Raw genomic sequence first — 288,358 nt, forward strand, 5'->3', positions numbered from 1 at the left:
AATTTGACTTGGCAACATCAGAACCAGTTCTCCCACCACAGCAAGTCCTGGATACCCCAACACACCTTTAAAGCAAGATTCAGATCTAAACTCTCATTTCATGAAGACCATAGAGGAATTAAGGAAGGACAAAACTCCCTTAAAGAAATACAGGAGAACACAGTCAAACAGGTGAAGGAATTGAACAAAACCACCCAGGATCTAAAAATGGAAATAGAATCATTAAAGAAAACTTAAAGGGAGACAGCCCTGGGGATGGAAAACCTAGGAAAGAGAACAGGAGTCACAGATGCAAGCATCACCAACAGAACACAAGAGAAGAGGGAATCTGGGGAGCAGAAAATAGAATAGAAGACATCAACACAAGAGTCAAGGAAAAAGGAAAAAGCTCATTCAAGAAATCCCTGACACAATGAAAAGACCCAACCTGAGAATAATATGTATAAAAGACAATGAAGATTCCCAACTCAAAGGGCCAGCAAACATCTTCAGCAAAATTATAGAAAACTTTTCTATAACCTAAAAAAAGAAATGCCCGTTAACACACAAGAAACTTACAGAACGCCAAACAGATGGGACCAGAAAAGAAATTCCTCTCATCACATAATAATTAAAACACCAAATGCACAGAACAAAGAAAGAATATTGAAAGGAAAAATATCAAATAACATAAAGGCAGACCTATCAGAATTACACCAGACTTCTCAACAGAGACTCTAAAAGCCAGATCTGGGCAGATGCCATACAGACCCTAAGAGAACACAAATGCCAGCCTAGGCTACTATACCCAGGAAATGCTCAATTACCTTAGATGGAGAAACCAAGGTATTCCAAGAAAAAAACAAATTTAAACAATATCTTTCGACATATAGAATGAAAAGTCCAACACAAGGAGAGAAAGTACACCCAAGAAAAAGCAAGAAATTAATCTTCTCACAACTAACCCATAAGAAGAGAAACATATAAGCATAATTCCACCTCTAACAACAAAAATGACAGGAAGCAACAATCATTGGTCCCATCTAATATCTCTCACCATCAATAGACTCAATTCCCTAATAAAAAGACATATAGACTAACAGACTGGATAGGTAAACAGATCCATCATTTTGTTGCATACAGGAAACACCTCTCAGTGTCAGACATTACCTCAAAGTAAGAGTGTGGAAAAAACGTTTCCAAGCAAATGGTCCCAAGAAACAAGCTGAAGTAACCATTCAATCAATATCCAACAAAATAGACTTTCAACCAAAAGTTATCAAAAAAGATGGGGAAGGACACTACATACACATCAAAGGGAAAATCCACCAAGATGAACTCTCAATTCTGAACATCTATGCCCCAAATGCAAGGGCACCCAAATTTGTAAAAGAAATGTTACTAAAGCTCAAAGCAGACACTGCACCTCACACAATAATAGTAGATTTCCACACCCCACTCTTACCAATGGACAGATCATGGAAACAGAAACTAAACTGAGACACAGTGAAACTAAAAGAAGTAATGAACCAAATGGATTTAACATATCTATAGAGCATTTCATCCTAAAAACAAAAGATATACCTTCTTCTCAGCACCTCATGGCATCTTCTCAAAAATGAACCATATACCGGGACACAAAACAAGCCTCAGCAGATCCAAGAATATTGAATTAATCCCATGTATTCTACTGGACCACCATGGACAAAGGCTGGCCTTCAATAGCAACAAAAACAGCCCACATACATGTGGAAGCCAAACAACTATCTACTCAGTGATAACTTGGTCAGGGAAGAAATAAAGAAATTAAAGACTTCTTAGAATTTAATGAAAATGAAGGCACAACATATCCAAACTTATTGTACACCATGAAAGAGCAAGGCATTTTTGTTTGTTTATGCATGTAAGGTATTTTGTTATGACAGCCCAAACACGAATTCTGCAGCCAACAAAAGAGGTGCATGTCAGTTGACAGTTAAAACTGAAGAGCCATGGAGACCAAGACCGCAGTGTTAGTTTTCATAGTTCACAGAATTCAACAAGGAACTGAAAAGGAGGCTGCGGTTTCTTTTTTTATTATTTTTATTTATTTTTTATTAACTTGAGTATTTCTTATTTGCATTTCGAGTGTTATTCCCTTTCCCCGTTTCCGGGCAAACATCCCCCTAACCCATCTCCCTCCCCTTCTATATGGGCTTCCCCTCCCCATCCTCCCCCCATTGCCGCCCTCCCCCCAACAATCACGTTCACTGGGGGTTCAGTCTTAGCAGGACCAAGGGCTTCCCCTTCCACTGGTGATCTTACTAGAATATTCATTGCTACCTATGAGGTCAGAGTCCAGGGTCAATCCATGTATAGTCTTTAGGTGAGGCTGCGGTTTCTTAAGTATTTTGCTGCAGTGCTCTTATTTCCCTCCCCTAGAATTAAAAAAAAGAAAAAGAAAAACATGAATAATCAAAAAGTTTGATATAATTTCATGTGGACAAAAAAAAAGAGAAAAGTGTGTCAGTGTTCTCAAGCTAACCTCGGTTTTATGAATAGTTCAGTCTGCAAAGCTTCACATCCAAATGTGATGATGCGTTTGTTAGTTGCCCTCTCTGTCAACCTCGAGCCCTAAAAATACCAGGATTCCAAAGCTAAAGCAGTAATAGGAAGGTCAATTTCAGATACTTTTAAAATTTTAAAGAACTCCTTGGCAAATCCCAACTGTGCTGCTCAACTTGACACAGAGCCAGATATTGGGGAAGAGAGAAAGACTTCAATTGAGAAAATACACCCATAGGACAGGCCTGGAGGCAGGTATTTGGGAGATTTTCTTGATTGCCGATTGATGTGGGAAGACCCAACCCACATGTCTTAGTTAAGCTTTTATTGCTGTGAAGAGATACCATGACCAAGGTAATTTATATTGGGACAACATTTAATTGAGGCTGGATTACAGGTTCAGAGGTTCAGTCCATTATTATCATGGAGGGAAGCAAGAGGAGCCAAGAGTTCTACATCTTGTTCTGAAGGCAAACAGGAAAGACTGGATTCCAGACAGCTAGGAGAAGGGTTCAAAGCCCACCTCCACAGTGACACACTTCCTCCAACAAGGCCATACCTCTTAATGTTGCCACTCCCTGGACCAAGCATATTCACACCACCTCACCACTGAGATGGTTCATCCTGGGTGACTTGTCTAAGGTAGAGATTCAAGCCAGTACGCAGCACTCCCTTGAGCTCTTCCTTCCCTGCCTTGACTTCCCTCAGTAACGGAGTTAGTTGTAACAAAATAATAAACCCTTTTCTCCCCAAGTTGCTTTTGGTCATAGTTTTATCACAGCAATAAAAGAGTAATGGAGACACTAATTCATTATCCAATTTGTTACAATTCTTTGTTTTGGGGGAAGGGAGGCATGAACCATGGAGCACATGTGAAAGTCAGGACAACTTTCATGAATGGATTTTCTTTCTACCATGTGGATCCCAGGGATTGAACTCAGGCTGCCAGACTGAGACATCTTGCCACCTCTCATCACCCTATTTCAAAAATTATCACCTCACATCTCCTATAATCCCACCTACTTCCCACTTCCCATATTAATTTGAGGAAATTTATATGTTGTGTCTCTGAGGATTTCAATGCTATCTCTAAAGGATACATTTTAGTCATAGTAACACTACCATAGAAATGTGAATAAAAATGCCTTAGTCTCAGCAAATAGTAACTATGCAAAAATCCAATTGTCTTAGAAATGCCAATTTTACTCATTGTTTATTTGAAGCCAGATCCAAAGAAGGGCACATTCTTGTAATACCAGCTGAAGCTGGACTTGAATTCAAAGCCTGCTTGGCCTACATATTTTGAGTTCAACTTGAACTACATGGAGAGACCCTGTCTCAAAACAACACATGACAGAAAACCCAATTTAAGGACTGGGCATGTGGATGTCGATCAACAATAATATTGCTTGAGTGGCATTCCCAAAATCCTGAATTCAATACCCAGCACCCCCTAAATCTAATTAAATCTCACAAATTTCAATTAGACGACATGTGTTTCATGATTTTATCAATCTAGATTCTTCCTTTATATCCTTGAAGTTTATGTGTTGAAAAAAAACCATAGTTTTATGAAGTCTACCTTTTATTACTACATCCTTAAAATGTATTTTTACATGTTCCTCTGTTGTCTTGTAATGCCCAATAGAGGCATGATCAGTCTTTTATAGGCTAACTCCATTTAAACTCTTTATTATTTTGTGGGTTTTTTTATTTTTGTTTTGTTTTAAGACAGAGTCTCTTTATGTATCCCCAACTGGCATGGAACTTGCTGTATAGACCAAGCTTAGCCTACTTCTGTCTGCCTAATACTGATAGCAAAGGCCGGCTCCCCCACAGCCATCTTAAATTATTTATATGTACATACTTTAGGTACTACACTAATAAGTTCCCATGTGGAGTTTTTCCAAAGTTCTTTGGTGTTAATTATACCTCCTGATATCCCTGGAGTTGATGGCCAGTGAGGTACCATACACCCCCAAAATCACAGGCATTGCCTATGCTTTTCTGAAGAACTGGATGACAAAATTCTGTTGCTAAAGATGCTACACACTTGAGTCATAAATGACAACAATAGAATCGATCTGGGACTGACTAACCCAGAAGTTTCACCCGTGGTGGCTAGCTTTCAAAGGTCAAGAAGGGCTCTGTACACTGCCAGAGGAGGAAAGAAATCACCAATCTTGTCCAGCCATGAACCCTACCAACTAGGATAATGTCTGGCCTGGCAAGGATGTGTGGCATAAACATCACAGAAGCAGCTAACTGCCCATCATGACTGGATTTAAAGCCTAAGCCACAAGACAAAACCATACCTAGTAAAGAGATGCCAACTCCTTTAAGTTCAGACTCCATTTTAGAGAGCTTGGCCTAAGTTTGAACTCAGGTAAACTAACAGGCCGTTACCTAGCATTGGTTTCCTAGTTGCCACACAACAAAACCCAAGCCTAGTTACAGTCTCTAAGCTAATCTCCAACAAGACCAGCATTTCCAGGTTAAACCCCTCAACAAGACCAGTGTCTCCAGGTTATTTCCCTAACAGACCTGCACCCCCAGGTTACAAACCCACCCCTTGCCTAATGGCCACCAGTGCAGAGGGGAGCAGAATTTAAGTTTATGATATAACTCGCAGCACCAGCCCATTATGTTAAAGGCCACAGTAGCTTTCCAATTAGATGCTTGCACACATACTCCCTGATTGCTGCTAACTATAAAGCCTTGCTCCAATAGATATGATTCCCCACCACCAAAATAATCCCCGGTGACAGCAGTGCATTGGAGGGGGGGGGGAGCTTGAATAGAATAAAGACCCTGCTGTGAGTTGCATCTGATCGGCTCCTGTCTGTTTAGGGAGGACCACTAACTAACATTTCCTTGGCACTACAGTTCCATTGTCAGGGCCATGAACCTGTGGGTAGTCAATTTTTAGGCCCTAAAGAGAATTTACTATCACTCTTTTTAGTGGACAAACTATTAGTTAAACTTACTGGTATACCTCTAGCTTAGTCATCTCTCGGCCCTCATCACAGAAGCTTCTTGCAATAGGTGGTAGTTAGCAGAGACTCACAACAGGTCCCGGTGTAGAGAATAGACTGGAGTGCTTGGTCCTAAATGGTACATCTATAATACACATGCCCTGTGCCTTTGCAATGCACACACACACACACACACATACACACACACACACACACACACACAGAGAGAGAGAGAGAGAGAGAGAGAGAGAAACAGAGACAGACAGAGAGAGAGAAACAGACAGAGACAGAAACAGAGAGAGAGAGAGACAGAGACAGAGAGAGACAGAGAGAGAGACAGAGAGAGAGAGACAGAGAGAGAGAGACAGAGAGAGAGAGAGACAGAGAGAGAGAGACAGAGAGAGAGAGAGAGCTTTAATCCTCAGAACATGGTGTTTGCAGCAAACTGCTCCCATATTCCTGAACTGTGTTGATTATATTTGGCTGCAGAGTAAAGCCTCATGTTTCTTTTGACATAATAGAGGCCAGTTGACACTGAGACAATGTGTTCAGAAAGAGATCATTTCTTAAGATCCCTATATTCAGCAAATCTGCCTTGTGAAAATGAAAAATATTCTCATGTAATAATGGAAATTTTATTGCTTCCGGAGCCTGCTCAGAAGACATTTTTTTAAATTTTTTATTAGATATATTTCTTTACTTACATTTCAAATGCTATTCCCCTCCCCTGTTTCCTGTCCATAAGCCCCCATTCCCTCCCCTCCTACATATGGCTATTTCCCCCATACATCCCCCCTACTGCCCCCCATATTCTCCTGCACTGGGGGTCCAACCTTGGCAGGACCAAGGGCTTTCTCTTCCACTGGTGCCCCAACAAGGCTATTTATTCTCTGCTACATATGCAGTTGGAGCCCTGGGTCATCAGAAGACATTTTAAAAAAGAATATCCTCAGGTTGAAAGTCAGTGACCTAGAAAGTAATTCACCCCTACCCTCCACTAAAGAACGCCGGCAAAGATGATCATTTAATTTAAAGCAGCATAAAATTCCACCAACTTAAAATTAACAGCAGGAAAGTATGATCCCTAAAATGTACTGTTCCAGTTGTACCATTTGTTTCCCTATAAAACTCACGTCCATGCTGAAGATTTGTCGACCAGTTGGCTGTTGAGAACTTCATGACTGGACAATTGAGGTGTTATAGATGTTATCAGATGGTGCCTGAAAAGTAGAGACTCCCTGCTTCCTAGGACCTGCCCACTGATGTACCTACCAATCTGTTTACTAAAGGCCTTGACATAAGACATTTGTAAGGGACCCTGAGATTCCACCTTACAGCAATCAGATTGGCTAAGACCAAAAGCTCAGGCGAAAGCACATGTTGGTGAGAACGTGGAGAGAGGCACACTTCCATTGCTGATGGGATTGCAAATTGGAGCAACCATTCTGAAAATCAATCTGGAGATTCCTCAAAAAAATTGGAAATAGATCTACCTGAAGATCCAGCTATACCACTCTTGGGCATATACCCAAAAGATGCCCCACCATGCCACAGAAGTTCCACTATGTTCATAGCAGCCTTATTTTTGATTCCAGAAGCTGGAAACAACCCAAATGTTCCACAATAGAAGACTGGATGCAGAAAATGTGGTTCACTTACACAATGGAATACTGCTCAGCTAGTAAGAACGAGGACATCATGGGTTTTGCAGGCAAATGAATGGAGCTAGGAAATATCATCCTGAATGAGGTATCTCAAACTCCAAAGGACATGCATGGTATTGGTATGTACTCACTAATAAGTGGACATTAGCCAAAAAAAATTACAGACTACTCAAGATGCTGTCCACAAAACTCAAAAGGTCAGCAAGCTGAGGGGCCCAGTGAGAATGATTCAGTTCCACTTAAAACAATCACAAGGGGAGAGGGAGGGAAGGATCTGTGAGGGAAAGGAGACAGGGAGGGGAAGAGGGAAACATGATCTGGTATTGGGTGGAGGAACAGGACTGAAGCCCTGAGGGCCAGCAGAAAGAATGGAAAAGGGCAACCTCGGGAGGTAGGAGATACAAGAACCCTCCAGAGTGTACCAGAGATCTGGGAGGTGAGAGACTCTCAAGACTCAAAGGGACGAACCTTAGATGAAATACTTTACAGTGGGGAGAGGGAACTTGTAGAGTCCACCTCCAGTAGAAAGGCAGGACATCAAGTGAAGGGATGGGGTTGCTATCCCACAGTCAAAAACTCTGACCCATAATTGTTCCTGTCTGAAAGAACTACAGGGATAAAAATGGAGAAGAGCCTGAGGGAAATGAGATGCAGTGACCAGCCCAAAGTGGGATCCATCTCAGGGGGAGGCTCCAAGGCCTGGCACTATTGTTAATGCTATGGTGTGCTTACAAACAGGAGCCTACCATGACTGCCCTCCAAAAGACCCAACAAGCAGCTGAGAGTCAAATGCAGATATTTGCACATAACCAATGGACAGAAGCTGGTAACCCCTGTGGTTGAATTAGGAAAAAGCTGGAAGAAGCTAAAGAGAAAAGTGACCCCATAGGAAGACCAGCAGTCTCAACTAACCTGGACCCCCAGGATTGCTCTGACACTGAGCCACCAACCAGGCAGCATACACCAGCTGATATGAGGCCACCAACACATAGACAGCAGAGGACTACCAGGTCTTGACTCAGTGAGAGAAGGTGCACCTAGCCCTCAAGAGACTTAAGGTCCCAGGGAGTGGGGAGGTCTGGTGGTGTGGGGGTGTGGGAGTGTGGGTGTGGGAGTGTGGGGTATGGGGGTGTGGGGGTATGGACATCCTCTTGGAGACAGGGATGGGAGGGGGAGGTATAGGATGTGAAACAGTCAGAGAGCAGACCCAGAGGTGGATAAAGACTAGACTGTAAAAATACATTAAAAAAATAAAAAACAAAGAAAGAAAAGACTTTTGTCCTGATACTATGAAAGTTTGTGTATCTTCTTGTACAGCTGAGACACGGCATTCAAGGCAACCAGAATCCATGTGCCCAGGCCACGGTATTCTCAGTCATTTGCCTTAGTCTTACTCGTGTGGAAGACCTGTGCTTGGTATCAAGGGATTCAACATATACAATAATGACAGGAATCAGAAAACGACAAAGAGTGACACAAGAGTAATGTTTGCCTGTTTTGTTTGGTTGGCTTTTCACCTACCCAGGTGTGACACCGCCCATAGTAGGCTAGGCCCTCCCCTGTTATCCAAGGAAATGACCCACAGATCTGCCTAGAAGTCAATCTGATAGAGGCAGTTTCTCAATTGAGGTGCCCTTTTCCCAAATGACCTTATCTTGTGTCAAGCTGACCAAATATTAGCCAGCACATGAACAAAATGGGAGAGGAGTGATAGAGAATAGAAGGGATATGGGAAGGAACTGGAAACAGGAAGAACAACGAAGTCCAACTAGAGCAACAACATGCAATTTAATCATGTCAAACCACCAATCAACAGGTGGTTGCTGTCAAGCTGTATGGAGAAAAAAAGGTAAGATTAAACTTAAATACAGTGTTATTCTTACTGGTGACCTGAAAATCTCCCCAGTTTTGAAGAAGGCAGCTCAAGGTCAGTGATGCCTCCCCGCTAAAGTGACTTATCCAAGAATGAGGCAGAAACCAGAAGGATAGAAGAGTAAATTTTTTTTAAATTCTTTGTTGCTGTTTAAAACTCTTTTTTTTTTGGTTTTTTTTTTTTTTTTTTTTTTTTTTTTTTGGTTCTTGTTTTTTTTTTCGGAGTTGGGGACCGAACCCAGGGCCTTGCGCTTCCTAGGCAAGCGCTCTGCCACTGAGCCAAATCCCCAACCCCGAAGAGTAAAATTTTAATAAAGTAGCATTAGAAAAATACACACTAGAGAGTCAAGGTGGGCACACCAGAAAAGCACCAAGAATTGATGTGTGAGCCTTCTTTTGAGGTGGACATAATAACTGCGTTTGGTCCAGGGTCATGTGAGCTTCGCACCAAAAGCTACCTCCTTGGGACAACTGAGGAAGAAATTAAGTGCATTCTAGTACTGAAGGCTAGATACTTTGCAACTCTAGTGCTTTGCAGCCAGATACAGGCCTCTCTGTGTAGTTCTAAACCCAGGATGGATGCTTGAGATAAAAGAGAGAGCTGGCCAGGACGCGGGAAGGTGGTTCAGCAGTTGAAGTCTACAAGATGGGGATGAGAGTTGGGATTCTCAGATATTTTATAACCCAAATATTATAATGAATGCAGGGTGGACATGCTAGCCTGTAATTGCAGCCTGGGAAGGAGGGGGAAAGGTCCCTAGAGAAAGATGGCTGGTACAGCTAACCATGTCATTGAGGTCTGGGTTTCATTGAAAGATTCTGACTGAAGTAGTCAGGAAGATGTGCCATTGAGGGCGATTCTGAACCTCACACATGGTGTCTGCATGCACAAGAAAACTCACATACATACACAAAATATGGGAAACTATGATCACTAACTACATGTTTAGCAGGGGATTGCCTTTTAGATATTAGGACCTTGAACCTGGAAGGAATAGCTAATGACATTTGCCATCATTCGCTCACCCTTTCACTTTATAGGCAGGTTAAAAGTCCCTGCTGTTGGTCCATCTTCAGCGTAGTAAGCACAGACTGTGTGCTGCCCTTCTGGTTGTCTGTTTGCTTGCTTGTTTGTTGTTTGTTTTCTAAGAAGTGACAAGCGGTTTGATGGTTGCTAAAGTTTAGCATTTGGAAGTTTTAACTTGATCCTTCAAGAATCTGCCTCACAATCCAATTCCCTAATGTTTTACCTATCCCGATATTATGGTTTGTGCCTGAAATGTCCCTTACAGGCTAGTGTTCTGCAGTCTTGCTCCAGTCTGTGCTATTGTTTAAAGGCTGTGGAGTCTGGCTGATGGACGTCACCGTTGGAAGATCTACTCCTTCTTCTAGGCTGCTGTATATTCCATGACCCATTTCAAACTCACAGCCTCAGATGGAGGCCCTTGCCCTGCCTACACCATGTAGATGGCCTCGATCTACAAACCAAAAGGACCCTTTCTTTTCTTAGTCATTTCTGTTAGGCATTTAGCCACAGCAATGCAGAAGTAATACGTGCTATCTACAGGAAACATGCTTTAGATTAAAAACACAAGTTTTAACTGAGGGCATATAAAGATGTATTATACAATTATATATTATGTAAATATCAACTACCAGAAATGTGGAGTGGCTATATTGTCAGTAGTGGAGAACATTGAAAAAATATAACTAGAAACAATTAGCAACATTTTATTTTAATTTTTTATGTGCATGCCTATTTTGCCTGCATGTGTGTGTTTGAGCCATGTAGATATCCACAGGTGAGGATGTAAGATCCCATGAAAATGGAGTTGGGAGTGGTTATAAATCACCATTGGTCCCTAGGAACCAAATCTGGGTCTTCTGTAAGCTGATATGAGGCCCCCAACACATATACAGCAGAGGACTGCCAGGTCTTGACTCAGTGAGAGAAGGTGCTCTCCACTGCTGAGCCATTTTTCTAGCCCTTGGGAACATCTTATAATAATAAAATTGTCAAGCTAAGAGGAATAGATAACAACTATAAATATATGTGTACCCAATAAGAAATCATAAAAATACCTGGTAAAAACGGACAGAAATGACAGGAGAAATAAGGAAAGCATAAAGGTTGGAACTTCAATATTCCACTTTCAATAATAAATACAATGTGCAATTAGCCAGAATGTAAGTCATGAAAGAAAAGAATTTAAAAATTATAAAACCACAATATATATTTGGTTAATAGAGATCTTATTATGTGTAATAAGATCAGAGTGCACATTCTCAAATATACAAAGACACGAGGACCAGAGACTACAAAACAAAGCTTAATAAATTTAAATTATACAGGAAAGACCTTAAGTGTTAAAGGGGTAAAATGAGTGTAAGAGCACATGGGAGAACTAGAAATCAATAACAGAAGGGAAAGTTTTTAACTTATAAATATGTACAAATTACCACACTTTTAAATAACCACTAGGTCAAAGAAGAAATCAAATGAGAAGTGTGTGGTTTGAATGAGAACCTGTATGTATTTGGACACTTGGTCCCCATTTGGTAGTACTGTCTGGCGAGATGGTGAAAGGCTATGTGCTTTTCCTCCAAGGTCAAGTAAAAGATAAAGAAAATGGGTCTCATCATTTCTGTCCAACACAACACCGAATCCTAATTGCAAGAGAAATTAAGAAAGAGGAAGAAATAAAAAGCATCAACATTGAAAAATAAGTAAATCTTTTTATTCCTATACACAATGGTTTGTATATAGAGAAAATTCTACAGAATGTCCCAAAGAACAGTTAGAACTAATCAAGTCCATCAAGATTGTAGGATTAACATCTATGTATACAAATACCAACATTACCATGCTTGCACTAAATAATCCAAAATGAAATTATGAAAAATTCATTTAAAATAAGTAGTATCAAATATAATAATGTTATTGGAAATGAAACAGTGCAAAACTAAGAATATGCTGCCTACTGGAAAACAAATAAGAACATTGCTGAAATAAATTAAAGAATATACAAATAAAATAGAAGATACCTGTGTTCTTAGATTGGAAGATTTAATATTGTGAAGATGTCAATACTATGCAAAATGACCTACAAATTTAAGAATTCTCTATCAAAATTTCAACAACATTTTTAAAATATGTATTTATTTATGTATTTATGTATCTATTTGTTTATTTATTTATTGACTTATTGACTTTACATTCCTCTCACTGCTCCCCTCCCAGTCACTTCCTCCTCACAGTCCTTCCCCCATCTCCTCTTCCCTTCTCTAAGGTGGTGCAGGCCCCCTGGGTACCCCTCCACCCTGGTATATCCAGTCTCCTACTTAGGTGCGCATCCTCTAACTCTGAGGCCAGACAAGACAGCCCAGTTAGAAGAATATATCCCATTTACAGGCAACAACTTTTGAGATAGCCCTTAACAGGATTTTTTTAAACAGAAACAGAAAATTCACCCTGAAATTCAATATCTCAGAGAACTTGAAATAGGAAAAAAAATCTTGAAATGCTAGGAGAATATGATTGAAAAATTAATTTGTCATGTCTCAATATTATACATATGTGTATGTATATTTCAGACATTCATGTACTTCAAAACATATTCTAATGCTACAGAAATAAAGACATCATAGTGATGCATAAATGATCTTTAACAAGGGTGTCAATACCATTCCAAAATCTCTTCAATAAATGATATTGAAAAAATGGATTTCGCGCTCAACATGATAAAATTGGACCCTTATACCATAAACAAAAATGAATTCAAGTAATCCCTGTAATATCGCTCTATAACAGGGGACAACACCCCTTCCAGAGACTGTAAGTTATCAAACAGGAAGGCCACTGCCAAGTATGAGTAGTCTTTTCTCATATACCTTCCCCCTACCAAACCTTGTAGGCTCTCGCCCTTGTTCTTAGTTACTCTCTGGAACCTGATGATAAGACCATAATGCTGAAGACATTACATACTTGAACCACAGAATTTTGGAAACCTAGCTGGCACGAGTCTGGAAACCTCACCTCTCTAACTGTCTTTCATGATGTTAGAAGACTCTATGCTCACTACTAGAGAAGAAAAGAAATCAAGACTTTCCTAGTTGTGAAAACTGTGAACTATGATAAAGCTTAGACCACTGGTACAATAGAGACATGAATATTAAGGGACTAACCAACCACTTTCTAGTTGAACTTAAAGCCACTTCACAGGACAGAACTCACACTTGGGACTGTTAACCAGCTGGGTCTAGCCCCTGTAACTGGCAAAGGGAGCATGCAATATCATTATTCTGCTAAATGGATGCGATAATGAACTGTCCTTTAGATTAGCGCGACTCTCAACTTTCATCAGAGAAGCTTCTTTTTTGAAGCAAGGTGTAATTAATACAGAGACCCAGAACTGGTCAATATGCAGTAAGAGACTACAGTATGCTCATCTTTAAATGGGACTATATCATACTCCTCCCACCAAGACTCAGGAATCATCATGGCACAGGAGAGACAGAAAGAGTATAAGAGCCAGCGGTAACAGATGTCTGCAGACAAACTGTATTTGCTGTCATGACAGTGCTGTCGCACCTGTAAACCTGCAGGGGGTGTGTTTACAGGCACAAAGCCATATGCAGTCGAAATGCCAGCACGGATAGAGGGAGACTCGTGACGTTCCACTCTGAGATGGCTGCTGGTGGAGGGGGACTCGGTTTTCTATTGGGAGGCCTGAGATGCTGCCCACGATCCACTAGACGGTCCTATTCCCATGCACATACAGGGAGCACATGAAGTGGACTCAATGGACCTGAATCAAAGAGAGCACATGAGGGGTGTAGGAAAGAAATGGAGGAGATGGGTATGGATTTGATCAAAATGAAGCTTCTAAATGTTAGTACTCCTAAAGGAAAAATAATAATAACTGTTCCTAATATTTGGACTTAGCAAAGATATCTTAAACACCAAGTCAAGGGCATAAAAAAACCAGACAGAATTACATCAAACTTTCAAAATTCTTTGCATCCACAAGGCTTAGGGAACATCAGAGAAAAGAGAGTAGAAAGAATGTAGACACCAGATGAGATGGAGTGCTATGAGATTCTGTCTTCTAGGCATGAACACAGAATCTTCATGCTGTTACATGCATGGACTTACTAACTGGGGTTACCTGTACATGACTCAGTGAGTAAAAAGTTGCAGCATAAAGACGGCAGAAGCTCCTGAGGCCTCAACCCTATCTGAGGAGCTACTGACTACTGGATGCGGCTGCTCTAGGAGATTCACTTTTCTTTGAGGGATGGCGGCTGGCAGGTTGCCCATGCTCCAGTGAATGACCTCATACCCATGCATGTATGGCAGCACTAATTGGACTCAAGATACTGAAAACAGGAAAGAAGATGTGGACCTGGGAGCATGGTACATTAGGGAGTAAGGGGAGCTGGAGGGATTGGGGGTGGGTATAACTAATACATTCTATTTGACACTTTCTTTCTCTCTTTCTTTTTTTGTTTATTTTGGGTTTTTTGGTTTTTTTGTTTGTTTGTTTGTTTGTTTTTGAGATAGTGTTTCTCTGTGTAACCCTAGCTGTCCTGGAACTCACTCAGTAGACAAGGCTGGCCTTTAACTCTGCCTCCCTCTGCTTCCCAAGAGCTGGGATTAAAGGTGCATGCTACTACTACCAAGCTCATCTATGACATTTTCAAAGAATATATATATATACATAGACATGCATATGTATATATACATATATACACACATATACGCATTTGAACATGTATACATCATCATATACATATACATACACACACACACACACACACACACACACACACACACTTTTGAGAATCAAAAGACATAATCAACAGAGTGAAAAGCAACCTCTGAAATAACAGGAATGTCTGCAAGCCAGATAGGTAACAAGGAATTGTATTAGTTTTCTGTCGCTGTGATAAAACACTGACTAAATGCAATTTGGGAAGAAAGGGATTTATTTGGCTTATACTCTCACAACTCAGTCATCATTGAGAGAAACTGGGGTAGGAATTTAAACAGGAACTGAAGCAGAGAGCTTGCAGAGAGACTGCTTACTGCCTTGTTCCCATGGCAGGCCCAGCTTCTTTTTCTACCAGCCCAGGCCCAGCTGGCCAGGGATAGCGGTACCCAGAATAGGTGGGGCCTTCCTGCTTGAGACAGCAATAAAGAAAGTGCTCCACAGACACGCCCACGACAGACAGACACGATAGACAGGTCAATCTAGTGGAGACACTTTCTCATTGAAGTTTCCTCCTCTCAGGTGAGTCTGGTTTATACCAAGTTGACATAAAACTAAGCAGCACAGGAGTGAATATCTAGGCTATATAGAGTAATTCTAATGCATTAACAAATAATAAAGTAGAGATACAGGCAAATAATTTAAATAGCTATTAAATTAGGTATTAGCTGAAATACCCAACAAAGGGGAGAGAGAACCTGTAGAGACCATATCCAGAGGTTAGGCACAGCCCCTGGATAAGGGATGGGGCCACCCGCCCCTCTCAAAAATATTAACACAGAATTGTTCCTATCTAAAGGAAATGCAGGGACAAAGTGTGGACTAGAGACTGAAGGAAAGGCCATCCTGAGACTGCCCCACCTAGGAATCCATCCCATCTGCAGACACCAAACCCAGTCATGCCAAGAAGTGCTTACAGACAGGAGCATGGTGTGGCTGTCCCCTGAGAGGCTCTGCCAGAGCCTGACCAATACAGATGTGGATGCTTGCAGCAAACCATCAAACTGGGCACAGGAACCCCAATGGAGGAGTTAAGGGAAGCTCTGAAGGAGCTGAAGGGGTTTGCAACCCCATAGGAAAAAGAACAATATCAACCAACCAGAGCCCCCAGAGCTCCCAAGAACTAAACCACCAGCCAAAGAGTACACACGGAGGGACCCATGGCTTCAGCTGCTTATATAGCAGGTAATTGTCGTGTCTGCCATCAATGTGAGGGGAGGCCCTTGGTCCTGTGGAGACTGGATACACCAGCATAGGCAAATGCTAGGGTGGTGAGGCAGGAGTGGTTGAGTGGGTGGGGGAGCACTCTCATAGAAGCAGGTGAGAAGGGGAGGGGACAGGGAGGTTGAGGAAGGGAAACCAGGAAGGTGGATAATATTTGAAATGTAAATAAAATAACCAATAAAAAATAAAATAAAATAAAAACTGATAAATATACATATATACATATATATAAAACAAAACAAAATCACAATGTTCCCTTTCATATCCATTATGTGGAGATATACATATATGTATGTATATATATATATATTGTGTATACATTTTTTTTCTTTTTCTTCTTTTTTTCGGAGCTGGGGATCGAACCCAGGGCCTTGCGCTTGCTAGGCAAGCACTCTACCACTGAGCTAAATCCCCAACCCTTGTGTATACATTTTGATAAATAGAAACTATGATTCCTTGAGGCATTTTCAAGGAACCTATGAAGAGGAAATTTAAGGATTCTTTGGAAGGTCAAGTGTGTTGGATGGTGTTTTGCTGGGACGAAGACGTGAAGGAATATTTTCCGGAAGCAGACACAAGTGAAAGGCTGTTTAGCTAAGGCAAAATGAGACATGAAGGCACATTTCTGTGAATTGAACATAGGCGAAAGAATGTTCTGCTAAAGCAAGCATGTGAAAGGACACGTGATGAAGGACTCTTTGCTAACTACACACATGTATTGATCTGCCTTACTCCACAGAGAGAGCTGCACCAAAAATCGTCTGGCGGTATGCTGCAGATGCTTGCCTCTTCCAAGGACTCTGGACAATTGGCAGAGTGATGTCAGCTGAGACAGACTCACATGCAAGATGTGTGGTGAGGCAAGACCCGGGGAAGATACGTGATGTTGATAAATAGGACTCAGTGGACTGTGAGAGGAGCTCGGCTTGCTTGCATAGTTAAATGCTCCTTGGTCTTGAGTCTTCCCTGAGCTTGGCTTCATTGAGAGAGGCACAACTAAGAACCGCTTCTGGCATGCCTCTTGGTCCGAATTCCTCCTGCTGACTTGTGTCAATTTGGCTGAGGCTGTTCCTGTTAGGTCACGCCACCGCTGCTGCTATTCCAACACTATTGAAATAAACTGCTTGTATATCCATCAAGTGCTTGTGAGTGGATTGAGCTGCTGCTGCTGCTGCTGACCTGTGAACTTGAATGACTAATTTTTTGGTACCACAGATGGGATTTGCTCCAAAGAACCATTTTTAAACAGGCCCCTTTCCCCCATATCATTTCTTCTTCACTACCTCTGGTGGGTGGTGGGCTAGAAGGGAGATTAACACGTTTAAGAGCCATCATTAAACCTAGGCATTGAAAAAATTAAAGCGTCAAAGCTTGGTGTTGTTTGCCCCTCATCTCTCCTTCTATACTGACCTCTCGCTTATCTCTTGGTTAGAATCCTCTCCTCATTATTTTATTTCATTTATATCATTGGTATCCTACTATTCCCCTCACAAGACACACAAGACTCCTGTGCCTTTATACTTTGCTGGTTTGTGAGGATGCTGTATGTTGTATACCCACATTTAAGAACTTGAAGCTAGGAACCACAGTTGAGAATGTTCAGCCTTCATCTTCTTGAGTCTGGGTTAACTAACTCATATAATCTTTTCTAGGTTTGTTCATCTACCTGAAATTTTCTTGGTTTCAGTTTTATTTGCAGCTGGTTCATATTCCATGGAATATGAATAGGATATTTAGATTGTTTCTATTTCCTGGAGATTGTGAGATTGTGAGTAGAACAGCAATGAATACAGCTAAGCAAATATCTGTGGAATAGCATGGGTTTATGCCAAGGAGTGATCTGGGTTACATCGTGTGTGTGTGTGTGTGTGTGTGTGTGTGTGTGTGTCTTTAAAGGAAGTTAACCCCACCTGGGGTGACAGTGCTTCACACAAGAACCGTAGAGCAACAAAAGCCCCAGGCATAAGAAAACTTTCAAATGTCTGGTCAGGGTAGTCCAAGTGATTTGTAAAACATTTTAGAATATAGATATAACTGATGCCTCTCAGGGGTTGAGTATGGACCGCTATTGTTGAAGGCATCACACACTTTAGACACAGGACCTGGTTGATCTAGATCTTATCTGAAAGCTTCTTTCCTACAGTCTAGTTTCCATGGTTCCAGAAAATACTATGCAATTTGCCAAGGGAGAGAAACAATTAAACAGCTCTACACTGATGTAGAGGTTATGGAGGGATTCACAAGCCCCAACACTTGTGAATCAAGACAATTACAAGCATGGCAATAAAGATGTAATAAGTGACATTCACCTGTCGGTGGCAAACAACAGCTAGGAGAACCATCCCTGGTAATCAATTACCACCTCCTTGCTAGACCAGCGTAATTCCTTACTACATTCTAAATCTTTTATTTATATTCATGGATAAGTGTCCGTGAGTATCCATCCTTCAAAGAAGTGTCTCTTTTCAACAAATGGAGACCATCACAGAAATCCACCACTGACCACAATGCAGAGATTAACAGATCATGGGGAACCTAGTCCAAGTAGAGACATCTACATCACAGCCCCTGCATCTATGTCTCAAGGAACACTGTGAAAGAGGGGGTGGCATCTTAGTTAGGGTTACTACTGCTGTAATGAAACACAAAAGCAAGTTGAGGAGGAAAGGCTTTATTTAGCTTACACTTCCACATCATAATCCATCACTGAAGGCATTACTTGTGCCCTGGGCAGCTCTCTGCCAGACTCTACCTGTCCTTGGGGGTTGGGGGTGAGTTGACACAGAGTCAACAACACAGACTCCAGGAGCAAATAAGAAATGCTGTAGCAAGCTCAACTGAGCACTGTTGCAAGTTCCTTTAACACCCTTCACCTATGCCCCCATTGGTTCCAAGAAAGTATCTATTCTAAACAGCAGCTCCTGATTGGCTGACATTATTTGCACCAGCAATCCTTGCTCTCCCAGGCAGTCCTCAACTAGGTCCTCCTGCAGGAGATGCTTTTGCTTCCTGCTACATGAAAGAAGTTGGGTCAGGAACTCAAATAGGGTAGGGATCTAGAGGCAGGAACTGATGTAGAGGTTATGGAGGGATGCTGCTTACTGGTTTGTTCTCCATGTCTTGCTCAACCTGCTTTCTTGTAGAATCCAGGACCACCAACCCAAGGATGGCACCAACTACAATGGGCTGGGTCCTCCCCCATAAATCACTAATTGAAATAGAAAATATAGACTTACATGTCTCTCCCTCCCCCCTTTTCTCTCTCCAGCCCCTCCCAGGTGCCCTCTACCAAATCCCTGCCCTGTTTCCTCCTACTCTCAAGTTGATAGCCTCTGTTACAGACTTTTGTGTGCTATATGTATGTGTATGCAAAAGTGTATATAAATGCAACCTGTTGAGTCCAATTCTGTCATTTGTGTGACATAGTTTTGGGGCTCACCACTCTGTACTGAAAAACCAATAAGAGGACCTATCCTTGGGAAAGTCTTATTCTCCCTCCCTCAGCCATCATTACTTGCCTGTAGTTGTTTGCCTAGGGGTGAGACCCCTTGACAAATCTCCTTCCTTCCATATTAACATGTCTGTTGATGTTGCCATTGTTCTGGTCTTGTTAGAGGAGAGACTGTTTCACAGTAGACTTTCTGGATTCTGGCTCTTATAATCTTTCCTCCTGTGCTGGTTAGTTTTATGTCAACTTGACACAACCTATAGTCATCTGGAAGGGGAGAACCTCAACTAGGGAAATGCCTCCATAAGATCTGGCTGTCGGCTAGCACCCATATCAGATGGCTTTCAGCCTCCTGTAACTCTACCTGCAAGGCATCTGACTCCCTCTCCTGACCTCTGACCTTCAACTTCTGTAGACACCTGTTTACATGTGGTGTTCACTTACGCAGATACATAAATAAAATTTCACTCGGGACAAGGAAGAAGAGGAACATGGGAGCTCGCAGAATGGAAACAGACATATAATCCCGTGGATCTAAGCAGTATGTCTGGATTCGAAAACAGCTCTGAGCTCAATGGGTTTGAAGGAACGGATATGAAGGACATGCAGTGGAGGCTGAGGCCGTTGTCAACGACGTTCTCAAAACACGTTTGTCTCAAAAAGTCTGCCCTGTGCAGACGATGTGGCTTACATCAATGTAGAGACAAAGGAAAGAAACAGATACTGCCTGGCGCTCACAGAAGCAGGGCTCAGGGTGGCTATGCTTTTGACCAGGTGGAGGACCATTTGCAAACCCCCTACCATGAGACAGTCTACTCCTTGTTGGATACGCTCAGCCCTGCCTACTGGGAAGCATCTGGAAATGCTCTCCTTCAGAAACTGGACGCTTTGAAACGAGATGGACAGTCCTGACTCTCTCCTGAGCGGCTGCTGCTGGTGTAGAGTCTCACATAAGACTTGACACCCTGCATATCATCACTGTGGAAAGTGCATCGCTGGCTTATGTGCTTACATCCCTTCCATGTAGGCTTTTGACTCACAGCATAATTGACTCATAGAGTGCCTTAGTTTCAGATTCGTTTAAGGGGATTGTGAGACCATTGCTCTGACACTGTCCTTCTGAGTTTTACAGACACAGTCGCTCTGCATCTTCATACCTAATCAGTACTTCATTCTCTTATGACAGGGCTTCAACACTGCCAGCATTCTCCTTTACATCGAAAATTCTAGATTTGCACAGTAATATAGAAATTAGAATCGCTTCACTTGAGGCCTGGATTCAGCCTGCTAACTCAGGGGTTTACTACTAGCTTGGACTGATGATGTAGTGGTAATTTCGTTACTGGCCTTATTGGAAACAAACCGTCAACTAGTTTCCCCTGCACAAATTTTGAGATTTACTGCTCTACTCAATCTACTTACCAAACGGACTGATAAAGACGAACTGCTTATCTGTTATGTAACTAGGATAAAATGAAAGGCAGGGCAGAAATAATTCTCTATTCCTTGTTTGCAACAGCTAGCCAACCTAGATGGACAGACCATTAGTAAATGAATGTGCCAGTTACTCATCTCCACGCTATCTAAGCACATGAGCAAATAGAGGACCAGGCCCCACCTCAGCCTCCACTGTGGACAAGGAAGAGGATCCTGGTTTCCCTGGAAACCGTATCTTGGTCTGTGTTGGATCTTACTCCGAACGTTTGTTTACAATGTACAGTATATATATATATATATATATATATATATATATATATATGCACATATATATTCAGAAAGTATTTTTGCTTCAATGCTTCCCTTTCTATAAAGCCGTCCTTTGGTATTCCTACAGCACCCTTCCTCCCCAGCAGTTGGGCAGCACACTGTCCCATTGCCACATGAACAGTGCAACATGAGTGCATTGTATGGTTTGAAACCAAAGGACAAATGAAGCATTCAGAAACTTGATATTTTAAAAAAGGGATGCTCTGTATTTTATATTTTATTACAGTTCCTGGTGTTTATAAACTTAATAAAGTACTCCATGCTGCAAAATATAAAAAAATATAAATAAATAAATAAATAAATAAATAAAATTTCATCTTATTTTAAATGATGGTGTGATAATTGGTTTAATTAACAAAATTCCCAGGATATTAGTCAATCACATTTCTGGGTGTGACTGTGAAGGAGTTAACAGATACAACTATGTTAGGAAAGATTTGGACTAATCAATAGATTGATTCCTTGATGGATTCATAATATGGTTGCATTATTTGAAAAGAAAAAAATACAATGTTATTTCGCTTATATGAGCTAGCTGAAGTATTATAGCCAGATTTGCAGACTCAGAAATAGAATGGAGGTAGAAATGGGATGTGACATTCAACGAGAATGGGCTTTTCATTCCTCAAAACGAAAAGATTCTGGAGAGAGAGCTGTGACATAGTGTGTTAGTTACATTTCCCATTGGTGTGACCAAATATCATCAAGAAACAGCTAAGGGAGGATTCATGTTGGCTCATGGCACAGAATATGGTCCATCGAGATAGGGAAGGTCTGATGAGGCTGCTTACTCACACCTGGGTGGATCAGGAAACAGAAAGAGCTGAGTTTTGATGACCAGATGGCCTTTCCTCTTCCTGTTCTTATACAACTGAGAAACCCAGCCTTAGGATGATGCAAGCCACAGTCAGGGTCTGTCTTCCCCTCTTATCTGAGATAATCAACATCACAGGTACACCAAAAGTTTTGTCTTGCTCATTTTCTAGTCATCCTTTAATCCAATCAAGATGATAACCTAAATTACCCATCATGAGTTCACCCTCATCACATTTACTCTCCAACACATTGCGTTTACACAGTGCCACATGGCAATGTACAGTCAGTGTGTAACAGAGCCCGAGACCTTAATAGGCCAGGAGACCTTAGCACAACTGACTCCATGACGCAAACACCATTCAGGTCATACATCTCAGCACATAGACAGCACCACCTGCCAAAACTAAAATGAAGAGATAATCCATCAAAGCCCATAGTTTGAGGAAAGTCTCTAAATGTACTAACATTGCTTTTTGAGGTCTGTAGCTCTGCTTCTGGCTAATTGTTCTTGCTAACTGAGGTGTATAAATCTAGGATGTGTGTGTGTGTGTGTGTGTGTGTGTGTGTGTGTGTGTGTGTGCGTGCTTTAAAGCATGTGCTTTAAAGCCCAGCCTGAGAAAGGCTTGGGGCTATACTCGGATCCAAACACCCATTATGATCTTCAGGGAACTAATAAAGATTTTCTATTGGCTGAACCCCATATCTGAGCAGTCTTCTCTGGTGAACACCCCACAAGTGTACAATAGTTAACTCTGCTAAATCGAGCATGGTTAAGATGGTATATTTGAGGGTGGAGATATTGTTCAGTGACAGAACACTTACCTAGCCTGTACAAGACCTTAGACCCAAACCCCAACACTGAAAATGAGGATGAAATTTGCACTGCATGGGTTCTGTCACTTAAGTCATATTTTCTATACAATAATTAAGAAATATCCATTCTTCTAAAAAGTGTATGTTGCAGGTTATGCTCAACAAGTTTTATAGTAAATATATCAGAGACTTTATGCTCTAATGTGGATTGCTGTCTATATGCACGTGAGGGCAGGCACAAGATAAGGCAAGGCCTGTGATTGGGCAGTGGAAAAGAAAGGCGGACTGAGACTTTTAGGGACGGGACAGAGAGTACAGAGAGGGAGAAGGAGGAAGATGGAGGAAGAGAAGGGCGACCCAGATCCATGTGACTTTAAATAGCCACAGGTAGCTATGAATATCTTATAAGGGATGGATAATTACAGGACAATTTGTCTATCTAGGTGGGCAGTTTATATCAATATCAATTGACTCTGCGTTTATTGTGTGGACATTTTGTGGGATGAGAATTTACTGATATAAATCTGATGGATAAATTACAAGCCTCTAGAGTTTTGATTTTACCGGGTTCCTGGAAATTGTGACAGCTAACTGTGAGATGGCCGGTTATTACATGGGGCTGGCTGGCGTGCCAATGACCCAACCCACCAAGGGAACTTAGCCAGTCGGCAGCCATGAGAGTTCTGGGTCAGAAAGTGTGCCAAGATGGGAACGCCACACTGGTGCCGTCCCCTTCCCTGTCCCCTTTCAAAGAGTTCTTTACCCCACACCCCTCTCCTTTGCTACCAAGAGAGTGCTCACCCACCCACCCCCTTACCTACCCACCCACCCCCATCTCACTCCCTCCCCATATCTCCCTTCCCTGGGGCATCAAGTCGCTAGCTACAGGATTAGGCACATCCTCTACTGAGGCCACACAAGGCAGTCAGTCTGTGCTACACATGTGCCAGGACCTTGGACCAGCCGTGTATGGTCTTTGACAGGTGGGATAGTCTCTAGGAGCTCCCAGGGGTCCAGGTTAGTTGATGCTGTTGGGCTTCCTATGTGATTGTCACCCCCTTCAGCTCCTTCAATCCCTCCCCTAACTCTTCCATAGGGGTCCCCGACCTCCATCCAATGGCTGGCTATAAGTATCTGCATCTGTCTCAGTCAGCTGTTAGTAGAGCCTCTCAGAGGACAGCCATGTTAGGTTACTGTCTGTAAGTACAACATTGCATCAGTAACAGTGTCAGAGTTTAGTGCCTGATTGTTGGTGCAAACTGGTGCAACCACTCTAGAAGTCAATCTGCCAGTTCCTCAGAAAATTGGAAATAGTTCTACCTGAAGACCTAGCTATGCTGCTCCTGGGCATATACCCAAAAGATGCTCCACCATACCACAAGAACACGTGCTCCACTATGTTTATAGTGTTTATTTGTAATAGTCAGAAGTCGGAAACAACCCAGATGTCTCTCAACCAAATAATGGATACAGAAAATGTGGTTCATTTACACAAGGGAATGCTATTCAACTATTCCAAACCAGGACACCATGAATTTTGCAGGCAAATGGATGGAACTAGAAAATATTTTCCTGAGTGAGGGCCCATACCCAAAAAGATATGCATGGTATATACTCACTGTTAAGTGGATAATAACCAAAAAGTACAGAATACCCATGATATAACTCACAGACCACATGAAGGAAGGCCCAAATGAGGATGCTTCAATCCCACTTAGAAGAGGGAACAAAATGATCATGGGAGGCAAAGGGAGGGAGAGACCTGGATGGGAGGGGGGAGGGGAAGGGGGGACAGGATCAGGTATAGGGGAATACATAAGAGAAGCCCAGAGGACCATGAGAATGAATGGAAATATGAGGTAGTGGGGACGAGTGGGAACCACTAGAAAGTCCCAGAGATGTAAGAGGTTCCCAGGACTCAATGGGGTGACATAAGCCAAAATGTCCAACAGTGGGGCGATGGAACCTGCAAAGACAACCTCCAGTGGATTGAGAGGGCCCCCAGTGGAGGAATGTGGTCATCAACCTACCTTAAAACTTTTGACCCAGAATGGTTTCTGTCTAAAAGAAATGCTGGAACAAAAAAAAAAAGAAAGAAAGAAAGAAAGAAAGAAAGAAAAAAGAAAGGAAAAGAAAAGAAAAGAAAAAGAAAGAGCAGAGGTTGAAGGAAAATTAGTACCTTTATAATCTGTGAAAAACTATCCTGATAAAAGCAACCCAACTTAGGGAAAACATAGGGGGTTTTGCTTTAAGCTTCCTGTAGGACAGAGTTCATCATGGCAGCCACTGTGGGATGCAGGCAGAGGTAAGAGCAGGAAGCTGACTGGTCACGTTTCATCACACTCAGGAAGCAGAGATGGACTCGGACATGGGGACAGACAATAAAGCCTCACGACCCAACCCCAGTGACTCACTTCTTCCCATTAGGCTCCACACCTAAGATTCCATAATTTTCCCAAACAGCATCATGAGCTGTGACCAAAGTCAACACTGAAGCCTAAGGGGGCAACTGATACAATGGATAATCTATCCCTACTATATAAACCAATATTTTGTAAGATTAGAAGTTCAACAATTTTTTTATAAGGCTTGAATGCACCTGACCTGATCAGATCTCAAAAGCTAATCAGGGTCAGATCTGCTTAGGAACTAATTATGAGAAAATTTCCACGTATGTAAAGTGGATATTATATAGAGTGGTTAAAATGCATGGCAAATGCCCTGATAATTACCACACATGACTTACTTCCAAGTTGGCTATATAATCAACGAAGTGAATTAAGATTGCAAACTGTTACTTGTACAAATATGGACTTTTGGGCCCAACTATATTTCATGTAATCATACATCAGTAATCTTGTGTTAATCTACTTGTTTTAATAAGTGCATTTAAAACATAAATATATGCAGATTTCCTGTATCAATTTAGCTTGATCAACAATAAAATTGCAAATGTTATTTTGCATAAGTACATAGAGTAAAAATCCTTAACCATCTAGAACACCAAATCATTATTGCTAAGAAATATAATGCATCCTACTTACTTTAAAATAAATTAGCTACTACATGGGAAAAAAATTAAAATTCCCACCAAAGATGTTTTTAAACTTTGAGTATATGGGTATTTTTCCTACATGTATGACTATGCACTATTTATATTTCTGGTGCCCACAAAGGCCAGAAGAAGGCATTGGAAACCCTGCAACTGGAGTTAGAGACTATTGTCAGTCACCCTGAGGGTGATGGGACTCTAACCAGGATGCCTGAAATAGCAGACAGTGCTGTTAACTGCTAAGCCATTTCTCAGGCCCCAAAATATAAAAGTTTAAGTGACAAAAGTGCATATGAAAAATAATTAGAATGGTAACCTGCAAGTACGTTTTTTAAAAAAGCTATGATGAAAAACAATTCACTGAAACACACAAATGTCCTCAGACAGGATTCTGCTACTTTCTCCCAAGTACAATGACCGAGCTTAAGGAAGGTGCCTGTCCCTAGGGTGTTGGGTGTTGACTGCTTTGTTAGATTTCTCTCATACACCATTTTAGAAGGTGTTATTGTAGGGTAACAGGCCTACCCCTGGCCCGTCCCAAAACCTGAGACTTGGAAACCCCTAACCCTGTGACTTAGCACTAATGGCCAAGTAATACTTCCAGCACAATGTTCTTGTCCACTAGCTAACTGCACATGCTCTATAAAAACCCGCCCCTCAGCCTGGCCCACTGCTGTCTCTCTTCTAGTTCAGAGTCACAGTTTTGTGTCTCTTGCCATAAATCTCCTGTGTAAGGTTTGTTGAATAGTGTGACTTCATGATATTCCTTGGCTCCCAACTGCCAAGATGCCCTTGCGCTGGAAAACCCCTTTCAATTATATTTAGGGTAGTACTGCCAGAGATCATGGGTAAGGCATGTGTAGGCTTGCTTCAGGAGGATGATCCTTGGATGTTATGATTGTTAGTTTGCTGAAACATGTGAGTCAGAGAGAAAATGAATATATCTCAGGTCCAATTTTGTACCAATATCTAGAATATCCTTGATGATAACCTGAGACATGAAATTTAAAAACAGATCCAGAAGAGTAACTGAGTAGGAAGGAGATAGAAAACACTGAGCAGAGCCACCAGGAAAAGAAAATTCCTTACATCTGTACTCATTGCTTCCCATGACACTCTGGACTTCTCTGTGCACCTTCTGGAAAACACCTCTCCCCTTCTCTTGCCCCAGGAGCCCTAGGCATTGTATGTGAATCACTGTCTACCATTAGCATAGACATTACTTAGTAATTGTTCAACGGTGTGAAGAAACTATCCTGGTTCAGAGAGTTACTGGATTCCTGAGATTGCTTAATCATTCCCTAATTGTATGGCATGTTCTTTCAAGTCACAGCATTCTCTCCACCTGGAACATTTCCTCCAGGAGGAAAGAGATGGCCCATCAGCCTCCTGCGGTCAGCAGGTGGTAAACAAAAGGTCACATGTTCAGAAGAAAAAACTGGGAAGATTCTTGACTCTTGAGGACATTGGTACAATTGTTCTTTGGTCTGTCATAGGCTCCCTTTCTGTGTGAATAGACTGCGTGAGTGCGTGCGTGCGTGCGTGCGTGCGTGTGTGCGTGTGTGCGTGTGTGCGTGCGTGCGTGCGTGCGTGCGTGTGTGTGTGTGTGTGTGTGTGCGTGTGTGCTGCATCACCCCAGGAAAAGTCTGTCACACAATAATAATGTTCAATAAGAATTAAAAAAAAACGTTTTTATTAGGTCTTGGAGAATTTCATACAATGTATTTTTTTATTTTTGAGAGTATAATACAATTACAATATTTCTTTTTTTCCTCCAAACCCTACCATATGCCCCTTTCTTTTCTCCTTCTAACTCATGGAATCTTTTGTCATAAATTGTTATTGCATAAATAAGTGTTTGTGTATGCATTCTTAAATACTCAGTCCATATAATATCATCTGTATGTATGTTTTCAAGGCTGACCATGTGGCACTGGACAGTCCATTGCTGTGCTCTTCCTGGTGAAGACCAACTATCCCAATGCCAGCTTTATTCTTGTAGTTCTTTGTTTAGAGTTGAAACCTCATGGCTTTTCCTTGGTCACATTGTCATATCTGCTGTGTCATTCTTGTTCAGCAATATTTTGGGATAATCATGATAAGGCTTTCTGATTGTAAGGCTTTCTGATGATAAGGCTTCTGGCATTATTAGGAGACACAATCTCACAGCAAATTTCCTGATCTTCTGCCTCATACTATCTTTCCCGGAGCCTTAGGTTTGAGAGTGTTTTATGAATGTATTCGCTGGGTCTGGGCTTCACAACTCTGCATTTTGTTGATTCTGGATTTCTGTAGTTCTCTCCATCTGTTTCCTTGATAAAGACTACACTATCTGTGGGTATGAGAACAAATGTTTATGGGGGCTGGAGAGATGGCTCAGTGGTTAAGAGCCCCAACTGCTCTTCCAGAGGTCCTGAGTTCAATTCCCAGCAACCACATGGTGGCTCACAACCATCTGTAAAAAGATCTGATGCCCTCTACTGGTGTATCTGAAGACAGCTACAGTGTACTTAATATACAATAAATGAATAAAAATTTAAAAAAAAGAACAAATATTTACATGTCATTTTTAGGTGTTATACTGGTTTAAAAATTCGTGCTTGTAGGTTCTCTTCCAAAAACCATAAGCCTGGAATGCACTAGTTAATTTCTAGTACCAGGAATGTTTTACCGCTTTTTGAGCAGTCTTAAGCTGAATTAGACAGCTATTTAGCTGGCAAGGATGTGCAGAAAGAGGAACACTCCTCCATTGTTGGTGGGATTGCAAACTGGTACAACCACTCTGGAAATCAGTCTAGAGGTTTCTCAGAAAATTGGACATTCCACTACCTGAGGACCCAGCTATACCTCCCAAAAGATGCTCCAACATATAACAAGGACATATGCTCCACTATGTTTATAGCAGCTTTATTTATAATAGCCAGAAGCTGGAAAGAATCCAGATGACTTCAACAGAGGAATGGATACAGAAAATGTGGTACATCTACACAATGGAGTACTACTCAGCTATCAAAAACAATGACTTCATGAAATTCATAGACAAGTGGATAGAACTAGAAAATATCCTGAGTGAGGTAACCCAATCACAGAAAAATACACATAATATGCACTCATTGATAAGTGGATATTAGCTCAAAAGCTCAACTTACCCAAGATGCAATCCACAGACCACATGAAGCTCAAGAAGAAGGATGACCAAAGTGTGGATGCTTCACTCCTTCTTAAAAGGGGGAACAAAAATATTCATAGGTAGGAATATGGAGGCAAAGTTTGGAGCAGAGACTGAAGGAACAGACATTCAGAGCCTGCCCCACATGTGGCCCATACATATACAGCCACCAAAACTAGATATGATTGATCAAGCTAAGAAGTACATGCTGGGGGTTGGGGATTTAGCTCAGTGGTAGAGCGCTTGCCTAGGAAGCGCAAGGCCCTGGGTTCAGTTCCCAGCTCTAAAAAAAAGAACCAAAAAAAAAAAAAAGAAGAAGTACATGCTGACAGGAACCAGATATAGATCTCTCCTGAGAGACATAGCCAGAACATATCAAATACAGAGGTGAATGCTAGTAGCAAACCTTTGAACTGAGAATGGGAACCCCTGTTGGAGGAAGTAGAGAAAGGATTGAAAGAGCTGAAGGGGCTTGCAACCCCTTAAGAACAACAATGCCAACCAACCAGAGTTTCCAGGGACTAAACCACTACCCAAAGACTATACATGGACTGACCCATGGCTCCAACTGCATATGTAAAAAAGGATGGTCTTGTTGGGAACCAATGGAAAGAGAAGCCCTTGGACCCTTGGACCTGCCAAGGTTGGACCCCCAGTGTACAGGAAGGGAGTGGATGGGGAGGGGAAATACCCTTATAGGAGAAGGGAGGGGGAAGGAATGGGGGCTTATGTCTGGGAAACCAGGAAAGGGAATAACATTTGAAATGTAAATTTAAAAAATCCAATAAAAAAGAGGGGGAGCTATTTAATTAGCACCAAGGTATGTATGCCAATACCTCACTCTTGGGGTTATAATGCCCTGATGGTCATCCATGTGGCTCAGGGGCATCATGTCTAGATAGGAACATTGATTGCTTTTGTCCTTCAAAATTGTGGTACATTCTGGTGACATTCTCAAGAAGGAGACAGCTTAGAGAGTTCCAGTTCAGGGAGTCACTGAGGCCCTGTCTCTCATAGGCATTCTGTCTTCAGCAATAGGGAATTAACATCTAGCTGGGGGGTGTGGAACCAGGGGCAATAGCAATAGGCTATATGTTTTGGGAGTCTCTTGGATAACTCTGTCCAACAACACAAAAGATGGCTTCTCAAGTCTGTTTTTTTTTTCCAGATAGTCTTTGGCTCATGGAATGACCACTGTCAGCCCATATGAGGGGAGTTCATTAGAACTTTATATTTATATACAGAATTATGTGAATTAGGGGATTTTCTTACATCAATACTATTGTATGCCTCCTTGTGGCTTTTTTTAGACATCCTTATTGTTAGTTTAACCTCTTCATTCCACCTTTTGTACTTACCTCATTCCCACACTTCCTAAAGAGCCCCTTTGCTCATTTCCCTTACAAGATCACTTGCTTTACAATGTATTTTGATTGAATTCATCTTTCTCCTGAATCTCCCCCACCTCCATATCCATACAATTCTCTGTGTATCTATGTTCCTCTCTGGCATCGTCTCTCTCCATCTCTTTCTGCCTCTGTCTCTCCTACTCCATCTCTCCCCAGTCCAGTTCCTGTTAGCCAACTACTCCTAAGTATGGCTCTTGTTGAGTGTGACCAATACACAGGTATCATACCATTAAAGAAAACCAGCTTTCCCCATTCCAATAGCAATCAAATGCCAATACCTCTTCAACTAGAAGTGGATCTTAATGCACATTATCCCTTCTGAATGATGAAATTTCGTTGGCTTGATCTTGGACAGGTCTTGTGCGTGTTGTCACAACCCCTGCATATCTGTATGCACAGCACCCTATTATATTTGGGAACCACCATTTTCTTGAGGTCATCTACCACCCCTGGTTCTTTTGGTCTTTCTGCCCCCTCTTCTATACAGATACCTAAACCTTCGTAGGAAGAACATCTCATTTAGACCAGAATAGTCTCAAGTCTTTTATTCTCTATACACTGACCTATTGCAGGTCTCTGTTAATCACCAAATACAGCAAGAAGAAGTTTCTCTGATGAGAGTTGAGTCATATACTGACCATTTTTGAACATTTTGCCCCAAGGTGGTGTCTGTCATTGATGGCCAGGTGTGCTACTTGAAGGCAGCAAAAAGATGAATCTTCTGTTTTTTATTTAATTTTATATATATGTACTGTCTTTTCATTCTTTCTCCCCTCCCTTTCCTCCCTACAATCTTTCCTAGGTTCCCTATTCAAACGTGTCCTATTTATTCTTTGAGGAATATATATAACTATTTATATACATATATATAATATATATAACTTGCTGAGTTCATTTAGTGTTGCTATATATACTTTATGGCTGACCACTTAGTATTGAATAATCACTCAGGAGGCTCATCTCTGGAGAAAAATGATTCATTTTCTTTCAACCATCACAAAAAGTCTGTGACCATTCATCTAGGAATGGGTTCTTATGAGATTCCTCCGTCTATGGTGTCAACTGATATAGCCACTGTTCAGCCACATCATAGAGACTCTAGGGGTGCAAATTTCCCTGTCATATATAGAAGAAACTATCCTGCAACAGACATCTTTCCTGGTTCTTTACAATCTTTCCATCCCTTTTCACAATGTCCCCTGAGCCTTGGGAGTAAAGGTTGTACTATAGAAGTATCAACTGGAGATGGGCACTCCTTGGTCTGTTCTTCTCTGCATTTTGACCAGTTGTAGCTTCCTATAATGGGCTCCATCTGTTGCAAAAGAAGCTCCTTTGAGGAGGGGTGAGAGCTACACTTATCTATAGATAAAAGGATAAGTACTGAATGTGGTTAATTCTACTGGTTTAGAGAAGAGACAGGAGGATTCTCTTCTAGGATCCTTGGCCTTACCAGCCATGGGTAGTAGTCTAGCTTTACAGTACCTGACATGAATTCCCAAGAATCAGGGCTTTCTGTCCTGATCCTCTACTTTATCCTCACATCATGATATTCTATGTTCTGCTTGATTCATTCTACTGGCTAGACTTTCCCTTGAGTGTTCTATTTGGGTTATTGGGTTCTATTTGACTTGACATTTCTATCAGTTATGTGTTTGTGCTTTCTTGGATATTACTCAAGTGTTTATCCTCTCTAAGTTCATTGAGATGCTTTGTTGTGTCTTCTTTAAATTCTTTGATGAAGTTTATCATTGTTCCTCTAAATTCTGACCCTGGGGTTTTATCTAGGTAATTCACATTGGCAAGCATTCCTATAGGACTTGTGAATTTGGCGGTAGAGATATTGCCTCCATCTTTCATATTGCTTTTATTTTGTGATAAGATTTGGGTATGTGGAATTTTTTATTAGTTTTGTGTCTGATATGTACAAAGCAGGTTGGGGCACAGATATGCTGGCACAGTTGAGCCTAATGTTCCATATAGCTTAGGTGGAATGAACTCAAGTGTGCAGAAGGGGCTGGGCTGGTGTGCAGGATATGCATCCTAGTCAATGTCTGGAGTTTGGAGATAGAGCTGAGGATCGGGGAGAATATAGGAATGGGAAGATTTAATGTACTCAACCAGTTAGACCCTGACCCATGGGATTCAGCACCTGAATGGACAGAGAAGTTGGATATAAGGCACGAGGAGCCTGTAGGTTGGAGATGGATGGAACAGGTCTGGGCCTGAGCCTGTAGATTGTGGAACACATCAACAGGGCTTTCTCAGCTAGGCTGAGTCACTAGATGTAGAACCTGGACTGTATCTGTGGGGTTGCTGGGGGTGGGGAGGACTCACCGAGCTAGAACATGGTACAAGATATACAGGGTCTGGCTGGGCAAAGAAGTTGGATATGATATGTGAAGGGCATGTAACTGTTGGTACAAACTTTTTATAACCCCATAGATGAGGTTTTAATAAAGTGGATATTTCATAAAGGCTCCAGGAATAAGAAATAAGAAAGTACTGGTCCACAAAAGAGAAGCAAGAAGTTTCTGTTATAAGGAACCAAAATGGGCTTCTTACAGTTCAATGACATAGAAAAGACTTCAAAACAAAGAAATTGAGTAATCACAATTGAATTCTCCATACAGAAGTAGATTTTCCTAAGGGATATTGATGACAGCTGGCAAGACCTAGAAAAGATTGCAAGTGGGGAGAAGAATATTTATATTGTTATAAATGATGTTGGTGAGGAATATTATTTCATCAAAATGTCTGTCCTTTGGGTAGATTTGCTATTTATTTTAGTTACATGGTCCCATCACTCATCTACATGTCAGGAAAATAATGTAATAGCTGATTATAAACTAGCAGTGTTCATTCTGTCAACAAGAAGTGACAGAAGCAAAGTGCTGGGGCAAGCGGGTTTCATCAAAACTCTAGGCGATACCAGACTTGTGGATAAAGCACAATTTAATCTGATGGTATAATCTCTGAGTTTTGTGGTGCCATTTGGTTGGTAGAGGGCTTGACAAACAGATATGAAGCCCTGGGTTCCATCTCCAGCACTGATTATAATAAGTATGTTGCCACATATCTATAACATCAGCACTCAGGAGCGGGAAGCAGGAAGATTGGGAGGTTGAGGTCATCTTTCCTGATAGAGTGAGTTCCTGGTCAGTCTGGGATGTGTCAAATCTCAAATGAACAAGAAAAAAATTACAAAAATCAAAAGGAAGTATTTGGGGCTGGAAAGATTGCTCAGTGGTTAAGAGTGCATCCTGTTCTTCTGGAGGACCTGAATTTAATACCCAACACCTGCATCAGATGGCTCACAACTTCCTGTAACTCCAGGTCCAGGTGATATGACGCTCTCTCTTTGTCCCTGAGGTACTTGCATACACATGGCATACATTCCGCATTCCACGATTTCCCGCCTACATATTCACTCAGGACTGCCTAGGCTCACCACTGGTATCATTGTCAAAAAAAATCCTAAAGCCTATTCAGGGTAAATCTATATTATTTCTTAGAATTGCCTGTAAATCAATAATTGACATTAATTAAATATTAAACTTGGAATATCCTAAAAGGGCTGGTGACTGTCTTCCTGAGAAGATTAAAAGAAATTTAACTTAGTTAACTCCTCCTCCCTGTGCTGTGTATAATAAGCATGCTGTAGTTCTGGACTTTTGTGTAGTTGGTGCTGCTCCCGCACAGCACGGCCTACCTGATTCTGGCTTTTCTGTGCATGTGGTGTGTGACTGTCCTTTCTTTATTCTGTCATTGTCCTAGTCAGTTTTCAGGGCCAATTTATATATGGTTCTAAGAAATGATATAAATTTAATCTAGATAGGTTTTGGTTTTCAACAATGGTGGTCTCTTAAAAAACAATTCTATAACATCATAGCTAGGATATTAGTGTTGACACAATCATGAGACCACAGAACACTCACTTACTAGAAAGGTCCCCCTGAGTTATACTTTTATAGTCATATGCACTGTGCTCCTGTCTTTTAAATCCCCAGAAAGCACTACTAATGTAGCTACATTTCTCTAATTTCATCATTTCAATGATATCACTTAACGGGAATCTTACAGTATATGATCTTTCTGGATCGACTTCCATTCAACACAATTCTCTGGACACCCACCCAGGATGTTGACTGAGTCAGTGTTTCTGTGCTTTCTCATTGCTGAGTAAAATTATCACATGGTATGGTTCTATTAGGTCATCTGACTGACCTCCAGCTACGGATCACTTCCAGTAGAGCTCAGTCAACACTCGGGTACAACTTTGTGTGGGATATACCTTCTTTTCTATGGGTTTTAATTGTTGGGCAGTATAAGACTTTCATATTTACTGTCTTTAGAGACTACCAGAAGCTCTGTATCATTTTACATTCACACTAGTGCTATAGTAATATTTCCCCATGTCTACCAGCTTTGTGTGTGTCACTGTGCTCTAAATGTTTAGTCTCTGTGTTATATGTGCAGTGGTATCTCATTATTTAATTCATAGGTTTTATTGAGTCCCCCAAAGGGTATTGACGGAGATGGAGATAACCAATGATCTGTCTGTTTTCTTCAGTGAAATACCTCTATGTTTTGTCTGTGCTGTGACTGACATTTTGTGCTTTTACTGTTGTGCTTTGACAGATTTTTGTCTACTGTAGATTCTGGTACCTTGTCAGACATGGGATTTGGAAGCTATTTTATCCTACTCTACAGTTTGTTTCTCTATCTAGTTGATGAAAAGTCTACCAAGTCTTAATTTTGATGAAGTTAAATGTGTCGACCTCTCTTTTTATGGATCTTGTTTGGTGTCAAATATAAGAACTCTTTGTTTGTAGATCTTAAACACTTTTCACGATGCTTTAATTTAAAATTTATTCCATACAGTCTTAGGCTTTATCATACTTTCAATTTTGAAGGAGTGAATTTATTAACTACATAACTAGCCAAAGTAAAAAAAAACAAAAATAGCAAAAGAGATGGAAAGAACATGAATGGAAAATATTAAACCAGGTGTTCAACATATGTACTAAAAATAGACTGGGGAAGCCCATTTAAGGAAAACAACTGCAATTTCCTAATAGTGAGCATCTCAGGGTTAAGCAGAGTGCCTCCTAGGGTCTTCACCCAGGTAGAAGAGTAAATAGTGGTAAAATGGTGATGATATCAGCCTATGGGCTTGCACCAGAAACCAAGTAGACGGATTGGGGATTTAGCTCAGTGGTAGAGCCCTTGCCTAGCAAGCGCAAGGTCCTGGGTTCGGTCCTCAGCTCCGGAAAAAAAAAGAAAGAAACCAAGTAGAATATTCCAGTAGATATCCCCACACCCATGCACATATGGGCAGCACTAGTTGGACTTAGCGAGTTATTTAAGAAAAAAAAAACAAGTTTAGAAAAGGCATATGAAGGGTATATGGGGGAGCTAGAAGAGGGGAGATAAGAGATATGCATGTTCATATTCCATTGTATACATGCATGAAAGTCTTAAGAATAAAACAAAATTTAAAAGAGAAATATTAAAACCTGAGAGAGACAGAGAGAGAGACAGACAGAGAGAGAGAGAGAGAGAGAGAATACATAAGGAAGTTCCTTTAAGGGAGCTATTGGGAGTTGTCAACAGAGGGAGACCCTGGACAGAGAAATGTTCCCTTGAGTGAGGCTTCCATGTGAAAGAATAAATAGCAACAGACAGAGATGATGTCATCAAGTTAGGTGCTTACTAACTTGCCTGTGGACACTGACTGGGGAAGCGGAGGCAGTCACCTAGAACTCACACTTAGGCTTTCTACTCATGGATAAGTCTCCCATGGCTGAACTTCTGGCTTCTCTTTCCCACCATAGGCATTTTTATGCCATGGGACAAACAGTAGTAACCACTGTTGGAAATGGTTTACTTTTTAGCTGTTCTCAGCGACACGATGTTGTACTCTTGGGATGTTTCATTATGGTCTTTTCGTAGAGCTAGAGAAGTGATCATGTTCCCATATCAGCAGTGTTAGAAAACACTTTGGGACAAGTGTGCTCAGGTCCAAAATGAGGGTCATAGGAAGCAACCCTGTCTCCAAAGCCAGTTTCTCAAACAACATATGACAATTTACCAATATAACATACATTATAAATTATACAGCTTTTCATTTTATCATTAGAAACATCATTCATTTAAACTTAATTGCTGCACTAAGTATAAGACTTGAGTCCAATCTCATTTTTCTATCTCTGGATAGCTAATTTTACCTGCACCATTTACTGAAAAACTGTCTTACCTCCTTCAAATTTTACACTTTTGTTTAATATACGTTGAAAATGTATGCATGAAGGTCTATTTCGGGGCACCAATCTTTCTTACACACCACCACTATCTGTTCTTTAAAATCAACATTGTGCAGTATATCTTAAAATTAGGTAGACAGAGCCATGCCAATTTTTTTCAACTTTTTAAAGATTTAATTACTTCATGTGTATTGGTGTTTTGCCTTCACTATACATGTTTACCATGGTTATGTCTGGTGCCCACAGAGATCAGAAGTCACCAGGTTTCCTGGAACTACAGTTTACAAGTGGTTTGTGAGGCACATGTGGGTACTAGGAACCAGACCCAGGTACTTAGCAAGGGCAGCACTTAACCAACTCTCTCGAGGTTGTTTTTGATGATCTGGTTTCTTAAATTTCCATTTAGCCTTTAGAACAATTTTATCCATTTTTATTTTAGTGTAATAAGATATATTTCTTATTATATCTTAGTATAATAAGTATAATGTAGTGGTTTATGTTCCCATGCTAATTATATTACCCAAAAACCTGTATGCAGTGTCCCACATGAAGGCTGAAGGAAGCCTGCCTCCAATTGGCTGTGTTGCCAGCGGCCAATGACTGGGCAGGGAGACAGGGCCAGGACTTTTAGGATTCCCTGACAAGAAAAGTGAGAGAGGGAGAAGACGGGGAGTCTGCCAAGAGAAGGGTGAAGAATGGAGCACACCAGGAAAGGAGCAGGTGGGTGAGGTGGTCAAAATGTAGGTGTAAAGAGAAAGCAGCCCGAAGAAGGGCTGCCCAGAAGGGTCCATGGGCAGCAAAGATAAAATATAGATTTAGTAAGTATTAATTTAGAGATATCAGAGGGGAGAGTGTGTTAGCCACGTGGAGGTTCAGGAATGACTCAGCCACTGAGCTAGCTAAGGCATATATAATGGGTGTGTGTGTGTGTGTGTGTGTGTGTGTGTGTGTGGTGTGTGTGGTGTTTCCATTTGGGATCCAGAACATTGAGGCTGGTGGCAAGGAGCAGTGTGTGCATCCTCTAGGAGTTTAGTTTTAACGATTTACCACAACAATATAATGTATACTTGGCATAATGTCTTTCATCTATGAACACGGTACCTCTTCCAGTTATTTCAGTCTTCTTTCCTTAATATTGTTTAATAGTTATCATAAAAATCCACATGCATGTTTTACTAGATTTATAACTCAGCTTTATTACTTCTTTTTTTTTTTTAGATTTATTCATTTGTTATATATAAGTACACTGTAGCTGTCTTCAGATACACCAGAAGAGGGCATCAGATCTCTTTACAGATGGTTGTGAGCCACCATGTGATTGCTGGGAACTGAACTCATGACCTCTGGAAGAGCAGTCGGGTGCTCCTAACCGCTGAGCCATCTCTCCAGCCCCCAGCTTTATTACTTCTAAGTAACTACACACTTGATGCATTTTCAATTTTTCTGTCAGTGTTCATTGCTCATATGTAGAAATAAAATTGATTTTTATATGTTTATCTTGTATCTTTTCAGCTACTTCTCCAGCACGATGTCTGCCTCTGAGTTCTCATGCTGCCTGCCATGATAACAATGGAATAAACCTCTGAAGCCATAAGCCAGCCCCAATTAAATAGCTATGGTGTCCCTTCACAGCGATAGAACGCTGAATAAAGTAGATGCCTCATTAATGTCCACATGTTAAGTAGGCAGCCAGGTATGAAAGTCTTGAATAGTCTGAGACAGAGACAGAAATTAGTGTACAGTGCACATAATGAAAGCATTTTCTTCCATAATGTGGCACAAGACTGAAGGACATCACAAAGAAGTGCTGTGCAGAGAGGAGAGTAAGACATGCTGGGCGTATCCCCTCATTGGGAAGTCCAGGGAAGAGGACAAAGCAGCCAAGGAAGGAGGGACAGGTGAGATCAAAGGGTGCAATTGCAATGTGTACCTTAGAATCCTCTTGAAGAAAGAAAAACATGGGGTTGCCTCAAAGTGCAGCAGCATGGATATGTCAACGTCAGTGATAAGGGAAAATGTGGACAATGAAATTGATCACTGAATTTAGTGTTAAGAAATCATTGTGGCTATGAGAACACTTTCATCAGTGTCAAAGATAAAAGGGTAACCGTAGAGGGATTCAATCTGAAAAGGAGAGCAGATAAGTATCATAGACTATTTTGAAACAAGAATTATATTTCAAGTAGATAAGAATGTAGAGATTCATTGAAATGAAATGAGTTTACCCACAACTCAGAGTCAAGCAAATTTAACCTCTGATGTTACTACTTCCTATATGTACTCTCCTCTGCCTTCCTCCTCTTCCTCCTCCTCTTCCTCCTCTTCCTCCTCTTCTTGCTTCTCCTCCACCCACTCTCTGCCTGCCCGATTATCTAGAGCAACTTTGAGGTGTCATTTCATTTTATTCATAAAAATGTATCATTGGATTTGAAGAGATGACGCAGTGGTTAAGAGCACCGCCTGTTCAAGCAGAAGAGCCACATTCAATTCCGAGCACTGGCATGGTGGCTCACACCATCTGTAACTCCCGTTTCAGAAGACACAGATGTCTTTTTCCATCCTCCACAGACATCAGGCACACACATGATGCACAGATATACACGAAAACAAAATACTCATACACATAAAAGAAATGCATTTAAAAATTAATGTATCATTTTTGTTTAGGTCAAGTTTTTTTTCTTTCTTTCTATAAAAGGAGTAAAGAAACAGATGGTGACTTCCAGGGAGAGGAAGGTTAAAGTTCCTGGGAGTCTACTCAGTTGTATGAGGTCGAGCATAAACTAGAAATAGGGCCGTGTTTAAGTGGGATATGGGCTTTGACAAGTATAAAAGTACAAGCGTTTCAGCAGGTGTAGTGGTGCACACCTTTAATCCTAGCACTTGAGGAAGAGGCAGAAGGATTTTTGTGAATTTGAGGTCAGCCCCTGGTCTATTCATTAGCTACCAGAACAGAGCTACATAGTGAAACCCTAACTCGAAAGAGAAAAAAAAAGTCATTTCAATTGTTTAAGAAGAATGGGAACCATTACTTAGGTGATACAGTCACAGATTATACATCATGATAGGTAAAAAGAAATGAGCCAGTATAGGAGGTTGGAGGGTAAAATGAATGAAATAGAGATAATGATACTTGTGGTTGTACGTCACAATGATCTAGGATGTAAAAATACAAATGACATAGAGTGGGGAACAAAGTACTCTGAGGAAAGACTTTGAGGAGGGACAAAGCAAGAAAGCAAGGGATGTCATCTACTGACACATTGAGGATGAGTCAGGATGAGGTTCACAGAGAGACTGAGTTCAAGAGCTAAAGCAAGATGAGTCACCTGACATGCAGAATGGAGTAGTCCATGGATTTTAGACAGCATTTCCAACAAATGGTGCTGGTTCAACTGGTGGTCAGGATGTAGAAGAATGCAAATTGACCCATTCTTATCACCTTGTACAAAGCTCAAGTTGAAGTGGATCAAAAACCTCCACATAGAACCAGATACATTGAAACTAATAGAAGAGAAAGTGTGGAAGAACCTCTAACACATGGGCACTGGGGGAACTTTCCTGAACGGAACACCAATGGCTTATGCTCTAAGAGTAAGAATTGACAAATGGCATTTCATAAAATTGCAAAGCTTCTGTAAAGCAAGTACACTGTCAATAGGACAAAATGGCAACCAACAGATTGGGAAAAGATCTTTACCAATCCTATATCTGATAGAAGGCTAATATCCAATACATAAAAAGAACTCAAGAAGTTAAACTCCAGAGAATCAAGTAACCCTATTAAAAATGGGGTACAGAGCTAAACAAAAAATTCTCAACTGAGAAATATCAAATGGCCATGAAGCGCCTAGAGAAATGTTCAACAGCCTTAGTCATTCAGGGAAATGAAGATCAAAACAACCCTGAGATTCTACCTCACACCAGTCAGAATGACTAAGATCAAAAACTCACACACACACACACACACACACACACACACACACACACACACAGAGAGAGAGAGAGAGAGAGAGAGAGACAGAGACAGAGACAGAGACAGAGACAGAGAGACAGAGACAGATAGAGACAGAGACAGAGAGACATACCAACAGAGATATTCCATGTTCATTTTATGACTGAGAAGACTCAGTGTGGTCAAAACACCAGTTTTTTTTTCTCAACTTGATTATAGATACAATATAGTGGCAAAGAAAATCCAAATGGATTATTTTGTTATATTTACAAATAGATCGCAAAGTGTTTTTATATCAAGCAGTAAAATGCTCATAATAGCCAACTGCAATACAGTCATTTCCTCTAAATTGAAACATTCCCTTCTGGAGGGAGGAAGGAGCTCAGGAGACTAAGTAAGCAAACCCTAAAAGTCCAGGAAAGCCTAAGATTAGACTCACCCCAAGGTTATAGACGATATCAGCAATTGCTGGGGAGAGGAGACTCATAGACTTGACTGAGCTGTGCTGAGGACACTCTCTGTTGAGGTCCCTTCAAGTCACAGGAACTTCAGGGTTATAGCTTGAGTCATCATCCACACTGAGATAGGCTTTTTGGTGATGCAGCTGCCTTTGAGTCATCCATTGGCTCCCCTGCCTGCAATCCCACAGGCTGTGGGAGATCAAGTTAGATCTGTGCTGAAAATGCCCTTGTTGGATCCAAACACTTGGGACCTGTGAAGAGTCAAATATTGAGAAGAAATAGAGCAAGATGAAAGTGATCAAAGATACCTCTCATGCTCAACCTTTAATACAGAAGAAGGCAAAAAAATCCACGCTCAACATGGAGATGGGGGCTTTAATAATGGCTCTATATAAGAAATCATGAAGTCCAGGAGTACGTAGTACTTGAACTGTTTGAATTAGGAAGAACTTAAAAGAACAATGAAAGAGTCAACGCTTCAAAAGTGGAGGGTCAATAATAATGATGTAATTATCCATCCCTTCTTAAGACACGGATGGCATGACCTGTGGCCACCTGAGAAACCAGCCCCTGATGGTCTGGCTCTCATCGCATGACATCCCTCCAACCTCCAAATATCAAGTACTTGAAAACAAGAGAGGAAGAGCAGACCTACAGCAGGAATTAGCATGAGGTTGGCAATGGTGTGTGAGTATTTCACTGGGTCATGTGAGACTGTTGTTAAGAAACTGATTCATCTGGGATTATATTCATACAGGGCTGGTCTAAGGCTTACGTGGCTTTGCTGAGTCCGGTGATATGACAAGACCTATAAGGTATGAGAAGCTTTGGCAGACCTGAACTATCTAGATACACACATAAATTGAATTCACAAAGTATTAAAGCACACAGAAGAGAGAAAAAGACAGCAGACAATGGACCCTTGTTTGTGCCACTCAGAAACAAGCTAGATTTGTCCTGAGCTTGAGTCTCCAGGGAAGAATCTATAGAAAGTCAGAGTCTCTAGATGGCTTTCCAGCCAGACTAGCTCTGACTGGGTAAAGGGAGCAGAAGACAAGGTGATGGAAACAGCAGTTCCATTACTTATAAATGAAGGTCATATTAATAACCAGAGATTCCATGTTGAATTGTAGGTTTATTAGTCCCCTACTAATGTGCTTAGACTTTAGTGGATACTAAAGCCACGGGTGACTTCATTTATGGAGGCTCCCTAGATCACCGAGAAATATGGGTATCAAAGGATAGAACATGCATGTAAAACATAGTAAGCTTGCCTGGTGGGCAATAATGTATGGTGTGCATTTCTCTACTGCAAGAGAACATTCTGGGAGTGGATCCATAGTTGAGGCACACCCTGCATGCCACTGTTGGCAAGTTTTGCCTGAAGACAGAAACTGTGAAGACAGGCAGTCATGCTTGGTTGGGCAAGATAGGAACCTGTAGGGACTCAGTATGGACTGCCTAGGGGCTTGAAAGAAAATACAGAAGCCATGAAGGAGATAGAAGGGGTGGAGATTACTTGCCCAGCCCAAAGCCCTTTCAACAGCCTAGAAAACTGCATCATAGGAGTTCACTAAACAACTTGAAATCGGTTCTACTGGGAATCTCTCCTGGCACTGATGTTGTTTACTGCATATGTAACTTTGGGGGAGACTTGTCTGTCTAATTGATGTGGTTAAGTTCTTGAGTCTTATGAGTCTGTCCCCCTGATGAGAGGATGTTTTGATTTAGAGAGACTAGCTTCACCGGTATGCTGGAAGAAGCACAAGCCATACAGTGAGACCAAATGCTAAATTTAAGAAGTGTTCCCAGCCAGTTGCTAAGACACATATGTTGGTATCAGGAACTGCTCTCGCCTCCAGCAGTGATGTCACCTGGTCACCTGCACGTATGTTGCCACGGCAACAGCCATACATTCCCAACATACATTTAGTTCAGCTCCCACCTTCACCTAGGAGCAGTTACATCATAGTTCAAATAAAAGGCAGATTCTTCCTCTTCTTTTTTTTCTCTCTTCTCACTTTCTCTCTTCTCTTTCTCTCTCTTCTACCTCTCTTGCCCCCCTCTTGTCCCCATCGTCCCAATAAACCTCTTCCCCATGGGACTGTGTTGGCCTGGTGTGGTTTGTTTGGACGCGAGCTGCAATTTCTATCCCAACATCGGTGGCCCGTATGGGGATAAACTTCCTGGCAACTGTACCTAGTGACTAGCCCAGCACTCTGCAGTCACAGCCATCACATGCCTCCATCGCTGCGGCTTGCCACCTAAATTCAACCGCTGCCATGGGGTCTTCCAGGCCTCCACTGCACCATTCAACCATCATCACCACCTGCTAGCCGCTGCAGGACTCACAGACTTCCACCACCATGTGAGTCGCTGCTGCAGCCACACAGGACACAGACTTCTACGTAAACTGCTGCCTGCTATGATCTGCCACGTGCCGCTAGCTCTTGCCACGTGGGTCACTTAGTCGGACAGGTCCTCACCAACCCTACAGTTTCACATATCCTGCTACCAAATGGCTAAAATCCTCGCACAAATACCTGCAGATTGGTTTTTTTCCCTCCAGTTGGCAAGGAGGACCCCTAATTTCCCAGATAGGGCCTGGCCAGTCTTTATGGGATAGGGGGTTGGTCCTCTACAGTCAAGGTTCAGGATAAGACTTTGGCTGTTAGATGAATATTCCCTCGAAGGCTGTTCTTCACTCTCCTCCCCCTCCAGGCCCTTGCAGCTGATTAGAAATTCCCAGGCCGGGGTAGGGATCCTTTCTGGCGGGTCTGGGACTTGCTGTATATAGCCTCCAGGAGTCTAAGGGACAACTCAGACACCCGGCCTGGCAGAGTGTTATTGAATTACTTGCTGGGACGCCAATATGAATAATTCAGTAATTCTCCAATGGGCAATTTGTTGTCTCCAAACATACCTCCAGCGTCCCCACTGGGATGACCCCTGGAAATTTTCAAATCTCTAAAATGATGGCCCTACTTCAGAGCATCAAAACTGATCCACTTTGCAATAAGGTCTGGACTCAGTACCCATTAGACAATGGTTCCAAATAGTCATTTAATGGCACACTACATCCAATAATCTTACGGGATCTTCATACATACTGCCAGCACTCTGAATAAATGTTCAAACATTTATCTACCTTTGCTCTAACCCCTCTCTGTGCTCCTCTTGCAGCCCCACTCAATTTCTCTTAGCTATGAGACATGGACCAGATAACAGTACAACCCTTGATCCAGCTAACGAACCACATCCTTTCCACCACAGGCCTGTTTCCACACCTTCAAAAACCCAAGCCACCAGTTTCTCCTCACCAGGTTACCCCAGAGCCTCCTCCACTGACTTCTCCAAACCCCTCTCCTCTTCTGTGCCAGCTGTAAGTTGTTCCAACCACCCTACATTGGCACCTACCTTCAACCAACCCTCCCATCACCCACTCTAAGGGCACAGTCAAACCCTCAAGTCCTTCACCACCAGGGACACCTGATCCAGCACTGGTCCTTCATTTAAGGGAAGTGGCTGGGGTAGAAGACCTTGTCAGAGTACATGTTCCTTTCCCACTGAGCGAACTTTCTCAAATAGAAAGCAGACTGGGTTTCTCTACCTCTAACTCCTCTGCCTTTATTAAAGAGTTTCAGTACATTACTCAGTCTTATAGCTTGACTTTCCATGATGTACATGTGATTCTTTACTAATAATTTTACTTCCTGATGAATGCTGGCGAGTTTAAGAGCAGGCGAGAATACATGCAGACAAGATCCACCGAACAGACAGAACATAGCCAATTGGACCTGAGGCAGTACCTGACCAAGATCCCCGATGGAATTATAATTCCACAGGTGATATTTTAGCCAGAGTTAGAGTCATAACCTGCCTCCTGGCCAGTCTCTGAGGAGCAGCCTTAAAACTAGTAAATGTTGAAAAACTCCAAGAGGTAGTCCAGGAAAAACAGGAAAACCCATCTCAATTTTTAGAACATGTCATAAAGGCTTTATTGTAATACACTAATCTGGACCCTGAAAATCCAGAAGGTAAGCAACTTCTGATGACCTATTTCTTGTCCCAGAGCTACCCCGATATAAAAGGCAAATTTAAAAAGCTAGAGAGGGGTCCCCTACCTCCACAGGCAGAAGGTTTGATGCTGGCCTTTGAAGTGTACCATGGAAGGGATGAGAAGGTTTGTAGACAAAATTACCATATGCTGGCAAAGGTTGTCCGGCCAGCCCCAGCTACTGCCCTAGACCCCTGGTCTTCTAAGGCTCAGAGACCACAAGGCTCCTGCCACAAATGTGGTCAACAAGGTCATAGGGTGAGGGCTGGCCCTAACTTCCACAAACCAAAGGGACCATGTTCTAGGTGCCAGTAGGAGGGACATTAGGTTGTCGATAGTCCTTGTTGCACAGGACAGAGGGACATCACTCCCGGATATCCTTCCATCTGATTTCCTAGGCTTGGCTACAGACAACTGAAGGGGCCCAAACTTCCTTGACGAGACCACTGCCATCACTATCAGGAAGCCCTGGGTAGCCATCATGGTATGTGAGCAGCCCATCTCCTTCCTCTTGGACACTGCAGTCACTTACTCAGTCCTGACAGAGTTTTGGGGACCCACTTCCCCCTCCCATTTTCCCATTGTCTGGGTAGGAGGACAACCTTACCTTCACTCACAAGACCTAACCACTTAGTTCCATTTTTAGGGGTGTACCTCTCACCCATTCCTTCTTGGTAATGCCAACATGCCTGTCCTCTTATTGAGAAGGGATCTTCTAAGTTGGGAGCCTCTATTTCCTTTGCTCTACCCATTCATCTAAACCCAAGCTCGCCAGCAGCCCCTCTGCTCCCTCTAGTCAGTCAACCTACTAACACTGACATGTTGCTTCCTTTCCCAGATTCTCAGGTAGCCCCTCCCCCAGTCTGGGACATCCAGAACCCCTCTGTTGCCCCCCCCCCCAGTCTGGGATATCCAGAACTCCTCTGTTGCTAAACAGTCTTTCCAAATAGGGTCTGGAAACTGCTCCATGGCCAGATGTTAGGAACCGATCCAAATTGCTGTCATCCCTGTATCGGTTATCCCATCTAAATATTATGATCTCTTTACTTGATTTCTCTTTGACCAGACAAAAGATGATTGTTAAAAATGGCCAGACAAATATGGGGACTGCCCATATTGGTATTGTCAGACACATATGCTAGGATCACAGACTAATCACTTCTATCAACAACACAAGACATTCTTTTTCTACATACAAGACCCATGGGATCCCAGAAACAAATCGATTCTTTGGCAGCTGTGGTGCTTCAGAACCAAACAGGGGCTGGATGTCCTGACAGCTAAAGAAGGCGATCTTTGTTAGCATTCTGTCTAAGCTCCACCCCACAGTTACCTGGCAACAACCAGGTATGCGTTACACTATAAAAAAGGCTGCTTGCCCCCTCCTCACTCTCTTGCTCTCTTGCTCTTACCCTCTTCCCCTTTTTCTCTCCCCATTCCCTTCCCCCCTTCTCTCCACATGCTCATGGCTGGTCTCTACTCTCTCTCTCTCTCTCTCTCTCTCTCTCTCTCTCTCTCTCTCTCTCTCCTCCTACCCTCTTAACTCCTCTCCCCATGTCCTGAATAAACTCTGTTCTACACTATACTGTCCTGTGGCTGGTCCCTCCCGGGGAAGGGATGTCTCAGCATGGGTCCACTGAGGCACCTCCTTCCCCATACCTCACCACATCTCCATACAGCATAATTCCCTCTCTATTTATCTTTTTATAAACACAACAGCCTTTGCCTGTTCCTCCAAGAATGTTGTTTCTACATCAATCAATCCGGAATAGTGAGAAATAAAAATTCAGGAGCTACAATCAGACATGCAGAATTTCAAGGAATGTGAGGCCTCCAATTCCTAGATTTTCAAAAACCCTATATGGAAGCGGATACTCCCTTTCATAATGCCTTTCCTAGTCCTCTTCCTGGAGTTACTATTCGCTCCCTGCCTCATTAATCTTGTTTCTATATTCCTTCAATGACAGATACAGAAAATATCTAACCAAACTATTAATCAGCTCCTGTTACAGGATTATTAGCTGCTGTCCATGGAGGAGCCTGATACAAACATTTACCAAGTGGACCCCAATGGTGAAAGTCAGCAATATCCTGAAATTGACAATGTCCAGGAACAGCAGGAAGCAGCTTAAGAGACACAGCGCCCCTATTCCCCTTTCACCATCGGCTTCCCTCCTCCCCTTTTCCTTCTTTTTTTCCCATCTTTATTAACTTGGGTATTTCTTATTTACATTTCAAATGTTATTCCCTTTCCCGGTTTCCAGGCCAACATCCCTCTAAGCCCTCCCCCTCCCCTTCTATATGGGTGTTCCCCTCCCCACCCTTCCCCCATTACCACCCTCCCCCCCACAGAAAAAGGGAGGTGCATTGGTATCAAGAACCACTCTCACCTCCAGCAGTGATGTCACCTGATCACCTGCACATCTGTTGCCATGGCAATGGTCATACATTCCCAGCATACATTTGGTCCAGCTCCTACATTCACCTGGGAGCAGTTATGTCACAGTTCAAATAAAAAACAAGGGGCTGGGGATTTAGCTCAGTGGTAGAGCGCTTACCTAGGAAGCACAAGGCCCTGGGTTCGGTCCCCAGCTCCGGAAAAAAAAGAACCAAAAAAAAAAAAAAAAACAGACCCTTTCTGCCCACTTCCTCTTCTCTTTTTCTCTCTTCTCTGTTTCTTCCCTTTCTCTTTCTTCTACCTCTCTTGTCCCGCCTCTTGTCTCTGTTGTCCCAATAAACCTCTTCCATGTGGAACCATGTTGGCCTGGTGTGAAAGCCATATTAGCCGTGTGTGTGTGTGTGTGTGTGTGTGTGTGTGTGAGTGTGTATGTGTGTGTGAGTGTGTGTGAGTGTGTATGTGTGTGTGAGTGTGTATGTGTGTGAGTGTGTGTGAGTGTGTATGTGTGTGTGAGTGTGTGTGTGAGTGTGTGTGTATGTGTGTGAGTGTGTGTATGTGTGTATGTGTGAGTGTGTATGTGTGTGAGTGTGTGTGAGTGTGTATGTGTGTGAGTGTGTGTGAGTGTGTATGTGTGTGAGTGTGAGTGTGTGTGTGAGTGTGTGTATGTGTGTGAGTGTGTATTGTGTGTGTGAGTGTGTATGTGTGAGTATGTGTGTATGTGTGTATGTGTGTGTGAGTGTGTATGTGTGTGTGAGTGTGTGTGTGTGAGTGTGTGTGAGTGTGTGTGTGTGAGTGTGTGTGTGAGTGTGTATTGTGTGTGTGAGTGTGTATGTGTGAGTATGTGAGTATGTGAGTGTGTATGTGTGTGTGAGTGTGTGTGTGAGTGTATGTGTGTGAGTGTGTGTGTGTGAGTGTGTGTGAGTGTGTGTGTGTGTGTGAGTGTGTGTGTATTCTGTAGGGTAAAAAGAGAAAAGAAAAATTCAAATAACTATTATATAAAAAGTACAGTAAAATTTAAAAAACAAAATCAAACAACAAAAACGCAACAAAAAAGGAAGCCTCCTGATGTGACATTATGAGTCAAGAGACTTCCTAAGTTGCCATTTATTGAGTTCACAATTTGTTTCACCTTTGGATTCCTCTGGAGGAAATTAAACTTACATTTGCAAGTGTTCATGAACTGGAAGGCGCTTCTGGGTTAGGGATGGGGCGTGAGTCCACTGTTCCTTTCAGCTTCAGGACCCCATCTGGTGCCGCACATGCAGGCCCCATGCATGCCACCTCAGTCTCGGTGAGCTCTTCTGACTTAGAGGGGCTTGTTTTCTTGGCGTCCTCCGTCCCCCTCTCTTACACCCTTTCTGCCTCCTCTTCCACACGGTTCCATTTTCTCCGAGGGGAGGGATTTGATAGAGATGTCCCATTTAGGGTTGAGCATTCCAAGATCCCTTCACTCTGTATAATGTCTGGCTGAGGGGCTCTGTGTTTATTCCCATCTGCTGTGGGAGGAGGCTTCTCTACTGATAGCTGAGCAAGGCACTGAGTATATATGAGTATAACAATGTCATTAGAAGTCATTTTATTTCTACCTAGGATTTTCTTTTTCTTTCTTTCTTTCTTTCTTTCTTTCTTCCTTCCTTTCTTCCTTTCTTCCTTTCTTCCTTTCTTTCTTACCTTCTTTTTTCCTTTATTTTATTTTATTTTATTTTATTTTATTTATAGAAGAGTAGTATTTGGTTTTACTCCAGATCCCTGGGTTATCTAGTCTAGGTTCTTGTCAGCCTAGTAGTGCCGAGTATGGGCTGCATCTCATGGAGTGGGCCTTTTTAAGTCAGGTATTGGTTGGTTACTCCTACAGATTTTGTGCCACCATTGCATTAACATATCTTATAGACAGGGCACCATTGGAGATCAAAGACTTTGTGACTGGATTGGTATTTATATTTCTCCTTTGGTAGTGTGCAGAGAATATTCCTGTACCTAAGATACTAGCCAGTAGGCATGAAGGTTCTATGTAGGTTCCAGCTTGACTTTTCTATGTTCACCGAGCTGTATATATGTGTTGTCTTCAGCAATATGGCCTTGCCTCATTTTGTGGAGAACAACGTATAGTCTTGGCAATAGCCTGGGGTGTTTGAGGATTCTCATGGAACCTCTTTGGCCAACAACTCAATGAGGTGTAACCCAACCTTGGTCCTGGAAGCTTCATATTCAACAAAATATGGCTAGTTGGGGCTCTATTTCCCCCAGTTATTTGGTGATTTCATTTATGTCACTTTCGTACGTGCGGCTATTTTAGAAGTCATCTAATATATTGGGTTTCCATACCAACACTCAAATGGCCCTTAATTTTAGTTGTCTCTTCCCACATTCCCTCCCTCATCCCCCCTCCACTTGATCGTCCCATTCTAGCCTTGCCCCCATCCGTCCATCACTCTACCATTCTACCTCCCTTTCCGAGAGAAAGCAATCTGACAGGCCTCCCCCCATACACAGTCCCTTACTCTACCTAAACTCTGGCTCCATGGATAGCAGTTTGGTTGCTATGCTTCACAGTCTTATGCCATTTTGACACAAGCTAGGGGGTCATCTGAGAAGAGGGAGCCTCAATCAAGAAAATGCCTCCAGGAGGCTGGAGAGATGGCTCAGCGGTTAAGAGCACTGACTGCTCTTCCACAGGTCCTGAGTTCAATTCCCAGCAACCACATGGTGGCTCACAACCATCTGTCATGAGATCTGATGCCCTCTTCTGGTGTCTGAGACAGCAACAGTGTATTCACATAAAATAAATCTAAAAAAAAGAAAGAAAGAAAGAAAGAAAGAGAGAAAGAAAAGAAAAGAAGAGAAAAGAAAAGGCCTCCATAAGATAGGGTTGTAGTCAATCCCATTGTCAGGCATTTTCTTAATTAGTGATTGATGCCTCCCCCTCCCCACAAGCTCATTTGTGGGTGGCGCCATCCGTGGGCATGTGGTCCTGGGTTCTATAAGAAAGCAGGCTGAACAAGCCATAGTGAGCAAGCCAATAAGCAGCATCCCTCCATGGACTCCACATCAGCTCCTGCCTTCAGGTTCCTGCCCTGCTTGAGTTCCTCTCTGACTTCTTTTGATGATTAACAGTGATGTATACACCGAATTTAAAAACAAAATGAACAAAACTCCTCTCCAACTTGCTTTTGGTCATAGTGCTGCATCACAGCAATAGAGACCTTGAGTAAGACAGTTACCAATGACTTATAATGACGACAAATATGTGAGTGTAAATGAATACATACCATATTTATCTTTCTGGGTCTAGTTACTTCACTTAAGATAGATGGAACTAGGGAGGAAATCACATATGTTTTTCAATTTTTATTGTCTTGGAGATCCCCGAAATAGTTGGTTTCAGTACTCACAAACCTGCGTATCTGAATCTTATCATTCCAGACACATTTTCTGCACTTGCCAATGCTTTAGTTCAAAAGTCTAATTAGCAGATCCCAAAATCTCAGTTACACTTGCAAACTCCTACACATGAAGAAGCTTAGCGTGGAATTCTTCCAAAGGACGACAGGAATGGTAACCAGACTATATGGCTGACTATCTTAGAGTTTCTGTTGCTATGGTCGACACCATGATGAAAAAGCAAGTTGGGGAGGAAAGCGTTTATTTGGCTGACATTTCTGTATAACTGTTCATCATCAAAAGAAGTCAGGATAGAAACTCAAGCAGAGCAGGAATCTGGAGGCAGAAGGTGATGCAGGGTCATAAAGGAGTGCTGCTTTCTGGTTTGCTGCTTTCTGGGGGGATCAGCCTGCTTTCTTATAGAACCCAGAGCCATCAGCCCAGGGATAGTACCACCCACAATGGCCTGGACCCTCCCCCGTTGATCACTAATGGAGAAAATGCCTTAGAAATGCTCATGGAGGCATTTCCTCAACTGAGGCTCCTTCCTCACTGATGACTCTAGCTTGTGTCAAGCTGACACAAAATCAACCAGAACACTGATACCTGGAATTTTATAACTGTTGCTATACTGTGTGTTTTAAAAAAGAAAGAAATAGGGTATATTAGGAAATTAGGGGAACAATGGAAGCTGGTCAAACAGCCCTACCTATTTCTGCTATACAATAAAAACTGCCAGGTAACTGGTAATAGAGCATATTACTGTATACATTTTTTATTTAATTACTAAAGATATTTAAGTTTCAAGAAAATTAAGAGAAAGCAAAGTACCTAAGAATGAGAAATTGTGTTTGGTCACAAAGCAAAAGAAATAATGTGTCAAAATGGTGTCCTCATTTTCTATTATGATCAAATGTGATCAGAAAGAAAACTGGGCTTGTTGGTGGGTTTTTTGTTGTTGTTGTTGTTGTTGTTGTTGTTGTTGTTGTTGTTGTTGTTGTTTTTGGGTGTTTTTTTTTTTTGTCAATTTGAGACACCTGGAAAGAGCAAACTTCATTTAAGGAAGCTGGCTGAACATGATCCAGGAAGTGAGCAGCTCTTCTGAAATTCTTCTGTAATTTCAGCTTCAGGTTGTAATTTCTGCTTCTGTAATTCCTTTTTGGGTTTCTGCTCTCACTTCCCTCAGTGATGAACTATGACCTGGAAGTGTGAGCCAAATAAGCCCTTCCCTCTCCTAAGTTGTTTTTGGTTATGATGTTTACCACAGCAACAGAAAACAAACGAGGACAAATACTTTCTTCAACTATTAAAAAAATCAACAGAGGGATGATGCTAAGAATATTTGTATAGGGAGATTTTGGTCTTTGGCATGTGTTACAAGTCGGGCTTTCACAAAAAGAGAACTGGGATTACATGGAAACTTTGAATTGGAAGAATGAACATAGAATATTTTGTTGGAGACTAGGGCCATAACTTTCCAGCTAGAAAGGTTCTGATAGTATACAGACCAACAACAGAATACAACCAGAATCTCACAAAAGACTAGGTAGGGTATTGACCAACAAAATTGTGTACCAAGAAGGCAGAAGACCAAATCTATCTTCTCACTACAGAGTCCAGAATTTTATAATAACTAATTAGCCTACAGAATTTGTGAGTCAAGTAACTTCCAACTTTCCTTCTGCAAGAAAACAAGTGACTAGTAACTGAATAATTTTTAAAACTTTTAAAAATTATTAGAAAATGAATAATATAATAGGGCATGAGCAAGACTGAAGAAGGAGGAGGAGGAGGAGAAGAAGAAGAGGAAGAAAGAAGAAGAAGAAGAAGAAGGAGAAGGAGAAGGAGAAGGAGAAGGAGAAGAAGAAGAAGAAGAAGAAGAAGAAGAAGAAGAAGAAGAAGAAGAAGAAGAAGAAGAAAGAAGACAAGAGAAACAAAAAGAAGAAGAAGAGGGGAAGGAGAAAGAAAATAATAAAAAAACAAGCAAAAAGCCCTCAGACTGTAGAGAGGTAAGAACCTCAAAATCTGCTTGAGACTTAAGTGCACTTACTGACCACAGCAAGATTGCTTCTTCTTTTCTCTTTTGTTCTGTTCTTGTTTTTTCTCTTTCATTTCTTTTGTAGCACAGGCTATCTTTGTAGTCTCATTATGGGTCTTGCTGTGGACATAGGCCAGGCTAGTCTTGAACTTGCAGCCATCCTACCGTTTCAGCATGTCTATTCATATTAACAACCTTATGAAGGAAAGAAGTGGAACTAAGCCCAAGACCTGATTCAGGATGTCTGACAAGAAACTTAATTCTTGTTCCCTACTTCAGGAAAGCTGAATTATACCCTCTGGGCAAGAGGGAGTTAGAAAAAAAGTGGCCTGTCCAGATATCTGTAGCCCAGATCCACTTTGTCCGAGAGTCACGGAATACCAGAAGCAAACTTGGCTTGGCCTACTCCTGATTAGGAAGTGCACTGCTTCCAGGCAAAACAAAGATGAATTCTTCTGGAGACATGCAGCTTCATAGCAGTCCTGTAATCAGTTTTACAAATAATTCTTCAAAGACTATAATACTTTATAAAGTTTATAATAAACTTCAAAAATATACCACATGAGGCCAACATGTGTGGAAATCTACAGAAACGACCCACGTAGATTTGAGATATCAAAATTTCGTGCAAAGGCAGGAATCTGGAATGGTCGTGCACCCTTGGGACCCCAGCCTTCAGAAAATGGTGAGAGTAAAAGGCATCTTAAGTTCAAAGTCAGTGTGACCTATACACTAAGACCCTGCCTCACAAAGCAAACAAAACACAAAGACAAATCGTTCATGCTTCCCATGATGTAGTTACCATAGCGTCTCATGGCACAGAGCTGGGCAAGTGTCCAACTGAAAGTGAACTCAAGAGCACACATGGACAAAAGAGGGGATACATAAATGTTGGGTGGTTACAAGATGGAATACCAACCACCAGTAAAAGTACAATGACACCCTTGGAAAAGACAACAGTGACCAAAAGGAAAAACAAAGCTACAAGTGGCATGTGTGCAAAGGTCTTAGAGATTGGCCACTTTCTGGGATAGTGCTGTCTAGCGTGTTCAAAGTTGTCCCAGGGTCATGCCATGGAACCACAAAACGAATACTGATGATGATGATAGTGGTAGAGTTTTAATTGACTCCACCTCTGCTCATAACCCCTTTATCCATATCCAGCGCTTCTTCCTTGACTAACACAGCTACTGTGTTCTTCCTCCCTGTCTGTAGCTTCCCTGTCACCATGCTAGGTCCTTAGCATTTTGTAGCACACGGATCAATTCACTTTGTCTCAGGTGCAGCCTGTGTAGATTTTCAGGAGCTTATATTTAGCCTTCTATATCAAACTACATGTGCCTTAAGACAAAGGGACACATTTCCTTTTTCTCCATCTTACTGTGTAGATCTGGTTTGATGGAGCTATTTAAATGGTGGAAGGGTTTTATTACAATGGCTGCATGTCTAAAACCTGTTTCCCCAAGGCACAAATGTATGGCTGACTTAGCTAGATTTTTTTGTTCCTTGGGGGAATTTTTTTAGAATGGGGATTTTTTTTTCTAATTAAAAGATGCCTTAGACAAAGATTAAAACAGAGACAGAAGGAACACCCACTCAGAGCCTGCCCCACATGTGGCCCATACATATACAGCCACCCAATTAGACAAGATGGATGAAGCAAAGAAGTGCAGGCCAACAGGAGGCGGATGTAGATCTCTCCTGAGAGACACAGCCAGAATACAGCAAATACAGAGGCGAATGCCAGCAGCAAACCACTGAACTGAGAACGGGACCCCCGTTGAAGGAATCAGAGAAAGAACTGGAAGAGCTTGAAGGGGCTCGAGACCCCTTATGAACAACAATGCCAAGCAACTAGAGCTTCCAGGGACTAAGCCACTACCCAAAGACTATACATGGACTGACCCTGGACTCTGACCTCATAGGTAGCAATGAATATCCTAGTAAGAGCACCAGTGGAAGGGGAAGCCCTGGGTCCTGCTAAGACTGAACCCCCAGTGAACGTGATTGTTGGGGGGAGGGCGGCAATGGGGGGAGGATGGGGAGGGGAACAGCCATAAAGAAGGGGAGGGGGAGGGATTAGGGGGATGTTTGCCCGGAAACCGGGAAAGGGAATAACATTCGAAATGTAAATAAGAAATACTCAAGTTAATAAAAAAAAAAAGAAAGAAAGAAAGAAAGAAAAAGATGCCTTAGAGGTCCAGTCAAAGTGAACAGAAAGGGAGAAAACCAGGGATAAAGAAGCTGTCATAATGAAAGTAGATATTTTCTTTGACTCCAGTTCTCAATGCCACCCTGGTGCTTTACATATAAACTGTTAATTATGAATGCTGTGCTCCACTCCACCCCACCCAGGGGGGGAAAAAACCTGCTACTTCTGGTGGGCAAGCTAGTACAGACCTGAGATCCTAGCGCTTGGAAGGTTAAAGAGGGGTTGCGAGTTCAAAGTCAACCATGACTATATAAGTAATCCCTGGCTCAACAACCTCAAAAACAAACAAAACAAGTATTATTTACTGACTTGTGGGTATCACACTTAGTGTGGCTCTCAGGGCTGCCCTTTTGATCCACTGGAGTCCAAAATTCCAACAGCAGCTTTTCTTTCTTTCTGCCCCCTTTGCAGAGTGGCTTCTTAAATTTAGCATAACTCATGTATACATCATTTTTCTGGGTTAGCAGATCATCATGTCTTTGTATCCCTAAAATAGATTCCAGTTTATCTGTTAACCAATGTCATTTTGGTGGCTGCTAGTACTTGGTAATTATTTACAGAGACCTGTAATTGTTAGGCTGTCAAGCTGCTGTCTTCCAAAGTAGAAATGGGTTCTGTGTTCCCATCAGTGGTGAATGCAACTCAGTACTCAGACCTGTTGTTTGCCCGGGTGTTAGAGTTTTGGCTATTCTAATATATATGAGGAAGTGACTGACTGTTGCACTTGCCAACTGCCTAATGGTATGTGATGTTCCCATACACTCAAGTAGGAAGTGATAAGAGAAGATACCAGAGATCACTCTTAGATAATGGCCAGCATTGAACCTTTTTTTCTCATTTGTATTATTTTCCTGCTGTGACTATAATGAATGTTCTAAAATACACAGTCATTCAAGACAATGGAAATGCATTGTTCTGGAGCTCACAAGTGGAAAATAGATCTTACTGTGCTGCAGATCCATGTATTGACAGCACACACTGCTTTTGGAGGGTCTGGGAATAGTTATTTTCCATGTTTCAGAGGCGGTATGTGTTCTTTGGCTTCTGTCCCCCTGCCTACATTTTCAAACCTAGCTATATTGGGCTAAGTCTGTTTCATATTTTTCTCTCTGATTGTCTTTCTCTCCCACTTCTAAGGATCCTGAGGATGGAATCAGGCCCACGTGGATAAACCAGGATAATCTTCTAAAATTGCGGACTTCAAAGATATCCGGATCTAAATTCCTGGGACCAGTGACTGTATGGAAAAAGAGTTTTCCAAGGATATAGTCAAGTCACAGATCTTGAGATAAGGATGTTATCTTAGGTTGTAAGCTCTAAATATGATTAGACATTTCCTTTAATTGGAGGACAGTGCTTTATAAGAGGAAAACAGAAGATTCCACAACAGAGAGATGATGACAGCTTTCCTGATAAAATGTAAAAGATGGAGATTTTTTCTGCCTTGCCAAAAAAAAAAAAAAAAATCTCCAAGACACATTGGGTGTTTCAGTCAATGTGCTGGCTAGTTTTGTGTCAACCTATGGACATCTGAGAGGAAAGAACCTCAATTGAGAAAATGCCTCTATAAGATGGGGCTGCAGGTAAGCCTGCAGGACATTTTTCTTAATTAGTAATTGAGGGGGAGGGCTCATCTCATTGTGGACGGTGCCATGTCTGTGCTGTTGGGCCTGAGGTTTGTAAGAAATCAGGCTGAGCAAGCCATGGAAGCAAGCCAGTAAACAGGAATTCTCCATGGCCTCTGCTGCCTGCAGATTCCTGCCCTGTTTGAAGTCCTGCCTTGGCTTCCCTCAGAAGAGTGTGATCCAGGTTAATAATAAATAACCTGGGAGAGTAACTTCCTCCCCAAGTTACTCTCGTCCTGATGGTTCTTCAAGTCAAGGACAACCCTAACTAAGATAGTCAGTCACCCAAAGAGTACATACTACATGTAATGATGCTATTTCAGAGGAAATAAAATGCACCAAACAGAGAACCATGTATCATGAAAAACTCATCCAGTTTAACGATACCTTCAGATACCTCTAAGGAATAGCAATGAAAAAAAAATATTGCTATTCTGCATTGCTTAACCACAGCTTTGCTTTGGTTTTGGTTTTTCTTTGCTTACTATTTAATTCAAGTGCCAACAAGTCCTTGACAAGAAATGCTCATTTAATAAACAGTTCATGAAGATGAGGCTTGCCATCAATATTGACTCCTGGGCTGGTGGGCAGATGTTATAGGTATTCTAAATTCTTCCTGTTCAGAGTACGTCACAGAACTGCATGTATCAGTGTCTCTGTGTGTGTTTCTGGGAAATGCATTGCTATTGTGTATCTAACTTAAACATCTACCCTGGAAAGTAAACCTCTTGTCCCCACTTTACCAACGAGGAACCTAAGATTTGGGTGTGTGACTACTTGACAGATGTTTTCTCTTTCTTTTCCTGTTTATGCAATTTGACAGTTACACAAACCTCACCAAATGGAATGTAGAAATCTCTAGAAAAATGTCCCTTTCAGGCAGGTTTTCACTTGTGTTTTTTGTTTTGTTTTGTTTTTATTAGAAAATTCATAAACTTGATTTAAAAATCGATAACATACACAGGTAGAAGGAATGTCCTGTCCTGACTTCTGCAATACAGAGAGATGGCTGTATGTCTTGCCTTTTGAATTTTCTAGATATGCCTAATTACTTAATGTGACAATGAAGTAAATAGCAGGGAAGCCATAGTCATTGAAGTGTTATATCTTTTACTACAAAGTCATGGGCTGGAGAGATGGCTCAGTGGTTAAGAGCACTGACTGCTCTTCCAAAGGTCCTGGGTTCAATTCCCAGCAACCACATGGTGGCTCACAACCATCTGTAATGAGATCTGATGCCCTCTTCTGGTGTGTCTGGAGACAGCTACAATGTACTTATATATAATAAATGTTTTTTAAAAAAAAAAGTCACAGTGGCGATGCCGGTAAGTTGGCTATTTGACCAATCTACAACTGTGTCTATAGAATAAATTTCAGAAGTCGAATTGGTTAGTCAAATAAATATCCCCTGGAATTCTTTGTAGAGAAAACTGAGTGTGGTTGTACATGCCTATAAACCAGCACTCAAGTATGTTTGAGGTCACCCAAGACCCTGTCTCTAAATAAGTAAATAATTATAGGGGATAACTTTTTATTAAATTTATTTATTTATTCACTGTACAACCTATTACCAGCCCTTCCTCTTTTCCCAGTACCCCCATTCCCCCACCCCTCCACCCCACTACCCCCTCACATCAAGTCACTGAGGTGCTAGGCACATCCTCTCCCCACTGAGACCAGACAAGGCTGTCCATTTAGGGATGTAGGATCCACAGGAAGGAACAATTGCTAACTTTTAGCCATAAATGTTAGGTAAATATTCTTCTTTCAGAAATTGTTTTGTTGTTGTTGTTGTTGTTGATGATGATGATGATTTGTTGTGTTTTGAGACAGGGTATCTCTATGTATTCTTAGCTGTCCTGGAACTTGCTATATAGACCAGGCTGGTCTTGAGCTTACAGAGATCTTACTGCCTCTGCCTCCAGAGTCCTGGGACTAAAAGTATAAACCACCACTCCTGGTCCTATCTTCAGAAATATTTAGTTACACCTTCTCCGTGCTGTAAGAACACTTCCTTGTACATGGGGAAGGGAAAAAGAAAAAAAACCTAGTTTGCCTAGGGTACACAAAGGTACCGTTAAAAGATGGTTTGCTGGGATTCATAGCATCAACCCCTCCACTTTCTAAAACAGTTTCATTTCCCAGTTGCAACTGAAATCTGTTTCTATTTCGCTCAAGACACAACTGATCTCCCTACCTGCCTTAGCCTCTCATGATCAGACTGCAGTGCCCTGAACTGTCCACCATTGATCCTGTAGTGGCACCCAGAACCCACGGCCTTCCTACAGGTTCCCTACACCAAATACTTTCCTCACAAAGAGAAACACACTCTATTCTCCTCTTAAGACTGCCTTGAGCCTCTTTCTCTTTATATGATTATGTGACCTCACGAAACTTATTTTCTCTTAATAGATGAGGGTCTATAAAGACTTACTCCTTGATTTCCGAAGTCAAATCCATGTGTCCTCAGTGTTCTCATGTAAAGCTTGAAGGTTTAGCCACTCATAAAACTGAGTGCATGTTAATATTTTATATACATAAAATATATATGACATTTTGCATATATGTATATATATATATATATGCCTTGACATCTACACAGAATTGCAAGTAGAAGAATCTTAACAGTTACTTAAGTGTAACTATGCAAAGTGCAAACTGTGTGCACTTAAGTGACTGCAAAGAGTTTTCTCGTCTCAGTTATTAACCACAGAGATCATGTTATCAACTGACGTAAAATGAAGGAGGAGTAGTAAACAGTGGACACTGCTCCCACTGTTAATAAGCAGTGCTCCAATCTGTAATGGAGGGCAGAGTTGACAGCTTCCTCCCTGCACTGCAAGTTTAATAAAGATTTAAATATTCATCGCTGATTCTTCTGTATAGCTTGGACATACTGATTTGTTCTTTTGTGCGTTTTGGTGTTTACCAAATCTGACTTACTGGAGAGCGGAGTGGAAGAGGGAGTCCCTGATGCAGTTCTCTGTGTGAGAAGAGTCTCAGGAGGCAGAAGCTTTAAGGTTTTTTAATACCAGGCATTTTGCTAAAAAAAAAAAAGAAAAAAAAATGCAGGCTCAGAAGGAGTAGGAACTCCACAGGAAGACCAACAGAGTCAACTAACCTGGACCCTTGGGGCTCTCAGAGTCCAATCAAAGAGCATACATGGGAGCTTGACCTAGACCCGCACATATGTAGCAGATGTGGAGCTTGTTCTTCTTGTGGGTCCCGAACAAGCGGAGGTGGGCGCGGGGGCTATCCGAATAGCTGTTGCCTGGATGTGGGGTATGTTCTTCTAGCTGGGCTGTCTTGTCTGATCTCAATGTGAGAGGAAGTGTCTAGCCTCGCAGACTTGAAGTGCCAGGGTTGGGGAATACCCAGGGAGTCCCCACCCACTCAAAGGAAGCGGGGAGAGAAGGATGTGGGGAGGATTGTGGGAGGGGGTGACAGGGAGGGGACAGGGAGCGGTATATAGAGTGAATAAGAAAAAAAAATAAAATAAAATTAGGTTAAAAAAAAAAGCCAGAAGCCAGTAACTGTTTGCTCTTTGAGGTACAAGATTCAGAATCCTGGTAAAGTACTGTAAGACAAATCACTCAGAAAAGAGTTCCAGAAAGGAAACAGTAACCAAATCATCTAAAAATACACTTATTTGTCTTGTACTTGAGCCCGGTTGCTTCAGTGGCTTTTCCTGATTTGAAAGGGAGTGGAATGGCTCAGGTCGACTGCGCCCGGTGCGGGGTCCCAGGGAGACCACGTAAGGTTGCGGGGAACCCCCTCCAGGGTCGCAACGGCTGGGGAGGCTCCTGAAATCCGCGGGTTCTGGGGAGGCTCCTGAAATCCGCGGGTTCGTAGTGCCTTTATCCAAGCCACCACCTCTTCTGAGTCCCAGTGGTTCTATGAGCCTCTCCCTTTCCAGCCCTCTGACAGCACTGGCTTTTTCTAGCTTGCGGCGGCGCGGCTGCTGTGGATGTGAGTGTAGTGCTCTCACACAAAGGGAAGTTTCCATTGCCGGGCTGCTCCGTAAGCAGCTTCGCTGAACCCGTAAGCAGCTTCGCTGAACCCGGAGCTCTGGTTCAGCTTTCCAAGGTGGCCCTGCCAGGACCTCTAAGTCCTACTCTAAGGTCCTCAGACTTTAGAGGTTAATGGCAAGGAAATTCGGAAAGACCTCCACCCTCAGAGGCAGAAGTGAAACGCCCTAAAGTTGGGGAAGGAGATCATCAAGTGGTCATGGAAATGTGTTGGGACTAGAAGAGGGTGTCCTTTGTGCAACACTGTATTTTTGCTAAATATCATTTGTGATCCTACCCACCCCCACTCCCATCCCCACCCTGAGATCTTGTCATTTCACTTTGGAGCCCACGTCAACCTGGAACTCACAATTCTGCCTTGGGATTCAAGTGGACTGGAGTACAGGTGTATGCCACCCTGACCCAATAATTGTACATTTTAAAAATAGGGTAGCAAGTGCGGCACTATATACCTGCCCTCCAGGCGCATTGCAGTCTGGGGTGTGGAGTTGTGATAGTGGCAATTTCTTGCGCAGTTCAATCCTGAGAACCCAGCTCAGGCAGGATTCCTGCGCAGTCCTCCGGTGCAAGCTTGCAAAAGGGCAAACGTTGAAGGATCTGCTTCCATAATTAAGCAAAGGGCCCCAAAACACTTTACTACCAAAGTCCAAATGTGTAAATCCAGGTTCTCTGAATTCCCATCCACCATTTTAAGCACAGCTCATCCATCTTAAGACCTGGCTTTTGTTTGCTATTTCTTGTTTCTGAAATCCGGACATGTTTATCTATGGTAGGAGGTTTACAATACTATTTCTTATATTGTCTGTGACTCAGTCAAATTGCTAAGATTTCCTGTCTTGTGTTTTGCAAGAGGATTCAATTTGTAAGTCTTTGGCACTGTGCCCTAATAATGAATGTTGACAGAATGGGTGGATAGAAACTACGTTTTAAGTTAAGAATCTTGGAGCTCCCAATTTGCTGGAAACTTTAGAAGAGCCTCGTGGCCCTTTTTGAACTCTACTTGGCTAAATGGCTGTTACGATGCCAACAGTAGCTGGTAGAGGATGAAATGGAGGATGGATTGGAGCACCAGAGATAGCTCACAAGAAACCAAGAAACAGTCACAGATGGGGACTCGGAAGTTTCAAAATACTTTTTCTTTTTTTGGTAAAATGATATAGAAATGGGAGCTTCAGTGAGAGTTTGGGGACATGGACATGTGAAGTCTTTTCTATGCTAAAAATCAGTTGACATTATAAAAAGTAGGGGCCCTATCTGGCATCAATGGGAGGGGAGGCCCTTGGTCCTGTGAAGGCTTGATGCCCCAGTGTAGAGGAATGCTAGCGCGGTGAGGCTGGAGTGGATGGGTGGATGGGGGAGCACCCTCATAAAAGCAGGTAAGGGGGGGAATTTGCAGAGGAGAAACCCGGAAAGGGGAATAACATTTGAAATATAAATAAATAAAATATCCAATTAAAAAAAGAACTGTAAAAGGGAAACATTTTTAAAAAGTATTTAATCTTTTTTTAATAGTCCACTCTGTCCCTCCCTCCCTCTGCTAACCTCCCCCCACCCACCCCGCGTGATTGCAAAAAGCATTATGTATTTTTTTAAAGCCATATGCTAGTCTCGCGTTGCCAGAAGTGAAGCCAAGGAGAAAAAGGAGGGCTGAGGCCTAACTTAGCGCTGCTTTGGGGGTTGGCCTCGAAGTCCTAGGCACCTGCAGGGAAGAAAGAAAAAAACAATCGGGTTTTATACAGCTGTTCTAGGTGCCAACCTTACCCCACCCCCCATCCTGCTCCTGCGTAGCACCCGGCCCGGCCTGTGCACCTCCCCCCCCCCCCCCCCCCGCCCAACCCCCTTGCCAGGTGGCCTTCTGGGCACATCCAGTCTCTGATATCCGCCAGCCACCACGGGTTTTCCTGTAGGTTATATTGTACATAGCAGTGGGGCTGGCTTTCTCTTGGCAGCCCGAGAAAACCGCAGCGTGGTAAAGAGTTGCCTACTTGTCTCCATCCCCGTCTTCCACCCCGGAGCAGACGCCCCACCCCATCCGCAAGGACCTTTTCGGTCTCCCTCCTCTATAACTATTAATGGGTTCTGAAGGCTCCTTTTTAAGATCTTCAGGGTTCCCACAAGACTGGCTTTCACTCGCTAGTTCCCCACCCTTCAGCGACTACTCCTGCATTCTGTCCTGCAACCCTCACTCCAGCTCTTTCGTTAGTAGCGTCTCTAACCACTTCTTTTTCCTGACCCCCCCCCCCCACACACACACACACTCAGCAACCTACTCATTGAAAACATGTCTCCTCCTACTCCTCCTTCTCCTGGAAGACAGCTGTACTTGGGGGGATCCAGCCCATCAAATTAGGACCCAGCCCAGCCTCCCTCTTCTTGCTTGCAGCTTGGAATCTAATCCAGTCAACACTCATTTCCAAGGGCCAGAATGAGACTGTTACGCCCTTGTTCCGGGATCTATTCTAATAGCTTCTAAACCATGTTTTACACTAAACATTTGTGTTATTTTCGTATTTTGCTTCATAAATCTTACTTTAACTATTTTCCCCTTAGCAAATGAAAAACTTCAAGCTTGACATTTTATGTAGGGGTGGGTTGTGTAAAGGGGACGGGATCCAAGAAAGGCTTCCTAGTTGCTGAAGGTTTGAAAAGGAAAAGGGGGCTTATATTGATATGTGGTTTAATCATATCTCCAAGAAGTGGGCCGTTTACATTTTATTAGCTACGTGTATACACCCCTTGCGCGGTGCTCACGGAGGCCACAGACATCGATTGAATCCCCTGTAGCTTTAATTCCAGGCTGATAGGAGCTGCCTGAAGTGGGTGGAAGAGCAGGGCACTCTTAACAGCCGAACCCCATCTCCAGCCCTAAAATGTAAACTTGAAAAGATGGGCAACGACTGAGTCTCTTGGAGGGGAGCGTGGAAGATCTCCACCTCAGACATCCTCAAAAAACGCCCTGGCCTAGAAAACTTTCCACTGCGAAGGCCAAGGTTTACAAATCTGAGGCGCAAGAGCTGAAGCACAGGATGTAGAGTAACTTGGTTTGGAAGCTGGAATCAGTCCACCCGGCCAGGCTCTGCTGCTGCTCTACAGGTGTGTGCAGAGCCGAATACTAGACCTCTGGGCCCTTCCGCTCTTGTGGTACCCAGCCTAGTCCTTGACCGTGAGTAAGCAGGTGGGTAAAATGGGAATTTATGGGGCAGTGTCCATGTTCTCAGGCTCATTTGAGTTGCATCTTTTTCTGAGTTTCGGAAGCCCTTGGACCACCCATGCTCACCTGGGCGTGCTTGAGCAGAAGTTATGCCTGTCGGTGACCCGGGAAACGTTCCCAGCGGAGGAGAGTAGATACCGCAAATACCGCACGACGTCGTGATGTCCCCGCTCTAGGGCCAGGTCGAGCGGCAGGCGACCCCAGGCATCGCGCACATCCAGCCGCGCCCCTGCCTGGTGCAGTACTACCAGAGTGTCTAGGAAGCCCTCCCGCGCTGCGTCGTGCACCGGTCGGGAGAGGGTGGTGGGGTCCTCGCAGTTCGAATCTGCACCATAGGAGAGCAGGAGAGCTGCCACTTTGACGTTGCCCATCATCATCACCTGAAAAGTCAGAAAAAGAGCAAAGGGGTCACAGACACAGTGAAGAAAGAAGCCTTGTGTAGAAGCCTCATCCTTAACTACATCCATAGTCACAGTCACGAGGTTCTATCCCTTAAAGGCGCCCAGTCCCGCCCATGAATTCTTCTTACACACAGGTTAACAGTGTATTTCCTAAGATTTCCTGGTGCTCAAACCCCTGTAGAACATCACCAAGGCACAGACACACTGCACTCGCCTCATTTGAGATGAACTGAGATTGTGTGGTCATTACTAAAAAGTGGTTGTGGGAGGGGGCGTGGGCTGGAGAGATGGCTCCGCGGTTAAGAGCACTTGATTGCTCTTCCAGAGGTCCTGAGTTCAATTCCCAGAAACCACATGGTGGCTCACAATCATCTGTAATGGGATCCGATCATCCAGTGTGTCTGAAGACAGCTACAGTGTACTCATACACATAAAATAAATAAAGCTTTTTAAAAAGTGGTTGCAAAAAAGACAACCAGAATTCTTACAAAAATTTTTTGTTAACCTTGTCTTCCTGGAATGCTATACTTCAATAAAATAAGAAAGCTGGTCCGTAAAATAATAATTTCTCCTCCCCATCTTAAATTATTGGTCCTTTGAACGGAGACTAGAGAGGAAAGACTATGGAGATAGTACTCTATCAAGGAACTTGAGGCACATTATCCAAGTGTGCAAACCCAGGCTCCCTGAATTCCCATCCACTCTGGACAACCAGAATAAGGCTCGAGGTTTTCCCAGATGTCCTGCCACAGAGAAGATATATAAGATATATAAGCAGGGACACAGAGGTCAGAGAGAAGAGGCAGGTGTCCTGGCCCCTGAGCTAGGAAAAAGAAAGCAGATTCTGGCTTTTAGCCTTCTAAAAAAAATGAAGCCCTCTGGACTCATTTTAGACATCCGGTTCCTATAGTTACATAATGATAATTTTGTGTTTGTCTTAGTCATTAAATATGTGCTAACTGGCTCAGTTGGTGGGATGTTTGCCTGGTGTTTTGGGTTGCTTTCTATTGCTGCAGTAGAGACCATGACCAAAAGTATCCTGGGGAAGAAAGGGTATTACAGTTCTTCACAAGTCAGGAACTCCAGCTGTGCAGGAACCTGAAGGGATGCTCTAAATGGCTTGCTCAGCTTGCTTTCCAATGCAGGCAAACCAACTAACTACCTATGGGTCGCACTGCCCACACTGAGCTGGATTCTCCCAGAAATCAAGAAAGTGCCCTGCCTCCGACTTGCCTAAAGGCCAATATGATAAATACATTTTCTTAAAGTACTTTCTTTCCAAATTACTCTAGTTTGTCGTGTTGACTGTAAAACCACCTGTAAGACTTAGCATGTGAAAGAAACTCTGGGTTCAAACTCCAACACTATATATTCTCAGCACCCAGTGAATAGAGGCAGGAGGATCAGAATTTCAAAGTCACCCTCAGCTACAAATCCTTTTGGAAGTCAGTCTGAGCTGCATAAGATCCTCTCTGTCTCTGTCTCTCTGTCTCTTTGACTCCCCCCCCCCTCTCTCTCTCTCTCTCTCTCTCTCTCTCTCACACACACACACACACACACACACACACACACTAAAAGAGGGGAGGTGGAGAAGGACTAGGAGGGAAACTGTAATCAGGATATGTTATAGGAGAAAAACATCTATTTTTACATAGAATGGAAAATTATAAGTTGTTAGAACAGTAATAAGAAAACAAAAACTTCTCGTTTAAATTTTGAATGGTTAGCTCTGGACTGTCAGTTCTCCTGACACAATCCACTTCCCAAGGCTACACAGAAAAACCCTGTCTCAAAAACAACAACAATAATGATAAATTAAGTCATTTCCACAGGAGACTGGACTCAACACAGTGCTTTGTGCATGAGGAGCAAGAGCTCAACCATCTTATCTCCCATCATCTACCAGAGAGGAATTTTGAAATGGACTCCACAATGGCCACAGAGACACATAACTATTTTGTTATGTAGGGGTAAGGGACTCCAGTTCTGGATGACCTCACACCACCTGGGTGAACATCAGACATGCATGTGGTACAGATATGCATTCAGGCAAAACACCTACACACAGATAATAAACCAATAATAAAGAATAATAAACAACCCAACTATAGAAGTGGGAGTTCTGCTGCTCAGCTGGCAGTATGACTTGAGGTTGGACGTTATGCTTACAGTACCAATGGAAATGTTAACTTTAAGTTACCTGCTTACACTTTCAAAACGTGATTAACTATCACATAAAACTTTCCCCAAGTTGTTTTACTTACAATGGCGACTCTTCAAAACTCTGTAGGGTAAAGATGGCTATGCAGGTAAAAGGATTTGCTGTCAAGCCTGACCTTCCTTTTCCAGATTCATATGGTGGAAAGAGACAACCACATCCCACAAGTTGTACTCTGATCTCCACACACAGCCCCCTCTCAACTAAATAAATAAATCAGTGCAATAAAAAAATGTAAAGCTCTGTAAAGTTAACTGGACAATAAACTAGGCAGAACTCGCTTTAGAGAAAACAAGAAAGCCCCCAACACCACTTTGTACAGGGAACCCACAGTTTTTTGAACTAATTTTATCTAGGGTCCAAAATAAAGAAACATTTGCTCATACTAGAGGAAACTTGACTATAGGTTTGGAACGTGTACTGAGACTACAAGAAGGGAAGGGCAATGTTAGCTAATGTAATTGATGCACCACTACGTTTGCCTACTGTGTGTATAATAACAACCGAGCTCTGGAACAAGTCTTACTCCTCCAAGTCAGGCGCACGTCCTTCTCTTCAGGCCCCTGCTTCTGTTTACCCACTGCTTTGCTTGGTGGCTATCTCCTCCTCCTCTCCTGTCAAAAGTTTTAACCTCAGGAGTCTTCTCAAGAATCATATTAGCAACAACAGTCTTGCATGTAATATTACAAAAAAAACACCCAAAATAACCCATATGGATGGCCAAGAAGTTTGCCACTAGAATAAGCTTGAAGAATGGACCCTGATAAATCTTCAGGAACTTTTGGTTCTCAAGAGGAAAATTTAATCAGTTTACTGTTCTGTACTCTCAACTGCTGGAAAAGTCAGTCTTTGTCTCTTTGGATTTTCCCTTCCCTTCCCTTCCCTTCCCTTCCCTTCCCTTCTGTCCCTTCCGCCCCCCTCCTCTCAGGTGCTCCTGTGGCACCCAGCACAATCAGGGGTGTGTGTGTGCGCGCGCGCGCGCACGTGTGCGTGTGTGTGTGTGTGTGTGTGTGTGTGTGTGTGTGTGTGTGTGTGTCCATCTCCACGTTAACATTAGGTAGAGGGACTGGAATGTCATCACATCCAACATGGTTTAGTCGGCCACAGATCGTTTTTGCAACTTCAAACAACTCTTATTCAGTGCTGATGGAGGTAGAGGAGAGAGAGAGAGAGAGAGAGAGAGAGAGAGAGAGAGAGAGAGAGAGAGAGAGAGAGAGAGAGAGGGAGGCAGTGAACATAGCCACTCGGAATTCTATGTGATTTTACACATGAATTACTCAATATACATGAAGAAGACAGCATAATCAATTGCACTAGTATTGCTGAATCTTTCTCTGAAGAAAGTGAAACTAACTTAGCTTCAGGAAAACTGTAAGGGAACGACAAAAAGGAGGAAGTAATGCTGTGTGTGTGCCACATGTATGTTGAAGACCTCCATCTTACTCATAAAATTGGTTTTAAAAGTTGCTCACATCCTTTATGGTATGGAAAAGTTGAAATGGCAAAAATAAAATGAATACTAAATCCTTTAAGAAAGTACCTTAACTTTTTTGTTGTTTTGTTCTTTCTTTCTACTCTTTTTTTTTTTTTGGCGGGGGTGGGGGTGGGGGTGTTTCTATACAGGGCTTTCTTTGTGTCATCTCTGCAGAGCTAGAACTGAAAAGATTAGTCTGCCACTGTCTCCTGATTTTGGGATTAAAGGTGTATATCACCACAGTCCAGGGTTTTTTTTCTTTTCTTTCTTTTTCTTTCTAATTTTCTTCTTTCTTCCTTTCTTCCTTCCGCTCTTTCTTTCATAAACTAAGCATTTCTGTCTCAAACACCAAGTTGGTTAAACGATTTCCTCCCTCCCCCTTACTAACTATCTGTTAAAACTATCGACCTGATTTTCTTTTACTTTTCTGCATTCAATAAATAAGGCCCCCCTCTTACATATTTTAGGACTCCAAATGCAAACTCCTCAGCCACTGCTTACACTCCAAATGTTAAACTGTAAATTGTAGACACATTATTTTAAAAGGTTCACATTTGTCTTGTACAACCACCCAACCTAACTAGAATTAAAAATGTTTCCACGCTCGACTTGTAAATGATCTCAAGGTCCAAAACTCGTTTATTTTTATTCTGAGATTTAAAGTGTGTAAAATATATTCTATGTTGCAGTTTCAGAAGGCACAGTCTAGCCTTTTTTAGTCAAGTTGCAACTGGTGTTTCTTTTCTTCACCTGACTATGCATAGGTTCCTGGAATGAACATTTGTTCCACAGGAATTTTCTTTGTTAGAATTAGAAACGATGGTTACAAATGGATATTACTAGGGCCGTGACTCCTTTTAGGTTGAAACTTAGTAAGCTGGTAAAAGCAAAACCAGAAAGAATCTACTGACAGTAGATGGGGAAAGTAAGAATTTTCAATAGTAAGAAATTGAAAACTCGAGGCCAAAATGGTTACACTGTAACAAGTTCGTTTAATGGGGGCCCAGGGAGAGCAGCAGCAGCAGCAGCAGCAGCAGCAGCAGCAGCAGCAGCAGCAGCAGCAGCAGCAGCAGCAGCAGCAGCAGAAAAAAAATTACCTGGGGTATACATTTCATGCATTTCATAAATGGTAATTGAATGTTCACTCTTCTTGAACAAAAGTTATCTCACTGCAGATGGGACATTCCTTGCCTACCTGTATCGGGGTACGACCGAAAGTGTTCGGGGCGTTTGGTGAAGCCCCGGCTTCCAGCAGTGCCCGCACCTCGTGCTCACGGCCCAGGGCCGCTGCCCTGGCTAGTCTATCTGCAGAGGACTCCATGCTGCTCCGGATCGCTCTCCTCGAGTTCGCCTTCCTCTCGGAGATTCAGTGCCCGCCCAGTCGCCAGTGGTGTGACCAGTGGGGCCCTCCTTCCTTCCTCTGAGGGGGACGGGGGGGGGGGGGGCAAACCACGCTTTGCTCCTGACCTGGTTCCACAGCCCGCTTTAGCTGGCGCTATGTGCCCTGAATAAAGCAGGAATTGAACACCTCTGAAAACACTGCTGCCCACCCCACCCCCCGGGGTCGGACTGCAGAGGAGGTGAGGGGTTCCTGTGGAGTGCTAGGAGTTGAAGCTTCGCTGAAGGATCGAACTGCCCCCACCTGCTACCCACGCTGACACCCTTTCCCGCAAGCCTGACCACCCCTTGAGGTACTGGGCTCCTTTCGGGCGGGGACACCATAGAGGAGCACATCTGAGAAAGTGAACTAGTCCATTCTCTACCCGCTCGAAATCGAAATCTCTCCTCCTCCCCAGCAAACCCCAGGTTTTAGGAAAACGAAGGAGGGAGTTTTCATCGCCAAATTGAAGCTTAAGATATTTAACTTCTTAGCAAAAAAAAAAAAAAAAAAAAAAAAAAAAAAGGAAAGGCGCGTTCTCTTTTATTCAGAAGAAAGAGCTACATCCTGGCCAAGGTGAGATCCCAACAACCCTAGCTCAAACAAACAACTTATTTTGGAGGGTACTATACCAAGTATGAAACCCGAACCTTGGCGAGGAATTTTCAGAAATATTTCTGATGTTGCGGTAGCAGTGCTAGGATTCTGTACACAAATTTCAAAAAGCGAGCGAGTGAAGTCTTTGGAGGGTAATCTGCTTATAAAGTATTTCTATTTTATGGACCCGTTGTGAGTTTAAATGAGTTGATATGCTGCACATAAATGTTGAGAACTACTGCACACCCAATGGCACAGGTTTAAATTGTTCATTTAAAACTTATTGCAATCTTGTGAGGCAGGAAGAACACGCTTTGGGCAAAATTACTAGACAAACGGGTAGACTAAAAAAGAGTCCTCACCGAAAAGGCAGCGGCCCTTTCTCCCTCTCCTGGAACTCAACCTAAACTCTCGGAGGAGCTCTGCCTGCTGCTTTCCGAGCCTCCCGAGTGCCAGGAGTAAAGACCTGGCGTTATTTTCTGTAGGTGCTGAATAATTGTCTCTCCCCATATTCTTTATATGGCCACAGCTATTTTGACTTTACATATGTGTGTGGTGAGAATGCCAATCATATGCTGTGGACACAAAACTAGAGAGACAGAGAACTGACTGTGTGTGTGTGTGTGTGTGTGTGTGTGTGTGTGTGTGTGTGAGAGAGAGAGAGAGAGAGAGACAGAGACAGAGCGTATATGTGTGAGTCTCACCTTATATTATACCCCAAGTTGTCCCTGCTTCAGCCTCTCAAACTGCTGGGATTATAGGCTGCTACCAAGCAAGCTGGGTTTAGTTTAAATAAACTATGTACATTTTCTGAGTCTTTGTTCTCTCTCCTTAGGTTTAAGTAAATTATGTAAACCTCTTGAGGTCTGTAAGGAAAATAAAATTTACCTAGGAAAGGTCATTTTGGGGAGTATTGAATATTCTGTGAAAATCCAGGTATATAGTGGATTTTCAATAAATAAAAATTATTATTTTGGAACACATACATGTTCTCTCATGTTTAGTGGTGGAGGCCATTAAAGTCAATTTCCTCTTTACCCTTATTCATAACTGTGTATTCCTGCAAAAGTTATAAAGACCAATAAGTAAACTCTCTTCTAATACTTGTTGTGAATTCTATTTTGGGGAATTCAACCCTCTAAACATATCACTGTGGTCCCCAAAGTACCTGTGTTCTAACAAAATAACTCTCAGAGAAAAACCTAGTCATTTAATTACTCTGGGGTGGGTCAATGTGTCCAATGTTTTCTCTGCTTTGTAACTTACCTACCACGCTTCCTTTGAGTGTATTTCAAGTGAAAATGTGTATCCCTGGTTGGCCCTGGGAAAACTAGGCTAAACAGGGGACCCCCCCTTTATACAGTCCCTTATGGAGTGGATCTTCCTTTAAAAACAAGTATTGCCCTCTGATTGCTAACTGGTGTTGTGCATTTGTGTGTGTGTGTGTGTGTGTGTGTGTGTGTGTGTGTGTGTGTGTGTGGAATTCCAATTCTGAATAACTCCTTCAAAGGAGCTACGAGCTATCATAAATGACTCAAAAAGATTAACTTTCACATTCCAGACATTTTGAGGAGTTTGAAAATGACTTTAATAACACACACACACACACACACACACACACACACACACACTTTTAAAACAATATTTAAAAACTGTTTTGAGTAAATCGCAGGGGTTAGAAATCCAATAATTGCCAGTGCTTCCTGACGTAATCACTACGCCAGGTCATTGAAATTATTTGAGATCAAAGACAGATTAATAACAATACCTTTGGTTTTAATAAACACACCGATTTTCTACTACAGAAGAAATTATACATTTATAAATGATAGATATTGCTATAAATTATACATATTATCCAGACAGTACATACAATTGTGCCCTGTGTGCTTTCATACAGGGGATCTATGCGGTTGTAGATTTAAAGGCAGGCGACTTTGCACTAATTTTCATATGGCATCTTACATTGGATTTGGCTAGGGACTTGATTGTTAGGTGTTTCTTGGTTGTTTGTAGGGAGATTGACATCCTCTACCTACTTCTACCTGTCACTACATGAATATCACAAACTGCTCCCCCAGGCTGACAGTTAAAAATAATAAAAATAAAATGGGAGTGGAGAAATCCCTGCTCTCACAAACCACAACAGCTAGGAAGTAAAAGGAAGCAAACGTGATCCCAGACTGTGTGAATTCCAAGAACAGGTGTGTCCTGCTTCGGGCTGTTCAAACTGTATTAGCGCAGAGCCTCTCACTTGCTGCTTTTAAATTAAAGTACAGCTTAAATTTGGGAGATGCAGAGACTTGGGAACTCATGTCAGTGATTATTATATTGCTTCATGTTTTGAATTTTCCCACTGAATCTGTAAATATTCCCTGGGACACAGACAGCGTTAAGAGTGACTTATGGGGGTTAAAACTGTGTAGCCCCCTGAGCATGGTGGCATACCCTGCTCATCCCAGCACTTAGAAGGCTGAGGATGGCTGTGAGTCCCAGGCCAGCCTGGGGTACAGAATGAGAGTGACTGACTCTATCTCAAAATTCCAGAAAATAAAATGGTCCTAAGTCCAGAAGCAAACAGAGTCAGTAATATAGAAATTATTAACCAACGACAGTTTACAGGTTGTGATATTTTTCTGAGCCTTAATCTTTAAACACAAAGACAGGACAGAGCAAAATATCAAAACCATAAGAACACAAAGATAATTAAATGAGATAATGCAGGTCAGATTTCTTTATTAAGCTCCCCATAATCACTTCTGAGAGAGAATATACCTTCAATATTTCTTTTGGAAGAGTGACTGAATGAACTTCTTTTTAAGAAATGTGGTATTACATAGAAGTCTGTTGTAACTATTTGGTATGGAAAATTCAAAGTACTTCACATTACATGGGTTCTCCATTATTGCACAGTTAAAAAGATACTACTTTTTATAGGAGGAGGATTTTCGACTGAAGGAAGTCAGATAGCTTCTGTGTCTTTAAATTGGATGCAAGAACCACACAAAGGCTGAGTCAGATGATCTGGCGACTGAACAGAAGAAGTGAGCAGGAAAACACTCAGAAGAGAAAGCAAAATGGCGATTGTTCTGACTCCATCCCTAATGTAACAGGGGACACCTGGTAAGGCCAAGAAGCAGCTCTGATTACACTTAAAGGTACCCTAGCTTAGGTTTTCTTACAACTGTGCATTTCCCTCCAGCTCAAGCTATTCATGCCCCCGCCCCACCTCATTTCCGTGCTTTTACAGACACACAAAGGCCCGGCATTTTGTCTGTCAGCTTCATTATGTTATGGTAATATTTTACTATAAGCTTTTGATTTTAAATAAATTATTTAAACCACTGAAACCCTTGTATCTTCCATCCTTCTTTAAAACAACAACAACAACAACAACATTTTAGGTTACTCAATGTCTGGTTTAGATAATAAAATAAAATCCTTATTCACATGTATATGGAGAGAGTCTTATTCGCCTGGTATAAACAAAGTGAAGCACAACGGAATTTTGAGCAGATGATTTTATTGTGGCTTTTCTATATAGAATTTTCAATAGGGCACTGTACACTGTAAAATATCCCATTAGGCCTCCCCTCTTAACATATCCTTTATGCAAATCTTTCCGCCTGCAAATGCTTAAAGGTCTCTTTTTCATTTTATGAAATGATTCCTTCCTTGATCTTCAGTTATTCTCCTACTTGGAGTCCAAAATATACTTAACCCTGAGCTATAAACATCTCCCCTACATTTAAAAACAGTTTGGCAAAAATAAGGTTTTAAATAAGCAATATTGACCTATATATGCAAATCATAGCATAACAGAATCCACCTCAGGTGGTAAAGTGAAGATACTGAGGTCCACCAGAGACCTGCAGGACTCGAGTTCCAGGAGAGTGAACCAGAGGAAGCCACAAGAACAGCCGAGCCTGCTGCTGCTGCTGCTGCTGCTACACTGCACCCCACCCCAACCTGGATTTTTGCATGCTTCCACGAAGAAAGCAAACACACGGAGAGAACTTTGCAGTTTTCTTAGTTTCATTTTACGTAAGAGATTAGGTAACTTTATAGCTCTTCCTAAAACGCAATTCCCCTTGGAGTTTGGGGGTGTTTTTTTCAGTGATAGAGCCTGTAGCTAGTGCACCCACAGTTCCATCCTGAACATCCTGGTTTTCATAGGGTTCTGTAATCATTTGAGCAAGTTACATGAAGGTGATTTGGTGGCAAGGGACGAAATTGACAATGTGTTGAAGAGGAATTTAAAGTGTTTACATTTTCATAAGCAGAGCCAATATACATACATTCCCTAATTTAAAAATAAAGCTGTCTAAAAATGATGCTTTGGGGATTCAAATCTTCTAGCAAGATCTATATTTTAATCTTCCCACTGTATCACTTTTTCTTTATTATGGCTTTTGTTGAAACACAGTGAGTGTTCTGGGGCCCTTCTTCATTGATGTTTGGTAGCACCAATAATTTTAAGTTCACCTGGGCTTGCTGATTTCCCTGACATAGCACAAATTACCATATCGTGGATCTGTTGAGGTCTGAAGTTGGAGGATATTTTTAGGATTTTTTTTTCCTCACAGGTTTTCTTGGGCTGTATTTTGCCTGCCAAATATGTGGGTCTTGCTTTGACTGGAAGTGGTGGTGTTCAGTTTTGATTTGTAATTTTAAGATCTTACCCTAATGAGGGAGATTTGCACTACAAAGAGAAATAAGTCATCGCTGGAAATTGCTGCTCGCCTCTAAAAGGCATGCTGTACTTCAGACATAGAAGCAAGGAGGTCAGGACTCCACAGGACCCTGCTGGGATACGTGGGGCGGCATCCCTGGGTATTCTTCTAAATAAAACTGATTTACTCTTTCCCACCATCACCCCTCCAAACCAGTAGAGTTGGTGATGTAGATATGATCTCCTATTGGCGTCTGACTCTGCTGGATACCACTCCTTCTTTGTTCTGTGAAAGCCTTTTCCTGCAAGGCTGCTAACACCTACACTGTCAGTTACCACTATCTGATTGCGTCTTATCTGTGGTTGTAGCCCTGGGGAGGGAACTGGTCCTGAGGAGACTGAAAAAGAAATGGAAGGAGTGCCTGGGCCGCATGTGGTGGAAGGTGGATCTAGGGTCTAACTTCTGGTTATTTGGTCTTGTTTAGGCAGCCAACTGAATTAGCATCTTCTCTAGGAACTGAGAGGGTTGAGAGGAAGGGAAAATCAGGGAAGGTGGCAGGAGCTGAAGAATGCAGGGATCAATATCTGAGCTGTGTAGAGCTCCTCCAAGAACCACTGGGGCTCTTGGGACCTCAGGATGCTCAACAAACCTCTGAGATTAGCTCTGCCAACCAGTCATTCATTCTCAGTCTGAGGTCATTTCAAATACCTCGGTATGAGTGTAGCAGGTTGAAGTTGTGTGAGGGACCCATCATCCCATGGCTTCAGAGATGGGTCAAAACAGCAAGTATCCTTTTTAGGAATCTTAAATGAGCTAGTGCATTTACAGTTAGAGCCTGGGGTCACAGCCCCGGACAGATTTCCCAAACCTGAAAGCCATCTTTATGGAGGCAAGACTCCCACAACTCAGTTCTTCGCTCATATAACACTCAAGCCATCCCTGATGTGCAACTTTTATGGGGCTGGGCTTGGGCAATGAAATATGCTTGACTGGTGATATCAGACAAGACTGTGTAAAACTCAAAAGGATGATGAAGATGATAAGTATCCCCGCTGCTCCCAGTCTGAGGACAACATTTATTACCTTGAATCTCACTTTTCAAGTTGCCTAACTTTGGGGGGTGGCGAGCACGGTGGTACAGATCTTTAATTCTAGCACTTGGCAGAGTGCTATGCGTTCCAGGCCAGTCCGTTTACACAGCAAGTGCCAGGCACCCAAAGGTACTCTATCTCAAAGAAACAAAACAAAACCCAGTTAAAAAAAAAACCTACATTTAAATTAAATATTTTACATTGTATTAAATCTATTAAATATGTCAGTCAGAAGGGACACACACATTTGATTCTCCCAGTGGCTAAGGCAAAAGAACAAAGAATCCAGGCCAATCTGTGCTACATGGGGAAACTGTCTTAAAATCAAACAAACATCTTTAATCATAGCACTTGGGAGGCCAGAGGTAGGTGGATGTAGGCAGATCACTGTGGTTGGAGGTCAGTCTGGTTTACACAGTGAGTTCATAGGGAGACCCTACCTCAAAGTGTGTGTGTGGGGGGTCTCTACTCCCAAACCTAACAACCGTCTCATTCCAGATTGTAGTTGAGCTACAATCCAACACCATATTGCTGTGATCTGAGGCAACTTTCACTCTTCCTGTACTGGTCTTCATCAGATATTTTCTTAGGGTGATGTCTACACAGAACAGTTGAATGTAGTGTAAGCATTTATACAGTTCTCATCCTGTGCTATAAAATTGACTGGGGTTACAGCTCAGTTCACAAAGTACTCAGAGAATCCTGGGTTTGGCCCCCAGGACTATATAAACAAGATTTAGTGGCCGAAGGCCAGTAATCCAAGCATCCAGGAGGTGTTCAGATGCTGATTTCAAAACCTGCCTAAGCTAAATACATGAGGCCCTGTCTAAAAATTATTTTTTCTTGCTTGTAAAGGGCCATATTAGAAATCAGGTATATGGAAATGTGAAGTTAGAGAAAATTCATACTTAGTACTATAAAATTTTTTATATTTAAAAATGAAACAATACTCATTATTTACATAATTCAGAGTTCAGAAACACAGCATCACAGAAACTTCTGGGCTGGGATAAACCACACAGAGGGTCCGGGGAATTAAGGGTTTCAGTTTAAGGAAGTGCAGGGTACTACAGCGTGAAAGAAAAAGAGAGGTGTCTTTCGTGTGTGTGTGTGTGTGTGTGTGTGTGTGTGTGTGTGTGTGTGTGTATGTATGTATTTATAGGTATTTTTGAGGCAGGGTTTCTTTGTGTAGCCATGGCTGTTCTGGAACTACCTCTGTAGACCAGACTGGCCTCCCTTGAGTGTTGTATTTAAGGATGAGCCACTGAGCCAGGCTTGAGAGATATCTTTTACAGAGTGAAAACACTGGTCCAAATGTGTCAAATAGCTTTGCTATTAGAAAATATTTTTTGGTGATTCATATCACTTTATGAAAAAGAGTTATCCCAATGTTAGGAATAATGGTGGAGTTTATTCCTATCACAGTGATTCTAGTAATTAATCAATGTGAAATGACAGATCTGTAAAATGTTAGAGACACTGGCAGTAGTAGGCTATTCCCTTTCTATACTAGGACGACAATGATGTCTTAAAACTCAAAAAGGGGGGGGGTTGTTTTTTATGTAGAACACAGCATCAATTTGGGATCAGGTACATATTGAAATATTGGTTTATGTCAACTGCAAGGCATGGCAAACTATGGGAGGAGGAGGAAGAGGAGGAGGAAGAAGAAGAAGAGGAAGAGGAGTAGCAGCTGCTATAGAGAGCCCCTAAAGAATGATGAATAAAGGAGTGTTTGGTCAATGTGAAGGAGGACCTTGTGATGTTAATCAGAAATGTGTATCGGTACTGGAGAACGAACCCAGTGCCATTTGCAGACTACCATTGACTACTAAGTCCCTCACAGAATTTTATCATACACATTTTCAGTCACACAGGGATAAAACGTTCTAAATAAAGCATCATAGAAACTTTCAAAAACGTTGAGATATTGATATCTTACATACATGCATCAGTAATGCGTGTAAGGAATGTCTAAAGTGTGCACCTGAGCCAGTGTAATTAGCACCACATAAGTCAATGTACTGTGGCATAATAGTGATATATAAACACGAGGTGCATAATTATAAAGACACTGGTGACTAACACTTCCAATATTTCTATTAAGTGCTTGGTTTCAAATAGAAAGCTGGGGAATTGGACATATTTTAGCACACATTTTATTTATGCCGTGTGTCCTATCATCAGATACTTGATGATAATTGGGCCTTTTACATAATGAAGGCACTTCTACATAATTTTACAAATAATTCCTAAAACATTCTTTTGTTTTTTTACTTGTGACAAATGATTTCTTTTGACAAACCTATTTTTATTATTCCACAGATTCTACATCATGGGGCATAGTCTGCATTACAACTTCTAATACTCTAAGTTGACATTTATCTTTGTGTTTCATTTTGTTTCAAATAGCCCAGATGGCCTATTATGTACGTAATAAAGGATTACCTTGAGCCCCAGATCCCCTGCCTCTATTACCAATCGGTGCCCGGTCCTTTCAGTGCTGGAATTTCAGGAAAGTGCCACCATATCCAGCAACTCTGCCTCTTGTGGATAGAACCTGGGATTTTGGACGTGTTAGGAATATAGCTCAAGCCCTATCTGTAACTCTAAGGGCCCACAATGTGGTGTTTTATATTCCTAAAAATATACAATTTACATATGGTTAAAATTTCTGCCTCCTAACCACAGATTCCCAAAGGCACCGAATTACTTGTATAAAATAATTAATAGGGAGAAATATTAACTAATAAAACAGCTTTTTAATAGAGCTGGGCATCAACAACTATCCTCAGATGCACATATCATAAAGGCGAGATGTTGTATGCTGTGCAGAAAAAAAAATCACCATTAAGGAAGATGACTCGGATCCCGTGAATGTTTTTAAATGAACTAAAATCAAAGCTAGCAACAAGTCACAAAAACCTTTATAAATGCCCTACTAACTTTTGGCAAAAATTAAATTTCAAGTCCCTTTAATCCCAGCATCGCGGCAGAGGTGAATCTTTGAGTTTGAGGGCAGCCTGGCCTAGAGAGTGAGTTCCCGGACAGCCAGGGCTATAAAGAGAAACTCTTATCTTGAAAAACAAACAAACAAACAAACAAACACCAAAAACCAAACAAGTAAACACAATTTGAGTTTTCCTTTTCTGTCCTTTCATTTTCTTTATGGCCCAGGACACTGCTCCAGCTTCTCTAGCCCTCCTTGGTAGTGTTAATAGTTTCACATTTCCGTAACTAAAAGATAATTGACACTGTGATAAACTTTTCCTAGGGAGTGGGAGGTTTCACTTTGGAACCCGTATTCTCCAAGATTTTTGTACACTGCATGTACATGTACGTACTTTTTTTTTCCTTTCAGTTTTCCAGATCACCGGATGTAAAAAAAGCTGCACAGGTTCGATTTTTCAAGCACTAGGCCTCATTTAAAACTTATGTTAAATTGTGGTCTGTGAATCTTAAAATATTACTGCCTCTGACTCTTCCGGGACCGCAGGTGTAAATTCTAATCGTGCACTGAGAAAGCACTGTACTAAACAGTTTCAGTGAATTTAGGCCAGCCAGTAAAAAGTGTTCACCTCTATGGTCAGCCAAGCCTATACGGGGCAAGGAATCTTAGAGAATCGCGTGCTTGCTTTTGTGTAGCAGCTACTGAATTTTTCATATTTTAGGAAGTCCATTTTTGTTCCTGTTTTTCTCTCTCTCTCTCTCTCCTCTCTCTCTCTCTCTCTCTCTCTCTCTCTCTCTCTCTCTCTCTCTCCCCCTACCTCCATCCCTCCCCCCCCACCTCTGCTACCCCTGGTGGATGGGGGCGAAATAAGTAAACCCTTAGAAAACAAGACAGGTATTTCCCCCTCCTGCACCCCAGGGCGAAATAAAGAGCTTTAGAAAACAAACCTCTTTACCTAAAGGGTAGTGTGTGTGTGTGTGTGTGTGTGTGTGTGTGTGTGTGTGTGTGCGTGTGTGCACACAAATACGCCTGCAGTTTCCTAACTTATAACGAGGATATGTAGGAGTCACTCATTTCTAAGACAAGCAAGTAGGTTTGGAAATAGTCTTAGGCTTTTTGTAGGATTGAGGAGGAGCGTGAAGCCGACCCCTTCAGACTCACCGAGTGAGAGAGAGAACACCATCTCCAAGAAACTAAGCCGAAGTGGAACAGCGACCTCTCCCCTCCCCCACCTAAAGTCCCCACCCGGACACATCCTCCTTCTACCTCGTGGAGCAGATGCATAGAAGCACGCGGAACCACAGCACCTGTGCGTGCAGCGTTGCAGGGCCTTTCCTACCTGGTCCAGGATGTGGCTGCGGCCCTCTCCGCGCGATCCTCTCTGGCCTCAACACCAAGGCCACGAAACCTCGTGTGCCGTTCGCTGACCTGGGTCGCGAGGATCCCAGGAACTGCACCAAGAAAACCCTCACTTGGGGTGAGCGCCCTGTGCGCCGAATCCTCACAGTGACCACGAACCTGCGACCCATGCTCCTGCGGCCGAACTCTCCCAGCAGTGGCATTACTGTGACAAGCGAGGTGAGAAGCGCCGCCCCCAGCCCCTTCGGCTAGGAGGCACCTCGCGACCCACGCGCCGCCCCCGGCCCATCTCCGCTCCACGCCCATCTCCGCCCTCAGGCGCGCCCCCGTGTCCCATGCGCGCGGTCCCCAGTCGCGCGGGAAAGCTTCCCGGAGGCGCCCAGGGGGAGGCGCGCGCGGGGCCTGTCGCATCCGGGGTCCCGCTGCCTCCCGCGCAGGGCACGCTCCGGATCCCGCTCGCTTCGCTCGCCACCCATCGCGGTGACAGCTAGCGCCGCGGGACGCGTGCGCACCACCCGCCCCCTAGCTGTAGCCGCGTCCTATCGCGGCCGGCCGGCTACGTCTCGTGTGCCGTTCTGTTTTCGCTCTGCTTAACTTTTGGGACCCCGTTCTCTCAGTCTACGCCTGACGCCCCTCGGTGAGGGTTCTCCGGCTCCGAATCCAGCTCTAAAAAGAAGGAAAAAAGAAGATCCGCGAGGCCTGCCTTGGGCCGGCCCGCCAATCAGGACGCGCGCGGGCGTTTTGAACGCTAGCGGTTCGCTGCGCTCCTCCGGTGGGAACAGCGCGCAGAGGAGAGCGGCTGAGTGTACAGGGGGCCAGGGCCTGCGCGTCGCTGCGGACCGGTAAGTGTGGCCGGGCCAGGTCCGGCAGACACGAGGCCGCAGCCCGAGGACGTTGTTTATTTTCGGTTTTAAGCGCGAGCGCTAGCGGAGCATCCCCGGCTCTTCCTCTTTCCCCGCCCCGTGTCGCCTCCCTCTCCGGTCCCCTCCCCCCTCCCGGCTGCCCCCTTCTCCGCTGCCTCCCCGCCTCCACCGCGGCCCCCGCGGAACAGGAAAAGTGGGGGAAGGAGAAAAAGGAGCGGTTGAACCCAGGGACGCGCCGGCCGAGACGGAGGGATCGCGCTTGGTCAGTCCTGGCTCGTGCGGGTCCGGAGCTCGGAGCTTGAGAAAGCGGCAAGTAGAACCCAGGATCCTTCTAGCAGGCCTGCGAAGGTGCTCGCGGGACAGAGGGCTATCGGTCTGGACCTGTTCTGAGTTCACCAGCGGAAGCCTAGCTGGTCTGGGTGGCCCAGCTGTGCAAGGTGGCGTGAGACCCGGACTTGGATTTGCGGCCCTGAGACTTGGTGGCTTCTCCTTTACGAGCTCCGGCCTAGTGTTCTGGCTGCAGTAAAGTATCAATTCAGGGCGACAGCTGGCAGGGTCTTACAGAGTGGACTCCAAATACCAGTACTAGACATAGGAGGATGGCAAGACCTGGGAATAGCCAAACTAACTCAGCTAAAGGCCTTGCTGAAACTGAGAGGTCAGGGCAGGACCGGCTGCTGCTTTTCCATTCCCCTGGTGTATGACATTGCAGTAGATCTGCAGTAGACCTTGCAATAGAACCTAGGCTGAAGCATGGATCCGCTAAATAAAATGAGTTCGAGGGTCTCTTATAAGGACCCCCTAAGTATCCGTGTAGGGTTAAAACAAAACCCAAAGCAGTGCATACCTCTGGTTGGCTTCACAGAGAATTTGAGTTTCCCAAATACCATGGTTGGCCCTGGGGCTTCTGGCTACCCTACCTGGAATTTCCTCTACTTCAGAAAACTGCCGCTCCTCTAGGTGTCTGGAGTTGAAAAGCTGAAAATCTGGACTTTTAAGTCCCTACCCCCCGTTGCCCACTGTCTATTCTCTATCTGTTGGATGAGAAGGAATTGTGCATTTTTCATCTTCGTATAAATGCAATCACGAAGGTATTGGAGTTCCAAGTGACTGTTGGCTATGTGCTCTTCAAAAAGTGAATAATGAACTAATAATGAATATGTGGCTTTACTTAAACTCGAAGCACCCATTTTATCTTCAGAGTTGCCCTTTGAATGAGAGACTTTTGTCCTTATTTTGCAGGGGACAAGACTGAGGTCGAGAGGCTCAAGTCTTGAACACTACTTGGCTTCACACGTACAGGCTAGACTACAGGATGATCACTGGATTACCGGGTGGTGATCTCTCTCTCTCTGTTGTCAAAGGATCAGCTACAACTGAAAGTCAGTTATCTGTGAGTCACTCTGCAAACAGAATCCATGAAAGCTGGAACTTTGCTTTGCTCTCAGTGGTCTAGAAACCTGACAGTTTTGTGTCTTTTATAAAAGAAAACACTATTCTGTTTTGGATTAGCAAACTCATTCTGTAGTGAGAATAGGAAGGATTCCTCTCCTCCCCACACAATGTGGGGGAAGATGTTCATCTCTCAGGGCCTTTTCTTTTTTTGAGGGGTTAGGGTTATGGAAATAGAAATGAAAATTGCCATCACTGAGCTCTATAATTGCATCTTGGCTCTATAATTGACTGACTTCCATTACTGATTTTATCCTCATTGCAGGGACTCAGACACAAATCACCCTACAACACAGACCACAGGGCAGGGGAGATGACTCAGTGGGTCAAGCACTTGCCATACAAAAGCATTGGGGACTGAATTCAGATCCTCATGACCCCACTACTATAGAGGTGGAGAAAGGAGGTTCTCTGAACAAGGACTAACTGGATTGGCCAAATCAGTGAGTTGGGCTCTAGTGAGAAATTCTGCCTCAGTATATAAAGATTGACATTTGACTTTACCTTTAACCCCCACACTGGCATGTGAACCCTCTCACATCCATCTATACGCAGGAGCATGGTTACACATGTGCTCCTTGAACTTACTCAGTTAAAAAAAAAAAAAACAGGCCAGCGAGTAACGGGGCATGGCGGCAAATAGTTATAATATATGTACTGTAGAGGCCAAGGCAGGAAGCATATGAATATGAAGCCAGCATGGGAGACCTTTTTTCAAAACATCCAAAAATGAGGGCTAGGGGAGATGGTTTGGTAGAAAAGTGCTTCCTTTACAAATGTGAGTGTCCAAGTTTGAATACCCAGAGCTCAAACTGGGCCTAGTAGCCTGCCTGTGTAAGCCCAGTTTCAACAGCTGGGTGGTAGGTAGGTGGAGACAGGACAATCTCCTGCGGGTCTGTCAGCTTGACATACAAAGCAGCAAATAAGGCAGAAAACAACTAACCTTAGAGTCTGTTCACTGATCTCCACACATGTGCCCTTACACACGAACTTGCATACACAGATACCTCACACCAAAGGTTAAAAACAAAACCACCCCAAAGATGGAGATTTGAGACGCAAAAAGAACTGCAAAGAATGTAAACTATGTTATATACAAATGGCCAAAGAATAATAAAAAAGACAATATCAGGGCTGGAGAGATGGCTCAGCGGTTAAGAGCACTGACTGCTCTTCCAGAGGTCCTGAGTTCAATTCCCAGCAACCACATGGTGGCTCACAACCATCTGTAATGGGATCCGATGCCTTTTTCTGGAGTGTCTGAAAACAGCTACAGTGTACTCATATAAATTAAATAAAATAAATCTTTAAAAAAAGACAATATCAGCAAGTAAAAGAATGAAAGCAGAAATGATAGCATGGAGCTGTAAGTGGCAGAGAGAAAGGGAGTGAGTGCTGTCAGGATGCACTCTTCCTTGATTCTGTTAGAACTTGCTGTAGTTTTATTTTGGAAACACTTTACAATGTATCAAAGTTGTTGGCATACCTGTACCCTTCGACCCAGGTGTTTCATTCTTATAATTTAAATAAGTATCCAGAAATACACAAATATGTGAAAATATATACCCATGTATATACTTACAGACAGCATATGGAATTATAGGAAACTGCATGTTAGATGGTCATTTTACATAAGTTTTGAACCAACAAGTCTAGTCATAAAGCTCGTGTATGAAAAATATGTTATGTATGTGTATACATACGTATCTGTAAGCATGGGGAAGTGTGTGCGTATGTGTATAAAGAAAAATTGTGAACATACACACATGTATAGATATAGCTGTTCCTTTTGCTGCAGACATTTCACTTCAAATTATTTCACTCTGGATCTTGGCAATGTGGAGGCCGGGTTCTTTATAATAGTATACAGTAACAAAGAAAAAGGAATAAACATGAACATGCATTGGTGATACTTTGTTTTCTAAAAGCCATGACTCATCAACCAAATCAAGACTCACCCACAAATACAAAATTGCGGAGCTGTGAAAATGGAGGTGCTTCTGTATCTGTGGGCAGCAGGGACTGTCAGAAAGCTCATAGTAGCAGGAGAAAGTAAGTACTAGAGTAGTGGTGGTCTGATTTGTATTTTTAATGTGTTGAGGTAGGCATGTTTATAACTACACAATTCACACATTCACTCTTTGTGTCTCTGTCTCTGCCTCTCTCTCTCTCTCTACACACACACACACACACACACACACACACACACACACACACACAGTTACCTTTTGCTATTAAGAATAGTTTAAAAAGTCTCAGTTTTTATTTAATACTTGCTGCTTTTCTGAACTGTTTGAAAGTTTGCTGTTGACAAGAAGTAGAGATCAATTATCATTTAGTAAATGTGGAGCTGGTTAGTAAATATGAATTATTTATTAGTGTTTTGAAGTTGCTTTCCAGAAGTATAGGAAGCTGCATGTTAGATGGTTGTGCATATTTATATATTTTACATAAGTTCGAACCAACAAGTCTAGTCTCATGTATAAAAAATGTTATATATGTACATTCATACATATCTGTTGCTTTCAAGTAACTAATAGGGCCAACACCATCATGGTCTAAATCTACTAAATATGGTATACATATACTAGTTACTTGGAGGTGGAATGGAATGTCATTTAATTTTTTCCCAGAAGGAAGATAACATTCATTTTTATGTTTACTTTAAAAATTAAACAGACCAAAAGTGAATCCTGGAATAGGTTTGTTGTGGTAACTTGGTGGCTGTCCAGAGACTAGGAGGCAATAGGGAATGATCAGATAGTTTTTAGGCATGGGGTATAGCTTCTAACCCCAGGTGGTGTGTGAGCAGGGGAAACCATGAGAAGTTCCTCTGTGTAGGAGGGAAAGGGAAAGAGCATCTTAACCCTTAGAAGAAGCAGGGAGCCACTGACTGCACATCTTCCCAGTCTTGGAAGAAAAGCCCATTCCCAGTAACATGCTGACCTGTCCTTGTATTTGAGAGTATACTACATTGTTAGTGCTTAATGTTTTTGTATGTCTCTTCTAAACATATTAAAAATATGTAACAGCATACCGTGAGATATTATTTACATCTTACTTAGAAACAACAACAAAACCAAATTTAACAGCATTACATCTCTCAGGAAGATACAGAAACCTTTCTCATTGCCCTCTGATTTGGGAGTCCACTGACAGCTATTGCCAGTCCGGAGAAGGTGTTGCCCTGCCCCAGCTCTGCTGTCTGCAGCTCAGTGCTACTTAACTGGGGCAGAAGAGAGGGAAGTCCCCCAGAAAGACACAGTTTTGGGGAAGGGCAAGGAGACGGATTTGTGAGAAGATAGGAACAGGGAATCTGCTCCAACTTCCATTTTTCTGTCTGAATTCTTACACAAACACATCAGAAAGCCTCCACATGCCAGTGCATGTCACAAAAGTGACATTTTCAGTGTACTTCTATTAACTTAGAATGGCTAACTCCCACATTGTTTTCTACATTGAACTTGTCAAAACGAAGCCAAGTATTTCTGCTGTGCCAGTTTTCATCCGACTTGTGAATTTTTCAGTGAACCAATGCAGCACATGGCTGGTTCAGGGGGGTAGAAATTTCCACAGATAGATAGGTAGTATTGTAAAAGGTTCTTTGTCCCAGTGCCACAGAATAAATATTCAGAAAACCACAGATTTATCTACTTAGATACACAGACATACATACATCACTGTCAGCTATGGAGAGATTCGAGAAGCACAGAACTTTAGTGATGATAGGACTGCAGAAAGGGCCTCATGCAGTTTCCATATTCATACATAGCAGAAACTAAGACTTACTCATGTCATGCATGTCACTTAGCAGCCACATTGTTAAATGAACAATGTGGACCAGTGCCTTCCTCCCCCTCGTTCCCTCGCTCTCCAGGGTTTGCGAGTAGAGTGGGAGAATATGTTGAGATTCAATTGCTATTGTTTCTTCAAGTAATTTTTAAATTTAGAGTTACCTTCTTTCTAAAAATATATGATAATCTGTCCATCAAGTCATCAATAGCCATAACTGAGTGCTGAAATGACACCAAGTAACAGCAAATTAATTAGTAGTTATGATAATAATGGGAATGTACCCAGCAAGTCAGAATATGGTTGCGGCTAGATGCACCCCTGCCAGATCTCCTTACATTTGGGGATAGTGGGCTCTGCCATTCACAGGACTGCTGCAGATGTGTCCTGTAACTTTTGTGGGTTCTTAAGGCCACTGCTTTTTCCTTTTTAGCGTGAGTATTGGCCATAGCGAAGCTTATAACCTGCCATGAAAATTACCAGCTTCTGGGAGAATATAAAAGGAAATTAGCTTATCTTCCATTACAAAGACAGTTAAACTCTTTTAACTATCCTATATAACTTTAATTTTTTCCTGTGAAGAGCAATAGAGAATTATTAAATGTATGTATGTAAACATTTGTTACAGAAATTATGTCACTGAGAATGATCATTTCTTTAAATTTGGAATGATCTCCTTAAACAAGCAAATTCAAATATTTTGGACCAAAAGAAGCTAAAGGATTTTATAAATCAAATGGGAGGTTTATAGTACCATTTGTGTGATTTTTTTCTTTGAAGCTATTTTAAGTAATATATCCCTCAAAAGTACATTTTAGCTTCCATTGATTATTTAAACATTAATTAGAATTATGTTTTTTTATTTTTATAAACCAGTATGAAAATGAGTGCTCTGTTATATTTGCTTAAGAATATTTTTCTTAACATTTGTAAGAAAATAATACATTGATCATTTTTCCCCCAGAGCCTGTCCATTTCCCTACCTGTCCAACTTGGTTTTCCGTCTCTCAAAAACAAACAAAAAGCAAATAAGAAAAGCAAAAAACAACTCCCAGCCCCCTCCCCCAATCAAAACAGGCGGGGAAAAGACCAATGAAACAGTGCCAAACAAAGCGAAAGGAAAGAGCCCACAAAAATAGCACTGAATTCTGTTCGGCTGCCCGACTAGGCTGGCCGACTACTCGTGGAACCTGTCCTGAAGGTATGGTTGATATACTCAGAGAGACTATTGGAGAAAACTGATTTTGCTGGTGACAGGGTGACAGTTGGTGTCCATTGTAGATAGGTTCGTGTTTAGGGATGGGACCCAGTGTCCACTTCATTCCTTTAGTGCTTGAACTTGTACTTGCCGCCACAGTCTCTGTGAATTCATAGAGTCAGTCCTCTTGTGTCCAGAAGAGAACTTCCCTGACATATTCCCTTCCTCTGGCTCTCAGTCTGCCTCTTCCTCCACACAGCTCCCTGAGCTCTGAAGGAAGAGCTTTGATAAAAACATCCCATCTAGGACATCTCTCCCCTCTGCAGACTGTTCAGTTGTGGGACTCAGTTAGTTCTTCCCTACCTATTACAAGAAGCTCCTCTGCTGTGGCCAGTGAAGCACTGATCCATAGGTATAGCAATGTCATCAGGTGTCATTTTATTGCTCTGTTCCTGTAGCAGAATATGGTAGTGGGTATTTTACTGGGTCATGACTAATTTATTGTAGTTTTAGGTTCTTGGCCACTTCAGCCAGTGTCAGGTTTGGGTTCCATTTCGTGGACCGAGCAATAATTTATTCTTCACCTAAGAAAGAAATACATTAGGTTCTTCACATCCTAATTTTTTAATTTCAATTTGGATTTTCTTTAGCTATTCCATGTCTATTTTAGTGTCTTGAAATAGTTTCATCATTTCATTTCTATTTGTGTTTTTTCAGTCTTCATTAAGGCATTTACTTATACCCTCCTTAAGGTCTTTGACTGAATTCATACTTGCTATAGAGACCCTTATCTCGTGTTTCAGCTAAACTGACTTTCTCAGGGTCTGTTGCAATGGTTACTGGCTTCTGGAGGAAGTGTATTATCTCAGCCGTACTCTTCTGTTTGTATCAAGCCATCTGGAATTATGGTTGAGGCGTTCCTTGGTATAAAAATCTGACCTCACCGTTGTCGGGTGAGCGTTCCCTTCTTTGGCTGCTATTGTTCACTCTGAGACCTTAGGCAAGTGCAGGGACTGTGGGGTTTCCTGTAGCGTGTTTCTGTGGGCTGATGAGTGACACGAATACAGGTGGGCTACCAGGAGAGGCTGAGGGGACAATGGGAAAGAGCTAGGGGCATCAGGCTGTACCAAAAGATGGAGTCTTCAGGGAGTGCGGTCGGGATGGGAGGAGGGGCTGATGCAGACAGCTGCTGACTTAAGAATAATTATGCAAAGGGGAATGGAGCGACAGGAGGATAATGAAAATCACCCACCCGCGTCTCAGCTCTGTGTGGCCACTGGGGGGAAGAGGGGTCCCTGGTAGAAAGTGATTCTGTAGGTCAGTGGCTGACACAAAAGAGTGGGGATGGGCTAGAAGGGAAAGCTGGGACTTTCTAGTGGCCACCCCTAGTTCCCATCCCCCACTGCTACACACATCCGTTCAATTTCCTCACCCTCTGTACTTTCCGCTCATCTCCTCCCACACCTGATCCTGTTCCCCCTTTCCCTCCCCCTCCTCCTTCCCTCCCAGATCCCTCCCTTCCTCTACCTCATTATTTTGCCCCCCCCCCACTTCTAAATATCTAGTCTTGGTGACTGTATATATATATGGGGCACATGTGGGGCAGGCTCTGGATGTCTGGTTCCTTCAGTCTTTGCTCCAAACTTTGCCTCCATATCCCCTCCTATGAATATTTTTGTTCCCCCTTCTAAGGACTGAAGCATCCCCACTTTGTTTATCCATATTCTTGGGCTTCATGTGGTCTGTGGATTGCATCTTGGGTATTCCGAGCTTTTGGCCTAATATCCACTTATCAGTGAGTGCATACCATGTGTGTTCTTTTGTGATTGGGTGACCTCACTCAGGATTATATTATCTAGTTCCATCATTTGCCTGCAAATTTCACGAAGTCATTTTTAATAGCTGAAAGGCTGGGAAGGAAAGAGTTAAAGGGGACTCAGAGCTCTCGCCTAAGGGTGGAGTGGGAGGAGTCTCTTGCAGCAGGGCGCAGGAGGAGGGTGAGTCAGGCTTTCGAGGCTGGGACAAAAGCTATGCTCCAGTAACTTTGAGTTGTGAGTTTCTTTGGGGAGGAAAAAGCATGTTGAATATAGCATTTTTAAGATTTCATGTGAGAAGAGCCACCCCAGAAGGTAAAAGAGATTGAGTTTTTCTGCGCCTAAAAAAATATCTGTTTTCCACATGTCATTCATGGTTTGGTTTGGTGCAGGGTGGTACAGTGGACACAAAAGTGTAGCCCATCCACACACTCTTACAGCTTACTAAAATTAAAGACCAAGGGAACGTTTTCTGGTCTAAAGTTTGTGAATGCCTTCCACCCTTCTTCTGCCTTTAGAACTACCTTTTAAATACCTGCTTTGGTGAGTTTCAGAGTCAAACTTACAGGGAAGGACTTGTGACATCTGTTTTTCTGACCTTTCACTCAGCATAATGCTGCCTGCCATGATGAATATGCTAACTAGCTTGATCCAACCATTCTTCCCTGTGTTCAGGAATCCTAACTTGTTATACTCTACAAGTGCACATGATATGAATATGACGTGACTATCATGCCTATTCACGTATAATTCAGACAGTAAGGGGAAAGGTAGACTATCTTTTGCACACATGTTGAACCTTCATATTCCCTTAAACTTGATTTTCTACAAATAGGCATTGATATTTGCAATCCTAAGTTTTGCTTTCCCCCTTGGATAATAATTGTTTACAGTTACCTTTATAAGCTGTGGGCCAGCTACATTTCAGATGCTGCACAATGCACAGGGCTACAGAACTCTGTAAGTGTGGCCCCTGGATACCAGACTTGCCAGTTCCTGTTCCACGAGCTAAGGAAGTTCCGGTATTTGTAAACTTTAGAAGACCCACATTTGGGGGCCAAATTGACTTACTTTTGCACACAATGGAAGGTTTAAGTGTTGAAGGAACAAATATCTGTTTTAAAGTATGCCTGATGTAAACTGTATTAATAAATATGTTATCCTTCCCCAAAAAATATGAACTATTTCTCAACTCATCTTCTTTGGTAATTTATTAATTTGAGAGGTGAGGAATCAACAGGGAAGTTTTTGTGTTTAGCTCAGAGGCTCCTCTTTCTATTTAAGTTGCTTTTCTAGTCCCTCTTCTGTATTTTCGATGAATATTCACTATATTTGACACCTAGGAAAAAAGTGTAAGCCTTATGTTTTACTATTAGAAAGCAGATTTTAAAAATAAATGATTGAAATCATTATATAGATTTATATTTATTAAAAAGGACAAGCAGTGAATACTTTTGAATCTTTTAACATTTGGGAGTTAGTGTTAGATGCATGAAAATACTTTTAAATTATTTGTGTGAAAATATGAGTGTATGCCATGTATGGGTGCCTGCAGAGGTCATAATATCCTGGACCTGTTACGATTGCTGGGAACTGAACTCTGAAGAACAGCAAAGGCTCTTAACAACCATGGAAATCTCTTCAGGCTCCACTTTTTTTGTTTTTGTTTTTTTTAATAATTGTGTGTGTGTGTGTGTGTGTGTGTGTGTGTGTGTGTGTGTGTGTGTTAGGGATGTATATGCACAAGAATCAAGAATGCAGGTTTCTCTAGAGGCAGAGGTTTTGATCCTCCTTGAAACTGGAGTTATAGGTGGTTATGAGCCAGCCTGGAAATATGCTTTAGTACCAACATTTCCACATCTTGGAAATGTTTATTCTTTATTAAAATAATGATATATCAATTGTTTCAATGCAAAATGAACCAAGCCACACTGGAGCCCCCCAGAGTGCATCCACAATTGTTCAGTAGACAGCAATACAGCCCATGAGTCATCATTTGATTTCAGTTAGTTCATACTCAATTTCCTTTTTAGTAAACTTTGGGACGTAGCCCAAGGTAACTGACTAGATAAACACACCAGCCATCTAACAGGACACCTAGAATAGCTCCCCGAGACACTGTACAGAAACAATGAACAGAGAAGTAAACAGCTTAAAGATAAAAGCAAAGTGCTCTTTGCCACTAGGAGTGTGCAGACTGTCATAGTTTCATGAGAAGCTGTATTTCAGAAGGATGCAGGCTATCAGGCCAGTACTTAAGGAGACTAAGGCAGTGGTAGCTGGACTTGAGGGACTACCTTGAAAAGGAAAACACTGCCTAGAAAAGGAAGAAAAGAGGAAAAGACCAACCAACTAACCAACCAACCACAAAAACAAGTTGCCCTTCAGTCTCACCTCTGAAGAGCAGTTACACACACAGTTAAAAGTTTTCCTCATTAAATACAGTTACTAAAGAGCAACTCAAATGTAGGAAATTTCTAAAGGGGTTATTAAACTATTTTGCATAGAGCAAACTGCTATACACTACAATTCATCATTGGACATTGTGCATGTAGAGTCTGTCAGGACCCAGGCCTCAAGGGAACTGGGTCACCGTTTAGCAGAGATCTGTTGTCTTCAATTTCACTATTTTCCTTGTAGAGGTGCAGGTGACTCCTTGGTTTCTATACATGTCATTTTGCAGGTGAATCACCACACAGGACAGTGCATAAACCCACTTCAGTGCCTCACATCTACTCTCCAGGTTTTCCCTCTAGCCTGTGGATCTTCTGCATTTTCAGTTCACAGGGGAAGGTACTGACTGCTCCCAGCCAATGTCAAGCTTTCTCAATTCCCCGAAGCAGCAGCTTCTTGTGGAGATTCAAGAATTTCCCTTGCTATTTTACACCATGTCCTGAAAGATAGAGGGTCCCAGAACTTCATACAATACTAAATCTCCTTGGTGATCCCCTGGCTTCAGGGTGAGGATCAAGGGCCAGACCAAGCTTCAGAAAACACTTAGGAAGTTATTTCTGATTGGCTTTGCCTTCCTGGGTAGGGTGGGGTTCTGGAAGGCCAGCAGGCTGTGCGCTGCTGATCCTCTCCACGTTTACAGTCTTCCTAGATAGGGCTGGGGAGAAAAAAAAATGGTCCTTGCAGGAGGCTGAGGGACCCTGCAATCAATCTCCAGTGGCAGCGTGCAGATACCTCGCAATATCACGGTGGCCCTGCTCTTCAGCTAAGTCTACCGGCAGGCGGCCCCAGGCGTCACACACATCCAGCCGTGCCCCTGCCTTGTGCAGCACCATTAGCGTGTCCAGGAAGCCCTCTCGAGCTGCATCATGCACAGGTCTGGTGAGGGTGGCAGGATCGGCGCAGTTGGGTTCTGCTCCGTGGAGGAGCAACAGCTCTGCCACCTGGGCGCTGCCCATCATCATGACCTGTGGGGGAAGGACAGAAAGGGCTCAGAGGTTACAGAACTGAAGTTTTAGCAGGGGCGGCAAGGCGCTTGCAAGCTTCGGGTGTCTGGTTTCTCATTGGCTTATTCAATCCACTCCCCATCCTAGGCTGAACTCAACGTAGCTTCCATTTTATTCTCCACAGGTGAAACAATAAGAAAGGGCGGAGAAATGGCTATTTCTTACATGGAACGGTGGACAACAAAGACTTATTTCGTTAAGTGATTCGTTAGCTTAGTTTGAACTGTTTTTTTTTTTAATTTTAATTTTATTTACCCTTTTCTTGAAAATGGACTTTCCCGCCTCACATAAATTCTGATTATGATATCCCCTCCCCCGGCTACTCCCACCTCCTCCCCATCCCCTCGTGGATCGGTTCCCTTTCCGTCTCTTATTAGAAAACAATCAGGCTTCTAAGTGATAGCATAAAATATAAAACAAAAACTAATACATCAGAACTGAAAAAAACAGAAGGGTAAGAGGACAAGAGAAGGTACAAGGCTCAAGGGACCCACTCTTTCACGCACTCGGGGTTTCCATAGAAACAGTAAACTGGGAGCCATAATATATACACAAAAGATGCGGTGCAGGACCACCCGACCCTGTGCATTCAGTCTCTGTGCGTTCATATGACGTCACTGATCATTTAGAAGACCTTTTGTTTCTTGGCGTTTCCCCATCCCGTCTGGCTCTTACACTATTCCTTAGCCCTGTGGGGGAGGGAGTTGCTGGAGAAGCCGAGTGTTTCAAGGTATCTCCCTCGCTACATATTGTCTGGCTATGGGTCGCTGTTTCTGTTCGTGTCTGCTGTAGGAGGAAGCATCACTGATGATGGCTGGGTAAGGCCAGATATCTCCAAGCACAGCAGGGCAGTAGAAGTCATTTTATTGCTACTTTTTTTTTTTTTTGAACAATACTACTTGGTTTTACCCTAGTTTGCTGAGCTATAGTCTCTGGATCTTGGTCCCTCAAGCAGTGCCAGGTTCCATCTTGTGGAGTGGGCCTTTGGTCAAGTTAGGCATTGGTTGCTTACTCTCACAAAGTTTAGACCAACCTTGCCTAGCGTGTCTTGCAGGCAGGACACCAGGAACCAGGCTTCATATATACAGTTTTATATTGTTTTCCTCTAACCCTCTAGGTCTAACCAACCACACGTGCTGGTGGTTAGTCTGACAACAGTCACCGGGAAGAGGACCCTCAGCTGAGAAAAGCCTCCACCAGATTGGTCTCTAGGCAAGTCTGTGGGACATTTTCTTGGTTAATGACATGTGTGTGTGTGTGTGGGGGTGTCCAGTCCACTCTGGGTGTGTGCTAGACACACATGTGGTCTGGAAAAAGGGTGACTGAATTTGAGCCTTGAGCAAGCCAGTAAGCATTGTTCCTCCATGATCTCTGCTTCAGTTCCAGCCTTGACTTCCATCAGAAATGCACTGTAGAAATTAAATATAAGCCAAATAAACCCCTTTCTCTCTAAGTTCCTTTTGGTTATGGCATTTCTTAGAGCAGCAGAAAGCAAACAACATCACATAACAGTGATTGTATTATTATTATTGTTATTATTATTATTATTATTTAGAACAATGCTTTACAGGAGAAAACAAACAAGGAAGTTTAAAAAAAGGTTTTGCTCCTTCAGTGCCAGAGATGTCTGTGCTCACAAACATACCCTGCTCATTTGTAAGAGATCAGGGGAAAGTTGTTACAACCCAAGCTTATGTAACATTATGGAAAAGTTATTTAGCACCTCATAACGTTTTTTAGCCTAGTGTGATATGCAGTGGGCAGTTTAGACATACAGTGAACATGCACTGTAATGGGAAATTAGCATTCATTTATACTGTACAAAAATTTTAATGGTAAGTGGTATTTTTTTCCTGTATAAAAAGTTTGACTAGTACCTAAATCACAACGATGCTTAATTAGGGAAAGCCAACAACGATGTTTTGAAGATGTAATCCCCCTGCAGCTCCATTTGAAGGTAACAATACAATAGGTTTTGATTTAGTGTCCTAAACGGTCACTCGTTCTGGTGGGCCTGTGTGCTTTGAAATTTACACAGTGGAAGTGGTCATTTTTATTACATTCACACTAGAAACGTTCCTTTCTTCCTTCAAGAAACACAACAATATTTTTCTTTCTCTTAGCGAGGTAAGGGCTATTTTTACAGCCACAAAAAGACTTAAAAGTTTTTAGTAAAGAAAATCATAAATAAAAAAAATTAAGGTCTTTTTTTTTTCTTTTTTTTTTTTGGAGCTGGGGACCGAACCCAGGGCCTTGCGCTTCCTAGGCAAGCGCTCTACCACTGAGCTAAATCCCCAACCCCAAATTAAGGTCTTTATACTCACTTTACAATTATTTTTGTTACTCTTAAAAAATATATTCTTTTGCTAAACACCTCTTTTTCATAAAAACGGAAGAGGAATGGTCCTTTTTTTCCTAAAAACCTACACTATTAACAAGAGCCCTGATTTTCATAGTCCCAGAGAAGGACAGTGAGGTAAGTGAAACTGGCGACTATATTAATCAACAGGACAGCACAAAAGCACTGTGTTAGATCCTCAAGAAACAAAGCCAATATTAACTACAGCAGGATTAGTAAACACTGAACAAATGTATCTCAACCACCAATATGTTTAGGGAATCCCTTTGTGGATCCGAAAGAACCCAACAGTTCTTTTGGACTTTGCCTGTTCGCATTAAACAGTGAAAAACTACACACTGTTACTGCCCGCATACAAGGAATTAAGTGTTGGGTTTGGGAAATCTTTAGTCCTATGAATGCGATTAAGTTTACGAGGAAAAAAGAAAATAAAAAGGATTCATACTGTTGTTCACAAGATTAGAGTGAAGTCTCTCATCCCACGCACTACAGTTTTGAGGAATTCCCTGAATCTAGGCCATATAACTGGTAATCTCATCTTTATTGTCATCCATGTCGTCCTCTCCCTATCAGACCCTCCCTTTCCCACTTTGCTCCCCGAGTATCGGACTTATTTCTATGACTGTAAGATAGCAGAATAAATTTGGTATTTTTCCATTATTGCAAAGATTCCAAGGCTGGGGACGTTGCTCACAGGCAGCGCACTTGCCCGGCATGAACCGGGGACCCTGGGTTCCAGACCCAGCATCGCAAAACGAGAAAAAAGCCAATCTAGTGAAGAGGGATATTTCGATCGTTTTTGTTTTTCAGGATTTTTGCCCTTGCAAAAGGCAAAACCTGCCTCCCGTCGGGCCCGCACACATCCAGCACCAGCGGGCAGCCCAGGTGCCCGGGTACAACTCGCAGCCGCGGAGGGCAGCGCGCTCGTGCGCCCTCTGCCGGCAAGGCCTGGGGACCCCGCTACCTGGATCGGGCGCCTCCCGAAGCGGTTGACGGCGTTGGGATCTGCGCCGGCTTCCAGGAGCTGCCGCACCGTCTCCACCTGTCCCCGCGCCGCGGCGGTGGCCAGGCCCGCGTCACTGCCGCCGCCCAACATGCCCTTGTCCCCGGTCCGTGGCAGAAATGGTCCTCCGCCGGCCTTGAGATTGTTACAGCCTCGTCTCTGAGCCGCTCCTCCTCTCTGGGGACCCAGCAGCTGTGGTGAGCGTCCGGGGAAACGCTCGAGCCCTAGCGCCTGGGAACCGCACCTCAGGCACAGCTGACTTGTGCCGGGTGGGGAGCCCGCGGGCACTGTGCAGCTGCGTTCAGCACCGCCGCCGGTCCCGCCCCCTCAGACCACGCCTGCTAGTCTGACCCCGCCCACATTTGGTGACGTCACGAGGCAAGGGGCGGTGGGGGGGAGGGGTGCGGTATCGGAGTCGGAAGGTCTTAAACGCCTGCGCAGAACATTAAGCTTTCTAGTCTGGAACTTACCCTGGCCGGTTGGCTATTTTTGAAAAAGTTGTGCCTCTGCACTCAGCAGGCATAACAGAGGTCTTTATTTAGCCCAGGCCTGCAGGTTTCGCTCTGGAGACATTAATCGCTCTTTTGCAATCGACTAGCTGAAAGAAAGCCTTTAGGGTGGAAAATGTCCACTTTGTGAAATCGCTTGAAAGTGACAACACCTGTCATGCGCAAGGCTCGTTCATCTCAAGGCGGTATTTGAATTTAACGAGTTTCACTTCTAGCATCAGACCGAGCAGTTTTCTTTTGACAATGTCTTCCTATTTAGTCAGCAGGGGGAGGGGGGGGGGGAATCCCAAGGATCCCGTTTTGCCTCTCTTTAAATTGTTTGCCCGTGAGCTGTGGTTGTAATTCTGAAGGTAAAAAATAAATAAAAAAAATAACGTTTTAGAGAAAGGTAAGATCACACACACACACACACACACACACACACACACACACACACACGTGGATCATAAGAATTTAAGATCCCTGGACGTGTGCCTGTACTCACCTACTTGGAGGCTGAGACAGAAGGGTCCCTGAACTCCAGAAGTTCAAAGACAATCAGTATATAACTCACCAGGCCTCCTTCCAAAGCCTCTAAGGTGGTCCAGTTCCACGTGTGTACTGTATATCTTAGTTTGCCCTCTTACCGATTGAAACCCACCTCAGCAAGTATTTGATTTTTAGCTATCATGTGTAATAAAGGTATTTATGCAGGAATAATGAAACAATAAAACTTGGGTGTGGTGCTGGACCTGTCATTAAACAGGGTGAACCTGTCATTAAACCCTCCTCTGAAGATGTAAAGATCAAGTGTTGCATTTCTCCCTAATCTTCCCAGGGGAGACTGAGTGAACATATTGCTTTCCCATTTTTAAATGTAACAGTTGATGCAACAGTGAAATGGGAAGAGAGCCACACGTCTGTTGCCCAACAACTCTGGGGAGATGGCTGTGTGAGAAGGCTGGGCAGTTCTTACAAAACAGGTTCAGAGTGCTTATGAAGGGGGGGTCTTAAAGGAAGACAGGTGTTTTATTTACAAAAATCAAAGACTTCAGAACGCATCTCCTGGTACACCTGAGTCAGATTCCCCATTTAGAACTATTTGCTGATGACTACTCCACTCTTAGTCCGCAGCAGAAGACTAGAAGTCTCCTTCTGGGTAAAACGAGTTTATAAACTGTTTATGTCCCCCTCCCCCCTAGGGAGTCAGTCATTCACTGTTGCCAGGGTGCACAGGCAGAATGGCAATGGAGGAAGAAAGAGTTTGGTGTTTTGTTAGCAAGTAGAAGAACTAAACCATCAGGTTGGTATTAATGGGTGTGAAGCAAATAGATTCTAGGATATCTTTTACCAATAGAACTTTGCTACTTTGAAATTTAATTCATAATTAAATGCAGCACAGAAGGCTGTGTATGTGTGTGTATGTGTGCATATGTGTGTCTCTCTGTGTGTGCCTGTGTGTGTCTGTGTGTGCCTGTATGTGTGTGCATCTCTCTCTCTCTCTCTCTCTCTCTCTCTCTCTCTCTCTCTGTGTGGTGTATGAGCATATTATGTGTGTACAGGTGTGGAAGCTGGATGAGGATGCCGAGTGCCACGTTCTACACTTCCTATCTTATTGCTTTGAGGCAGGGTCTTTCTTTGAACCTTGAGGTAAATGGGTGGCCAGCAAGCTCTGATTCTATCTCTGCTCTCCCCTTCCCCCAGCATTGTAGTCACGACTGTGTTTTGGACAATGCCCATCTTTTTATGTAGATTCTGTCACCTGAGCTCAGATTCCCATATTCATGCAATGAACAATTTTACCCACTGAAGAATCTCTCTAGATCCAGTAGTCTGACTTGTAAGGATGTTGTGGACTATTTTCTTCCTAATGGATCCAACTGTTTTTTTTTTTTTCAATCCCGCCCTCCCGATCCAGCTGTTTTAAATGCAGTCCAACATACCTACATTGACTATTGACTATGTCCTAAATTCTAACTTTAATATGGTGGTAGGTTTTTGTATGCTATTTTTATTTTACTGAAAGAAATATTTATTGGGTATTTTTGGAGTTTATCAGTTTTATTTATTTATTTATTTATTTATTCATTCATTCCTTTTCAGTACTGGTGACTGAACAGGCTTTTGTGGATACTGGGCGATTGTTCTGCTGTGGGACAGCATCTCCAGCAAATGCTGAAGTCGTTAAAATATTCACACAATCACACTGCTTCATATAACCTAACAGCGAGCTCTGGGCTTCTCTGAAACTTGCAAAGTAAAAGGTACTTTGTACCAGTATCTAAGCTACCTTCTGTATAGATCCTGTTTCTGGGGATAAAAACATTTATAAATGAGAAAATGCAAAAGAATTGTTTTCCTTTGAGGAAAACACAAGAAAATCACGACAATACCGGGGGAAAGCCAATGAGTAGACTGACAGAATTTTCCACGAGGAAGAAGTGGGAGTTTTACTCCTTAAGTTGAAGGAAAAGCGTTTGGGGTAGGGGCATTGCTTGTCAAGTGCGCGATCGCAGTCACCAGCACCAAGGACAGCGACAACCCATCCTGCTGGGCCGGGTGGTCCTTATCCTCAGCAAACAATTCTAGGGGCACCAACTTTGATGGTTTAATGCCCCCTCCCCCACCTGCCACCACCTGTAATCCCAGCATCCAGGAAGCTGTGGCAGGAGGACTGTGGCAAGTTTAAGGCCAGCCTGGACTACAGGGTGAGGCCTTGTTTTAAAAGATCACAAGCAAAATAACAGGAAACGCCCATAAAGAAACTCAGTGGGCTTTCCCCACAAAAGCCAACCTGCTCAACTTGTTTTCCAGGTATTATTGTATTATGTAACATTATCTCTATAAAGAATAATAGTCACTATATTTGAAAGAAGGAAAACAAACAAACAAACAAACAAATATTCTATTTCCTGTTCCAAGTGGCTTACAAGTACTATTGCATTCTCCTTCCTTAAGGGTCCTATGTAACACACACAGGTATCAAAACTTTACAGATAAGACAGAACAATGAGAAAAATAAGGAACTTGTGCATTCCCTAGTCATTGGAGGTGGGATCGGAGCTGTGTGGCTTCAGAGCCTCTGCTATCTCCACACTAAGTAGTGTGTAGCAGCGTCTGTCTATGGTAGGCTCCAAAGGAAAGAAGCAATACAATGGCAAACAATTATTTTCTACACTACTTTTTTTTCCCAGATAGATCACACCATAGCCACCCATAATAGACTCAAAGAATGGTATTTCGTATGGACTACCGATATGATATGCATTTGTCTCCAACAACAGAGTGAAATCATCAAGTATTTGATATGTCTCCGGAGCCCAGGTGGTTCCAGGATGAAGGACAACCTGGTGTGTGTGACCCAGAATCAGTGAGAGATGAATCAGGATGGGGCATGGTTCCAACAGAAATATGTTAGCTGTATCTTGGTCAAGTGCAGGACTCATTAAGTGAGGAGAAAGAAAAAAAAAAAAACAAATGATAAACTGGCTTTAAATTTGGAGATCAGGAGGAGGGAGTGAGTACAATGAGTTCTAGTATTGTATATCGTGAAGATCACCGAGGATTTCTTTTTTTTTTTTATTAACTTGAGTATTTCTTATATACATTTCGAGTGTTATTTCCTTTCCCGGTTTCCGGACAAACATACTCCTCCCCCCTCCCCTTCTTTATGGGCGTTCCCCTCCCCCTCCTCCCCCCTTGCCGCCCTCCCCCCAACAATCTAGTTCACTGGGGGTTCAGTCTTAGCAGGACCTAGGGCTTCCCCTTCCACTGGTGCTCTTACTAGGATATTTATTGCTACCTATGAGGTCAGAGTCCAGGGTCAGTCCATGTTTAGTCTTTAGGTAGTGGCTTAGTCCCTGGAAGCTCTGGTTGCTTGGTGTTGTTGTACCTATGGGGTCTCGAGTCCCTTCAAGCTCTTCCAGTTCTTTCTCTGATTCCTTCAGTGGGGGTCCTGTTCTCAATTCAGTGGTTTGCTGTATTCTGGCTGTGTCTCTCGGGAGAGATCTACATCCGGCTCCTGTTGGCCTGCACTTCTTTGCTTCATCCATCTTGTCTAATTGGATGACTGTATATGCATGGGCCACATGTGGGGCAGGCTCTGAATGGGTGTTCCTTCTGTGTCTGTTTTAATCTTTGCCTCTCTATTCCCTGCCAAGGGTATTCTTGTTCCCCTTTTAAAGAAGGAGTGAAGCATTCACATTTTGATCATCCGTCTTGAGTTTCATTTGTTCTAGGCATCTAGGGTAATTCAAGCATTTGGGCTAATAGCCACTTATCAATGAGTGCATACCATGTGTGTTTTTCTGTGATTGGGTTACCTCACTCAGGATGATATTTTCCAGTTCCGACCATTTGTCTACGAATTTCATAAAGTCATTGTTTTTGATAGCTGAGTAATATTCCATTGTGTAGATGTACCACATTTTCTGTATCCATTCCTCTGTTGAAGGGCATCCGGGTTCTTTCCAGCTTCTGGCTACTATAAATAAGGCTGCGATGAACATAGTGGAGCATGTGTCTTTTTTATATGTTGGGGCATCTTTTGGGTATATGCCCAAGAGAGGTATAGCTGGATCCTCAGGCAGTTCAATGTCCAATTTTCTGAGGATCCTCCAGACTGATTTCCAGAATGGTTGTACCAGTTTGCAATCCCACCAACAATGGAGGAGTGTTCCTCTTTCTCCACATCCTCGCCAGCATCTGCTGTCACCTGAGTTTTTGATCTTAGCCATTCTCACTGGTGTGAGGTGAAATCTCAGGGTTGTTTTGATTTGCATTTCCCTTATGACTAAAGATGTTGAACATTTCTTTAGGTGTTTCTCAGCCATTCCGCATTCCTCAGCTGTGAATTCTTTGTTTAGCTCTGAACCCCATTTTTTAATAGGGTTATTTGTCTCCCTGCGGTCTAACTTCTTGAGTTCTTTGTATATTTTGGATATAAGGCCTCTATCTGTTGTAGGATTGGTAAAGATCTTTTCCCAATCTGTTGGTTGCCGTTTTGTCCTAACCACAGTGTCCTTTGCCTTACAGAAGCTTTGCAGTTTTATGAGATCCCATTTGTCGATTCTTGATCTTAGAGCATAAGCCATTGGTGTTTTGTTCAGGAAATTTTTTCCAGTGCCCATGTGTTCCAGATGCTTCCCTAGTTTTTCTTTTATTAGTTTGAGTGTATCTGGTTTGATGTGGAGGTCCTTGATCCACTTGGACTTAAGCTTTGTACAGGGTGATAAGCATGGATCGATCTGCATTCTTCTACATGTTGACCTCCAGTTGAACCAGCACCATTTGCTGAAAATGCTATCTTTTTTCCATTGGATGGTTTTGGCTCTTTTGTCAAAAATCAAGTGACCATAGGTGTGTGGGTTCATTTCTGGGTCTTCAATTCTGTTCCATTGGTCTATCTGTCTGTCTCTGTACCAATACCATGCAGTTTCTATCACTATTTCTCTGTAATACTGCTTGAGTTCAGGGATAGGATTTTTATGTGCTAGTTGGTGACACTAGATACGGACTCACCATAAAAGTGTGATTAGAAGTAGGTAAGTGTCCATGAGGAGTAGTAATGCAACAGTGCCTGCCATTTGTATGGTCTAGTACAGTATTCCCAAGTGAGGAGAGAAAGAAATACAGAATCATTTCTGGGGTGTTTTCAAATTATATACAACCAGCCTCCTTTTTAGGAAACTTGGCTTTTCTCTATTCTCTTAGTTGGTAATTCTTTTTTAAAAAGATTTATTTATTTTTATTTATACGAGTACACTGTAGCTGTCTTCAGACACACACCAGAAGAGGGCATCAGATCTCATCACAGATGGTTGTGAGCCATCATGTGATTGCTGGGATTTGAACTCGGGACCTCTGGAAGAGCAGTCAGTGCTCTAACCGCTGAGCCGTCTCTCCGGCCCCCAGGTGGTAATTCTTACTCCAGGATTCACACTACATCCCATCTTGTGTCTTTTATGTCATGATGTTCTTTGCTTCTTCCCTCCCCGCTTCTTGTCCTGGACTTTTGAGACCGGGTCACACAGAGTTGCTCAGCCTGGCCTTGTAAATCCCAGGCTGCTCTTCAACTTTCCACCACGCTGTCTCAGCCTCCTACGTGCCCGGATTATAGGATGTTTCACCATCACTGACTTCTCTGATAATCTGTCATATCTTTAGGGGGTCGAGGGATAGTGGTATCTTGACTTGACTTCTTCATTTTCCAGGGGCACCAGCTCTAAAGAGGACATGTTCGTCTTCAATACCTGGTCATCTATATACGAGAGGGTGAAGACAGGCACTGTTTTTAAATTCATATGTAAGTTTTCAAGATGATGAGTTATCTCTTGCATTTTCTAAAAACGATTAATGATTTGAAGATTGTTGTCATAGATTTAAACAGTGTGTTTCAATCCTGTAGAATTCTTGTTGATCTATAAACCTGAACTTTGGTCAGTAGCCTCTGTAAGCTGGTTCCTAAATTCTTTTGGCATAACTCAGTGGTCTTGCTTAAAAGCTTTGATTTTTTTGTTGTGATAGTATGTTCTAGTGTTTTCTTGCACATTTCATGTTGTATTATGAACAATTTATCTGAGGAGTGCTGGGTCTTTTTAGTAGGAAATAATACCTAAAAACTACAAGCAGAGTGTTGGTGGAGCATTTCTGCTTCAAGGTTGGACATTATATGTCTTGGTCTGTGTCTTTATATGTAAAACCTAATTGTTTCTTAACTCAGGATGATTATACATAATTTCATTTACATGAACATCCAGGGGGTTGTTAGCAATTCAGTAGCATACACCTTTGGGCAAGTATGGTCTCAAAACGATTGCTACAACCAAAAAAATTGCATTGAATCAGTATTCAAAATGCCCTATAACATGCCCATCTTTGAGAGGCTATGCTTAAATAATGTATTGGTAGTGAGAAATGTAATCAAGGAAATTAGTAAAATCAGGAACTCTCTACCTACCTGGGTCACCTGCAGTGTCCCTCGTAATAGTTAGACCATTCCTTCTGCACAGCCCAGCTCCACTCAGCGTCGACATCAGGCAGACCTGAACTCTCTGCTGTGCACACAGGGTTTATCGTACTCAAACATGCAACAATTTGTTTCCTAATTTTGTCACATCATGTCTTGTCAGAGAAGGCCATTCTGTAAAGTGAGCATATGTCGTTGAACTGAGTGGAGCCTTCTGGGACACAGGTCTGCATCGGTTTATTTATTTCATCCAGTGGTCATCAACAGGTATTTATAAAGTGCCCATTATGTCCCAGACACTCTTCTAAGTCTTTAAAGCACTTCAGTGACAGAAGACGACAAAATCCCAACCAAGCCAAAGCACTTCTTCGTTTTCCAGGGGCACTGTTCCTTGGTTATTATACTCTAGCTCAGACAGTGATTTCTGTTGTAAAACTAATCACAACACAGACATATAAAGACACACTTGAGGAAAGAAGATGATTGGGCCTGTGAGATGGCTCACAGATATGGGAGTTTGCCAGCCAACCTCACAACCTAAGTTTGATCTCTAAATACCCATGATGGAAAGAGAGAACCAAGTCCTACAAGCAGTCCCTCTATCTCTCTCTACACATGTGATGTGGCACATACTTCCCTCTTCCCCCCAAATTAATAAATGTAAAAAGAAGTAAAAATTTCAAATATTATTTAATACCCTTTGTGTGCCATACTTACGATAAAACAGGTTAGGATTGGCTTGTAGGAGATCAATATCAATATATTCAAATTAATATACACATAAGATCATTAAAACATTTGTATTATATAAATAAATAATAAATAAATAATAATAAAACCATTATCCTAATACCTTATGAGGCTTTCATCAAGTAGAGCTTGAAGACAGCATTAAATTCTTTTGATTTTGTCATTTGTTGGTTAGACGAACAGTCAAGCTTTTAGTCGTCTGTGCAAACTGAGACATAGCTGAAGCGAAAGCTTGGAAGGGAGCATGGTAAGCCAGAGCTCAGTATCATTATGATGACAGCAGCTTTAGGATTTTAACCCTGACACTCTCACTTCAGAACCTTTGATGTGGTCTTCCAGCTAAACAATGCTAAAGTGAAAGTGTCAGACTAGTTAAAATCAAGAGTTACCAAAGGCATACAAAACAATTTTTCATTTGCTATACTGCTTTTAAATTGACACTCAAAAATTAACAGTCAAAGAAGTATTAGGCCCTAGTAGTTCACATTTGAAGTCATAGAACTCAGAAGGTTGAGGCAGGAGGATTGCTCTGGTTTAAGGCCTACCTTGTGTTACACAGCGAATTATAGGTCAGCCTAGGCTTCACAGTGAGACCTCATCTCAAAACACGTGTTAATTATGTTTAGAAAACTGTCTCTCTGATTGTGATGAGCTTTTCAACTGGCTTAATTTGGGACAATTTTAATGTAAGAAATGATGACACAATGTAAATTACATTGAATTTGAGAAGTAGTCTGGGGTGGGGAATCTTTCTAGAATGGAACCTAGCATAGAGTGAATACTAGAATTAGAAAGCCACCATATTCTGTTCTCATTCCCTATTGGAGTGGCAAAACCACGGGTAGGCTGCAGTCGGGAAAAGAATGTTCTCACAATCTCCCCCAGGAGAGAGAAAGATGTCACTCTGAAGACCAGGGTAGTCTTGAACTCAGAGATCCTCCTGCCTCTGCCTCTGCCTCTGAGTGCTGGTATTAAAGGTATTTATTACCACATTGTCCAGCTTGTGTGGGTTTCTTAATAGACTACTTGATCTGAATTTAACCAGAAAGGAACCGGTCTGAATATCAGAGATCTGGACCCTCTGTTGTGATGATTCAAAGAATGTAGGAGAATATTAGTGGCCATGGTGTGACTTCCCTCGGATCTCTGATTTCCCCACCCAACATGACTCTCTTTGTAGAAGTCACTGTGGAACATGCCAATGAAGTGCACACTAGTTATTTCCTGAACTGTTTGGAAGGTAATCTTCTAGGATTGTGTGCTAACAGAAGAGCAGTGGAAATAGCCCTTCTAATTTAGTCAATAACCTGTCAGAAAATATTTCAGTGACCTATTTTCAAGTACCTTTTAATTTCCATTTTATTGTGCTCCCTGTACTAATTCAGTTTCTTTGTATTTGTAGTCACCAAGCTTTGAATAATGTGATAATTCAAATTATAATATATTCACAGAGCCATAAACTCAAAGGTTCTTCATGAAGGGGCATTCTAGTCATTTCTGTAATGTAGTGCACTGCTTTCAGTCAAAGCTACATTCATACAGGAAAAGGGGAGAGGCCGTCTATTTCTGGGGTGAGACTTTGCCAAGAGTGTAAGAGTTTACCAAGTGCGTGGGACCAGAGTGAAGCACCTTGCTGGTAGAGGTCACACAGTGAAAGTAGTGAGAGATACAGTCAGCATTCAACTTCCTCTGTCAGTTCCTGGCTGGGGAATGAGGAGGAAGAACGGGGCTTTGAAACAAATGCTCCCCTAGTCCTTTCTAGGTTTGTGTATCACGTCTGAGCATCTTCAGTAAAATGACCCACTCTCTGGCCTATTTTTAAGGCCTCAATGTTGGGACATGTACATCAGAACTGCTTTGGGACTCCTTCTCATCACAGTCAGAACGGCTCTCATCAAGAATACAAACCACAAATGCTAAGGATGTAGAGAAATTGAAACTCTTACCCTACGCTGCGGTGTAAACTGGCACAGACACTGTGGAAATCACCATGCAGGTTCCTTGAAAAATTAAAAGTTAAGGCTACCGTATGATCCAGCTGTGGCACTCTTGTGTTTCTTTCTGAAGGATTCTGTGTCAGTTCACCACAGAGATGCTAGCAGTGTGTGTGCTTGCTGTAACATTTACAGTAGCTGAGATATGGAAGCAGCCTGGATTTAAATGTGTGTGTGTGAGTGTGAGTATGTGTGTGTGAGTGTGTGTGTAAGTGTAAATGTGTGTGTGAGTGTGTGTATGTGTGTGTGAATGTGAGTGAGTGAGTGTGTGTGTGATTGTGGTATGTGTGTGTGAGTGTGTATCTGTGTGTGTGAGTGTGTATGTGTGTGTGAATATGTATCTGTGTGTGAGTGTGAGTGTGTGTGAGTGTGTATCTGTGTGGTGAGTGTGAGTGTGTGTGTGTGAGTGTGTGTGTGTTTGTGTAGATGTATCTATGTGTAGGACATGAGTCAGGAAGAGCACTGTGAGGCAGGGGGAAGAGGCCCGAGGATGGGCTAATGGGGTAACGGATGATGATCTGAAGCATGAAAACAGAAGAATGGGAGATTATGGGTGAAGGAAGTGGACAGAAATATGGGGGATGGACAGTGTGGATGGGCAGGTGCGTGCGTGAGTCACAAGAAAATATAAGATGGAAATGCCACAGTAAATCGATTTCTTCATAAGCGAGCCAAAGAAAATAATCATTTATTCTTTCATTGATAAGCATGTAAGCTAATTTCAAATCTTGTCCACAATAACTGTGGGCTTGTGGGTTATGGAGAGCTGACTTTGATTCCTTTGGGTACGTACTCAAGACTGGTATGCAGCAAGGTTGTATGGATAGCTTTATTTTGAATTTCTGGAGGAACTTTTGTTCTGTTTTTAATAGAGGCTGAGCTAATTTCCTACCCCACCACAAAGCATAAAATATTCCTTTTGCCTCTTGTGTTTGCCAGCACGTGTTGTTGTTTATTTTTTGATGATGCTTATTCTGACTAGGGTGAGAAGGAGCTGGTGTAGTCTTTACTGTGTTTCTTTTATGGCTAAGAATATTGTGTTTTTGTGTACTTAGTGGCCATTCCCACCTCTTCTTCTGAGAGCCATCTGTTCAACTCATCAGACAGTCGCTTCTTAAGAGAGATTCGAAAAATGATTTATTTACTTTTATTTTTTATGTGCCTTTGTGTTTTGCCTGCTTTCGAGTCAGTATGAGGATGTCAGAGCCTCTGCAACTGGAGTTACAGGCAGTTGTGAGCTGCCATGCGGGTGCTGGGAATTGAACCTGCGGCCTTTGGAAGAGCTGCTGACGCTCTGAACTGCTCCATCTCTCCAGCCCACATAAGCACTTTTCAAACAAGCAAGTGCAGTTAGAGTTGCTCTACAGTAGCAAAACATGTCCAACTACCTTCTTAAAGAACTATTGTGAAGTATAATGAGTAAGTGATCAGTGTATTTATGTATTTATGAGGAGTATTTATATTTTACAGAGCGACTGTGTATTGCTCTGCCATGTTAGTCAAATTCTGAGACCATTCATGTTATTTTATTTTTATGACTTTTAAAAATTGTTAAATTATTTTCTCTCTCTCTCTCTCTCTCTCTCTCTCTCTCTCTCTCTCTCTCTCCTGTATACATTCACATGTTTGTATGCATGTGAATGCAGGTGACTATCATCCAGGGCATCAGACACTTCTGGAATTGCAGGATGGTTGTGAGCTGTATGTCGTGGGTACTTGGAACTGAGCTTGGGTCATCTGCAAGAACAGAACATGATCCCAAACCCTGAACCATCTCTCTTGGCCCAATGTAACTTTCTTTTCTTAGTACTTTCCTTCATAGTGACTCAGCCTGTCTCATCTCACTTTAAGCAACACTATCTGCAAGATCATGGGTTTGCTGTGCTTATCAGATTTCCCTAATGTGCTCCACAATACATTTCTTAGGCAAATTCTACTCGTAGGCAGGGTGTGGTGGTGGATACCTGCATCCCAGAACTTGGGAAGCTGACACACTGCACGCTTAAAGGCAGTCTGGGTGAGGAGTTGTGTCTCCCATTTCCCGTGCCCCACCCTTGCACACTCCCCACACCAGTGTTCCACTGTGGTCCACGCATCATTCAGGACCGGCTCAGGAACCTCCACTGTGGTGCTATGCTTTGGAAAATACGGAGTTCCCTTCCCTTCCTTGTTTACCTCCTCAAGGCAAGCAGGTATGGCATAATGATCTGACTCCACAAATGAGATAATCAGGTTCAAGGGAAAACCATTTCGGTCAATAAAGGCACAGAATCTCCCGTGTCATCCTGGTTTCTCTGTAAGGTCCCCATATTCTTACTGTCGCACAAGCTCCACTGAGGAGGGAAAATTCAGAACCAAAAGCAAAACTTTACGCAGTTAGACACCAGGGATTTAGAGTTTTATGATAAAGCTAGAGCAGGCATAAGACATGAGCAAGCCATGACACCCAGAGTGGATTTCTACACGGTAGCTGCTTCTGCGAGTCAGCCTCCCCTGTTCTTGGCCTCCTATAGCCACACCTCCTGGAGTAACTTTGGTGCCATAAATGGAACATGGGAATCTTTAGAAGCTGCCATTTCCCCGAAGAGTTTGCAAAAGGATTGCAATTTCTATCTTATAAAGACTTTTTCTGGCTTCGATGAAGCAAGCTGCCATGGGAGAAGTTTACCCGACATGAACAGGAAGGTGGTTTCTGGGCAGCAGCTAGCAGTGCGCAGGCCTTCAGCTCAGCATCCTTCAAGGAAAACGAAGCCTGCTGGTGATCTTAAGTTCTAGCTTGGAAGCAGATCCATCCCTGAGTCAGCCCTCATGTGAGACCCCTTGACTATATAGCCCTGTGAGGGACCAAGCATGAGGCCGTGGCCCCAGTGGAGAACTTGTCAAGAACCCTGTCAAACAGCTCATAGATGTTTTATGACAGTAGTTTGTTTTGTTTTGTTTTTAATTTTTGGGGAACAGGACAACTTTTAATTTGGCAATATAATACCAGTCCACAGAACAGCCATTAGAATGTTTCAGTGGAAGTGATCTGAACAACCCTGGCCTCAGGCCCCAGGCACATACAGTTCTAGTAACTACACCTGACACTGGATGTCTTTGCTTTTTCTCTTGTTCTTACATTCTCTCCTGTCTTCTGTTTTCTCCTTCCCTCTTTCAAGTTATATGCTTTATTTATTCCTGTACTTTCAACCAATAGGACAATGTTAGATCCTTAAAGGGACCTGACCCAGAGTTGATTCCTGCACGGCTTACATGTCATATGTACTTTGCTTCTGCAGCTGCCCTGTCAGGACTTCACATGGTGCACATGTAGGTGGTACTAGTGAGGGTTTGGCTGTTTAATCATCTTGAAGTGGCTTCAGGGCTGACCCTGCGACCCCGAGTTTTCGTCTCAAGGGAGAGCTTTGTTCTTTAAAGAGCCTGTATCTTATGTTCGCCCATGTAGCACTGCATGTAGTGTGGCATGTACCACGTGCTGACTTGGCTGTGAAGACAGTTTTTCCCATAGGTATCCCCGCTACAAAGATACTCAACAGTGGTGGTGGGGAAAGGTTCAAGCTTTGTGACATCTCACATACACACGCACCCCAGCCCTGACACACACTGTTTCTCTAGCCACTACCCTGCGTAAAAACAGTTTACGTTTATAGGGTGTTCACTCCCCCCCACCCAAAGCTAAAGATCTGATAAGTGGAAGGGGAGAGCGGGCTGTAGGGAAATGTGTGTCTGAACAAACTGGACCACAAATCTACCACTGCCTGGCAGCGAAACTTAAAAACAGCACTGCTAAATGCACATATGTAAACGACGCCATCGAAGCTGCCAACAAGTGCTGACAAGTCAGACGGCAGACTTACTCTGAAACCTGCCTCCCCAGTAAAAACCTCATGATTGAAAACAAACCTGCTCACAGAAGCATCGCAGCTTATAACTGCAGCTGGTATAAGCCTTGGTTAGAAAGTTAGAAGTAAGTTTTCCCAGGTAAGAATGTTTTATCTCCATGATAGGCAGCCGCCAGATTACCACGTGCACTTGAGAAGAGAGGTGTCCTTGCTCCAGAAGTCAACACCAGCTGACTTCAGTCTAACAGGAGCCCGACGTGGTACGTAGTACCTAGCCTGTCCTCTGGTACCAAGACTACATATCATGTGCCTGGTGCTGTGTTAAGTACTGAATCTGCTGTATCAGTTCACCCTTTTTACATCCAGAGGACAATCAAGTTTTTACAAATGTATTTACACTGAAGCTCAAAGTGGTTTCTGGGATTCCCCGATCCTTCACATAATAAATGGGAAAGCACCCACTAAACTTAATACCGACACCCCCTTAGCTTTGTCTCTTTTGGGGTTTCTCTATTCTATATAGTTTCGAAACATGACTTGGTATTCATATCTGTACAAAAAGGATAATAAAGTCGACTCAAGAGTGACCTTTATAACACTACTGAACTGAAATGTACTTAGGTACATGATAAATGGTAGCTATAGTCATTACTGCCCTTAGTTTATTATCTTAATTTTAGATTTTTTTTTTGTTAAACTAAGTTGTATTTGTGTTCAACTAATAAACTGCTGTTGGATTTGTTAGTTGATTGGAACATTTGGAACTGTTTTGCGGATTTGTTATTAAAGCTATTTCATCTAGACAGGGAAAACTACAGCAGATGTTGTGGAGTGAATTAGAGATGACTGAATTCTGTCACCTCTCACTTCTGTATTCTGTCCTTCAAGATCTTGTCAAAAGAATTGTAGAAGTATGGTTACAGTGTTGCTGGGAAAGTTGGAGCCTGTGAAGCTTGGTCTGTGGTCCAGGAGGGTGGGAACACTATAGTATGCATGGTGGCTGTGTCTCTGGATATCTGTATCTTTTTCTTGTGAAAGGCCATCAACTTTCTTGTGCTGTTGTACTGAGCCCCACATCCTACAGAGGTCACACTGGCTTTCTGCTGAGTCACCCTACCTCATTTCTAGAGACGAATTTGACTCATCAGAGCGAGACTGTATTTGCAATGTATTTTGATCATTTGTTCCTTTCCTCCAACCCTTCTCCACCTACCTATCCATGCAACTTATATTTCTTTCTCTTTCAAGGAAAAAATCCCCCACAAAACCCACACAGACACACAGACAGACAGACAGACACAGACAGACAGACAGACAGACAGACACACACACACACACACACACACACACACACACACTAAATCAGAACAAACAAGCAAATGAGCTATAAGACAAACATTTTCTTTTTTTTTTTAAAGGAAGATTTATTTTTTTTTTATTTTATGTATGAGTACACTGTAGCTGTCTTCACACACACCAGAAGGGGACATAAGATCCCATTACAATTAGTTGTGAATCACCTTGTGGTTGCTGGGAATTAAACTCAGGACCTCTGGAAGATCCATCTCCCCAGCCTCAAACATTTATTTTTTTCTTTTTGTTGTTGTTAATAACATTTTTCTAGTAGGGAAAGCCACATTCACACCTGAAGGTTGTGGCCCTCACAGATCTGCACTTACTCTAACAGACATTTTTGGCCAAAAGTCAAAGTTGTATCAATTACTCTAATGGAGAATCACAGAACAGGGTCTGGGCTGTTGATTTACCAATTACTGTAAATTCTCTTCATTTTTACTCAACTTTAATTCTTGCCAGTGGAAGAGGTGCTCAGATCTTCCTACCTCTCTTTGAACCTCCTTTCTAGCTCTACTTTTTTCTGTGATGAAGACAAAATGAGAACAGATCTATTGTGGTCTGAATGGAGGCAGGCAGTCCATTAATCTCATAAGTTGGGTCCAAATGAACTTTTGTATTTTTCTACTTAAATTATACCATGCTTATGATAGTTAAATTGAAAACTTTCAATATGATGGTCGTATTTGTAGAAGTGGACACTGAGACAGTCTCAAAAACCAATAGCATGAGGGGCTGATATTTTGTCCTGGCTGTTTGTTTTTCTTAATTTCCCTGCTGGTTTGTGTAGTGTGTAGGCATCAAATTCTTTCAAAATTACAATTCTTCCAATTGTATTATAATTATATTACGATTATATTTTGCTTACATGTTCATATCTACCTGGCATCAATTTCCATGGTCTAGTTGCATAGAGACCTGATCACTTAGAGTGAAAAGTAAATTCAGAAGAAGGTAATAACAATGTCTGGATTCTGCTTGACATTAATCTAGGTGTGAGGAAGTTGAAGGCAGGCAGCCCTTAAGCAAACTAAAAAGCCAGTGCAGCAATGTCTTGCTCTCATTCTCTCCTCTCCTGTCCTCTCTCCGTCCTCCTCCCTCCCCTCTCCGCTCTCATATTCTCATGTAATTTGTATGTATATCTGGCTTCCTCACTTGTCTGTAAGGGCAGGGACTATGCCTTATCCATCTTTTGATCATTTATAGCTTCTAGTCCAAGGCCTGGACCTGAATGATCACTCAATATGGAGAAGAGAAATAACTATAGGTATGCTAGAAATTTTAATCAGATTCTGGCACCAATCCACTTCCAGCCTATTAGGTGGTATCAGAAAGAAGAGCAGGGCTTAGGTGTATCCTGTGAGGTGTAGTGGCTGGTGATAGCTGCTGGGCTTCTTCAGCACTGTGTTCTACAAGTCATTTCCCATGCCAGGTGACTCTTAGCCTGGCATGTTTGGGCAGGACTCTTTACCTGTTTTTTATCATTGGCTTCTAGTTTCAACAAGAACTGTTTACACACATACTTAATTAGCTGCCCAACTGTAAAGTGTCGCCACTCTTCTCTCCTTTTGCTTCCTCTTTTAGGAACAGGATGGGCATCTTTAATTCACACCGTTCTGGTTCAGTGTGCTTCTAGACCAATTTTAGCCTTTTCACTCTTTAGCCTTCTTGACATTCGAAACCTTTTCAAGCTTTCTTTCCTGAATAAGAAAAAATAGACCATTCTACCACAAAGGGAAGTGCAGATTGGGGATAGTATGGTTTGAGTCATGCAGGGGATCACATCTGGAAGGAAATAAAAACAAAGTATGAATGTTTTTCTCACCAACTATTCTATATTCAACCTGTAGGACGACACTTTAAGCTCTTACTCAGTAAGATTACTCAGAGTAATCTTTGATTTCAGAGTGGGTCTGGAAAAGACAGCAATACATATCTGGGGCTTGAATTAAAATCACAGGCATAGGAAAACTAGTTTCCCCCTACAGTGTGGAGGAGATGCATAGGTAGGATAACAGTAATGAGCCCTGGGCAATGTGCTCCTCAGAATAGGACATGAAAATCAAAAGAAGTCAAAGAAATCTTGCCCGAGTGCTTTGAAAAGTCCCTTCACGATTTTCCCTCATATGATGCGGATGTAATCGTATTTCTTAGTGGTTTTCTATTAATAGAAGCTTGTTCTGACAGGAAGCTTAAACATGAAAGTCAGATAAGTTTTTAAAACAACTTTTGTCACTGCTGGCTTTGATGTAACAGTCTCTTTTCTGTCCAGTTTCCTTGTCATTCCTGGAGGACACCGGAAATGCAGTACTGCGTAGGAGGTCCGAGTTTGCCACCTAGAGGAGAGTTGTGAAATTCAATGTTTCCCCCAGTAAATTAAGTAAACTCATTATTGTTTCTTCATTTACTTACTTATTCATATAACAATTGAAAACATAAAGTATAAGGCTTAATTATAGTATTTTGACAGGATAAACTTGATGAACCTATTCAAGATAGAACTTGGATTATATGTGAAGTGTGTTTTATGTTGCCCTTAAAATCTTCTATTTGGAAGAACATGTAAACTAACCATTAGACATGTCTACGCATCTGTATTTGGGGCAAATATCATTTATAGTTTGAAGGCTACAGTAAAATATTTTTTGATCATACTGGTTCTTTACTTTTTTAAGTCTTTGACAAGGTTGGTACAGACAGACAAGTGCATTAGCTTCTTGTTTGAGATGGATACGATGTAATTTATCCTTTAAAGAAATGGGTGGCACACACCTTTAATCCCAGCACTTGGGAGACAGAGTCAGGTTGACACTTTTGAGTTTCAAACCAGACTGCTCTGCATAAGCGAGTTCCAGGACAACCAAGGTTATGCAGAGAGATCCTGTCTCAAAACAAAAGCAAAACTAATCACAAAGAGAGTAGTCTAGTGTCAGAGGCCAATAATTCTCACATGGTTTGTTTTTAATTACCACTGTATATTCATTACATATGACACCAGAGTTCATGAGGACAATTTCTTTCACATATGTAATATGTTATTTTGGTTATGATCACATTCTTTTCGTCTCCCTTTCTCTTCCTCTTTCCTGCTTGCCACGGGCCTCTGACCTTCTCCTCGTCAGTCTGCCTTCTATTTTCATGTTATATTGATTCAAGAGTGGTTTTATGCTGCCATGTTTTATTTATTCATTTATTTATTATTTATTAGGGTTTTGTCATGCCAAGTAAGCACCGTGCAGCTGTGCTACATGTAAAGTTCAATTCTAAGATGTTTGAAATGACAGAATGTTTAGAATAAATGCAGTGCTTGGTATAATTAAAATATATATGTGTACTTATGCCATCTATTGTATTTTGATACTTCCTCAGAAGTAATACAACACCCTTTTCCTCCTAAACGCAAGCACTGATTGACATAGTGAATGCATGCACTCAAGAAACAGTGAACTCATTTCGGACTAGCCTCGATTTAGAAGAGACCTAGACATTGATTTATCTGATTTACAGCAAGGGTATTAATATCTTTCTTGTCAATATTTATTGTCAGTATAATTTTGAATTCCTTTGCTAAATAATTCTAGGAAACAACACTCTGAAATATCTTAAGTAACAAAAATCTTAAAACTACATCCAAATTATAGAGGCCGAGAATCATTGAAAGTAGATTTACAGGTTCAACTTTGTTGCTTAATGGAGGATAGTCACTAAGAACTAAGCTAGAGTAGATCATTTTGTCTTAGCAGCTTACCAGAACTCCACCCCCAATCTCTCTGTCTCTCTCTGTGTGTCTCTGTTTCTCTCTTTTTAAGGGCCTGTTCAATCTCCTCCAATATAACTCTACATACATTTTGATTTTTCTAGCTGTCTGCCCTACTCATCTTTATGTGGGAATAAAATCCACCTCTCCACTTACAGGCCAACAACCTGTCACTGTGTGGCTGTTTCAATTGTGTAAAATCTACCTTGTCTCACAGCATTTGTGTGGGTAGCGGGGTTGTTAGACTGATTGTGAGGTTCTGAGAGATGGAGGCCAGCCTTTTTTGTTTCTTTTTGAATAAGGAAATAAAAGCAGAATGGAAGGAGATAGTTAGATAACTCATTAACTCAGAGAGAGAGAGAGAGAGAGAGAGAGAGAGAGAGAGAGAGAGAGAGATTAGAAATGTAGCTGATCGATATTTAGGCATGGCCCACTGTACAGTTTCTTTGAAGTCTCGGCTCTTCAATGAATTTTATCAAAACTTTAGGCTTTCAAAGTTTTCACACTCTAGTTGTTATGAGCTGAACTGTGACTCTTCTTCCCCCATTGGCATTTTGAATCCCTCAACCCCAGCTCCTGAGTTAGTATAGATGTAGTTACTTAAGATGAGGTCAGGATACTGGAGTACTGGAGCCCTAATTCAGCATGACCGGTGTCCTATGAGAGGAAGAATTTTCTGAAGACTGAAGTTATGTCACAATCCAAGACATTAGTACAGACTAGGAGGGTGGTTTGGTGAAGAGCCTTCCCAGGAGCCTAGGGAGGGATTTTGGGCTGCTGGCTCCCAGTCCCTGATGTTTAGCCTTCAGTGCTGTGATACACTGAATTTCTCTTTCTTAAGTCATTTAGTTCATTGGCCTTTGTTACTTTAATGCTAGAAAAATTACATTATTTTAACTGTGGTGATCAAGGTGGGATTGTATAACCATGAAATCATGTCTTCATTATTTTTTGATTCAAATAATTGTTTGTTACTATTAGTCTTAGTATCATTCATTTCACATCCTGCTCATTGCCCCTCTAGTCACCCCCTCCCACAATTCTTCTTCCCATCTCCCTACCCCTTCTCTGAGCGGGTGGGGGCCCCCTTATACTCCTACCTTAGGAAATCAAGTGTCTGTGCGGCTAGGTGCATCTTCTCCCACTGAGGCCAGACAAGGCAACAGCTTTTGGGATAGCCCCTGCTCCAGTTGGCTGCACCCACATGAAGACCAAGCTGCACATCTGCTACATATGTGTGGGGAGGCCTAGGTTCAGCCCCTGTATGCTCTTGGGTTGGTGGTTCAGCATCTGAGAGCCCCGTGGTCCAGGTTAGTTGACTCTTTTGGTCTTCCTGTAGAGTTCCCATGCTTTAATTCTTATGAGAATCTGCCAGTGTAGATATCAAAGCCTTATCTGTATGCGGTAGCAAACTAAATCTCAGAATGATCAAACGACAAGTTCAAGGTCCCGTGGCTGTTTGATTGTGGTGCCAGTGCGTGAAGCCAAGTCCATTTGACGCCAGAGTTGCCATCATCCCCATGCAGATTACACCTGGAGGGGTGGCTCACACCTATGTTTTGAGAAGGAGCATCACTGCAGTAGGGCAAGATAAACTGTATGGAGCCAAGCGACCACACAGACTGGACTAAATGTAGTAGCACCGATTGCTCACATACATGGATTCTTTGAAGCCGTGGTTTCTAAATTTGCCAAAGTTAGTCCAGTTAGTCTCATGATGCAGGAGGTTGGAGATAGTGGTGTGCTGGCTGCTGTGTACCTGGGTATCTAATATCTGCACATCCACGCTCACCTGAATGTAGAGATAAATAGACTATAAATGATCATGACAAAAAGCTCTGCTGTCATCTGACCTGATTTTGATGTTTTTGTCAGACAGCCAGGAATAATATTAACATTGTAAACCTGAAATGGTGAGGCAGCTCTCTGCCCTGCCCACCAGCAGATTAGTCCTGGCTGCCAGCAGCCATTCCCCAGGTTTCCCAGCTTCAGTCTTCTTTTCTATCTTATCATTGCCAGAACTGCAGCTTTCCTTCCTCCACCTTCTCTTGTTCAGCTCTTCGTGTCTCCGTAGCACCCCTTCTTTCTCACAGCATGATTGTCTACTAAGGTAGGGCCCAATGTGTAAACAGAAAACAAATGGGGCAGAGAACATGGTGGTAGACAGGACAGAGCACGGGTTGTCCATTGTTTATGTATGGAGAGGTCTTTATCACACCGCATGCAGAACATTTCTCTTATATTTTTGGTTGTGAGCCTAGCCTTTAACGGCTGAGCCATCTCTCCAGCCCTGCAGAACATTTCTCAACCGTATCACACAAGCACCGTGGACCCAGGACAGTTTTTCCATACCAGGAAAAGTTGTATAGAATGGAACGAGACACTTTGGTTCCACTGCAGGTCCTGTGGTAATGCACACGGTAAGTCCTTCTGATTTTCTTGCCAAAGGGCAACAGATAAAGCCTTCTCTGAGCTTTGAATATGACTGAAAAAAAGATACCAGACATAATCTTATTTGCATTGTGTGTTTTCTGCCCCTAACATTTTTCCTATATTAGTAGATGGTGCTTTGCTTTATTTAGACTCTAGATTTTATTAATCAATACACTTTATTTTTTCCTTTGAAAGAATAAGACTAATCTATGTTTTTATGAGAAGTAGAATTATAATGTAAAACACCAAAGTCATATGGGGTCACCGAAGACATTTTTGCTTCTCTTCTGTTAGAAGAGAGCTATATGGGATTTTTTTTTTCATTTTCTCCATCTCCCTCTACTTTTCTATGCCAAAAATGGATTGCAGGTTATACTCAGGTTCATCCCATGGGAACTGAAAAAGCATTTGCAATGCTCTTCTTCCAGCCTTAGGCGAGTCCCCTGTGTGATGTTCTGTGATTCTGCAGAGAATGGACAAGACCGATGCTTCTGTATCACATCAAAGGTTGAAAGGAACTGGTCCTTTGTTCTTGGTAAATCCATGTCATAGGGTGAGTCAGATCTTCATAATGGTGACTTCTTAACATCTCTTCATGTCAAATTATAATGAATGCTTGGAATTTACTGTTTTACTTTCAACTGTGCCTATCTTTAGTGGCTGAGAGCTGAGACAGGAAGACACTGGGGGAGGGCGGAGGCCCCCAAATCATTGAATCAATGATTCTTAGCTATTCTCATTTATAACGAGGCAAAAATAATAACAACCACAAGCCAAGTAACAGTCTCAGAGTAACCCCATCCACCATCCTCTGGCCTCAAAGTAACTCCTCTGTAATTAGGGAAACTGAAGCAGAAGCCCCACCAGTCCCCCCCCCCCCCCCGGGAGTCAGGAGGAAAACTGCATCCCTGAGGTTTCTTTCTGTATCTGGACTGGTAGGGCAGAGCAGAGGAAAAGCTGTTCTGCTCTAAACCTTGGGCTAACATGTAGAAAGCCACCTACCTTTTAATAGTGGGAGAGGCTGGATTAAAAAAGCAACTGGCTCTGGGAAATTCTGCCAAGTTCTGAATGGGGATTTTGTTTGGAGACAAATATAAAAGTGCCCAGGTCATGAAGTTCTCCAGAGCACACCTTACTCTTACACTCCCTCTCCAAGAAGATCAAAACATCTCAAATAATGACATTTAATGACTGCTTGCCATAAAAAGCTGACTCAATCTGACTTACGTTTTTCTCTAGTTAAGAAAATCCATGGATTCAAAACCAACTTTTTCATTTTGAGAGGGAAACAAATGTCACCCAGAAGCAGCAGGGAGTAGCTCCACTCCTGTGCTTTAATTTATGTGTGGCTCAAGTTCACTTTCTCAGTCTGCCATGATCTCAGCACAATTGGCCAGACTCCACGGTGGACGATCTGCCTTAGCAGGGCAGATTTGTTCTGGGAATCCATGAGCCAAGTTTGCTGTTTTACACAGAAGCGGTCAGACCTGCTGGGCTTGAAAGAAGACTAGTCTAGCAGGTTCTGTGCTGAGGTCACCGCCAGTAGCTCATTTTAAATGGGCTTGGTTGGGAGAAGAAGTCAAGAAAAAAAATGGTTTGACTTTGAGTAGCTGAAGTTATTTTTCCTATTTTCTCTTCCAAATACCATCTACCATCTCCCCAGGAGCTGAAACCATCTATTCATTCATTCACCAAATATTTGTTGAATGTCAGCAGTGCTTCAAAAAGGAGCTGACATGGCACTAGAGAGGTAGGGTAGTGAACAATACATTTTCTGCCTTGATGGTTATGTAGCAAATATGTGTAATATTCACAAACATGTTGTAATTCACAGACGTCAGCAATTCACATACTAGTTCAAAAAAGCAGAAAGCGCATAACTGCTCTTATAAGGGGCTAGCAGAGAATGGCTGTAAACATCCCACCCAATCACATTAGTTCATGAAATCTGGGCCATGCCTCAGCAGGAATTCATCTGTCCGCTGTGCCCCCTGGCCACCAATGCAAAGGCTCAGGGAGCACGAGTGCAGCAGGTCTCAGTCCACAGTGTCTTCAGGCAAGTACTCAGAATCAGTAGCAATGTAAAACACTGACCATGATGTTAACCTTGGCCCCGTTCTATTAGAGAAAGTTTATGGATGACTTTGAATCCCTTTCCCCAAAGTTCTGATGTTTCTGCAAGAGTGTCCTGAATTCTTTTTCTTTTACATACCTGTGCAAGAACCATTATGTGTAAACTTTCCTATTCAATTCTGTTCATAAAATACATGATTTAGTAACATATTGCCACAGTTATGAAATGTACACAGCTTTGACAGTCTGTTTACAATGGGATTTATAATCTTCCTTGTAATATGCTGTCATTTTGAAGTGATTGATTACAGTATTTTATATAGGAATTGTACTTTTTTTTAAAATTGGATTTTCTTTGTTTACATTTCAAATGTTTTCCCCTTTCCGGGTTTCTCGTCCATAAACCCCCATCCCCCCCCCCTTCTTCTATGAGGGTGTTTCCCTACCCAACCACCCACCCTTTCCTGCCTTCCCAGCCTTGGCAGGACCAAGAGCTTCTCCTCCCATTGGTGCCCAAAAAGGCCATCCTTTGCTACATATGCAGTTGGAGTCATGGGTCTGTCCATGTGTACACTTTGGATGGTGGTTTAGTCCCTGGGAGCTCTGGCTGATTGGTATTGTTGTTCTTATGGGGTTGCAAACCCCTTCAGCTCCTTCAATTCTTTCTCTAACCCATCCATTGGGGACCCCATTCTTGGTTCAATGGTTGGCTGTGAGCATTCCGCCTCAGTATTTGTCATGCTCTGGCAGAGGTTCTCAGGAAACAGCTATATCAGGCTCCTGTCAGCATGCACTTCTTGGCATCATCAATATTGTTTGAGTTTGGCGGCTGTAAGTGTATAGGTTGATCCTCAGGTGGGGCAGGCTCTGAATGGCTGCTCCTTCAGTCTCTGCTCCAAATTTTGTCTCCATATATCCTCCTATGAATGTTTTTGTTTTCCCTTCTAAGAAGGACTGAAGCATCCCCACTTTGGTTGTCTTTCTTCTGGAGCTTCATGAAGTCTGTGGATTGTATCTTGGGTAATTTGAGCTTTTGGGCTAATATCCACTTATCAGTGAGTGTATACCATGTGTGTTTTTTTGTGATTGGGTTACCTCACTCAGGATGCTATTTTCTAGTTCCAGCCATTTGCCTATGAATTTTCATGAAGTCATTGTTTTTGATAGCTGAGTAATATTCCATTGTGTAGATGTACCACATTTTCTGTATCAATTCCTCTGTTGAAGGACATCTGGGTTCTTTCCAACTTCTTGCTATTATAAATAAGGCTGATATGAACATAGTGGATCATGTGTTCTCATTATATGTTGGAGCATCTTTTGGGTATTTGCCCAGGAGTGGTATAGCTGGGTCCTTGGGTAGTACTATGTCCAGTTTTCTGAGGAACCTCCAGACTGATTTCCACTTTTTTTTTAAAGATCTTTTTCTTCATTATAGTTTTAAGAGACTATAGAGTTCATATTTTGTTTTTGAAACTTTAAATTACTTATAGAAATAACATTCATATCAATCGCTTAAGAAGTTTTTAGCATTACTATACATTTTCTATATTGTATGTAATTGTGAACTTTTTTTTTTGCAATTGAGAGTCTTGTTTTCATGAGTTTTAATCACCAGAGAATGCTGTCTCTTAGATTTTCTCCCTGCTTCAAAATAAGAGAGCAGCAATATTAGTGAGTTGGGTCTGAGTTTACTTTAAGGCTTTTCCATATTTGCTGTCCTTATATATTTCTCTCTGTCAAGAACTGTCTAAAAAAAGGGATGTTCCCACTGGAGATTTATGTCTACAGTGTGTATAGTATTTGATTGTTTACAAATGTAAGTAGTGTTCAGATGTTGGGCACCTAATATTCTGATTTAGATGAAGACTGGATTTGCCTTCAAAATGTACAGTCAAGTAGGTGAGAGATTTGCCTGTTTTAAAATGTGACCCTACCTCTTATCTCCTTGTGTATGGTAAAAGCTGTTGTTCATGTTTTATTTCATTGTTTTGGAACCGCCAGTTACTCCTGTATGATACTCATGACTTTCGTACTGTTTGTATGCTGTTAACGTCTGGAGATGTGCTAGTATTTTAAACGTGGTTGATAATAGAAGCAATGCTGTTGAATTCATAGGTTGATAGGTTGATGCACTAGTTATAACATTTTCAAGTAAAGAGACTTTAATATCAACATTTGGCTTTTAAGTAATCCGTGTTTAGGTCTTGCCCTCAGTAGTTTGTACACCACAGGGAGGCTCTACCTGTAACATGTCCATGGGAGTGAGGCTAGGGAGGGTAGCACACGCTTCACTTTATCTCCTTTTTACAATTTCTCTCACAGAGACATGAGGCAGGGAAGAGAGGCCTGGGTGGATGTAAGCAACATGGGATGTGATGTTTTCAGATTAATTCTCTTTTCTTTAGTCAGTTGATATTTCACACCTGACTAGCATATGAAATTGTTCCTGAGTGTGAAAGAGTAAGAAAAATGGAACATGTTTGCTGTTCATGAAACAAACTAACAATCCAAGAGTGGAGATATTGCCGCCAATTACACTGAAGGCAGAAAACGTGTTCTCCTTTCCCCTCTTTTTTTGTCTCCCTCGGACTAATCAGCAAGAATGTCTTTTTCATACTGAATCCTAGGGTATTGCTGGCAGCCTTTGTTTTCAGAGGCAATAATCCCAATTATTATTGTCATTTTCCTGCTTGCCTGTGGCCCAGGCTCACCTGGAATTCACTGTGGAGTACAGACTGATTTTGAATGGGAGGCAGTTTTCCCACCTTGGCTTCCTAAGGATCTCAGGTGTGACTCACTACACCCAGAGTTTATCTGCCTTGTATCTGCCTCCAGCTCTTACTAGAAAATAGAAAAAGAAATAATTTAATAAACCTTGTCATGAAACATAGAATTAGCATTAAACTTCCTCGTGTTACAAAAAGAAAAATCTGAACCTCAAGAATTGGTGCCGACTTCCCCCTGGTTCTATAATTAGCATCACCATTGTAGGAGTTGCTCTGCAAATTGCTTCTTGGCCACTTGGCTAAAATCATTTAAAGAGTTGTGCAGTGGGCTTGTTTTCAGATTTGTATCATTTTTTCTTCTAGTTAATGGTGAATCGTAAGCACAACCTATGTCTTAGCTGCTTTTCATTCTGCATTCTTCCTTAACCATGTGTCGGACATGTGGCTAATTGGGCCTGATTGTTTTTCTACTTACTAAATGACTTAACAGCACCCATAATTTTGTTTAACTTGTTTTAAGAGTCAAGGTCACACATAGCAAGCTGCTGGTCTTAAGCTCCTGATCCCCACACTCACCCACCAAGTGCTGGGATTACTGGTGTGTGCCACTATATCCATATCTGCACCCCCGCCCCCTTTTCACTGTTCTTTGTCATGAATCTTTCCAGCTATATTCCTAATTTCTTTTCCCGTTGCTGTGGTAGAATACTCTGGCAAGGGTAACTTAAAGGAGGCTGGTTTTATTTGGCACATGATTCCAGGTACAGTCCATCCTAGCAGGGAAAGGCACAGTAGAACTTGAAGTGGGTAATCACAGTACATCTGCAGCAGAGCAGAGGAGTGACTGCTGGGCACTTGCCTGTGCTCAATCACCTGGAACCAGGGCTCCAGAGGACCTGACGCCTCTGGCCTCTGCAGGCATCAGCATAGACATATACAGACCCACACACATAATTAGAAATAATAAAACATGTCTTTTAAAAAGGGGAAGTTGAAAAACTAGAGTCGTATAGACTAAGTTAATTAAACATTGAAATTGTATAAATGGTAGGAGTTACAGGATATATTGTGAAACATTACCTAAAGATTATAAAATAGCAAAAGAGAAAATGTGCTGGCATTTCCCAAGTTTATTAAACAATTGTTCTGGTTATTTTTCTGACTGAGCTAATGAAAGCACAGCTCTGTTTGCTTATGTCAATATACCTGAGTATGGATGCTTTTAAGGTTTCCTGTGTAAATTGATAAATAAATAAATATATATATGTATATATATATGATGTACTTGGCACAAACACGTGTGTGTGTGTGTGTGTGTGTTTTAAAAAATTATTGGCATGAGATAGCCCAGGGGCCTAGGGTAAAATCAAATGCTACTGTTCTAAAATAAGTCACAAAAAATGACTCCTAATGACATCCTGCTATACTCATAGGTCAGTGACTTGTTCAGCCATCATCAGAAAAGCTTCCTCCTGCAGCAGAACAAATCCACAGGCTGACCATATGGAGAGAGTGAGAAACCTTGAAACACTCATCCTTAAATGGGATGTCTCTAACAAATCCTTCCACTTAGAGTTCAGGGAACCCTGTGGACGAGGAGGCAGAGAGACTGTAAGAGTCAGAGGAGAAGGGGGACACCAAGGAGAACAAGGTCATCTAAATGAGCTGAACGAAGCTCGTATGAACTCAGAGACCGAGGCAGCATGCACAGAGCCTGCCCGGATCTGCATCAGAGATGAAAGGAAAAGTGGGTACATGCCGCCATCCCTAACCCAGAAGCTACACAGCCACTTGTAAATGGAAATGTGTTCTCCAAGGGGGTCGCACTGGGAAACAGACTACTCTCAAGCAATAGATGGCCAACAGAAAATGAACTCAATGGTGTTCTTGGAGGTTCCGTGTCTCACAATGTCATTTTAGAGATTTTACTCTCAAAAAAATTTTTTTAATTTCTAATTTAACTTCAACACACACACACACACGCGCACACACACCTTTATACCCTGTGGGTCTTTTGCATGTAAATTATGGCTTCCAGTTTAGTGTTTCGATGTGATTCCCCAGTATGTAAATGAGTGGATTTCCGAATCTATATCCATTCCTTGTACCTTTTCTTGGGCTCCTTTCTTTCTATTTGCTTGTTTTGTCCTACTTCAATGTATCAGCTTTTGTTTTATCTTATTTCGTCTTATTTTATTTTACTGCTATCCCTTAGTAGCCTGTTTGTTTTCTAATGAGAGAGAGAAAGAGTGGATCTATATGGGAATGGGGGTGGGGAAACTGAGGAGTAGAGGGGGCGGAATCTAATCAGGAAGCATTATATGAGACGAAAATTTCAGTCGAATAATTTCCAATTCCTATCATGTGTCTAAATGAATTCTTAGCAGCTCTATACACAGGACATCAAGTATTAATGCGACTTGGTGTGTAGGTCACTTTAAGACTCTATTTTCAAGCTTCAGTTCACCAGTGAAGGCCAATGTACCAGAGCACCTTCCATTTCGTCCTCAGTTTAGAAAATGGCTTAGTGAGAAAATAGTATGCTTTTTTTCTCACCTGCCCCCTTTCTGTGTCTCCTTCCCTATCAAGTTTTTAAATTCCTTTTTTCTATTCTTCTTGGCATCTGGACTTCTTTTTCTGCCAAGTGAGTCAGAGGAAATGTTTAACCCACATTTTCACTTTGGCTTGGAAAAATGTTGGAAGGCAAAAGTTGCCAGCGTAAGTTTCTTTAGGATGATTTTCCTGATTCTTCCAGGAACACTTTTGGGCATTCAAATTTTAAAAAATGCTAAATGACCCACTTTCATGGATACATTTCAAAAGTCTGATCTTTTTAAAAAGATTTTATTTATTTTATATATGTGAGTACACACTGTAGCTGTCTTCAGACACACCAGAAGAGGGCATCGGATCCCATTACAGATGGTTGTGAGCCACCATGTGGTTGCTGGGAATTGAACTCAGGACCTCTGGAAGAGCAGTCAGTGCTCTTAATCACTGAGCCATCTCTCTAGCCCCAAAAGTCCCATTTTACAGGAAATTACTTACCTGCCTTATAATATATTTTCTTATTATTTAGACTCAAAAAAGAAACTGTTTTAAAAACAAGAACAATAACAATGAGAAAAATGTTTTTTTTCTTTTTTTTTCTTTTTTTTATTAACTTGAGTATTTCTTATATACATTTCGAGTGTTATTCCCTTTCCCGGTTTCCGGGCAAACATCCCCCTCCCCCCTCCCCTTCCTTATGGGTGTTCCCCTCCCAACCCTCCCCCCATTGCCGCCCTCCCCCCCGCAGTCTAGTTCACTGGGGGATCAGTCTTAGCAGGACCCAGGGCTTCCCCTTCCACTGGTGCTCTTACTAGGATATTCATTGCTACCTATGAGGTCAGAGTCCAGGGTCAGTCCATGTATAGTCTTTAGGTAGTGGCTTAGTCCCTGGAAAAAATGGTTTTTATTATTTAAAATGTATTTATTTTTATTTTATGTGTACAAGTGTTTTGCCTGCATGTATGACCTGGTGCCCACAAAGGTTGGAAGAGAGCATCGGATCCTCTAGAACTGGAGTAACATATGGTTGTGAGCCACCTTGTGGGTGCTGGGAATCCAACCCAGATCCCCTGGAAGAATAACAAATGCTTTTAACTACTGAGTTACCTTTCCAGTCCCAGATAGTTATTTTTAAAATGAGAAGAATGATAAGTATGGTTATAAGGTGAACACGGCTCATGATAGTTTGTATTCTGGCACAGAATAACTACTGTTGAGCGAAGTACACCAGAAATCTAACATCTCCCAAAACATTCCCTCTCAAAGATCAACACTGTCCTGAATGCACTAGATTGTAGACGGGGAAACTGAGAGGTAGTTACTGGCCCACATAGAATGTGTGTCCTCTGTCCTCTCACCACTGTAATGCCTGCCCTGAAGCTTGTTTTATAGCGATGTGTATTGTCATCAAATACACATATCCCACCGTCAGCACCAGTGTGTGTCTTCAAGACTGATGCTTTATGTGGAGCTCTCAGCTAGAGCAGACTTCAGGAAAGAGGGAGGGGGGAAGAGAGAGGGGGGGAGGGAGGGAGAGAGAGGGAGGGAGGGAGAGAGAGAGAGAGAGAGAGAGAGAGAGAGAGAGAGAGAGAGAGATCACACCTGCCAAAGCTGCTGTTCTATCTCCTGACACCGCATTTCTCTACAATTTCCCCCTCCTGTCTAGTGCAACGATCTCTTCTGAGTTACCCCTGTTGGTTCACGGGGCTTGGTCTGGCAGTTACAGCTCCTCGGGGGACATGTAGAATTTGTGTTCTTTTAACATTTGAATGTGTGTTTTCCTTAGAACCGCAGGCCAGCCATTTTCAAGGCCCCTGAGTTAAGTATCATTCACAACTCCTTATTTAGATCTTCTCCCGGTTTTTTTTTTTTTTTGTAAATGGTTTCGTGGGATTTCGCCAGTCTTTAATCCCTGTTAGACAGCAGGAGAACAAATGAATGGAGTTTGTAAATGCCTCGAGTGGTGGGATAATGTCTGTGGGAGAGCATTCAGAGGAGGGGCGGTTGGAAAATGTTCCATTGCTCTAACCTCCAGTGTTCCCTCTGTTGTCATTTTGTTGGCTATTTTGACAGTGACCTAAGAGGAAAATGGGATTGTTAACAGTACTTGCTTCATAAAGACACTATAGGATTTCAATGAAGTGATTCTGACAGGAAGTGTGCACTGTGCTTGCTATTCTGTGATCCTTAACAAATATTGTCTACCATCTATTATTATTAAAGGGTCAGCACTCACATTCTAGAGTTTAAATCTCTCCCAATGGTATTTCTAAATAATTTCTAATGTCTGGGCTAAGTGCTATGTGTTTCTTTTTTAGGCTCAAGCACTGTGGTTAAACAGATGAGGCTAGCCCCAGTCACAGCTTCTTCCTTGAACACAACTGGGCTATCTGTCCCACTACTTAGAAACCACATGAGGTGTCTTGGGGACAGGAAATTACAATCTTGACTGAATGCAAGTTCTCACACAGGTTATCACCATATATGAAATGTATTTGCATGCTAAGTGAACGGCTGGAGACTAGGGAACGTTTCTTATAAATGCAAACCTCTCTGTGGCATTAAGCAAAGAAACACAGCCCTTCGAAGGCAGTGTATACAGGGCCCAAAGGGATGCTTCTTTTGTCCTCTACACTTAGAGCTCTTTCCTCATACTGCCCCCCACCCCGTAAGCCACCCTCCAGTAACCATCTGCTCTTTCACAAGAGGCCACACAGAGGCCGGCCTGCACAACAGCCAACTGTTACTGATAAGGCATAAAGAGCTACAGCCTGAAGAGGGGCCAAAAGAGAAAGACGGACCCTCATCTGTTAAATAATACATGGTTCTATGACTGGGAGGAAAGGGAAACAAAATAATCCCTGAAGGTGCTTTATAGACTATTGCATAGTCTATGCTGAACAGTAATAACTAGCACTTTAGTACCACGTATTAAAATTTAAAAGTCAGTCTTATGCAGATTCCCTGGCTAGGTCTGGGGAAAGAAAAATTACCTCAGCCCCTCAAATCTTTTTTTTTTCCTCTTTAAAATACTCTGATTTGGGTCTGGAGAGATGGCTTGGTGGCTGACTGCTTGCTGCTCTGGCAGAGGATCTGAGTTAGCTTCTCAACACCCACATTCCCAATAGTCAGGTGGCTCCCAGGCATCTGCTTTTGTTTTTTGCTTTTGTTTTTTCTGATTTCCTCTGTGTGTATTCATTGTCCACACACCAGTACCCAGCAATGACAAATAGTGCAGACAATGAGACGGAAGGAAAGCAGACACACAGTGTCAGAGGAAATGCAACTCCCTGCTGCCATCATGCAAATCAGTGCCTTTTTTTTTTTAAACAACCGAACAAGCAAAAGACTTGTGTAAGACTGAAATATACCATACATGTGGCTGTTTATGAAGTGACTAACTGAAATCCACTCTCCCAGTCATGAGTCGAACTCACTGGACAACAAGCATGAGAACAGCATCAGCAGAAGGAAAACAGAGGAATGCATGCATACATGACATGGGAACACGCACAAACCGAGATCTTGCAAAACACAGAACATGATTGACAGGAGGTTTCTCTTATGTAAAGATGCCAGACAATTTGCTCTTGTTGAAAAAAAAAAGATGATTTCTGAAAAATAGAAAAGGTAATGCTAAGCTGACATAAAATTTGAGGAAGCACAGAGTTCAGAGGCATCCAGAATATTAAAAAATGAATATTAAAATTATAGTGGTGAAAACTGTTGACTTTTAGCTGAGAAAGACAACAGAAGGTATCAACGGAAAGACAACACAGACCGTTTAAAAGTCTGCAGAGATACTAAGTGATCCCATCAAAGTTGTTTTAGCATCATTTCACGAAATGGAAACACTGACTACAAAATGAGCAGACAGATTCTGAAGAAACTACCAAGTCTTCAAAGTTAACAGATAAAAAGCAAACTTGAAGCATTGATTTCTCTAATTTTACAATACATTAAAATTATATATATACATATATATTTGTCTTTTTTTAAAAATAAAATTTATTTACACCCCCAAAACTGTTCCCCTTCCTGGTTCCCTCTTATAGAGTTCCTCCTGCTATTCCCTATCCCCTTCTCCTCTGAGAGGGTGGGGCCCCTGGTTATCCTCTACCCTGGCACATCAAGTCTTTGCCAAAATAGACACATCCTCTCCTACTGAGGCCAGACAAGGCAGCCATGAAGACTGAGCTGCACATCTGATACACATGTGCTGGAGGCCTTGGTCCAGCCTGTATATGCTCTTTGGTTGGTGGTTCAATCTCTGAGAACTCTCGGGGGTCTAGGTTAGTTGAGTCTGTTGGTCATCCTGTGGGGTTCCCTTCATTGTCAAGGCCTTCAATCTTTCCCCTAACTCTTCTATAAGAGTCCCCAACCTCCATCCAATGCTTGGCAGTAAGTATCCACATCTGTTTCTGTCAGCTGCTGGGTAGAGCCTTTCAGAGAGCAGTTATGCTAGGCTCCTGTCTGCAAACATAACAGAGTATTATTAATAATGTCAGAGATTGGTGGTTGCCCATTGAATGGGTTTCAGGTTGGGTAGGTTATTGATTGGTCTTTCCTTAGTCTTTGCTTCACCCCCCACATTCCTTTTAGACAAAACTTGGGTGTCAAAAGTTTTGTAGGTGGATTGGTGTCCTTATTCCTCCCTCCATCCTGCCTGACTACAGGAGGTGGCCTCTTCATGCTTCAGGTCTCCATTGTTAGACATCTTGGTGAAGTTCACCTACATTGACTTCTAGGAGCCTCCCCTACCCCAGGTCTCTGGGACTTCCTAGAAATCCCCCTCCACCCCCAGCAGCTGCAGATTTCCATTCATCCTCCTGGCCCTCTGGGCCTCTTTCCTGTCTCTCCCTACACTTGATCCTGCCCCTGCCCCATTCTCCTCTCCCTCCTTCTCACACCCAGTTCCCTCCCTTCTTCTGTTGCCTATGACTATTTTGCTTTTCCTTTTAAGTGTGCTTTAAGCATCCTTGTTTGGGCCTTTATTATTATTTAACTTCTTTGGGTCTGTGGGGTGTATCATAGCTATTCTGTAATTTTTAGCTACTATTCATTTATCAGTGAGTACATACCATGCATATCCTTTTGGGGTACCTCACTTAGGATGATATTTTCCAGTTCCATCCATTTGTCACTCACAGGCACTTGGAACTTCAGTTTCAGTCCACATATATGTAGTACACACCACACACACACACACACACACACACACACACACACGAGAGCAGTGGCAGGGGAGGGAGAGAGATAGAGTCAGAGAGACAGAGAGACATACAACCTCACATATAAAAGCAAATTCTTAAAAAGAATAAAATATTCAGATTGTACAAAGCACTTAACCAGATAATTGCTCTCTGTGTCTTATTTTTATGCCATTCAAACATGTATTTAAAGTTGCATGTATATACACATATACAATACCCACACACACACATACACACGTTTAAGCATGCATTCATGTATATATAAGCCTGCATTTTGGCCATCTCTTTGAGGATTCTATAACCTTGTGACATTTTAGAGCATCCCATCTTATGGTTCACAGGGAGAACTGAAAAGCATCCTGGTTGGTTAAAGGACTTTCAGTTCTTTAGGAATAGAGCTGGAGCCTCCCACCCTTTCCCATGGTTCCCCCTTTTTACAGTTCTCGGATCCTATGTGAGTGACTCGTACTAGAACTTGGCTACCAAAGAAGTTCCGATTAGTTGCGATTCCCTTCGCAAAGACGCGGATGCAGTGTGGGTTAAATCCAGATAAAAGTGAGAAGTCCGATGGGAAACTTCTCCTTCGTTGACCATAGTTGTTGCCAGCAGTGCCTGGGCCAGCAGTGCCTGGTGTAGCCACTTGGCAGATAGTAGCCTGTCAGCAAGAGCCTCCTGGGAGTGTTCTTTGGGACATAACAGGGAACGAGAAGTTTTCCTGGCAGTCCCGAGTCTGTAGGCAGACAATTGGAGGAGGTAACCATCTTCTAATAACCATCCCAGGCCCTTGGCACCCAACTACTGGCACTGTCTTGTTTCATCCAACTTTTCAAGTCAATCTGCTTGTCAGATTTTGCTGGGAAACCCGGTACCGCCCATGAAGTGGCTTCGCAACAGCTGGATCCAGTGTCTGCCCTGCAGGTGTTCAGGGAGGTGGGTCAGGTTGTCTCTAACAAATGAAAATCAGAGAGAGAATTGAAAGTTGTTCACATTTTGCAGCTTTTCTCTTTGGGTTTCCAATGAAGTCAGGATGTGGTCCCGCGTGAAGGACTGCAGGAAACACTTGGATGTTCATTCTGCCTAATTGGGGTCCTTGAGCCTCACACCCTTCCTGTGCAGTCCTTCCTCTGGTTTGTGGCCTCTGCAATTGCTTCATCTTCCTTCTTTGAGGGGCGTGCTGGGCGGAGTGTGAGAGAGTCTTTCTGTGCCTCTGCTCTCTACTTAGTATCCAGGAGCAGCCTCAGGTTTCTCTTTCTTGGTTTTGAAACCTAAAGGAACCATTTTCTAATTTTTGTATAGCTTTCTGTTTTTCCTCATCACGTTAGGTGGGAGTTGGATCCTGTTCCACACTTGAGCTCACAGCGTTTCCATCACCAAAGAGTTATTCTTAGAAAATGAACGTAAATGTGTTAAATCTGGGATTGACTTGGTGACTTTTGTAAACCCCAGTTAACTCCACTGGGCAGTTATTGTGAAAGAACTTGCTTAACAATCTGCTAATTTGTCAGAACTCTCTCTAGAGACAATTATGTAAAAGCCTCTTTAAACTAATGCTGTGAACTTGCAGTTGGCAGCTTCCTGCCAGTGCACTGGAAGGCTCCTAAGTCCTGGACATTGTCTTCTTATGGCAAGGAAGCTGTAAGTTATTTAAGGATCCCCTAATTCATAATAACCTGCGTCTGATTTCCAGAACAAACAGCTTCCTCAATAATAGCAGCAAACACCTAGAAACCCCCAGCCCCCAATTTCCAGGAAGTCTTAGGGGATTTTAATGGAAAGCCATACAGTGCTCCTGGTCAATGACCACAGTAAACTTCTCCCAACTAGGGAAGTTTATAATTGCACTCACACTGATACCTCCCAGGATCTAATTTTTTTCTCCATCTTTGTTAAATTGGGTATTTCTTATTTACATTTCAATTGTTATTCCCTTTCCCTGTTTCCAGGCAAACATCCCCCTAACCCCTCCCCTCCCCTTCGATGTGGGTGTTCCCCTCCCCATCCTCCCCCATTACCACCCTCCCCCCAACAATCACATTCACTGGGGGTTCAGTCTTAGCAGGACCCAGGGCTTCCCCTTCCTCTGGTGCTCTTACTAGGATATTCATTGCTACCTATGAGGTCAGAGTCCAGGGTCAGTCCATGTATAGTCTTTAGGTAGTGGCTTAGTCCCTGGAAGCTCTAGTTGCTTGGCATTGTTGTCCATATGGGGTCTCGAGCCCCTTCAAGCTCTTTAAGTCCTTTCTCTGATTCCTTCAACGGGGGTCCTATTCTCAGTTCAGTGGTTTGCTGCTGGCATACGCCTCTGTATTTGCTGTATTCTGGCTGTGTCTCTCAGGAGAGATCTACATCTGGTTCCTATCAGCCTGCACTACTTTGCTTCATCCATCTTATCCAGGATGTAATTTTTAGCTCGTATGTACCATGTGTATGTCTTATCACCAGCCTTACATATTAGAGGAGAGTGCATTGGCTACCCTTGAGATGCTGCCTTGAAGTCTTTAAGATCCTCTGGCTGGTCATTAACTATTTATTCACTAGCTGTGATTTGAAATAAGATCTGCTTTAGTTTGGGCTTAAGTGAGGACTACGGTTCTCAAAGCAGGGTAGCCAGATAAAAAGAATCACCTGACTCTTATTTCTGACTCTCCAATAAATGTGTACTCCTGACCTTAATAGAATTACTACTGCTCCTCTCATTAAAACTTGAAAATTTTCATAGTTTCTCACCCACAGAAAACAAACTCCAGAATCACCTCTTTTAGTGCTCTTGAAATTATTAAGGCTGCCCTGTGGCTTCATGAAGGCATAGACCATATCTGACTCTCTGAGTCACTTCCTGTTTTATACCTAGGCCCTCCATAATCCCTAGAGCAGAATACTCACTCATTAAGTGAATGAAGTGAAAGAATAGAATTAGAAACAGCTACATTTTCGTGGCAATATAGGATGAACAAAAAGTAATGGAACACCTGGGAGGCTGAGGCAGGAGGATTGTTTAAATTTAAGATCAGCCTGGGCTACATAATGAATTCCTGAGCATTCTGGATTACAGCATAAGACTTTTCCCTCCTATAAAACCATAGTTAACACTTTTAAAGAAGAGATTTGGTTTAGATTTTTACAGAAGAATGGAGAATCTCTTGTGGCTGAATACTGCTGAATCTTTAATGCAGGTAGAAGGCCCAGGTAGCCCTTCTAGACATCAGGATTCCCACGGTACATGTTGTGGGTGTGAACTTGCTGTCTTTTCAGAACACCTACATTGTGGCCAACTTCCTGCTTTGGCTCTGGACATTAGTCAGCCTGCAAATCCCTCATTTGTTTATTTAGACCAATACAACAAAAATAATAACCCTTGCATCAACCTGTGTTTGTGCTTAGGACAAACAATTGGTATGCATTGGTCCCTTACAAATCCCCACAAGGGTATTGTGACAGGGGTATGACTGTTCAGTCTTCTTCACAGATGCAGGAACTGGGCTAAAGGAAATAAATTAACTTCATCAGAGTCACACAGTTGGTACATGATGTGGTCTCAGAGTACACACTATTGACCACATAGACAAGGGATGCTTCTCTGTGTATTTAGAGCACTTATGACATCCAGGACAGGCTTACTGTGTACCAAGTCAGACTATAAATGATTGAGAGGTGGTGGTAAGTGGGCCGCAGACAGGCTCTCAGAATTTGCCATAGTACTAGTGGCTGCTTCTGATTGCAAGCCTACCTGATGCTGGGAATTTCTTTTGATGATAACTCATCGAATTGTTATAAAAGAGTTATTTCCCCCTTTGTTTTACTCATGAGTTAAACAAAGTGGTGAAGAAACAAGTTATTAGTTTAGGATGATGTAAGTGTCACATGATCTAGCTGAGGCTGCAATTCAGGTTGGACCTTGTCTGACTTCTTTTTGTGATTAAACTCAGATTTGTTATGTATCAGCCATCTCTGCCACTTTACTTTAAAAGCTATTTATGCTCACAATCCACTCTCAGCAGCTGGCTCCAGTTCTGCCAACCAACTCCTAAGATCCAAGGGTCAAACCGCTGCAGGCTTCGTATGATAGATTTATAGTGTAAAGTTCATGGCTCGCTGTCGCTGCTCCACCTATGAGACTCTTGCAACTTGCTTTTTCCATACCTGAGATTTTGGGGAAAATTGGTTTAAAGTTTTTCTCTTTTTCAAGAGACTTATTTATTTATTGTGAATACACTTTCACTTTCTTTAGACACAACAGAAGAGGGCATCGAATCCCATTAGAGATGGGTGTGAGCCACCATGTAGTTGCTGGGAATGGAAGCAAGGGCCTCTGGAAGTCAGTGCTCTTACCGCTGAGCCATCTCTCCAGCCCTGGTTTAAAGACTCTTTAAATAGTCATTAGTAAACACTCAGTGAATGCACGTGACAGAGGAGTCGCTCATGTCTCCCCCTGCTTTTCCTTTTTCCTCTTTCTCTATCTATTCATAAAATAGGTGACAAGAAAACACTCATTCCTGAGAATTACCACTCTCTGTATTTCTACAGAGTTGTAGGAAAATACATAAATAATTCCCTGGGATTAGGTGTGGCTAATCCCAGGATGGTCATCAGTACTCTGAAATGATAAATTGTCCTTTGAAGATATTTTTGGCTCTTTGAGAGTTACATGTTTGTTTTTTTTTCTGTGACCTTTAAAATCTTTACTGAGCACCTGTTGCATTTCGGCACTTGACTGAATCACAAGGCCTGTAAAAGAGTGTGATTGGGACACAAAGGATGAAGAGAATGCTTGTGTACACAAGTGTGGGCATCTGCACATGTGTGCGTGTGTTTCAGTGTGACATAACAGTGTAAGGTCTTAATGATGTATGGAATTGGGACATGCAATGTTAAATAATGGGCTTCTTGCTCTGTTTTGAAGGCTGTATAGAACTTATATAGGAGAGGAAGTTCCCAGACAAAAGAATAGTAGCAGCAAAATGGGCTGTGAGATGGTGGAGGGCAGCTCTGAGTGTCTCCAAGGCACAGGAGGAAGTAGCAGAGGGTTGAGGTTATATGGTGAGTAGGGAGGCAGATTAGTACAGTTGACCAGCATTTCTGTCATCACCTCCTCCTGGCTGTCTTGCCGCAGTCTCTTTCTTGGCTTATTTTTGTTAGACTGAACTCTTTACCTGTTGACTGATGTCAGCATCTCTGTTCTCCCGAGATACTAGCACTTCAGTACCCTTGAAAACTCTCTGTGCACTAGTGACTGCCACACCCTGGAGTAAATTTCTCCATAGCTTAATCCATGGAGCATTCACAACAACATTTCCACTCCACATCTTCACTTCGATGTGTGACTTTCTATGCCCAGATCAGTCCCCCAATCTGTCATTCCCCACCCGTTGGAAGGTTGTTCTCCACCCCCACCCTTCATCATAGTCAAGGAGTCTCTGGTGTATATGTTCGCCAAACTAGGAGGTATTCTGGATTTTGTCATTTTTCCTCACCCTTCCCAAATGATAAATTATTTTGATTCTACAATTACCTAGCCCCAAAGAGGCGAATGCCCTTTTTATTGTGAGGTTGTAAATAGTTTCCCACATGCACATGGATTACTTTGATTAAATGGAAGACAACTAAAAATATTTGCTCAATTGAGAGAGACTTTCAACTCCTTTCCAGAAAATAACTTCTAAGTTGTCTAGCAGAGCCATGAATTCTTCACTGTACAGGAATGCTAGAACTGTTTTCTACGATTTCTACCATAGCACTTTCAGTCTCTTGACAGCAGACACCCAGGTATAGTATGCTAATTTTACAAATACATGTTTATATGCATGTATTATTTAGTGGAAACATCATTTTGCAAGCTCATGCTCTTTATCATAATCAATTTAATGTCTTGAAACACTGGATAGAGGTAGATGCAGTCAGTCCCAAGTAAAAAGCGGCATTTTGACACATTTAGAAAGACAAAAAGATACAGTTCTAGAAAGATGGTCTCTAGAGTTTCTATTGCTATAATGAAACACCATGACCCAAAGCAATTTGTGGAGGAAAGGGCTTATTCTGCATATGTTTCCACATCATTGTTCACCATTGAAGAGTCAGGACAGGAAATCAAACAGAGCAGAAACCTGGAGTTAGGAGTTGCTGCAGGGGTCCTAAAAGAATACTGCTTACTGGCCTGCTCTCAGTTTTCCTTATAGCACCCAGGTCCACCAGGCCAAGGGGAGCACTACCACATGTAGATAATTTGTGCTACAATATTTCATTCTTGCAATATCAGTCTATTTGTCAACTATCATGTTAATTTTAAGAATAGTTTATTTGGGGCTGGAGAGATGGTTCAGCAGTTACGTGCACTGACTACTCTTCCAGAGGTTCTGAGTTCAATTCCCACATGGTGGCTCACAGCCATCTGTAATGGGATCCATTACCCTCTTCTGGTGTGTCTGAAGACAGTTACGGTATACTCATATACATTAAATAAATCTTTAAAAAGAATAGTTTATTTATTTTCATTTTATATGCATTGGTGTTTTGCCTGCATATATGTCTGTGTGAGGGAGTTAGATCCCCCAGAACTAGGGTTGTAGGCAATATGACTTGCCACGTGGGTGCTGGGAATTGAACCTGGGCCCCTTGGCAGAGCCCATCCACATTAATCACTAATTAAGAAGATGCCCTAAAGATCTGCCTACAGCTGGATCTGGATTATGGAGGCAACTTCTCAGCTGAGGTTCCTTCCTCCCAGAGGACTTGAACTTGGGTCAAGTTACCATAAAATTAGCACAGGTGACTTGGTATATAAAATAGATTCAATTTGTTCCACCCCTCCGTAGACCTCAAATTTTACTCTTAGGCTTGAAGAGATGATTCAGTGGTCTGAGCACACACTGGCTGCTATTCCAGAGGACATGGCTCACAATTACCTGGAACTCCAGTTCCAGAGGACTGATGCTCTTCTGGTCTCCATGGGTACCGGGCACGTATGTGGTACACAGACACACATGCAGGTAAACATAAGATCATAAAAGCATTTTAAAAATAACTATTTTTATGCAATTCTTATGAAAGTTTCAAAGCACGTCCATTTTGATGGATGTTTACAAAATGTCCATTTCTCCTTATGGTCATTTTTCCTTTGTTTTCACAATGAATCCCACCACCAACACAGAAGTATAAAAAAGAATGCAGAAGCCAAGTGCGGCACATGCCTAGAATCTTATTACTGAAACTAGTGTGAGGATTGTGGGTTCTAGGTTATTCTGGGCTCCGTAGTAAAGCTGGGGGTCAGGGGTAGGTGGGTAGTGAGTGGGTAGGGGGAGGGAGCAGGAGGAGAAGGAGAAGAGCTGCGGGTGAGAGAAAGATGTTCAGAGAGAAATGCAACTTACGGATGTTACAGGAAGACAAATAGAAGTATTTTGTTCAGAAAGACTTTTCGGCATTTGAGTCTGTATTTCCTCCTGGAGTTTTCAATACAACTGCTATATAAGCAAGCTAAGCTATAAACAAAGCAATTGATTACTCAGTATAAATCATGTTATCTGTGGTAACAGACAGACTGCCTTAAAGACAGAATAGTTGCCTCACATGTCTTGTTTACCCAGGGTCTGCCTGCAGCTCTGCTTGCTGAACTTCCTCCAGAACGCAGGTTAATGACCTTTTATAATGACCTTTCATAATGACCTTTCTGGTCACTATAGTGACCTCAAGAGCAAAACTTTGGAGAGACTTGTATTATAATTTATATGTGAGATGGAAGTGAAACACGTTTTCTTCTTAATCCTTTTTATTTTTAATTTATGTGTATGGTTGTTCTGTCTACCATATACATGCAGTGACCCTGGAGGCCAGGGGAGAGTGCTGAGTTCCCTTGGACTAGAGTTATAGATGGTTGTGAGCTAGCAGTGTGGGTGCTGAGAATTGATCTTCTATGGAAGACCAGTAAGTGCTCCTAACTGCAGAGCCACCTCTCCAGTCCTTAAAACACACACACACACACACACACACACACACACACACACACCCCACACACACACACACATGCAGGCAAAACAATCCTCATACTCAAATTTAAAAAGGAACATCTTTAAAAAGTTTCTGTCTACTAACAGGTTAATTTTGTTTTTAAAAACACATCTGGATTTATGCTTACAAATGCTTAATCAAGACTGTCAGTTACAAAGACTCATCTGTTGACATCATTTTCTCACTGGGGGAAAAGCCATCCTATGTTAAAAGGGTACTTTATTTGGAATAAAAATTGTATAATGACTATCTTTTCTTTCTATTTTTTTTAAGGTTAGGTACGGCTATCCATTTAATTGTGTATAAGATGTATGGCTATGGTCATTTCCCCCTAATGTGTCAGCTTTCTTTCTAGAAATGGGAGATAGTAGCAGTCTCTTTTATGGTGGAGACTGAATTTATTGAGGTGCATAAAATTAAGTCCTGTGCAGATCTTTAGTAAATGTTCAGAAATGTTAGCTATGCTTATTACATCACCCTCATTACTCCGAACCCGCAGAGTAGCTCATCATTTACAGTGAAGCCCTTTCTCATTTTCTGAAGGTGAATGTCCCCCACAGGCTCATGACCTTGAACACTTGGTCCCAACCAACAGCACTTTCCTGGGAGGTAGCAGTGAGAGCTTTGAGTGCCCCATTGTTGTGAGATATGACTACTGCAAGTCCCCATGAGCACCAAACCACTCCTTTCTTGAATTGCTTCTTCTGTTAGTTTTTTTTTTTGTCACAGTGATAGCTATATGCTACAAATGGCTTCAATTAAATGAAGATAAACTCTTTACTAGGGGATGAATTTCAGGAGAGTTCTCTGGTATCCTTACATATTTTTAATCACATGGATGCATTTTGCATGTATGCATGGTGCATGCCCAGGGGTGTGGGTTGAGATCCTGACACCTCATTTCTGATCGTAGTTCATATGGAACGTAGGTTGTGATCTATTTGAAGTAAATTTAGGCTGGCCTCATATTTGGATCTGGATGTAATGATATCTTGCGCTTTTTCTTTTTTTAAGAAAAGAAAAATTGGGCTTGGGGCTTGGGTATCACAAGTGATACCACTTGTGACTTGGTGCTAGATGACGATAACACTGCCTTATCTGGCTGTGGGAAACTTCCCGGCCGCCCTTCTGTTGCCACATTCTCCTTTGTGATTCTTAGTGGCGTGTCTGACCTAAAAATTCTGCCTCAAGTGAGGCAAATTTTTTTAATTTCAAATATAGGTTTTGAAGAGGCAGCTGGGTATCTGAATTGGCTTGGCCACTTCCTAGTTTATGATATTATGCAATCTCCTGACCTCCCGCAGCTTTAATTTCCTCATTTGAACAGGTCAGTGTTCGAAATTGGAACAGGGAAAAGGGATTGGACTTTTGAGAAGATTAGGAGGTAATGTGGGTAGATATACTTGATGGTTTGGGCGAGGCAGAGGGAGGGGGCAAGGATGATACCAGGCTTCTATCTCAAGGACTTGAACTTGGGTGGTGTTTTAGTGCAGGGGAGATAAGAGAAGGTGTGCTCTGTGTGTGTGTGTGTGTGTGTGTGTGTGTGTGTGTGTGTGTGTGTGCACATTCAATCATCTATATGTGAAAGAGACAGGGCTGGAGAGATGGCTCAGCGGTTAAGAGCACCCGACTGCTCTTCCAGAGGTCATGAGTTCAATTCCCAGCAACCACATGGTGGCTCACAACCATCTGTAAAGAGATCTGATGCCCTCTTCTGGTGTATCTGAGGACAGCTACAGTGTACTTGTATATAATAAATAAATAAATCTTTAAAAAAAAAAAAAAAAAAAGAAAGAGACAGAGCGGTAGAGATAGAAAAGGAAAGACTAATTATGACTTTTTCCCCCCCAACTTTGCGTGTGCTTTCATTTATATATGGGTACAAGTGAGGGTTGGCACCATGTAGATAGGAAACAACCTTGAGTACTGCTCCTCGCCTACCACCAGACAGAGCCTCTGTTTTCACTGCTGGGTAGGCCAGGCTATCTGGCCAGTGAGCTCCCAGTGATTCTATTTTTTTTTAATCTTTATTAACATGAGTATTTCTTATTTACATTTCGATTGTTATTCCCCTTCCCGGTTTCCAGGCCAACTTCCCCCTAACCACTCTCCCTTTCCTTCTATATGGGTGTTCCCCTCCCCATACTCCACCAATTACCGCCCTCCCCCCAAAAATCACGTTCACTGGGGGTTCAGTCTTGTCAGGACCAAGGGCTTCCCCTTCCACTGGTGCTCTTACTAGGCTATTCATTGCTACCTATGAGGTTGGAGTCCAGGGTCAGTCCATGTATATAGTCTTGGGTAGTGGCTTAGTCCCTGGAAGCTCTGGTTGCTTGGCATTGTTGTTCATATGGGGTCTCAAGCCCCTTCAAGCTCTTTCAGTCCTTTCTCTGATTCCTTCAACAGGGTTCCCGTTCTCACTTCAGTGGTTTGGTACTGATATTCACCCATGTATTTGCTGTATTCTGGCTGTGTCTCTCAGGAGAGATCTACATCCAGTTCCTATAAGCCTGCACTTTGCTTCATCCATCTTATCTAATTGGGTGGCTGTATATGTATGGGCCACATGTGGGGCAGGCTCTGAATGGGTGTTCCTTCTGCCTCTGTTCTAAACTTTGCCTCCCTATTCCCTCCCAAGGGTATTCTTGTTTCCCTTTTAAAGAAGGAGTGAAGCATTCGCATTTTGGTCATCCTTTTTGAGTTTCATGTATTCTGTGCATCTAGGGTAATTCAAGCATTTGGGCTAATAGCCACTTATCAACGAGTGCATACCATATGTGTTTTTCTGTGATTGGGTTATCTCATTCAGGATGATATTTTCCAGTTCCATCCATTTGCCTATGAATTTCATAAAGTCACTGTTTTTGATAGCTGAGTAACATTCCATTGTGTAGATGTACCCCATTTTCTGTATCCATTCCTCTATTGAAGGGCATTGGGGTTCTTTCCAGTTTCTGGCTATTATAAATGAGGCTGCTATGAACATAGCGGAACACATGTGTTTGTTATATGTTGGGGCATCTTTTGGGTGTATGCCCAAGAGAGGTATATCTGGATCCTCAGGTAGTTCAATGTCCAATTTTCTGAGGAACCACCAGACTGATTTCCAGAATGGTTGTACCAGTCTGCAATCCCACCAACAATGGAGGAGTGCAGAACCCCATTTTTAATAGGGTTATTTGTCTCCCTGCGGTCTAACTTCTTGAATTCTTTGTATATTTTGGATATAAGCCCTCTATCTGTTATGGGATTTGTAAACATCTTTTCCCAATCTGTTGGTTGCCGTGTTGTCCTAAACACACTGTCCTTTGCCTTACAGAGGCTTTGCAGTTTTATGAGATCCCATTTGTCAATTCTTGATCTTAGAGCATAAGCCATTGGTGTTGTGTTCAGGAAATTTTCTCCAGTGCCCATGTGTTCCAGATGCTTCCCTAGTTTTTCTTCTATTAGTTTGAGTGTGTCTGGTTTGATGTGGAGGTCCTTGATCGACTTGGACTTAAGCTTTGTACAGGGTGATAAGCATGGATCGATCTGCATTCTTCTACATGCTGACCTCCAGTTGAACCAGCACCATTTGCTGAAAATGCTATCTTTTTCCATTGGATTGTTTTGGCTCCTTTGTCAAAAATCGAGTGACCATAGGTTTGTGGGTTCATTTCTCGGTCTTCAATTCTACTCCACTGGTCTATCTGTCTGTCTCTGTACCAATACCATGTAGTTTGTTTTGTTTTGTTTTTTTTTTATCACTATTGCTCTGTAATACTGCTTGAGTTCAGGGATAGTGATTCCCCCAGAAGTCCTTTTATTGTTCAGGACAGTTTTAGCTATCCTGGGTTTTTTGTTATTCCAGATGAATTTGCAAATTGTTCTGTCTAACTCTTTGAAGAATTGGATTGGTATTTTGATGGGGATTACATTGAATCTGTAGATCGATTTTGGTAAAATGGCCATTTTTACTGTGTCAATCCTGCCAATCCATGAGCATGGGAGATCTTTCAATCTTCTGAGATCTTCTTCAATTTCTTTCTTCAGAGGCTTGAAGTTCTTATTGTACAGATCTTTTACTTGCTTGGTTAAAGTCACACCGAGGTATTTTATATAATTTGGAACTATTATGAAGGGTGTCGTTTCCCTAATTTCTTTCTCGGCTTGTTTCTCTTTTGTGTAGAGGAAGGCTACTGATTTATTTGAGTTAATTTTATACCCAGCCACTTTGCTGAAGTTGTTTATCAGCTTTAGTAGTTCTCTGGTGGAACATTTGGGATCACCTAAATTTACTATCATATCATCTGCAAATAGTGATATTTTGACTTCTTCTTTTCCGATCTGTATCCCCTTGATCTCCTTTTGTTGTCTGATTGCTCTGGCTAGAACTTCAAGAACTATATTGAATAAGTAGGGAGAGAGTGAGCAGCCTTGTCTAGTTTCTGATTTTAGTGGGATTGCTTCAAGTTTCTCTCCATTTAGTTTAATGTTAGCAACTGGTTTGCTGTATATGGCTTTTACTATGTTTAGGTATGGGCCTTGAATTCCTATTCTTTCCAGGACTTTTATCATGAAGGGGTGTTGAATTTTGTCAAATGCTTTCTCAGCATCTAATGAAATGATCATGTGGTTTTGTTCTTTCAGTTTGTTTATATAATGGATTATGTTGATAGTTTTCCATATATTAAACTATCCCTGGCATGCAGGGATGCATGATCATGCCTACTTCATCATGGTGGATGATTGTTTTGATGTACTCTTGGATTCGGTTTGCCAGAATTTTATTGAGTATTTTTGCATTGATATTTGTAAGGGAAATTGGTCTGAAGTTCTCTTTTTTTGTTGGGTCTTTGCGTGGTTTAGGTATAAGAGTAATTGTGGCTTCATAGAAGGAATTCGGTAGCGCTCCATCTGTTTCAATTTTGTGGAATAGTTTGGATAGTATTGGTATGAGGTCTTCTATGAAGGTCTGATAGAATTCTGCACTAAGCCCGTTTGAACCTGGGTTCGTTTTGGTTGGAAGACCTTTAATGACTGCTTCTATATCGTTAGGAGTTATGGGGTTGTTTAAATGGTTTATCTGTTCCTGATTTAACTTTGGTACCTGGTATCTGTCTAGGAAATTGTCCATTTCTACCAGATTTTGAAGTTTTGTTGAATATAGCCTTTGTAGTAGGATCTGATTTTTTGAATTTCCTCTGATTCTGTAGTTATGTGTCCCTTTTCATTTCTGATTTTGTTAATTTGGACACACTCTGTGTCCTCTCGATTGTCTGGCTAAGGGTTTATCTATCTTGTTGATTTTCTCAAAGAACCAACTCTTGGTTCTGTTGATTCTTTCTATGGTTCTTTTGGTTTCTACTTGGTTGATTTCAGCTCTGAGTTTGATTATTTCCTGCCTTCTACTCCTCCTGGGTGTATTTGCTTCTTTTTGTTCTAGAGCTTTTAGGTTTGCTCTTAAGCTGGTGACATATGCTCTCTCCTGTTTCTTTCTGCAGGCACTCAGAGCTATGAGTTTTCCTCTTAGCACAGCTTTCATTGTGTCCCATAAGTTTGGGTATGTTGTACCTTCATTTTCATTAAATTCTAAGAAGTCTTTAATTTCTTTCTTTATTTCTTCCTTGACCAGGTTATCATTGAGTAGAGCATTGTTCAACTTCCATGTATATGTCAGTGTTCTTTCTTTATTGTTATTGAAGACCAGCTTTAGCCCGTGGTGCTCTGATAGGACACATGGGATTATTTCTGTCTTTCTGTATCTCCTGAGGCCTGTTTTGTGAATGATTATATGGTCAGTTTTGGAGAAAGTAACATGAAATGGTGAGACGAATGTATATCCTTTTGTTTTAGGATAGAATGTTCTATAAATATCTGTTAAGTCCATTTGGTTCATGACTTGTCTTAGTCTATGTCTCTGTTTAATTTCTGTTTCCATGATCTGTCCATTGATGAGCGTGGGGTGTTGAAATCTCCTACTATCATTGTGTGAGGTGCAATGTGTGCTTTGAGCTTTAGTAAGGTTTCTTTTATCTATGTAGGTGCCCTTGTATTTGGAGCATAGGTATTTAGGATTGAGAGTTCATCTTGGTGGATTTTTCCTTTGATGAATATGAAGTGCCCTTCCTTATCTTTTTTGATGACTTTTCATTGAAAATCGATATTATTCAGTATTAGAATGGGTACTGCAGCTTGCTTCTTCAGACCATTTGCTTGGAAAGTTGTTTTCCAGCCTTTTACTCTGAGGTAGTGTCTGTCTTTGTCTCTGAGGTGTGTTTCCTGTAGGCAGCACAATGCAGGGTCCTCATTGCACATCCAGTTTGTTAATCTATGTCTTTTTATTGGGGAGTTGAGACCATTGATGTTGAGAGATATTAAGGAATAGTGATTATTGCTTCCTGTTATATTCATATTTGGATGTGAGATTATGTTTGTATGCTTTTCTTCTCTTTGTTTTGTTGCCAAGACGATTAGTTTCTTGCTTCTTCTAGGGTGTAGCTTGCCTCCTTATGTTGGGTTTTACCATTTATTATCCTTTGTAGCGTTGGTTTTGTAGAAAGATATTGTGTAAATTTGGTTTTGTCATGGAATATCTTGGTTTCTCCATCTATGTTATTGAGTGTTTTGCAGGATACAGTAACCTGGGCTGGCATTTGTGTTCTCTTAGGGTCTGTATGACATCTGTCCAGGATCTTCTGGCTTTCATAGTGTCTGGTGAGAAGTCTGGTGTGATTCTGATAGGTCTGCCTTCATATGTTACTTGACCTTTTTCCCTGACTGCTTTTAATATTCTTTCTTTATTTTGTGCATTTGCTCTTTTGACTATTATGTGACAGGAGGAGTTTCTTTTCTGGTCCAATCTATTTGGAGTTCCGTAGGCTTCTTGTTTGTTTATGGGCATCTCTTTCTTTAGGTTAGGGAAGTTTTCTTCTATGATTTTGTTGAAGATATTTACTGGTCCTTTGAGGTGGGAGTCTTCACTCTCTTCTATACCTATTATCCTTAGGTTTGATCTTCTCATTGAGTCCTGGATTTTCTGTATGTTTTGGACCAGTAGCTTTTTCCGTTTTACCTTATCTTTGACAGTTGAGTCGATGATTTCTATGGAATCTTCTGCTCCTGAGATTCTGTCTTCTATCTCTTGTATTCTTTGGTGATGCTCGTATCTACGGCTCCTTGTCTCCTCCTTTGGTTTTCTATATCCAGGTTCGTTTCCCTGTGTCCTTTCTTTATTGCTTCTGTTTCCATTTTTAATTCCTTCAACTGTTTGATTGTGTTTTCCTGGAATTCTTTCAGGGATTTTTGTGATTCCTCTCTATAGGCTTCTACTTGTTTATTTATGTTTTCCTGCATTTCTCTAAGGGAGTTCTTCATGTCTTTCTTCAAGTCCTCCAGCATCATGATCAAATATGATTTTAAATCTAGATCTTGCTTTTCTGGTGTGTTTGGATATTCAGTGTTTGGTTTGGTGGGAGAATTGGGCTCCGATGATGCCATTTAGTCTTGCTTTCTGTTGCTTGAGTTCCTGCCCTTGCCTCTCGCCATCAGGTTGTCTCTGGTGCTTCCTTCTTCTGCTATTTTTGACAGTGGGTAGACCATCCTATAGGTCTGTGTGTCAGGGGTGCTGTAGACCTGTTTTCCTGTTTTCTTTCAGCCAGTTATGGGAACAGAGTGTTCTGCTTCCAGGCGTGTAGTCTTTCCTGTCTACTGGTCTTCAGCTGTTCCTGTGGGCCTGTGTCCTGAGTCCACCAAGCAGATCGCTTGGAGCAGAAATGTTGGTCTCACCTGTGGTCCTGCAGCTGAAGTTGCTGGTGGGGGGCTGCTTTTGAGCTCTCTGTGAGGGTGGCAACCAGGAGGGCCTGTGCTGCCATTTCCCGGAGCCCCCGTGCACTGGGGTCCCAGATGGCGTTAGGTGTTTTCCTCCGGAGTCAGAAATATGGGCAGAGTGTAGTCTCTTCTGGCTTCCTAGGAGTTTCTGCCCCTCTCAAGGTTTAGCTCTCCCTCCCACAGGATTTGGGTGCAGAGAACTGTTGACTGCATCCCTTCATGTCAATTCTTTTTCTTTTTCTTTTTCCCCTTCCATATCATTTTAAGAACATTGCAATTACAGTTGCATTGAGATTACTGCGTCAGGGTTTTCATGGTCCTGGGAATTTGAACTCAGGTGCTCATGCTTGTGCACCAAATACTTATCTCTCCAGCTGAGCATGTGATTTTGAGGTACTTTTTAGACAGTGTGGAAATATTGACAAGAAGTTTTCATGATGCTTAGAGGAGAACTCTGGCTTGTGCAAGGATCTAAATTCCTTGCTTAAATAGTCATCTAAGGTAGGTGAACCTCTGTAACTAATATAATGCTGGATAAGCCTTGAGAATGTCTCAAGTTACTGATCTCATGGGAATGGGGAAATCTTGAGAGATCACTGTTAAGACATCGTCAGCCTCTCCTTTTCCTCTTCTTGAAACATCAGCTCTTGAAATGAAGAAATTATGTTGTCTATGTAAAACAAAGGGACAAACCTTCATAAGGTTCCTCAGTAGAGATAGACATCTATTCTTAGCCTATTCAAACCAGTAAGTTTACAACACTTAACTAGGGGAGTAGAGAATAGAATTGGTAAATTACCAAGTCCTGAGGTAAGACACCAGATTTTGTTCTTATCTGGATGGATAACATTTGGCTCAGTGCTCACCATTCTAGTTTCCAAAATACCTTTGTTCTTGTGGTGAGAGTTTGCTACATAAATGCAATATTGAGATACACAAGTGGATTTGAAAGTGTTGGGAAGTGACTATTTCAGATATCCAATGACTTTTCGAATGACATAGATTCAGCAAATGAAAAGAGGAAGTTGGGGGGATCCCATGAGTGTTAAGAGTGAGTGTGGGCATGGGCAGTCAGGAGAGAACTGTAGCAAAGAATTAGGTAATTTGTACTTGTGATTTTGGGTGTCGAGCCATTCTTTATATTTTTTAAATTCATAATTTAAAATTTTAAATTATAATTTTGAGGTTATAATATAATTACATAATTTCCCTCCCTCTTTTCTCTCCCCCAACTTTCCCACATATCCTGCCTTGCTTTCTTTCAAATCCATGGCCCTTTTTTCTTCAGTTGTTGCTAGGCAGCCATGTTGGTGAGACTTCATGGATGGAGCTTTTGACATTTCTCTAAGAGACAATCTCACAGCAGACTTCCTACTCTTCTGTAGCATTTCTGTTCCTTCTTCTGAATTCATCCCCGTGTCTTAGTCGCAAGAGTTATAGAATCAGTTGGGATAGTGTGAAGCCATTCTTGGTAATGAAAAACTCGGTGATTGCTCCCTGACAGTGTGAAGGCAAATAAATACCAGAGGATCGAGCAGCGAGACTAAAGTGCAGCTGTTTCAGGAGAGCAATCAGACAGGAAAGATAGGACTAAGGACAGAGGAAGCAAACCAGCTTTCTTGTGGCAAATGAGCATCCCAGAAATGCAAACTTTAATTGGAATAGATGACCACAAATATTACAAAGATGGAATGAGTCATTTGGTAACAAAGATGGTCTGAGGTGGCAACCGTCTAATCGTGTGTGTGTGTGTGTGTGTGTGTGTGTGTGTGTGTGTGTGTGTGGTGGGGGGCTCCTTGTGAATGCACCTCTTTGTGTAGAGCAGAGGGGCCAGGGCGGTTCTCTCTGGTGTGGAAGGATATTTTCATTTCTCATGTCTAGTCTCACAATAAGCCTGGAAGGTGGGCACAACAGTAATGACAGGATGTCTACTTTTATCCTTGGAGCTATGATGATTCGACACAATCATTTGTGTGAAAATACTTTAACAAGCTTAAGTCACTACTTGTGCAGGTTTTGTTACTCACACCTTTGAAGTATTTATTTCCCTTTGTATTTTTCAGGGTACCATAACACATTGCCTATAGTAATTAGTGCTTCCATTAACAAAGCCAAGGCTGGCACCTAGGTAGATGCTCTTTGTTGATTATGAAGTCTTGATGTGGACTGGCCTTTCCCCCTGGAGTTTGAGTACCTCTTTCAGAAGCTTCTCATAGCCAAAACTTCATCTCTTGTCTTTCTGTTGCAAAGACCACATTCCCATCCAGGCCACCCACCAGGTTCCACATTCCAGCCCCAAGGATACATTTGTCTGTTGATTGCTTTACAGAATGACTGAGCTGGATGACAGCCCCGAGCAGCTGGCCAGTGTGGTCTAGTTTTCTAGGTTTCCCTGGTGAGTCAACAGGAATGTATCCACTGGACTCTGGGAATTGCAATTCTACATCACCTAAAGTCTTCCAGATTTTCCTAAAGAGAGGCAAATATGACCTTATCCAAGGAGTATTCATTTAGCCAGCACTCTCTACTCCCTTAGAAGTTGAACAGACCATGCTTGAAGTCTTAGATATTAAATTTTCTTGAAAGGGGACAAAAGGTTTAGTGATGGATTCCTTGGTGACTCCTTCTCCTCCCATCCCAAGGAATTCCAGTATCTTCTTCAGGGTTTCAGTTGTCATCAGTTGTGTGTATTTCTATTGGAGTCATTGGGCATATACCATCTGAATCATTTTGTACAAGACACCTCATCAGCTGTTAAGGCATGAACATATTTTTATTTATTGGGGTGATTGACCTGTCTGTGTGTTCTCTTCACTTACTTGGTTTATAACACTCCATGATGCATACACCTTCTACTCAACATTTTTACTCTCCGTGTCTTATTCTGGTCACAGGAATATTTTTTTGCCTCCAGGTAGAAACTGGGCCCCAGGAATATGCCATGGACATGCAAGTTCCGTAACCTATCACTGACTTTGTCAGAGGCTTCAAACATCACCCTGGAAGACAGATTATCCGGATCCACAACCATCTTTCTTCAGTGGGTCATATGAATTCAGTGTAGCTCTCTGATTTCTTCCATTCAAATTCTCTTTGTTCATTTACATGCCTGAAGTTATTACCATGTGGCGATGAAGGGCTCGCACACCATGGGAACACCAGCTGGTTTAGAATTTATGCTCTACTTACACTTACTTCTGTGGCTTCCTGAGAATTTCCCAAGCTCCCTGCTCATGCTTTATGGTGTCTCTCATCACTCCACAAGGTGTCCTTATAAAATAGAGAGGTGGAAGCTGTGTCGCACTCCCCATCTAGGACCAGCTTCTGTTAGAAAAAACCCTCTGTTGAGTCTGTGTGCAATGGCACACACCTGTCATCCTAACACTTGAGAGCTTGAAGCAGGATTGTGGGATTAAGGGCATAGGTTGTTGCTATATAATAAGACCCTGTCTCAGAAACATAGAACTGACCATTTGGAATTGCTTAATAGTAGATAGGTTATTTCCTAGCTCGGAAATAACCCATAATAATCCCATGTTCTATGTTCCTCTGTTCTCTCTCTCTCTCTCTCTCTCTCTCTCTCTCTCTCTCTCTCTCTCTCTTTCTCTCTACCTTCCCTCCCTCCCCCTCTTGCTCTCTCTCCTTCCTTCTCTCCCCCTCTCTCCTTCTCTCTCTTCCTCCTTCCCTCCCTCCCCCCTCTCTCTATGTTGTCTATGTTAACATAGTAAATGGTTACCCCTGGAGACATATACATTATACAGATTGAGCAGATTGTATTTATATATTTAGGAACACACACACACATACACACACACACACACTCTATGCAGAAAAAAAACTTTGATAAAATTCAAATTCCTTTCATAATAAAAGTCTAGAGACTAGATTAGGGAAACAAGGGATATCCTTGACATTATAAAGGCAATTTACTGTAAGCCCACAGCCAACATTAACCTAAACAGAGAGGAACTCAAAATATTTAGGCTGAAATCAGGAACAAGACAAGGACTTCCACCCTCTTTATATCTATTCTATATAGTCCTTGAAGTCTTAACTTGGACAATAAGACAACTGAAGTAGATCTAGGGGAGTGTGAATGGGAAAGGAAGAAGTCAAAGTGTGTTTATTTGCAGCTGATATGATGGTGTACATAAATGAACCTTAAAAATTCTATCAGGAAACTTCTACAGCTGATAAACACTTTCAGCAAAATAGCAGGATACAAAATCAACACACAAAAATCAATAGCCTTTCCATGTACAAATGACAGCCTGAGGAAAAAAAAATCAGGGAACTAGTACCTTTCATAACCTTGGAAAATATCCTAGGATAGCTCTAACCAAGCAAAGAAGACTTGTCTAATAAGACCTTTAGGACATAGAAAAAGACATGCTTCTGTTCCTTTCTCTCCAGACAGGTGGCCAGATGGAATGGCTAGGTCTTCTTACTTGCCAGGCATCATTGCCACTTGTTGCTTCCAAGGGACAAGGGGTCTCCTCTATACAGCTAATTTCTGTATTAATGAGTTAAGAACTGTGATGTGTTGAGTGATAAGAACTCTGAACAAAAAATAAAATAAAAAGGCCATGGATTTGAAAGAGAACAAGGGGAGGTACCTGGAAGGGTTTGAAAAAGGAAGGGTTTGAAAGGGGAATGATGTACTTATATTTTAATTTCAAAAACTGAAAAATATTTTTAAAAGGGCCAAAAGTGAACACACTTTAAAAAAATCATCCTCCTTTTATGTTTGTTGCTCAGTCTTATTTGTAGAGTCAGGGACAAACTTTTCTTTCTACCATAACAAAACAAATCTAGAATATTTCATCTCTTACTCAGGAATCTGGGCTTAATCATTGTTATCTCAGGGCTCAGTGCTATGGCCAAGATGGTGTTAGAATGGGGGTGGGCTGTCAAACAATGAAGCTTCAGAAAGTGTGAGCAAAAGTCATTTGGAAACACTTATCTCAGTTTCTCTTACCTCACACAGCCCAAAAATATGTTAGGCTCATTACTTTGAGTAATGAGAGTATTTAGGTACTTAGGTTTTGTTTTGTTTTGGTTTGGTTTTCTGGATCTCACTCTGTATACCAGACTGGCCCGGAACTCACAGAGTTCTGTCTCTGAGTGCTAGTATTAAAGGCATGCACCAGCACTGCCAGGCATTTGCTGATTTAAAAGGGAAAAGATAGGAGCATATGTAAGCAGTTAAGTTTCCGAGAGTTTTGGAGGGCTGGAGACTTGAAGGTACCACACATTATTTGTGATAATGGATGCAGCTCACAGTGGTTAGCACAGGAGCTTCTAGCTGGACCTGTTTATTGCACTCCTTTTGGAAGTAGTAGAAAGAGTCCCAATTATCTCAGTATTTCCAAAAAACCCCCAAACCCTAGGTCTTTATATTTGACATTCAGGTGTAAAACACAGCTGAAGGCTTACAGTTGAATTAGCATCGTGATGAACAAGGTAAAGAAGAAATGCCACATCTTTAAGGTTTCCTCTGTCTCCAATTTTGTCTCCAATTGTTCTTTTCTCTCATTTCCTCATTTCTATTTTCAGAATGTAGATATGCTTTACCAACGATTTGTGTTCCGGCTCAAATAAGATAATAAGTAAGTTTTTGAATAGCAGCTGTGGCCTGCTATGATTTGCAGAGCCAATCTTCTGAGCCTAGAGCCTGACACAGAAATTACTTAATGTACATTAACTGTTAATCTTATTCTCACATCCCCTTGCCCCCAGCACCCTTTCTCTCCCCTGGCATAATAAGGGAACTAAGACTATTCCATACCTGCACTTCCTGTTTCAACAGTGAACAGGGTAGAAAGGACCCTGATCCTCCTGGAGTTGGTAATCAACCAGGAGAGGGAAACATTAAATGTGTGGGAAAAGCCATGGTTCAAGGGCACGTAATCGATGTAGAAAATCATGAAATGCCTCTGTGGGGAGCTGTGACTAGGTACAGCTCGGGTGTCAGCAGAGCAGTGGGACAAGGTCTCCTGGGCAGGTGAGACAGCATGCACTGAGATGATTAGTTGGTCTTGACTGCCAACTTAACTGAGAAAGGCCTCGGAGGTTATGAAAGCACACTTCTGGGTGTGCCAGTGAAGGCATTTCCAGAGACAGCTGGCATGAGGGACAGTAGTTAAGGTATGAGGGAAGCTGGGACAGAACAAAAGTATAAGGAAGAGAGAGCCAGCAAGTTTGTGGAGTCTTGTTTCTTCCTGAGTGGAGTATATGTACACACACACACACACACACACACACACACACACACACAGACACACACATTTCCTCTAGAGAACTCTGAATAATGTTCAAAGCTTTGGCTTGAGAGAGCATGGTTCACTAAAGTAATCAAAAAGTGCACTTTCCAAGGCTGCAGAGTAAGGATATTGTTCTGTAGAGACCTGTGCTGAGCTTGTCTCTAGAGGCCTAACTGTTGGACTCCTAGTGGACTTGCAATGGTAATAACTTCATTACAATGCTGTATGGGCTCTATTAGTAAATAAGGATCCACAATTTATGACTTGGTTTTCTCAAATCACAAATAGTAAGCCAAATTTAATACCATCAAGCTTGTAATTTTTATAATGTTAATGTAACAGAATACATATGGGTAGGTAGCATTATAACAGATTTATTTTTAAGGTCCAAGATCAGGAGGTTTCCTCTAACAATGGTTTTGCTGAAAGAGTTCTAAGGTCCACGAGAGTGTGTGTGTGTGTGTGTGTGTGTGTGTGTGTGTGTGTGTGTGTGTGTATAAGAACAATTAATGAAACAAGAGGCCATGAATTTGAAAAAAGAGTAAGGACAGATAGGACAGTTGGGAAGGAAAGGGAAGGGGGAAAGGATATAATCACAATCTCAAAAAAATAATTTATATAAAAATCATGTGGGCATTGCCAAACCATTTACCTGTGTAAAATATTTCTAATTCTAAGAAAATCTAGTGCCCTTTCTGGGAACTACAAAGAGTTGGCAGCAGTCCCCTCCCATTTTCACAGTAAGCCTTGGGTGTGTATTTGCTATGTACTTCCTCAAAGAACAATGGTCACCCCCCCCCCCCAATTGGTCCCAGCGCCCACCAAAAAAAAAAAAAAAAAAAAAAGCCAGCCAGGTATGGTGGTGCATACAAGTAGTTCCAGCACTGTGGAGGCAGAGACAGGGGGATCCTCAGCTTCCCTGACCAGGCAGTCTAGCCTATTAGATGAGTTTGAGAGAGACCTTGTCTCAAAGAAGGCCAGTGAGGTTTCTGAAGATGACATCTAAGGTTGCTCCCTGGCTTCCTTATACACAGAGACACTCATGTCCGTAAAAGATTATTGTACATATTTAAGATGTAGCCATGGTATTATACGATTCATGGATATAGTAAAATGGTTAACAGAGTGAAACAAGTCAACACATCACATAGTCACCCACCTTTTGTCCTTGTGGTGACAATTCATTTAATAGACACCCTGAATACAGCAGTATTCATATCACAGTATGTGTTAGCGTTCAGAGCTGATGCTATTAGATGTGCTGATTTGGTTCTTTTGACCCTAGTCACTCCATTTCCTTCTCTTACTCTGCCTGTAACCATTTTTTGTTCTGTCCATTGAAATATTTCCACCTTTGTAGACAGAAGTAGAAATAAAATTTTTAGATTCCACATTAAGTGAAACCATGTACTACCTTTTTTGTTGGACTGATTTAATTTAGCATACTTTTAATATAGTTCACATATATCAACAAGTTTATGATACCAATTTGACATATAGTAAATAAAAATATTGATGTATTTTGCATTCTTTTTACATAAACATTTAATATCTGGACTACATCATTCACTTACAGTCAGAACATCAGATTGCTATTAGAAATAATTTTTAGATTTTTACAACACCTGGAAAAAAATTGGTTCATGTGTTTAAATTGTTTTCAACAAACCAAAAAGTTTTTCAGTAGCTGAACTTAATGTCAGTTTAATACAAATAATTAGATTAGTGGAAATAAAAATTCAATTTCTCACTTCTCTTAGCCATGATTCCATAAAGGGGCCTTTGTTGAAACTATATTTGGCTACAACAATAGAAGAAAACCAGTCAACATCATGTTTTGATCATTCTTGGCCCTTTTCTTCTGAGCTGTTTATGAAGCAGGGATTTCACAGGAAGCTGGGCTGTAAAGTTCTGGGCATAGGTACAGAGCACTTTAACCTATTACATACCCCACCACTAATTAGCTATCTGATGTTTTGTTTCTAAGAAGAATGAGGCTTGTTTCTCTGCCCTGTTGGGTCTTGCAGAAGATGCTTTGAAGATCCAACCGAACCGCTACATAATGGATTCCTAGACCTTACGGGTCTCAGACATCTTGTTCAATGAGACTTTATTTAATGTGTGCCTTAATATTCCAGTCCCTCTTCATGGACCATGTTCTTATTTGTACTGTTTTTCAAGTTTTAATTGTGCTGTCTTAGACTGGTTGTGCATAAAATACAGCACTTGACTGACACAATGTTTCTCTTGATACTGTGTTAACTTTTTCACTTTCAGGTTTTGTGAAACCCAGTGTTTGGTAGCTGTTAGTCATTTGACTCATATAAAACTTACCAGTAACTGAAATCTGCATTTGCCTCTTCCTATACATGTTTGAGTAATTTCATAATGCTTTCTGAAACACTTCACTTAAGAAATAATCAAAAACAAACAACAACAAAAAAGCTCTTCCCAACTGGAGGCCATTTGAAGCAGTCAGGGCCTGCCCTTTCCTGACTGAGCAGGTAGCGCTGAGATGCATTCATTCAGGGTAGGAGAGATAAGGGGCACGAGGAATCTGGAGGTGTGTCTCAAAATCCAATGAGCAGCAGACCGCAGCAGACCTCGTTAACTCAGTCAGTTCAGGAGAAAGTCCAGGGCTTTCCATTTTAATAAACCCTTATAGATTACATATGAATTTAAAATTTTTTTTTCCGGAGCTGAGGACCGAACCCAGGGCCTTGTGCTTGCTAGGCAAGCGCTCTACCACTGAGCTAAATCCCCAACCCCCAAATTTAAAATATTTTATCACTGTAATATTTTTATACATAGGGTTTTTTGGCCTATATACTGTGTGTATGTAGCATTTGTGCCTGGTGCCAGGAAAGGACACTAAATTTCCTGGAACTGGAGCTGCACGCAGCTGCGAGCAGCCACGTAGGGGCTGGAAACGGAATCCAGGTCCTCTGGAGGAGCAGCTGGTGCTTTAGATTGCCAAGTCATCTCATCTCCCTAACCCACATACATCACAGATTAAGTAACCGACTCGGTGTGTTCCACATGCTCTTTTTTCTTTTAATGATTTCCCCTTGCACATTTCCCCCCTGAAGGATGAGTGTGCATTTCCCTTCTCTGTAAGTCTGTTCTAAAAGTCTTTACAATCTTAGCTGAGGCTTTCTTTTTTTTTATTTATTTTTTATTTTTTATTTTTTTTTGTTTTTTTTTTTTTTGTTTTGTTTTGTTTTTTTTAGCTGAGGCTTTCTTACACAGAGGTTTGTTTATTTTCTGATGCAGGGTTTCTCTGTATAGCTCTGGCTGTCCTGAGACCAGGCTGATCTTGAACTCAGGGATCTGCCTACCTCTGCCTCCCAAGTATTGGCATTAAAGGAGTACTGCCCACAGATTTACTCAGTGTTTCAGGGTTCCCATTTCCGTCAGGGAAGAAGAATATGTGTATAATCTTGGGATTTCCCCATAACCTGGTAAAATGAAAAGTGCTAATGATTGATGTAGATTTTTCCTAAGATTGTTTGGATTTCACAGAGACCTGGGGAAAACCACAGTGTGGAAGCCTTCTTGGGGAAGCAGCAACACAAATGCCAAAGCTCTGGACTGTCACCAGAAAACTTTTCCAGTTGGCCTTCTATCAGATTTTTTTTTATCAGATTTTTGTGTGTGTCTGTAGTTTTTTTTTAAGCACTGATTCTTTCACTTTGCCAACATCAAATGAAGTCAACGAATAACATAAGTATTAGAGATCATTCAATTTCAGAATTTAAATTTCTGAAAAAAGAGGAGAGCTGAAAGAGAGTGGGATTGCTCCTGTTTTAGACAGGGAGAGGAGTTTTCGGAAGGCTTCACATCCTCAGATATTGACCCAAAGTGAGGTCAAAGTGCATTTGTTTTTATAGAACTGAAATATGCTCCAGATTCTTTTACTCTTTGTTTCTTTCCCTTGCCCAGGTCAGTATTCCTCTTAGACAGCCTGATCTCTTCTTCATTGTCACAGCATCAGTGTGTCCATCCATCCATCCATCCAACTACCTCCCCCGCATCTATCTGTCCATCCATCTGTCCGTCCGTCCATCCACCCATCCATCCTGCTTCTTTTTTTCCTTAATTTACTTGTTTATTCACTTTTTCATTTTTTTGTTTATTTTATTTATTTACATTTCAAATATTATCCCCCTTCCCAGTTTCCCCCTCCACAATCCCCCTATCCCCTCCCCTATGAATCTATCCCACTTCTTAATGTTGTGTTCATATAGCCTTATCTGGCATTCATCAGACTGAAAACTGTCAAAATGTCTTTCTAGGAATCCAGACACCCCCTCACCCAGCATCTTTGATAGGGTTTCAGTACAGTCATCTAGGGCAGCATTGCTTTACCAGAAACCGATCTGACTGAAACCGCCTACTCACTAAAGTAAAGCCGACAGCAGGGGAAATGGCCAGGTGCCCACGTCACAGCTCTGCAAAGATCCCTTTGGGGAACCTTGTGCTCTCAGTGTCCCAAAGTGGTGCTGAGCGGCTGCAGCAGAAGTCGTGAAATGTTGGGAAATGTCCGTTTGCCTGGCTGCACGCAGTCCGAGGTAGCGTCCTGTTTGTGTGTGTGTAAGAGTGGGGTTTTCCCCCATCGCTTGGTGGTAATGTTGCAAGAACAAACTTTCCCCTCCCTGGATCCCTGGGGTAAAATGGCTGCCAAGGTATTTTGGAACAGAAACTTAAGAATGTTTTGGCCACTGTGAGACAGTAACAAGGGTCCTTTGATATTTTCTATGTTCTCTGTGGTCAAGCTGTCCTCTGTTTTCCTCTGAGGTTCTAAGATGTCATAGGCCAGTACTGGCTTGTGACCTGTTTCCTTGAGGGATCTGCTGAAGGAGTTGGCTCCTATTTGGATCAGAAGACCTGGAGCAGCTCTTTTCAGAGGAGTTCTCATGGAGTCCACCAGGGAGGAGGAGGAGGATCCCAAACACGATGGGAAATGTTTAACAGTTAAATCCAGCCCTTGCTGTGTGGTTCTGTGCTTTACCACATCACTTCATGGAGGTGGACAGCTGGGAAGAAAATGGCAGATGACAGAGCTGAAGACCTGTTAAGCATAGTCTATCAGGTAGGCAAGAATACGACATGTTCAGACTGTCAAGGAAGTTGTTAAATAGCTATGATGGCCACGGGCCACCAGACTCCTGGGCCATAACATTATGGTTCCATGACTGAGAAAATAGAAGGGTTGGCTAAGCCCAACCCAGAAACATCCCAAAAATGTGCTATGATTTTCCAGGGAGCCAGCACCTTTTATTCATTAATTAAAGTTTTCATTATCAGAAAATACTAATTTTTACAAAACAAACCCCACATTTTGTCATTCAATCTATGAGTCTATGATATACAAATCGTGTTGTTTTATAATCCCTTCCTTCTCTTTAAAATGCAAAATGTAGATGACGCTGGAGAGATGGCTGGATGGTTAAGGGTATGGACTACTCTTGCAGAAGACCTGAGTTTTATTCCCAGAACTCATGTTGGGCAGATCATAACTGCTATAATTCCAGCTCCAGGGCATCTAAAAGCACCTACAGACACCTACACAAAAAAATAATTTTAAAAACCATACCAAAGCAACAAATACATATATGAAATGTTATTAAATGTTTAATAAGCAGGGAAATTTCCACCACTCAGAATCAATCCATGTTTATAGTGTGTATTCTTTTTTCCTTTTAGGTTTTCCCTATGTATGTATGTAGTATGTATGTATGTATGTATGTATGTACGTACGTACATCTGTCACTCTCTGTTGTATTTCTCTGTCTGTTTTTCTTTCTCTTGAGATTGGCTCTCACTGTGTATCCCTTGGTTGGCCTAGAACTCACTAAGTAGACCAGACTGGTCTTGAATTCATAGATACCCCTGCCTCTGCCTCCTAAGTGCTGGAGATGTGCCACCATGCCTGGAACCCTTTATATTTAAGCTAAAACCATATTTTTTCAAGATTTATATTTTGTCATGTATGTAACTTTTCTCTTCCTCCCTCCCTCCCTTCCTTTCTTTCCACTTCCTCCTCCTCCTCCTTTTCATTGGATAATTTCCGTCTCCACTTCTTGAGTGCTAGTATGACAGGTATTTGACACACACCTGATGGAGAACTGCCATGTGAGCTGTACTGTCTACTTTTGTGAGTTGTGCCTATACTCACTTCTGTGTTATTACTGTTATTCCACATCTTGTTGGGTTTTATTGTACCTTACAAAGAACGAGAGAATGACACTATGATGCAGTATGTCTTGACATTTTTGGATTAATTATCTAGACCTGTGTCTCTGGAAGGTTCTCCAGGTGACAAATCTAGTGGAATTGTGAGAGAACTCACATGTGAGTTGAAAAGATAGAGCTATGAGAAATATTTGAAATGGTGTAGCCAGCCTTTAGTTGACACTTGAAACACCCGAGTTCTTGGCATTAGGCATCCAGGTACCTACAAGATCAGTCCTGATCAGGTCTGAGAAAAAGAATCTTAGAGTATAATGAAATAATAAGTGTGGATGGGATCTAGGTCAAGGCTAGCCAAGCTTACTTGGCATGTGTGAGGCCCAGCGTTTGCTACCCAGTGCTCCTAGTAGGGCCAGGGGAAGAAATGTGTATTAGTTTCACTATGAATGCCCTATGCAAACGAACTCAAGAGAATTCTGAGAAAGACCCATGTTCATCAACCTGAAACTCCCATCTTGCTCAGTGATCCACAGCCATACTACTGCTTGGTGGCACACTCACCCAGGCACATCTGTTGTCCCATAGGTGTTCAGTCAACTCCATAGCTCAGTTTGCTCCTCTGGAACCCAGGCAACCTTCTGCAGTATTGTGATGTCTGTAGGAGAAAATGTAAAAGAACAGAGAGTGCTCAATTCATAGTGAACTTCTAAATGGAAATCACAACCACCACCACCACCACCACCACCACCACCACCACCACCACCACCACCACCACCACCACCACCACCACATCACTGCTGCGGCTATATCTGTCCTGATAATCTGTCTCTCATGGCTTTTACTCTACCTCCCTCTGTCCTCTAAACACTCTTAGCTATTGGTTGGGGCCCTGCTTCAAACACAATGTTTTTTTTTTTTTTCCTGGACCATTATATTTTTATTTATTCTACACATATACATTAAATCTTTAATAATAAAAAAACAGCATGAAGATTCTGAGAACTCACAAAGCTATGGGGAGACAAAACAGATGGGAAATACTTACACACCAGTTTATATAAATAAGCCACCAAGGATTCAGTCAGTTGTGTACCTGAACTTGACAGATCCTGTCTGACAAGTTTAATTCTCATCTGAGAATCCGAGAATTTGTTATATCTAGATACAAGACATTGATTCAAGTGTACAGGCCAATTATGGCACCTTTGCTTGGCAGATTTAACTGATAGCTACCCACATTGTCATATCAATCAAGAGAAAGCACTTTGTCATTCCTAGAATGCGGCTCACACAATTTCAGTGAGCATTGGGTTAGGCCTATGAGAAGCAGACTAAGCAATTTATAAAATTGTTTGTATTGACTATACAATTTATAAAAGAGGGGTAACAATGTTTTATTTAAAGAATCAAATAGTTTATTTCCTGATATCATGACATGATCCACCAGACTTATCAGCCCATCAAAAATGACCTCTCTTTAGTCAGTCCTCCTGTCCTCTTTTTCTTCCTGGGCACTTTACAAGCGGTGAGCCTTACTTCAGGTTTCATTTCTTCAATCCTGGTCCTCTTGGTGTACTTGTGCCTTTCACTCCATGCTATGACGACCTGCTCATCATAGCATGCCTGGGCAGCAACGATCTGTCTTGAAGCCATTGCTCATTTCTAAAAACAGCAGAGACAGCTGTTGACTGAACACCTCATTTGTGCGAGATACACAAGCCTCGCTGGGCAATGTTAATTTCTTTTCCTATGCCGCATCACAGTGTGGCTCATAGACATCAAGCAACATGCAAAAGCACAGATGAAGCTGGATCTTCAGGCCTTGCATCAAGATGGAGGAATGGATGATAAACTTCTAAATTCCTATTTCTGTCTGATCTTATCTTTAGGTATAAAGACTCAGAACTTCAGGAAGGAGTGTATTGTATATTAAACAGCTGGTAAATTGGGCTGTGTATAAAACACAGAACTATTACTTGCCCACTTCTCCAAGGCTAAGGGTAAGTGACTATTTAATTGACATTTGAGTAAATTCTATCAAGACAGAGGATGAGACAGATCAAAAATAAGTGTTCCCATTTGGCCAAGGCATTCGTGTGTGTGTGTGTGTGTGTGTGTGTGTGTGTGTGTGTGTGTGTGTATATATACTAAGATTTGAGAGCTACTTTGCTCAAATATATATACATATATATATGTGTGTGTGTACATATATATATGTGTGTGTGTGTGTGTGTGTGTGTGTGTGTGTGTGTGTGTGTGTGTGTGTATTAACCTTGACAGATCTTGGATGTGAGTCATGCAAATGAACCTGAACTGAGAGCCCTGAACTGAGAGCAGTTTCCAGAGGCTGTCTCACCACTGGGACCCAGGCTGAAAAAGGAGATGGATCCAGTGAGTTCTAACCGTGGGTGCTGCTCACCATAATGGAGGAAGCAAACAGAGTCATGTGATTGCATAACAATGTCAGGCAAGGTTTGGGTTCAGATTAGTTCATCCGTAAGCCCTTAGAAAAAGAGATTAGTAGTAGAGGAAAAGAAAACTGGAGACTAAACAAATGCCATTTTCATGGGCTGCTAAGTCTGGTGGATCATGTCATAAAGAAGTCAGGAAGAAAAATATTTGATTCTATAAAAAGGGATAATTAATAATGGATATAGCAGATGCAGGATGTGTATATATAGAGCCATGTCAGCATTCAAGTGAGACAAGAGGGCCTCAGGGTAAGGGTGCTGCAGTGGACATGGTGGATGGAGGGCAGGCATGAAGTAAATTACAGTAACTAAGGAGGCACGCTAGCAAAGTAGCTCTCAGATCTTAGTATCAAGTTCCCATGAGGTTGGCTTAATTAATATTTTTTGTGTGTGTGTGTGTGTGTGTGTGTGTGTGTGTTTGTGTGTGTGTGTGTGTGTGTGTGTGTGTGTTTGTGTGTGTGTCTGTGTGGTATATGCTCACAAATGTGCAGGTGTAACTGTCCATGAGCATGTGGAAGACAGAGGAGGATATCAGATAACCTGCTCTATTGATTGCTCCCTTGAGACAAGATCTCTAGTTTATTTTAACTCGGTTTCTTATGGAGTACTTCAGTCTATTTGAATCTTGGGTGGGGTTTGATGTTTTTAGGACATTCTAAATGACACTGCTGTTGAGTCAGATCAAGAACTACAGCTTTGTTCAACTTGATTTGGATGTTTGGGGTGTACCATGATAGACAAGGAGAAGTTTAGGATGACCGCTTGCTTTCTGACTGTTGTGACTGAGGAAAAGCAAGCCATCCTTCAGTAAGCTACAACATAGCAATGGATTTGGAGGGTAAGGTGCTGAGTTCAGTTTTGGGATGTTAATTAAGATGGCCTGGTCCTGTTGGTAGTTGGATATCAATATTTAAAGCTTTTTAGTGAGTATTGACACTACCAATATGGAGGAATAGTGTTTTGGGGATAGTTGCCTGTAGTTTATTTAATTATTTTAATTTCTTATCTTTTGGAATTAAAATATATTTATATCATTTTCCCCTTCCGTTTACTGCCCCCATTTCCTGATTATTTTCTCTTTTAAGTTTGCGGCCTCTTTTTTTCTAATTGTTGGTACACATATGTGTATATTTCTCAATATATAATTACAACCTACTAGTTTGTATAATGTATAGACAAGGAAACATGGAAGGGGAAAATTTACAGTGCCTCAACTTTACACAAAGAACAACAGGCAGATAAGGAATGCTGAAACCACGAAAAATAGCCATCCAATTGGTTATCCAATACCAAGTATTCAGCTTGGAAATCACACACACACACACACACACACACACACATACACACACACACACACACACGGCACTAGATTGTACTCTGTATGTTACAGAAAATTCTAAGAACCCAAATCTTCTCATTTCTATCAACTGTCAAATACTGGCTCTTAAGTAATCTTTTATAATCTTTATAGTCCTTCACTTAGTTATTGCTTTTAACTTGTGGCTGTGTGATAACACACACCTTTAATCCCAGCACCCAGGACAGAAAGGTAGGAAGAGATCTGTGAGTTCAAGGCCATCATGGTCTTCATTATCAAGATCCAGGACATCTAGAGCTACATAGAGAGACACAATTTAAAAAACAAACAAACAAAAAAATTCCAAAACCCAAGCCCCCAAAACCTTAAATTTCCATTTATTTATAGTCCTTTAGATCCCAGAAACATGAAATACATGTTGGTTACTCTCCAGATTTTAAAAGTAAGATCGTATTGCTGAAGACATCATATTCTTTTTTTTTTTTTATTAACTTGAGTATTTCTTATATACATTTCGAGTGTTATTCCCTTTCCCAGTTTCCGGGCAAATATCCCCTCCCCCTCCCCTTTCTTATCAGTGTTCCCCTCCCCATCCTCCCCCCATTGCCACCCTCCCCCCAACAATCTAGTTCACTGGGGGTTCAGTCTTAGCAGGACCCAGGGCTTCCCCTTCCACTGGTGCTCTTACTAGGATATTCAATGCTACCTATGAGGTCAGAGTCCAGGGTCAGTCCATGTATAGTCTTTAGGTAGTGGCTTAGTCCCTGGAAGCTCTGGTTGCTTGGCATTGTTGTTCATAAGGGGTCTCGAGCCCCTTCAAGCTCTTCCAGTTCTTTCTCTGATTCCTTCAACGGGGGTCCTATTCTCAGTTCAGTGGTTTGCTGCTGGAATTCGCCTCTGTGTTTGCTGTATTCTGGCTGTGTCTCTCAGGAGCGATCTACATCTAGCTCCTGTCGGCCTGCACTTCTTTGCTTCATCCATCTTGTCTAATTGGATGGCTGTATAAAGACATCATATTCTTAGGTCATAGAACATGAATACATCAAGCTGGGACTAACTCGGAAGCTTCATCTTTCCTGGCTTCTTTTCATAGTGCTAGAAGGTTTTGTTTCTATTCCTGGGGGGAGAAAAGTACTGGACAGTTGTACTTAGCTGTGAATTCCATGAGATTCGATAATGACTAGCCTGGCAAGATATTGCCCCTGGTGTGACAATGGCACATGTAAGAGCAGCCAATAACTTCCTAGTTATATTTAACGTTCACTTCAGGAGACAAAACCTGTGCCTGCTACTCTTAACTGGGCCAAATGTAACTGGCTATGTCATAGTGCTGTGGGAGAATACAATATTGTTATTCTGCTAAATAGAGATAATATTAAATTGCCACTAAGATCTCCTAGTTATACTAAGATCAGTACTGTATTCTCAGCAGAAGAGCTTCTTCTCATCAATTCATCATGTATTGATGGTAATTAATACAAAGATCCACCACTTGCCAATGTGTAGAGAGTAAGAGACTTCAGTGGCCAGCTCTCAATGAGCTGCCTGTATCACACACTTTCTACTCAACTCTCAGTAATACCAAAAGGGACGGGAGCAGCAAGATCATAAGAGACAAAGCTAGTGGATGTCTGCGGTGAAACAGGATTTGCTGGGCATGGCAGGAGTATTACACACATGAACTCACAGTGGCTGTGACTGCCAGCAGGAATGCCAGCATGGATTGGAGAGAGACCCCATGAATTCTCCTCACTAGCGGAGACGCTAATGGCAGGTAATGGCGCTGTGGGAGGAGACTCTGTGTTGTTCATGGACTCAGTTAAGAGACTACCTGTGCTAAATGCTTTTTAAAAACAGAACACATGAAGTTAGGAGGGAAAGTGGTAGAAGAGGATTTGGAAGGGAAGAAATGAGGTTGGCATGTTTGATTAAAGCATATTTATATGCCATACGAAGTTCTCAAACAATAAAAGAGTCATACACTATTATCAATACTTATTTAGATCAGTTCATGGATTCAAACAAGCAACATGCTAAGCTAAAATGTATTACCTTTATGCTTTAGAGCAGTGGTTCTCAACCTTAAGTGGCCCTTTAACACAGTTCCTCATGTTGTGGTGACCCTCAACCATAAAATTATTTCAGCACTACTTCATAACTGTAATTTTGCTACTGTTATGAATCATAATGTAAATATATGTTATGCAACATATCTTATATTGACCCCTGTGGAAAAAAAAAGAATTGTGTAAGCCCCAGGGGCCGCAACTCACAGGTTAATAACCACTACTCTAGATGAAGAGGTTTTGGGAGGGTATACAAGTTGCCCAAAGTAGTGCCCAAACATTAAGTTGTGTTGTATGTTTTTTCATTTTGATCAAGTTGCATGTGGTAGGAAAAAGCCTTACCACTAAACTACATTGCTAGCCTTTGAGCCAAAAAGTTGGATCCAAATGTCTTTTTAACTCTAAGCTCAGAGATTTTGAACATTCGTTGTAAGTGTCGCTTGGGTCAGGCAGTGAACTTTTATACACTACTATAAAGGAATCAGTATGATGTGTGATTAGTACATTTTCTGCAGAATAATTTCAGATTCTGTCTAAATATAGAAAAATTCATTTTGAAAATGAGTTCAGGGGATCTGAAGGGACCCGGTCAAACAGCTCCCTGCACCCAAGTCCCATGGGAGGGAGAGCTAGACCTTCAGAGGGGGCAGACACACCTGGGAAGCCAGAGGAGACTACTCTCTGCCCTCATTTCTGACTCTAGAGGAAAACGCCTAGCGCCATCTGTGCCCACTGTGCACAGGGACACGGGAGAAGGCGGGGCAGGCCCTTTTGGTTGCTGCCCTCATGGACAGCTAAAACCCAGCTCCGAGGAGTGACTTCAGGCCCAAGATCAGAAGTAAGACCAACTTTTTTGCTCCAAGTGACCTGCCTGGTGGACTCAGGACACACGCCCACAGGAACAGCTGAAGACAGGAACGACTACACGCCTGGAAGCAGAACACTCTGTTCCCATAACTGGCTGAAAGAAAACAGGAAAACAGGTCTACAGCACTCCTGACACACAGAGCTATAGGACAGTCTAGGTACTGTCAGAAATAGCAGAACAAGGTAACACCAGAAACAACCTGATGGTGAGAAGCAAGAGTAGGAACCCAAGCAACAGAAACCAAGACTACATGGCATCATCAGAGCCCAATTCTCCCACCAAACCAAACACTGAATATCCAAAAACACCAGAAAGTCAAGATCTAGATTTAAATATATTTGATCATGATGCTGGAGGACTTCAAGAAAGACATGAAGAACTCCCTTAGAGAAATGCAGGAAAACATAAATAAACAAGTAGAAGCCTATAGAGCGGAATCACAAAAATCCCTGAAAGAATTCCAGGAAAACACAATCAAACAGTTGAAGGAATTAAAAATGGAAACAGAAGCAATAAAGAAAGGACACAGGGAGACAACCCTGGATATAGAAAACCAAAGGAAGAGACAAGGAGCCGTAGATACGAGCATCACCAAAGAATACAAGAGATGAAAGAGAGAATCTCAGGAGCAGAAGATTCCATAGAAATCATCAACTCAACTGTCAAAGATAAGGTAAAACGGAAAAAGGTACTGGTCCAAAACATACAGGAAATCCAGGACTCAATGAGAAGATCAAACCTAAGGATAATAGGTATAGAAGAGAGTGAAGACTCCCACCTCAAAGGACCAGTAAATATCTTCAACAAAATCATAGAAGAAAACTTCCCCAACCTAAAAAAAGAGATACCCATAGACATACAAGAAGCCTACAGAACTCCAAATAGATTGGACCAGAAAAGAAACACCTCCCGACACATAATAGTCAAAAGAGCAAATGCACAAAATAAAGAAAGAATATTAAAAGCAGTAAGGGAAAAAGGTCAAGTAACATATAGAGGCAGACCTATCAGAATCACACCAGACTTCTCACCAGAGACTATGAAACCCAGAAGATCCTGGACAGATGTCATACAGACCCTAAGAGAACACAAATGCCATCCCAGGTTACTGTATCCAGCAAAACATTCAATTAACATAGATGAAGAAACTAGATATTACATGACAAAACCAAATTTACACAATATCTTTCTACAAATCCAGCCCTTCAAAGGATAATAAATGGTAAAGCCCAAGACAAGGAGTCAAGCTACACCCTGGACAAAGAAAGAAACTAATTGTTTTGCAACAAAACAAAGAGAAGATAAGCACAAACATAATCTCACATCCAAACACGAATATAACAGGAAGCAACAATCACTACACTTTAATATCTCTCAACATCAATGGTCTCAATTCCTCAATAAAAAGACACAGATTAACAAACTGGATATGCAATGAGGACCCAGCACTTTGCTGCCTACAGGAAACACACCTCAGAGACAAAGACAGACACTACCTCAGAGTAAAAGGCTGTAAAACAACTTTCCAAGCAAATGGTCTGAAGAAGCAAGCTGCAGTAGCCATTCTAATATTGAATAATATCGATTTTCAATGAAAAGTCATCAAAAAAGATAAGGAAGGGCACTTCATATTCATCAAAGGAAAAATCCACCAAGATGAACTCTCAATCCTAAATACCTATGCTCCAAATACAAGGGCACCTACATACATAAAAGAAACCTTACTAAAGCTCAAAGCACACATTGCACCTCACACAATAATAGTAGGAGATTTCAACACCCCACTCTCATCAATGGACAGATCATGGAAACAGAAATTAAACAGAGACATAGACTAAGACAAGTCATGAACCAAATGGACTTAACAGATATTTATAGAACATTCTATCCTAAAACAAAAGGATATACATTCGTCTCACCACTTCATGTTACTTTCTCCAAAATTGACCATATAATCATTCACAAAACAGGCCTCAGGAGATACAGAAAGACAGAAATAATCCCATGTGTCCTATCAGAGCACCACGGGCTAAAGCTGGTCTTCAATAACAATAAAGAAAGAACACTGACATATACATGGAAGTTGAACAATGGTCTACTCAATGATAACCTGGTCAAGGAAGAAATAAAGAAAGAAATTAAAGACTTCTTAGAATTTAATGAAAATGAAGGTACAACATACCCAAACTTATGGGACACAATGAAAGCTGTGCTAAGAGGAAAACTCATAGCTCTGAGTACCTGCAGAAAGAAACAGGAGAGAGCATATGTCAGCAGCTTGACAGCACACCTAAAAGCTCTAGAACAAAAAGAAGCAAATACACCCAGGAGGAGTAGAAGGCAGGAAATAATCAAACTCAGAGCTGAAATCAACCAAGTAGAAACCAAAAGGACCATAGAAAGAATCAACAGAACCAAAAGTTGGTTCTCTGATAAAATCAACAAGATAGATAAACCCTTAGCCAGACTAACAAGAGGACACAGAGAGTGTGTCCAAATTAAAAAAAAATCAGAAATGAAAAGGGAGACATAACAACAGAATCAGAGGAACATCAAAAAATCATCAGTTCCTACTACAAAAGAGTATATTCAAGAAAACTTGAAAATCTGGAAGAAATGGACAATTTCCTAGACAGATACCAGGTACTGAAGTTAAATCAGGACAGATACACCATTTAAACAACCCGATAACTCCTAAAGAAATAGAAGCAGTCATTAAAGGTCTCCCAACCAAAAAGAGCCCAGGTCCAGACGGGTTTAGTGCAGAATTCTATCAGACCTTCATAGAAGACCTCATACCAATATTATCCAAACTATTCCACAAAACTGAAACAGATGGAGCACTACCGAATTCCTTCTATGAAGCCACAATTACTCTTATACCTAAACCACACAAAGACCCAACAAAGAAAGAGAACTTCAGACCAATTTCCCTTATGAATATCGACGCAAAAATACTCAATAAAATTCTGGCAAACCGAATCCAAGAGAACATCAAAACAATCATCCACCATGATCAAGTAGGCTTCATCCCAGGCATGCAGGGATGGTTTAATATACGGAAAACCATCAACATGATCCATTATATAAACAAACTGAAAGAACAAAACCACATGATCATTTCATTAGATGCTGAGAAAGCATTTGACAAAATTCAACACCCCTTCATGATAAAAGTCCTGGAAAGAATAGGAATTCAAGGCCCATACCTAAACATAGTAAAAGCCATATACAGCAAACCAGTTGCTAACATTAAACTAAATGGAGAGAAACTTGAAGCAATCCCACTAAAATCAGGGACTAGACAAGGCTGCCCACTCTCTCCCTACTTATTCAATATAGTTCTTGAAGTTCTAGCCAGAGCAATCAGACAACAAAAGGAGGTCAAGGGGATACAGATCGGAAAAGAAGAAGTCAAAATATCACTGTTTGCAGACGACATGATAGTATATTTAAGTGATCCCAAAATTTCCACCAGAGAACTACTAAAGCTGATAAACAACTTCAGCAAAGTGGCTGGGTATAAAATTAACTCAAATAAATCAGTAGCCTTCCTCTACACAAAAGAGAAACATGCCGAGAAAGAAATGACACCCTTCATAATAGTCCCAAAAAATGTAAAATACCTCAGTGTGACTCTAACCAAGCAAGTAAAAGATCTGTACAATAAGAACTTCAAGACTCTGAAGAAAGAAATTGAGGAAGACCTCAGAAGATGGAAAGATCTCCCATGCTCATGGATTGGCAGCATTAACATAGTAAAAATGGCCATTTTACCAAAATCGATGTACAGATTCAATGCAATCCCCATCAAAATACCAATCCAATTCTTCAAAGAGTTAGACAGAAAATTTTGCAAATTCATCTGGAATAACAAAAAACCCAGGATAGCTAAAACTATCCTCAACAATAAAAGGACTTCAGGGGGAATCACTATCCCTGAACTCAAGCAGTATTACAGAGCAATAGTGATAAAAAAAAAACAAAACAAACTACATGGTATTGGTACAGAGACAGACAGATAGACCAGTGGAATAGAATTGAAGCCCCAGAAATGAACCCACACACCTATGGTCACTTGATTTTTGACAAAGGAGCCAAAACAATCCAATGGAAAAAGATAGCATTTTCAGCAAATGGTGCTGGTTCAACTGGAGGTCAGCATGTAGAAGAATGCAGATCGATCCATGCTTATCACCCTGTACAAAGCTTAAGTCCAAGTCGATCAAGGACCTCCACATCAAACCAGATACACTCAAACTAATAGAAGAAAAAGTGTGGAAGCATCTCGAACACATGGGCACTGGAAAAAATTTCCTGAACACAACACCAATGGCTTATGCTCTAAGATCAAGAATTGACAAATGGGATCTCATAAAACTGCAAAGCCTCTGTAAGGCAAAGGACAGTGTGTTTAGGACAACACGGCAACCAACAGATTGGGAAAAGATGTTTACCAATCCCATAACAGATAGAGGGCTTATATCCAAAATATACAAAGAATTCAAGAAGTTAGACCGCAGGGAGACAAATAACCCTATTAAAAATGGGGTTCTGCACTCCTCCATTGTTGGTGGGATTGCAGACTGGTACAACCATTCTGGAAATCAGTCTGGAGGTTCCTCAGAAAATTGGACATTGAACTGCCTGAGGATCCAGCTATACCTCTCTTGGGCATATACCCAAAAGATGCCCCAACATATAAAAAAGAGACGTGCTCCACTATGTTCATCGTTGCCTTATTTATAATAGCCAGAAGCTGGAAAGAACCCAGATGCCCTTCAAGAGAGGAATGGATACAGAAAATGTGGTACATCTATACAATGGAATATTACTCAGCTATCAAAAACAACGACTTTATGAAATTCTTAGGCAAATGGTTGGAACTGGAAAATATCATCCTGAGTGAGGTAACCCAATCACAGAAAAAGACACATGGTATGCACTCATTGATAAGTGGCTATTAGCCCAATTGCTTGAATTACCCTAGATGCCTAGAACACATGAAACTCAAGACGGATGATCAAAATGTGAATGCTTCACTCCTTCTTTAAAAGGGGAACAAGAATACCCTTGGCAGGGAATAGAGAGGCAAAGATTAAAACAGACACAGAAGGAACACCCATTCAGAGCCTGCCCCAAATGTGGCCCATACATATACAGCCATCCAATTAGACAAGATGGATGAAGCAAAGAAGTGCAGGCCGACAGGAGCTGGATGTAAATTGCTCCTGAGAGACACAGCCAGAATACAGCAAACACAGAGGCGAATTCCAGCAGCAAACCACTGAACTGAGAATGGGACCCCTGTTGAAGGAATCAGAGAAAGAACTGGAAGAGCTTGAAGGGGCTCAAGACCCCATATGGACAACAATGCCAAGCAACCAGAGCTTCCAGGGACTAAGCCACTGACTGGACTGACCCTGGACTCTGACCCCATAGGTAGCAATGAATATCCTAGTAAGAGCACCAGTGGAAGGGGAAGCCCTAGGTCCTGCTAAGACTGAACCCCCAGTGAACTAGACTCGGGGGGGGGAGGGCGGCAATGGGGGGAGGGTTGGGAGGGGAACACCCATAAGGAAGGGGAGAGGGGAGGGGGATGTTTGCCCGGATACCGGGAAAGGGAATAACACTCGAAATGTATATAAGAAATACTCAAGTTAATAAAAAAAACATAAAATGTAAAAAAAAAAAGACTGAACCCCCAGTGAACTAGATTGTTGGGGGGAGTGCGGCAATGGGGGGAGGATGAGGAGGGGAACACCCATAAAGAAGTGGAGGGGGAGGGATTAGGGGGATGTTTGCCGGGAAACCAGGACAGGGAATAACACTCGAAATGTAAATAAGAAATTCTCAAGTTAATAAAAAAAAAAAGTAAGTGCAAGAAAAAAAATGTGGTTCTGAGCTAAACAAAGAATTCACAGCTGAGGAATGCTGAATGGCTGAGAAACACCTAAAGAAATGTTCAACATCTTTAGTCATAAGGGAAATGCAAATCAAAACAACCCTGAGATTTCACCTTACAGCAGTGAGAATGGCTAAGATCAAAAACTCAGGTGACAGCAAATGCTGGCGAGGATGTGGAGAAAGAGGAACACTCCTCCACTGCTGGTGGGACTTCAAACTGGTACAATGTGGTACATTCTGGAAATCACTCTGGAGGTTCCTCAGAAAATTGGACATTGAACTACCTGAGGACCCAGCTATAACTCTCTTGGGCATATACCCAAGAGATGACCCAACATGTAACAAAGTCACATACTCCAGTATGTTCATAGCAGACTTATTTATAATAGCCAAAAGCTGGAAAGTACCCCGATGCCCTTCAGGAGAGGAATGGATACAGAAAATGTGGTACATCTACGCAATGGAATATTACTCAGCTATCAAAAACAATGACTTTATGAAATTCATAGGCAAATGGATGGAAGTGGAAAATATCACCCTGAGTAAGGTAACCCAATCACAGAAATGCACTCATGGTATGCACTCATTGATAAGTGGCTATTAGCCCAAATGCTTGAATTACCCTAGATGCACAGAACACATAAAACTCAAGAAGGATGACCAAAATGCGAATGCTTCACTCCTTTTTTAAAAGGGGGAACACGAAAACCCTTGGTAGGGAATAGGGAGACAAAGTTTAGAACAGAGGCAGAAGGAACACCCATTCAGAGCCTGCCGTACATGTGGCCCATACATATACAGTCACCCAATTAGACAAGATGGATGAAGCAAAGAAGTGCAGACGACAGGAGCCGGATGTAGATCTCTCATGAGAGACACAACCAGAATATGGCAAATACATAGACGAATGCCAGCAGTAATCCACTGAACTGAGAACAGGATCCACATTGAAGGAATCAGAGAAAGGACTGAAAGAGCTTGAAGGGGTTCGAGACCCCATATGAACAATAATGTCAACTTACCAGAGCTTCCAGGGTCTAAGCCACTACCCAAGACTATACATGGACCGATCTGGGCTCCAACTGCATAGGTAGGAATGAATAGCCTAGTAAGGGCACCAGTGGAAGGGGAATCCCTTGGTCCTGCTAAGACTGAACCCCCGGTGAATGTGATTGTTGGGGGGAGGGTGGTAATTGGGGGAGGATAGGGAGGGGAACACCCATGTAGAAGGGGAGGGGGAGGGGCTGGGGGATGTTGGCCTGGAAACTGGGAAAAGGAATAACAATTGAAATGTAAATAAGAAATACCCAATTTACTAAAGATGGAGGAAAACAAATGAGTTCAGGGTCTTTTTGAGAAGCATGTAGTGTCTCAGTCATGCTTAGTAAATGGACTTCTTTGGCTTTCCACAGTATGATTTAGCTGATCTAAGTGCCTTTCCTCCTTTGTCCAGCACCACATGGGTCATCTACCTTTTTTTTTGTCCTCTCAAAACAGGGACCAGAGAGGATGTGACACTATTTTGTCTCTGTATGTTTTGCCTATACTCTCTGTCTATGTATGCATTTGAATATATGCATTTGTATGTGTGCACATAGGTGTGTACAGTTGTGCATGCACGTGTTTTTGTTCGTGTGTGTGTGTGTGTGTGTGTGTGTATGTGTTAAGGTGAACAGAGGTCTAAGCTGGGTATTTCCTTTAGTGGCTCTTTGTTATCTTAATTTGTGAGGTAGGGTCTCTGGTCGAACCAGAACTCACTGATGACGTTAGGCTGGCTGGACAGGGTGCTCTAGGTATCTCTCTGTCTCTCCCCAGATTACAAATGGGATTACAAATGTGTGCTACCAGACTAGCTCTAGAGGAAATACATACTCTGGTTCTCTTGGTAGTTCAGCCAGCAATGGAGCCATCTTCCCAGTTTCTTTCGGTATGCTGTGGAGACATACTCATTTTGGCATTTTGGCACTGATTATAAAGGAGATGTTGGTAAACCCAGATAGAAAGGAAGTTTCAACTCCAGTGCTGACTTTCTTGGTTGACCATTACAAAACACCTGCTATCTTTTCTTGGCAGCACTGGCAAGTGTGGGATGTTATAGTAAGAAACACACAGTCATTATGAAAGCTGGTTGTTTAAGTCGATGTGCTAAAAGAAATTGCATTCTTTTCCGGATGATGAATCATGCAGTTGAAACCGAGTGGCACCATCTGGGCCAACAACCATAGCACTCACACTTAATCTCCACTAGTGACAGATATCTAAGATAATGCTAACCCAGAGGACAGCTCAGGCTGTACCACCTCAGCACTCTAACTTGAGGTAATGGACATGCTGATACAGCAAGGGTTTTCCCCAAGTCAAGATGGTAAGACTACTATCCCTTTAATAATCCCCAATAAACAGTGCTTACTAACATTCATGAGAAAAGTAACTTCAATCGGTGTTTAAAATATTCGAGGTATATTCAAGCACAAAGACGTCTATTGGTTAAGTAAGAGTTGGGCAACTGGCTTGCCTCCAGCATATACAACTGTGAGTAAGGGAACCTTACCTCACTGGGAGAAGGCAGTTTCCTTTGTTCTTGAAACAAAACAAAACATAACGACTTATAGTTTTTTTTTTAATTTTTGGTTGTCATGGAGTTAGAAGTTAATATCATGGAAGATATCATGAGATCCTGCAGGTCCAAAGCCTGATGGTTTGCTGACAGGCTGTGGATGGCAGACAAGAATCCTTGGGTCCTTGGTGAGATCATGGAGCAGCTGACTCCATGCTGGAGCCACAGAGGTGGTCCTTATAGTCTGAGATGCTCTTAGCTGCTTTCTGTAACAAGCATCTGAAAGCACACTAAACAGTCAACATCAGGAACAGCATGCACAGTTTGTGAATTCTTTCTTTTAGAAATGCTTTGTAGGGACTCCTAGTGCTATTTGTCTCCAATAAATTGAATTTCCCCCAAATACTTTAACTCTCCTCATGAGCAAATTGCTTATGTTTGCATTCATCAAGTTTATGTCACTTGCCTATGACTTTGTGATCTTATCATGACCTTGTACCATCTGTACTGAAAGTATCCCCCTTTTTTTCCTTTTGTTAACATTAATTTTGTCAGGATTTTGAAATGAATACTATTCTTTAATAACAAAACAGACAAGTGAGCAAACACCACACATGTAAATTTAAATTTTTATTTCATAATTCCATATCTTGATACTTTGTAACAATAAAATGTACCACTTGTTTTTGCATCATGATTTTGCAAATTTTAATAATGTAATTATAGTTTCTAAATTTTAATTGTATGTTTGTACATGTGACTTTTAGCTCACATATAATACTTCAAATTTGAAATAAGAAAGTAAGATAAAACATTTAGTGCTTCTCTTTCTGAACTGGTTCTTTCAGTTAACATAATCATTTCTAGGTTCATCTATTTTCCTGCAAATGTCACTTTGGTATTAAGCTTTTGAAAACTCCATACATTGTGTTTTGATCATATTAACTTCTCGTCTCCTTCAGATCCACGCACACATTCTGTACCTGCCCCAGTACATGTCCTCATTTTCTAAAAACCCATTCAGTCCCAGTGGTGCTACCCACTTGCAGTCTTAGGTGTGAGGCCATCCACTGGCGCATGCTAGACCTCCGAGGGGCCGCAGGCTTAAACAAAGCTAACTCTTCCTCTCCTGGCAGCTGTTAAGCACCAATAGCTCCTACACTTTCAGGCAGTTTCCATAGTTTGTCATTCCCTTTATATATATATATATATACACATATATATATATACATATATATATACACACACATATATATGTTATATATTACATATTTAGAAAGGAACTTTCTACTTTACTATACGTTGAAAACCAGTATCATTTGCCTTTAGAGGAAGATTATCATCAAAAGAAATGCCATGGACAAATCGACATTATCACACACTCGTCAGATAAAATTATCTGTGAGGGTGGTTTGAGTCAATTCTTTCTATTGAGAGGGTTGTAAAATTAAGAATTGGTAAAATTATTAAGAAGTGGTAAAATTATTTCACCAGCAATTAAGTCTGTTTGCTTTCCATGATCAGAAGAATGAAAAGAAAATGTCCAAATGGAGTCCTTTACTATATGAATGCATTTAACATCATCCATGTCATCTAAAACCGCCTGCCAGACACCAGCACTCTCCTGCTGTGGTAATAACTGTCTGACACAGACTCCTCTGCATAGCCTCTTGTTCCAAGCAGCACCAGCTAGTGAAGCTCAAAGGAACCCCTGGGAGAAGAGGCAGCCTAGGAAGCAGCCCTTAATCCATCAGATTGTGGAAGATTGTGGGAGCAGTATTGCAGTCTCCTCCCCAACACCCCCCCCACACACACGTATACACACAAACAACAAATACATATACACACATACGTGCAAGGACGAGAACCATTTCTAATTCCCTTCATTTTAGACGTGTTGAACTTTGTGGACCTATGTGCCCCATGAGACTTTCTGATAAGCTATAATTCCTTTGCTTACACAAAAGCATTAGTTCATTCACATACATGTGATTACACATACACCACACACAGAGAGAAGATCATACATGTACCTACACAGAGTTTTTACAGCTCAGAAGTTTAGGATATTAGACAGTACTCTGTGTATCTCACATGTGTTCTCCTACACTTATACAGTGTGATTCAGTTCACTGAGTTCTGTGGTTGAGTGTGAAACATGGTTTTTGAATATATCTGTCAATGAATAAGAGTAGTGTGTTAATTGAAATGGGCTAAGTTGGAACATTACTTCCCTCTCTGTGGCTCTTTTGAATAGACGTGTTTCCCTAATACTGCCTTCCAAGAGGCTCCAAGAATGAGGTTAAATTCTATAAAAAGAAAATTGACCAACCCTTGAAGCCATCCTTGTGAACTTTAAACACCACTGAATGTACCTAGTAAAATTGTCCCTGGGCACACAGACTCCCAGGCTTGGGTGGAGTTCACATGGGCTGTTTTGCTAAAATAAACAAAAATGACTGAGAACTTTGGATTGCCTTTGTGTGAACTTGAGTGTCTGGATGGATCAGAGACAGTAGTGTACAACATACCTGTTTGTCAAACCAAAGGGAAACCAAATAGGCATGCGTTTCTTACAAGTGAACCAAAGTAATCACATGATCATAATTTGTGGTAGCCCATTTGTTCTAAAAAGCACCTCGCACATTTTCCAGCCAGACAATTCTTCCTTTAAAAGGCATGGGATGGGGGCTGGGGATTTAGCTCAGTGGTGGAGCGCTTACCTAGGAAGCGCAAGGCCCTGGGTTCGGTCTCCAGCTCCGGAAAAAAAAGAACCACAAAAAAAAAAAAAAAAAAAAAAAAAAGGCATGGGATGGAGAACAACTCAAAGCAGACCATTTTAATCTCTAACTTCAAAAGATGATATTTTAAAATTCAGCTGTAAATCTGAGACACACTACAGTGTTCAGAAGAAATTTAAGTTGGCTTATGGAGCCAAAAACATAAATAATGAATTTCTCAAGTTTTCAACTTAAAATTATTGTTATATTAAGACAGCAGTTAATTTCAAACATTTATAGCTGTCTAGATTCAAACTTGAAAGGAACATTTAAAAAAAAGAAAAAAAAGGAACATTTGAGTTAAAAGTAGTTGACAAACACACTATATGGATGTATGAAGTTCTGAAACAAGAGTGAGTAGTTGAAAATATCACACAGATTATGTAAATACAATATGAATTTTTACACATCAGATTTTAGAAAAGTACTAGAAAACCTCATTCTCCTCAGTGAAGGCCTCGTTTTATATTAAGAACCACCTACCATTTTTCTTCAGTTTCTTCTTTACTCATGACTTGGTGAGAGACATCCCATAATTACTAAGTGCCTCAGAAATGATTTCTACTATTAATAGAATGAATTTATGTGCTTTACTGGGTTTTGAGCTTCACTGAGTCTCTGGAAGGGTTTTTAGATTTGATCTCTTAGTGATACCATGAATTCATAGTAGCCACAAATGAGATATGTAGATGTCATTTTTTATATTTGAAAATTGCTTTATCTAAAGCAAACAAAAATTGACTGGATTTAGGCAATATTGGGCATGTTATAGTGATTTGAGCACATAATTTAGATTGATGTCAACGTGAAGGCTTTCAGCTGCTTAACTTAAGGAGCGCATACATTTTCTCTACTAATGATGGAGATATTAATTAGTTGAACTTTGTGATATGCACTATAGCATTCTCGATGAATGTTTGGGGGTGTAGTTTTTAACAAAACAAGATGAACTCATTCTGACTTATAGAAAACACGAATTCACTTGCTCTAATATAGTGGTCAATTTTTTTGATGTTACCATGTATGCAGAGTGTTTCAGGGGTTGGAGTTTAATATGAAATACTAGAATATACAGGAAATTTTCCTTAAGAAAACTCTTAAGGAAAATTAATCACTGAGACTAATATTCATATATATATATGCACATAACTTTTATTGTTGATTTTATTCTCAATGATTAGACTGTGCCATTTATGTAATGCTTTGTGTTGGTGAGCAATTTGAAATATTTCCTACCAAATAATATCCTTAAAGTAAAAGTCAACCTTAAATTTTCCTAACACTTCCAACTTCTATGTTTAGAAATCATGTTGGTTCAACTCAGTAAACACATTGTTGTCTTAGTGTGACCCCGGGGCTACCATTTAAACTTACCTAAGAAACAGTTTAGGGTCTAGGCTTCTGAGTTTCTGAGCTATGTCCCTTTCCCTGCTATCTGAAATTTCAACAGGTTCGAGATTGTCTGACGCATTAGAAGATTGCAACCATTGTCCTTCAGATAGAGTCTGAAGACTTAATCATTCCTCTCAGTTGAGGAAGTAGCAAATGGCTTTCCAATCTCTTCCTGGGAAGCAGATCATTTCTTTTTCTTTGTTTCTTTAATTTATTTATTTTCATTTTATGTGCATTTTGGTTGCATGCATGTCTGTGTGAAGGTGTCAGATCTTGCATTACAGACAGTCATGAACTTACATGTGGGTGTTGGGATTTGAACCCAGGCCCTCTGGAAGAGCAATCAGTACCAACAACCCCTGAGCCACCTCTCCAGCTCCTTCTTTTCCTTTTGAACAGGGAAGTGAGAATTATAATATTGAAATATTATAATCTCTCCAGGACTCACCCTCTTCTTCCTTTTTACCAACATTGTCATAGTTGCTGTCATGTATTGAGCATATACTATATGCCGGATGCTGTGCTGATTGCCTTTCAAACATGACCTCCTTCAATCCGAACAGTGGGTTCTATGGGTGCTAGGGAACAGGAGCCCCAGTTCCTACAGCTGCCACAGGACCAAGCTGGAAAGCACAGCTAAGCTTGCAGCGGTGCCTCTTTCATAGCTGAGGTGACCTGACAGCAGAGAGCTAGCTGGGTGGAGAGGGAACAGTTATACAGTCAGTCATCCAGATCCTTCCCATTCATGGCTGCATTTGCGTCATGCAAGAAGCCATGTTTCTACCTTCACAGTGTAGCTATTTAAAGATGGGCTTCAGGAGCTCGATTGTCCGACAAAGCTCTGATTAGGGTAGGCTCCTAGCTCAAGCTAGGGTAACTTTGAAGGAGATTACTTTTCTTCTCCACTGAACCTAAATTTTATGCAGAGCTACTTTTATGACTTATGGCAAATAAATTGCACTGTGGCACCATTTATTAATTTGTAGAGGCAAAGGGGAGGGGGAGGGGAAAGGAGTTCATGGGAAGGAGACCAGGAGGGGGGGATAACATTTGAAATGTAAACAAATAAAATGATTAATAAATACAAATATAAGATAAAAACAATGTAGTGTGGGTGTCAAAGGGATTTTGTGAGGGTTATATGACTTTGACTAGTGTAATTCACTTAAAACATTGCTTCCCAGACCTAAGCAGTCTGCAAATAACGTTAAAACCAAAGGGTAGAAATTAGATGCAAAACATTCAAGTATTAATTTTAGGGAAGATTGAAAGATAACAGCTTCTAGGTTTAATAACATCCTTGTTGGAAGCAATGTGGTGCCCTGTCCTGTAAGGTGGGATGCTGGGAGCCAGGATCGGAAGAAGCCTTTGTAGATTGTGGGGAATGCTCAGGATTACACCCGGGGAGGGGAGAAACCTAGAGAAAAAGAGGTCATTGCACCGCCAGTGAACTCTTGTTTACCAAAAGAAGGCCAAGAGGTCACTGCAGAGACTTAAAACACCACTTCTAATTAAAAGATAAATAATGATTATCACTAGAAATTGTTATGTTTATTAGCATAATAGGAAATGTATGTCTGTGTGGTTTTGACATCTGCAAGATTCCTACGAGATAGTTTGGATAAAGGTCTGAAGGGCAATTAAAGAAAGATTTAGATGCTACCTTAATAGACTCAGGACAGTTCAGTTATATACAGGAAAATTAAAGGGACAGAAGAGAAACCACAGAGGCAATTGGTTATATGAACATAGAATTATGTTAAAAGTACATGTTAAAAGTAGCTTGAAATGACTAGAATACAGAAAGAAAAACTGCTTAAAGAAAACCAGAGAGTGAATTAACGCCAGAGATGATAAAATACAAATACTTTCAAGAAACAGACTTCTCAAGGAGGTCATTTGAGTGTCTCTTATTCTCTAGGCCTGGGCTGGATGTTTAAGGAAGCAAAATGGGACGGTCTTCCTCAAGAGGCTCAAAGTCCAGAACTGCACACCTCTCTTCCCTCTGACATAGGTATGCACGGCAATGGAGTTGGGGTGATGGTAGTTTTCTGGGTGTGAGGTAGTGAGTCTGTTGCCTCTGCTTGGCCAGCGTGTTGGATTTCTCCCTGGAGGCTATTCCTGGCCCATACCCGGAGATCTTTAGTAAAATCAATGGCAGAGGTTTGTGAGTGGAGGGTGGCAATCAACTGAGGCCACATACACAAAGGTTCGAGGGCTTTGGGTGACTGACTCAGGGCTGTCTGAAGGGAAAAAGCTCAAAGCGAAGGAGCACAGCCAAAAGCAGCCTGGACCACAGTCATACTTGCCCATAGAATATAGGTCTGCAACTCTAATGCCCACATATTGCCAAACTTTAACAAATTTACTGTTAGACAAACTGAAAGAAAAACAACTATTTACCAAGCCCAAACAACCTCATTCCAACACCAATGCTAGATTTCTATGTAGACATTGACTATAAATGAAGGAAGGAGCGCATTAATGAAATGCAGCCCTCAAATGGAACTTGATTACAGTTCTAAGCACAGTTCTTTTATGCTGACGGCTCTTTGCGAAAATGCTGGTCTTCTGATGAACAAAGGTCGGAAGCAGCAGCTCTGAGGACTCCTTGTCTACTTCTTGCTGCTCTGCGCAGCACACTGGTTTCAGTCAGGGGAATGGACCTTTTCACAATGCTTGCCGCTGGTTTGACTGTGGCCTGAGGTAGCAGTCAGACTGTCTTTCACCGTTTTAGTCATGTAGCCTTTCTGTGGTTCCCTTAGAAAGAGCTGAGGCTGTGAGTCAGGCACTTACCTCTCACTTACAGTTCAAAGTGGATTCGTAAAGCAGAGAATAAAAGCCCCTTCCCACGCACTCTTGTCCTTGGTTCAGACAAACTTAGGGAGTTCCAGAGTCTATTTAAATACTATGCCAAAGCAGCAACAATAGCAACATTCCCAACAATTTAGACATAGCATGGACATTTTATGCTAAACAATGTCTTTATGAGTGCTATTACTTAAAACTGAAACAGTAGAAGGAGGCTGGGGAGGACAAATGTGAGAATTAGCTGTGTGTATGTTTTGACCCTTGATTTTTGAAACACAATACATCATACCTTTTCAACAATTAGGCAAAAATGAAAACAACAACAACAAAAAGTCCACTTGATATTGCTACACAGTCAGTAGTGTGTTTGCTTCCAGGAGACATACATTTCTTTCCTCAGCAGATGTTCCAGACACTGATAAAGCTGCCATGCTCACTGTGCCAGCCCTGTCAGTTACTTCAGATGCTCTCTCCTTAATGGCCATTCCAAATGGGCAGTAGTGATCATGGTTCTACAAGAGGAACCAAATATTGGAAACTGACTGAGCCGAGATCCAAGAGGCAGGCATATCAAGAGCTCTTGACTGGCATCTTCTCACTTCCCAGCAAGTATCCTTTCTCCTGAATTGTCCTGACCGCACCTTTTATACCAAGATGTGTTGATTACACCCAGAGACCAAAGGACATCTTGATTTGATTCCCTGAGCTGAATGCTTCTCATGTTCCAGGCAGTGTGACAATGTCTCTCACGTGAGAAGGGTAAGAGTAGTGAAGACAGACCAGGAGGCAAAGAGGCCAGCTATCAGCAAGAACTACTTTTGGTGGAACTTAAGCACAAACAGCTTGGCATTCAGAAAGGACATTTCTTTGAACTGGGAAGTTCATGGCAGCTTTCCCAGAGATGGGTCCCTGAGGACAAATAGTATTTAGCTAGCAGAAAAAGGGGGTTAAGTGCGCTCCTAGCAGCAGGAACAGCATGTTCAAAAGCACAAGGTTCTAAGAGAGCCCTCCACATCTGAGGGCTAGCCAGGAGTCTGGCATGTTTAGAGCACGGAGTCGTGGAGAGGAATGAGGCAAGCATGGGAAAGGGGCTTGTGAAACTTAGACTTTACCCTGGAGCAATGTAAGATTGGGAAGGAGTTTAAGCAGATGAAGAAAGGGAACGAAAATCTGGAACTCTGAGAGATTGGCAGGATCGATGGCTCTGGATAAAGCCATGTTTGATGTTGGAGATTGACTGAAAGACTGCTGTATTATATTATATTATATTATATTATATTATATTATATTATATTATATTATATTATATTATTTACTTATTTATTTTGTGTTTTGAGATAGGGTCTTTATCATGTAGCTCTGAATGTCCTGGAACTTGCTACTGAGACCACACTGGCTTCGACCTCATGGAGATCTACCTGTCTCTGCTTCCTGAATACAGGGATGAAAGGTGTGTGTCACCATGCTGGCTCTCATTTTACAGTTTTAGCAGAACACACAAACATATGTGCAGACACATGATACATACTTTTAAACACTTTTAAACTTGAAGTCCATCATAAAGCCAATTAATCATATCCCCCAAAGCCCCACCATTTCAAATAGTTGATATCATCTGAAATTAAAAGAGATTCAGTGACCAAGAGTTATTCAAGTTCTGACCTGGTGCCCTTGCAGGAGGGTAGTAAAAGAAGGAAAAGATTTCAACTACATTTAGATCTGATATAGTAGTGATAGTTATTTTTTTTAAAAGTAGAGAAGACCCTCATACATTCTTGCACTTGTATAGTACAACTTTGCAAAAAGTGTATGTGTGTGTGTGTATGTCTATGTGTGTGTGTCTGTGTGTGTCTGTGTGTCTATGTGTGTGTGTGTCTCTCTCTGTGTCTGTGTGTGTCTGTGTGTGTCTGTGTGTCTGTGTCTCTGTGTGTGTATGTCTGTGTCTCTTTGTGTGTGTGTCTCTCTCTCTGTGTCTGTGTGTCTGTGTGTGTCTGTGTCTCTCTCTCTCTCTGTGTCTGTGTGTGTGTCTGTGTGTGTCTGTGTCTCTGTGTGTGTGTGTCTCTCTCTCTCTCTCTGTGTGTCTGTGTGTGTGTCTGTGCGTGTTTGTGTCTCTGTGTGTATGTCTGTGTGTCTGTATGTGTGTATGTCTGTGTCTCTGTGTGTGTGCGTCTGTGTGTGTGTGTGTGTGTGTGTGTGTGTGTGTGTCTGAGGTGTAGCAGGATTATGCTATTTCATATTTTGAACTGAGTCACATAACTCCAATATAAAAAGAAAATTGAGGCACTTTCTAAGGATAACAGGGAGACTGCTGGCAGATTGGTGTGAAAGTGTGTCATAGACCATATTTTACTGTTAATTTTCTTATAGTTTTTAATTAATTATTTCACTTATTCACTTTACATCTCCATCATACCCCTCTCCTCTCAGTCCCACCCTTACGAATCTCTCTCTCCATTACCCTCTCCAAGGAGAAGGGGAAGCCCGCCTTGGGTACCACCCTGTCCTGGGACATCCAGTCACAGTAGGTCTAAGCGAATCCTTTCCTACTGAGGCCCAGCCAGGCAGTCCAGTTAGGAGAGGGGATCCAATGACAGGCAACTGAGTCAAGCACAGGGTTTGCTCCAGTTGTTAGGGGGCTACATAAGACCAAGCAGCACATCTGCTACAAATGTGGCAGTGTGGAAGGAGCCTTAGGTCCAGCCCTCGTACACTCCTTGGTGGGTGGTTCAGTCTCTGAATCCCCATGGGCCCAGGTTAGTTGATCCTATGTTCTTGTCATGACCTTGACCCCTCCAGCTTGCTCAATTCTATCTCCCACTTTTCCACAAGACTCCCTTAGCTCTGCTCTGTGTTTGACTGTGGGTCACCTGATGTTGGATAAAGCCTCCGGGGAGACAGTTATGCTAGGCTCCTGTCTGCAAGCATAGCAGAGTATCATCAACAGTGCCAGGCATTGGTTCTTGCCCATGGGGTGTGTCTCAAGCTGGGTCAGTCATTGGTTGGCTGTTCCCTCACTCTCTGTTCCACCTTTATCCATGTGCATCTTGTAGGAAGGAAAAATTTTGGGTTGAAGATTTTGTGTATGGTTTGATGTCCCCCTCCTTCCACTGGCTACAGGAGATGACTACTTTAGCCGCCAAATCCCCTGCTGGTAGAAGTCTCAGCTAGGGTGACCCCATACACTCTCCGGAACCTCCTGGTCCCCAGGTCTCTCGTTACTGCCAGAGATGTCTGGCATTAAATGCAGTTCTCACCAACACCTGTCTCCCTACACCTAGTCCTCATTCCTGTTCCCCTCTGCACCCCCTTCCCCATCCACCTCCGACAGATTCCTCTCTCCATCTCTGACAGATACCTGCCATTTTGAAATATCCCTTTATTCAGCTATAATTTATAATTTCACACATTTTTAAGGAAGCTGTGGTCTGCAACCCCTTTGGCAAACCTCTGTCTCCAAAAATATTTGCATTACAATTCATACCCATAGCAAAATTACAATAATGAAATGGCAATGAAGTAATTTTATGCTTGGGGTCACCCCAGCACGTGGAACTGTATTAAAGTGTCACAGCATCAGGGAGGTTGAGCAGTACTGCTTTAAGAATTCACGGCAGTGAGTCTCAGGAAATATACACAGAGTGTAACGGAGCCTCACCATCATTTGGGAACAATTTCATCAACCTAATGATATTTGTGCCTGCTTTTACCCCCAACCCCATGCAACCACTAACTTGTCTTTTGTACCTGTCTTTATATTTTATATGGAAGGAATTTCACATGGAACCTTTACTAAGGAATCGTTCCTCCTTTGGTGCTCTTTTCAAGCTTGTAAATGGTATCAGCTCTGCAGAAGATAAGCCGTGTGTGGATGTGCCATATGCTAACTTTTGGTTTTCCATCCAGTGACGGAAGGATACTTTAGTTTTCCTTATCACTTGCTGGTGGTGAGTAATTCTGTTAATCATTCCTGTTTCTGTCCTTTGTTTGAATGTATTTTTTCCCTTTTAGGTGGACCTCATAGAGTAGACGGTTATATGGATAGCCACTATTTCACTCTTTGTGGAACTGTTATGCAAACTTTCAAAGCCACTATATCATTTTGTACTCAGATGAGAAAATGTGTGAGGGTCCCCCACCCCACTTCTCACTGCCAACAAGTGTCTTGGTTTTTGTTTGTGGTTTTTGCCTTTGACCGACTTAAGCCTAATGGTTTTATGGGCAGTGTCCTGATGATTATTTATATCCAGTGCATTGCTGAAATGTCTTTTTAAATCTTTTGCCTATTATAAAAATTGAGTTGCCTGCCATTTTGTTATTGACTTAGGGTTTTTGTATTCTTAATTTTCATTTGAGGATAATAGGAAGGAGACATACTTCTCTCTTCATTCCTTCTTTTCCTGAGAGTATTTTTAAATCCCTCCAGCTTTTAGAGGGAGCCTTCAGGGTATTTCTTTTTGCAGACTGTTCCAATGACAAAAAATTTGTATTATGAAAGTTGGTGTGTTCCCTCCCCAGTGTGGTCTTCCCTAAGACCTGCCTTAGGAATCCTGGCTTTCATAGAATTTTCTTCATATTCTTCCCGGCCACCATCATGAGCAGACAAAAAAAAAACCCATGTATCTCCATGAGTCCAATGTTACTCTAAAATCACCTCCAGATACTCACACTGAAATTGAAAGCTGGAGAAGGCAGGGTCTGTTTTAATGTCTTGTCTCAGTTTATAGCTTCTATTTCCCCTAACATACCCTTATATTTCCTGGGCTTTTTTGGTAAACTTGTGTAAATGCTTACAATAGGTCAGAAAATAGGACTTTGGATTTCTTCTAAAGCAATCTCTCTCTCCTCCCCACCTCTCTCACTTTCTCTGTCCCTCTCCCTTTCCCTCCCTCTCCCCACTACACATAGAAGACTGTATTTTTAAATGGATACTATACAAACTAAGTCATCACAGAAAAAGAAAGAGGCGATACCAAGAAAGGCTTCAACAGAGCCCTTCTCTCTGCCCACAGGGTAAGTAGGGGAAAGTGAAAATGACAGGGGGTGGGTTAGAAGCTCAGGGGGAGGGAGCAGACCTTGACTCCTGACTGTCATGCACACCATCAGTATTTTTAAAGGGTCAGTTGGTTCAGGAACCACAGCTGGCCACTGTGGTTACATCTCAGCTCTTAAATATGTTTGGCCGGAACCACAAAATGCCATTTGCCTGTTTGGAGTTTGAAACCAACACTTACAATCCAAGAAATTTAAAGTAACAATTCAGTTAAACAGGCAGGATTTATCCAGACTGAGCCATGTTGTCAATAGGAATGATGGATGGGCACTGCTTTCTAACAGGATGTACTTTGTAGCTTTTGCTCAACTGCCAGTATTATTTTGAATTTGTTTGACTTTCAGTTTGTCAGTTGTCATACTGAAAATTAATTAATTAGTTTTCTTCCTCCCTCCCTCCCTCCCTTCCCTCTTTCTTTCTTTCTTTCTTTCTTTCTTTCTTTCTTTCTTTCTTTCTTTCTTTCTTTCTTTCTTTCTTTCTTTCTCTATTTTTGGGAGAAGGACCTTCTATGTAGTACATGATGACCAGAACTGACTAGTTACTTCAGACTGGCCTTGAAATTAATGGCTGTCTTGCCCACACCTCCTGAATTCTAGGATGTCAGGCTTCATAGAGTCGTGTACCATGACTTGCTGATTCATGAACATTTATACATGATATTAAAACCAATATTTCCCTGCCCAGACCTGCATTGCCTGCATTATGACATAGAGTTTATAATGGATTATTTCTCTATATTTATCATCCAGTGGCTACAAACTACATGGCTTTAAGGCAATGGAAATTAACGCATAGTTCTATGAGTGGTAAATTCAGTCAGTGCATCAGCAGGATCTTGGCACCCACACAGGTTATATGGGAGAATTTCCTGAACTTCCAGTGTCCTCAGAAAGTCTTTGTCTGGAAATTACCTTCCTGTTGTGCCTGCTCTCTCTTCTTCCCCCCTAGCTTCTTCCTTCTGTGCTTCTATAAGGACATTTATTATTGGATTTCTTGCCTACCTGAATCACTGAGTTAATTCATCTTAAGTTAACTTTTAAATTTTCCCATAAAAATCATATTAGCAAACTTGGAGGATTAGGATACAGAAATATTTATTTTTAATTTTATTTAATTTTTTTTTACACTCCAGATTTTATTCCCCTCCTGGTCCACCTTCCGACTGTTCCACATCCCATACCTCATCCCTCCACGATGATGTCCCTACCCCTCCCCCACTCCCTGGGCCTCCAGTCTCTTGAGTGTTAGGTGCATCTTCTCTGACTGAACCCAGACCCAGCAGTCTTCTGCTGTATATGTGTTGGGGGCCTCATCTCAGCTGTTACATGCTGCCTGGCTGGTGGTCCAGTGTCTGAGAGATCTCAGGGGACCAGGTTAATTGAGACTGCTGTCCTCTTACAGGGTTGTCTTCCTCCTCAGTTCTTCCAGCTTTTCCCTAATTCAACCCCAGAGGTCACCAGCTTCTGGTTGGATGCACATATCTGCATCTGACTCTTGTAGCTGCTTGTTGGGTCTTTTGGATGGCATTCATGATAGGCCCCTTTTTTATGAGTACTCCATAGCCTCAGTAATGGTGTCAGGCCTTGTGGACTCCCCTTGGGCTGGATCCCACTTTGGGCCTGTCACTAGACCTCCTTTTCCTCAGGCTCTTCTCTATTTTTGTCCCTGCAGTTCTTTCAGACAGAAACAATTCTGGGTGAGAGTTTTTGACTGTGGAATAGCAACCCTATCCCTCACTTGATGCCCTGTCTTTCTGCTGAAGGTAGACTCTTTAAGTTCCCTCTCCCCACTGTAGGACATTTCATCTAAGGTCCCTCCCTTTGAGTCCTGAGAATCAGGTCTTTGGGATATTCTAGAGGGTCCCCCCACCTCCTGCCTCCAGAGGTTGCCTGTTTCCATTCTTTCTGCTGGCCCTCAGGGCTTTAGCCCTCTTCCCCGACCCAGTACCAGATCATGTTCCCTCTTCTGTTTCCTGTCCTTTTTCCCACCCAGGACCCTCCCCCTCCCTCCTCCTGTGATTGCTGTCTTCTCCCTCCCAAGTAGGATTGAGGCATCCTCAATTGGGCACTTCTGCTTATTAATCTTTTTGAGTTCTGTGTACTGTATCTTGGGTATTCTGTACTCTTTTTTTTTTTTTGATAATATCCACTTATCAGTGAGTACATACTGTGCGTGTTCTTTTAGGTCTGAGTTACCTCACTCAGGATGATATTTTCTAGTTCCATCCATTTACCTGCCCCTGTGGCATGGTGGGCATCTTTTGAGTATATGCCCACGAGTAGTCTAGCTGGATCTTCAGGTAGGCCTATTTCCAATTTTGTGAGGAACTTCCAGATTGATTTCCAGAGTGATTACATGGAAATATTTTTCTTCATTAGCCAGACTGGGCACTCTTGGAAAACACGGAAAGAATGGAAGAGTTGAAGCTGTAGCCGTTCCTCAGGGTAAAGAAATGAAATGAAGACTAGATCAAAGAGGGAAATTTTATTTCAATTTGCTCTAGGAATCAAATAACCTTCATCTTTGCACTTCCAAACATTAGCAAATTGCATTAGGGAATGCTTAACACCCGTGAACCAGCAACTCTACCTTGGTTTACTGTATAACGTTTGCTTGGCCTTGGCCATGAATCCACGTATCTCTTAATAGGTTTACTGCTTTCAGTTGCCTAAAACCACAACCATGGAAAAGACTCTGTGAGCATGGGCGTTTTAATGAATTTAGACACAGGACTCTTTTTGGCTGAAGGAGGGGATGCTAGTAAGATCTGAGGAGATACGACACTAGGTAATGTTCAGAAGGAGACACAGCCAGGCTGCATGCTGTCTGGCACCTCCGTCATGCCATGTGAGCACCAGGCAGCCGCTCCCCTAAAAGAAATCTAGTAATTATTTCAGATCATAGGATTATAAAACACTTCAGAGACAGTCCTAAGTCCAGTTGAAGGCTTCAGTCAGAGCAGTCAGAGCTATGAGGGATTTGAGGCAAATCAAATAACCAGAAGTGTAGTAGCAGCATATATTTTATATGCCCAGTAATTTAGAAATCTTACTTATGCCCCCTGACAGATTACATCCTGCATTTTAGTGTTTCCTGCTGAGAAAAATGTGTGTGAAGTGTTTGTGTGTGTGTGTGTGTGTGTGTGTGTGTGTGTGTGTGTTTTGTAGAGAGCTACACAGACAACCATACCCAGTCTCCTACATATTCCCATCACAACGAGGGTTTCGTGATGTCAACTAAGACGTAGGCTTTTTGTTTGTTCGTCCCTTTGCTTTTGCTTCTCTTTTTGCTGTAGCATGATAACCAGGGCAGTGAAAAACCCAGGCAGAAGGCTTGCCAGAGTGTAAACCTAGGCAGCCTCACTCAGCTCTTGGTTGAGTGTGGGGTTATTGGCGGCAGGAGGGTGGTTGCCAGAGAGAGCAGCCTGACATTCTTGCATGCTGACATCAAGCTTCCAAGTTGCTGCCCTCTGGTGAGTCAACAGCAAAAGGCCTCCATGGTCCGAGAGTGTCTGTCCAATCAGAAGCTGTGGTGGCATACCTCAGAAATGTGTCCAAACCTCAGCATTCTGCAGGCTTCAAACAGCTCCTTCTGAGAAAGAATGCAGACATGATTAAAGCTATAATAAACACACAACCTGTAATCACGGCACCAATGAGATAAACCCCACGTTTGCTTCTAAGGCCAACCTGTTGGGTTTTAATCAAGAGAACATATTGAAGAACTGATCAGTGCACTGCAGTTTTTCTGTATATTGAGATCAAGATGTCCTTGAGTCGTACTGCTGTGCTTCAATAGCGATGGGCTTCACTGACAGGAATTGCAACTCAGCAGCAAAACCCATAGACTGCCATCTCTTACCGTGAGAAGCCATTCATCCATACACACATGTGTACATTTGATACTGAGGTAAAAACTCATTGCAGAGCTTGTTCTCTCATGCCATTAACAGGGTGACATTGCTGTTCAGTCATTTCTTTGGATGTGCTTTCCACTGAGCAGAGAACACTGGGGAAATATGATGGGTGATGCAAGAGGCAGGTTATTTGCTTAGTGCAATGCAAGCCTGCTCAGCAGGTAAGAGCAGAGTCCTTTCCACAGTACTGCCACCATATGGCACTACCATATCGTAGAGGCCATAAAGGGGAATGGCACTGTAAATATTAACTAGATTTTGCTTGGCAAGGTCAATCATCCAGATAACATGCTGTAAAATGGCTAGAAGGAGAAATGGGATCTATATGAAATTTTTGGCAGTGGCTTTCTTCACAGCCCTGCCATGTGATTTGGACTGTCCATTGCCCACTTGAAGGTGTCCAACCAAGCTGTGTGGTCTCAAATCTGTGTCCATGGTATGGTAGCACCACTAAGAAAGAGAGAAGAGTTGGATAGGATGGGGACAACAGCATGCAACCAACTTCTCATGAGCCTGAGTCTCTTCCATGCGATGTCTCCTACAAGTGTGACTTGTTTATTCAGCACTCTTTACCTATTAGTTTATTCATTCAAAATTATATATTTTTTCACATCAGGTGTTAAAGGTATTCTGCTATTTCCCCCCAAAAGACTAATAGTTCACACGAGGAAACAGAACTATTTTCTATGCAGTATAATCAATATTCTAATATATACAATCAAAACTCCTGTCAAGTAATGTTAAAATTTGAATCTTAAATGTACCAATAGGCTCATGTTTTGAACATTTAGTCTCCAACTGCTGACAATACTTGGAGAGTTTCTGTAGGTTTTGGGAATGGAACTTAGCTCGAGAAAGTGGGTCACTGAGGTACGTCATCTCCGTGATAGTCTTCTGCCACCGTCTCTGCCTGTCATGGTATGAGCTGAGTGGTTCTGTCTCCACCGCAATGGACTGAAACCTCTGAAACCATGAGCTGAAACAAATCCTTCTCCTTCATGTTATTTCTGTTACTGTTTTATAACATCAATGTAAAAGTGGTTAATTTAAAACTAAGAGCTTTCATAGATTGTGTATATACATTTCTGCATTGTGGTTGAAATGGAATTTTCACTGTAACTCCATTTGGTAGAAACGGAAGTCTAGACAGATGAAATAGCAGCACTTAGTAGGAGACAAAGAATGAATCTAGACATTTTTACTTCATATTTGAGTCTTTAAGTACCTAGTTATAGACTCAAGAAAATCTATTTGACTCTGCAGCATCCACAGTGAGGTAAATCAGTTCATGGCTCTTTAAATGAGGAATTTGGGGTGTGCTAGTTGGTGATGACTTGTAGGTAGAGGTGGCTGTACATGTAAAGACTGAAGGTTTACCATCAAGGGAAATGAAAGTCAGTAATTTATATTAGAGGTTTCTATAGCCTTTCTGGATTTTATTATTGAGAAACAAAATGCTCAACATTTCCTGACTTAAATAACAAGATAATTTGAATATCTCATGCATTTTGCAGTGTGGGCATGGCTTGGTTGAGATAACTCCTCTCTGTCCCATGAAGTGCCTGTTGGTGTTGCTTAAAGGACATCTGAGAAGCTGGGCCTCTTCATTCCTCTGTATCTTGATGTGATCTCTTTACTGGTCCTTCAAGCATAGCCCCTTCAGGTAGCATTACTAATTATATGGCAATGTAGATTGCCTAGAGTGTAGTTTCAAAAGAGTGAGCTAGTCAGAGCTGTGTTACCATTTGTAACCTACATTGTTGTATAAACTGTTGTATAACCTTGTGAGTGCTAGAATCAATTAGCTGAAGTGGTTGTAAAGTCCTGTCTAGGTTCAGGAGGGGCATAGATTCTTCCTCTGAATGTAGACATTCCAAGGTTCAAGAAAAGCTTGTGAGACTAAAATACTATTAAAGGAAATTTAGGAAATTGATTGGAATAAAAGTAACATTGTTGTAAGAATACAGTTGTAGTATCAGACATTGGGTTCAGCTCTGTGCTCTCTTATATATAAGCTCAGTTCCTTAAACCAGGTTACTTAACCTTTTTGAGTCTCAGTTTCCCAATCAAGAAAATGAGGACACCAGGACTGATATTTTAGAGTTGTTAAAGATTAAGTAAAGTATATGAATCTCTTGGTATATGAGGCTGGTACAAATCTCAACTAATATACAAGAACTGAGGTTCCTGATGCGCCAGAAGGAAGGCAGACAGCTGGAGAGTGTGAAGGGTAGATTGTGATATGCTTTTGTAGCCAATGATGAGTTGGTCACAACAAAGAAAGAGAACTTCAGACCAATTTCCCTTATGAATATCGACGCAAAAATACTCAATAAAATTCTGGCAAACCGAATCCAAGAGCACATCAAAACAATCACCCACCATGATCAAGTAGGCTTCATCCCAGGCATGCAGGGATGGTTTAATATACAGAAAACCATCAACGTGATCCATTATATAAACAAACTGAAAGAACAAAACCACATGATCATTTCATTAGATGCTGAGAAAGCATTTGACAAAATTCAACACCCCTTCATGATAAAAGTCCTGGAAAGAATAGGAATTCAAGGCCCATACCGAAACATAGTAAAAGCCATATACAGCAAACCAGTTGCTAACATTAAACTAAATGGAGAGAAACTTGAAGCAATCCCACTAAAATCAGGGACTAGACAAGGCTGCCCACTCTCTCCCTACTTATTCAATATAGTTCTTGAAGTTCTAGCCAGAGCAATCAGACAACAAAAGGAGGTCAAGGGGATACAGATCGGAAAAGAAGAAGTCAAAATATCACTGTCTGCAGATGACATGATAGTATATTTAAGTGATCCCAAAATTTCCACCAGAGAACTACTAAAGCTGATAAACAACTTCAGCAAAGTGGCTGGGTATAAAATTAACTCCAATAAATCAGTAGCCTTCCTCTACACAAAAGAGAAACAAGCCAAGAAAGAAATTAGGGAAACGACACCCTTCATAATAGACCCAAATAATATAAAGTACCTTGGTGTGACTTTAACCAAGCAAGTAAAAGATCTGTACGATAAGAACTTCAAGACACTGAAGAAAGAAATTGAAGAAGACCTCAGAAGATGGAAAGATCTCCCATGCTCATGGATTGGCAGGATTAATATAGTAAAAATGGACATTTTACCAAAAGCGATCTACAGATTCAATGCAATCCCCATCAAAATACCAATCCAATTCTTCAAAGAGTTAGACAGAACAATTTGCAAATTCATCTGGAATAACAAAAAAACCAGGATAGCTAGAGTTGGTCAAACAACAATATCTCAAGTTTATTGTGACGTAGGCATAGTTCTCAATTATCTAGAACCTTCCATGGAATCTTAACAGTAAGTGCATGAAGGGTTGTTGTCATTCCCTCTGTTAGATAAGGAGCTACAGGAACAAAAAGGACAAGAAAATTTCCTTAGTTTTCAGGTAGTAATGACAGAAAGCTTTAAAATTGTATATAAAAATCTATGTTCCACATATGAGAGAACATGTGATATTTGTGTTTCTGGGTCTGGATGTTTCCTGTAGGATGATGACTTCCAATTGCAAAATGACATAATTTATTGTTCAAAGGCAGGGCTCAAATCTAGGTAATGATTTTTTAAAAATCAGAACATTACAAGAATAGCATACATTTAAAGTGAACACTAGCATTTTTTTTTTCTTTCAGCAGGGTAGGCTTAAACTTGCCCTCCAGAAAGTCATCCTGAATATAGCTCAGAGATTGCCAGCAGCTCATTGCCAGCAGCAATCACTCTAGTCTAAGTGAAAATACCTAATAGTGAGGAACCAGTACAGATAAGGAGACCATTGAAGGGGGTGGGGATTGAACTCAGTGGTAGAGCGCTTGCCTAGAAAGCGCAAGACCCTGGGTTCGGCCCTCAACTACGGAAGAAAAGAAAGAAAAAATAAAGGAGACCATTGAAGGAAATTGGTGGCAGTCGTGTAGAGTGCCAATTGGACATGTGGAGCACACGAGGCATCATTGGAGTTACAGGTAAACTCTGAGTGTAGGCACCGCCATATACATCACAACCCATATACATCACAGCAGGGCTCTGTGTGGAACAAGAAAACAACCCTAGGGTGTCTTCTGGCCTCCAGCATATTTCCTAGGCATTTGTACTCTGAGTCTAGACTGAAAACAAACAAAACAGATTTCTCTGAAATGCTGGAAACCCTCCCTGACTTGAAGCTCTCAGATCTCTTACCTTGTAAATCTAGCTTTCAAATTCCATGCTGAACTTCCTTTCCCACACCCCAGGTCCTTGTAGTGGGGATCACAACGATCATCTCTCTCTCTCTCTCTCTGTGTGTGTGTGTGTGTGTGTGTGTGTGTGTGTGTGTGTGTGTGGTGATTGTTCCTTCCACATCAAGGGCCTTGGAGGATGACGTAGCACAGCTTTCTCCTGTCTGACATCCTCCACCCACTGCTCCAGTTACACCTGCAGTTTGTAGCAGATAAATGGCTGGGTACTCCAGTCTGGAAATAATACCAGAGCTTGGTACCGTGCTATGGTATCCAGGAACAATTTCCTCATGGCATCTCTGTTGACCTTGTCATTTAGTTTCATGGTGACCTTCTTTTGGACTGTAATATGCACTTGGTAAGCTAGGGAAGGAATGTGTGCTGTTGGGTAAGGAATTTATATCTCAGATGGAGGAATCTATTTACTGATAGGTCAGTGTCCAAGAAACAAAACTTGTACTCTCAAGATAATTATGAATTGGTTGTTAGGCTTTTTTAAGTTCACAGAGCATAATTTATAACATAAAACCTTTCATGGAAAGTGCTCACTTTAATCCACCCTATAAATGATAATTATTTTTAATAAAAGAAAACATCCTAAAAAAGGAACAAAGCAACCTGAAGGCTTAACTTAATGAGAAAGTTAAATAAAACATGCAAACAACTCAACCAAAAACCTGGGGTGCCTAGGTTTTCTGACTTGGATGGTATATCTTTTCAAATTAATTCAACTAAAGTAATTTCAGATGGTTATAAAAAGGCTGCTGGAACTTTGTCTGAGACACATGATCCCTGTTATGCACTTCTGTCCTTTATCCTTAACCTGATCTCTCTCTCTCTCTCTCTCTCTCTCTCTCTCTCTCTGCCCCTCCCTCCCTCTCTCCCTCCTTCTCTCCCCCTCTCTCTCATTCTCTCTCTCATTCTCTCTCTCACACATTCTCTCTCTCATACACATTCTCTTCATCCCTCTCTCCTCCTCTCTCTCATTCTTTCTCTCTCTCCCTTCTCTCACATTCTCTCTCTCTCCACACATTCTCTCTCCCTCTCTCATATTCTCTCTTTCTCTCTCTCCCTCTCTCTCATTCTTTCTCTTCCTCTTTCTCTCCCTCTCTCCCTCCCTCTTTCTCCATTTCTCCCTCGCTCCCTTCTTCCCTTTCCTTTTTTGTTCATTTTCAAGACAGGGTTTTCTGTGTAGTTTTGACTGTCCTGAAACTTGTTCTGTAGACCAGGCCAGACTGGTCTATATGCCAGTCTCTGCATCTTGAGTGTTAGGACTAAAGATCTACACTACCATTGCCTGAGTATAATTAATCTAAAAGTAATTTTGCTTTCTTTTAATACCACATTTTAAATAAACCACTCTTTCCCACTATGCTATGGAGCTGAGTGTTTTGTTTATTAAATATCTCCTCTAGGTATAGTTGGTGCTTCATCCAGTATTTCTGAAAATAAATCATGAGCATGTAGTTTTATGACAATTGTTCTATTATTTGTTCATGCATATTACTTATTTGTTATAGGTATTGTGTTAGCCTTTCACAGTAACAGTGTCTGCAATTATGATCTAGTCCAGCTATAGCAAGGCATAATCTACAGCTTGGTCACAGGCCTGCAATATTCAAAGTTTCAGAAGTTTGAACTTGGCTTTGCACATTGAATCATACTTTTAGAGAAATAATATACTATTACCTTTTCCATGTCCAAAGGAGAAAAAAATAACTGTACATATTTAAGATTTAGAAATTCACAGAAGTTCTAGTTGGACATTTCTAACAAGGCCTACTGACTTCGTGAATAGAGACAAGTGACTGACTTATGAGGTTACTGCTTCTTGTCACCACCAGTGCTATAGAACAGCAGTAGACTAGGGTACAGATGCTAGAAGAAAAATCTAGGTTTTATTCAGAACTGTCCGTCTCTCCCTCTTCCTCCTCTTCTCCTTCCCACTTTTCTTTCTTCCGTATTTTCCTCCTCCTCCTCTTCCTCCTCCTCCTCCTCCTTGTCTTCCTTTCCCTCTTTATCTTCCTCCTTTTCTTCCTCTCCTTCTCCTCTTTCTCCTTTTAGAACAGGGTCTCACTGTGTAGCCCCAGCAGATCTGGAACTCATTATGTAGATCGGACTTGAGCTAAATTCAGAGAGAGCTGCCTGTCTTTGCCTCCCAAGTGCTGGGATTAAAGGCATGTCCCACCATGGTGGCCCTCAGAAGGCCTTCTAGTTGTTAAATAGGGTTCCAGACTTTCTGAAAGTTAGACTAAAGGAAAAAAAGTTTGACAACCTAAATTTCTCTTCATTTTATTAAACCCTGTACCCAGGAGATCAATTTTCCTTTTTCCCCAGGAAGGAAATCTCTTGTTTGTGACAGTCTCAGCAATATATAACTAGTTTCCAAGCATACAGAGCAAGTGCAAGGCAATCATTTGTCAGCCATAAAGATAATGCAAGGAATGGAAACATGTTTTTAGCTCATGGCACCAGACAGAAACTTTGCACAGAGTCTTTCCTGGTTCAAGAGTACACCCATAAGACCTACTTTCTCTATCAGCTGGCTCAAGCTGATAAGAACCTGAAATAAAGGTTCTTTCCAAGCTTTTATTTAATTGTCCTGGTGACATAAGGGTTGTAGGCATTAGTCTGTATAGAGACGTTTCTGATTGGTCTATTTTTCTTTTGAATAATTGTCTATCTCAGTTTGACAGAATAAATAGAGTTGTTTAAATCTCTTCCACCAGTTTCCCAACAACTTTGTTTCTAAAAAGTTTTCTCTTGAGTATGAGATATTGTATATTCGGCCTTAGATTGTCTAGGGATAATATGGTTCAAGAATAGAGCAATTAAGAGAAAGAACTATATATCCACCCAATATGTTAGATGGAAGTGAGAGTGGGACTATTATTTTCTATTCAGTATTTACAAGATTTCTGTTCTTCCCAGGATCTTGGACCAAAAGGTATTCATTTAAAGACCACTCCAGAAGTGGTTTGTTAGGCCTTTGTTCTTGGAGAACTCCCGTGCATTGAAAGTGTAGCTAGAGTGGAGTGCCCATGCCCACGCCTATGCCCACACCCACGCCCATGCTTATCTTACCCACTTCCCTTCCACTCCCATCCATTGCCCCTTCTACTCTATTGGGTCGATGCCAATTGTTGAACAGTTTCTATAGCTTCTGTACTTAACCTTTCAGTTCACTGCGGACTCTGCCAACTCCCTTCTTTCCTATGATAAGTAAACTTATTGACTTCTCTAAATCTGCCTCTTCCCCTCTAAGTCAATCATTAAGTGACATGACATTATGGTACTTCATAAATTCTACATTCTTGTACTTTCAGGATCTGTCGAAGTAGACATTTGCTCTGGTTTGTTATTTTATGTACTGAGCTGTAGCTATGAGGCAATCACTCTTTCCTTAGAGGATTTCTTTAATTCTGATATTAGGCAACAGAACACATTATTCTTTGGAATGGCTTTGCACTGGTACATGATCAATAGAATCCTAGCTCTGACTGAGGGTCCAAGTATCTTTTCTTGTACTGAATAAAGCATGAAACACACCAGGATGGATTCTGTGATGAGACTGTAGATTTTATATACACTCCCAAGAAGTCTCAGAACACAATGGAATAAACAGACAGAGATGGGCGTGGTACTTTCTTCTCCTAATGTTTGCATGTCATGATGTCCTCATTTGTCCTTCATCTTTAATCAAGAGCTTAGAATATGCTAAACACTGTTGTCAATCTTGCTTTCTTAAAATATGGCCTTTAGTTATCATAAATATTAATTAGTATAGGAACATATCATACATGTATATTTTATAGGAAAAATAGAAAACAAACACTACACTCATAGCTCTAATTTAAAACATTTTTATCAGAGATGGATGAAGCAAAGAAGTGCAGGCTGACAGGAACCAGATGTAGATCTCTCCTGAGAGACACAGCCAGAATATGGCAAATACATAGGTGAATGCCAGCAGCAAACCACTGAACTGAGAAAGGGACCCCCGTTGAAGGAATCAGAGAAAGGACTGGAAGACCTTGAAGGGGCTTGAGACCCCATATGAACAACAATGCCAAGCAACCAGAGCTTCCAGGGACTAAGCCACTACCTAAAGACTATACATGGACTGACCCTGGGCTTCAACTGCATAGGTAGCAATGAATAGCCTAGTAAGAGCACCAGTGAAGGGGGAGCCCTTGGTCCTGCCAAGGCTGGACCCTCAGTGAATGTGATTGTTGGGTGGAGGGTGGTAATGGGGGAAGGATGGGGAGGGGAACAACCATATAGAAGGGGAGGGGAGGCTAGGGGGATGTTGGCCTGGAAACCGGGAAAGGGAATAACATTTGAAATGTGAATAAAAAATACCCAATTTAATAAAGATAGAGAAAAAAAACATTTTTATCAGTGCTTCAATACCTCTATGTGCTTTCTATGTAACCCTATTCTCTCTCTAGCTCTGGAACCAACATCTGTCTTGAGTTTTGTTCAAACTGTTACCTTGTTAGCCTTAGTTTTCCATCTGTGTTGTTCCAAGATAAGCTCTTGAACTGTGCTTCTTTTTGAGGCTGATGTAACCCTATAGCATAAGTCCTTCTCAAACTTAATTTATTGAAAATTTACTCTGAGAGTCACCAGTTTTCATGTATACAACTTAGTTCATTGCTGTCACTGAGTAATACCCAGCTGGGTGATTTTAAGGCAGTCTATTACCTTGATTGGTTTGGTTCCATTGTGTTATGTTCTTTGCTGTTAGAGGGCATGTGGCCTTGGTCAGTCCTATGCATGGTGGTGTGTTAGTCAGGTTTCTCATTGCAGTGACAAGTACCTGAGAAGGAAGGTTTAAAGAAGGGATGTAGAGAGAATGTGTTGTGTATTGTATGGATGCATCACAGGTCAATGAAAAAAACGTATGGCCTACAGGAAATGGAAGAATAGAAGGTGGGGCATCTAGTAGGCAGAAAGAATTGTGGGATAGAAGGAGGCATGGGAAGAGTGGTCAGGGAAGACGTGAAGAGGACAGACTTATGGCACCTGAGTAGAGGCAGAATGTAGATTAGTATAAATGGTTATTTTAAACTAGGTCAGGGAATGAGCCTAGCTATATGGCTTAGGTATTTGTAAATATAGTTTGAGTCTGAGTCATTATTCTGGGGAACTTGGAACAGGGAGAATAAAAGGCTGTTACAAAGGGAAGAATTAGTCTCTGGCTTACAAACTTAGAGGCTCAGGTGATGCTTGGTCTGGTATCTCTGCTTCTGGGGCACTTGCAAGGCAGAGTATCATGTTGGGGAAGACTGGCCCTGCAGAAAAGCTTAACTTCTGAGAGAGAGAGAGAGAGAGAGAGAGAGAGAGAGAGAGAGAGAGAGAGAGAGAGATCCAAAGAGAAGAGAGAGAGGGAGGGGGAGAGGGATTGGGGGAGGTTGTTGGAGAGAGCAAGGGAGGGAGAAGGAGAAAACTTTAGACAAGTTCCTTGGTGACTTCCTTTTTCCATGTAGGCACCATCTCTGAAAGTTTCTGAACTTGAAATGTTGTCAACTTATGAATCCACCAATGGGTTAAACGCTGCTTATGCTAGAATCCTCATTTTGATCATCTGAGGATTATAGCTGTAACACATGAGATTTGGGGGACATACTTATATCTAAACCATGACTTCTGGTGCAGGTCCATGTGTACATGTATGCACATACATGCACACACACACACACACACACACACACTCACACTCACATGTCTATCTATCTGCTTATCTTAGTATGCATGGGAAAAGTGAGGACCAATGTTAGGAACAACTTGCTTAAGCTCGAAATGAGCTTGTGGTAGAGTCGAGTCTGAACTCAGACATCTGTTTTCAGACTACTCCGCCCTTAAGCACAGTACTCATTGCACCTTCATTTTAAAGAAAGGTTTTGACAGAAGCAGAGATTCAACCAAGATCGGATTACTAATGCCATTTATTTTATTATAAGCTTAATATCTTATAGTTTCACCTGTGAAGTGTTAATCATAGACAAGCAAGTTCACACTTAACGCTATTATCTTTTCCTTACAAGTTATCAGCTGCCGAAATGTAAAAATTGCTCTCTCCATTTTTGCTTTTCATTTGTAGTTGATTTAAAATTTGTAGTAGTTTTTTTCCTCTAAGGCTATGAATAGACAGGAAAGAAAAGCAACGGGCGTTCACAGTAAAATAGATCTTTTTCTGTCTTGCTATTTTGTTTAAGCCTGCTAAATATGGTCAGAAATATGCAATGCTTGTAGAACGATTTAATTTCAGTTACTAATTATCATACTCAGCCATCGATATGGTAGCAGATATCATGTCCAGCTGGCACTTTATAGGCCGATGGATTCAGCATAGCTTTAGAGGCTTCATGCATCGATGTCCAAAGTAGAAAAGAGTGTTTTGTCTGGTCATGCACAAAAGGCAGTCCTTGAGCTTAGCATTTGGCATGGCAGCCCAGGTTTTGACCTGAAAAATAAAAAAATGGAAGCCAGATGGATGAACAGTGTCCTGGAAAACCTCGGATGAGTTTTGTGGCTAGATGATCCCCCCCCCCGCCCCGCCCCATGATGACATTTTCAAGAAAAAAAATTTATTTTAAAATATTAACTTTTTACTGATTCTTTGTGAATTTCATATCATGCACCCAACCCCACTCATCTCCCTGTCCCTTCTTACCCGCCCTCCACCCCTTGCAACCTCCCCCCATAAAGAAAAACATCTCACTGTGGAAACTGTAGTGTGCCCCATGGTATGCTCTTTTGTCCACTTTTTTGCTTGCAAATGTTTATTGCAATGAGTCATTGGTCTGGTTCAAGGCCTCTGACTTCTGCTATACTATCATACAGTAGTTTCATCAGGACTCCGCTTGGATATCCTGTTGTTGCCCTGTGTCATGGAGAGCCTGAAGCTTTGGATCTTCACGGTTCCAGAAGTTCATAGATGGGGTAGATGTTGGGGGCGGGGTTGCACGAACCTCAAGGTCCTAGATCTGGGCCCCGGGTGGATGGTATCTGAACTGGTGAGCCTGCCAGCTCTCCTGCCAGCTCTCCTGGGCCTGCACCACTAGGGAGAGCTCTCCAGCACTATCCTGGCTTGCTCATCTACTGCCAAAGCCTACAAGGAGGCAGAGCCATCCCTCTTCCTCTCATACCCTCAGGGCTGATTCACCTCTCTCCTCTTCCCACCTCATCCATCCTGCACAAGGGTCATTTCTACTGTGCTGCTCAGGCAAGGGACAGGAGCTCTCCTGAATGCTGTAGCCAGTGAGGGGCAGGAAGGACCAGTTCTCCCACTCTCAAGACCACAGGGCCAGCTCTCCCACTTGCTCAGGTGGCAGGAGAGGCAGGGGCATCTCTCCCTTACTCATACCTCCACATGGCAGAGGAATGACAGGACAAGCTTTCCCATGATCAGTCCCTCAGGCCAGCTCAGCCACAACTCGTGCAACCAGGGCCAGCTCTACTGTAGTGTGTGGGCAAGGTGTAGAGCCCACTCTCATGCTTCAGAGACAGCTCTCCCAGGATGCCCAGGTGAGGGTGGGGCCAGTTCTGCCTAGCCTTCAGACATCAACATGGCTCTAGGAAGCAGCCCAGACCAGGCATGTCCACTTGACCTTTGGTGGTAACAGACTCACACTGCTACAAGGCCACAGACCCAGACATGGCTTTTAGTGACAGCATAGGACAGGACCTCACCATGACCTTAGGTGGCATCACTGCTCTTCATATCAGGCTGACTACCCTTGAGTCACCAGTTCATTGTGCACACATCATTCTCTTTGTTTCTCTATCTCTCCATCACTTACTTGCTCATCTTAGCAGTACCCAGGGCCTCTGGGTGTCTGGGGTTGTCTCAGGAGTGCTACGTGCCCCATCCTTGCCATGTGGTACCAGACAGAAGTTATCGTAGGCTTGCTCCTCATATGGGGCTATGTGGTGCAGGGCTGGAGGTTGTCTCAGGCATGGTCTGTCTGCCCAGACCCTGTGGCACTGGACTTGTTTCAGGCTTGTTCCCTGCCTGGACTGAATCAAAATAAACATTTTCTGTTGTGTGAGTCGAGTCTCTGTTGGTTAGAAGAGACCAAATCCATCTCGAGCTAGCTGGTCTATGACAAAGGAGAAACATGTTGGTCCCTGGAATGTCAGGAAGGACTGGGAATAATAAAGCCATAGGCAGGGTGAGGGGCAGCTGCATAGTGGTTTGTCTTCAACTCTTTTCTGCTTTTCCGCCTGGTTGACCTCTTTTCTCTTTCATTGTGGATTGGCTCCTTAGGCAAGGCAAGAAACATCACTCCCAACACTCTCCGAATTCTGCCTCCTACATCCTTCCCCACCAGTCATGAGTTTATTAATGCTTTCTCTGGAGAAAAGTTAGACATTTCCAGTAGAGGATTGGATCCTCTCAGACCGAATACATCACCAGTCTCTGGGCCAATCTAATATTCTCTGAGGATGATAAAGCTTTACAAATTCATGACTATTTCCTTGGAAGCTCTTGAATTCCCAGAGAAGGAAGAATTCTCGAAAGAAAGACTGTGCAGTGTACTAGAGGGCGAAGAGTAGACAGATAAACAACATCTGTTCACTGGATTGCTTAAATAATCCACACAACACTGTCAGCTCATTATTGACATGGTTTGAGAATATCCCTGGTCTTTTTTAGCAAAGTGAGTCTGACAATACTTTATAATTCACCTGAAATCCTTTAGAATAAACAGTATGCGTCAGAAATTGAGAAGTCTGGTTTTTTAAATCCTGGGCTCAACTCCACAGCCTCAAAAACCAAAGGAAATGGGTAAGGTTAGAAAAATCACCTTAAGGGTCTGGGGATTTAGCTCAGTGGTAGAGCGCTTACCTAGGAAGCGCAAGGCCCTGGGTTCGGTCCCCAGCTCCAAAAAAAAAAAAAAAAAAAAAAAACCAAAAAAAAAAAAAAAAAAGAAAAATCACCTTAAGAAAATGAAAACTCCAATCAAAATTGGATAAGAAAAATTAGATGGTAAGTAATTTTCTAGTATCATTTTGCTGCTATTTATTCCCATTGATTAAGTCTCAGATGATTAGGATCAGCATACCATAATGATGGTACGGTGATAATCACGTTAGAATAAAACAAAAATCAATGTATTTGTTTTCTGTTGCTGTGTAACAATCACAGACTTAGTGGCCCAGAACCAAGCTTATCTTGCCTATCTTTGGGCTGGAAGATCGGGCACAGAGTATGCATGGGTAGGATTTCCAGCTACTTCCTGGACTTGACCTTAGTTCCTATTCAAAGTTCCCAGGTTAGCAGCGTTCTTTATAAGACAGAAGTGGCCTCCAACCTTCAAATCCTTCTTGTGATTTCCTCCTTCTGTCCCTCCTTGGTACCATGAATCTCTCTTACTTCTCTCTCTTTTTCTTCTTCTACCAGCAAAAGACTCCGTAAGACTATGTGATTTGGATACATCCAAGGGATATTCTCGTTGAAAGGTCAGCTGTGGTATGTAGCATCTACCTGCATTAATACACTGGGCCTGGGGGTGGAGAGATGGCTCAGCTGTCAAGAACACTGGCTGTTCTTCAAAGCACTGGCCAGAAGATCTAGAGGACCACAAGTCCCAGCACCTACATGGCAGATCTCATCTGTTTGTAACTCTAGGCTCAGGGGAATCAGATGCCTTCTTCCGGCATCCACAGGCACCAGGAATACATGTGCTGTATAGACTTGCATACATGCATGCAAAACATACATATGTAGAAAATAATAAATACTTCACCGGGCCTTTGTTTAGATTTAAATGTAATAATATACCACGTATTTAATTTATTTACACAAACATATTTTTGGAGAGCTACAGAATTTCACACACTGGAGGATGCTGAAGGAATAGTAAAATCTAAATTACTGCTTTTACAATGAATGCATTTCTATTGGTTGAAAATAAATAATGTTGGATAAAAAAATCATCTTCTTTTTCACTTGTTCTGTTGAGTTAAAAATAAAAATAGAGTCCCCTTAAAAAGATCCTGAACATCCACGAGGGAGGAAACCCAAGCATGACAGTGGGGCCAATACACAAGCTAAGACACACACATTGCCTCCTGTGTTTCCACTTAACTGCTCCTTGCTCTACACCACACAGCCTTTCCTGGAAGAGTTGTCAGAACAGGATATGATTTGCTGATATTCTTCTACCAGAGAGGAAGCTTGCATAATTAGACCTTCACCCTCTGAACCTAATCGAACATGAAGCACAGCCCATAGGATTAAAGGGAGGGGAAACTGGTAGGGAGAACAGATGGAAGGAGGAGGAAGTTGATTCCATTAGCACATGGAATGGTAGCCTATGTAGTTTCTGAATGACTTAAGACCTGCAGAAAATGTCGTTTACTGTGCTTTGGGATGGGATGAAGGCCACCTCAGCTATTGTTGACTTCTGGGTAATTAAACACTGGAAAGAAAGAATACAAAAGACTTCTGAACACACACACACACACACACACACACACACACACACACACACACGCGCGCGCGCGCGCGCGCGTGTGTGTGTGTGTGTGTGTGTGTGTGTGTGTGAATCAAAGTATCACTGTTGACCCACCCCAGGGGAATACTTTCATTCCCTAAAAAAGATTTGGAGTGAATGTAGCATTAGGTATGAAAAAAAGAAAAAAAGCAAACAACTTTAGACATTGATTACTGTCACCTCCATCCCCTCCACTAACAGCCATTTCTGACACCAGGGAAATTATTATAAACTTCTATCATACTTGGGTCAAAATTCTCTTATGTTCACCCATGACATACTTCTTTTTAGTCTTGGACAAATTATCTTAAATGTATTAAATAATCTAATCTGAGTGTGCCTTAAATATATTCCTGCAGGACTGAGATGACAGGAAAGCAAAAAAAAATCATAATATTTAAATTCCAAGGAAGTTTGGCAATGATGACTGAAGTCCTTGGAGCAAAGTGATATATCAGAAGGGTCCAACACACACACACACACACACACACACACACACACACACCCCAGATTGTTGGAGAAACAATGAACCCTCCAGGAAGATGTGCTCTATTTACTATTTACCTTGGGAATTCACCAAGAAAATCACAAATATGTGTATATATTGATCTGGATTCCAAACCTCTAATTTTCAATGTCCAACAAATGGTGATCATGAGTTCCAGACCGTAGAAATACAGTGAACAAATGATCTCCTTAGGATGTATCAGAGCTTGTGATTTCCTAATGGACGAATTGGACGCTAACTATTCTGAGTCACAAGGACACTTTCCCTGGCAGCTTGGAGCTAAGCTAGAAGATTTATATTAATTGCCTGTGACTTGTTTGGGTTGGTTCCTGCTAGTTCATTTAAGGGGAGGGATGTGGAGAACACATTCCTTAGAATGGCCAACACATTCCTTAGAATGGCCACAGATTGTCCGGATGAGACACGGATTGTCAGATGAGAACTCTGAAACGTTTAAGCTACAATATCAAAGAGCTAGAATGGTCCTGGAATACTGGATCGTATGGTCACTCTCTTGTGCCTTATCCTGAGAGTGAGGGAGAGTTACACTGTTTTTTTTGTCTGTTTTAAATCTAGCATACTGACAGGAAAACAACAACAGCAGCCACTGAAAGCAAGCCAGTAATTTAAAGGGGAGAATGTTGTGAAGAGATAATAATGCAGAAAGAGAACTTTGAGCTATTTTCCTCTAAACCTCCCACACATGTCTCCCTCTGAGTTTACTTTTGTTCCCACTTTGCCAAGTCGTCTTTCTGTAGTGAGGGCAAGGACAACTGAGAGCCGGGAGGGGCTGCACTCGTTAAGGTCCTTCTAGAGCCATTTCTAGATGGTTATCATCATGCCACATGCACTTGGAATTCTTGGTGATTTTCCAAGATAAACAGGGTACATCTTCCTGGAGGGCTCATTTGTTTCTCCAACCATCTGAAACAATGAAAGTTCTTGTAAATGAAATCAAACCAAGATGCTTCATGCGTTGTTACACAAAAGTCATTGGAACTTTGGAAATAAAACTCAAGACTTCAGAGATCCAGGCATTTTAGATTCCTGTTCTCATTCCCTACTGAGTACTATTATTACTTTTCAATTATGCAGTGGGCAAAGGATTATCCAAGGCATTAGAGTGCATACGACATTCTCTTACCTTTTGGTCTCTTTCTAAAACTGGACTGTACAGGAGATTGTCATGTTTACTATTTTACAGCTATTCGAGGGTATCAGAGAAAAGGATAATTCTATGAGAATACTTAATGAAGTATACAGACTAAAGGCAATCAGAATTTCTCAAGATGAAAAGCTTCATGTAGGTATGATGATCATGGACTGTTTCTTGGACACTTTATTGAGTGCCTGCTATGAAGTAGATGTTGTTCTGGAAATATGATGCAGCGGTGAATAGAAAAATTGCCTCTGGGTCACCAGGAAATGGAAGGGGAAAGAGGGTTGGAAAGGACAAATATGAACACAATGTATTCTTCTCTTTCTTCTTTTTGAGATAGGGCTTTACTAGCTCTGGCTAGCCTGGAACTCACTATGTAGGCCAGGCTAACCTCCAACTCACAGAGATCCACCTGGTTTTGCCTCCAGAATGCTAGGGTTAAAGGCATGTACCACCATGCCCAGCACAATGCATTGTTCTTTTCCCTTTTCATTATTTTTCTCCATTTAATTAATTCATCCATCCATTCATTCACTTTACATCTCTTTTCTCCTAGCATCCACCTCACAAGCTCCTTCCCCTTCTTCTCCCCCTCTGCTTCTCCTCTGAGAAGGGGGAGGCCCCCTTGGGGACCAACCTACCCTGGCACATCAAGTCATTGCAGGAGGTGGCCACTTCAGGCTCCGTATCCTCTACCGCTAGGAGGCTAATCTAGAGTCACCCCCATAGACTCAATGGGAGCCTCCCCCATCCCAGGTCTCTAGCATGTCTTAGAGATTGGCACCTCCCCATCCTCCCCCATTCCCCCACCTTCCTTGAATTTCCTGCCACAGTTCATTGAAAAGGGCAAAGCATTATTCTAGGCCACCTCCCATACCCACTGCTTTTCCATCCATTGCACCTATTCTAGGGTCATTCTCTTCTTTAGGGATTTCTGTCCTTACAGCTTCAGCTGTAGATAGAAAGGAGGCCACCCCGGCAGCATCCAGTAAAGCAGCTCTTACAGTCTTGTTGGATCATTGATTGATTTCCTTTTCTGCCATGTTCAAACAAAATCTGAATAGAGCATCATAACCAGCTTCTGAGGAACTCTGCAGAATTATTTTCTCAGCTATCAAAGATCCTTTGCTACCCTACATCCTTAGCATAGTCATTGCAGGAATTTTGAGTGCTCTTTTAATAATTTCTATACCTGTTTTCTGATCTCCATTAGCAGGCTTTAATGAACGCAAGACTGGGATGCACTGAAGGAGAACCCAGCCTTCTGTGAGAATAATGCTTTCTTCAACAGCAGCTCTTGAAGCACTGAGAGCATCAGAAGCTCTGTCTTTCTTCTCATTCACTTCCATACCACTTGTCCTTCCACACAGCTACTCTATCTGAAAGTTTAGCGAGTAGCTTGTTCAGCTTTCCCTTTTCGTATTCACTAGTTGTGATGTCTAGCTGCTCAGTGATGCCTTGAATACATTTTTCAATGTGAGCTTTGTCACCTTTTCCTTTCAAAAACATGGTACCATCTCTGTTAACAGTGACCGATCCAACTTTTCCTAAGTCATGAGCTTGAACTTCTTCAAGATTTAGATTTAACCTCCCTTCTCCAAACACTTCACCACCAGTAGCAATAGACACACCTTTAAGCTGGTTCTTTCTATTGTCCCTAAACCCTAGAGCTTTGACTGATACAACCTGAAGACCAACTTCAAGCCTGTTCAAAACCAGTGTGCTTAGAGTTTCTCCATCAACATCTTCAACCATGATGAGCAAGGGCTTCCGACGAGTATTGGCAACTTCAAGAGCAGGTACAATGGCCTAGACACTAGAAATGTTCACTCAACAGAATGCAGGCATCTCAGATTTTGCATTTTTGATGTGTTAATGAAATACGGGGAAATATATCCTCTATCAAACTTCAATAATTTCTAGCTTATCCATCAGGGTTTGTTCATCCTTCACTGTGATGACACCCTTTCTTCCAACCTTTTCAATTGCATCAGAAATGATGTTCCCAATGTCTTTGTCTCCGTTTGTAGAAATTGAAGCAACCTGAGCAATTTCTTCAGGGGCTGTCACAGGTTTAGATTGTTTTATAAGCTCAGCAATTACAGCATCTAACAGCCAACATCACACCTCTCTGAATTTCCACTGGATTGGCCCTTCAATAATCACTGTTCTTCCCTTTGGCCCCATGGTAACAGCTAGATTATCTGCTGAAAAGTCTACATTAAGCATTAAGGCTCTGGCATGCACACCAAATTTTACGTCTTTGGCATAGGCAGGAGTGAGATGAAGCGTCAGGTGCCCAGGACACTGGTCTCATCTGATAAAGAACAGTGAGTAGTCAAAGCACTTCTGAGAGGCAGTGGTGGGAGCGTACATGGTGAGGCAGGCTGTCAGCTGCCAGTGAGGACTAAACTTGTGTTTTGTATGTTGGAGGCTGAACCTCATGCATGCTAAGCACATATAGAGCTCAAGCTTCTCTGGTATTATATATTATGGCATTCTGCTCATTTATAAGGTAATCCACTTGAGTCTGAAACATAGGGAAGTATTCAGAGTTTGAACAGCCCATTAAAATGGCATTTAAGTAGACACAAAGTTAAGTATAACAGCACAGTGTTCCTTTGATGTGGGAATTAACAGTGGGGTAGGAGACTTGACCTGGAAAATGAAGACTAAGTTCTTGGTACCATAAGAAAAGAAGTAAAATAGGGAAGACAACATGGAGATTGCTCGCCCATTTGCAAGTTGCAGGGAGAGGCAGCTTACAGTTTGTAGCAGCTCACACCTCAGGATGATTGGTCTTAGTGGATGAACCACACAAATAGGAAAAAAACCCAGGGAGTGACTCAGCTCCGGCTGCTCCCGCTGCTCCTGTGCCTGGCATGACCTCTGCTGTTGTCCTCGGACCTTGCTTCCCTCCTCCTCTGTCATTGTGGAGAAACAGGAAGGAATGTTTATTAACAAGGCTGGCTGGGGTCACACCCAAAGCAATATCAGAGTTTTACCTCTCCTGGGCCTGGGAAGAGGTCCAAAGATCAAGGGCAGCTCCCAGTTAGTATGAGGCAAGAACAAACCTTAGAGAACACACTGCTTTTTTTTTTTTTTTTTTTTTTTTTAAGTCTTGACAGAAGGTCTGCTGGGTGTGATCTCATCTATTCCTCCAGGCCAGCCCCAGGCTTGTCACAGGTCACCAGGACCATAATTCCCAAGGGGCTTTGCCCAAGTTGATGGAGGAGCAATGGCTGGATCCTGAGTTGTCTCTCAGGGTTGTGTTTCCATGGCAGATGGCTGTAATAGCAGGGTTAGCTGCCCAAGTGGGCTCCTCAGCTCTCTTATCAACAGTCTTTCCTCCCATTTTTATCTTCTAGCACAATCATATATGTATATCTTACCAGCTCTGGTAATGAGTCACACCTTATGTGCTTAAGAGGTGAGGGGAGAAAGGAGAGCAGAGAGGAAGTAAAGAGAAAAAGAATGAGACAGTTGTGCGTGTGTGTGTGTGTGTGTGTGTGTGTGTAGAAAGAGAGAGGACGAGACAGAAACAGAGAGAAATAGAGTCAGAGAGAAGGGAATAGAGAGAGAGACAGAGACAAACAGAGACAGAGAGAGACAGTGAGTGAGGGAGATTTCTTTTCAAATATTTATGGTATGTTCCCTGCCTCACCCAATAGGGAGGAGGGATACAAAAAATTTTATTGCTCTGAAGGGTATAACCCAGCCCAACCGGTGCCACCCTGTGTGAAAATCTCAGAGATGCCAATAAGCCACTTGAGACAGTAAGGCTCCTGCCTTTCTGTTCTCATTTCTTATCAGTCCTTGGTTTGCAGAGGAAGAATGCTCGGGAAGAAGAATTTCATGGTTTCAAGAGGAGGGCAGATTTGTGAACTGCAGCCCCTGAAATGAATTGGTACGAGTTCTTGCTTAGGCTGTTTCTCCGGCTTTCCTTCTTAATAGCTACACACATCACAGTCAGAGCCTTGTATCAGAGCAGTGAAACTTAATCCCCTAAATCCGTGCATCTTCTTAGGTCAGTACAGTTCCACCTGTGTGGTCCGTGATCCAACAGCAAGCAACTGTCCTTGGAATTAACCCGTGTGCTCAGCAGTCCTTGTGTCTGTCTTCATTACAGCTGCTGATTAATACAGAACTTCTTAAATGGGTCAGGGAATTCATGAAAACGATTTGTTTAAACAATTCTCATTTATTGGCACTTACCGAGACCGTGGCTGCTTTCCAGAGGCAGTCAGAAACTCCGAGGAAGTGCCAGCATTGGAGTGTAGCCACTGGGATAGTGAGAATTCTTAGCCCGGCACCATTCCCCGCTCTGTGACATTTGGAAAGTTACCCAACATTTCTGCGCTTCAACTCCCTCATTGAATATGGGTATAATGATTGTGCTTACCTCATAAAATCGTGAGGCCCTATGACAATAATGTATCTTATTCTTTACGTGACATATAGAAAGTGTCTATTCTGACGGCAGTGAAGAGAATAGATGTGTATCTTTAGCATTTAACTATGATTTTGCTTATTCAAGGTCAAGTATTCTAGTTTAATGAGGTTGTCCAAACACTGTAAAGGGTCCTGAATTTCAAGGCTGTGGCTCAATTGCTCCCTCCTTTTTATGCCACTTCCTTTGAAGAGGCATGTATGTTCCAGTCCAGTGGCTGAAAACTTTATGGCAATGAATACCATGCTAATTTTGGTTTCACGTGCCCGTGGTCTGTGGTCCATCAAGTTGATGAAAAGGGGGAGCAGGAAGAAGGGAAAATATGTCACAGTCACTTCTCAAATGTCTTCTGAGAACAGTGACCACTTCCCAGATCCTTCTGTCTGCTGTTCTGTGGCTGTGGAAAAACTATCATTGCTACTGAGCTGTTTCAGTCAATTCCCAGGTAGACTCACCAAGTATGTTCACAGCAGGGCACCTTGGGGAAAAAATAGGCTTTGGAAGATATTTGCCAGACTGAGTCAGTCATGATTGAAGGACATTGCCCTCTATGGGCTAGTTGTCCATAATAAAGTGAATTCTCTCACCACACATGGCCTTGGTAACACCACTCAGGTTTAAGGTTGAGTGGCCAAGTTCAAATGTTCCAGATCCAGTAGAGCTCAGATCTTACCTGGAACTTGAAACTGTGCTTAGCTAGCCTTTCTCAAATCCTGCTTTTGAAGTTAATAGCTTATGGTCTTGGGCACTAACTTCGACCTTTCTGGGGAATTCATCTCTGCAATATGGGCAATAAAATCTTTCACCTAGGTTATTGTGAGGCCTCAATAAGATTTATATTACAACAATCTCTATTATAGATATGTTACACACACATGGATGCCCTTGTTTTATCAGTTTCCTATTTCTTCTCTCGGTTTCTTAGAGTCACATGGGGGTCCTGCTAAGCCATTCTATAAAAAGCAAGTCAGCCTCAGGCATAGGCATATGCTACCTTGGGAGTCAAAGGGCTCTGCACTTATATTTTGCCTGATGCTGATCATCTGTAGCAGATATTTAGATAACTAGAGAACACGGGAAATCATAAGTGTTTCCCAATGAGTCACTGCCCGTCAGGTGCTTTTTAGCATGTTGAAGGCTCTGTGATTATACCGTGATACTTAGGCCTATCTTCCCATTTTGCAGACTAGAGAAATGAAACACAGGAAGGCGAAAGGTGATTTTTCCCAAGCATATAAATCAAGGGTAGGGCAGAGCCAGAGTAGAATCTTCCCAAGCTTAATTTCTTGCCTAAAAAGTATCATTAATATTTAAAAATATCAAAATTGTGTTCGAATAATGGTTGATATGTAGACTAACAGAATAAAGGAAACAAAACTTAACTCTACAATGTTAGGTTCCCATACACCTCTTTTGGGGTTTCCTCTATGCTCTTGTCCTTGTTATTACCATTTTTATTCCATTTCCATAGGCAAAAGCATAGTCTCAACATGGTGCAGAAGCTGACGTAGATATTGTCCATGCATTACTGGCCATCTTAATAGCAACCTTAGATGGCAGTAACTATCACCCTTAATCCACCAGTGAAGAAACTGAAGCATGGAGGTGTAGTGATTCTCTGAAGTGGCTAAAATTCAACCTAAAGACTTTGGTTCTAGAAAAAAAATCAACATATCTAATACAGAGACATATTAAAAAATAAAGCTGACCAGGGTTAAAGCACCAGGCATGATTTCTTTCCTGTTCAATGGGGCATATAGCTGTCAGTTACTGCCAAGGCACAATCACCACTACTACTCACGTAGGAATATTTTGCTGGACTGGTCATTGTTGGAGATCAGAGGTGCCACAGTGGGGTGAGACTTTTAATTGCCTCACTCAATATGATATTTCCTGGCTGCACAGAAAGAATACAGTTACCTAAAAATAAATACAATTACTTGCTTTTGTTCCTTTGGCAGCTTACATGGCATCTTCTGCTACTTGAATGCTAGTCCTCGGGGAGGAGGCTTTCAGGTAATTTCCAGCTTACCTGCTCTCAGTTCTGTGTTTGAAGCTTGTGGTGCCCTTAGCATCAGGGACTTACTGTCAGTTTTGGGTTGAAAAGCTATAGCCGAGATTATTTGGGGGAGTATTTTGGACTGCTCTGATGAACAACTTGAAAGGAGGTTTCTCATACCTGGTCCTGCAGTTTTTGTTTGATAATCTGGCTATGGCTTCCGTGGGGGAGAATTATTACTCAAAGAGGTAAAACTTTATTTATGTACCTATATATAGACACATGTACCTACTTATATGTAATTTTAGATAACTATACAAGAATATGGTTCCCTAGGGCTTTTTCAAGCTTCCTTAGTGTTAGTTATCCATCCTTACTTTCTCTTTGTATTGCCTCCCTCCTTCCTCCTCACTTAAGCCCCATTTCCTGTTTTTATCATTTCCCGTTTATATCACTTTAATCCTGTGATTTCCTTCTCTAGAGCCACACTCCTGATGTACAGTCTCTTACTTCTCTGGTGTCTGTGGTTCCTCCAGGTTATATACTCACCTCTAAAGATGTGGAGGGAGGAACCACCGCTGAGAGAGAATTTGAAGTGTTGGTCTTTCTGCATCTGGGTTACCTCAGTCAATATGATATTTCTTGGTTCCACAAAAAAGAATACAAATACTTAAAAAATAAATAAAAAGAAACTTACAGCCTTATAAGGACAAACACACCCCTTAATTGAGCACAACTCTCTTTTTTCGTTGCAGTACAACGACACTTTTTCTTAATTCTTAAATTAAGCCCTTGAGATTAATAATGCACATTACCCTTGCACATTCAATGTACTGATTGTACAGGAGAAAATAGTGCTGAAATCATTCAGTTTTGGATCCTGTTACTTTGCTGAAAGGGTTCATCAGTTCTTAGAGTTTTTTTTGATGGATTCTTTAATGCCTTATGTATAGAATACATATCATCTTTAAATCTTCATAGTTCGGCTTTGCCTTTTACCATTTATATCACTTTTATATTCTTCTCTCTTCTCACTGCACTAGCTAAGAGTTCAGACACTATCTTGAGTAGGAGTGTAGACAATGGACATATGTGTCTTGCTCTATCAGGAATGCTTTGAGTGTGTCTCTGTGTAGTGTGATGTTGGCTTTAGGCCTGTTGTATACAGCCTTTGTTATGTTGATGTATGCTCCCTCCATCCCTACCCAGTCCATGACTTTTTTTCCTGAAGGGATGTTGAATTTTGTCAAACGCTTTTGTATGTATCTATTGAGATAATCATGTGATTCTATTTTTGAGTCTATCTATGTATGTGATAGATAAAAATTAATGGATTTATCTGTTTAACTGTGGATGATGCCAACTCGGTCATGATGAATGCTCTTTCTGATGTGATCTTGAATTCAGTGTACCAGTATTTATTGACATTTTTTTTATCTATGTTTATCAAGCAGATTGGTCTGTACTCTGTGTGTGTGTGTGTGTTTATCTGAATTTGACAACCAAAGAAGTGTGGACATGGGTGTGGGGAACTCTCCATGAGTTTTATGACAGACAGCAGGACTAGGAGGTAAGTAGTGTAAGTCTCCACTAAAACACATAAGCTGTGTCTTCTATCACCAAGCTGATGAAAGAAAGAACAACAAGTAGCAGTTCAGCAGAAGGAGAGAGAGAGAGAGAGAGAGAGAGAGAGAGAGAGAGAGAGAGAGAGAGAGAGAGAGAGATGTCTTTGAAGAAGCCTCCGGGGCAGAGAAGTGGGTTGGCAGATGCTGCTCCTATGATAGTCCCAGGCCCAGACATGATGGCACTGAGAAAATAAACTTACAAAGACAGAAAAATCATAGGTAGTACAGCTGTGAGGAAAAAGGGTCAGAGAGGGGAGACTGTTATTAGTATTTAAAAGCCTATTGTGTGGCAAGGAGTAGGGATTTATCTGTGTCACTGCAGGACAGAATGAGGACAGATGGCTGCAACTAGAGAAAGATTTAAACCAAATGGGGACCCTCTCAGTGTCAACTCATAATGACAGTACATTGACTGTTCTGCAGTAAAGCATCTCTTGGTCACTATTAATAGAAATGTTAAGGTGGACAGTTACTTACTTGAAATGATGTAAAGAACAAAAGCTGTAGAATAGCAAGTATTACATTAGTTTCCTTTCTAAGACCTATGACTATAGCATTTGCACATGCAGACACACAAGCTGATGTTTACTTGCCTTGTGCCATAATTTACCCCAGTTTTTCTAGGTATATATTGCTAAAATAATTTGGAAAAATTTTAAACAACATTTTTTTTTAATACATGAAAGCTTAATTTTATTTTCTGAGATCATTATTAAGGACCAAGATTTGAATCAACATGTGTGACTTAAAGCCTCAACCTTGTTCAGGAAAAGTTTAACTCACACGTCAGGGAACTGGGATGGAAATGGGAAAATGAAGTGTGGAGATAATGGGGGTCGGAAATGAGGTTTAGGTTAAGAGCCTTCATAAGCAAACAACCTATTGTGAAGCCCCACTGGGAAGTGAAAGAGGGGAAAGCTAAGAGACTGAGTTGTCACAAGAACAGGTCTGTCAGAAAATGGGCAGCCAAGAAGGGTGTAGTCATTGTGTAAATCCCAGATGGAAAACCAAGATAGATTAGTCTTCTCTTTTTCGCTCTGATTTTAAGGCTCTTTTTAATAAACAAAAATGTCCCGAAAATACTATGTTCTCTTCCCTATTGGAAAGTATTTTTATATTTCAGTCCTTTCTTGTCATTTAATTATACAGGTGTGTGTGTGTGTGTGTGTGTGTGTGTGTGTGTGTGTGTGTGTATTTTTTTTTCTTTTTCCAAACTGAATTTCCTCTTTCAAGTCTCTAGATGTTATATCTGTCATGTGAGCTGAGAGAGGATCATGGCTATGGGGCATCTCTCCCCGTGTCACAGCCCAAGGTGTTTTTGGCTAAGTTAGAAGTTGATAGCAGTATTTACATAGTCAGCGTGGTAGGCCTCCAGGAGAGAGCTAGGTGCTTTATGACCACCAGCTTTATGAGTCGTAGCTGTAAAATCATCAATCTTTCAAAGCAAACACAATGTCTGCATCCAAATGGGAATTGTCCTTCAGAGCCATGACCTTGGGAAATTCAGACATGCTGGCGTAAAACATGCTTAAATCCTTTCCCAGAAACATCCATCAAAACCCTGTCTTTCACGGTGGCACCACCTTTTTCTGTTTGCCTGCCTCTTTCTCTGTCTCTTCCATATATACACAAAGACAGAAATTATTAGCCACCAATTTTATACTGTTTGATAACTAATTTCATCTTATTTGCTGTTTTTTGCATGTATGTACTTAATACATGTTTACAGGCGTGTTGGTTTGTATGTGTGCATGCAGAGGTTGACTTGGCGTCTGTTCCTTAATTGCTCTTCGATTTATGTACTGAGGCTGTGTCTTGATGAGCCTGGAGCATGCAGATTTGGCTAAGCTCACTACCTAATCTCTCCAGAGATCCCTTGTCTCCACCTCCTCATCACCAGGCTTGCCCAGTTGGCTTTTATGCAGTTAGAGAAGACCCAAACTTCAGTCTTCATGGTTCCATGGCAAATATTTCATCCACTGAGCCGTACCTCTAGCTCAGTTTTATTTTTTATGGTATCTGGCTATGATTATCTTGGTTACTTGAAAAGTTAAATTCATTCTTCGTGCGCTGTTGTGTTGTTGTTGCTTTGTTTTTGGAAACAGAGTTTCTCTGTATAGCCATGCTGTCCTGGAACTCACTCTGCAGATGAAGCTGACCTCAAAGTCAGAGATCTCCTTGCCTCTACCTTCCTACTGCTGAGATTAAAAGCAAGTAACTCCACTGTCCAGTTAAACCCATTCTTTCATCATCATCATCATCATTATTTATTATTATTATTATTTTCAATGCTCTTATTAATCCAAAAGGTAAAATACAGATTGAGTTTCCATGTTGGTTTCTTAAAGAGGCCTCAATAAATGGAGTTCAGGAAACTACATTTTCCATCTTGGTATAAAACTGACATGAATGCCTTCAAGAGGTCTTATGTCCATACACTATACTATCCCCCCCCTTTTTATACACTCCAGATTTTATTACCCTCCTGGTCCATCCTCCAACTGTACCACATCCCATACCTCATCACCATTGCCCCCTGTCTCCATGAGGATGTCCCTATCCCTCCATCCCACTAGACCTCCCCACCCCCTGGGGCCTCCAGTCTCTTGAGTGTTAGGTGCATCTTCTCTGATTGAGCCCAGACCAGGCAGTCCTCTGCTGTACATGTGTTGGGGGCCTCATATCAGCTGGTGTATGCTTCCTGGTTGGTGATCCAGTGTCTGAGAGATCTCGGGGTTCCAGGTAAAATTGAGACTGCTGGTCCTCCTATAGGGTCACCCTCCTCCTCAGCTTCTTCCAGCTTTCCCCTAATTTAACCCCAGGAATCACCAGCTTCTGTCCATTGGCTGAATGCACATATCTGCATCTGACTCTTTCAGCTGCTTGTTGGGTCTTTCAGAGGGCAAACACGATGGGTCCCTTTTTGTGAGCACATCATAGCATCAGTAGTAGTGTCAGGCCTTGGGGCCTCCCCTTGAGCTGGATCCCGATTTGGGCCTTTCACTGGACCTTCTTTTCCTCAGGCTCTTCTCCATTTCCATCCCTACAGTTCTTTCAGACAGGAACAATTATGGGTCAGAATTTTGACTGTGGTATAGCAACCCCATCCCTTACTTGATGCCCTGTCTTTCTTCTGGAGGTGGGCTCTACAAGTTTCCTCTCCCCATTGTAGGGCATTTCATCTAAGGTCCCTCCTTTTGAATCCTGGAGTCTCTCACCTCCCAGGTGTCTGGTACATTGTGGAGGGTCCTCCCACCCTTATAACTCCCAAGGTTGCCTGTTTTCATTCTTTCTGCTGGCCTTCAGTTCTTTTCCCACATCCAATACTAGATCATGTTCTCCCAGCCCCTCCATCCCCTTTCCCACTTTCCCTCCCAGGTATCTCCCCCACTCCCCCTGTGGTTGCTTACTTCTCCGTCCCAAGTGGAACTGAGGGCCCTTCAGCTTGTTGACCTTTTTGAGTTCTATGAACTATATCTTGGGAATTCTCTACCTTTTTTTCTTTTTGTTAATATCCACTTATTAGTGAGAACATATTGTGCATGTCCTTTTGGGTCTGAGTTACCTCACTGAATTACACCAAATTTTCTGAGGAACCTCCAGATTGATATCTAGAGTGGTTGTACCAATTTGCAGTCCCACCAGCAATGGAGGAGTGTTCCTCTTTCTCCACATCCTCTCCAACATGTGTTTTCACCTGAGGTTTGATCTTAGTCATTCTAACTGGTATAAAGTAGAAACTCAGGGTCATTTTGATTTGCATTTCTCTAATCACTAAGGACTTTGAACATTTCTTTAGGTGTTTCTCAGCCATTTGAGATTCCTCTATTTGAATTTTCGGTTTAGTTCTATACCCCATTTTTTGATTGGGTTATTTGGGTTTTTTGGTTGTAAACTTCTTGAGTCCTTTAAATATTTTGGATATTAGCCCTCTATCAAATCTGGCATTAGTGAAGATTCTTTTTCCAATCTGTAGGTTGCTGACTTGTCTTATTGACTATGTTCTTTGCCTTACAGAAGCTTTCCAGTTCCATGAGGTTCCATTTATCAATTCTTGATCTTAGAGCATGAGAACTGGAGTTCTGTTTAGGAAATCTTCCCTTGTGCCAATGAGTTCAAGGCTCTTTCCCACTTACTCTTCTATTAGATTGAGTGTATCTGGCTTTATGTTGAGGTCCTTGATCCACTTGGACTTGAGCTTTGTGCAAGGTGACAAATATGGGTCTATTTTGAGTTTTTCTACATACAGACAGCAAGTTAGACCAACACCATTTATTGAAGATACTTTCTGTTTTCCATTTTACATTTTTGGCTTCTTTGTCAAAGATCAAGTGTGCAGAAGTGTGTGGTTTTATTTCTGGGTCTTCAATTCTATTCCACTGATCAACCTGTCCGTCTCTGTACCAATACTATACAGTTTTTTTTTTTTTATCACTACTGCTTTGTAGTAGAGCTTGAGGTCAGGGATGGTGATTCCCCCAGCCACTCTTTTATTGTTAAGAATTGTTTTTACTATTCTTGTTTTTTGCCTTTCCACATGAATTTGAGAATTACTTTGTCCATGTCTTTGAAGAATTGTATTAGATTTTGATGGGGATTGCATTGAATCTGTAGAGTGCCTTTGGTAAGATGGACGTTTTTATTATGTTAATTCTGTTAATCCATGAGCATGAGAGATTTCTCCATTTTCTGAGATCTTTGATTTCTTTCTTGAGAGACTTGAAGTTGTTGTCATACAGATCTTTCACCTGTTTAGTTAGAGTTACCCAAGATATTTTGTATTTTTTCGTGACTATTGTGAAGGGAGTTGTTTCCCTAATTTTTTTTCTCAGTCTGTTTATCATTTGTATAAAGGGAGGCTACTGATTTATTTGAGTTAATTTTATACCCAGCCACTTTGCTGAAGTTGTTTATCAGCTGGAGAAGTATAATTTTTGGGGTCAGTTATGTGCACTATCATATCATCTGCAAATAGTGATACCTTTATTTCTTCCTTGCCAATTTGTATTCCCTTGATCTCTTTTTGTTGTTTATTGTTCTAGCTAGCACTTCCAGTACTATATTGAATAGTATGGGCAGAGTGGGCATCCTTGTCTTGTCCCCAATTTATTGGGATTGCTTCAAATATCTCTCCATTTAATTTGTTATTGGCTGTTAGTTTGCAGTAAGTTTCTTTTATTATATTTAGGTATGGGCCTTGAATTCCTGATCTCTCCAATACTTTTAACATGAAGGGGTATTCTATTTTGTCAAATGCTTTTTCTGCATCTAAGGAGATGATCATGTGATTTTTTTCTTTGAGTTTGTTTATATAGTAGATTACATTGATGGATTTTTATATATTGAACCAGCCTTGCCTCCCTGGGATGAAACATACTTGATCTTGGTGAATGATGGTTTTGTTGTGATCTTGTATTTGGTTTGCACAAGAATTTTATTGAGTATTTTTGCATCGATATTCATTAGTGAGATTGGTCTGCAGTTCTCTTTTTTGGTAGGGTCTTTGTGTGGTTTAGGTATCAGTGTAATTGTGGCTTCATAGGATGAATTAGGTAGTTTTCCTTCTGTTTCTATTTTATGGAATAGTTTGAGGAATATTGATATCAGGTCTTCTTTGAAGGTCTGGTGGAATTCTGAACTAAATCCTTCTGGCCCTGGGCTTGCTTGCTTGCTTTCTCTCTCTCTCTCTCTCTCTCTCTCTCTCTCTCTCTCTCTCTCTCTCTTTCTTTATTTATTTATTTTGGTTGGGAAGTTTTTAATGACTTCTTCTATTTCCTTATGGGGATAATGGTCTGTTTAGATAGTTTACCTGCTCTTGATTTAACTTTGGTATGTGGTGTCTATCTAGAAAACCACCCATTTTATCTAGATTTTCCAGTTTTGTTGAGTATAGGCTTTTGTAGTAGGATCTGATGATTTTTTGAATTTCCCCAGTTTCTGTTGTTATGTCTCCCTTTTCATTTCTGATTTTGTTAATTTGGATATTGTCTCTGGCCCTTTAGTTAGTTTGGCTAGGGGTTTATCTATCTTGTTGATTCTTTCAAAGAACAACTTTTGGTTTTGTTGATTCTTTGTATTGTTCTCTTTGCTTCTATTTGCCTGATTTCTGTCCTGAGTTTGATTATTTCCTGCAGTCTACTCCTCTTGGGTGAGTTTGCTTCTTTTTGATCTAAAGCTCTCAGGTGTGCTGGTAAGTTGCTAGTGTAAGATCTCTCCAGTATCTTTACGGGCACTAATGCTATGAAATTTTCCTCTTAGTAATGTTTCATTGTGTCCCATAAGTTTGGGTATGATGTGTCAACATATGGTCGATTTTGGAGAAGGTAGCACGAGGTGCTGAGAAAAAAGGTATATTCTTTTGTTTTAGGGTGACATGCTGTGTAGATGTCTGTTAAATCCATTTGGTTCATAATCTCTATTAGTTTCACTGTGTCTCCATTTAGTTTCTGTTTCCATGATCTGTCCATTGATGAGAATGAGGTGTTGAAGTCTCCCCCTATTATTGTGTGGAACTCAATGTGTGTTTTGAGCTTTAGAAAAGTTTCTTTTATCAATGTGGGTGCCCTTGCATTTGGGGCACAGATGTTCAGAATTGAGACTTTCTCTTGGTGCATTTTCCTTGTGATGAATATGAAGTGTCCTTCCTCATCATGCTTGATAACTTTTGGTTGAAAGTCTATTTTATTGGATATTAGGATGGCAATCCAGCTTGTTTCTTGGGACAATTTACTTGGAAGACCTTTATCCATCCTTTTACTCTGAGATAGTGACTGTCTTTGTTATTGCAGTGTATTTCCTGTATGTAGCAAAATGCTGGATCTTGTTTGCATATCCAGTCTGTTAGCTTATGACTTTTTATAGGTGAGTTGAGTCCATCAATTTTGAGAGATATCAAAGACAGATGACTATTGGTTCCTGTTATATTTGTTTTTGTAGGTGGCTTTATGTGCTGTGGTCCTCTCCTTTTTGCTTTGTTGTGAGATGCTTACTATCTTGTTTTCTTGTTTTACCTTCCTTGTGTTGGAGATTTCCTTCTAAGATCTGCTGTAGGGCTGGAATGGTAGAGAGATACAGTTTGAATTTGGTTGTGTCCTGGAATATTTTGGTTTATCCATCTATGTTGATTGAGAGTTTTGCTGGGTATAGTAGTCTGTGCTGGCATTTGTGTTCTCTTACAGTTTACATGACCTCTGACCAGGCTCTTCTGTCTTTCTGTTGAGAAGTCTGGTGTAATTCTGATAGGTCTACCTATGTACATTATGTGGCCCTTTTGTGTTGCAGCTTTTAATACTCATTCTTTGTTCTGTGCATTTAGTGTTTTATTATGTGATGAGAGGATTTTCTTTTCTGGTCCCTTATTTGATGTTCTATAGGCTTCATGTACCTTTATGGCCATCTCTTCTTTAGGTTGGGGAAGTTTTCTTCTATTATTTTGTTGAAGACATTTTCAGGTCCTTTGAGCTGGGAATTGAATCTTTGTTCTCCTCTATTCCAATTATTCTTAGATTTGGTCTTGAATTTCCTATATGTTTGGGTTAGGAGTTTTTTATGTTTTAAATTTTCTTTGACAGTTGTATCAATCTCTTCTAAGGTACCTTCTACCCCTGAGAATCTCTCTTCTATCTCTTGTATTCTGTTTGTAATACTTACTTCTGTAATTCCCGAACTCTTTCCTAGGCTTTCCATTTCCTGGTTTGCCTCCATTTGTGTTTTCTTTATTGTTTCTACTTCTACTTTATGTCTTGGATCACTTTATGCAATTCCTTCACCTATTTGATTGTGTTTTCTTATATTTCTTTAAGGGATGTGTTTCCTCTTTAAGGGCTTCTACCTGTTTACCTGTGTTTTCCTGTATTTCTTTCAGTGAATTATTTAAATCCTCCTTAAAGGACTCTATTATCTTCATGAGATTGGATTTTAGGTCAGCTTCCTGATCTTCAGGTGTGTTGGTGTATTCAGGGTTTGCTGAGTTGGGAGAACTGGTTTCTGATGATGCCCATGTATTTTGGCTTCTCTTGCTTATGGTCTTACGTTTGCCTCTTGCCATCTGGTTATCTATGTATGGTGTTAACTCGTGTGAGTAACTCTGTCCGGAGTCTGCCTCTTTTGTCCCTGTGTTGCTTCAGGTCTCCTTGTAGGCCTGTGGCTCTGGTTGTAGCAGACCTGGGTAGGGCCTTCCAACTGGAGGGCCTTTAGAGGGGCAGAGAAGCTGCTGATCTGTTGCCCTGGCTGCAGCAGGTCTCCTGGGAGGTCTTCAGACTGTTGAGTCTTAGAGGAGCAGTCACACTCTTGTCCTGTGAGAAGCCGTTCTCCAAGAGGGCCTATGGACTGTGGTTTCTGTTTCCCTGTGTGCAGCAGAACTCAGAGAGGCTTTCAGTCTTTTGGGTTTCCCTGCATGCCAGAGTCCTGGGGAGGTCTTCAGACCGTGCTGTCAGTTGCCCAGTTGCCCCATATACAGCGGGACTCCTGGGATGCCTTTAAGCTGTGGTGTCTGAGTGCAGTGGATCTCCTGCGATGTGATGTCTCTGGCTGTGGTATCAGAAGTCCTGAGTGTAGCAGATATCCTGGGATGCCTCACTATATGGTGTCTGGGCTCCCAGTGGCAGCTGTGGGACTTCAGGAGGGTTCTTACCAAAGGATCTGAGTGCAGTGGATCTTCTGGAATGCCTCAGGATATGGTGTCTTCCAGGGAGCAGACTAGCTAGTCATCTGTCCCAGCAGAAAGGACTGGGCAGAAGGGGAGTGGTAATTGGCAGGCAAGGGTTTTTGGGGAATGGTGGGTCACAGAGTCCACTGGGTTCCCAGTGGACTCTGTGGGACCTTGGGAGGGTTCTACCAAATTCTCTGAGTGCAGCAGAACTTCTGGAATGCCTCAGGATATAGTGTCTTCTAGGGAGCAGACTAGCTAGTCATCTGTCCCAGCAGAAAGGACTGGGTGGAAGGGTAAACCCATTCTTATAACTGAAGAAGTTACAATGAAGACATTACAACCAAAGAAGTATGCAGAAAGGCAGCTGATTCTCATTCTACATTCAAAGAAGAGTTATAAAAATAAGTGGGATTTTGGCAATTCCTTAGCGTGTTATCAAGCAATATGAAAATTGTGGCTAATAAGTTCTGTCTTTGTGTATATATGAAAGAGACAGAGACATATAGCAAAATGTTATGCTAACGGGTGCCTTTAGATGTTTGAATACTATAATGTTTATAAAGTGAAAATTAACCAAATCTACTTCATATCCCATCTTGTGTGTGTGTGTTGCTTCTTTTGTTTACTTTTTGTTCTGAATTAATGACTTCCCCCTAGTTTGCTTCATTGCTGTGATAAAACACCATGATCAAAAACAACCTGGGGAAGAAAGAGTTTGACTTACTTATCTCCAGTCATGGTACACTGAGAGTAGCCAAAGCAGGACTATACTGTAGCAGAGGCATGGAGGAATGCTGCTTACTTTCTTGCTTGCTCACAGTGTGATGAATCTGCTTTCTTTTACAATGTAGGCCCACCTGCCCAGGAGATACTACCCACTGTTGTTGAAAATATTTAATTCCAATCCAGACTTTCTACCTTGCCTTTGACCATTTAGTTCCTGGAGAAAAGACACATGCAACCTTTATATTTATAATAAGAATTAGTCAACACAAGAGCTGGGGAGATATCTATCCTCTATGCTATTATGTCTATTTCCCAGCCAATAATCCCATTATATAATTTGCCATGTTAGGTCTAGGCTACAATTAACTCCAATCAGCCAACCCACATGGCTATTATTTTAAGCCTCTTACCTCATGGCAGCTGATTCTACAATCCCACCTGACCAGAAACTTCTTATCTGTAGTGTGCTCTTCCCTGAGAAAGACCACCTCTCCTGCTCCTACCTTTCCTCAGTTGCCTATAACCTTTGTGTAATGTTGAGGCAGCCTGCCCTCCCTACCTCAATCCAGTTTGACATGTCCATTGACGTTCTTTTTCAGCTCAGGTTTGGATAGTCACTGTTGGTGAGACTTTATGAGTGTAGCTTCTGATATTACTTGGAAACACGTCCTCCCTGATCCTTTGGCTCTTAGATTCTGTCTGACACCTCTTTTTCCAATATTCTCTGAGCCTTAGCCTGGGAGTGTTTTGTAAATTTATCTATCAGAACCGGTTCCACAACTTTCCCTTTTGATTAGTTGTAGATTCCTGTATTTGTCTTCATCTGTTGCAAAGAGGCATTTTTTTGATGAGCATGAAGACTACACTTACCTGCGGGTATAAGAACAAATGTTAATACGTGGCTGTTAAGGATTATGCTGTTATAGTAAGTTAGTAGTTGTAGATTCTTCTCCAATACCCTGATTTCACTAGCATTGAGTCATTAGCTAGGTTTCTAATACTAGCCATGGGTTCCCTTTTGTTGCATGGATCTTAATACCAATTTGAGAGTTCTGATTACTGACAACATATGTGTGCCATCCCTGAACCCTTAGGGATATCATGCTATGCTAGTCAGTGTCGTGGTTCATGGGCATCATTGCCATGCAAGACTGTTGATTTCTTTCCTTCTTTAGAAGATTGCATGGATTCTTCTGGTACCATGAAAACTAGTCCTCAGGGAGGAAGCATTCAAGCCAGGTCTAGCTCAGGGTTCTCTAGGTCATGTTTCTGATCTCCTCAGAAATAGGGACTTACTGTCTACCTGTGGAGGGCAACCAAGGGTAATGGCAACAGGCTGTATGTTTTGGGAGTCTCATCTGCAATCCTGGCTCTGACCTTTTCTCCTTTTTTTTTCTTTTTTCAAAAGAGAAGAGCTAAATACTGATTCTTGGCCTGTTGGTATACCTGAATGGTGATAAAGACACCGAGTGCTGGGGATTATTAAAAACACTCAAATTAGATGACATGAGAGGTCACCTGTAAACTATCCCTTTATTTATTTATTTATTTATTTATTTATTTATTTATTTATTTATTTATTTATTATTAACTTGAGTATTTCTTATATACATTTCGAGTGTTATTCCCTTTCCCGGTTTCCGGGCAAACATCCCCCTCCCCCCTCCCCTTCCTTATGGGTGTTCCCCTCCCAACCCTCCCCCCATTGCCGCCCTCCCCCCACCAGTCTAGTTTACTGGGGGTTCAGTCTTAGCAGGACCCAGGGCTTCCCCTTCCACTGGTGCTCTTACTAGGATATTCATTGCTACCTATGAGGTCAGAGTCCAGGGTCAGTCCATGTATAGTCTTTAGGTAGTGGCTTAGTCCCTGGAAGCTCTGGTTGCTTGGCATTGTTGTACATATGGGGTCTCGAGCCCCTTCAAGCTCTTCCAGTTCTTTCTCTGATTCCTTCAACGGGGGTCCTATTCTCAGTTCAGTGGTTTGCTGCTGGCATTCGCCTCTGTATTTGCTGTATTCTGGCTGTGTCTCTCAGGAGCGATCTACATCTGGCTCCTGTCGGTCTGCACTTCTTTGCTTTATCCATCTTGTCTAATTGGGTGGCTGTATATGTATGGGCCACATGTGGGGCAGGCTCTGAATGGGTGTTCCTTCAGTCTCTGTTTTAATCTTTGCCTCTCTCTTCCCTGCCAAGGGTATTCTTGTTCCCCTTTTAAAGAAGGAGTGCAGCAATCACATTTTGATCATCCGTCTTGAGTTTCATTTGTTCTAGGCATCTAGGGTAATTCAAGCATTTGGGCTAATAGCCACTTATCAATGAGTGCATACCATGTATGTCTTTCTGTGATTGGGTTACCTCACTCAGGATGATATTTTCCAGGTCCAACCATTTGCCTACGAATTTCATAAAGTCGTTGTTTTTGATAGCTGAGTAATATTCCATTGTGTAGATGTACCACATTTTCTGTATCCATTCCTCTGTTGAAGGGCATCTGGGTTCTTTCCAGCTTCTGGCTGTTATAAATAAGGCTGCGATGAACATAGTGGAGCACGTGTCTTTTTTATATGTTGGGGCATCTTTTGGGTATATGCCCAAGAGAGGTATAGCTGGATCCTCAGGCAGTTCAATGTCCAATTTTCTGAGGATCCTCCAGACTGATTTCCAGAATGGTTGTACCAGTCTGCAATCCCACCAACAATGGAGGAGTGTTCCTCTTTCTCCACATCCTCGCCAGCATCTGCTGTCACCTGAGTTTTTGATCTTAGCCATTCTCACTGGTGTGAGGTGAAATCTCAGGGTTGTTTTGATTTGCATTTCCCTTATGACTAAAGATGTTGAACATTTCTTTAGGTGTTTCTCAGCCATTCGGCATTCCTCAGCTGTGAATTCTTTGTTTAGCTCTGAACCCCATTTTTTAATAGGGTTATTTGTTTCCCTGCGGTCTAACTTCTTGAGTTCTTTGTATATTTTGGATATAAGGCCTCTATCTGTTGTAGGATTGGTAAAGATCTTTTCCCAATCTGTTGGTTGCCGTTTTGTCCTAAACACAGTGTCCTTTGCCTTACAGAAGCTTTGTAGTTTTATGAGATCCCATTTGTCGATTCTTGATTTTAGAGCGTAAGCCATTGGTGTTTTGTTTAGGAAATTTTTTCCAGTGCCCAGATGCTTCCCTAAGTTTTCTTCTATTAGTTTGAGTGTGTCTGGTTTGATGTGGAGGTCCTTGATCCACTTGGACTTAAGCTTTGTACAGGGTGATAAGCATGGATCGATCTGCATTCTTCTACATGTTGACCTCCAGTTGAACCAGCACCATTTGCTGAAAATGCTATCTTTTTTCCATTGGATGGTTTTGGCTCCTTTGTCAAAAATCAAGTGAACATAGGTGTGTGGGTTCATTTCTGGGCCTTCAATTCTATTCCATTGGTCTATCTGTCTGTCTCTGTACCAATACCATGCAGTTTTTATCACTATTGCTCTGTAATACTGCTTGAGTTCAGGGATAGTGATTCCCCCTGAAGTCCTTTTATTGTTGAGGATAGTTTTAGCTATCCTGGGTTTTTTGTTATTCCAGATGAATTTGCAAATTGTTCTGTCTAACTCTTTGAAGAATTGGATTGGTATTTTGATGGGGATTGCATTGAATCTGTAGATTGCTTTTGGTAAAATGGCCATTTTTACTATATTAATCCTGCCAATCCATGAGCATGGGAGATCTTTCCATCTTCTGAGGTCTTCTTCAATTTCTTTCTTCAGTGTCTTGAAGTTCTTATTGTACAGATCTTTTACTTGCTTGGTTAGAGTCACACCGAGGTACTTTATATTATTTGGGTCTATTATGAAGGGTGTCGTTTCCCTAATTTCTTTCTCGGCTTGTTTCTCTTTTGTGTAGAGGAAGGCTACTGATTTATTTGAGTTAATTTTATACCCAGCCACTTTGCTGAAGTTGTTTATCAAGCTATCCCTTTATACTGGAAGCATTTAACTGACTAGAAGAAAGGCTATGACTCAGTCCAAGGTGACACAGAAGGACATTAGCATGACCAATAGGAAGCATGGAAATAGGAGATCCTCTGTAAATGCTAGTGGTGAGTTCCTGAGCAGGCTGTCTCATTAGAAGGAGGTAGAGAGAGGCAGACACATGTCTTCTGAACTTGGTCTTGAGACACAATAGAGGAAGGAAGGAGACTGAAAGATTTCTGGAAGTTCTTAGAGCATCAGTTAGGGGAAGCTGCTAGGGTTGGGGAAGAGGGACCACTTGAGTATGTCCGCATTATCACGATGCCTTTTCTTTATTCATCATAATACTTTTCAATGTTATTTTATGTTACATGTTGAACATTTCTTCCTGCTTAGTCAGGCTTTCTTTTACAGTTATAAGACTAAACACTAAGATTTCATTTGTAAATATAATTTATAGAGATGACTTAATGTTTCCTGATAGTGCTTTCTTTTCTTAGCTTTGAATTCTCCAGATGTGTGATTTGCTGGAGTATGCTTCCACTGACCTTCAAGAGTTATTTGCAAATTGTCATGGCCAGTTGGTTAAAGTTTCCAGCTAGATGGTCCTTGCCCTCAGCCTCTTTTTTTTACGATTCCATATGGAAGTCCTGATCATATTGTAGGCTCCACAGAGCTGTTTTGCTCCTTCATGGTCCATGAAAGCACAATTGTTAGGAAGCAAAGGACTTCCTTGTGCAGTGTCTGGCCCCTAAAAGTGAGTGTCCCACGTTTGTATGCATCATATCTGGAGTTGAGCTTCTAAGACAGATGACTTTTCTCTTTCTGTCTCCTGTAAGTCACGGTGTAAGAGCACAGTGTGTTTACTGGAGCAAGATTCCGCCAATGGGTGTGGCTTGAAGTCGAGAGTTTATGAACTGTGTAGCTTCTGCTATTGTCTGAAGCATTTCCTCTCGTGTCTCAGAGTTTCATGCTTTCTCAGGCAAGGCCAGTTTTATATCCAGATAAATGTCTGGGTTTTCTTACTCCTAGGGTGAGAAGAGTAGGGGAAGTGGGCTGATGAGTGGTGGTTGTGGTGTTTTCTTTCTGGCAGGGACTTTATTGTGGGAGGAAGGTCTGTCTTCTATAAAATAGTAAAATAAAATTTAAAAAACCAGAATGACTGTAACTATTCTCAATAAGAAAATGATTTCTGTTACTATAAAGTGAGGAAAATAGCAATAAGGTTTGGGGGGGAAACGCTGTAACCATTAAAAAATAAGGAAGATAAGGAACTGGTCACAGAAAAGTCTCTGAGAACAGTGAAGTTCAGGCAGATCTATTCATTTTGAGTTGTCATGGAAACAGAAAGAATGATAGTGAGTCTCCTCCCACTAAATCAATAAAACCGGTTTTTGTTTTGCTCTGGGAGTCACCAAGCATACTGAGCTCTGGTATGGAGAAAGCCAGTTTTCATAGCATTAACAACCTCATCTTGCGGTAAGCAACTTGAAAAGCACCGTAGCCAGAATAAAAACCCACAATGTATGCATAGGAGGCAGTGCCCTCAAATAAGATTAGGGCCTCTTCTGGCCACCTGCTGTTCTGGGTCCTGTTTCTCTGTAAATGTTTGATGTTAAGCCAATTTGTTTTATTTTTCTTAATAGATCTGTGTATCACTCATGAGATCAACTCAGTGTAAACAACAAGGTAAAATGCATATTCACATTTAATCTACCTATAGCACATAGCATGGAGAGAACTGGATACCAAGATCATGGCGTACTGTGTCTAATCCAATGCATAGATTATGGTAAGAGTCATTTGAGCATTTCTTGGTCTGGATTGTTCTGCTTTTGTGTACTTCTTCTTGTCTTTTAGCTTTGAGAGACCTGCTGATCTGTGCATGTCAGAGAGCCACGTGCCATCCTGTGCTGTGCAAGTTTTTCCAGACACTCTCTTGAGTCAAAGCTGATTTTCTCTCAAATGACATGCTGTCCCCTGCAACGTTGACAGTCTATGTAGACTCCACAATATATTTGCTCACCATGTGATCAAGTTTCTTTTTACAGCTGTCAATTCTCCAGATCATGTGATATGCTGTGATTCCCCTACAATTCAAGGATGCTTTGTCCATTGCCCTGACTGGTGTCTCTTTGTAAGTGGCTTGAGCTGCAGTGGGAAGGGCTTTAGAGACACCAGTGACTGTTGATGAAGAGATCAGTTTCCTTTTAGGAGTCACTTAACCTTGCAGTTCCGTTCCACCATGTTGCCTCCAGCAGTAGTAAGCTATCCTGAATACTGTCCTCTTGCAGTTTAGTGAAATTGGCTGATATTTTAAATGCCAGTATAAGTGTGTGACCGAGCATATGCATGCAAATACCATTTACAACTTGCAAACACAAAGAGTGACAATTTGAATTTTAACTGGAGGATAAACATGAAGAAGATTGATTCATAAGCCCTTAATAAATGCCAGAAGCATTTTAACCAGCATTTAATTTTTTAAAGCCAGATCTTTAAGGAAGAGGTACTTCATGTTAGAGAATAGGAAAGCAAGGCTCAAAAATGTGAAATCCCTTGCTAAAGCCACAGTGAAGTGAGATTGTGTCTCATATAAATATCAGAGAAGCTACACCCATGAAGCCTCGTTATCATAGCTGCCAAGAGAGAGCCAGAGTGACAGAGAGAGAGAGAGAGAGAGAGAGAGAGAGAGAGAGAAAGAGAGAGAGAGAGAATGAGAGAGAGAGAGTGAGAGAGAGAGAGAGACAGAGACACAGAGAGAAAGAGAGGGGGTGCACAGGGTCATGCATGTGAGATATTGGAGGGAGGAAGGGGAAAGGAAAGGGGGAAATGATAAAATTATAATTTAATTTAAAAATATAAATATAAATAATTCCTTCACAAAGGACTATGACTTTATCAGTCGTCTTTTTCAGGGCCAGAGCTTCACAATGAAAGAGTGAGATGAGCATTTATGTTTTCTTAACAAGGAGTTCATTGTCCTTTCTGGTACGATACACCATCCAGTGCCTAATTTGTCTAAAGCATGAGTTCCTTGTCTATTAATAGCCTATAGGAAGAATAATATCAACCAACCAGACACCCCACAGCTCCCAGGGACTAAAACACCAACCAAAGAGTACACGTGGAGGAACCCATGGCTCCAGCTGCATATGTAGCAGAGGATGGCCTTGCCGGGCATCAGTGGGAGGAGAGGCCCTTTGTCCTGTGAAGGCTTGATGTCTGAGTATAGGGGAATACCAGGGCAGGAAGGTGGGAGGGAGTGGGTGGGTGGGGAGCACCCTCATAGACTCAGGGGTAAGGGGAGGGGATGGGGGTTTCTGGAGGGGAAACCAGGGAAAGGGTTTACATTTGAAATGTAAATAAAGAAAATATCCAATAAAAATTAACAAAATTATCCTTTCTACTAATAATAATGCATAGTGGCTTTCAATATGCCAAGCTTACTAGTATTTTGAACAATCGAACATTTCCAGATAAACATCTAGAATGTCTTTGAAGGCTTGCAAACATAATGTAAAATTAGCAACATAAGTTATGAAAGAAAGGGAGAGCATATACCTGTACTGAGAACCTATTATTCCTCAGACACATCTTTAGGTACTTAACACACAAAAGCTCTGTGAAGCTTATGTAAGTTTCACTTTGCAAGAGACCTAAGGTCAGAAAAATTATTTCCACCACTCTTGTAGAACCAGCAGAATTTGAAACTTCTCTATATAGCTCATAAATTTCCATGTCCTACCCTTTAGTTTGAAGAATCAAGTATATAGAGTCCCATGCCTTAAACTCTGAATTACTTTATAAGGTTAAGGTGTTAAGAGTGCTTCCTGCTCTTCTAGAAGACCGGAGTTTGATTCCAAGCACCTATATCAGGCAACTTACAACCACATGTAACTACAGCTTCAAGAGCTCCAGGACCCTCTTCTGGCTTCCTTGGTCTCCAAACCACAGCACAAGTGTATACACACACACACACACACACACACACACACACACACACACACACACACACTGCATGTCTTACCTTGTTCACATTTTATTCCTGACCTGATCTGCCTAAAGTTGAGGAGAGGAATCTGGGGCTCCAGTGTGCCTAGAATACTACCAGTAATAGGCAGAAACCAAGGAATATTAGGGTCCCTCTTCTCTGAGAGTGTTTATTGATCAAACACAAATTTCAACACATTTTAATGGTAAAAACACATGCAAGCATTTTCTAGGTACAGAAATTTGTATAAAGAAAAGCTAGTTACCATAAACTTGACCTAATTTTATGCTGTGTAAGATATAAACATAAATTATGACCTGTCTATAACCTATATACTAACTGTGAAGGTCAAGAGGATAAAATCAAAAGACTATTGGGAGTCATGTGGTTCCTATGTGTGTACATGACTGGCTTTAGCTAAGACTGGCAAGGGCAAAGCCATCACAGTGAGAACTGTCCTTTGACACATAGTGTCTGCCCAGGTTAGCATAGCTCATTTTCTGAAGGACACAGACATCAAAGAACAGGTCCAAATCATAACATGTTTTATCTTCTATTGCAAAGTCTTAGCAGGTTATCAGTGGTCATATTTTAAAAAGTACAATAGCTGAGATCATGGCAAATTAGCTATCAAAATAAGATAAAGCAGAGATATTAGAGGTTCACCTTGGAAATAAAGCAGATGAATGTGAAACTGTGAAGGTCATGTGTTTGGTAAACAGACCCAAACTTATAAAAGATAGAACGTAACGAAATATCTGCATTAAAATTTGCAATGTATTGTACTTCAATGTGTATGGGATGTGGGTTTACTTCGGATGTTTCTTTTAGGGGGTTGTCTGTTTTGAACAAGCCCTAAAGGGACAATATGTCTCCCTTCCTTAACAGATTTAAAATGGTATTTTGATATAGACACATATGGGCTTGGGTTATGGCTCAGAGAGCCCCAGAGTGCTTGTCTAGCATGCCCAAGACCCTGGGTACAATCTCCAGCACTATTAGGAAATATATATATATATATATATATATATATATATATATATATATATATATATATATAAATATAAATATTGACAGGCTTGCAAACAAGCAGACACGAGAGCCCCAGAGTGCTTGTCTAGCATGCCCAAGACCCTGGGTTCAATCTCCAGCACTATTAGGAATTATATATATATATTTTAAAAATATTGACAGGCTTGCAAACAAGCAGACACGAGTGTAAAAATTAGAATTTTCTAAGATAGTTTTGTTAATAGACCGGGGAAGCTTGATCAAATCTGTCTTGTAATATGGTCATTTGAGACTTAGACAGCACAGTGCTTCTGGCCCATCTGTTTTATGAAGGTAGAGAGCTTCCGCTATGGACACGCAACCTTCATTCTGGTTTTCACATGGGCATGAGTCTATTTTCTCATGATCATTTTGTTAACCCCTCTTACCTTGGAGCTGAACATATTTCCCTGGTTCATATTCCTCAGAAGAAGTAATGGGAGAAGAGGAGTTTTTCTTGAGCTATCTTAGAACTCTGTGTGGGGGTTTCTGCATTTATGTATCTCATGTAAGAGGAAAAATCCAGACTTTAAACCGGCCTTTGAATCCACTCTTGTCCTAAACAAATCATTCCTTTATATAATTTGTACAGACCTTGTATGTGCTCTACTTGGCAAGCAAGAGGTAGGGCTGGCACAGCGACCTCCTCATGTGGAATCGCCTGGAACCATTTCTATTCAGTGCTTCTGTTCTTTGGCAAGTGTATGTGAGTTGCTGGATGACTTGTACTGATTTTAGATCAAGCATGAAACTCATAGTAGTTACTTGGTGACATAAAATGATAGAAATACTTTTGCACGGAGTGGAACTTCTGTGTTGGTGAAGTGAGAATTATAAATGCAAGCAAAACCTAACATTTATTGTGTATTTATTCTCTACCATCATTGTAGTGAGTTGTTTTTTTTTTTCTGGATCCCCTCATCCTATCCTATCTTTTAGGAAAGTTCTAAAGTCTCAATGTACTGATGGGGCAGTCATAGACTTTTAGTGGGGTTAGTTAACCTGCTTCAGGATAGTAAGAAATGAGTTGTGACTGGAGCAGAGGATTAGTGTCTCAGAAGCAAGGCTCTTAAACAGAGAGACCTGCTGCTGTTCACAGCAACCTGTGGAGCTCTGGCTGTGAGAGCAGAGCTGAGGTGGGAAGTATGGACAAGGTGGGGATTAGCACAGACTCTTGAGCAAGATCGGGGAGAAGATGGAGGGGCAGGGAACATGGCTCATAGAAGGGGGAGGAAGCATGGTCAGTGGTAGTCAGGTAGATAAAGGTAGTGGGGGAAATTCAAGTACATCTGGAAGATGTCGGATGAGGAGAGGAATACCTACTCCAGACCTTAAGACAGGTGGCAGTTCAACACAGAGCCCTTTGGTAGCCATAGGCTTGTTGTGGTGACTAATGGGGTCTGTATAATTCACAGACTTTGAGAGTCTCATCTTCCAAATACTTTAAATACTTGGGTCCCTTCCACAGTGTGATGCTTCTTTTCACTCACTTCATTGTTCTCTCTGAACACCCGAGGCTGGTTGAGGGAAGCCATCTATGCTTTTGATTTGGGGGATGAATGTTAATTTCTGTCTCTTGTTGTTAGCCATCTTTTCCTGAAATCTTAGATGAACGAATCAGGTGTGTTTGATTTAACCTTTAAAGGGTACAGGACCCATCTGTATTTAATGTTGTGATGTTTTATAATTTATCATATATGTGGCACTTTTGATAAATGATTTACCTGCTATGACTTTATTGGAGTAGATAACGTTTCTTAAAAGGGCATTATTTCCTAATGTTAGGAAGCTTAATACAAAGATAAAATGGGATATTTTAAAAATCTAAATAGGGATAATACACGCACTTAGAATTGATTCATGTCTTGAAATATATCCTAAAATATAAAAACACTACATTAAAATAAAATCACATTACAAAACTTTTAAACAATACACATTTTCTTTGAAAATTTTAGCCTTTTTTACTGGGGAAAAGTTTTACATTTGTGATTATCAAGCCTCCTGGTTGTATGAATTGTTTTCATATTTCACTGCAGTCGTGTAAGACATTTTTACTTCAAAGGAAAAATGTTATGAATTTACAGTTCTTTTAAGGTTCAAGAATCTGTTTTGTTTTATTATTAGGACAGAGGCAGCGAGTAAAAGGCACGCTACATTTAAAAGAAGCGCAGGGATCCTGATGTTTCCCTGCTTAGATAGCACAGAGACTTAGAACACCACAGGAATTTCTCAGCATTGTTCACCTCCTGACAACGTGTGGGTTGTACAAAGGACAAATGACTTTCTGAGGCACTGAGAAGGCCAATTTTAGAGGACTATCCAATCACCGTAGACAAATATTTGTGTTCCTGGGGATTATTTGATTTTTATCAAAGCAAATTGAATTGGAAACATAGTCTGTATTAAGTCATTGGTATTTACTGTCGAATTCTTTTTCTCATAGACATTGCTGGGTAGCACATGAGCTCCAAGCCATCAGTTAGACACACCACGTAATGATTCTTATCATGGCTAGACAAAATAAAAGCTCTTTAGAAGTCACTTCACAAGATAGCGGCATAACTTTCTTCACAGGAACTTGTTAAACAAATAATGATTATTTAAGAGATTGGGTCAAACTTTTACACCAGTTTAACAATCACGGTTCCAAAATGTCTCTAGCCTGACCTACATTCTGAGAGACTATGGTATCCAGAGCATGGGAAAAATCTAGGCCACCCTCAGTAGCTTTTAAGAGCCCTGTGGACACCGACACTAGGTTAACATGATGTGTTTTCAAGGCATAAGCACCGTTAATTGTATAAATGATCTCATTTCTGCCTAAAATTGTTATTTAAAAAGTTCACAGAGCTAAATGATGCTGTCTGTATCCACACTGGAGCTGGTGAAGACACAGATCTCAGTGGTTGGTGAGGAAGGTCTCTGCTCTTCACGAGACAAACATCCTTCGATTTTACAGTTTCCAATAGGAGATCACACAGATTAATGTTCTAGGCTAACAAATGAAACATAGGCTCCAGGTGTTAGTTCACCCTGAATCCCCTTTCAAGCTCACAGCTCTGCCAAGCAAGAAAGGGTTAAAAGCATAAGGAAGATGGAGAGGGGGAGGGGTGGCATAGATAAGACACAACAGAACAGAATTAAGTCTCACAGGCAGGATTCGGAGACAGCTGTGGTCCATGCTGTATCTCTTATCTAAGGCACAAAGGAGCACAAGATGCTGTGTTACTCTCCACGTGCTGAGTCAAAGTCCAGGAGGATCCAGGGAGAACAGTTGACATTCTAGGCTCTTGTTTCATAAACTAATCGAAGAAGCTGGAAATTTGAAGCTAAAGAGATCAATATAAGAGTCTGCAAAATGCAGTGACAGTAATTTAGGACGGATATTTGGCTACCAGAATCTAGACACCACTGCAAACAAGTGACCAAGGTAGCTATTCTATGCTTTCTGATTTGTGTCCAAAAGGGTGAAGGATTTTGGAAGGCAAAGCTATTTCTTTTTAACTTTATCCACATTTATTAGACATCTATTATGTGCCAGACATTGTACTAGGTGGAAGAAAAGTTTCTAATGAACTAAAACACACACACGCACACACACACACGCACACACACACACACAGCACCCCACACATGACAGTAAATGAGTCAAATTTATTAAAGAAGGTAACCACAAAATAGTCAAAAAGGTGTCAGATAGAAAGGGTGCAGATAGACAAACTGACAGCACATATATTTTTACAAAGGAGACATAAACTAGCACACAGAGAATGGAATAGCTCTAAAGAGAAATACATCTAGAGGTGATGTTTGTGTGTGTGTTGGGGGGATCAAAGAAAACCTCTACAAGGAAGTGATGTTTAAAGATGTAAGTTATTTGTAACTTTAATTTTTCAAACTTTATTTTTAATGATGGTTCTTGAGCACATTAACCTCCCTTGTAGCCCACCACCCACCAGAGGTAGTGGAAAAGAAAGGATACAGGGAAATGGACCTGTTCAGAAAGGTTCTTTGGAGCAATTCCTGTGTTGTCTGGAAATGGGCAGTTCAGTTCATAGGTTAGCAGGCAGTGGAAGCTCGATCCATTTGCAAACACCTCATGGATATACCAGCAGTCCAGTTCAGTAGAGTCAGATTAGCAACAGCGATATCAAGACCTAGTAGAGACAGCTAGGCCTCAGCCTTGGCTCAACTCAGCAGGAGGGACCAGCAGGAGCACCAGGAGAAGTTCTCAGCTGTGCCTCTCTCAGGGAAGTGAAGATCAGCAAAGACTTGAGACCCACAAGCATTGCACAGCTAGCTGTACCAGTAATCTAAGCTCTGCCTCTGTCACTCCATAGAGTCCTATTTATACCCCCTTCACATCACACGTCTTTCACGTGCCTTGCCAGGGCACAGCTCTTGCTTCAGCAAGTGCATTCAATTAGCCTGAGCCCACGGAAGTGGCAAGAAACTGCAGCATACCAACAAAAGGTTTCTGCTGTGTTTCTCTCTATGGAGTCCAGACAAATGCAGCTCACCTATGCAGTGTAAGGCAGACTAATACATTCGTGTCTTTAGCGAAGAATCCTTCATCATGTGTCCTTTCACATGCTTTAGAAGAACATCCTCTCCCCTGTGTCTGCTTCAGCAAAATGTTTCTTCATGAGTCGGCCTTAGCCTTTCACATCTGTGTCCACTTTAACTAACTAAACGTACTTTCACATGTTTGCCCCAGTAAAACACCATTCAACCAACTTTCCAAAGAACCCTAAAGTTTCTACTTCAGTTCCTAGAATGGACAGATATTCAAGTACTTGCAAGAATACCTTAGAGCCTCTGTCAAGGACCAACTTCAAAAAACTATAGGTTAGAAAGGGCTCGGTTTAGTTCAAGTTTCAGTGCGTGTAGAGGCTATGTAGCAGTGGAGGGTATCCAGTGAAGAATAGGGAAGTTGGCAAGAACCAGACTGTGTAGTTTGAGAGACAAAAAGCTACTTGACCAGAGTAAAGAATTGGCTAACTGCTTGGTTCTAACACCAGATTAGTGTTAAAGTCTGGAAAACAAATTAGGAACCATGAAGCAGACCACTGCTGCCAGATTGTGTTGTTCAAATACATTTTGGAAGAGCTCAGGATTAGGAAGTAGCCCCAGGGCAAAGCATTTGACCTGGGAATTTGTGGCCATACCCGGAAGGATTTTCTCTCTGGGTTATGGTGCAGTAATGGGCAGAGAAGCATGACGGTGAGTCACCCAGCGTGGGCTGGTTTGAGATGAGTAAGGTGAGGGTGTGTCTGAGAGGCAAGATGGAGGAAGCAGAAAGTCTGTCCCTCTCTAAGAGAGGAAAGCCTCTGGTTATCCCCTAGGAACAAGTTAGGAGGTTAGCAGGGTGATACTCTCCCTATGGATTTAAGCAAACGTGAACGCGTGATAATAAGCAAATGACAATAGCAGTCCCTTGGCTCCTCCTACAGGCTGATTTGTATTTTCTGGAAACATCCATTGATGTTCTAATTCCTAGTACCTCAAAAAAAAAATGCTTTTAGTTGGAAAAAAGAGTTTCAAATGTTGCTAGTCAAATTAAGATGACTTCATACTCACGTATCCTGGGGCCCTTTCCTAGTGAGGGACATTTCCATGCAGGTAGAGGAAGCTCGGACACAGAGACGCAGGGAAGATGGCCACGTGAATGTGCATGGACACACAAAGAGAAGGCAGAGATGGGCGTGCTGTACTCATTAACCAGAGAATGTCAAGGATTGATGGTCACCATGGGAACTGAGAGAGAGGCTGTGAAAAGATTCCCCCTCAGAAAGACCCAGTGTCTCTATTCCCACCTCAGGGACAGGAAGCTTCTGGGATTTTAGCAATCCCGTATCAGCGGCCCCAGAATCTCACGGTTTCTCTCTTCCAGTCTTTTCTCTCGCACACCATGGTGATTTGCTTCTCGATATTTCCTAACCCCTTTTAGAAATTATTTTTAAAAAATTAAAATATTTTAATATTGAAATCTTTCAAAGCATAACAGACTTCAGCCCTTCCAGTGTCTAGATTCATCAGATGACAACTTTTCTCCCATATTTATTCCAGTTCTTTTTTTTTCACTCTCAGAAGGAAACGTAGCAGATGACATCTTCCATTTCCCACCTTTTCCACATCCATTCTCCTCTCTAATTCTTATGTTTGTAAAGATGTGTCCAGAGCAACAGGATAACTCACCTCATTACCTGCCCCTATGATGCTTTGTGCAGATCTCACGGCACTGATCACATTGTACTTTAACTGTAGTCTCCATCTAGGAGGAAAAATATGACTTGATTTTAAGCCTCTGTCTGGTACCTATGCATGTCGATCCCTTGGTCAAAGTGAAATGACTCAGTGGGGAAAAATGTTGGCTGCCAAGTCCAAGGACCCAAGTTCAATCCCTGGGACCTACCTGGTAGGAGAGCATCAAATCCTGTATGTCAGCCTCTGAACTTCATATGCACACTATGGTATGTGAAACACCCCTCCCACCCCTTAACTTAATACATGTAGTAGAAAATGTTAAAGCCATTACTTGTCCCAAGGGCCTTAATACTGGACAAGCTAGGGTTATCTTTCTCTCTCTCTAGAAGCTGAAACTTTATGATTATACTTATTTAACATAGTGGAATTATCATTTTCCTACAAACCTTCCTTTCTTCTTCATCTTGGTATATTGTTAATACTCTATTTTCCTGTACTCTTGATCTTGGGCTTGATCTTGGGTTTTCTTAGACCAGTGAAAAGCAGCAGAAGCAAATTCATGCTAGTTCCCATCTGACTCTTTAATCTCCCATGTCCCTGATTGTTGTGGTAAAAATTAAAAAATGAACATTTTTTATCAGTTCCCACGAGCCAGATCCAGTTGCTACTTTGCCCCATGGTCCACAAGCTGCCCACTCCTGGCTGGCCATCTCCCTTTTAGCTGCCCTCTCCGCACAGTCCCTTAGCTGGTAGTTACCACGCCTGACACACACACTCTCTCTCTCTCTCTCTCTCTCTCTCTCTCTCTCTCTCTCTCTCTCTCTCTCCAACTGCCTATGTGCCATTTCTTTCACACACTGTCCTCTTTAGCGCCGTAAAAGTCAAGTTCCAGAAACTTTTAATTTAGCAATTAAATTTACATGTTAAGTTCTCAATCCACAATTCATCCACACAAAAATTCACTGCCAATTGGTAAAGATATAAACTGCCCACCCAGACAAGATAAAAGTCGATCGAGTTCACCTAAATCTGATCCATCCTTCTCTGTAGACTCCATCTTGACCTCCCTCCTTCGTCCTCTCTCCTGCCTTACAAACACTTTGTCCCCACCCCACTGTCTACTGTCAAATCATGTATTATTGCCTTGACACCAACATATACCTGATCTCCTTTCTATGCTCCACTGTTAGTGCCCAGTAGATGCAGGACCCAGTGAACCGAGTCTAAAGTCTGATTGATGCCAAGACTTACAGTCAACATAGGCCTGTAGATTGTGGGAAAAAATGACCGCTTCCTCACATCAGTTGAGACTTGGGGTGATTGTTACACACACTTAAGGCAAGAAAAACCTCACTAGTTCGTTAAAGTCAGAACTATAGCATTAACAGTTGGACTGGTCATCCAGTTTTCAACTAAATTGTTATTTTTTTTTTAGTAAATATTCCACAGACCTCCCACCCACCCACTCACACACACAGGACTCTTCCTCAGTAGGAGACTATGTCTATTACCGACAAAATAAGTTAAATCGTGGAGGGAATGACATCCTCTTAGAAGAGTGTGTCCTTATGAGGGAGATAGTATGACTATTGCGAGTGAGGAAGGCTTGCTTGTGGACAGCAAAACATGAGATGCTTTAGGAAAAGAAGTTTCTCTCCTTGCAAGAGTCTCTGATAATGCCTTCATTTTTCCATACTTGCTCAGTATTAGCCCAACTGTGGCCACTGTCTTTCATTCACAACTTGTGTGTTCAAAGCTATTGGGTTCCCAGAGAAAGACCAAAAAGGCTCCATTTTCCCATTTCCTAAGGGGGTAATTACATACCGGGCAGAACAACAAACTTGGGCCCTAGGCTGTCAGTGAAATCTGGTTTCTCTCAGGTGAGAGCCATTTTGTATATGAAAAGTTAAGAGAGGAATGTGGCTTTAGCAATACCGAAGGGAACTGTGGTTAGCATGGATCTGATAAAAGCCTTTGTTTTCCATGTTTTGATTGGCCCTGTGAGAGGTCCCAACTGCTCACACGTTCATCTGTATTCCTATTAGTGGGACCTAAAAGTGCTGACACAGGCTTGCAGATCGGCCCAGTGGCTTGCCAGGGTAAACTTGTGTAATGCGCTGCACATCCCGCCTAACAACAGTGGTTCCTTTGTCACTTGAACAGAGGCGATTAAGAACATGAGTCATTAAAAAGAGCTTTAGGAAAGCAGGCAGCATTTTCCAGCACTGTGGCTTTGGGGGAGCTCCATGACGCCTCAGACTCTGGACAAACGGAAGCATTTCTCTAATCACCAACAATCTGAATTGATGTGTGTGTGTGTGTGTGTGTGTGTGTGTGTGTGAGAGAGAGAGAGAGAGAGAGAGAGAGAGAGAGAGAGAGAGAGAAGAATAATCCAAATTGTCATTTCTGAAGCTTAAAACATGCCTAGGTTTGTTTTTTTGTTTTTTTGTTTTAATGAGAATTGAAGCAGAGGTAACAAACGTTCTCCCGAATTGACATCAATATGGCAAAAAGATGATTTTCAAACCTTAATGGCCTGGGAATCTCTGCTTTCCTAACAACAGCACAGGTGTTGTTTCTTTTCCTTTTCCATTTCTTCTCCTTACTCCCACCCTCCCTCTTCTCTTTTTTTTCCTCTTTTTCTTTTAAATTATCTGTGTTATTGTTGTTATTGACAGCCCTCTTCGCATTGTTCAGGCTGACTCCGAACTCCCCTCCGGGTGAGTCAGCTCCCCAGGCAGCTGTGACTATTTCCTCAATTTTAATACATTCAAAAGTGAAAGTGTAAGAAAATGGCGATTAAAACGTCTTTACTCACCCTGAATAAAAAGATAATGTTATTTAAAGCTCTTCTCTGTAGCATTTTTACAATACTTTTTGTGTAGTTAAGACCTTACAGTATGTGTAACTCTGTGTTATTCACTCTCTTAGGTTTTTGGGACTTTATTCAGAGGCTGGTCATTGATTCCGAGGTGGCTCATTGCCTAAACTCGGCCTCTTGCTTGTGTGCTGGAACACAGCTATCCTTAAGTATTCACACATTCAGCTGGACGGGCAGTTTCAACAGAGCCTACATGGCCTCACAAATTAAAATATTTATTCTCTGGCCTTTTACACAAAAAGTTTGTCAATATAATAGGCTGTTAGAGTCCCATTGTCAATAGGACTTTAAAGCCTCTCATATACTTACACTAGATGTTTGTGTATCTGTCACTCACTAGCACTGCCTTCTGAAACTAATTAGGTACTTTATTGAGTAGAGCCAGATGTATATGTATGTGTATAAAGTAACCACACACGTAAGATCATCTACATATAAATCACATGTATATGACTGCTCTTCCAGAGGTTCTGAGTTCCATTCCCTGCATCCACATGGTGGCTCATGACCATCTGTAATGGAATCCTCTTCTAGTATGTCTGAAGATAGCAATAGTGTACTCACATAAAATAAATATATACAGTGTGAGTCTCCCACTAAATTCAGTTCTGGTTACTGGCATAACATATGGGATGTATTTTACTAGAGCACAGGCAACTTACCAGTGGGTGTAGCACAGGAGAAAAGTGACACCTCTTCCCTCAGCAACCATAACTATCCCTAGTCCCCTCAGGGAGGGGTGGATCCTTATTCCTATCCATGATGAAATGTTGGCAGGCCCAATCTTGTGCAGGTCTAATGCTGGTGGCCACATTGTAGTGAGTTTATAAGTAGTTTTACAATAAGCTTCTCCACCCAATGGCCTTCCCATTTTTTTCTATCTCTTCTTTTTTTTTCCTTTTTTTCCATCTTTATTTATTTATTTATTTATTTATTTATTTATTTATTTATTTATTTTTATTAACTTGAGTATTTCTTATATACCTTTCGGGTGTTATTCCCTTTCCCGGTTTCCGGGCAAATATCCCCCTCCCCCCTCCCCTTCCTTATGGGTGTTCCCCTCCCAACCCTCCCCCCATTGCCGCCCTCCCCCACCAGTCTAGTTCACTGGGGGTTCAGTCTTAGCAGGACCCAGGGCTTCCCCTTCCACTGGTGATCTTACTAGGATATTCATTGCTACCTATGAGGTCAGAGTCCAGGGTCAGTCCATGTATAGTCTTTAGGTAGTGGCTTAGTCCCTGGAAGCTCTGGTTGCTTGGCATTGTAGTACATATGGGGTCTCGAGCCCCTTTAAGCTCTTCCAGTTCTTTCTCTGATTCCTTCAACGGGGGTCCTATTCTCAGTTCAGTGGTTTGCTACTGGCATTCGCCTCTGTATTTGCTGTATTCTGGCTGTGTCTCTCAGGAGCGATCTACTTCCGGCTCCTGTCAGTCTGCACTTCTTTGCTTCATCCATCTTGTCTAATTGGGTGGCTGTCTATGTATGGGCCACATGTGGGGCAGGCTCTGAATGGGTGTTCCTTCAGTCTCTGTTTTAATCTTTGCCTCTCTCTTCCCTGCCAAGGGTATTCTTTTTCCTCATTTAAAGGAGTGAAGCATTCACATTTTGATCATCCGTCTTGAGTTTCATTTGTTCTAGGCATCTAGGGTAACTCAAGCATTTGGGCTAATAGCCACTTATCAATGAGTGCATACCATGTATGTCTTTCTGTGATTGGGTTACCTCACTCAGGATGATATTTTCCAGTTCCAACCATTTGCCTACGAATTTCATAAAGCCGTTGTTTTTGATAGCTGAGTAATATTCCATTGTGTAGATGTACCACATTTTCTGTATCCATTCCTCTGTTGAAGGGCATCTGGGTTCTTTCCAGCTTCTGGCTGTTATAAATAAGGCTGCGATGAACATAGTGGAGCACGTGTCTTTTTTATATGTTGGGGCATCTTTTGGGTATATGCCCAAGAGAGGTATAGCTGGATCCTCAGGCAGTTCAATGTCCAATTTTCTGAGGAACCTCCAGACTGATTTCCAGAATGGTTGTACCAGTCTGCAATCCCACCAACAATGGAGGAGTGTTCCTCTTTCTCCACATCCTCGCCAGCATCTGCTGTCACCTGAGTTTTTGATCTTAGCCATTCTCACTGGTGTGAGGTGAAATCTCAGGGTTGTTTTGATTTGCATTTCCCTTATGACTAAAGATGTTGAACATTTCTTTAGGTGTTTCTCAGCCATTCAGCATTCCTCAGCTGTGAATTCTTTGTTTAGCTCTGAACCCCATTTTTTAATAGGGTTATTTGTTTCCCTGCGGTCTAACTTCTTGAGTTCTTTGTATATTTTGGATATAAGGCCTCTATCTGTTGTAGGATTGGTAAAGATCTTTTCCCAATCTGTTGGTTGCCGTTTTGTCCTAAACACAGTGTCCTTTGCCTTACAGAAGCTTTGTAGTTTTATGAGATCCCATTTGTCGATTCTTGATTTTAGAGCGTAAGCCATTGGTGTTTTGTTTAGGAAATTTTTTCCAGTGCCCATGTGTTCCAGATGCTTCCCTAGTTTTTCTTCTATTAGTTTGAGTGTGTCTGGTTTGATGTGGAGGTCCTTGATCCACTTGGACTTAAGCTTTGTACAGGGTGATAAGCATGGATCAATCTGCATTCTTCTACATGTTGACCTCCAGTTGAACCAGCACCATTTGCTGAAAATGCTATCTTTTTTCCATTGGATGGTTTTGGCTCCTTTGTCAAAAATCAAGTGACCACAGGTGTGTGGGTTCATTTCTGGGTCTTCAATTCTATTCCATTGGTCTATCTGTCTGTCTCTGTACCAATACCATGCAGTTTTTATCACTATTGCTCTGTAATACTGCTTGAGTTCAGGGATAGTGATTCCCCCTGAAGTTCTTTTATTGTTGAGGATAGCTTTAGCTATCCTGGGTTTTTTGTTATTCCAGATGAATTTGCAAATTGTTCTGTCTAACTCTTTGAAGAATTGGATTGGTATTTTGATGGGGATTGCATTGAATCTGTAGATTGCTTTTGGTAAAATGGCCATTTTTACTATATTAATCCTGCCAATCCATGAGCATGGGAGATCTTTCTATCTTCTGAGGTCTTCTTCAATTTCTTTCTTCAGTGTCTTGAAGTTCTTATTGTACAGATCTTTTACTTGCTTGGTTAAAGTCACACCGAGGTACTTGATATTATTTGGGTCTATTATGAAGGGTGTCATTTCCCTAATTTCTTTCTCGGCTTGTTTCTCTTTTGTATAGAGGAAGGCAACTGATTTATTTGAGTTAATTTTATACCCAGCCACTTTGCTGAAGTTGTTTATCAGCTTTAGTAGTTCTTTCCAGGACTTTTATCATGAAGGGGTGTTGAATTTTGTCAAATGCTTTCTCAGCTTCTAATGAAATGATCATGTGGTTTTGTTCTTTCAGTTTGTTTATATAATGGATCACGTTGATGGTTTTCCGTATATTAAACCATCCCTGCATGCCTGGGATGAAGCCTACTTGATCATGGTGGATGATTGTTTTGATGTGGTCTTGAATTCGGTTTGCCAGAATTTTGTTGAGTATTTTTGCGTCGATATTCATAAGAGAAATTGGTCTGAAGTTCTCTTTCTTTGTTGTGTCTTTGTGTGGTTTAGGTATAAGAGTAATTGTGGCTTCATAGAAGGTATTCGGTAGTGATCCATCTGTTTCAATTTTGTGGAATAGTTTGGATAATATTGGTATGAGGTCTTCTATGAAGGTTTGATAGAATTCTGCACTAAACCCGTCTGGACCTGGGCTGTTTTTGGTTGGGAGACCTTTAATGACTGCTTCTATTTCCTTAGGAGTTATGGGGTTGTTTAACTGGTTTATCTGTTCCTGATTTAACTTCGGTACCTGGTATCTGTCTAGGAAATTGTCCATTTCCTGAAGATTTTCAAGTTTTATTGAATATAGGTTTTTATAGTAAGATCTGATGATTTTTTGAATTTCCTCTGAATCTGTAGTTATGTCTCCCTTTTCATTTCTGATTTTGTTAATTTGGATGCACTCTCTGTGTCCTCTCGTTAGTCTGACTAAGGGTTTATCCATCTTGTTGATTTTCTCAAAGAACCAACTTTTGGTTCTGTTGATTCTTTCTATGGTCCTTTTTGTTTCTACTTGGTTGATTTCAGCTCTGAGTTTGATTATTTCCTGCCTTCTACTCCTCCTGGGTGTATTTGCTTCTTTTTGTTCTAGAGCTTTTAGGTGTGCTGTCAAGCTGCTGACATATGCTCTTTCCTGTTTCTTTCTGCAGGCACTCAGCGCTATGAGTTTTCCTCTTAGCACAGCTTTCATTGTGTCCCATAAGTTTGGGTATGTTGTACCTTCATTTTCATTAAATTCTAAAAAGTTTTTAATTTCTTTCTTTATTTCTTCCTTGACCAGGTTATAATTGAGTAGAGCATTGTTCAATTTCCAAGTATATGTGGACATTCTTCCTTGATTGTTATTGAAGACCAGTTTTAGGCCGTGGTGGTCCGATAGTACGCATGGGATTATTTCTATCTTTCTGTACCTGTTGAGGCCCATTTTTTGACCAATTATATGGTCAATTTTGGAGAAAGTACCATGAGGAGCTGAGAAGAAGGTATATCCTTTTGCTTTAGGATAGAATGTTCTATAAATATCCGTTAAGTCCATTTGGCTTATGACTTCTCTTAGTCTGTCTACATCTCTGTTTAATTTCTGTTTCCATGATCTGTCCATTGATGAGAGTGGGATGTTGAAATCTCCTACTATTATTGTGTGAGGTGCAATGTGTGTTTTGAGCTTTAGTAAGGTTTCTTTTACATATGTAGGTGCCCTTGTATTTGGGGCATAGATATTTAGGATTGAGAGTTCATCTTGGTGGATTTTTCCTTTGATGAATATGAAGTGTCCTTCCTTATCTTTTTTGATGACTTTTAGTTGAAAATTGATTTTATCTGATATTAGAATGGCAACTCCAGCTTGCTTCTTCAGACCATTTGCTTGGAAAATTGTTTTCCAGCCTTTCACTCTGAGGTAATGTCTGTCTTTGTCTCTGAGGTGTGTTTCCTGTAGGCAGCAGAATGCAGGGTCCTCGTTGCGTATGCAGTTTGTTAATCTATGTCTTTTTATTGGGGAGTTGAGGCCATTGATGTTGAGAGATATTAAGGAATAGTGATTATTGCTTCCCGTTATATTCATATTTGGATGTGAGGTTATGTTTGTGTGCTTTCATTCTCTTTGTTTTGTTGCCAAGACGATTAGTTTCTTGCTTCTTCTAGGGTATAGCTTGCCTTCTTATGTTGGGCTTTACCATTTATTATCCTTTGTAGTGCTGGATTTGTAGAAAGATATTGTGTAAATTTGGTTTTGTCATGGAATATCTTGGTTTCTCCATCAATGTTAATTGAGAGTTTTGCAGGATACAGTAACCTGGGCTGGCATTTGTGTTCTCTTAGGGTCTGTATGACATCAGTCCAGGATCTTCTGGCCTTCATAGTTTCTGGTGAGCAGTCTGGTGTGATTCTGATAGGTCTGCCTTTATATGTTACTTGACCTTTTTCCCTTACTGCTTTTAATATTCTTTCTTTATTTTGTGCGTTTGGTGTTTTGACAATTATGTGACGGGAGGTGTTTCTTTTCTGGTCCAATCTATTTGGAGTTCTGTAGGCTTCTTGTATGCCTATGGGTATCTCTTTTTTTAGGTTAGGGAAGTTTTCTTCTATGATTTTGTTGAAGATATTTACTGGTCCTTTGAGCTGGGAGTCTTCACTCTCTTCTATACCTATTGTCCTTAGGTTTGATCTTCTCATTGAGTCCTGGATTTCCTGTATGTTTTGGACCAGTAGCTTTTTCAGCTTTACATTATCTTTGACAGTTGAGTCAATGATTTCTATGGAATCTTCTGCTCCTGAGATTCTCTCTTCCATCTCTTGTATTCTGTTGGTGAAGCTTGTATCTACAGCTCCTTGTCTCTTCTTTTGGTTTTCTATATCCAGGGTTGTTTCCATGTGTTCTTTCTTGATTGCTTCTATTTCCATTTTTAATTCCTTCAACTGTTTGATTGTGTTTTCCTGGAATTCTTTCAGGGATTTTTGTGACTCCTCTCTATGGGCTTCTACTTGTTTATTTATGATTTCCTGATATTCTTTCAGGGATTTTTTCATCTCCTCTCTATGGGCTTCTACTTGTTTATTTATGTTTTCCTGGAATTCTTTCAGGCATTTTTGTGATTCCTCTCTGTAGGCTTCTACTTGTTTATTAATGTTTTCCTGTGTTTCTCTAAGGGAGTTCTTCACGTCTTTCTTGAAGTCCTCCAGCATCATGATCAAATATGATTTTGAAACTAGATCTTGCTTTTCTGCTGTGTTTGGACATTCCATGTTTGTTTTGGTGGGAGAATTGGGCTCCGATGATGGCATGTAGTCTTGGTTTCTGTTGCTTGGGTTCCTGTGCTTGCCTCTCGCCATCAGATTATCTCTAGTGCTACTTTGTTCTGCTATTTCTGACAGTGGCTAGACTGTCCTATAAGCCTGTGTGTCAGGAGTGCTGTAGACCTGTTTTACTGTTTTCTTTCAGCCAGTTATGGGGACAGAGTGTTCTGCTTTCGTGCGTGTGGTTTTTCCTCTGTACAGGTCTTCAGCTGTTCCTGTGGGCCTGTGTCTTGAGTTCACCAGGCAGGTCACTTGCAGCAGACAAGTTGGTCTTACCTGTGGTACCGAGGCTCAAGTTCGCTCTCGGGGTGCTGCCCACGGGCTCTCTGCTGTGGCAGCAACCAAGAAGATCTGCGCCGCCCCCTCCAGAAGCCTCAGTGCATCAGGGTTCTAGATGGCCTATGGTGTTTTCCTCTGGCGTCTGAGATGTGTGTGCAGAGAGCAGTCTCTTCTGGTTTCCCAGGCTTGTCTGCCTCTCTGAAGGTTTAGCTCTCCCTCCCATGGGATTTGGGTGCAGAGAACTGTTTATCCGGTCTGTTTTTTCAGGTTCCGTAGGTGTCTCAGGCAGGGGTCCTGCCGCTCCTGGGCCCTCCCCCACGGGAGCCCAGAGGCCTTATACAGTTTCTCTTGGGCCAGGGATATGGGCAGGGGTGGGCAGTGTTGGTGGTCTCTTCCGCTCTGCAGCCTCAGGAGTGTCCACCTGACCAGGCGGTGAGGTCTCTTTCCCACGGGGTCTGGGAGCAGAGAGCTGCTGCGGGCCGGGATCCGCGGGTGTCTATCTCTTCTTTTTTGATGCTCCCCAAACCCTAGAGAGGCTGATATAGCTGATTCAATCAGAACTGAGCATACCACTGTTCTTATTCTAACTTTGACTGGTTAGAGCATCTGGATTAACCACCATCTAGTGCGATACCAAATTTCGGACAAACACCAAGATAAACACCAATCTTTGGATTTAAACAGGAGTATTTAGAAGACAGTTTGTTCACATGTCCACTTAGCAAAACAATAGTGGCAGGTTTCCCCCAGGGGTCTATGATCTGCCCAGCCCCCATCTCCTGAGCAGGTTTACAGTAACAGGCATTAGAGCCTGGTGAGCTCACTAGTGGTCACACAGTGACACTCAGTTCCCAGAATCTAGTGGCCACTACTTCCGCATGGAGAGTTAAGGGCCTTGTGCTCTCTCCTCCTGTGGTTTGCTGTTGATAGTCCTACTCTTATTCAGGCATATTGTAGGGAAGGAAAGTCACACTAAATTCATGATTTTTCCAGAAGGCAGCATTCTTTATATTCTGTCTCTCACATCTCCCCACCTTCTATTTCTCTAAAGAGCATGAACTCATAATTGCTTTACGTTGAGCACGCCCCCCCCTTTCAGTTTAGTTTGAGATTAAAGACAAACAACTTAGCATTGTTTAGTTTATATAAAACTTTCTTGTTTTTTTAAGGCAGGAGGTAGCACACAGGTTTAATTTTGGAAAGTAAAGGCAAGAAGATCTTTATGAATTCAAGGCCAACCTGGTCTACATAGTAAATTCTAAATTATCAAGAGCTGCATGGTAAGCTCCTGTCTCAACAAACAAACAAGCTCCAAGAAAAACAAACCAAATGATGGTGGAAACACCCTGCAAAACGCCTTGATTCTTTTCAAAGTTTAGGAAGTTCCTAATAAGATGCCTAGAGAATATCCTATTTTTAGTTTGAAAAAAATCTATAGAAATTGTTATTTTCCGAATATCTCTTAGGCATCTCCTGATTCTTCTAGAAAAAAAATTTAAAGAATGGTGTGAACCTAAAATAAAAAATTGAAAAAGATAGTATATAGAATTCTAAAAAAACCCACACTTAGATATTATTATATTAATATCTGTTATTATTTGGATGCAAAATGTACTCGACAGGCTCTCTGTTAGAACAGTTGGTCCTCAGATGGCTGCCTCATTTTAGGAGGTTGTAGAAAATTTGGTAAGTGGGGCCTAACTGGAGAAAATAGGTTTGTGCAGTAAGGGTAGGCTTTGAAGTTTATAGCCTACCCCACTTCTCATCCCACCTGTGCATCCAGATCTGTCAAGATATGTGTAAGCAGTTAGATGCTCCTATATGCTTCTATATCGACTCTACGATGATGGACTACCCACCCTCAAACCATGAGCAAAGGAAAACCTTTCTTCCTTAAACTGTTTATTGTTATGTACTGGTCACAGCAAAAAGTAACTACCAGAATTGGTACCAGGAGCAGGACTTCATAGGCTTTTGGAACTATGCGGGTTTGCAGAGGGAATAGGGAAAGCTTTGGAATGATAGTGTAGAAACTTACTCCTGTAAGTCTAGAGGTTAATTGGTAAGTCTGGTGAGTTTTGGAAGACGGGAATGCCAATTGAAGTGGAGTAATGAAAACTGTTCATGAGCCTTCAGAGAGTAACACAGGCTCTATCACAAACAGAGACAGAGGCCATTAATGCTATATTCTCTCAAAGGCTCTGGCTGCATTCAGCCCAGTTCGTAAAAATCCATGTGAGGCTTTATTCAAAGTTGATAGACTGGGCTGGAGAGATGGCTCAGTGGTTAACAGCACTGATTGCTCTTCCAGAGGTACTGAATTCAACCCCCAGCAACCACATAGTGGCTCACAACCATTTGCAATGGGATCCGGTGCCCTCTTCTGGTGTGACTGAAGACAGCTACAGTATTCTCAAATATACATAAAATAAATAAGTCTTTAAAAAGAAAGATAGACTAATTTGATGGAGGAAATTTTATGACAGCATAGTATTTAAGACATGATATTCTTATTGATCAGTGCATTTAGTAAAACATTATAGCAAGAGTCAGAGCAGGAAAGGAGAAGAAAGATAGGAAAGTGTTCTGTGTATTGAGGAAAGGAGAGTGAATGCAGTTAAAATTATGGGCTGAGGGCTAAAACAGGCAAAGTATCTATAATTTCTGAAATTAGCACCATTCAAGAGAAAGTAGGCCTTGGCACTAGTACAATAGGAAAAGTTGTTTGTAGGTACGATCCCATCCACTAACCCTATTCAGCATTTAAGAATTCAAATTCATGTCAGAGAAAACACCTGAGAAGACAGTCTCCAGGGCATCTTGCCAAAGCAAGACTACTTAAAGCAGTGCTTCTATGCACAAAAGTATGCAAAAAGCACCGAAACTGTGGGTGAAGTGGGTTAGGCTTCATCCTAAGAAGCCTGCAGAATTTGTTGACACCATCCACATTTTGCTGACTTTGCAAATATGCAAGATGTACAAATTAGGGTTTATAAAGTTGTCAGCAACGTTCCCGAGAGCTTCAGAGGCTAGATAACATAGAGCAGGGCCACATATGCAGCATGAAAGCCTCGGGTGGGCTCTCTGTGACACTCTGAAGAGGAAGCCCAAGTCAGGATGGTGTTCTCAAGCCGTTGGAGTTGTCACAAAATGCTATGCCCACCAAAGAAAGCTTCAGCTCCACCAAGCGGAATGGAGCTAGCCCAAGAAAAGGGCTTTATGGTCTCTCCCTATAGATCTGGAAAAGTGGAGCTATCCAAGTCTCTCGGATCCCACATGATATATCCATGGACCCCAGAAGACTAGACATCTATCAACAGAATTTGGTGTTTGTTCTGCTGAGGGTTGTCTTGATTTCATTCTATTGTTCTTGCTATGCTATGCCTTTTTTTTTTTTTTTTTTTTTTTTTTTTTGGTAAAGGTTTCCTCTTTGTCATTGAACACTGAAAGTTTATAATTTGCATTTTGATTTTATAATAGCTCACAGTTAAGACACTTTACACTTTGGGTTTTAGAACAACATTGGAACTATTGCGGACTTCGGGGGCTGACAGATGGAATTAAGTCACATTGCATTGTGAGAGAGACATAGGTTTTTGTGAGGCCAGGGGTAAACAGTGTGACTTCAGTTGATGTATTTGAATGCCACGTTGACAAAGTGTAAAACTGTGATGGTTACATTCGGTTACCAATTTAACTAGATTAAGAAACACATAGGTATTAGTGAATCACACCTATGACTTGTCATTGTGACACATGTTTTTAATATAGATATATATATTTATATATGCATTGGTGCTCACTCTGTATAATGTCACTTATATGTATGTTTTCAGGGCTAACTATTAGGTATTGGATGACCAGTTGGTATCCTCCTGTCTGGGGAAGATTGTTTCTAGTAATCTCAGCATTGTTTTGTTGTCTGTAGTTTTTTTTTTTTTTAATGCAAGGTGATAGATACAAGTCTAATTTCATTCTTTTGCTTGTGAATATCCAGTTTTCCCAGAACCATCTATTAAAGATACTTTCTTTTCTACAGTATATTTTGGTGGTATCTTTATTAAATATTAAGTTGGTGAAGTTCTGCATATTCATGTTTGGATCTTTGATTTTGTTCTCTTGGTCTGCATGTCTATTTTTGTACAAGTACCGTACAATTTTTTTTATTGATGTGGCTCTAAAATATATAGTAGGATCTGAAATAGTAATATCTCTAGATATTTATTTATTTATGGCTCTTTTAGCTAGCTGAATCTTTTATGCTTCTCTATGAATTTTTGGATAGTTTTTAACATTTTTCTGCAAGGAATGAGGTGGACATTTTATTTGGGGTTGGATTGAATCTGTAAATAACTTTTGGTAAAATGGCCATTTTCACAATGTCAATGCTAACAATCCATGATTGATTAGGATGTCTTTCTAGTTTCTAGTTTCTTTCTCAATCTCTTTCAGAAAAGTTTAAAGTGATTCACTGTATTGGTTTGATTTATTCCTAAATATTTTGAGGCTATTATGAGTAGGAGTGTGTTCATAATAGTGCGCTCTCTCTCTCTCTCTCTCTCTCTCTCTCTGTTAGTGTATATACAAGTATCGATTTCTGCCCATTGATTCTGTTTCCTGCCATGTTGTTTTATTTGTTTATCTTTTCTACAGCTTTTCAGGTCTCACAAGCAGGAGGCTGCAGGGTTCACAGGAAGGCTTCCACCTGTCTAAGAACCTGCTAGGCACCTGCCCCAAGTGACATCTCCCAGGATGTCCTTGCAGTAACAGAGAGGCTCTAGTTCCTGGCCCCCAAGATATCATGGTTATCATGGTTCTACAAGTATTGGCGAGCTGAGCCCCTGTGGCCTGTGACTGCAACAGACGGTCCATTCCTCTAGTATGATTTAACAGCTTCCACTTGCTCATCTGACACAGCTGGAAGTTAGTGTCACCATGTGTACTCCAAGTGATGGGTGTAGTCCTGAAATGTGAGCTCAGGTAAGTTCTTTGACCATGACTTCCTTTGTTGTAGCCATTTTGTCAGGATGAGGGGAAAAGTTTAGTTTTTTTGTTTTTGTTTTTGTTTTGTTTTGTTTTTGACAAATTAAACCAGTTCCTGGTGCCTGATATGCAGCTATTACTTTAGCAAACAATTCCCTGTTCCATCTATGTCAACAAGTCCTGCAGGGAGCAGTCTGCTTTCCCCTGGCAAGGGCAGAAGAACAACATTGCTTTTGTACCCCAAGGCTATTTCAACTGTCTAGCCCTGAGCCCTAAGTTAGTTCTGAGGAATATTAATCACATGTCTGCTTCCTAATGGTTCACACTTGTCTGTTACATTGATAATATTATGCTGTTGAACCAACACTCTGGACTTGTTGATGAAATGTTTGTGAGAACAGGAAATGAATCCTACAATGAAAAAATTTAAAAAGTGGGCTTCTACATCAGTAAAATTCCCAGTTGTTCAGTGATGAAAGAGGTATCCTTCAAAACTTTTTAAATTTAAATTTAAAATTTGTGTGTGTATATGTGTTTGTATCTCTCTCAACTCTTCATTCACATTATCCTCTCCATGGTGAGATATATCACAGTAAATATGCCACATTCTGATACAACTTTCTGTATAAGGTGGAGAAAAATCTCTCATGCAGAAAACTTTCAAATAATTTATATAAGCCCTCCTCCTTTGAGAAGGAGGCACATAAATCTTCATTCCCCAAATATGAACTCTTGCAGAAGCCTTCTTCAAATAGTCAGTAGGCAAAGGGGGGAAAACAGTAGATTTATCATGGAGAAACCTGGTAAACACTGGCCCAGACAAAAGGGCAAGGTCAACATCGGCGGTGATAAATCATCCTGATAGTATGCACCCTTGATTTGAGATCACAGCAATGACCCTTCACCTCTGTGGTCGTTCTCTTAGTTGCTCAAAACCCCATGAGAAAAACACCAAGCCAGTTTTAACAGATAAGCATTTCTTAGAATGCTTGTGAATACTATGTAAACTGTCAAGCTTATCAAAAACAAAAGAAGCCAAAGAACCTGTCACTACCAAGAAGAACTTAAACATGGCTACTAAGCCTAGTGTGGTACCCTAGATGGGATCCAGAACAGAAAGATGATATTATTAGATATTAACTAAGGCAATTCCAATAAAGTAGGGGCTTCATTTAATAATTATAAATCAACATTGGTTAATTGACTTTAATAAAAATTTATAATACCAATGAAATACATTTTATTAGATAAAAATTTATGATACCAATGAAATATGCTGCATTAGGCAGACTTCTCTAGAGGAACAGTATAGGTAGAATATATGTAACTATATCATTAGGGACTCAACCACAAGAGGGAGGGAAAGGGGAGAGGGAGGGAAAGGGGATGAGGGAGGGGGGAAAGGACTAAAGCCCTGAGAGCCAGCCCAAAGAATGGAAACAGGCCACCTTGGGAGGAAGGAGGTTGGGAGGATGCTCTAGAATGTACCAGAGACCTGGGAAGTGAGAAACCCTCAGGCTCAAAGGGGATGACCCTAGATGAAATGCTCTACAATGGGGAAAGGAAATTTATTGAACCCACCTCTAACAAAAAGAAAGGGCATCAAGTGAGGGATGGGGTTGCTATCCCACAGTCAAAGCTCTGACCCATAATTTTTTCTGTCTGAAAGAACTGCAGGGACAAAAATGGGGAAAAGCCTGAGGAAAAGGAGGTCCAGTGACAGGCCCAAAGTGGGATCCAGCTCAAGGGGAGGCCCCAAGACCTGACACCATTACTGAGGCTATGGGGCATTCACAAAAAGGGACCTATCATGTCTGCCCTCCCAAAAGACCCAACAAGCAGCTGAAAGAGCCAAATGCAGATATTTGCATTCAAGCAATGAACAGAAGATGCTGTGGTTGAATTAGGGAAAAGCTGGAGGAAGCTGAGGAGGAGGGCAACCCTGTAGGAGGACCAGAAATCTCAATTAATCTGGACCCCTGAGATCTCTCAGACACTGGATCACCAACCAGGCAGCATACACCAGCTGAGATGAGACCTCCAACACATATACAGCAGAGGACTCCCAGGTCTGGGTGCAGTCAGAGAAGATGCATCTAACCCTCAAGAGACTGGAGGCCCCAGGAAGTTTAGAAGTCTGGAGGGGTGGGGACATCCTTCTGGAGACTGGGAGTGCAGGGAGGAGGTTTGGATGTGGAACAGTTAGGGAGTGGACTGGGAGGGGAATAAAAATGTGGAGTAGAAAAATGAATAAATAATAAAAGGGGGATTCTGGTAATCTCTCTTTCTCCACCATTCCCCGCTTTACTTTCTGCCTCCTTTATAAATTACTTTCCTCAGTTTAGTTTCTAGTTTTCTTGATGGGTATCTGTTTACAATTTTAGAGGTAAAATATAATCTTCTATATCAAGCTCACAAGTTATCTGTTGAGTTTTGCTATTGAAATCTGTGCTGTATTTGAAGGTGAATTTATTTCTATGTGTTCAAGTGTGTGTGTAGGTATGCATATATGTATATACATGTGTGAGTGCTGTCTCCAAGGTTCAAAAAATATTTTGATGCTGGACTTCCCATATGTAATATAATGACGAAAAACATTTTAAAACAAATAAAAGGACAGGCCCAACAGTGAAGACTTGCCATCCCAGGTACTTCGGAGTCTGAGGCAGGAAGATTACATGTTCAAATCCTGCCTGGAATATAAAGGGAGTTCATGGCTAGTCTTGGCAACTTAATAAGGTTATCTTGAGGTCTAATATCCAAAATACACAAAGAACTCAAGAAATTAGACTCCTGAGAACCTAATAACCCTATTAAAAATGGGGGGGGTAAACAAAGAATTCTCAGCTGAGGGGTCTCAAATGGAGAAAGGACTGAAGGAGCTGAAGGGTTTTGCAGCCCCATAAGAACAACAATATCAACTAACCAGACCCCCCGCCCCCAGAGCTCCCAGGGACTAAACCACCAACCAAAGAGTACACATGGAAGAACCCATGGCTCCAGCCACATATATAACAGAAGATGGGCCTTGTTGGGCACCAATGGGAAGAGAGGCCCTTGGTCCTATGAAGGCTCAATGCCCTTGTGTAGGGGAATGCCAGGGTGCGGAGGTGGGAAGGGCCATGGGATAGGGGGTCTGGAGGGGAAACTGGGAAAGGGGATAACATTTGAAATGTAAATACATAAACTATCCAATAAAAAAGAGGAAAATAACCAATAAAATAAAAAAAAGTAATGTTTAACATCCTTATCATCAGGGAAATGTAAATCAAAACAAACCTGAGATTTCACCTCACACCAAACAGAATGGCTAAGATCAAAAACTCAGGCGACAGCAGATACTGGCAAGAATGTGGAAAAAGAGAAATACTCCTCTATTGCTGGTGGGACTGCAAGCTGGCAAAACGCCTTTGGAAAACAATCTGGAGATTACTCAGAAAATTGGAAATAATTCTGCCTGAGGACCCAGCTATACCATTCCTGGGCATATACCCAAAAGGTGCTCCAACATGTAACAAGGACACATGCTCTACTATGTTCAGAGCAGCCTTATTTATAATAGCCAGGAGCTGGAAAGAACCCAGATATCCTTCAACAGAAGAATGGATACAGAAAATCTGGTACATCTTCACAATGGAATATTACTCAGCTATCAAAAACAATGACTTCATGAAATTCACAGGCAAATGAATAGAAAATATCATCCTGAGTGAGGTAGCCCAGACACAAAAGAACACGCATGGTATATGTACTCACTAATAAGTGGATTTTAGCTCAAAAACTCAGACCCACAAACCATATGCAGCTTAAGAAGGAGGAAGACCAAAGTGTATGCTTCAGTCCTACATAGAATAGGGAACAAATTAATCACAGGAAGTGGAGGGAGGGAGGGATCTGGGTGGGGGGAGGGAGGAAGGAACAGGGATTGGAAGAGATAGGAGAGAAGTACAGAGGTCAGAGAATTGAATAAAAACATTTAACAGTGGGGGATGGGGAACTGGGGGTAGCCACTAGAAAGTCCCAGACTCCAGGGAAGACAGAGGCTCCCCGGAGCCGATGGCAATGACTTTAGTTGAAATACCCAACAAAGGGGAGATACAACCTGTAGACACCGCCTCCAGTAGATAGGCATGCCCCCCCCCCCCAGTTGAGGGATGAGGCCACCCACCTATCTCAAAATTTTTAACCCAGAAATGTACCTGTCCAAAGTAAGAACAGGGACAAAAAAAGTAACAGAGACTGAAGGAAAGACCATCCAGAGATCTCCCCACCTAAGGATCCATCCCATCTGCAGACACCAAACCCCAATGCTACTGCTGATGCCGAGAAGTACTTGCTGACAGGAGCCTGGTATGGCTGTCTTTTGAGAGGTTCTACCGGCACCTGACCAAAACAGATGCAGATACTCACAGACAACCATCAGACTGAGCCTGGGGATCCCAGTGGAAGAGCTAGGGGAAGGACTGAAGATGCTGAAGGGGATTGCAACCCCTTAAGAAGAACACTATCAAAAAACTGGGCCACCCAGAGCTCCCAGGGACTAAGCTACCATCCAAAGAGTATACATGGAGGAGCCATGGCTCCAGATCCATATGTAGCAGAGGATAGCCTTATCTGACATCAATGGGAAGGGAGGAAGGCTTGATGCCCCAACGTAGGGGGATGCTCAAGTGGTGAGTCATGAGTGGGTGGAGGCTCACCCTCCTAGAGGCAAAGGGGAGGGGGAGAGGGGAGATGGGAAGGGGGATTTGTGGAGGGGTAACCGGCAAGGGGGATCATTTGAAATGTAAATGAATAAAATGATTAATAAAAAAAGAAGTAGAGGCAGGGGGCTGGAGAGATGGCTTGGCAGTTAAGGGTACTAGCTGCTCCTCCAAAGGAATTCTCAAGCACCCACATGGCAGGTCTCACCTGTCTGTGATTCCAGCACCAAAGGATCCAACCCTTCAACATAGGTATGCAGGCAAAACACCAATGTACATAAAATAAAAAATAAATCATTTTTAAAAAAGAAGAGGCAGAGGTAAGCAAGAAAGAAAAAAAGATTGTCTCAAAAACACAAAAATTATCTAAAAAATAGAGATATAGTTCTGGGAAAGAGAGCTAGCTCAGGATGTGCAGGACTTTCATTTTATTCCCCAGTACCACAAACAAACACCATATATATATATATATATATATATATATATATATATATATATATGTATATATATATATGTATATATATATGCACCAAAGGAAACTAACAAATGACAAGTGGCCATTGTGCAAACAACAGAATGATAATATTTTTGGAACGTAATCTTTACAGAGCAAGGCATCAGGACTTACAGGAATTGAAGACTCTTAATGTTGCCTTAATAAGTACACATGGGAAAAATACCTATGGCAGTTCTGCCGCCTGTTAATAGCTTTCTCCTCTTTAAGAAAATGAAATGGAAAGTTCCAGAGGTTAAGAGAATTCTTTGAAGTTAGAATGTTAATTACTTATTAAAGTGAAACACAAATCTAGACCAAGTTTGTAAACAGAACATGCATTCGATTAATTATGCTAATGACTATATTAACATATACTATATAGCAGTTGTTTATTCAAGATTACTTCCAAAAGAAAACCTAAAAGGCATGGTGTTATGTATTTGGAGGAGTAAAAGGCTCTACAGAAGAAGCTATTCTTATTGTGATGGTTTGCATATGCTTGGCCTAGGGAGTGACACTATTAGGAGGTGTGGCCTTGTTGAAGTAGGTGGGTCACTGTTGGTATGGGCTTTAATCCGCTAGTCCTGGCTGCCTGGAAGTCAGTCTTCCACTAGCAGCCTTCAGCTCCACCTGCACCATGTCTGTCTGGATGCCGCCATGCTCTCGCCTTGATGGTAATAGACTGAACCTCTGAACCTGTAAGCCAGCCCCAATTAAATGTTGTCCTTATAAGAGTTGCCTTGATCCTGGTGTCTGTTCACAGCAGTAAAACCCTGAGACACATAGTCAGCTGGTGATGAGAATTCCTTTGTAGTCTCTTTGTGCTCCATAATCTTGTTGCTTTCCTTCAGGCTTGGCTTCCAGGTAGAGCCCTGTTCGACTCTCACTGCTGGAGATGATGATGAGAAGACTTTAGAAACTAATCTTTGGGCGATTTGTGGTAGTTGAAACATTGATAAACATAGGAATTTAAAGATGTTTTAAAAGAAAAAATAAAATTATTCAATGAATATCTAAAAAGTATTCACTATCATCAATCACCACAGAAATAATAATCAAAATTATGTGAAATACTATCAGATCACAGTTAGAATGGCTACTATCAAAAAAAAAAAAAAAGACCCATAACATAAATGCTGGTGAGGATATGGAGAAGGTATCCTTACATTTTTGTGTGGGGAATTGCAGTCAGTAGGTTCATTTTGGAAAGCAGTAGGTAGGATCCTCCTGAACTAGTAGACTTAGCATGTGATCAAGTTGTCAAACTCCTGTCTGTTTAAAGGAAACGAGGGCAGAGAACACAACAGACAAGCACATGCCCCCTAGGCTCCTGTCCGTAGACACACAGAAAAGGAGATGTGGAGTATCATACAGCCGTAAGAAGAATGAGAACTGGCTATTTGAAACAGAGTGGATAGAAATGAATGTCATGCTAAGCAAAACAAGACAGACCACAAACAAAGGGCAAGAGCAAGTATTGTGTTTGCTTTCCAGTGTGCAAATGAAGATCAGCCACATCAGGAATTAGACCTGGAGGTAAGAGAGTGGTTCCTAGGAGCTGGCTGGGAGGGGGTTGAAGTTAGAAGGGCAGTCGTATGCACAAGATCCATACATGCTGTAAGAGATGCGTGTAAGAAACATCACAGTGAGTTCCACTAATTTGCACAAGTAATATACGTTATTAACAAAAATAATCGTGAGACTCTCTTTATATTCCCATATCCAGTGAGAAAGACGAAGAATGATTGCAGCAAATGTGGTCTGACAGCAAGGTAGCCATGGTCTTACCCTGCTCCGGGCGGAAGGTTTGAGTCACCTTATTAGGTTAGAAAGAGTGCGGAATGATCGTGACAGAAATCTAATATGGGTGGTGGAAAGAGTTGATGGCTATCAAGTACATGCAGGGCCAGCTTCAGTAGGGAAGACTGTTTTGTTCTCTCGGGTCACATGTAGAGGCTGGTTGGCTGACTGCCGGCCGCCTTGAAGCCCAAGAGGTAATTAACTGTAAGGCATCGGGGTAGCAGAGTGGTACAAAGGCTAGCCTGTGCGGGCTGCCTCTGGCTCCCTGACTCATATCCTCTTGGCCTCATCTTTGATTACAGTGTAGCTTCAGCGGGTAGTTTGGCTTATGTCATGATGATGTTTTTCTCTAGCACCAGACATTTTACACTTTTGCCCTCAGACGTTTCCAGCGCCATAATTGCCCTTGGGGAGACCTCTGTTCAGGCGATTACACTCAGCGGGGAGGTATACCAGGGTTTTTATCCCAAGGCAAGACTCAACAAATGTGGGATGCAAACTGACAGATGAAACATGGTGGATCCTCTGGAAATTGGTTTCAAAAGGTGTCCCACACATACCTCAGAAGGTTCCACACAGACTCATTTCACACAGTGATGGTGATAATAAAGCCCTAACCGGTTGCGCTTCTTTTCTTTCAGTTTTCCCCGAGTCTCTCGTGCCCGGTTCTTTCATATGCCCTCTTCCTGCCCAGGCGCTGCTTTTGTGAAAACTTAAACTGGAACAACAATCCTTAGAGCTCGATGCCTTTATTTTCCATTCTGCTCCATCTTGTGACCACCCTTGCTGTTCCCCTGACCCGTGTCAAGAAGGAGAGTAGGCAGATAGGATTGTCAATAGGTAACCCAACAGGATTTCTAAAAGCTGCTTTTGCAATGCCAAAGGGTCCCCTCACTAGGTAGTCTGATGGTAGTAGTTCATCTTGTAGCTATTTTCTCCCTAAACATTCTGCTTTCGTTTCAACATCTTACACTCCTGAAGCCTCTCCATTTTGTTCCCTGACGTTTTTTGCATTATGTGCCTGCTTTTTTGAAGCACCCGGTTCATAGCTGTAGAGACGCAACTTCTCTTTAAACTTTGAAAGCCAGAAGTTTCTGCCCCTTTCTCACAGCTGAAGTAGCGTGGACTTACAAGTCAACAATGACTTCCGTATCGTGTCTGAAGAGGATCCCGTCTTGTTTCTAGTCTTGCTGTGGAAAGATTCCCTGATAGAATCCTGTACAATCCTGCATATATGACCTTTTTTCCTCCATGGAAAAACCCATTGTTCTTTAGCCCCACCTTTCTGAAATTTCAAATTCTGTGCTTTGATAAAGATCTGATGTTAAGGTTCCTGATTACTATGTAACAATGTCCACAGATGTTTATCAATCCTTAGCAACCTTTCAGTTTTTGGCTATATTTTAAATAAGATGAGAACATCAGGAAGGTCTGTCTGTACTGATTGTCTCTTGTTCTTTTCCCAGGTCTGCATTATCATTCTGTCATTTCTTCAACCTAAGTAACTTTGCTGAGAACAGACTTGCTGGCAGTGTGTTTCCTGAGTTTCCATTTATCTGGGAAACTATTTTCTTTAAATGTATTTTCACTGGATAGAGCCCTCTGACTATTTTATACCAATATTCTTTTTAAAATAACATTTTATTTATTCTCTTAATTTTTTTTATCATTTCATTCAATGTTCCCACCTTTCCTGGTTCTTTCTCCACAAGTTCTTCACCCTTTGCTTCTGAGAGGGTGCTCCCCCACCCACCACCCACTCCCACCTCACCCCAGTAGTATCCCCCATCCCCAGGGAATCAAGTCTCTACAGGATCGAGTGCATTCTTTACCACTGAGGTCAGACAAGGCAGTCCTCTACTACATAGGTAGTGGGGGGGAGGGGGATGGATCAGCCCATGTATGCTCTTTGGTTGGTGGCTTAGTCTCTGGGAGCTCTTAAGGATCTGGGTTAGTTGAGCCTGTTGTTCTTCCTATGGTGTTGCAATGTCCCTTTGGTCCTTCCCCTAACTGTTCCATAGGGGTTCCTGTGCTCAGTCCAATGGTTGGCTGTGAGTATCTGTATCTGTCTTAGTCAGGTGCTGGTAGAGCCTCTCAGAGGACAGCCATACTAGGCTACTGTGTGCAAGCACAACATAGCATCAGTAATAGTGTTGAGGTTTGGTTCCCTGTGCAATTGGATGGATCCCAGGTTAGGCTGTTCTTTGAATGGCCTTTCCTTCAGTTTCTTCTCCATTTTCCCCTGAATCTCCTCTAGACAGGAGCAATTCTGGGTCAAGAATTTTGAAGATGGATGGGTTGTCCCATGCCTTAGATGGGGCCATGTTTATCTACTGGACGTGGTCTCTTCCAGTTCCATCTGCCCACTGTTGGGCATTTGGGCTAATGTCATCCCCACTGGGTGCTGGGAGCCTCTCACATCCCTGATATCTGGGATTTTCTGGTGCTTACCCCTGTCCCCCAACCCACACTGCTGCATATCTCTACTCACTCTCTTGGCCTTCTGGGCTTCTCTCCTGTCTCCTTCAACACTTGATCCCCCCTTCCCTTCTCCCCTCCCCCATCTCTTAAAATTTTATACATGAGTACAATATACTTTAATTGATTCTTCCAACCCATTTTTCTCTCAACTTCATATCTTCTTTTTTTAAAGGACATCTGTTCTTATTTTTTTTAAAATAATTTTCTTTATTCTTTAGAATAATCTTTGTTTGGATGGATTCCCCCAACCTGGTCCTCACTTAACATGATGCCCTTTTCTTTGAAAACCCACTAAGTCCTACTAGTACTGTGGACATGTTCTTTCATGTGGGGCCATATACTGGAGTGTGGGAAACCGACCAGTGGCCACAAGGAGTGATTTTGATTTTAGTTTTTACTTTAGTACTTATACGTCTCCTATTGTCTGCTGCCCTCATTGTTTCTTACCCCTCTCTTATTTATTTTAAATACTTATCCAGGGTTATTATCATTATTATCTAGAATAAAGAGTATTATTTCAAAGAAAGAGTCTTGTCATTTTATTTTAAAAATGTCTTATGTTTTGAAAAATTTAAACGTTCATACACATTCAAAATATGATACAAATATTTTGGTCATATTTATCCACCACTGCCCTTCTCCAGCTTTTCCTGAAACCCTTATCCTATCTCCTCCCCATCCTTTTTTGTTATCATTAACCCCCTAAACACTTAGTACTGTCCATGTGCACATGCATATTGGGCCATCCAATGGAACATGGGCAACACCCCATCCATGGCAATACATGGCCAACCTACCAGTGGCTAAATCACCAAAGGAGAGCGACTCTCCCTCCCTCAGCAGACATCTCTGCTATGGAGTCTTTGGGTTCCAGTTCCAATTCATGCTGAAACTCTGACTGACATTTTCTGGCTCAGTTAACCGAAATGACCATGAATCCATGTGTGAACAGCCGTGTCATATCAGACGTCAACATGTCACAGATCTCCTTCCCATCCTGCAGCTCTGACATTCTTTCTGTCCCCTCTTTCCTGATGTCCCCTTAGCCAAGGATGAGGGAGATTGTTGTAGATTATTCTCCTGCAGCTGAGCACCCACACTTACCTGAAGCTGACTCGTGGAGAAGTGCATGAAAGAAAAATGCTGTTCTGCCCACCCGACTCAGGGAGAAATATATGGAGAAAATGCTGCTCTGACCAAAGCTGAGACCAAACAGATCTATGGGTGTAAAAGTGAATGTTTATAAGGCAGTTTGTCAGGGTGACCATTATCAAAGTGGCAACAGTTGCTTTGTTTGGAAACATAGGTTTTCACCTATGGCGGATGATCTCCTGGTCATGGACTTTTGAGCAGGTTTATAGTATGAGGAATGAAATCCCTCTTCTAGGGCAGGCCTCATATTCAATCAGAAAGTGGTTGGTTACAGGAACACCTCATTACTACCATGCCAGTATGACTCTGTGGGCAGTCTTGACATGCATGTCCATATTGTAGCATGCAGGGTTTAGTGCTGGATGAAACCATAGATGTCAACCTACAGGCCACATTCTATTTTGAATGCTCTTAAACTAGATTATAAACTAGATAGATCCTATGTAAAATGTTGTGTAACATCTGAAAAATGATAGTGGCCTTTTGTTGACTATGAAATACATTTCTTCCACACCCACAAAAACTCACTTCATCAAGACCTGACATTTGCGTTCCTTCTCCCAGGAGTCCTGATGTCCTCATCTTTTTTATTTTCATTTTACTCTTGAGACAGAGTCTTAGGAAGCCAAAGCTGACATCAAGGTTGCCACATAGCTGACATGACCCTGAACTCCAGATCCTCCCAAGTGCTGGGAAATCTGTATGTGACATAACTCCCGCCTCCATCCCTACCTTTACAGATGGTTTTATATACAAGTCCTGAATGAGAATACTATCAGGGATAATGCTTTCTTTGTCCTGCTGGGGGTTAACTCCAGGGCTTTAGGCATTCTGGGAAAGTTTTTGCTCACTAACATATATTCACAACCAGGGGGAGGTATCTGTCTGCCAGGCTCTGATATACTACACTGTTACAGGTTAATAGCCACCCAGTCCCCTCTCTGATACACTATACTGTCACAGGCTTATTGTAGTAAGGATACATGTCCATGGATCAAAACCATAGAATAAAATAACCTTTCCCCTTATTAACGGTATTAGATATTTTATCACAGTAAAAAAAGGTGATTAATACAAATTTATTCTTTTTTTTCCGTGGGAAAACCCTCTGTTTATTTGATTAAACAAAAATAAAATAAGCTGCATAGGAACAATTTTAAAGTCCAAAGAGACAGCGGCTTTGTTTTAAGGCTGCAGTAGCTGAAACAGCATCTCCTTGCACAAATTTATTCTTTATGCTATTATCTTGTTTCATTCTAGTAGTAAACCTTCTTTTTTCACCTTTAATAATGGCTGAAAATAATTAGACACTTTCTGTTTCGATGTGAGGCCTGGTCCACAGGAGGGATTTCTTAGTTGGTACCGTGAGCTGATAAAAATCCCATGATGGGAAATCATGGGCTCTGGGAAGCATCTAACTGGTCATGCACTCAAAGTGCTCCCTGAATATTGATATTGATACCCAAATGTTTGTGTTGCTCTCAGGCAGCTGTACTGAGTTCACTCTTTCATGAAATATCCTTTCACAGAGGCCTACTTAACCTTTGTCTTTTACTGATCTGTCCTCAGTTGCTCTGGCTTCTAGGGAGGCAGTAGGAATTTCTTAGCCCTTCTGATCGCCAGAAAAGTTCCACAGCATAGGCAAATGCCAGCATCATCTGTATTTTAAAATAATCTTTATATGTTTTCTTATATGTTAACCATGATCTATTTTTTGCATGCATTAAATCCCTAGGATCTAGCTATTTTAGTGTTCCTTAATAATTTTACTCTATTGAGTAAAAGAAGAAAGTCTTCAAACCATGAACTGGATATTCCTATTCAATGATAAAGTATGACATTCTGAGTGTGTTTTGCATTATGATGATCAAAGGAATCTTAAAAACTTAATAAGTTCAACAAAGTAGCTTATAATTTTGGTTCCAATGATGGATGTATATGTATGGAGGAGGGCAGGTGTCAAAGAATATAGGTAGTTTTAACATCATAAAAATACAGAATAAGCTGTCTAAGAGAACTGCAGGGCCAAAAATGGAGAGGAGACTGAGGGAAAGGCGGTCCGGTGACTGGCCCAAATTGGGATCCTTCTCAAGGGGAGGCTCCAAGGTCTGACACTATTACTGATGCTATAGTGTGTTTACAGACAGGAGCGTAGCATGGCTGCCCTCTGAGAGATCCAACAAACAGCTGACTGAGACAGAGGCAGATACAACCAATCAATAGACTGAAGTCTCCTGTGGTTGAATTAGGGAAAGGCTGGAAGAAGCTGAGGAGGAGGGTGACCCCGCAGGAAGACAAGCAGTCTCAACTAACCTTGACTCCTGAGATCTCTCAGACACTGAGCCACCAACATACAGGCAGCATACAGCAGCAGACATGAGCCCCTCCCCACCCCCCACCCCCACGCACTCATTTACAGTAGAGGACTGCATGGTCTGGCCTCAGTGAGAGAAGAAGCACCTAACCTGCCCCACCCCCAGAGACTTGAGGCCCCAGAGAGTGGGGAGGAGTTGAGGGGATGGGGACATCCTCTTGGAGACAGGGTGGGAGTGAAGGGTGGGGGGGTGGGGGTGGGGGGATGGAGGAATGGGCTGAGGAAGTGTTGGAGGACAGACTGGGAGGGGGATAATGACTAGACTGTAAAAAAGATTAAAGATAATTTAAAAATGTGGAATAATTTTCCTTATCACTGCTTCTTTAATTAATCATTTTATTTGTTTACATTTCAAATAATATCCTCCTTCCACAACTTCCCCATCCCTTCTCCCTCTCCCTCCCTCCCCTTTACCACTCTAAATGTGCTCCTCCACCCACATTCTGCCTCACTGCTCTAGCATTCCCCTATGCTGGGGCATCAAGCCTCTAACAGGATCAAGGGCCTCCCCTCCCATTGTTGTCAGATAAGACCATCCTCTGCCACATGTGTATCTGGAGCCATGCCTCCCTCCATGTATGCTCTTTGGTTGATGGTTTAGTCCCTGGGAACTCTGGGTAGTCCAGTTAGCTAATATTGTTCTTCCTGTAGGGTTGCAATCCCCTTCAGCTCCTTCAGTCCTTCCCTGGAAATTGAATAGAAATATGTAGCAGTGAGGGATGGGCAACTGGCAGTAGACATTAGAAAGCCCCAGACTCCAGGGAAATGAGAGGCTCCCAGGAGCCAATGGCAATGACTTCAACTGAAATACCCAACAAAGGGGAGAGAGAACCTGTAGAGACCACGTCCAATAGATAGGCAAGGTCCCTAGTTGAGGCATGGGGCCAACCACACATCTCGAAAATTTTAATCCAGAAATGTACCTGTCCAACAGAAAGACAGGAACAAAAAAATGGAGCAGAGACCGAAGGAAAGGCCATCCAGAGACTGCCCCACCTGGGGATCCATCCCATCTGCAGACACCAAACCCCCACACTATTGCTGATGCCAAGAAGAGCTTGCTGACAGGAACCTGGTATGGCTGTCCCTTGAGAGGTTCTACCAGCACCTGACCAATACAGATGCAGACACTCACAGACAACCATCAGACTGAGCTTGGAGACCCCAATGGAAAATCTTTTTATTGCTTTTTAAAGAAAACTATTTTAAAGGTTATTTGAATACAAAGTGGATGAAGAAGAATTAAAAGGAAACTACCGGTGAGTCACAATCATGACTGAAAGGCAGCAGGCCAAAAGAGTTAGAAACCACAATGGGCCTGGCTCGCAGAGCTCTCCGAGAGCCAGTACAGGAACGTGATGTGGGAAGAAAAATGATGATCTTCCTTAGGGACCAGACGGGAGGCAAGAGGCTTAAGTTCCAGCATGAGGGATTTAGATAACCGAAAAGGAAAAATTTTCAGACAGTGAGGTTTGATAGACACTGGAATGTGTAACTGGGGAAGCTTATGGAATTTCCTACTCTCAAGGCCTTTTAAAAATAGACAGCATCTCATCTGCTTGAAGGATGGACTCTATTTGACCCCCGAAGTGTCTACTGGGCCCAGGGGGAGAAGATTACCTCCCAAAGGAAAGAGAACCTGAGTGATCTTGGGGAATGATGAAAATATTGTGAACATTTTTCACATTTAATTTGATTTCCACATGACACATATGCAAATTATAACTGCCATAGTATGCCTTTTGGTGAAATGCTTTTATTTTTAATGTCTGGAGATTAGAGTCTAAGTAAAACTCTTACAGGGAGAGAAGGCAGAACTAGTTTTGAGCTTATTCGTATAGGTCTATGAGCAAGGAGAAAAGGATATTTTGGACCTCTTTGACTTTGATTTCACTTCCTATCCTAAATTGAAAATTATTGCCCTTTTTATTGGCTTTGATATTTTGAAGGGAAACTAAAAGATTAATTTAGTGCAAGAGTTTCTCACAGTGTTTTTGGCAAGACTAGCGTTCCAAGCTGGGCCAGGTTCTCTGTACTTAATTTCCTCTCAGGAAGTTTACCTCCAAAAGTCCAAATATAAGGTCAAACTTTGGGTTGCCGGAAATGTTAATGTCCTTTACTGTCTGAGCACCCAGACAGCCCTCAGCGAGGTAGTCTACTTTGTGGACATTGGTAAGGATGCAAATGCCTTATAATGATTTAGCTGCTTCCTTCCTGCTTATTAAAAAATGAGCTTGGAGATCTTTACCCAGCCTTCTAAAATTCATAAATTCTATTCTCCACACATAAGAAGTTTTCTACATTCTCTGGATTCAGTTGAGTGTACACATCTAGTTATAAGTGATATAACCTGTCTTCCTTCTTAAACAGCAAGGCTTGCTCCAGGCCAAAGAGGAAGCACTTGTTAAACTTATTGTCTACTTTAAGCAAACAGCTCTAGTGTGTTGCAAACACGATTTCTCTCTGTTTTAGGTGACCCAATGACACCTAATGGTTACAGCACATTGTCACATACCTCTTGTCTAAGTGGTTATGATTCTAAGGAGAAGCTTGTAAATGTTATGAACATGTAGGTATGAAGACGGAGATCTTGTAAGAGGATGTGATTTGCTTAGGGTCTCAAGACTAGAAACTATAAAGTACCCAGGAAGTACAAGATTCTGGGGACCATTTTTGACATCAGAGCCTGGGTCTTTCCCACTGTATAATGCTGTGATATTCGAGTGACTTGTAATGTTGTTCACCACTGAAGAGATCTTTGGCTTACTCATCAAAGTCACGTTGGATACAATGGGACTGAAGTCTCTACCACTAAACAGAAGGTTGTGTTTGTTGTTGCCCAGACACAGGAAGTAAACACCATAAGTTTTCAACATACTCTGGCGTTTCCCATGGTAAGCCATTTCTCATAGCATTCTCATAGCAGGGAGGTGATGGCCCATTCTAATCCACGCCAGTTACTAGTGCTTGAACGACATTAGAAGGTACAAAACACAGCTTAATATTGCATCAGCTTCTGACAAAATGTTGAATCCATCTCTTATAATTCCTGGCACACGGTTGTGGGTGTCACTGGGGGGCATGGTGGCTTTATTTCCTTCCCTAACAGTTCGGAAGTTTGTTTAATACTGACTCAGAGGAAGCATTCTAGCTGAGTCCTCACATGGCCTTGTTTACAGCTCCGGAGTGTACATAATAGATAAAGAACTGACTTCCACATACCCCTGCGCTTCCTGGGTGTGTGGGCGAGTGTGCTTGAGCCTGTGAAACCGGGTTGTGCAATCTCCTGCTCGGGCGCATCAGGTTGCAGCCACCCCACATCCCTTAAATATTCCTCTGAGTGAGCCTAATGTTTCACAAACTGAAGACCAATGTATTCTCTAGAGGTGCCAGTAATTAATAATTAACTTGAAGAAAAATCCCATGAGTCTCTAGATGGTCAAAACAGAGGTGGTGGCTGAGTGTAAAAAACAAAACAACAGTGGAGAAACAGAAATGTATTCAAAACAGATAAACACTCTTTCAGCAGCAGGACCTCCCTGTTTTGATTGTAATTGTAGCTGGCATTTATATACAGTCCAGTCTGGGGCAAGGATTTTTGTTTTACCAGTATTATTTTCCTTGATTCTTGTGCTAGCCTTTATGGGTAAATATAAGCTAATGCACTTTTATAGGCTGGTCAGATCAGAGGATTTTTATAAAAGTATCCTGAGTTAGACTGATAGTAACTGTTGGTGTAGTTAGTCTGATAGTAACTATTAGAATAAGGAGAGGGACCAGAACTGTTTGACTTTCAAGGCTCTCCCCACTAGTCTATGTGTTATTCTTCTTTGGATATGACTTTGCACAAATCTTCATTGAGTTAGTTTAAAAAAAAAAGGTACAATATAATCCATTAGAAGAACTTTCTGGATTTATGAAGGGTCAGACTAAAGGCTTTGGAGGATGGTTGCATGTTTCTCCTGGGCCTGGAGAAAGGGGAATGGATACTTTTGAAACATCTATGAAATTATCTATGAGCTGTCTCTGGAGCACAGTGCAGGACTGATAACTTGCGTCCCAAATAGATGTCCAGTAGTACATATTAGAAACACATTCTCTTTTTACCAAACCTTTGCATCAAAATTAGGTGACACAGTGCTCACTAAATTTAAAGATCTTTCTAAAGCTTACTTTTAAAGGTGTCGTAATCGTTCACTTTTTCCCCTCTGTTTTACAGCTGCTGCTGAATTACGAGGCTTGCTGAATCATCTGCAGAAGATAGCGTTGTTTTTGCAAAATAAAAGAAATGTCGGGTATAGATTGTGGTATATAGATTGCTGGCATGGAAAGAAACCAGAGTAAATATGCAAGAATGACCACAAGGCCCCAGACGTGGGCGTCTTTATCCGTTTGCCTCATTACTGGGAGGTTTTAGTTTGGAGATGTAGGGAGGGAGAGTGGAACAAGACTTTTGCATTTTTGAACAATTTAGTTGAATTTCCATTTGCTACATTGTAAGATCTTTATACTACAGCCACACTTTTCTAGAGAGGTAATTGGCAAAAAGATTGTGTAGTGTTAGTGGTCATAGCTATTAAAACTTAAAAGTGTGGGGGACGGGTAGTGAGATGGGTCCGTGGGTAAAGCCTTTGCCAAGCAAGCTGGCAACTTGAATTCGATTCCCAGACCCGAACCGACAGTTTTCCTCTGTAAGTGATGGGGTCCACGTGTCACTTCCCATCATGCATGCATACACCATACATACTCTCCAGAGCGTCTGCTTCTCTCCTTCAGTTTCTGTTTCCACGTTCCTGCCTTGCTTTAGTTACTGCCTTGGTGTCCCTCAGCGCTGGTTCATGATGGGGACATTAAACCAAATAAACCTGTTCTTTCCCGAGTTGCTTTTCGTCATGGTCTTTTTCACTGCAACAGAAAGCTAACTAGGACAAAGCTTTTTTTTTTATTGCTTTTTTTTTTCCTTTCTTTTTCTGAGACCACTTAGGACTATGGGAAGGACTCAGAAGTCTGCAATCAGACTGAGTGCATTAAAATCCAAGCACGGCCAGGATAAGGTTTTGTGATGAATACAAGTTAACTTCTCCTGGCCTTGGTTATTTATCTGAAAATTAAGGAAGTGAACTCAAACATCATAGCAAGCACATAATAGATCAACACATGTGCCTCTTTTTAACTTAGTTTGTACATAGTGCAGGAAGCAGCATTGACTCAGAATGGCTAGCATAGAGAATGGCTAGATTTGACTTGGCTAGATTTGACTCTTCCGTGTTTGAAATCAGTGATTCCATTTGAATTGTGAAAACCCCCAGCACCTTGTGTCAAAGCATGTCATATAAGGATAGTTTGGCCTTATGCGTATTTTGTTATCCTCTCTCACTCTCTCTCTCTCATTCTCTCTCTCTCTCATTCTCTCTCTCTCTCATTCTCTCTCTCCCTCTATCTCTCCTTCCCTCCCTCCCTTCCCCTCCCTCCCTCCCTCCCTGTCCCTCTCCTTCCTTTCCTCCCTCCCTCCCTTGAAATTTGTAAGGAATCTGGGAAAGACCATACCATGCAATGATATTAGAAGGCCTCCGTTAAAATTTCAGTTATGTTGATTGTAGCTGCTTGACCTCTCTCAGCCCAGGCTCCATAATTTTAAATACAAAGCTGACTTTCCAGGGTTACATGGTTTAATTGTAACACTTGAGTACTGGAGAAGAAAAGGACATCTAGACTTATTTACTTTGTTGGACTGTAGTCAGTTTGGGGCCCTGGTTTGTACTTGGTCATTTTAGGAGGGGCAATCATGACTGCATTTTATTGATATATGGTCCAGTCTTGTGAACATAATGCGGGTGTCGATAAAGAGAGTACATTGAATGGACTAAAGTTAAGTGTGGGGTGATATGTAGACTTAGTTTTCCTTTCATAGTTCACACCTGAACAATAGCCTGGAAACAATGAGAAAACTCTACTATTAAAAGCTACAGAAGCCACGGTAGGTCAAGAGGTTATTTATGGGTGCTACATTTTAGCATGGGCCAATTTCTCCCACCTGAGAAAAATGCAAATGTGAACCTAGTGGACAGTGTGGCTTCACGAGCCCAACCTGAGCCTGGTGCAGTCCACTCTCCCCTAGCACCTTCTGTTACCCATCCAAAATGTAGATCTGCCTTTCAAGCAGATCCACAGAGCATATGTCTGCCTTTAGTCATTTCCATGCATCCCTGTTGACATAAAAAAAAGTAGGGTCACAAATGTTTGGGACTGACTGGCAAACCATCAGGGCTTGGGCAGATAGGAGAGCAGAGAAACCAGTACCAGCGGCAAAATTAAAGATAGATAATTACCACGGAAAGATACTGCACTATGGGTTGTCAGAAGTTGGAGAAATAGTGAAAGCAAGAGGAGGAACTCCATTCAGCTTCCACCCTAGGCCCTTGTGTGCTTTATAGTTCTTTGCTGTCCTACTGTGTGCTCATTTAATCTTTTAGAAGGCATAGATCACAGCTTCTGATACGTCATGTTTGGCTCCTTGAGACTTGTTGGGATGAACAGAGAAGAATGTGTGCTAATCTCCTGACTGAGCGCTGTGCTTGCTACATCCTTCTGACCGTGATGACAGTTTTGCTTCTGTCACTCGCAAGTTCTCATCATGCAGATGATTCCATGTCTGGCCTCTACTCTCCACAAACATGCAGTGGCAGGCTCACTCTCCTCCTACAAATAGCAAAGGAATGGGAAAGAGAAAAGGTCAGAAACACACTGAGTTTATGGAGATTCTGTCCAGGCGGTATCTCAGTAAAATAAACTAGAATGATTATTTTACTGTTTGCAATGAAGATCCTAGCTGTCACCACAAGCCAGGTCACAGAGTAGATTTCAGACGATTTCAAAATAAAATGGAAGTTTTTCATGAAGTGTCAACAGCGTGCACCTAGAGCTCATCTGAGGTCTTGCTGTGTAGCACAGGCTGGTCTCGAAGTTGTGGCAACTGTTTTGCCTCAGAATCAAGTCCTGGGCCTATGGGTCTACATCCTCCTCTCCTGCTGAGCACCGACTTCTAAGCATAAACAGAATAATGAAAGAATATTCACAATAAAATATTCAGTATAGGAGTAAAATAAAAATCAAATAACAAATGGCAAGTATTTGGTATCAGATAAAGGAGAGTTGCTAGTGACTCCCTAGGAAAAGTTTTGTCCTACAACATATATGGAAGCTCCTATAATTCAGACCAAAATGCTTGGCCCTGTTAAGAGGATTAAAACTGCAGCTGGACAGTCCAAGCATGAAAAGATATAAATGCCCTAATATTTCAGAAACATTTCAAATCATTAAGTATAAGAATATTAAACAAGAAAAATGTGTTGAAATGAAATAAATGTTTCTAAGCACATTTAGTTTTGGTGATGGTATGGCAAACTGGTTAGCTAAGGCATAAAAGAAACTGTACATTAGTGGACATGTATGGGTGTGCCCCATCATGCCCAGATAACAATGACTTCACTCCTTCTTTAAAAGGAGAACAAGAATACCCTTGGGAGGGAATAGGGAGGAAAAGTTAGAACAGAGACTGAAGGAACACCCATTCAGAGCCTGCCCCACACGTGGCCCATACATATACAGCCTCCCAATTAGACAAGATGGATGAAGCAAAGAAGTGCAGGCCGACAGGAACCGGATGTAGATCTCTCCTGAGAGACACAGTCAGAATACAGCAAATACAGAGGCGAATGCCAGCAGCAAACCACTGAACTGAAATAGGACCCCTGTTGAAGGAATCAGAGACAGAACTGGAAGAGCTTGAAGGGGCTCGAGACCCCATATGTACAACAATGCCAAGCAACCAGAGCTTCCAGGGACTAAGCCACTGCCTAAAGACTATACATGGACTGACCCTGGACTCTGACCTCATAGGTAGCAATGAATATCCTAGTAAGAGCACCAGTGGAAGGGGAAGCCCTGGGTCCTGCTAAGACTGAATCCCCAGTGAACTAGATTGTTGTGGGGAGGGCAATGATGGGTGGGAGGATGGGGAGGGGAACACCCATATAGAAGGAGAGGGGGAGGTGTTAGGGGGATGTTGGCCTGGAAACCAGGAAGGTAATAACAATTGAAATGTAAATAAGAAATACCCAATTTAATAAAGATGGGGAAAAAAAAGAAAGCAAAAAAAAGAATTTATTTTTATATATTCTTTTCATATCAGAGTCCAGGGGAAGCTTGCCAGATTCTTTGCTTTGCTCATTGTCCTGTTCTGTGTTTGATAAGTAGTGTTCATTGCCTCGATGAATCACATTCTACGTCTAGCTGATAATTGATTTGTAATGTCAAGAGAGTTTTTTCTCCCACTAATTTCCTGTACTTAAAACGAGAGGTTTGACTTGCTCTTGGCAAGACTGTATTTGTAATGTGTTCTCGTTGCAACACACCAGAATGATGTTATTTCTGGTTGCCTGAGTTTTAATGGTGCTGAAGTTGGCTAATAGTGTATGAGCACTCCTCCATAATCAACTTCCTCATTGCCATTTGGCATGTCAGTTAATACATTTGCTAGTGAGACTGGAGAGGTGGCTTACTTTAGTAACTAGATGCTCTTACTGCTCTTGCAGAGGTCATGGGTTCAATTCCCATCACCCACATGGCAACTCCAAACTACCAGTTCCAAAGGATCTGATGCTGTCTTCTAATGTCTGCCAGTTCATATACAGATGTGGTACACATGCATTCAGGCACACACACATAAAATAAAACTAAAAGGTTAATATATTTATCATAGCTTTGATCTGCTATATATTAGAATTTATTAAATAGGTTTCTAGTGAAAATTTAAATTTATTGTTTCTAATAATCCGATTACTTTAAAACTGCACATGCTGGAAATGTAGCTACACATCATACTTGCTTCTGTGTATTTGTCAGTTTTTTTTAAATTATCTTTAATCATTTTTTTTATAGTCCAGTCTTTATCCCCCTCCTGGTGCCCTGACAGTTCCTCATCCCATTCTTTCTCCCCTGTCTCCAAGAGGATGTCCCTCCTAATCCCCACACTCCCCAACCCCCATCCCATGCCACCTCAGTAGGTCTTCCCAGTCCCTGGGGCTTCACATCTCTCAAGGGTTAGTTGCATCTTCTCTCACTGAGGCCAGACCAGGCAGTCCTCTGCTGTATATCTGTCAGGGGCCTCATATCAGCTGATGTATGCTGCCTGGTTGGTGGTTCAGTGTCTGAGAGTTCTTGGTGGTCCAGGTTAGTTGAGACTGCTGGTCTTCCTATGGGGTCTCCCTCCTCCTTAACTTCTTCCAGCCTTTCCCTAATTCAACCACAGGGATCCATGACTTCAGTCCATTGGTTGGTTGTATCTGCCTCTGTCTCAGTCAGCTGCTTGTTGGTCCTCTCAGATGACTATGCTAGGCTCCTGTCTGTAAGCACACCATAGTATCAGTAATAATGTCAGGCTTTGGAGCCTCCCATTGAGATGGGTCCCAAGTTGGCCCTGTCACTGGACCACCTTTCCCTCAGTCTCTTCTCCCTTTTTGTCCCCACAGTTCTTTTAGACAGGAACAATTATGGGTCAGAGTTTTTAACCATAGGATGGCAATTCCATCCCTCTACTTGATTCCCTATCCTTCTACTGGAAGTGGACTTTATAAGTTCCCTCTCCCCACTATTAGGCATTTCATCTAAGCTCCCTCCCTCTGAGTCCTGAGTCTCTCATCACCTAGGTCTCTGGTATATTCTAGAGGGTCGCCTCACCTCTCACCTCCCAAGGTTGCCTGTTTCCCTTCATTCTGTTGACCCTCAGGGGTTCACTCCTGTTACCCCCTAATACCTCATCATGCTCCTCTTTCCCCTCCCGGACCCCTCTCCCACTCAGGCCCCCCTCCTTCTGCTTCCTCTCCCATGATTACTTTCTTCTCCCTCTCAAGTGGAATTGAGGCATCCTCACTTGTGATGCTTGGCTTGGCTTGTTAACCTTCTTGAGTTCTGTGGATGGTATTGTGTACTTTGGCTAATATCCTACTCATTAGTGAGTACGTACCGTGCATGTCCTCACTCAGGAAGGTATTTTCTAGTGCCATCCATTTGCCTGTGAAACTCATGATGCCCTTATTCTTAGTAGTTGAACAGTATTCCCTTTCATGGCAAGGCGTGGGTGCTCCTTCACCATCTCTATACTGAGTTGTAATTGTGAAAACTGGTTAGCAACACTGATATCCAACAATAGAAGATATGTTTTGATAGATGTGTACTGCAGATCTATACTGTAAATATTGTACAGCCTCTAGACTTTGACAAATACTTAATAAAAATATTCATGAATAAATATCAAGTGGTGGAACAAATAAAAATGTATACATATTGTGGCCTGAAAATTAACTAAAATACAGGGATTGCAAAATATTCTCTCAGCATAGATATGGTCATGCTTTTCATAATTCAGCGAAAGTGTCTTTCAATTTTTAATCTTTATTTTTATAGATCATTGCATAAATGACAGTGGTTTTATAAGTAAAAACAATATATGTTTGTTTAAAAGAGCGGTCTATGGTCAAGTTATACCTGAAGGACTTATAGTTGTCGACTTAGACACTGGCTTTGACTTCTTTTGGAACTTTAGATCTTCTCCTGGATTTGTCTGTCTTTTAAAAATATGTTAATTTTTAGTTATTCTTATTTTTAAATTATATATACATATATATGTATATATATATTCTCTCTCTCTCTCTCTCTCTCTCTCTCTGTGTGTGTGTGTGTGTGTGTGTGTGTATACTTGATGGTTGTCATTTCCAGGGCCTCCGTCTTCTTTTTTTTTTTTTTTTTTTGGGCCTCCGTCTTCTTACCTTTCTGTTATTTGCTTCTGTAATTTGATAGGTCACTGCTCCGGTTCAGCCGGTAAGTATTGCTTGGGGAAGAATAAGAACAGATGACCTAAACTTTTGAAATGATACTGACAGTTGAAGGATTTTTGGATGGGTTTAGATAGATTAAATAACCCACATGGCCAAATATTTAAGGAATATGATGCTTTCTCCAGGAAACATTTCACATTCAAATGGAGGGAGAGAACAAGAGCTCTAAGGTACATATATTGTGCCCCTGGGGCAGCAGCTGACAAACTCATTTTCAATGTTTCTGTAGTAGTCTAGAGGAGAATTCTGTCTACTCAGGAAACCTGTCTTTGCAGCAGTGGCCTTCATGTGATTGGGTGAGGCCTGCCCACATTCTGGGAAGTCTTTCCTGCTCAAAGTGTATTGATTAAATTAATTACATATAAAAGAGCTTCAAGGCAACATTTTGACTGATGTCTCACCAAATGCTTTGCCCTGCAGTTTAGCCAAATGGGCACATCACACTACCACTGTAGAGGATAAAGTTCCTGTGATCTTATCATTGTCAGAGTTGATTTTGTTAGCCTTCAGAATTCAGAGCCTGGTTTTTGGGTTTTTTGTCCCCCCCCCCTTTTTTTTGCTTTATGGATATGATCAATGAAAAAGTCTCCTGTCCTTATCTGGTTCACACTGTAAAATGAGACCCAAGGCTGCTAGGACATTTTATAGCTCTGCGGAAATCCATCCTGATAAAGAAAACACCCTTCTTGGAACCCCCACCCCCACCCCAACTGTCATCACATAGCGCTTTATTGACAACTTCATGATAAGAACTAATGCCTCTTTAACTTCCTTATTTACACTATAGAAAAACCTACTAATTGCTGACTTGTTTATTCACTAAAATTTGTCACTTTTCAAAAGTGAATGCCTTTTTGCTAGTGAGTGAACTTTTTTCTTAGGAGATATTTATAGAATTCTAATGGCTGTGTTTAAAGCCTTAAATCATGACAGTGTGGTGTAAGGTGGCTAGCAATGAAGAAAACATTTTTTCTTTTTTTCTATTTTCTACTTCAAAAAAATGTATCTGAAGCCAGGAGGTGGGGCATGCCTTTAATCCCAGCTCTCAGGAGGTAAATGGAGGTAGATTTCTGAGTTCAAGGCCAGTGTGGTCTGCCAAGGACAGTCAGGGCTACTGTAGAAACCCTATATCAGAAAAACAAAGCAACAAAAAAGTGAAACAGTGATCCACACGGCAGCAGAAGCGATCCAAGAACTGTTATGGTCAGGTGAGAGTGACAAGCAGGTAATCCAGTCTCTTAGGAGAAAAGGCTCATTACTTAACATCAGAACATTAAAGGCCTCCTTATGATGATTTGAAGTAAGAAGAATCATAAACATTCTAATAATCCTCCTTTCTTAGTCTCATTGAAATTGTTATTTTAAAACTCATTAAGATTAAATTTCATCAAAACACGTATGATCCTCTACATGTTTACTGTGTGACTTCAAACTTATAAGAGACTAGTAGGATTTGAAATTCAATGAAACATACTGATGTATAAATAAATATACGTATATTCTGCTTGCAATCATTGTATGAGTGTTTCCTGTTTTCTTAATTGGTTAAATCGTGTATCATTAGAAGAAGCTCACTTATTATTATAACTTTGTAATTGTCTTTTTAAAAATTATTTTATTTATTTGTTTACATTCCGAATGTTGCCTCCCTTCCTGGTCCTTCCTTCCCAGAGTTCTTCACCTCCTGCCCCTTCCCTCTCCCCTTTGCTTCTGAGAGTTTAGATAGAAGGAATGTCCTCATCTGGAATCCACATGCTTCCTTCAAGAGTCAAAGACCATCTAACAACATCTGCACCATGAGGCATGAAAAGTCCTTACTTTTCAATTGTCATTGAATTGAATTGATTGTCCAAGAGATTCCCAAAACACTACAGAGTATGACCATTGCCCTCAGTTGCCCTCAAGAGGTGGAAGTTAACACCCTGTTCCCGAAGACACGGGGCACTTCAGACAGAATTCAGAGGAGCTTGTGCTGGAAAGTCTCCTTCCTGAGGACTAGCTTTCATGGTACCAGACAGTGCTGTGCAAGCTTCTAAAGAGAAGGTAAGCAACCCATAGTCCTACCCAGCCATGATACCTGTGAATCACAATGTTTACCAGCATGGCAAAATAACCCTAGAGGTGCAGTAGTGGCACACATACAGTGTTTGAAACCAATAGCTCTCTAATTGACCTTCAGACCTGCTCAGCAAGAAGGAAGCCATGCGTGGTACTGGAACCTAGCCAGCTACCCAGGGTTAATGAGTTTCGGATCTTGAAGGAAACCCTATAGTCACCACTTTAATAAATCAGCAAACTCTCAAATTATATTCTAATATTCGTCCTTATACATATTTGTAGTAAAATAATATAACTTTAAAAGTTTAAATAAGGAACAGGGAGTCCAGAGCATAGGGTGATTTTCACACTATCTGAATTAACCATCACACTAACTGGGATCAAGTCTTTAGTAATGAAAAGAAAAGCAATTTAAACAATAAGCAATACTACTTAGGCCAGCCTCTAGTTTTACGAACCGAAGCTGATAATCTTTGAATGTTCTTTCAACACTAATACACCATGCCTGCCCAACCCCCATTTACTGTTTTCTAACAGTCCACAATGTATAGAAATGATCTATTCTGTAAGTTTTCACCTATATAGATAATTCACCACCCAGGAAATGAACTTCAATATTTTAAGTATAAACCTACCATTTTGTTTTTAAGAAGACAGGTTTGTTGAATACAGTGCAAGTAGGCTGGTCATTAATGAGACTCTGAGGCAAAAATAAGCTTTTTGTATATTGACTTCATTATACCCACTAGTGATCGAGTCAGTTGACATAAGAAATAGACACAACACAGATTCACTTCTGGAGATTCTAGAATAGAGATAAAAATTATGAATTTAGCTCCAGGTGTGTCACACTCTACATTGAACATTGTTTTAATCTTCCCTTTTATTTTTGAAGAGGGAATAATAGAGTCAAATAATCCAGGTCTTTTTTTTTTTTTCTGTTCTGAGGTTTCATGACACCAGTGCCTATTGACTGACAGACTGGTACAGTATGATCCTAGCTCCGGCATTGGCTTAACCAATTAGTTCCCCCTATGCTTTGGCCAAGCCTCTTTTCATTGGCCTTATTTGTAGTGAATAGGCTGAGCTCCTTGCTGGTGGTGTAGGAATTTTACAGGGTTCCCTTCTGATCCCATCCAAGCCTGTCCCAGGAGGAAGCCACTGACAGTTCTATTGTAAGAAAAGCACACTAAACCATGTACTTATCTCTGTTTATAACTAAGCTGCTATTTACAGTGTCTACTTTTATGAAAGTTGCTGGCTGTCATTGGTAAAGAAACTATAAGCTCAATGCCAAGTGTGGTGTGTGTGTGTGTGTGTGTGTGTGTGTGTGTGTGTGTGTGTGTGTGTGAGAGAGAGAGAGAGAGAGAGAGAGAGAGAGAGAGAGAACAAAAAAGTGTATGCCTGAGAACCCATCAACTTTTTTTGTGATTAAAAAAGGATTTCAGGGGCTGGAGAGATGAGTCAGGGGTTAAAAGCACTGGCTGCTCTTCCAGAGGACCCAGGTTCCAATCCCAGCAACCACATGGCAGCTCAAAACTGTCTGTAACCCTGGTTCCAGGGTATCTGACACCTTCACACAGACATGCATTTAGGAAAAACACTAATGCACATGGAATAAAAGTAAATACATTATTAAAAAGGAGTCCATTGAGTTATTTTCAAAGGGGTCATAAAGAGGACTAGTGACATAAGTTTGGTTCAGCCCACTCCTTGTAGTCTTCCCTATAAGCCTGTTCAATTAAGCAAAAAGAGAAATGGGTTTTCCACAGTAACACGGCCATTGCCTACAGGATAGTTTCTAAATATTACCTCTTGTGACATCAGCATAAGTAGGGCTATGTGTATCTGAATGTGTTCATCTCTTTCGAAAACATTCTAAAACCCAGTGAACCCTTATCAATGGCTCACTTTTGTTTTGATATAAATAGGATTCTTTAAAGATTTTAACAAGTTTTTTGATAAACCCCCTGAAGAACTTGATTTGACTAAAAATGTCAAGGTGAGGGAAAGAGGTTAGGAAGCAGAGATTTCTGAATAACAACATTATTCAAGTTAAAAGATCTATTGGATGTGTGTGGATATTTTGCCTGGATGGATGTCTGTGCAACTTTTGTATGTCTGGTGTCTATGGAAGCCAGAGGAGGGTGTTGCATCCCCTGGAATTTGACTTCACACAGTTGCTGTCTCCCATGTGGATGGTGAGAATGTACCTTATGTCCTTTGGTACGGCCCCTGAGGCTCATCACCTCTAAGATACCTTTCCAGCCCTCAGCTATACCCAGCCCTTAACAATATCCAGTTCTTATAGGTCACTCAAAACTTAGTTTGAAAGCTGTTGAGTGAAGACCAGGACTATGGAAATTAGGGTTCCTTGTTCTCATGAAGGAGACATGACATTAGAAGCTAAAGTTTGTGTCTTCACTGCTGCTGGGGCACCTTGTGTTTAGCCTTTCTGTGGCCATCACTACAATATTATAGGTAGGCATAATACAGACAGACACCCACATGTTCTGGCTGTGTATATATTTATACACATAGACAATAATAGTAAAGCGAATGCCTCTGTATGCGTTCGTTTGCTCATCTTATGGTAGGTCTAAGTTATTTCAGAAGTGCTTTACGTGTACCCTTAAACAGCAGACCCATTAAGATGACAGGTCCTGTTTGCTGCTTTCAATCTGCCCCCCCACCCTTTGCCAAAGCCAAGTGAACTATCCGGCCCTGAGTTCTCTGGACTCATAACATCATTCCCACCTTACCCGTTCTGTTGGAAATATTCTTTCCCATAAATATTGGCTTCATTGTTGTAGGCTTTTTTTTTTCATTGTTGTAGTTTTTCTCTTTGTTTTTGTCTTATCGGCTTGATCTATCTTTTCAGTAATTTGATACCGAGGTAGTGTCATGGCACACCTTGACACTCAGTATAAACTTGTAACCCCCTTTTAACTTCTTTCCCTTCCTCTCTTCTTGGTAACCAGCTGCACAGTGTTCAGATTTCTACTTGCGTGTCCCTTTTACAAAAGTATGTAGGAGTAGGTGTGAATTTTCCACTCCCCCTCCATTTTATACAAAAAGTGATAGACAGCCGGTTCTTCTGCTCCGGCCTTTTGTCATTTAACAATACCAAGAAAGAGGGGAGTCTCTGCTGGAAAGTGAGAGGATGTAGAGGAGGAGGCTGGTGAACCACATATTCAGGGAGATTTTTCTCTGGCTTGTAAGGTATAATTTATTGTATCCTTTTAGGAAACATTCAGAAAACACCGCTTTTCAGTCTCACTGGACATGCCGGCCCTCCTTGCTGAAGTACGAGATTGAAAGTAGAACAAGACATTTGGATTCACCAGCGTCACAGGACAGCATCGGAGATCTCAAACCATGCATGAGTCCTAGCGAAATCGGCTTTGAAGTGTGGCTACCCGAAGAGAGTCCTTCCAAGTCTGCCCTTCCACAAGAAGAAGGCCTGTGGATGTCTCAATACCTGCTCTCTGGAGACTGCAACGTTGACTTTAGACATTACTCATGCCAGGTAGTGTACACTGCAATTATCCAACGGAGGGCAGCCACAGAATCATCAAAGCGTGAAGCTCCTGTGACAGATAAGACCCAGAGGGTTAGATGCAAATGTCAGAGTGGGGCTATTGTTCTGGAGTCTGAGAACTGGAGATGAAAGGGGCTTCAAACACGGCAGGAGTAAACATCGAGGGACAGGGGAAGATCCTCCAGCTGCAACAAGCCCCTCCTCTCAGAGTGTCCTTTGAAGTTCTGGTAGAGAGTGCACTCGGTGGGTCAGCTGAGTCCATGGAGCCTGAACACAAACACAAACATGTAGATACTTTGCTCTTAGATTCGGCCAAGAGACTGAAGACCCAGTGCGACCACTCAGTCTCATTTTACAAATTGCAGAGGAACACCTGAACTCAGGCTCTTGCCTAGGAACATCTGAAAACTAAGTTTAAATGCTTTAAATGCCAAGTGATAAATGTAAACAGTTTATTTTCTCAGGAGAGTGAAAATAATTTGCAGCATAAATTCTTCCATCAGTGACATGGAATTAACTAGGAGCATCTAAAGGCAGTTTAAATCACCCCCGGGGACTACAGCTGGATGACCTGCAAAGTCCCTCTCCAACTTCTTCCCTTTCCACTCTTCTTTCGTTTTTTGAATTGGTGACCGATATCTGTAATAGAACATTAACGCCCAACAAAAACATTTTAATTAAATTTCTTTAGCGTTTAAAACTGGGAAGAAGTTAAATTTGACTGATGTTTTCAAGAAGCCACCCATCCCTCCATTCCCTTCTCCTGCATTTCTTTCCTAGTTCTATAAACTTCTACTGGACTGATAATTGTATGTCCTTTTGGAGTCCAGAGTGACATTTTGGTCAGGTACATATTTCTGAATTTGCTTTTGTAATATTGCTTTTAACACATGATTTTGTTAGATATACCCTAAGAATGCTTCAAATAATAATAAATAATGATAGAAGCCAATCTTGGTGGAATATAGGCATAAGCACACACACGTGTGTAAAAACCTGTTGTGGTAGACTAGCATATACATATTTTATATTACTTGGCATTGAGCCTATAGCCTCACACTGGCTATGCACTCCACCACTGAGCTAGACCTTCAAGCCTGTTTTTACTTTTGTTTTTTAAGACAGTGTCTCACTAAGATGCCCAGGTTGGCCTTGAATTTATTCTGTAGCTCAGGTTAGTCTCAAACCTGCCGTTCCTGCCTCCACTTCTATGCCTCTATCAGGCCTCTGATATCAAGACTGGTGACTATGTACACTTAAAAAACCATTCAAAAATAAACACATTAAATAACAAGAGGCTCTAAGCTGATTAAATTGAGTAATAGAATCCCAATAAGCACAAATGGTGTTTAGTGGTCATTAGAACAGTTGTCATGACATGAAAATACCTGACATGTTAGAGAAAATGCTAGTTATTATTATCAAGACCATGATTTCTGCTTTTTATGCTTGTAGTAGTAAGAAATACTAGGTTATGAAACACCAGTTATAAAAACATACATAACATTTCCCTACCCAGTTATATAGATCCTATGAAGTGTAGGGGCTGTGGAGTCCACGCAAGAACCTGCTTTGAGTTGGTCATTTTACTTCTGTCAGGGGCTTGACGGCATCAGAAACCTGGGGATCTCTCAGTCTGTGTCTCTGGCTTTATTTTCATTATTAGATTTTCACAGGGTTGGTGATCAGGGGCCCTTTGATTTCTCTGGCTGAAAGAATTTTGCCTGTAGGTTTCTGATACAGATTTAATTTCTCACGCGTTGACTGTAAGAGTGGTATGGAGAGTTTCTCAGTGTGCCTTGACACCGTTGTCTTTTGGAAATCCCAGCTTTCATGTTGTTTTTCAACTTATTAGCACTGAGTCCTTGGTCCTCCTGAGTCACAAAGACCCACAAGGCAAATGCTGACTCAGGTCCTTGCTTGGCTCTGTGGTTATTTGACTTCTCATCACTTCTGGCCTCTGAGAATTTCCCTGACTTTCCTGCCTTCTCAGATACACATTCATCTTCAATAGAAAAAAATCACACTACAAAGCTTCTCTTTTTTGATGACCTTCTCTGGACATCTCCATTTCTTTAGGTAGCAAGAATACTGTCCTGATTCTGATCAAATTAATCTTGTCTAATCTTGTTTAATGTTTACAGACATCCTATGACGTAGCCCATCAGAGCTTGAGGGAGGGGAAAGTAGGCAGCTTTTTGTTTGAGCAATAAATAACTGAATGTTTCTGCCACCACATAAATGAGTAATTCATTTTCAATTCAATTTGAGGCAATCAACATGCCATCAGGTGGACGATGAGTTTGGAACCTCCCCTTTCTAACTTGCTCCAGGAAAAAGCAAAAAGAAAAATAATAATAAAACAAATAAATAAAAAGAATTTGTATACATTGCCATTATAAACAGTCTTTTAAGTGAAAAGTTCTGTGAAATGGACCCACATTGTCCTGTCATTTACCATCCCCTCTCCTACATTGCGAAATATGTTTCTCCTCCTCTCTTCTCTCTCTCCCTTCTCTTTCCTTCGCATTTAGTAATTTTTTAAAAAGCCAGCCACGTTGTGAATGATGGCCAGCCCTGCATGATGGGACTCTGTATCATGGGCTGATGGGCTCCTTGCTTATTTTTCTGAGGATTTTGAGGTGTCTGCCTTCCGTGTCTTGCACCGTTCCCTGTCGAGATGAGTCACAACAGAAATGCAATCTTAGACATTTCTTCTGCGGTGCAGCAGACCGTGAAGCACAGCAAAGGGCAATCTGCTTCTAAGCCAGCTGTAGTTGCAGAGAAAGATAAGCAGTGAGCTTTGTCCTGGTTGGGAGGCCATTCTTACTGAGTCTCTTTGCTTGGGCTACTGCAAAATGAGCTCAAAGCAATACACAGGTCTGGGATCTTTAAAGAAGACTCGTCCTAGGGTCCTGGGGCTGAGTTATCTCTCACCTAAGCTGCTCAAAATATCTCAGTCAATGTTTCTATCATCCCGCCTCTTTCAATCAGCTACCTGCTGTGAGCAAGCAGCATGCAAGGAGGTGGTAAAACCAAGCAGGGGAAAATAAGGAAATGATTAACACATTTGTTAGAATGGCTTAGCGCAAATGGCCTTCCAGGCTTCAGACGCACAGCGCCAGCTTTCTGTGTGCAGGCTGTCTCCATGCATTTGCCTTCCTACTCTACTGCCCTTACTTTTGTGGGTTATCCCCAGCTGGCTTTGCTGGCCCCTCAAGGCTTTTCTTTTTCTTTGCTCTGTGCCTGTCTTCCTGCACACGTGCCGATTGATTGCTACATTATTTTCAGCGCTTGCAATCAAGAGCAGGCCATTTCAGCTCAGGCCCCTCATTCCGACCATTCCTAGTACTAATTGAGTTCTTCATCGTTCGGACCCCTTACTTCTCTTTTCTAGTTCAGCCCCAGCAGTTTATACCAGCCTCACCTACCCTTGCTTTTTTTTTTTTTTTCCCCCGGAGCTGGGGACCGAACCCAGGGCCTTGCGCTTCCTAGGTAAGCGCTCTACCACTGAGCTAAATCCCCAGCCCCACCCTTGCTTTTTCTCTTGCTCATTTATGCACTTTTTAATATGTGTTTTAACTTCCCAGGAACTCTCTTCTTTCTTAACATTTCAAAAGTATCTCTCGTCTTTCATTATGAGTTGTTTGTGCCTCCTACAAACCTAATATTGGAAAATTAGCTCTTATATTTTTCAGATTATAATATAATTAATTATATCATTTACCCCTTCCCCTTTCTGTCTTTCAAAGCCTCCTTTCCTTGCTCTTTCTCAAATTCATCTTTTTTATTCATCGCTTTGTGTACATATATGCATATATATGTGTACATATAAATTCCAAAATATATAAATACAACTGCTAAGCCTGATTAATATTACTTGTATGTATGTTTTCAGGGCTGACCATGTGGTATTACATAACCAATAATTGGCTATCGGATAATGAGTGTGCCCTTCCCTGGGGAAGACTATTTTCCCATTATCAACATTTCTTAGTTGAAAACCTGATGTCTTTTTAAAAATCTTGAACAACTTAGAAATTCTTTTTCTGAGAAACATTGTAAGTTATTCTTTTATTAATATGAATGTACAAGATTCATGAGAAAGTCAAGGATCTGCTTGCCCTACTATGGGCCAATAATGATCAAGTTATCCTGAAATACAAGGAAAGGCCAACAATGAAGTTATCAGTCCCTCACTACTGAAAAGCTGGGTGACAGCAAAGAGAAATTAAAAGCCTGGTCTCTATTGGCAGATGGATTCTGTAGCTTCTGCTTCAGATTTTCCTAGTACACTCAGGTACAAGCATGATTCATAGTCTTGAACAGGGCAAGGGACACGGTTATTTCCAGCCAGTGTCAGGCACCATGCTCCTCTTTCATGGTTTCACAACTGCTTCTTATGGGTCTAACTCCTGCAGAGTAGAGGCTGAATTGGGGAGTAAGGGTAAAGGGGCACATTAAGAAGCTACACACATGTTCCAGTAGTCCCCCTGGTTTGGTTTAGGTCTAACCCTATTCAAAAAGTATGGAGCCTGCTGATGGAGTAGCATGCCATTTCATTTCCTTCCTTTTAGAGATATTTTAATATGCATGGAAGCTTTTTAAATTCATCTGAGTACCAGGGCACTGTCAATGCACAGAGTCAAATTTCATAGGTTCATTTTTAGATGCAAGATGTGACTATACACAAAATAATCGTAAAAGTTGTAGTCGTAGAATAAATACTGATTGGCCAGAAAGTGCGTCTCCCCTCTTCATTAGCCATTTCTTTACTTTCCTCCTGCACTTATTTCTTCACGTGTTTCTTTACGTCTGGAAGAAAATATCCCACATGTCCATCATTGTTCCTGGCATGTTGGAGGAGCAGGGTGGCGTAGTAGGATGGGGAACCTACATGAAAGATGGGGAGGCATGTTGTTTGAATACGACAAGAAAAAGAAAAGAACCAGGTTGTGTACTAATGGCTGTCCAGGATGCCTTTGGTTTAACCCTCTTTGAGATCCCTTGATCATGTACTGTCCTGGGGAATTTCATTAGATTTACCTTTCCACTGCGGTGACAGATGACATTTGCAGGAAGCTTGGGCATGACCCAGTGTCTTACTGAGGGCTAATGCACTGCCTTTGAGGGAAAAAAAAGCCATGTTTTCCCTGTGAGAAAAGAACCCTCCTATATCTCTGATGCCAGACAACGGTTTTCAGAGGCTTTTAGGACATCTGGAGCTCTTTCCTGCCTGTTATCTCTGAGCTGAGTGAACCGAGGGCCTGCGTTGGCAGAGGGGTGGTTGGGAGTGGAGGATGTGTCTGGGGATACTGAACCCTCTGAATGACAAGAGACTGTCCAAATGTCAGTGGCTATAATTTTAGGAGTGTTAGAGCGTAAGGAGAAAGTAACTCTGGTAATCTGTGGATGAGCAT

The 288,358-nt window shown here is 41.7% G+C and overlaps 3 protein-coding genes, 3 long non-coding RNA genes and 2 pseudogenes across 11 annotated transcripts in view; 4 read left to right on the plus strand and 4 right to left on the minus strand.

Moving 5' to 3' along the window:
- Positions 1-19,968: 19,968 nt before the first annotated feature.
- Positions 19,969-20,610, plus strand: Gskip-ps1 (GSK3B interacting protein, pseudogene 1; annotated as a pseudogene).
- A 41,787-nt stretch (positions 20,611-62,397) lies between these two features.
- On the minus strand, positions 62,398-76,083 carry Cdkn2a (cyclin-dependent kinase inhibitor 2A). 2 transcript variants are annotated; one of them, XM_063287166.1, is made up of 3 exons: positions 75,957-76,083; positions 64,199-64,512; positions 62,398-62,620 (listed from the first exon to the last, which is right to left on the minus strand). In XM_063287166.1, the coding sequence occupies exons 2-3, from the start codon at positions 64,507-64,509 to the stop codon at positions 62,581-62,583; spliced, it is 351 nt and encodes a 116-aa protein (XP_063143236.1). In that variant the 5' UTR covers positions 64,510-64,512; positions 75,957-76,083; the 3' UTR covers positions 62,398-62,580. The 2 variants fall into 2 exon arrangements, with proteins under 2 accessions (XP_063143236.1, NP_113738.1); NM_031550.2 differs by lacking the exon at positions 75,957-76,083 and adding an exon at positions 69,421-69,591 and having other exon boundaries at positions 62,400-62,620.
- Positions 76,084-79,705: 3,622 nt separating this feature from the next.
- LOC134479006 (uncharacterized) lies at positions 79,706-81,203 on the minus strand. Its single transcript, XM_063261306.1, has one exon. The coding sequence runs from the start codon at positions 80,682-80,684 to the stop codon at positions 80,250-80,252; it is 435 nt and encodes a 144-aa protein (XP_063117376.1). The 5' UTR covers positions 80,685-81,203; the 3' UTR covers positions 79,706-80,249.
- A 3,739-nt stretch (positions 81,204-84,942) lies between these two features.
- Cdkn2b (cyclin-dependent kinase inhibitor 2B) lies at positions 84,943-96,541 on the minus strand. Of its 3 annotated transcripts, none has more exons than XM_006238381.3 (3): positions 96,174-96,519; positions 92,579-92,811; positions 84,943-88,162 (listed from the first exon to the last, which is right to left on the minus strand). In XM_006238381.3, the coding sequence occupies exons 1-3, from the start codon at positions 96,303-96,305 to the stop codon at positions 88,159-88,161; spliced, it is 369 nt and encodes a 122-aa protein (XP_006238443.1). In that variant the 5' UTR covers positions 96,306-96,519; the 3' UTR covers positions 84,943-88,158.
- A 909-nt stretch (positions 96,542-97,450) lies between these two features.
- Positions 97,451-204,522, plus strand: LOC102552523 (uncharacterized). Of its 2 annotated transcripts, XR_010051860.1 has the most exons (10): positions 97,451-97,683; positions 97,903-98,003; positions 98,804-103,004; positions 160,513-160,623; positions 179,904-179,996; positions 181,197-181,552; positions 182,135-182,243; positions 184,562-184,737; positions 185,699-185,803; positions 203,442-204,522. It is a non-coding gene; the product is annotated as an uncharacterized LOC102552523 (long non-coding RNA). The 2 variants fall into 2 exon arrangements; XR_010051861.1 differs by lacking the exon at positions 185,699-185,803.
- Positions 204,523-207,014: 2,492 nt separating this feature from the next.
- Positions 207,015-209,135, minus strand: Hspd1-ps14 (heat shock protein family D (Hsp60) member 1, pseudogene 14; annotated as a pseudogene).
- A 16,250-nt stretch (positions 209,136-225,385) lies between these two features.
- Positions 225,386-270,744, plus strand: LOC120102910 (uncharacterized). The gene is made up of 4 exons (XR_005504848.2): positions 225,386-229,401; positions 253,109-253,435; positions 259,920-260,173; positions 267,379-270,744. It is a non-coding gene; the product is annotated as an uncharacterized LOC120102910 (long non-coding RNA).
- Positions 270,745-274,539: 3,795 nt separating this feature from the next.
- Positions 274,540-288,358, plus strand: part of LOC134479007 (uncharacterized) — a 21,026-nt gene continuing 7,207 nt past the window's right edge. For both annotated transcript variants that reach the window (XR_010051862.1, XR_010051863.1), the window contains exons 1-2: positions 274,540-279,382; positions 282,644-288,358. The exon at positions 282,644-288,358 is cut by the window's right edge and continues 3,389 nt beyond it. This is a non-coding gene — a long non-coding RNA (uncharacterized LOC134479007). The remainder of the gene's footprint in view (positions 279,383-282,643) is intronic.

The sequence above is a fragment of the Rattus norvegicus genome, chromosome 5, assembly GCF_036323735.1.
Source record: "Rattus norvegicus strain BN/NHsdMcwi chromosome 5, GRCr8, whole genome shotgun sequence".
Taxonomy (NCBI): domain Eukaryota; kingdom Metazoa; phylum Chordata; class Mammalia; order Rodentia; family Muridae; genus Rattus; species Rattus norvegicus.

Coding starts and splice junctions, on each gene's coding strand:
- Cdkn2a (NM_031550.2), bottom strand. CDS start 69,546: ATGGAGTCCTCTGCAGATAGACTAGCCAGGGCAGCGGCCCTGGGCCGT. Junction 64,513..69,420: donor TCGGTCGTACCCCGATACAG/GTAGGCAAGGAA, acceptor CTGACTTTTCAG/GTGATGATGATGGGCAACGT. Junction 62,621..64,198: donor TTCTGCTCAAGCACGCCCAG/GTGAGCATGGGT, acceptor TCTTCCCTGCAG/GTGCCTAGGACTTCGAGGCC.
- LOC134479006 (XM_063261306.1), bottom strand. CDS start 80,684: ATGCGACAGGCCCCGCGCGCGCCTCCCCCTGGGCGCCTCCGGGAAGCT.
- Cdkn2b (XM_006238380.5), bottom strand. CDS start 96,305: ATGTTGGGCGGCGGCAGTGACGCGGGCCTGGCCACCGCCGCGGCGCGG. Junction 92,812..96,173: donor TCGGGAGGCGCCCGATCCAG/GTAGCGGGGTCC, acceptor CTTCCCCCACAG/GTCATGATGATGGGCAGCGC.